Below are 288,358 nucleotides of genomic sequence, written 5' to 3' on the forward strand. Positions count from 1 at the left end.
TTCTAGGTTGTGGAAGGCTAGGAGAAACAACACTTCCATCTTTATAGTTGTGAGAGATAGACTTCCTTGTTGCCATAATTTTACTTTCCACTATGTGACAAAGCCCTTTTACTCTTTCCAATTGTTTTGGTGTTTCTCTAAAGAAGGTGTTTCTCTTTATATCCTCATAATGTGCTATCATTTCCTCCGTGAAAATTGACCACGTGACAAGTTGTTTACGAGAACAAAGGCCTTCATACCATAAAAATTGATCCGGTTCTAAATATGAATATGCAATACATACCTTTTGTAACAGTGATACACCATGTAGATCAAAATATTGCTCCATTTGGAGTATCCAATTTACTGGATCCTTGTCATCAAACTTCCTCATATCGCCTTTTCTTGACTTTAGGAGCTCGAAATTGAAATGACTATAACTCTGTAATTTCAGCTCTTCCAGTTCTAAAATTTTGATCTTTAGTATCCATCTACGTCCTCTTTAAAATGCCACCAGTCTGATCCAAATTGGATTCTTCAAGGAAGAGTTATGCACAATCTCCCACAGTGACCTGATTATAGACTAGTTCAGTAGAGCGAACTTGTACGACGTGCTACAAGTCACTCTTTTGACCTTTGGCTCTGAAAAATATATACAAGAAACTACAACATGTCCTCTTTTTGTACCTTCTTATGAAATTTCAATCTGATGCTCAGAGAGAAAGTTATGACGATTTTCCCCAGGTCACCTGTTTGGAATGTAATTCAGGAGTCTGCAAAAATACCAACTTCATCAGATCATATCTCCGAAAATATAGCATGTAAATGTCTGAAATTCGGACCCGAGATTCAGCATGATTTCTTTTCAAATGGGTTTTTTTTTTAGCTTCTGAAACATCACAGAAAAAAAATTATAGCGAAAATGCCACGATGACCTGTTTGGAGCAACGAAACCCTAGAATCCAAAGCTCTGATACCAAATGTTATGAAACTAGCTCACAAAAATATAGAAAAGATAAATAAACGCCTTAGAATTCAGTCTCTTCGAGGGGGAAACCTCCTTTACATTACATAAGTGAACAATTATTGGATGATACAAATGACAAGACCTCCTTTCTATATATAGGAGTCTAAGGGGTCATAATATAATCAGAGCCGGCATAACAATAATAATGTAAGGGCACAATAATAACAATAGTGGGCTTCTATGGGGCGCAATAGTAATATGGGCACTACATGGGTACATCAATATAATAAGGGGGTTGTACTAATAACAATAAGGGGTTACACTAGTAGTATAGGGGCCTAACATAATGGCCGGATCATATAGGCACAAGAGAAACAAGCAGAGGTTAATTCTATACTCCTTCAGAGGTCGTCAGACTTGTAGCAACAAGGGCCACTTCGGATCAGCCATGGATATGAGGATATATGTAATGGGACATATGGAAGTAGGTCTCCTAGTAGACACAGGTTGGATAGATCTGATATAGTGAGAGATGGCAGACTGTTGGACACTCTGGATAGAAGGGGTGATGAGCATAGGTATTATTCTAATTCTAGTTCTGATACACATTATGGTTGTAATCGCCATCATCCTTACAAGAGGAATGATAGGGGATACTTGTCAGATGAGTTTAAGAAAGTGAAGCCACCTACTTTTGAAGCATATGTGAAGAATCTGAAAGACACAGTAGCTTGGATACTTGGGATGAACAAATTATTTGATTTGCATGAGTACACATATAACATGAAGGCCAGAGAAGCAATATTTAGCTTTAAAAGTAAAGTAGACATCTGGTGGGAAGATGTTAATCAGGCTAGAGACATCGAGATAGATGACTTGAGTTGGAGGGAGTTCAAGAGCATTTTCAGGAAGAAGTACTTGTCGGAGAGGTACTACGACAATAAGGCCAAAGAATTCTATGAGCTAAAGATGGGATCAATGACAAGTGAAGAGTACACGACCAAGTTTCTGGAGCTACTGAGGTATGTACTATATCTTACTGATGAGAAGGCCAAAGTTTAGTGATTTTCAGTGGTTTTCCATTAGCATTTGGAGATCGAATTGAGTATGATGAGCTTTGGTCACTTGAGGAAGTTATTGGGAAATTGAAGCACTGTTATGAACAATCAAAGTGTAAGAATGAATCTCAGCAAGGATGGAAGGGAAAAGACAAAGGTAAAGGTAAATGAAAGCCTAAGAGGACAAGGCCTGAAAAATGTAGATGAGAAAGAAAATGTGGCACCACAAAAGAGGTTTAATGCAACTAGACAGGGACATGAGTCGCAGTAGCAACATAGAGGTGTTGGTATTGGTCGGTTGGAGTGTTGGACATGTGCCAAGGAACACCTTAAGAGATATTGTCTACAGAATCAGGGTGGTGGGCCTCAAATATATAGTGTACAGAGGCATAGACTGTTGGGGATGTATGGCAGATCATTCCACATATCTATGCAGCAGTGGACAACAAATAGGCAGAACACTAGGCATCTATCATTGAGATGGACAGTAAGCTTTGTGATCAAGTTATTTCTATTTTGATTGACCCTTGATCTAACTGTAGCTGACTTGGTGGATAAGTGTGGTTTGAGTAAAGATTTGCATGCAGATTCTTGGTTAGTGCAGCGGGCTATAGGTACAAAAAAGAGAGTTCATCATTGGGTAAGAGCTTGTGCATTTGATTTGAGTGGTATGCCTACCGCAACACATTTGAATGTATTACCGTTGGGATCATACAGTATGTTGTTGGGCATGGATTGGTTGTATCTTCATAGAACCAAGGTATATTGTTATGACAACGCCATTGAGTGTGTTGATGACAATGGAGAACTAAGAGTCTTGCAGGGTAAGAAGAAAGCCACATCAGTTAGGATGGTGACAGTTAAGCAAGCAAAGCATAACCGTGGGAAAGGGTGTATGTTATTTGTAGTAGGCATTTCTACTGATAAGGGCGAGGAGGTTGAGAATGCAGATGTGTTGAGCAGGTACCCAGTTTTGCAACACTTTTAGGATGTATTTCCTAAGGACATTACAGAGGGAGGTAAACTTTTCTATTGAGTTAGTGCCAGGGGCAACTCCAATATCAAAAGAACCTTACAGGATGAGCACACCTGAATTAGTTGAGTTAAAGCTATAGTTGAAGAAAATGTTGGACGAGGGATACATTAGGCCAAGTGTATCACCTTGGGGTGCACCGATCTTGTTAGTGAAGAAGATACATGGAACTCTTAGATTATGCATTGACTATAGGTAGTTTAGCAAAGTGACCATGAAGAACAAATATTCGTTGCCAAGGATTAATGACTTGTTCGATCAGCTGAAGGGAGCAACAGTGTTCTCCAAGATCGACTTGAGATCAGGATACCATCAGGTACGCATCAAAGAGGAGGAAATTTACAAGATTGCGTTTAGGACCAGGTATGGGCATTATGAGTTTGTTGTTGTTCCATTTGGCTTGACTAATGCTCCAACTACAGTCATGTGCTTGATGAATAGTGTGTTGCATCTGTATTTGGATAAGTTTGTTGTGTTCATTGATGATATTCTAGTATATTCTAAAAATGAGGAAGATAATTCTGAGCATTTAATAGCAGTGTTGAGATTGTTGAGGGAGCATCAGTTGTATGCTAAGCTCAACAAGTGTGGTTTCTTTCAGAGTGAGTTACATTACTTAGGGCATGTTGTCTTGAAGGAGGCCATTGAAGTAGATCTAGAGAAGTTAAGGGCCATCATGGAGTGGTTAGCTGCTAATAATATGGATGAGGTGATATCTTTCATGGGGTTGGCAGGCTACTATAGGAGGTTCATTAGGAACTTCTCACAGATTGCTTATCTTACCATGCCATTGTAGAGGAAACGTAAGAAGTTCGAATCAACAAAGGAGTGTGAGGCTAGCTTTTAGTAGCTTAAGTAACTATTGACACATGCACTAGTGCTACGATTGCATATCTGGACAAAGAGTTTGCAGTATTATGCTTGCAAGAGAGGGCTTGGTGGAGTCCTTATGCAGAACAGATATGTGGTATGCTATGGGTCCCGGAAAATAAACGCGCATGAGCAGAACTACCCGACACATGATATTGAGTTAGGAGTGATCATACATGCATTAAAAATGTGGAGAAATTAATTTCTTAGCAGGAGGTTTGTACTTATCAGTGATCATATTGGGTTGAGGTATTTGTTTGACCAACTGAATGTCAATGCCCAACAGCCTAGATGGTTAGCGACAATCAACGAGTTTGATTTCGAGATTAGGTATATCAAAAGTATATGCTCTTAGCATACAGATATAGGTAAATCACTTAGTAGCAATAAGCTTCTATAGACATATATACATGATAGGATCTTGTGGGAAGGTCAGCAGGATGTCAGATATATGGATATTGTGCACAGGTTGCAGCATGGTATAGGTACAAGTACAGGTGCACAAGGTATGGATTATTGTCTTACAGTGGATGGATTGGTGAAATTCAGAGACAAGATATATGTTTTGGAGAGCAGTGAGCTCAAGAATATGATCTTGGGAGAGATTCATGTGAAACCTTATTCAAGTCACCCAGGTTATTAGAAGAGTTTGAATGCAATGAAGAAATTTTATTATTGGTCGAATTTGAAGAAGGATGTAGCAGAATTCGTGGCTAGGTGTTTTGATTGTCAACATCTGAAGGCAGAGTGTAAGCACCCAGGCGGACTGCTACAGCCAATTGTGATTCCAGAGTGGAAATAGGAGGTCATTTCCATGGACTTCATTATAGGGTTTCCGAAGATATTGAGACAACATGATTCCATCATGGTTGTTGTGGACAAGTTTATGAAGGTTGCATACTTCATCCCAGTGAAGCCTATATTCTTAGCTAGCGATGTGGCATGGGTATTCATCCGAGATGTGGTCATATTGCATGGTGTCCCAAAGAAGATTGTGTCGGATAGGGATGTGAAGTTCACTTCCAAGTTTTGGAAGGAGTTATTTGCAAGTTTGGGCACAGAGTTGGCCTTCAGCACAACTCATCATCCACAGACAGATGGACAGACAGAAAGGGTCAACAAGATATTGGAGGGCATTTTTAAGGATGTATGTGATGCATCAGTAGTAACAGTGGGAAGAGTGTATTCGTTTGGTACAGTTCGCATAGAACAATGATTATCAGGACTCATTGAGGATGAGACCTTTTAAGGCATTGTGGGCGTTGTTGCAATACTCCCATAAGTTGGAGTGATCCGGTTAACAAGGTGTTGATTGGACTAGAGATGTTGGCAGACATGGAACAAGAAATTTAGGTTATAAAGAAAAATCTAAAAGCAGCACAGGATAGGCAGAAAAGCTATGCAGATCGGAACAGGTTGTTGAAGGATTTCCAGGTTGGGGAACAGTTGTACTTGTGCAACAAACCGAAGAAGAGCTCCTTATGGATTGTATCATGAGCCAAGTTGGCACCACAATTTTGTGCACCCTTTAGTATCATTGAGAGGATTGGGCCAGTAGCCTATCGACTTGCACTGCCTCCGATAGTGAAAGTCCATGATGTTTTCCATGTATCATTGCTTAAGAAGTATGTTAAGGATGTTGATCATGTGATTGACTGGTCTGTATTATAGGTGGAACTAGATGGAGAATTCCATTTGAAGCCTTAGTGTATATTGCAGAAAAAAGGAGCTCATGCTTCGGAACCGAAAAATCAAGCAAGTTAAATTCTAGTGGAAGCACTTTGGGCCCGATGAATCAACATGGGAGATGGTAGATCAGATGCGGGCTATGTATCCTTCCTTGTTTTTCGATTGAGGCAAAGCAGTTTTGGCTTGGTGTTTTGGTGTGATTTTGGTATATGTCTTGATATATGTTTTGGTGATATTGCTACATGTACATATGTATATGGATGTAAATACCACCATGAGCTCAGTTATAAAGCTCCAATAGGTGGTATGGGTGTCATGTAATTATGATGTCATGTTGTTATGTTGTTATGATGTTGGTTTCCTTTTCACCAAGGTGATCATTGTAAATACTGCATCGAGCTATGTTATAAATCTCCATGGGAAGTATGTTTTCTTTTCAACGATTTTGGCTGAGGTCTTGGTGTGGTCTAACACAGTGGACGGTGTTCCCCAAGGGGGAGGGTTACGTAAGAGCCCTGGTGAAAATTTCATGTAATAAAATTTAATAAAGGAAAAAATAAAAATCACGGTTGATGGGACAATTATTCCAAGCTGAATGTTGAGCAAGACGTCCTAGGGGGTGTTTAATTGGTTGTTTATTGCTAAGGAAATTGGCAAAGGCAATGGCTAAGGATTTAGAAAGGCAAAATGGCATTTTTGGCACATTTATTTATGAAAATAATGGAAATTAGGAGAAAAATGAGGTGAAAGGTCACATGTTGCATGTGCGGAGGAAAATGAAAAAAATAGAAGCCTCATTAATAAAAAGGCTTATGAGGATCATTTGGTAACCTTTTGTCAGTTGAGTTTTGGAGCTCTCTCATCATTCTATCTCTCTTTCTCACTCTTAAACACAGAGTTTTCTTGGAGAAACTTTGGCATTGGATCAAGAAAGGCAAAGAAGGCAGGAGGAAGCAAAGATCAAGAAGGGCAAGGTAGGATCAAGTAGCTACATCAATATTATTTCCAGGTATCGATTTGCATGTGTAGTTTCCTTGCTAGATTTGGCATGCATGGTATTACAAGTGGTTATTTTTTAGCATGGCTTGGGTTTTCCGTGTGTAACAGTGTTTTCAGTGTAGCCTTGCCATTTTCAGATAGCCATGGTGTGAAGGGGTTCTCATATTTGGGTTGAGTTGGATTGCTGGATGGATTCGAAGTTGAGTGGGGTGGATCTCTGAATGATAGAGCACATGGCCTAGTGGTCCTTGAACTGTACTATGGATCACCGTAAATCCACTAGCCTAGTGACCCCTGAGCCAGACTGTGGGTTGCAGTAAAGCCAGGATTGTGTTGCATCAGTGGGCCTAGGAATCCTTACCGGTGAATGAGAGGATATACGATAAGTCTAAGAGGTGGTTTTCTCTCTATTGGGCCTAGTAATCTTGGGTTTGGGATATGCAGTATAGCTTCGAGAATGGGTCTGGGTTTAGGGCCTAGTGATTTGGGTTTGGATTACGGTAAAGCCTTAGAGACTCAAAGACAAGAAAATTCCTCACGGTGTAGGTGGAGAAATTAGTGGCATCCATTGATCCAGGAGGATATCGTCAGATAAGTTGCATAGGTTCATCGTCAGTGTTCAGTGTCATCGTCAGCATTAAGTTCAGTGTCGTTCAGTTTCAACAGCATTGATTATGGTTCAGGTTATCCAGGTAATTTTTATGGTTTTTCATGGTGTTCAGTTGATGTGGCGTTGTACCTGGCTGTCGACATGTGGTTGTCGTCAGTTCCGCCAAAATTTGGTTGTCGACATGTGTTTGTCATCCACCTCGAAGAATTTGGTGTCAATATGGGTTGTCATCGAGTAACGTTTGGTTGTCGTCATGGTGTTAATGACTAAATGTCATATTGTGACAAAGAGGTTTGTAATAAGTGGAACTAAACCTAAGCTAGGTGGCAAGACCTTTTGTAATGGCCCTAAGCCTAACCTAAGACCTAGCACTAAAGCTATGGTGAAGACATGTTTAAAAACCTAATGCAAACCTAAAACACCTAAACCTAACTCATTGTATTAAACCTATGCTAAAAGTCCTATGCAACAAACCATGGTGGAAAACCTAAAGTCTAAACCCTAATCCATACACTAAATACCATTACCTAGTCCTAAACCCTATTGGATATGTTACTATGACACAAAACCTAACAAAACTATGTTTTAAAGCCCTCTCGGCCTATGTTTAAAACATTAAAAACATTACAAAATATGCAAAACAGTCATAAGCCGCTAGTTTGACTGCACAGAGTCCTAACCGTGACAATTACAGTGTTCACATGAGTAGAGATCAGTCGAAGGGGTTAACAATTAACCGTCGACATCAACCTAGACCACGTCAGAACCGCCAGGGCAAGCCACGACGGTCGAAGAATGCGGGCACACGCAAATAGTCACTACAATTGTAGTCGTAACCGCCGAGCGGATAAGCCATTATGTGTCAGTCCAACAATTGATCGCCGAGAGAAAACACTTGTTCACATGGAAACAGTTAGCCAGCACACAGTCAACCTAACCACCAGCGGGTCTATTTTAATATATGGTTATTTTTGGGTTTTTGTAATTAAAATGTGAAGTTGTTAATTCAAGGACCATGGTTAATGACCCTAGGTGTCCTTTCATAACTAATCTGAGTACTTGAACCCAAACAATCAGCCCGTTCATTCCTAAAACTAGGAAGAAGGAGTTTGAATGTATTTGCAGGCCTATAAGAGGCAATTTTTTTCATTGAAGAAGGGGAGGGTGGTTTTGGATTTTGTATGCAGATTCTGGAGGTTATAGGCAGTTTTGTTTTTAGCGTAACAGGAGCACCTTGAGTCAAAATTGGGAACCATGACAAGTGTTGGCTGACAGTGAACAGAAGTGCCTGCGAGCACATTTAGTTTGGTCAAATCTTTGTGTAAATGACCTCTTTTGTTTCAATCCTAATAAAGCGGTCGCCCATCTTGAAAGCGGACTCGGAGACTTAGTTCATCAAGGACGAACTCCGTAATCAACTTTGTTGTCTGGTATCACCTTCTTCTTCTTTTTTTCTTTTCTTTTTTTTTCCACTTCTATTATGCATCTTACTTATGTTTTATGAGTTATCGTAAAGTATTTCTTCTCAAGCAATTCTCTCGGTTTCCGCACTTTCAGCTAACATTCAAATCATTAATGGCTAATCAATTCTACATCAGTAGAAACTTATGATCATTTCAGATCATATAATTTGGTATCAGAGCATGTTGCATTTGTATAATTTTCCATTGAATGTTAACCAAGTCAAAATCGCAACGAGGAGAAGGAATCCTTGAGCAGATTGATCTAGATATTGGAAAGTAACAAGTCGTTCATAAGTCGACCATGACAGGATCTGATGCAGGTGAAAATACTAAAACTAAGATGAGTGATGAATAGTTTCAACAAGCATTCTTGACTATGCAGCAGATGTTCAAAGAACTCTACGAAGACAAGAAGGCGAGAGAAGCAGCTTCTTCTTCAAAGACATCGAAGAAGGACAAAGGTAAAGGCAAGGCTAATAAACCACCTTCACCTACATCATCTCCACCATCCCCTTCTTCTTCTTCTTCTTTCAGTGCATAATCTGAAACATAAAAGAAACCTAAGAAAACATCTCTTTTGAAACTTGATGTGAAATTTGAGTTACCTATTTATGATGGTGAAATGAATCCTGAAAAGCTAGATAATTGGATCAAGCTATTAGAAGTGTATTGTCGCATTCAAAATATTTCTAACGATAAAATGAAAATTCAGTTAGCTACACTTAGAATGGGGGAATATCTTTAATCTGGTGAGAAAGTAAAACTCAGATAGATGTAAAGCGAAAAGGAAAAGTCATCTCTTCATGGTCTAAGTTTTTAAAATCTCTTAGGAAACAATTCTATCCTTTAGGATACATGCAGCAAGCTGTTATTTATTGGCAGCATCTGAGGCAAGGAAAGGGCAAAGTGTTCAGGAGTTTACTCAGGAATTCAGAAAGAAAGCATTGGCACTTGGTATTTCATTGGATACACGTGAAACTTTGTTAAAATACATCAACAATTTACATTCATATTTACAGCATACATTATTGATGTTTAATCCTGATGATTTTGATGAAGTGTGTTCAGGCCATACATATTGAATCAGGTGGCAAACCATTCAAGTTTTCATCGCAATCATCCAAAGAGTTGGAAATCAAAGATTCTAATGACAATAAGGGGAAGAACAATTCGAAGAGAAAGAAATCAGTGATAGCTCAGAAGGAAAGAGCTACTTATTCTCATTACCAGAGAATCAATCATGATGAATCTAAATGTTGGAAACTTCATCCAAAACTTAAGCCCAAAAAGTTCCTTAAGGAGAAGGATTAAAAGAAGGCCATTGCAGCAGTCCAGCAAGATTTAGGTTCAGATTTAGGTGATGATAGGAGGATAACTGCTATGGTTACGACAAGGAAAACTTCTGACATTGTTTCAAGTTCGAAAACTATTGCATCTTCATCAAACATAAATCCTTCATATGGGGATAAAAGAGTTGAATTGTTTAACATAAGGATAAATTCTAAGCATACAAAGATAGATACAATGTTTGATAGTGGATCACAGGCGAATTTAATATCTGAATATTTAGTTAAGAGTTTGGGTTTGGAAACATGGAATCATCCAAGACTTTACCCATTAGGATGACTAGATAAATCAACTCAGATAAAAGTCACCAAACAGTGTCGATTAAGATTTTCCATTACAGCTAATTACATTGATGAAGTGGAATTAGATGTGGCCCCAGTAGACATATGTGGAGTTGTCTTAGGAAGTCCTTATCTTTATGATCGTGATGCAATATTTTATAGGAGAGAGCATAATATCACCTTAGGAAAGATGGGGTTGAATTTATTGTCAGGGAACATCAAAGTAAAAATAATTTGAATATTAATGTTAATCAGATGAAGCGATTAATAAGTTCAAATAAAATATTTGTAATCATGTGTGTAAAGGAGCAACATAACAATCAACATGATGCTTATTTAAGTTATGAGATTCAACTTAAAGATAGTTTGATCAAAGAGATAGAAACTATTCCAGTTCTATGTAAAACCAAACATCTTACTCATAAGTAGGGAATATAACATGAATTACAGTTTGTGCCTAAATTTCCTCTTCCTAACGTCAAAATGAATCAATTCAGTCCAAGTTTGGAAATTAACAGTTACAGGGATGTAGGTCAGTATTGGAAAAGTCAGTGTTACATTTCTCTTGTATTGTGTCACCATTTCATGTTTCAAACAGTTTGGAAACCTCTTTTCAAGTGGAGAGAAAACCTATTTGTTTTCATATCAAAGCCTTTTCTAAAGCAGTGTCAAATTATTTAAGGGAAACTTATGCATCAGGGGAAAGTGCTAATCAATGGAAACATCATTTAATAAATAAAGAAAAAGTGATTCAAACAAATCAACACCTAATTCAATATATTCAAAGACAAACTAAGTTGCAGCAATTTCCATATTACAATTTGATGGGTTCATTGCAGCAAGTTCACTTAGTAACCAGGCAGCAAGAAAGTATGTCAAGTCAAGTAGTTGGTTTGATTTCAAGAATATCTTTGATTGTCTCTATTATTCCACAAAATAGATTGTTAATACATGTTAATGTATTGAACAATATCCTATAGAGATTATTTTCAAAGATGATTATGAATCACTAACTCATGGTTCTTCACGGAAAGAAATCAAATGCCATGTTCATAACAGCTTGTTTGACCATCGTTGCAAGTTGTTCGTAATGCAAATGGATGGAACAGGTCACCGAATCAACATGTGCCATGGTCATCATCATTAGGGTCATCATTTTCAGGTGATTGATCGAATGTATTGGTACATCATCAGGTCAAGGTGGAAAGTGAGGGAGTTCTACCCTCATCGCCTAATTGGTTAGTCAAACTTTTATGGTCCAAAAGCTTTCAAGTGGAGAGGATTGATCCAAGAGGATCTTGTCAGATTAGTTGCATAGGTTCATAGTCTGTGTTCAGTGTCATCGTCAGCATTAAGTTAAGTGTCATTCAGTTTCAACAGTGTTGATTATGGTTCAGGTTATCCAGGTAATGTTTATGGTTTTTCATGGTGTTCAATTGATGTGGTGTTGTACCTGGATGTCGACATGTGGTTTTCGTCAGTTCTGCCAGGATTTGGTTGTCGACATGTGTTTTTCATCCACCAAGAAGGATTTGGTGTCGATATGGGTTGACATCAAGTAAGGTTTGGTTGTCGTCATGGTGTTAATGACTAAATGTCATATTGTGAAAAAGAGGTTTGTAATAAGTGGAACTAAACCTAATCTAGGTGGCAAGACCTTTTGTAATGGCCCTAAGTGTTATAGACATATTTGGGCACTATGACCCTAATCACATATGTCCATAAATGAAGGGATTCTAAACCCCTAAAAGTGTTGTTTCATACCATAAAGGAACAAGGTCAACTGATTACATCATGTCCCAGAAGTTCTCTGTGAAAAACTACTTAGAATTGGTCAAAACAGGACCATACAGACTGCTCCATGCATAGGGTGCGATGCATCTCACCTATTACACATGGGGGGTGTGATGCATACTAGAAATCCCTTCTGTAGGGTGCGATGAGCGAGAGCAGACAAATGGCAGAAGCAGTTTGCTAGGTGGAAACCCAGAGAATCTTCTAGAAACTGCTCATATGACACTTGCCTCTCTGAATTCGCCCAGGGATGAGTAAGAGATCTAAAATCTCCAAGTGGAACCAAGAACTATCAGTGAAATGACACTAATCAAAATCCCAGAAGCTGACTCACTCTCCTATAAACATTTATATATGGATCCCTCATCCTAGAGATCCAGAGGCTGGAATTTTGTAATTTGCAACGAAGTGTTGTTGGTTTCTCTTTGAAGACATTGTTGGGTGATCTTGCTTTGTGTGAGGTGAAGAGGGCTTTCATGCTGGGAGGATGATGCTGGATTAGAAAGCTTGGTTGTAATCCTCTCTTCTACTACTTCTATTAATAAAGCTATTTGAGTTTTCCTCCATATGCTTGTATATCTCTTAATCTTGTATTTGTATATGCATTTATATGGTTAATGTACATTTGATCCTGCATTATTTATGGTTATAGATCTCTATGCTTTGATGGTATTTTGTTGCCTTGACTCTACAGGTGTTCTTTGAAGCGGGACAAGTGAGAAAGGAATGGCGAAAGCTCTATCAACGGAGAGAGGAAACGAGCAAGGAGACTAGCGAAAGACTGAGGTTGGTACTCTCCGCCTCTCTCTTATCTATCTCTCATAAAGGAAAACACAAGTGACTTTAGTTTGTTTGTTTCTAAGATAGCTACCCGTCTTAGTGGGACTAGCAGCTCTGAATGGACACTAGTTTTCTTGATAACACTAAGCCTAACCTAAGACCTAGCACTAAAGCTATGGTGAAGACATGTTTAAAAACCTAATACAAACCTAAAACACCTAAACTTAACTCATTGTACTAAACCTATGCTAAAAGTCCTATGCGACAAACCATGGTGGAAAACCTAAAGTCTAAACCCTAATCCATACATTAAATACCATTACCTAGTCCTAAACCCTATCGGATATGTTACTATGACATAAAACCTAACAAAACTATGTTTTAAAGCCCTCTCGGCCTATGTTTGAAACATTAAAAACATTACAAAATATGCAAAATAGTCATAAGTCGCCAGTTTGACCGCGCGGGGTCCTAACCACGAAAATTACAGTGTTCACATGAGCAGAGATCATCCGACAGGGTTAACAGTTAACCGTCGGCATCAACTTAGACCACGTCAGAACTGCTAGGGTAAGCCGTGATGGTGGGAGAACGCGGGCACATGAAAACAGTCACCGTGATGGTAGTCGTAACCGTCAGGCGGATAAGCCATTAGGTGTCAATCCAACAGTCGATCGCCGAGAGAAAACACCTGTTCACATGGAAACAATTAGCCAGCACGCAGTCAACCTAACCACCAGTGGTTCTGTTTTAATATATGGTTATTTTTGGGTTTTTGTAATTAAAATGTGAAGTTGTTAATTTGAGGACCATGGCTAATGATCCTAGGTGTCCTTTCACAACTAGACCGAGTACTTGAACCCAAAAAATCAGCCCATTCATTCCTAAAACTAGGAAGAAGGAGTTTGAATGTATTTGCAGGTCTATAAGGGGCAGTTTTGTTCATTGAAGAAGTGGACAATGGTTTTGGATTTTGTATGCAGATTCTGGAGGTTATAAGCAGTTTTGTTTTCAATGTAACGGGAGCATCCGAAGTCGGAATTGGGAACCGTGAATGGGGTTGGAAAGTTGATTCAAAGAACTATTTGTTGACAGTGACTAGAAGTGCCTATGAGCACATTCAGTTTGGTCAAATATCTGTGTAATCGACCTCTTCTATTTCAATCTTAATAAAGTGATCGCCCATCTTGAAAGCGGACCCGGAGACGTAGTCCATCAAGGAAGAACTCTGTAATCAACTTTTATATCTGGTATCGCTGTGTTTTTGTTGTTTTCACTTCTATTATGCATCTTACTTATGTTTTATCAGTTGTCGTAAAGTCTTTCTTCTCAAGCAGTTCTCTCGGTTTTCGCACTTTCAGCTAACATTCAAATCATTAATGGCTAATCAATTCTACATTAGTTTTAACTTATGATCATTTCAGATCATCTATGCTTGTTTGGCCTAGTGATAGGTTGGAGATCATGGTAAAGCCTATTATGATGTGTTCATTGTGTTGGCCTAGTGATTTGGGATGGATTACAGTAAAGCCTAATTTATATTGATGAGGGTGAGGTGGTTTAGCCTCGGTATGCCCTAGTTGATTCTTTTGGTTTGAATCCCACATTCATGCTTGGAATATCGTACGGGGATGAATGAATGAAGAGATATTTAGCTCAGCCATTCTATGGTCAGGAGGAACATGGAAGTCCCATCTCGGGTTTGGTTTTTGCTTCATTAATGAAAGGTTATTTCTCCTTGTATTTCTATCAGAATTTTGATGGATTATATGTGGTCTATATGGTTGTACTTTCATGAATATTTTTGTTGTTATTATGTTGGTTATATGTGTGTTTTATGAGAAGAGTTATGTATGGCTCTCAACATTTTTTTACTTGTAAATGAATGGATAATGTATCTATGGCCTAATAGCAAATAATGTGGAAAATGACATGAGGAAGCAATGGTTCGTAGCAATTCTCATATAAGTATGAGATCCCTAGAATTGATTTTGTTGTTTACACATGTAGGTTACCTGTTGATGATATGTTTGACGAAATATCTGGCATGACTAGTAGGGGTCTAATTAAGGTCTTGTTCAAATTATTGTTTTTGCATCATTATTTCCCTATTCTTTTACTGTTCCTAAGTTATCATTCCATTTTGGGCAGTGACCTGGGCTTTGGGCCTGAAAAAGTGGCTCAAATCCTAGAGTCGCTGGCATAACACTGATAAATTTAGTCTCTAGTGACTAGTAGGCAAGCCTGTGAGAGCAACTTTGGGTTTCTGGATGCTCTCTTGCCTATAATATGGGAGCGATTAAGGCCTAAGATGTCCAAAACATCAGTGAGACCTAGGGACATGATGTTTGAGTGGCTGACATGTGTCATGAGGGTTTTGTTGCTGATGTGGATAGGTTAGTTAATGTGTTCCATAGATACCACATCCTTAAGGTCACATAGGAGTTTGAATCCAATCATAGTAGCCTCTCATCACATGTTTACCCAGTTGTTGTGGTTACTTGTGTACATGTGGGAGGAGGGTGTTACAAAGCGGTAACAGAGCATGGTTCACCCCTCGGACTGGATGGCCGGTGTGTGTTGGTCATGCATGCATGTAACTTGCATGTGTGTTTCTTAAACTTGCATTCCATGTGCTTGTTGCATTTGCACTATGATTGATTATGGTTGAAGTAAGGTTGTCATGGAGAATTTGATGTCTAGTTTGTGGAATGCATCGTCATAAGTATATGACTAGTTACATATTGTTACATGTTACTTACATGTTGATTTTGTGTCGCCTACTTACATCCTTGTATGTTAGGCTACATTCTTGTAGGTTTGATTACATGTATCATTCTTGTAGTTTGATTACAAGAATTGATCGCTTATGCTCGACTACATGTGTTTATGCGTATGTGTAGATGATTAGGCATTGCTTATACATGTTGATGATTGCATGTGGCAATGTGTACAATGGATTAATGGTTGTTTTCATGCATGAGGTCATAGCATGCATTGTTGATATGGCCTTACATTGATGGCTAGACCCTAGCTAGAATGATATTTATGTGTTGATGCACTTACTTGTTATATGTCTACATGTTATTATGTTTATGTTATACATGTATCACTCTGACTTTTGATCTTGAAGACAAGTTATCCTCCCCAAGTTATGTTAAGGTACGTTGATTTATTATGATTTGGTTTATCTAACATATTATGCATTGTAGGAAAGAGATCAAATGGCTAGCGATGTGGTAGACTACACAGGATCTCCCTATGCATCAAATGAGCACTGTGGTGTGGGTTACTCTTCTGATGTGGTAGATACACTGAGAAGCTTGAAGGAAGAGGTTAGGAGTTGTAAGGCAGATAATGACTAGATCATACATGCACAAGAGAAACAATAAGAGGTTAATGTTATACTCCTTCAGAGTTTGTCAGACTTGCAACGACAAGGACCACTACAAATCATTCATGGACATGAGTATTGAAGTAATGGGTCATATGACAGTAGGTCTCTTGGTATACACAGGTTGAACATATCTGATATGGTGAGATATGGTAGATTGTTGGACACTCCAGATAGAAGGGGCGATGTGCAAAGGTACTATTCTAGTTCTTCTGATAGAAATCATGGTTTGTCACTGCTATCATCCTTATCGGGGGAATGAAAGGGGATACTTGCCAAATGAGTTTAAGAAAGCTAAGCCACCTGCTTTTGGTGGAGATGTGAAGAAGTCAGAAGATGCAGATGCTTGTATACTTGGGATGAACAAATTATTTGAGTTGCATGAGTACATAGATAACATGAAGGCCAAAGTAGTGATCTTCAGCTTGAAAGGTGAAGCAGACATCTAGTAGGAAGATGTTAAGCGGGTCAAAGACATCAGGGCAGATGACTTGAGTTGGCAGGAGTTCAAGGGGCTTTTCAGGAAGAAACACTTGTCAAAGAGGTATTATAACAGTAAGTCCAAAGAATTATATGAGCTAAAGATGGGATCAATGAAAGATGAAGAGTACACAACCAAGTTTCTGGAGCTATTGAGGTATGTACCGTATCTTACTGATGAGAAGGCTAAACTTCAGTGATTTTTTAATGGTTTTCCATTAGCATTTAGAGATCGGATTGAGTATGATGAGCCTCAATCACTTGAGGAAGTTATTGGGAAATTGAAGCACTGCTATGAAGAAGCAAAGTGTAAGAATGAATCTTAGCAAGGATGGAATGGAAAAGACAAAGGTAAAGGTAAATGGCATCCTAAGAGGATAAGGCCTCAACGTGTAGATGAGAAAAAAATGTGGCACCGAAAAAGAGGTTTAATGCAACTAGACAGGGACATGAGTCGCAGCAGCAACATAGAGGTGTTAGTACTGGTTGGTTGGAGTGTTGGACATGTGGAAAGGAACACCTTAAGAGATATTGTCCACAGTATCAGGGTGGTAGGCCTTAGATATATAGTGTAGAGGAGGCACAGACTGTTGGAGATGTAGGTTAGAGCATTCCTCGTATCTATGTAGCAATAAACAACAGACATTGGTAAGGAACACCTTAAGAGAGATTGTCCACAATATCAGGCTGGTAGGCCTCAGATATATGGTTTAGAGGAGGCACAAACTATTGGGGATGTAGGGCAGAGCATTCCTCGTATCTATGCAGCAATAGACAACAAACAGGCAGAACACCAGGTATCTATCATTGAGATGGACGGTAAGTTTTGTGATCAAGTTATTTCTATTTTGATTGACCTTTGATATAATTGTAGTTATGTTAGTCTTGACTTTGTGGATAAGTGTGGTTTGAGTAAAGCATTTGTTATGAAACCAACTCACAAAAGATAGAAAAGATAGATCAATGCCTTAGAATTCAACCTCTTCGAGGGGGCAACCTCCTTTACATTACATAAATGAACAATTCTTGGATGATACAAATGAAAAGACATCCTTTCTATATATAGGAGTCTAAGGGGTCATAATATAATCAAATCCCACATAACAATAATAATGTAAGGGCACAATAATAACAATAGTGGGCTTCTATGAGGCACAATAGTAACAATATGGGGACTACATGGTTACAACAATATAATAAGGGGTTGTACTAATAACAATAAGGGGTTACACTAGTAGTATAGGGGCCTAACATGCCTCTCTCCTTCAAAAAGTGTTGTCCTCAACGCTTGAGTAGTTCTTGATGCTTCTATATAAAATTCTTGTCCTCCCATGTGGAATATTCAGCAGGTAAGTTCTTCCACTTGATGAGATACTTTGAAATTGATCGATTTCGTAGCTGTCAGGTTCTTGCTTCTGTGACTGCTCCAGGTTCCAATATGATTTTTCCTTCCTCTTCAAGTTCTGGCAATATTGTTTGAATTGGGATCTTCTGTAACTTTTGAATGAGTGGTCATACTTCTTCGTCCTTCTTCCATTCATCCCTTGCTTCATTTATCCAATCTGGTTGGATAATAGAAATAACACAAAATAATGCTTCCACATCCTCATCCTTTCTTGAGAGTGCATCTGCAACAAAATTTTGCTTCCCTTTTCTATAGATGATGTCAAAGTCATAACCCAACATATTTGTGACCCGTGTTTTTTGTTCTTCTAAAGATAATAGTTGTTCTAAAAAGTATTTAAGGCTATCACGATCCATTTTTACCTTGAAGTGTCTTCCCATTCAGTAAGATCACTATTTCTTAAGTGCATGTAGTATTGCCAACATTTCCTTCTCATAAATAGCTTGCTTGAGATGTAGCAGTAAAAATACCCAATCACCTACATCAAAACATTTTTCACTACGATGTTGATCTACCTGTTGTTTCATTTGATTTTGCACCAAAGTGGCGTTATCCTTTGAAAGTTGGAGAACTTGTTGTTGATGCTCGATGCGATATTTCACTGCTTGAACCTTTTTCTTCTTGATATGTCCTTCTATCTTGAGAGTTTGAGGAGTGGTAATTTTTTCCAATGATTTACAAGATATGGCCGAATTCATTTCTTGATGCTCGATGTGATTTTTCACTTCTTGAACTTTTTTTTTCTTGATATGTCCTTCTATCTGGATAGTTTGAGGAGTGGTAATTCTTGCCAATGCTTTAAAAGATATGGTCGGATTCATTTCTTTTTTCTCTGGGGTTGGGTCCTGGCGTATATCCTCTTCTTTTGATGTTTCTTGATCCTTTTCTTTCTCCTCTTCATACTCTATGTAAAATAATTTCTGAGCACAATTATGACCTTTAGTGCATTTGCTATCACAATTGTAACAAAGCCCTTTTTCTCTTTTTTCTTCCAATTGTTGTGGTGTAACCCTTGTAGGTTGTGGAAGGCTAGGAGAAACAATACTTCCATATTTATAGTTGTGAGGGGTAGAATTCCTTGTTTCCATAATTTTGCTTTTCACTTTGTAACAAAGCCCCTTTTCTCTTTTTTCTTCCAATTGTTGTGGTGTTGCTCTAAAGAAGGTGTCGATCTTTGTATTCTCATAATGTGCTATAATTTCCTCCGTGAAAATTGACCACGTAACAAGTTGTTTATGAGAACAAAGCCCTTTATACCATAAAAATTGATCTTGTTCTAAATATGAAGATGCAATACATACCTTTTGTAATAGTGGTACACCATGTAGATCAAAATATTTCTCCATCTGTAGTATCCAATTTACCGGATCCTTGCTATCAAACTTTCTCATCTCGCTTTTTCTTCATTTTAGGATCTCGATCTTGAAACGACTGTAACTCTGTACTTTTGGATCTTTAAGTTCGGAAATTGCCACTTGCAGTAGCCCTCTGCGCCCTCTTTCCAATACCACCAGTCTGATCACATTTAGATTCTCCAAGAAAGGGTAATGCACAATCTCCCAAGATGACCTGATTATATACCTTTTCAGAAGAGCGAAGTTGTATGAAGTGCCACGTGTCACTCTTTTGACCTTTGGATCTAAACAATATACACTGGAAACTACAACCCGTCCTCTTTCTGTAACTTCTTATGAAATTTTAATTTGATGCTCAAAACAAAAGTTATGAAGATTTTCCCCAAGTCACCTGCTTGGAATGTAATTCGGGAGTCTACAAAAAGACCAACTTCCTCATGTCATATCTCCGCAAATATAGCGCAAAAAGCTCTGAAATTTGGACCCGAGGTTCAGAATGATTTCGGCCCAAATGGGTTTTTTATGTAGCATCTGAAACGTCAAAAAAAAATAAAATAATAAATAAAATAATAATAATAATAATAATAATAATAAAAGGAAAAGTGCAAATGCCACAATGACCTGGTTGGAGCAGTGAAACCCTAGAATCCAAAGCTCTGATACCAAATGTTATGAAACCAACTCACAAAAGATAGAAAAGATAGATCAACGTCTTAGAATTCAGCCTCTTCGAGGGGACAACCTCCTTTACATTACATAAATGAACAATTCTTGGATGATACAAATGAAAATACCTCCTTTCTATATATAGGAGTCTAAGGGGTCATAATATAATTAAAGCTTACATAACAATAATAATGTACGGGCACAATAATAACAATAGTGGGCTTCTATGGGGCACAATAGTAACAATATGGGGACTACATGGGTACAACAATATAATAAGGGGGTTGTACTAATAACAATAAGGGGTTACACTAGTAGTATAGGGGCCTAACATAGTTGCATGCAGAGTCTTGGTTAGTGTAGTTGGCTATAGGTACAAAAAAGTGAGTTCATCATTGGGTAAGAGCTTGTGCATTTTATTTGAGTGGTATCCTTACCGCAACACATTTGAATGTATTATCGTTGGGATCATACAATATGTTGTTGGGCATGGATTGGTTGTATCTTCATAAAACCAAGGTAGATTGCTATGACAAAGCTATTGAGTGCGTTGATGCCAATGGAGAAGCAAGAGTCTTGCAGGGTAAGAAGAAAACCACATCAGTTACGATAGTGACAACTATGCAAGAAAAGTATAGCCACAGGAAGGGGTGGATGTTATTTGCAGTACACATTTCTAGTCATAAGGACAAGGAGGTTGAGAACACAGATGTGTTGAACAGGTACCCAGTTTTCTAGCAGTTTCGGGATGTATTTCCTGAGGACATTACAGAGTTGCCACCTCACAAGGAGGTAGACTTTTCTATTGAGTTAGTGCTAGGGCAACTCCAACATCAAAAGCACCTTATAGGATGAGCACACCTAAGTTAGTTGAGTTAAAGCTATAGGTGAAGGAAATGTTGGACAAGGGATACATTAGGCCAAATGTATCACCTTGGAGCGCACTGGTCTTCTTTGTGGAGAAGAATCAGATTTTATTATTATTATTATTTATTCATTTATTTTCGTTATCCAAAATTATCTATTTTCATATATATATATATATATATATATATATATATATATATATATATATATATATATATATATATATATATATTTATTTATTTATTTATTTATTTATTTATATATTTATTTTTTTATTTTATTTTTTGTTTTTTTTGTATCACATTAAAAATCTTCCAATTATCCTTTGACTCTAATTTGGTTTAATTTATCTTGGATTCCCTTTTTTTTTAAGCATCCCCCTTTCAGATAATATAAACATAATATTATTATATAATCTTAATATAGAAATTAATGTTATTTATAATTAATGATTTATTTTGGGATTAAATATAATTTCCTAACAGCTAGTTTTCTATTATGAATAAGTCAACCCATAACAAATAATATTAAAACATTATGTTTACTTTTAATTATTCCTTAACATCTATTTTTAACTAAATTTATAATATTTTTCCTTACCCCTAATTCCAAAGTAATTAATTTCTTGACCTTCTAACTAATTCACCAACAACTAATTTCTAATGGCTAACTCTGGGCAATGTTACATCATTGCTATTTATTCCTTCTAATCAATGGATTTCTCACCTTGTCTTGAGGATAAACCACACTAGTTGGTTCGAAACGTCGACCAAATCCTAACAATGTGATTAATCCGAAAGACTTATCTCTACATTATGGATCACAAAAGCCTTAGATCTAAAATATGGAACTCTCAAATTATTCATTGACTACAGGAAGTTGAACGAAGTGACCATCAAGAACATATATACGTTGTCGAGAATTTATGACTTGTTTGATTAGCTGAAGGGAGCAACAGTGTTATCCAAGATCGACTTGAGATCGAGATACCATCAGGTACGCATCAAAGAGGAGGACATTTACAAGACTGCGTTCAGTACCAGGTATGGGCATTATGAGTTTGTTTTTGTTCTATTTGGCTTAACTAATGCTCCAACTATGTTCATGTGCTTGATGAATAGTGTGTTGCATTCGTATTTGGATAAGTTTTTTATTGTGTTCATTGATGATATATTAGTATATTCTAAAAATGAGGAACAACATGTCGATCATTTAGTAGCAGTGTTGAAATTGTTGAGGGAACATGAATTTTATGCTAAGCTTAGCAAGTGTAGTGTCTTTCAGAATGAGGTACATTACTTGGGGCATGTTGTCTACAAGGAGGGCATTATAGTAGATCCAAAGAAGATAAGGGCCATCATGGAGTGGGTAGCTCTTAAAAATGTGGATGAGGTGAGATCTTTCATGGGGTTGGCAGGCTATAATAGGAGGTTCATCAAGAACTTCTCACAGATTGCTTATACTATCACGTCATTGCAAAGGAAAGGCAAGAAGTTCAAATGGACAAAGGAGTGTGAGGCTAGCTTTGAGCAGCTTAAGAAGTTGTTGAGACATGCACCAGTGCTATAGATTACAGATCCGGACAAAGAGTTTGCAGTATGCATAGATGCTTGCAAGAGAGGGCTTGGTGGATTCCTTTTGTAGGATGGACAGGTGGTATGCTATGAGTCCTAGAAACTAAACGAGCATGAGCAGAACTACCTGGCACATGATCTTGAGTTAGCAACGATCATACATGCATTAAAGATATGGAGACATTATCTTCTTGGCATGAGGTTTGTACTTATGAGTGATCATATTGGGTTGAGGTATTTGTTTGACCAGCCGAATCTAAACGCTCGACAGGCTAGATGGTTGGCCATGACCAGTGAGTTTGATTTTGAGATTAGGTATATCAAAGGTAAAGAGAACAGAGTGGTAGATGCTCTTAGCATACGAATATAGGTAATCACTTAGCAACTATGAGCTCTTATGGGACATATCTACAAGATAGGATCTTGTGGGCAGGTCAACAGGATGTTGGATATATGGATATTGTGCATAGGTTGCAATAGGGTACAGTCACAGGTATAGGTACAGGTGCACATGGTATGGATTTTTGTCTTATAGCGGATGGATTGGTCAAATTCGGAGACAGGATATATGTGTTGGATAACAATGAGCTCAAGAAGGTGATCTTGAGAGAGTTTCATGTGAAACCTTATTCAAGCCACCCAGGTTATCAGAATACATTAACTTCGGTGAAATTTTTTTATTCTTGGCTGAATTTGAAGAAGGATGTAGCAGAATTTGTGGCTAGGTGTTTTGATTTTCAGCATGTGAAGGTAGAGTGTAAGCACCTAGGTGGACTACTACAGTCAATTATGTTTCCAGAGTGGAAATGAGAGGTCATTTCCATGGACTTCATTATAGGGTTGTTGAAGACAGTGAGACAACGTGATTCCATCATGGTTGTTGTGGATATATTAACAAAAGTTGCACACTTCATCTCAGTGAAGTCTACATTCACAACTAGCGATGTTGCATGGGTAGTCATCCAAGATATGGTCATATTGCATAGTGTCCCAAAGAAGATTGTGTCAGACAGGGATGCGAAGTTCACTTCCAAGTTTTGGAAGGAGTTATTTGCAGGTTTGGGCACAGAGTTGGCCTTCAGCACAACTTATCATCCACAGAAAGATGGACAGATAGAAAGGGTCAATAGGATATTAGAGGACATGTTGAGGATATATGTGATGCATCAGCAGTGACAATGGGAAGAACATATTCCTTTGGTAGAGTTTGCATTCAACAACGATTATCAGGGCTCATTGAGGATGAGTCCTTTTGAGGCATTGTATGGGTGGAGTTGTAATACTCCCATCAGTTGGAGTGATTTGGTTAACAGGGTGTTGATTGGACCAAAGATGTTGGTAGACATGGAACAAGAAATTTAGGTTATAAAGAGAAATATAAGGACAAAATAGGATTGGAAGAAAAGCTATGCATATTGGAACATGTTGTTCAAGGAGTTCTAAGTTGGGGAACATGTGTATTTGGGCATCAAAGTGAAGAAGAGCTCCTTGCGGATTGGATCATGTGTCAAGCTGGCACCATGATTTTGTTGTCATAAATCATTAAAGGTTGCCATAAAGGAAGAAGAGAATGTAGAATTGTCTCTAAGAGATAGAGACAAGGAAAATTCAACAAATGTAATGGAAGGAAACAAACTTATGATGGAGAAAGAGAATGTAATTCCTACGAGGAAAGAAGCTACATGTGCTAAGGTACTGGATTTACCTTTAATAGATCAAGTTTTTCTTAATAAATATGAAGATGTTCTAGTAGCTAAAGAGCAAAGGTTTGTCTCTGAAGATAATAACAAAGCTCGACAAGAGACACCTCTACAAGAAAAGGAGGTGGATGAAGTCTACACCAACCCAACTAACAAACTTGGTAAAGGAGCATCCAATGTGCATAAGGGATTTGCAAATGACGAGAAGAACATTCAACTGAGAAGGTTCCAATAGTAGAAGAATTCATATTATAGGCAACATGGGGAATTTAGGCAGCCATATACATTGGTAATGATGAAAAATTGACTAAACTGAGAAGGGGGGGTGGGTGTGGGGGCATTGAATCATTTTAGTATATTCATGGACCTTATATTTCTTTTCTTTTCCATTTCATTTGCTTCAACCCACCAATCATTCTTGATACTACTATTCCTCTTTGAATTTTTATATACTTTCGAGCTTTTTTGGTTCACTTACTGACAAATTCCTGATACTTTCACTCCTCTCGAAATTTTTACATGCATTAGAGTTATTTTGGTACTTCATCACATTCTTTACTCAAGAGGATTCACGTCAGTCGCAACACCCTATCTATTTAGAATGTTCTGACATGCATCTTAAAATCCATTTTTGTTGTGTCTACCATCGTGCATATTAGAACATATCTTCACCAGATCCTCTATGTCTCCCATCTGGGCATATGAGAACCCATCTGCATTAGGATTTGTGTGACTCTCCTCCTCTAGCATAAACATACTTAACTCAGAACAAAGTAATTTCAATATTTTTCAATACGGCTAATGTACTTGAGTAGATGCCATGAAGCCCTTAATCCTTGTGGGAAGTTTTGGAATAAGGCTATGTCCACTTACTCCGAGCCTTCCTAAGCCTCTCGTGGACTTTTCCAACAAACCAATCATCATGCACCAGATTAAAGCTCTCAAGGAGGCAGGGGCAAATGATGTTATATTGGCTGTCAATTATCAACCTAATAGTATGATGAAATTTTTGAAAAAGTTTGAAGCCAAATTGGGTATCCACACGAAATTGAGCCTTTAGGCACTGCTAGTCCACTAGCTTTAGCAAATGACAAGCTTATTGATGGTTTGGGACAACCAATTTTTGTATTGAATAGTGATGTAATATGTGAATTTATATTAAAGGAGACATAAGAGTTTCACGCATCATATGGTGCAGGAGCCTCTATAATGGTCACAAGGGTGGATGAGCCATCTAAATATGGTGTAGTGGTGCTTGATGAGGATACCAAAAGAGTGAAGAGATTTTGTTGAGAAGCCCCATATGTTTATAGGGAACTGTTTAGTCAATTTAGTGTTCCTAAATTGATGTCATTAATTGTCAACCCGGGGCTCGTAAGCTGATGAAGTGAAGGTGTACTATATGTACTTAAGCAACTTTCTTAGAGCTTTTGTCGTTTGGGGTGTTGTTTATGGTTAACTTATCTTCCTAAGATGGAGTGATGATTATAGATAGATGAGTGCAAGTGTGTGAAAAGTGAGTTCTAGATGAGTGAAAGTGTGTGATTGGTGATTTCTAATTACTTGCTGAATTTGTAAAGGAAAAGAACTTGAAAGAAATGAATAAATTGAAATGACTTGAAAGTAAATGACCACGTTCTAATGGCATTAGTCTCTATCCATATTGCTGCAAATAAAAGAAACAAGAAAATCACTTCAAGGATTGATGATAATGGTTATCTCCTCCTAACTCCCTGCTTCTACCACATAGTAATGCGTAAAACACGATTAGGAGGTAGTTGAAGACAAACCCAAGAATTGATAAAAACTCTAATTGACAAATTGTAACATTACTAAGCCTTTTCCATCATACTGCTTCCTACATATGTGATTATGTGTAACAAGTGGAAAAAGTATTAGTGTCACAAGCCAAGACTACTCAAAGACAAGCTGCAATTAATTAGTGTTCTGTTCTCTTGAAAGATAAGCCATTCATGATAAAGAGAGCATAAATTAGTTAGCATCCAACTTGTAAAACTAAGCTAAAACTAATCTAGAAAACAGAGTAAAAAGGGCAGCATTATGAACAAGACAACTGCAACTACCATCAGATATTAAAGCAAATACAACACACTCAATCCCGGGTAAAAACCTGCAAAGAAGCAAATCTGATCAGTGAAAATAAAGGCTGCAGCAATGAAAAGAAATCAAGCTGTACATAACTCAAGAAAGGAAATTCTGTATGTAAAATAAAGAAATTGCAGAAGTATAAACATGAAATACTTTACAAGGCTAATACGAACAGGGGCCCTCCATTCATATCATCCCACAGAAAACTCAGATGCTCTAAAACTTCAAAACAACACTGTTTCCATTACTTTATATGCAGAAATACATAGTCAAAAAGTGCTGGAACAGCTCTTATAAAAACAGAGTTCAAAAACGTGCTAAAATTCTCACAAGTTCATAAACTACAGCATCTAAAAGTTAACATAAGCGTACGCAGACGCAAGTATATATAGGCATCTGCAAGATGGCCTAATGCGTAAGCATAAAACAGAAAATAAACTGACTGTCATGCGTATTAAAGGTGCAGTTAACACGTCATAGGCTTCATGGTCGAGCTGGAGGTCCTGGTCGATATGGGCAATGAATCCAGCATTAGATCATGTCCCCCACGGCTTTCAAAACACGGACAAGTCACCTTTTCCACCGACGTGATCAAACAGCTTACGTATCAACGTTAAGCTGCCTTTATTTGACCGTAACTTGACCCCCTTTGACCGGAGGTACAGATGACGTGGCCGGCTGAACTGATGGCACAGGAACCTCGAGCACGTATATTCCAACATGCCCATGTGGCTCGTTCTGCAAAATAGCACGTGGAACCTTGAAATCAACAAAATGGCTGCGGGATCATCAGATGGCTGCGGAATCAGCAGATGGCTGCGGAATCAGCAGAAGGCTGCGGAATGCCTGCAAATACGTCAAAAACTAAACAAAACAATTACCCATTAGCAAAGCTCACTTGATCATGTTTAATGACAACTAATGTAATGATCTGGGTGGAAAATGAGGCAAAAGAGAGAGGAAAGTGATGAAAACAGTAGGTAATGATGGATGATAAGGTGTAAAGTAGAGACTCTACATACCCCCACTACGAGGGCATTGCATGTCCTCATGCAAAAACACTGATCAATCAACCTGCTGTGATGCCTCTGCCAAGACATCCAATCTCCTCTTCTTTCTCTGTGTAGACACATTGACCCTTGGCTTCTTTACTAAGCATCTGAACTTTAGGTTGATCAAGGCTCTGTTTAGCTTTTTGCATTTCTTCCTTAACTTTTTGTTATTTCTTTGCCACAGGCCCAAATGTAACATGGTGTTATCATGAATCATCTTATCCAATTTAGCTTGCTCTTTCAACTTTTCATTTTCTTGCATGATATGTCGATTTAGAACCTCAATCTCAAAAATTTCCTGTTTCAAGGAGTGGACTTGTTGTTCTAAAGGTTGAACATTGCTTGGGCCAGCGGCTGCTTGCTCCAATGTTTCCAGATAATTATACACTTTTTGCTGCTCCGGGTCAACCTCAGGTGACTTTTTGGGACTTGGTTCATAATCAAATTCAGATCCATGTTCATGCTCAAGTTCATGTTCAAACGGACTTTCCTCACGTGGAGGACTAGTCTCAATATGCTCAGCGTGTGAAGGACTTTTCTCCAAGTCAGGACTTGCAGCACCTTTTTGGGGTGAGCTTAAGTCAATGAAGAATGACTGTTTACCCTTTGTGGCCCCTACTTTTCTATTTTGTAATCTGTTGCTCCTTCTTACAGAGGTGGTACTCTGTTTTTCTTTTGGTGCTTTCTGCTGTTTTTCTTTTGGTACTTTTTGCTTCTGTTTTTCCACCTTTTTAGAGAGGGCAGTTTCATGGAGTTTGGCCATTCTTTGAGCTAAGGGCTGAGTGTCTTCCTCACTAGAATTCTCAGGGGTGAGATAAGTTTCTTGGACTACAGATTTACCCTTATCTTGCTTTTGTTTCTTCTTCCCTTCTTTTCTTTTCTGAGCAATTTCTTGAGCAAGTTCTGAAAGAGTTTCAAAGATAATTCCTTGGGCTGCTTGGTTATCATCTTCAGTAAATCCAGGATCAATTTCCTGTTCAGGATGCTGTATATCAGTTTCCTCATCAAACTGGTCTTGAACAGTTTCCTCTTGGGCAGTTGTTTCAGGCATTGTGGTATCAGGAACAATGGTTTCTGTTTGGGCAATAGTTTCTTGGTTAACCCCCTCTCCTCTTTTTCTTCTACTTCTTTTTGGTACTTGAGGGGATCCTCCAAAAGTTTCTCCTAATTCTTGAAAATGATTTCTTATGAGAAACCTCTCCCATGTGTCTCTTTTTTATTTTAATTCTTCCTCAACCAGCAATTTCACAAGACCGTGATGACATAAATGTGCTTCAATATTTCTGGGGTTCTTTTGGACCATTGCACACATTTTCTTAAGACTTGAAAATAGAAAGTATGGGAGGTTAATATCATCTCCTAGAAAATGCATCATAACCTTTGCATGATAAACATATAAGACCCCAAATCTTCCCTCACAAGTGAAAAATTTTTGCACTAACAAGAGTAAAGTGGTCCGCTCCTCCTTAACATAAGAAACAGGAATCCCTTTGGTAAAGATACTGGTGTCCATACCTGGGTTTTTTAAAATTCGTTTCCACTGCTGATCATGAACTGACCAGTTCTTAAACCACCTTTCTCCGGTCTGTGGAAGTGAGGTAGCTTGTGCTATGCTGCTTTCATTGACTGTGAATTGTAAGTCCCCTATCTCCACGTGATTATCTTTTTCTCTGAAGGACCTTGCAAAGGCCTTTGTAACCTCCTTATGGTGGCCTTTGAACTTCTGGATACATTGTAACCAGTTTGCCTTTTGTAATGCCTCTTTAACCTGAGGATAACCTTCCAAAAACTTTGAACCTTCCGGTTCTGCCCTCAAGAGCTTCCCCATTGGCTATTACAGCTCTGTTCTATTTGAAACACGGCTTCAAAATGGCCTCACACAGTCAATTCACGGCTTTGTTCCAGAACACGGCTTCAACAAGGGTTTTACACAGTAAATTCACGGCTCTGTTTTGGAACACGGCTTCAACAAGGGTCTTACACAGTGAATTCACGGCTCTGTTTTGGAACTCGGCTTTAAAGTGGCCTTGACTTGGTGGATTTACGGCCTCAACACAGTGGATTATGGCTTTAGCTCTAGATACGGCCGTAACAGACCTCCACTGGTGTTTATAATTAGCGGAGAAAAAAAAAACAGAGTATGGTGAATGGCAGCAACGTAGTGAGCACAACATAACAGAGTGTGGTGAATGGTAGCAGCGTAGATGGAATGAAACATGTGAGTGGAAATGGGAGTGAAATGAGCGTAAGAGGGTAGAAGGGTTATGGAATAATGAATGAAAACGGCTATGTCCTTAGATCTCGGTTTCGGAATTACACTTGGCTGCGTGAGTTAATGTCGTAGAGACGTAGTACATTAGGTTACGTTACCTAAGTACGAGATCTTAATGGAAGAAGCAGCCGCAAGTGAAATTTAAAATCGTGGTAATCAAGGACTGATAGATGTGGGAGATATGTGGGTATATGGTCTCATGACTGGTAATCATTACACTTAGTGGCAAGAAACATAACCTAGAAAACTTTGCATAATGAAATAACTGTAAGCTTAGGATTTGAACCATACCTCAGATTCCCGCTTAGATTTGCCTTTGATGACTTGCCACTAACCCTTTATTGATTTTTGCATGACTATTTTCCATTTATTATTGATGACTACTGAGCTGTAAAGAAATTTCAAACAGACTGTGTGTTTTTTTTTTATGCAGGTGCAGAGAGCTACGGAATCGTTAGATGGCTGCAGAATCTTCAGATGGCTGCGGAATCTGCAGTAGTAACCTCCGACTGCACAAAAACAACTTTAACTATCTAAAAATGACTTTATTGATGGAATGGAATGTAGTGGGTGGATGGATGAATGAAAAAAATGAGGTGGAGTGGAAAATGAATGAAATGGTGGATGAAATGGTAGTGATGATGAAATGAAATGAAATAAGGGAAGAAAGAGCTTTTTTTTTTAGAAAACATGAGGTGTCAGGTGACCCTAATTTTCACCTCAGGTTTTCTGTATGAGACTGCCAATCAGAGATTGGTTTTCAGGCTCATACATTTATTTATTTCTTTTCTTTTCTTTTTTTCCTTTTTTTTTCTTCTTTTTTTTTTTTTTTTTCTTTTTTTCTTTTTTTTTTTCAAAAACCAAAGCTTTAGGCTGATGGAGGAGAAGAATCCTTCTCCACCAGCCTGATTGCAGAATCTTCTTTGAACAATCTGACAAACTCTTCTTTTGAAAATGGCTTTTGATAGATTTTCAAGCGGTGGCCGTTCACAATAAGAGGAGTATGAAATTCATCGATAGTTTTTACTCGAACTGCTCCATTGCTAAAGACTTCATCAATCTCATATGGCCCAAGCCAATGAGTTTGAAACTTTCCTTTGAAGTTTTTGAATTTTGAATCAAACAATAGAGCCCAATCTCCTTTCTGAAACTTTCTTTCCTTGATATGACGATCATGCCATTTAGATCTTTGGTGTTGAACTAGATCGGTCCTTAGAATTGCATCTTGTCTTATTTCATCTAGCTCATTTAGCTGGTCCATTCTGTGTCTTTGAGCTTCTGAGAGGCTCATTCCCAATTGGACTGCCATCTTGAAGGTCTTGATTTGGAACTCAATAGGAAGCAGGACTTCCTTCCCATAAACAAGTTCATAGGGAGAATGTCCTGTTGTGTTCTTCCATGTGGTTCTATAGGCCCATAAGGCTTCAGGGAGCCTTTCCGCCCAATCTCTTCTATGAAGATGAACAGTCTTGGTGATAATGCCTTCAAGAACTTTATTGGTAGATTCCACTTGACCATTGGATTGCGGATGGTAGGGAGTAGATGTTCTGTGCTTGATCTTATATTCCCCCATCAGCTTCTCCATCAAATTAGATGTAAACTGGCTGCCCTGATCTGTCACAATTTCCCTTGGGACACCAAAACGAGTGAAGATATCCTCAAAAAGAAATTGAACAACTGAATTTTCAGTGGCAGAAGGCAATGCTTTTGCTTCTACCCACTTAGTAACATAATCAGTACAAACTAGTATATATTTATTTTGCTTTGATGGTGGATTAATTGGTCCAACGAAATCTAGAGCCCATTTCTCAAAGGGTTCGATGCATACCTGAGGCTGTAGAGGCATTTCATTTGAAGGAGTTGGTTTCCCAACTCTTTGGCAGCTGTCACACCTTTTAACATACTGCTTTGCATCTTTAAAGAGAGAAGGCCAATAATATCCTAGAGAAAGGATTTTATAGGCTGTCCTCTTGTCCGCAAAGTGCCCGCCGCATGGTTCATCATGACATGCCTTAAGGATGTCAGGCATTTCATCTTCCCGAACACACCTTCTGATTATACAATCTGGCCCTGTTTTGAACAATTCATTAGAAATCCAAGAATAATGTGAACTCTCCCGAATGATTTTCCTTTTCTCATTAGGAAATAAGTGTAGAGGAAGTTTCCCTGTAACAAGATAATTAGCCATATCTGCATACCAAGGAGTCTTGGTAGTTACTGCAAACAAGTATTCATCTGGAAACTTATCTTCTACTGGAGAATCCTCATTAGTGTTTTGGATTCTAGACAAGAAATCAGCTACTGTGTTTTGCTTTCCAGGTCTATCTAACACAGTAATGTTGAATTCTTGCAAGAGTAAAAGCCATCTTGTAACTCTACCATTAGTGACAGGTTTGTTCATTAAGTATCTTATGGCAGAGTGATCAGTATGGACAAAGGTTTCATAGCCGGTTACGTAATGTCTAAACTTGTTGATTGCATGTACCACAGCTAAGAACTCTTTTTCTGTAACAGTATAATTTAACTCAGTAGGAGTCAAATTCTTACTTTTGTAATAAATGGCATAAGGGATCAAATCCTTTTGTCCCAAAACAGCTCCTAGAGCTGTATCTGAAGCATCAGTAGAGATGTGGAAAGGGAGTTTCCAATTTGGTCCCCTTAAGATGGGTGCTTCAGATATTCTAGACTTTAAAGCTTCAAAGGCAGATTGACACTCAGGATCCCATTTAAACTCACAGTCTTTGGTAAGCAATTTGAAAAGAGGAGATGCTATCCTAGTGAAGTTTTCAATAAATCTTCTGTAATACCCAGTAAACCCAAGAAAACTTCTAACATCCTTTTGGCAATTTGGAACAGGTAACTTAGAGATGACTTCAACTTTGGATTTATCAACCTTGATCCCATCTCCTAAAATATGATGTCCTAAAACAATCCCTTCAGTAAACATCATAAAACACTTTTCATGACTTAAAGAAAGATTTGTTTCCTTACATCTTACCAGTACTTTTTCCAAATTTTCCAAAGCTTCTTCAAATGTATTACCATAAACTGTGAAATCGTCCATGTATACCTCTACACAATCATGAATCAGATTTGAAAAGATTCCTAATACAGCCCTTTGAAATGTAACAGGTGCATTGCACAATCCAAAAGGGAGTACTCGGTAGGCAAAAGTTCCCCAAGGACAAGTAAATGTGGTTTTGTCTTGATCTTCAGGTGCTACCTGAATTTGATTGTACCCACTAAAACCATCCAAGAATGAGAAATACTTTTTACCTGCTAAAGTGTCTAGTACCTGATCAATAAAAGGTAAAGAAAAATTATCCTTTAAGGTTGCCTTGTTCAATTCTCGATAATCAATGCAAACTCTCCATTTACCATTCTTTTTGGGCACTATAACCAAGGAAGAAACCCATTGGCTATCTGAAATGGGGTAAATGAAGTTTACCTTGAGCAATTTCTGGAGTTCTTCTTTCACGATTTCCCTAAGGTTTGGATTCATCCTTCTTTGTGGTTGCCTAATAGGTCTGCTATTCTCTTCAATGTAGATGTGATGAATACAAGTCTTAGGATCGATTCCTTTCATGTCAGTGTATTCCCATGCAAAGGCAGTGGAATGTTTTTGCAACAGTTTAGTTAATTCTTCTTGTTGTGGTCTTCCCAAGTTTTTGTTAATGTTTAATGTTTTTCCTGGGAGCATTTCAACCATAGAACTACCAAACTCTTCCATTGAGAAGAGAGACATTTGTCTAGAGGAGAAATATTCAATGTCTGCATCTATCTGAAAATGTTCAGAGTCATATTCTAAAGATACTTCAAAATTTTCTAATGTATTTAGAATTTGACTATCCTCACTGATCTCAGAGATGGTTAGAACTGGTTGTATAGTATCTTCATCCTCTACCCATTCATCTTCTCCTATTTCTGTTATAGCTTTTGCTGGGGGATACAAGTTGAACTTCTTGGTGGAAATACCATCTGATATATACATGTCTCCAGACCTACAGCTTATGAAAGCATCAGCTGTGGCCAGCCAAGGTCTTCCTAAGATAATAGGATGTCCTCCTAGATTGTTCTTGGGAGTTAAAATCATAAAATCAACGGGATATTCCCAAGAATCTAGAGAGACTGGAATATCTTCCAATACACCATCAGGTTTAATGATTGATCTATCTGCAAGCTGCAGCAAGGTAGGTGTAAAGAGAAGGTTAGGAAGCTTTAACTGATCCATGGTCTGTCTACTCATGATGTTGATCGCGGCTCCTAAGTCAATTAAAGTATTTGGGATTTCAACCCCATTAATATGAGTTTTGACAATAGGACTACCGGGATCTACATACTTTTGCATGGTAATCTTACCCATCATTATGTCTGCAATTTTTCCAACTAGATGTATCCTTTTAGTATCTCTGGTTCTTTTTACTGTTTTCTTCAAACTCAAATCCTTTATTGTCTTCGCTAGAATGGGAATTTCCTTAATGGCTTGTAACAAGGGGACCTTGATACATACATTCTTCAATTCATCTAGGAAGTTATAGTCAGGCACCCATATCTGCTTTTCCACCCCTTTATCAATTTGCAATCTTTCAGGAAAGGGAGGTGTAGTTGTAGGTGTAAGTTGCTCAACTAGGGGAGTTGTAGAGATTGATTCTTTTTCTTTTTCTTTTTGGATATTTTGGTTTTGAAGTGATACTTTAGAACCTTTATTGACTTTGAGAGATTCCTCCTCAGAAATGCTTGGTTGTTGAACACTTGTGGAAGGTTGATCTAGGATTCTACCTGATCTAAGTTGTACTTCATTAAGAGGAACGACCATATAGGTAGGGAATGGTTGACCTTCCATCATGTAAGCATTTTGAGGGTTCCTATTATTTGGATTTGGTAATGGCTGAGAGGGAAGTTGATTAGATTTCTGCTGGGATTGAAGTGCTAATTGAGAATTTTGATTTTGTGGAGGAGGTTGTTGTTGTTGAGGGTATGGCAATGATAGTTGTTGACCTTGGTTTGGAAGTTGGGGAGCTTGCTGATTTTGAAATGATGGATGGTATTGATAGAATTGAGCAAACCTCCCATAGGGATTTTGCATGCTTTGCATCCATGCTTGGAAAGCATTTTGAGGTTGAGGCCAAGGTTGTTGCCAAGGATTCCAATTTGGTTGGGATTGAGAATTCATAGAGTTGTTAAACCCTTGATTCTGTTGTCCTCGCCAAGGTCTCCTTGCAATAAAACAGAGAGATTCAAGTGTATCTGGATCCTCTTGAAAGACTGCTTTGAGGCCAGGAATTGAGGGACAATCCTTGGTCTCATGAGTTTCTGAGCAAATTACACATGTTTCTACAACGTGTGCATCTAAGGGACATTCCCTTAAAGCATGTTTCTTTCTACATTTCGGGCAAAAGATAGCCAAAGCCTCAGCTTCTGCTTTTTGTTTATTGTGAATCTTAAGGGTATCAAGTTGTTCACTAAGACTCCCTAAGATGTCAGTTTTAAATTCATCAAGCATACTGCCGATTTTAGCCCTACTCACTGATCCTGTTGCAGATTTATTCACCCTAAGGAGAGAAGGATCTCTAGGCCCTTTTTGAGTTTTTGATTTTCCCCTTGAGAGATGGATACAAAGTTCTGCTATGTCATTGAGAGAAAGTTGAGAAATATCCCCTTTCCCCATCATGTTTAAGATGTCTATCCATTCATCCCTGATGGCTTTTAATAAGAGGGCTTTTAAGGTCTCTTCATCCAAGGTATTCATTTTTGCTCTTTTTAAGTTATATTGAAATCTTTCAAGTAAATCTTCTAGACTCTCATCTTCTTTTTGTACCATTTTAAAAACCTCGTCCTTGTGATTAGTAGGCATGCAATAGTCTAAATACCTATCCAAAAATGTATGTTTCATCTCATCCCAAGTCCTAATGGATTGAGTGAGTAACCCCATGAACCATTTCAAGGCTCGATCCTTCAGTGTTGAAGGGAACAACTTGAGTTTCTGAGAGTCATCCAGGTAGTCATAAGTTCGACACACCACTTCAAACTCAAATAAGAATGTTTCAGGGTCCTCAGTCCTTAACCCATGGAAGTTAGGGAGGACAGATGGTGATATGTTTTTCATAGTGGCTCGAGAATCCTCATCAACAATGGGAAACCCAAATGAATTATCCCCATTTCTATTCCCTCCTCCAATGGGACCTCTACCTCCATTATTATTATTGTTATTTCCTCCTCCTCTACCTCTACCTCTACCTCTACCTCCTCCTTCTTCCTCTCCCATGATGATTCTCCTAGGGATTTCAAAATCTTCTGGGTCCTCTACAAAAGGTGAATGAGAAGAGATTTCTCCTTCTTCTTCAGATGATTCCAATTCCTCAATTACAATTGGTCTTCCTGTAGGAGAAAGAGAAGAGTCTCTTCCTGGTTCAAACTCAATAGAAGGTGTAGGAGAGTCAACTCTTGGCTCTTGAATTCCAGGAATTCTAGGACTAGGAGTTTTGGTTGGAGATAAGGGGGGTGTCTCTTGTCTATCCCTTGAAGCAGATGGACTTGTAAAAATTAAACTTCGAGCTCTAGATAAAAACCGTCCTCTAGAATCTCTAGCTCTATGCATGTCATTTTTATTTTTTCCTTCAAGTCAAGTTAATAGTTCTTTTTCTGATCTTCCAGTTCACTTCTAGGTGCAAGAAGAGAGCATACTCAAGAAACTACTAAATCGATAACTTTCTCCTTTCTGATCCTCCAGATCACTTTGAAGTGCAAGAGGAGAGCATACTTAGATAGGTTATTAACTTCTTTCCTTTAAATTTTTATATTTTTTTTTCTCTAAGTATGGCTACTTAATTTCACTTCCCCGGCAACGGCGCCAAAATGTTTAGTCAATTTAGTGTTCCTAAATTGATGTCATTAATTGTCAACCCGGGGCTCGTAAGCTGATGAAGTGAAGGTGTACTATATGTACTTAAGCAACTTTCTTAGAGATATGTTAACTTATCTTCCTAAGATGGAGTGATGATTATAGATAGATGAGTGCAAGTGTGTGAAAAGTGAGTTCTAGATGAGTGAAAGTGTGTGATTGGTGATTTCTAATTACTTGCTGAATTTGTAAAGGAAAAGAACTTGAAAGAAATGAATAAATTGAAATGACTTGAAAGTAAATGACCACGTTCTAATGGAATTAGTCTCTATCCATATTGTTGCAAATAAAAGAAACAAGAAAATCACTTCAAGGATTGATGATAATGGTTATCTCCTCCTAACTCCCTACTTCTACCACATAGTACTGCGTAAAACACGATTAGGAGGTAGCTGAGGACAAATCCAAGAATTGATAAAAACTCTAATTGACAAATTGTAACATTACTAAGCCTTTTCCATCATACTGCTTCCTACATATGTGATTATGTGTAACAAGTGGAAAAAGTATTAGTGTCACAAGCCAAGACTACTCAAAGACAAGCTGCAATTAATTAGTGTTCTGTTCTCTTGAAAGATAAGCCATTCATGATAAAGAGAGCATAAATTAGTTAGCATCTAACTTGTAAAACTAAGCTAAAACTAATCTAGAAAACAGAGTAAAAAGGGCAGCATTATGAACAAGACAACTGCAACTACCATCAGATATTAAAGCAAATACAACACACTCAATCCCAGGTAAAAACCTGCAAAGAAGCAAATCTGATCAGTGAAAATAAAGGCTGCAGCAATGAAAAGAAATCAAGTTGTACATAACTCAAGAAAGGAAATTCTGTATGTAAAATAAAGAAATTGCAGAAGTATAAACATGAAATACTTTACAAGGCTAATACGAACAGGGGCCCTCCATTCATATCATCCCACAAAAAACTCAGATGCTCTAAAACTTCAAAACAACACTGTTTCCATTACTTTATATGCAGAAATACATAGTCAAAAAGTGCTGGAACAACTCTTATAAAAACAGAGTTCAAAAAGGTGCTAAAATTCTCACAAGTTCATAAACTACAGCATCTAAAAGTTAACATAAGCGTACGCAGACGCAAGTATATATAGGCATCTGCAAGATGGCCTAATGCGTAAGCATAAAACAGAAAATAAACTGACTGTCATGCGTATTAAAGGTGCAGTTAACACGTCATAGGCTTCATGGTCGAGCTGGAGGTCCTGGTCGATATGGGCAATGAATCCAGCATTAGATCATGTCCCCCACGGCTTTCAAAACACGGACAAGTCACCTTTTCCACCGACGTGATCAAACAGCTTACGTATCAACGTTAAGCTGCCTTTATTTGACCGTAACTTGACCCCCTTTGACCGGAGGTACAGATGACGTGGCCGGCTGAACTGATGGCACAGGAACCTCGAGCACGTATATTCCAACATGCCCATGTGGCTCGTTCTGCAAAATAGCACGTGGAACCTTGAAATCAACAAAATGGCTGCGGGATCATCAGATGGCTGCGGAATCAGCAGAAGGCTGCGGAATGCCTGCAAATACGTCAAAAAATAAACAAAACAATTACCCATTAGCAAAGGTCACTTGATCATGTTTAATGACAACTAATGTAATGATCTGGGTGGAAAATGAGGCAAAAGAGAGAGGAAAGTGATGAAAACAGTAGGTAATGATGGATGATAAGGTGTAAAGTAGAGACTCTACAGGAACAAGATCAATGTAGCGATATTTTATCTTTTGAACCCAAGTGTTCTTGACTGAATAGAACTGAAACCCACATCAATTGAAAGATATATTTTCCCCAGGATTGCAGTGGAAAACCAACTTTATGCAATGGTTTTTCTTGGTTTATAGATGGAATTTGGTCAACCCAAACATTATCTCTCTGGTTTTCATCTGTATTTAGACTATCTTAAGGCTAAGTTTGATATGTTTGCAAGTGGTTTTTAGTTTCAAGGAAATGTGTTTATTGATGAAAACATCCAAATTAGGGAAGGTTGTCTAATTTGTCCTAATATTTCTACTAGTCCAGGTTGTATAATTGAAGTTGGGGTGAGACTCTCAAATTGTGCAATTACGAGGGGTGTTAGAATCAACAAGCATGCCTATGTCTCATGGAGCATAGTTGGATGGCACTCAATAGTTGGATAGTCGGTTATGGTAGAGAACATCAATATTTTAGGTGAATATGTGTATACAAGTGATGATATATACAATAATGGTGGTGTGGTTCTGCCTCATAAAGAGATTAAATCTAACATTCTCAAGCCTAATATTGTCATGTGAAGGTTTTATTTTACACACTGGTATAACAAAGTTGTACTTCATGGTTGTATATGAATCAAATTGAGAATATAACACTTCGGTCTTGCTATAGGACAATATACTCCTAAGTTTTGATAGAACCTTTATTCCTTAATTAATAAAGATGCAGCCTTAGCAGGTTTAGATGGTTTTCCATATTACACAAAGGAGCCTATTTTGAGTTTGTGTAATTTTTCTTTGTTATATTTCAAAATGAGAGCTTCTTAAGTTTATATCTTGTGGCAACATAACTAAAATTTGATAACTATCCTATGTGCCAAGATATATTTCAGGTGCCAATTAATGGGTTTGAATTGTTTATATAGGGGGTTAAGTCTCTAAACCCCTTGCCATTGATGTTAAAGGGGGAGGTAAGTAGAGGCATGGAGAATAAAAAATTTCAGGACAAAAAGGAGGAGAAACACAATGTTTCCATCAATGCTAAAGGGGGAGATTGTTGGCATTGTTTTCATTGATGGAAAGGAGCATTAAAGGAGCAACAAGAGATATGGCATTATAGTTTTTGTTTGATGGCTTGGGTATCCTTATTTTTGTTATTGATGGATGAATAATTAATGAGGTGTGGTGATGCTTGTTATTGAACTGCTTACATATGCTTATGGTGTTATGGGGTTTTGATTCTTATTATTTAATTGCTTACACATGCTTATGCTAACTGTTATGCTTGATGGTGAGGTATGTTGCTTGATGCTTGTTATGCTTATGATAGTTGACAGAAGTGCGTGAGGAGGTATGAGAAGCAAGGTATGTTTGATATGTCATGTTTGCGGCACAACTTGGTATTCTTGATATGTTGCAGGGTCTGTTGCTTGATGATTTTTATGCTTATGATAGTTGACAAAAGTGCGTGAGGAGGTATGAGAAGCAAGGTATGTTTGATATGTCATGTTTGTAGCGCAACTTGGTATGCCTGATATGTTACAGAGACAATTGATGCTGAGTAGGTGTTGTCGCCATATAGTATGATGTTATGGCTATTTTGTGATATTGTGATGGTAGGCTTGTTGCAAGGTATGTTGCACTATTGAACTTGGAATCTTGAGATATGATTGTGATGCTTGGAAATGTTGATGAGTTGTGACAGATGTTGGTGTAACGACCCCCTCCCATATTTATCGACCTGCCAGGGTAAACGTGAGACAAAGAGTTACTATGACATGACCCAATGTCCAAGCTTCATTTATAGAAGTGGGGTCGACATTGACAACTCATAGATATCCCTCAAGGCTTATAGGACACTCAAGGGCCAAAGAACCACCCCAAGTGACCAAACACTAACTTGAAGTTATTTTTATCACAACTTAACCCACAATCACACACATAAGCTTGTAAGGGTGCGATTATAGGGTTCCAACCACATGCATGACAGTGCTTCCATGCGATTATATCCCAAAATTCCCAGTTCAGAGGATGCGGTCCCGAGATTTGAGGAACAATTCCAGGTTAGCCTCCAGACCACTACCCAGAACTATTTGAGTCCAGAATCATTATTGACATTAGGACAAAGCTAAACATTCAAACTCGAATCAAGTACTTGACCTAGACTTCCTAGAAAACACTAGACATTTCGTCAAACACATGGAAAACATGTAAGCTACAAGTCATGAATGCATATCTATTCATAATAGTCTAAGATTCATCAGAGAATCACCAAGACAACTCTATGCCCTCTCCACATAACTGCATCGACATTTATTAGTCCATTTATTCATCAATAACTAAATGATTCATGACAAGATTAATAGATGGTATACATCATATAAACAAGATATAACTAGAAAATAACCAACATAGAAGCCATGTCAACTCAACCATAATATCACCACTATAATACTAAAAATGCTCATAGAACACAATAAGGAAATGTCTCATATTAACATAGGAAAATACCAACCAAGTTAGGGACTCCCACATACCACCCAACCATAGATTAGGATGAACCAAATCTCTCTTTCATCCAATCACCCTTGTGCCATATTCCAAACATAAATGTGGTATCTCATGGAATAAACCAAGACAAACCAAACTAGGGATTCTATAGGCCAAACCACCTCAACCCTCAACTAGTGGTTCCACCTCACTGTCGGACATCACTAACACGAACCAGATCAATCTCTACCCAAGTTGTCTAGGGCTCCAGGAACTAGTAACTCAACCCACAACCTTCCAAGGCTCCAGAGCATTTGTCTAACCCGACTCTAGGGACTAGTAACTCAACCCACCAAGGGCTTTAGAGTGTTTGTCCCAACTAAGGCTCTAAGACTAGTAACCCAACCCAACTTGTTCCAGGGATTCCAGAGTGTTTGTTCTAACCCACGGCCATAAGGAATTATCATGTTAACCCTCTTTGTCTATCCATTTGTTTGGAGATGATAACTTGTACTAAAGGCTAACTCTATACCCAAACCTGCAAACAACTCTTTCCAAAACCTATGAGTAAACTTGGAATCTATGTCAAACACAATATTCTTCGGAACACCATGCAATCTCATTATATCCCTAATGAAGACCTGAGCTACCTCACTAACTGAATTAGTAGACTTAACCGCAGTGAAGTGAGTTACCTTTGTCAAACTGTCAACCACAACCATAATGGAATCATGTTGTCTAGATGTCCTCGACATATTTGTAATGAAATCCATGGAAATGACCTCCCATTTCCATTATGGAATTAGAACCAACAACAATAAACCACCTCGATGTTTACACTTTGATTTTACTTGTTGAAAATCCAAACATCTAGGCATAAACTCAACTACCTCTTTCTTCATATTCGACCAATAGTAAAACTTCTTCACAACTGTCAAAGTCTTCTGATATCCTGAGTGACCTAAGCATGAATTAACATGAAATTCCCTCAAGGTAAGCTTCTTGAACTCACTGTCATCTGGTACATAAATCATATTCGTAAACCTGATAAAACCATCTGTTGTGAGATGATACTCCTCATCCCTATTACTTGTAATCTGTTGTTGAAACATGTGCTTCAACTGTTGATACCTGTCATCTTATTGTCTTGCCTGCAAGATTCGCTCCTACAAATCTGTCCCATATGAACTCATAGCTACAATGTGATTTACCTCCACTCTTCTCCTAAGAGCATCTGCAACCCTATTCTCCTTACCCTTAATGTACCTGTTCTCAAAATCAAACTCACTGAGAGTAGTTAACCACCTCGCCGGCCTAACATTTAGATTAGATTGGTCAAGCAAGTACCTTACCACACTATGATCGCTCATGAAAATAAATCGTCTTCCTAGAAGATAATGCCTCCACATATTCAATGCATGAATAATCGCTACTGCCTCAAGATCATGAGTCACATAATTTTTCTCGTGCTCATTCAATTTCTTTGACTCGTAGTATACCACTTGTCCTTTCTGCATCATAACTCCACCAAGTGCTATCTTGTAAGCATTCGTACATACCATGAACTCTTTATCAAGATATGCAATCTTCAAGACTAGAGCTTTTGTAATCAATTGCTTCAACTGCTCAAAACTAGTTGCACATTCATCTATCCATTCAAACTTCTTCCCTTTTCTCTACAATGATGTAATATTATAGGCATCTGTGAGAAGTTCTTGATGAACCTCCAGTAATAACCTGCTAACCCATGAATGATCTGCCCTCATCAACATTTCTAGGAATTGACCATTCCATGATACCTCTAATCTTTTCTGGGTCCACTCTTATACCTTCTTTGGAAACAACATGTCCCAAGTAATGAACTTTTGTTTGAAATAAATTTCACTTACTAAGTTTGGCATACAACTAGTGCTGTCTCAACAATATTAACATTATTGTTATATGTTTTGTATGCTCTTCCTCATTCTTAGAATATATCAATATGTCATCAATGAATACTATCATGGACTTGTTTAGATAAGGATGCACTACAATATTCATAAAACACATAAAAGTAGTTGGAGTATTACTAAAACCAAACAGAACTACTACAAACTGATGATTCCCATACTTGGTTCAAAAAGCAGTCTTGTAGATGCCCTCTTCTTTGATTCTTACATGATGAGATCCAGATCTCAAATCAATTTTCGAGAACATTGTTTCTCCCTTCAACTGATCAAACAAATCATCAATATGTGGCAAAGGATATATGTTCTTGATCGTCACCTTGTTCAATTGCTTGTAACCAATACACAACCTTAGAGTACCATCCTTCTTCTTCACAAACAATATTGGTGCACCCCAAGGTGACACACTTAATCTAATGTATCCCTTATCAAGCATTTCCTTCAATTGCATCTTCAGTTCCACTAATTCTGCGGTGCTCGTCTTGTAAGGTGCCTTAAATGTTGGTGATGCTCTCAACATAGAAAATTCTACTTCCCTGTGAGAAGGTAACTCTAAAATATATGCTAGAAATACATCCTGAAACTACTCAAAAACTAGATACCTCTTCAAGACTTCAAAATCCTTCCCTTTGTCACTGAAAATATGAACTACAAACAAGGCACATCCTTTCCTAATGTTGCGCTTTGTCTGCATAGCTATAACCATTCTAACTGATGTAGGCTTCTTCTTACCTTGCAATTTTTTTCCCCATCATCATCAAAGCAATAAATAGCCTTATCATAATAATCCACTTTAGTCCCATGAATGCACAACCAATCCATACCCAACAACATACTGCCTGATCCCAACGGAAGGACATTTAGATGTGCTGATGTAGACATATCGTTCAACTCAAATTCATAATATCTTACCCAATGATGAACTCTTTTCTTGGTAACTATAGCCAACTGCACCAAAGAAGACTTTGCATGCACCTCTTTATTCAAGCAACAATTATCCACCAGGTCAAGACTGATATAACTATAGTTAGATCCAGGATCAATCAAAATATAAACAACTTGATCATAAAGTTGACCTTCCGTCTCGATAATAGATGTCTGATAATCAACCTGCCTACTATCCAATGTTGCATAAATCCGAGGAATACTTTGTCCAACATCCCCAACTGTCTGTGCCTCTCGAGCACGGTAAATATGAGGTCTACCATCCTGATGTTATGGACAATCTCTCCTATGATGCTCTCCACCACAAGTCTAACATGTAAAGGCTTCCTGCCATCACCCTTGTCCTGCTACTCGAACTGAAATCCTTGTCCTCTGTTAACTGCATTGAATTCCTTGTACAGTGTCACATTCTCCTCATTACCTACATCCTGAGGTCTTCCTCGCTTCTTAGCCCATTTTCCCATAGTCTTGTCATTACCTTTCCAACCCTGCTTAGGTTCAGATTTACGCTTAAACTACTCATAACAATGTTTCAACTTCCCAATTACTTCCTCCAATGTTCGAGGCTCATCATACTCAATCTGATGCTTAAATGCTAATGGAATCCACTAATAAATATTTGAAATTTTGTCTTCTCATCCTTAAGATATGATACATACCCCAAAAACTTCAAAAACTTAGTCGTATACTCGTCATTTGTCAAACCCCATCTTCAATTCATAGAACTCCTTAGCCTTACCTTCATAGTATCTCTTTGACAAATACTTCTTCTGGAAGAGTCTTTTGAATTCATGCCAACTCAACTCCTATGTCCTGATACGTCTCACACACTTCACATTTTCCCACCAGATGTCTACTTTCCCTTTGAGACTAATAATGACTATCGTAGCTTTCCTATTCTCGGTATAATCATGCAACTCGAAGAACTTTTTCATCCCAAACAACCATGCCTTTGCATCTTTCAGTTTCTCTAGCTCTCCATCAAATGTAGGCGGTTTGGATTTCTTGAACTCATCTTAAAAGTATTCCTTCTCACTATTCCTGTAAGGATGATAGAAATGATGACCATGTTGTCTCTTTGATCCAAAACCATAATAAAATCCATATTCACTACCCCTCATGTCAGGTGTATCTATCCATCTACTACCTCTAACTGTATCATATTTGTTCAACCCGTGCCCTCCATGAGACCTACTACCATATGCTCCATTTATCTTTTCCTCCTATCCATAACCAATCTGTGGTTGACCCTATCTATGCAAAATTGATAAACTCTGAAGAATCACTACATTGACCTCTGCTTGTTTTTCCTATGCCCTCGCAAGTCTTTCTCGTGATTGAATGATTATGCCATTGTCTGCTTTGCAACTCCTAATATCTACCTTTAAACTTCTCAAAGTATCATCTATGTTCGGAGAATACTCATCTCTGTGTTGCTCATCTAATCTACAAAAAGAGTCACATGAACTAAAATCCACCATCTTGCATGTCATCTATGATATTCTTCCTACAAACATATCATGTCAGATAAACCAAATATAAACATAACCAAACATACCTCAATGAAGTTCAGGGGAGGTTGTCTCATCTGCACAGTCAATCTGGATTAGCACAATATATATATATATATATATATATATATATATATATATATATATATATATATATATATATATATATATATATATATATATATATATATATACCATCATCATCAACCTCTACATGACGACACAAAACCACAACAATGACCATCACAATGCATGCATAACAAACACATAAACAATGAACATGCATTCATGACAAACACATTCTGCCCATCCAGTCCAAGTGTTTAAACCTAGAAGCTTTGATACCACCCTGTGGTATCAGATATCACCCAAAGAGAATGGAAACCCACTTTGATACCACCATGTAGCCACCCCCTCCCATACTTACCCAATTTCACAGAACTGTCATGGTAAACATGAGACAAAGAGTTGCTATGACATGACCCGACCTCCAAGCTTCAGTTATGGAAGTGAGGCCAACACTGACAACTTACAGACATCCCTGAAGGCTTACAGGAAACTCAAGGGCCAAAGAAGCATCCCAGGTGACCAAACCATGAGATAAAGTTACTTTTCTCACAACTTAACCCCCAACTGAACACACAAGTCTACAAGAGTGCGGTTATAGGGCTCCAACCGCACACATGACACTGCTTCCATGCGATTATAGCCAAAAATTCCTAGTTTAGAAGGTGTAGTCCTAATATCTGAGCCACAATTCCAGGCCAATGTCCATACCACTTCCCAAAACTATATGATACTTTCCATAATCGTTATTAACATAAGGACAAAGCTAAACAATCAAACTCGAATGAATAACTTGACCTAGACTACCTAGAACACACTAGACATTTCGTCAAACACATGCGAAACATGTAAGCTACAGGTCATGAATGCATATCTAATCATAATAGTCTAATATTCATCGAAAAAACACCAATATAGATCTATGCCCTCTCCACGTAGCTACAATGCCATTTATTAGTCCTTTTATCCATTAATCAATCAATAACTAAACTATTCATGACAAGAGCCATAGATGGTACACATCATATAAACAACATATAACCATAAAATAACCAACATAGAAGTCATGGAAACTCAGACATAATATCACCAGTATAATATTGCAAATGATCATAAAACAAACTAAGGAAATGTCTCATATTAACATAGGAAAATACCAACCAAGTCAGGGACTTCCATGTACCACCTGGCCATAGATTTGGCTAAACCAAATCTCTCTTTCAGCTAATCACCCCCACACCATATTCCAAGCATGAATGTGGGATATCATTGAATAAACCAAGACAAACCAAACCAAGGCTTCCAGAGGGCAAACAACCTCAACCCTCAACTAATGATTCCACCTCATGGTCGAACATCACCAACACCAACCAGATTAATATCTACCCAAGTTGTCCAGGACTCCGGGAACTAGTAACTCAACCCACATCCTTCCAAGGCTCTAGAGCATTTGTTCAACTCGGCTCCAAGGATTAGTAACTCAACCCACCAAGGGCTCCAAAGTGTTTGTCCCAACCTAGTTTCCATGACTAGTAACTCAACCTAAGTTGTTCCAAGGCTTTGAAAGCGTTTGTTCCAACCCACAACCATAACGAATATGAGCGCCAATCAGAAAACAATCAAGTGGAAAAACCCACATCACCATGGCTATACAGGAAATGGAAAGGCAAGGCTAAAACCTCTATCAATCCGGGCAATCCTCCATGCCAATGATAACACATAACCAGAAAATCACATGCATATACCATGCATCCATAAATCAGCAAGGAAATTGTACATGCAAACTGTTACCTGCAAAGCAAACCAACTGTAGTTGTTGATTCACTTGTTCCCTTATGATTTTCCTAATTTCCTTTTCCTTCTTTCTCCAAACCCAATGTATGCCAAAATGCTCCAAGAATTCTCCAAGATTAAGTGTGCAAGAGTGAGAGAATAAGAGAATAAAAGAGAGCTCCAAAACTGAATTGACAAAAGCTAAACCAAAAAATGTTATGCAGTGATCCTCAAAAGCCTTCGTATCATCGAGGCCTCTACTTTCTTCATTTTCCCTTTATTTTCCATCTCATGCAAATTTGTGAGCCTTCACCTTCATTTTCTCCTATTTTACTTCATTTCATAAATAAAATGCCAATTATTGCCATTTACCTTTGCCATAAATGAATCACAAGTGATACCCATCACTATGTTTTGCCTAACATTCAGCTTGGAATACGTGTCCCATGATCTTGGTCTTATTTTTATTTACATAGAAAATCAACCAGGAATTGTTACAATTGGCTTGTTTATATTGCTATATGCATATGATAGTTGATCAAAGATATTGTGATGCAAGGCAAAAGCAAAGGCAAATACATGATGCAAGGCAAATGAAAATATGTGAGGCAAAGCCAAAGACAAAAGAAAAGGCAAAGGCATTAAGAGTATTGTGGTGCAAGGCTATGACAAAGACAAATGTGTTTTGAACAAAGTTGCAAAGGTGTTGCCTTGCATCTGTTAGGACTTTGGCTATTGTAATCCTTAAAGGTGGACTATGTTAATGCATGTTATTTGAATAGGTTGAAATTTATTTTATTGGCATGAAGAATATGAATGCATGCCATTTGGATATGGAGAAATTCATTTTATATATTTTAATATTCAAGAGTTGAAACAATTTTGGAATTGATGAGACACCCTTAGAATGCAAAGAGACAAGTTTTTTCATTTCAAATTCGTGTTTGTGGAATACTCACAACCATCAAAGTTCATTTATAAAATTGTGTGAGTTTGGAGGGTTGGATGTTAGAGAGTTTGAGAATGTAAGCGCTGATTTGAATTGTTTATTATCTGGAACATGGAGAGCAGAAGTGATGCAAAATTTTGAAGAAGAAGAACCAAATACAGAGATGGAGGTATGCAGATTTATAGACCAGGTAACTAGCACATTGTTTTCTTTATGTATGAAGGGACGGTAATTTCCTTTCAAGTTGTAGCTTGATAAAAAACATGTTGGAGCCTATTGATGTAGCAACCTCCAATAGGTTGGAGCCTACAAAAAATTAGATCTAATAATGGAGATGAGCTTGCCTTTGCATCACAACAATAACAAAGTCATGGTTTTCTCCCTTTATGAGTTTCCACTTATATCTGATGTCCATATGTGTTATTGTTATGTGTTGATGTGATGTTATGGTTTAATTATTACTACTTGTTCACATATTAAATTTGTTATTCAAAATATGTTAAGTTGTTCATTTAAAGGTTTAGTTAATGAGTTTAAAAGAAAAGAAATTTATGTCTATGAACGCACTAAATTGATTCACCCCCCCTCTAAGTTTAGTCAAGTTTCCATCATGTTAGTGCCGAGATTTACCTCAAGCTGAAAAGGTAGGATCCAGGGCCAACATCAAACCACGCTCAGCTTGGTAGCTAGCCCTACCAGGTCAAAAGAGGGCTCTCTCCGGGTCAATCTCAGCAAATGATAATCGATGGGGCTTGAGATGACTGAAATATCTTCTGATTTCAGGCTAGGTATGAAGTGCAAGGATTTGATTTGATTTTTTGGGGGTTTTGTTGGACTTAAGGGAAAGGCAAATTTGGGTCCGGGGATGAAGGCCAGTTTTGCAAAGTTCTGATTGGGGAAAGAAAGGCAATCGTTTTGATGCTTTGATTTGTAAAGATGGAGGGCTCAGACTGGTGAGAAGTTGAAGAGGGTGAGAGGATATCAAGAATCCTCTTCAAACTGAAGAAAACATTGAAAATTAAACAAAACTGTAAGGCAGAGCACAACAAGCTAATGAATTCTACCTTTGTCACTCATTTGTTTAATTTCAGAAGCAAAAGAGAAAGGAAATGGTACACACAAATATTAGTGAACTTACAAATTACATAGACAAAAATCACCATCAAAACATAGAGCCATAGGGATCCCAAAAAGTGCTGCAAACCCTGGTCTTTCCTTTGCCAAAAATGCAGAAATCAAATGTACAATGGAGTGCCAAGAAATCCCAAGTGTCCAACCCTGAAAATGATTGAGAAATTACATGATATAGACAAGCCTAACTCCTTCCCATGCCTCTAGGGGTCGAGCTCATCATTCTAGGAGCTGTTTCAACCATATCTAAACAAGGAACTGAAAAATAGGCAATGAAACAACTTGCCTCTAAATAAAAGGAAACTGATTCATTCACTATCTTTTCACCTTTTAGTGAATGAATCTACATGGATGAGTATCAATGTGCCAAAATTACATCAAAGTCATGAATTTACATCAAGATAAGTCAAAAGTTACATGAAAAAGTGAAACTAGTCAAAACTGGGCGAAATTCTGAGCTGCTGAGTGAAAAATAGGCCAAATTCCCCTATGCGCCGCACTTGAAACCTGTATGCGTAGCACAACTTTGAGGTTTATTTCAAGGGTCTTCCCGAAGTCCAAATTGAGCTCAAGATAGCTCGTTGGAAAGCCCTGCCCGTCTACTTTCCAACCCAAGTGGAATTTTTGGATTTTATTTCCATTTGACCCTCCAAAAATCCAATCTCCCAACACTGCTTCCTGTGGGTGCAAAAGGTGGCAGAGAGGTCATTTTTTGTGTGTTTTTTACTCTTTAGGCAACCCAGAACTTGATGTAATCCTTAGGTAATTCATGAGCATGCATAAATTTTTAGAAAAAATCCAGAAATGCAAAGTTTTCCTCCAGAGGATCTCCCAATTATAAGCGCGCGCCAAGTGGCGCTACGCGTAGGGCAGGAAAATCTGTTTTGAAGCCAAAAAATTCAAAATTGACAAAATTTTCTCCAAATTTGCTGAAATTTGGACTGAAGGTCCATCATCAAGTATCATGCTCAGCCAAAGAAGCTTCGACCAATATTTGGAGCCTATCATGCCTTTTGCGTCATTTTAGTGCCCTCCTTAGTCTTGCCTTCAGGATTTTGATCCTTGCTTTGCAAACATGAGTTTGTGCCCAATAATGATTTTTCATGTGCCTAAGCATGTCCTTGTCTTTGTTTGCCTTTGCCAACAAATTCTCAAGATGAATATTGACCCTCTCAAGCCAAATCTCTCGATCAACCTCTATCTCTTACTCCAATGAAGTGAACTTTATCCTCCTCCTTTGGGTAGCTTGGCGGTTTTGCCGAATGTTTTGTAACTCCATGACTGTATGTTGATCCTCTAGTTGTTTGTTTCGCTGCTCCAAATAGTTTATGACCCATTGAGCTCTCTGCAACTTGTTGGTCAATGCATCTATCTCGGCCTTCTGCTCCTGAATAACCTCCCTCAACTTTGAGCTAGGAGAGCTCACATCATCATCGATGAGTATGAAATCAGTGTCTAGGCCTCCTGAAGGGCCCTCATCCTGCATAGGCTTCTTGCCTTTGTCCTATACCTATACCTGTGCTGCTGATGACGGCAACGAGACCCCTTCCACCCCAGGTGGAGATAATACTCGTCGGGTTGCTGCAAACAATCCTCTCATGCCTCTCTGATAGGTGACATATGTTGGCACACTAGTAGTCTCTGCCTCCCGACCTCCATGCTGATGTGAAGGTTCACCCGCATCATGGACAACCTCCTGATGAGTTGCTGAAGCTGTGAAGAACTCACAGGAAATGAAGTCTTCCCATGTGATACCCTGCAAGCCAAGCTGATGTACAACAATGATCTTGATGAGCGCATAATGGTAAATGCTATTGTACTGCTGTTCAGGAGTCTTCTTCTGCACAAGAGTAGTCATCCTCTCGATGTTTCGGCACATGAAATATGGAATGTTCATCATCTTCACTCTCATGAAATGCATCAATAATCTGATATGGTATGCATAGAGGCGTGAGAAGCGGCCCTCACAATTGAAGTATCTGATAATGAGTCTCATCAACGGCGCATAGGATTCTTTCAAAAACCGGAATGGGAACACCCTGTTGAGCTGTTTCACATAGCTGGGCCTGATGTATGGTTCATAATGTACTTTTTCTACCTACTGTCTTTTGTTCCACTCCTCACCTACATTCGGTATTCCTGTTGCTTGAGAAATGGTCTCTGGTGTCAAGGTGAAATTTACACCAGCAAGAGTTACCTGACCATTATGCAAATGTAAAACAAACAACCGAGCCAACTCGTGATGATGTTGAATCTGAGCAATCATTTCACAATACTGAAAGCATGACTGTTGTTGGAAACAAGCCATGGCAAGTGGGCAGGCCTGCAATTCAGTCAATGAGGTGGGCTCTTCTCTGACATGTCTGCCACCCTTACGAGGCCTCCTCGGTGCATGAAGTTCTGTGGTAGAATCACTGTCTTGTTCATATGATGACTCAGTGTCTGTCATGGTGTTACAAGTCTATGCCAAGTGAATGTTTGACTTGTTGAAAATGAGAATTTGGTGCTTTGTTTCCAATTGCCAAATGTGTGCCAAATAGGAAAGGACTGTGGGAAATATGGACAACAGGTGTATGTAATTACAGTCAAAGTAATAACAGTCACTTGACTGTATTTAGGAATCTGGGTTTGATATGGAAAAGTGAAATTGTAGGGTTTAGGGATAGGGACAAGTGGGGAATGAGTGACTTGGGATCATAAGGGAATAGGGGATTGGAAATGATGATATGATTACAGTGATAGGAAAGGGAAATAGGGGTTAGATTATTTTGGCACCAAAGTCAAATTTTAAACTCAAATTCAAACCCTAAGAGCAGTTTTCATAAGAAGATAGGGTTTAAATTTCAACATTCAAATTCTCCAAACCAAACTTTGAAACCACACCAAACACCATTCAATAACAAGTGCAAGGTCAATCGGACTTACTTGGGGCAAATGGGAGCGAAAGCTTTGAAATTTCTTCGAAGGCAATGAGAAAACTGCTTGTTGGCTCTGTGCGCCGTGACCCGTATGTGCGCCGCGCACGTTATAATTTGCAAAGTGATGTGTGGCTATATGCTCCGCGACCTCCCGGTGCGTCGCGACTACCTCCCAATGCGCTGCGCAACACTCCAATACACAGTCCCAGCCTCAAACACAAATTTTCGCTCCTCCACGATTTTCCTTTGGGTCTTTGACAACTTCTTGTGTGCACATGACATTTGAATGGTGAAAATATCTTGTATAGTCATGGATTTGATTTTTGTTTTGCAACAACCCACTTTCTTATGTTTTGAATTTGGCACTTTTCACCTTTAATACAAACTCTGTTTTTTGTTTCCATTTTGACTTTTTGACTTGAATAATGAGACTTTTGCCAATTTTTTGCAGGGATGGTTGGCATTGGATTTCGGCAAAGGATGACCAAGGCTGCGCCTGAAATACTCCATGACTGAAAAACTTTAAAAATTACATATTTATTACAAACAATAAATTTGACGATTTCTTCTTCAAAACAAAGTTTTGAAGAAGAATCATTTTCAAGCATTATTAATAATGAAAATTTTGGAATGAAAACTTATTAAGAACATCCTCATGTGCCTGCTAGCATTATTGGACACTTTGAAGACAAAATTTGCGAAACCCTAGACCTAATGACTGAAATGACTCTTGGCTGACCAAAGACCATCCCTAATGACTGTAAAATTGACTTTGATGAACTTTGATGATCAGACACGAACCAACAGGTACATGACATGAGGGAAGTATGGAGACAAGACCCTTCCGTCAGAAGATTGATGCTCCTAATGGAATGCAGATGATAGGACTGTATGAGACACCTAAGATGAAATGCAATAAACGAGATTTTGATCTCTGACGGAGGGCTGAACAAACCGACTCTAACACATCAAATAAAGCATGAGGCAATTGCTTGGAAGGCAATAAAGAAATCGAAGTTCAAGGAGACAAAAAACTATCTTCCATTAAATGGCAATGGAGAAAGCATCAAAGCACATGGTGTATTTATGAAATTATACACAAAGAGGATTGTACAAGCTACCAATATTGTGTCTGAAGAATCGACTAGCAAAGAGGCTTAGCATACACAATCCAAAACATGTCCTAATATGAACCATGTATCTTTTAGAAAGTCAATATGATGAAAGGCATGACGAAGGGGAAATCTGGAAGAAGTAATGCAATTTCAGAGTTGAGGAAGAGATGTAGGTTGTTCAAAGTTGTAGGCAACAAGAATACATCCAAAAAGGGAGAAACAAATGTGAACGTCTTAAAGACAAGAATGGAATATCAATATATGAGAGAGGAAACTGGTCTAGGAGCAGCTTGAAGGAAGAGGAATTCAAAATAATAAAAGATAAAGAGAAGGGCAATCAAGGTTTTAGAAAGAAAGCAACAATCTAAAGGCATCTTGAGCTAACTTGAAGATATTATAATTAGTATCTTGAAAGGGGATGTATAACCCTGTCTTGATGCGGGCATAAAGCTTGTTGAAAATAAAGTAATAGTTCGAGGAAGTGGCAAGAAAGAAGCACTCAATAAATGTTGCTTGGCCACAATGGAGTTTTTGTAAAAAGAGTATGTGAGAATGAATATAATGCTTTTCCAAACTCTTATGATTAGTAATTTTGAAATCATGATTGAAATACTTTTTGGACAACATATGAAAAGGTAGGAATTAGTGAAAGGTTGAGAGGGTGATGACAAAAATGGGACAAAGGTTGAGAAACAACCTTTGCGTAATGATAATAGAACAAGGGTAGTAATGGCCCAGGAATAGGGCACGGTGATAAGAAACCAACCTTGGCAAAAATATGAGTATGGAAACCACCAAGGAAAGGAGGAAGCAAGTAGGAAAATGTGGTTGGATGTATAGGATTGCATCAACAAAGCAAAAGGGTAGCAACAAACTAGAGTATGGGATCCTGGAAAGCCGAGGACAACAAGAGGGAAATAATGCAAGCAAGCTTGTGGACGTCAACAACATAAAGTTAGATATATAGGAGGACTTCAACAAATTGAAGACATATGATAAGGACGTCATAAAATCTTCTACCCAAGGAGTCTAATGCAAGAGCATTACCCCCCTAGGCAATCATTTTACCTAGACCCAAGGGGGTCATGCAAATTTCCCAAGGGGGTATATTTCCTCAATAGAATTCATGAATAAATCTAGAAATATGCAATTTTCATGTAATTACATGTGTCCATATAAGAATCTAGGTTGTTAGGTTGTTTTGTTGAGATATCACTCTTAGCCATGTGGCACACTATAAGAGTGACAAATGATAGGCTGGGGAGTTAGGCCTTTCTAGGAGTTGGGACAAATGTTCAAATAGTCTTTGTCATATTAAGAGATATTCTAGCTAATCATAAGTTATATATGCATTTATATATGGAGCAAAAAATAAGTTTTTGAAAAAGGCGGAGTGGTAGAGAGTGAGAGGCAGAGAAGAGAAAGCTATAGGGCAAAGTATGCCCATATGTGTATCATCAAGCCAATGTTTCTGTGTATTTGAAATTGATTATTGAATTATGATTTACATGATTTTATGCTTATGGTTCATCTATGTATATATAGTCTCTAATAAGGATTAATGTCCCTGTGCTCGCATTGGCTCAACATTACTCTATGTTGTGGCAATAGTTCAAATTCAATGCTGAATCAAATCCTGGGATTGAGTGTTGGCAATAAACCCCGCGGTTGATCCTGTCTCTATTGAATGATAAAGACAAATTGATAATATAAGAATGTGTGTTTCTTGTAAGAGAGAGAGAATGAATGAATTCTTGATAGCTATATGTTTTTGTTAATTGATAGCTACAAGGTCTGTAAAAGGGTTGGAACACCCTTTTGATGAGTGAAGGAGATGAATCAAGTGTCTTTGTGTTATATTTGCTAGATCAAAGCTTAACGTTTGTGGAAGCTTGCTGAAAGCCTATGTTTGGAGAAGGACATTGATGCGAGATTGAGCTTCTCTGCATTGTGTCCTTAGACTCCAACTAAAGGGTTGAAACATCATTGAAGATTGGACTTGATAGTGTAGGTGAACCAAAACCTATGTTCATTTGAGATTGTTATAAAGGTAGCTAAGCATCAGTGTCTGAATATCCATTATTAGTGTAGCACCCTCCTCCTACATTTACCCAAGTTAACTGGTCCGTCGGGGTAAACATATGACGAGAAGCTACTACAATCCGATTCAACCTCCTAGGCCACCTTAAGGAAGTGGAATTAACACAACACAACCAATCTGACCTTATGCACATACCATAGAACCTACAGGAACCAACCAACCCTTCCAAGTGTTCAACCTTGCAACAACTTGACACTTCACTGCCCTAGAGCCTTAGTCGCTCCCATGACATGGGCATGCATGCAACTGGGGCCCTCTAGTCGCTCTCACAACATGGGCATGCAAGCGACTGGGGTATTTTTCAACTAGTTCTAAGCTTGCGACCTTGGATTTTGTGCCACTTTTTTAGGGCCAAGACTCAGGCCACTGCCCAGAACTCCATGAAACTTTCAGGAATGAAAAGTAACATCGAAACAATGATACAAATGAAAATACTTGAATAAAGTCTTGACTGGACCCCTACTAGCCATGACAGGCATTTGTCCAACATGTCACAAATATGAATTCTACAGGTCATAACAACAGATCTGAGCATATGGGTCTCATACTTATCTGAGAATTGCTAAGAAGCATTGATGCCTTATCACATTAGCTGCATTATCATCTATTAGGTCATATATTCATTGTACATTCATTTACAAATCAAAACATGATGAGAGGCATACATCATCACTGTCATAAAACATGCTCACAATTAGCATATAACCAATAGAAATAACAAGGATACATAAGCCATAAATGCCTCATATGAACGAGTACATTTTCTCATAAAATACCAAGGAGAAATAATTCTTAATAATGAATGCAAAAGCCAACCCAGTATGGGACTACCACATTCCACCCGACCATAGATTGGCTGAGCCAAGTCTCTCTTCAGCCAATCACCCCCGTGCCATATTCCAAGCATGAATGTGGGACTTATCACCAAAATCAACTAGGGCTTCCTGAGGCTACACCACCTCATCCTCAACAATAGAACCAAGCTTTACCACAATCCCCACTAGATCACTAGGTCATAAATAATAAACATACAATACCAAGCTTTACCACAATCCTCACCGAATCACTAAGCCAAAACAAGCATGAATGCCACTAGATCTCTCCAACTTCACCGTGATGAATTTCTCTGTCCCAACCTCTCGGCTTTACCATGCATCCCGCCATTACCAGTCAAGGGATTCCTAGGCCTACAAGTTCTCCACCCTCTGGGCTTTACCGTGTATCCCATCCTGGGATTCCTAGGCCTAATCAAGGGTAATCACCACTGAGCTTTAGTGTGTATCTCACCATTACCGGTCAAGGGATTCCTAGGCTCAATCGAGGTGTTCACATTCAGGCTTTATTGTGTATCCCATCTCAGGATTCCTCTCCTTGTGAATAATCCTGGGACTACCCCACTCAACTTCGAGTCCATCCAGCAATCTAGATTAACCACATAAAAAAGAATCCACCACACGATGGCTATCCGGAAATGGCAAGGCTAGGCTGAAAAACATTGTCACACTTGTCAAAACCCATGCCCATGATAACAAGAGAACCAATAACACACATGCGTAACCATGCATGTTAAATCTAGCAAGGAAATCACACATGCAAATCGATACCTGCAAATAATCCCATCGTAGCTGCTAGATCTTGCTCTTCCTTGCTTGATCTTGGCTTCCTCTTGCCTTCTTTGCCTTTCTTGATCCAATGTTGAAGTGCTCCAAGAAAACTCTAAGTGTCTAAGAGTGTGTGAGAGAGAGCTCCAAAACTGAACTAACCAAAAGCCATGAACTGATCCTCAAAAGCCTTTTTATTAATGTGGTCTATATTTTCTTCAATTTCCATTATTTTCCTCCTCACATGCAACCTGTGACCTTTCACCTTCCTTTTCTCCTAATTTCCAAATAAAATGCCAGAAATGCCATTTTGCCTTTCTAAAGCCTTTGCCAATTTCCTTAGCCATAATAATCGAAATGAACACCCACACAAAGATGTCTTGCTCAACATTCAATTTGGAATAAATGTCCCATTACCTTGGTCTTATTTTGCCTTTATTAACTTTTATTACATGAAAATTTCACCAAGATTGTTACAGGTAGCATCTGAAGGTAAGTGAGGTTTTATTTTGTTAGATCATGCAAAGGTTCAATTATGGGTATTAATTGGTGAAGGCTTGGTGAAGGAGGTTCGAACCTTTAGGAAACGAGATTTATTTCAAGAACAACTGTGATGTGTTGAAGGAAATAACTCTTAGATGAAAAATCATTTACTTATGTGTTTTAAATACCTTGTTCTTTGATCGATCTGGAAGGAACGCGATGGTAATGTTTATTTACATTTGAGTATGAATCAATCTGATGGGTAATTGAATGTTTGGTTTTGCATTATAAAATTTCAAAGGATAGTTCAATGGGGTTTGATACTTGGTTGTATATTCAATATTAATTTGAGTTGGAAATTGAAATTACGCCCACAACCACAAAACACCAATCATATGCATCTTCCAAGGCAAATTTGACTAGTTGGCATCACAGACTAGACAAAGAAGAAGGAAAGGCTCATGGGCTTCATAAGAAAGCTCAGAGCTTGCGGGAATCATTTAGAAAGTATAGGCATCATTTGTGCCAACAGAGTGTAGCCATATCAAGGGCATGAATGAAGAGTTGAAAAAAAGGCTTAGGCATTAGGTAGATCAAAACTAGTTGGTATCATGATTTCCTCAAACAATGAAGTTGAGACTTTAGCCCTCTTCAAAGTCCTCTTGCTCCTCAAATCTCAAGGGATCCACACGCTATCAATGGTGGGATACTCAATGGTGACTATAAGAGCAATTCATTATAAGTCCCTTCCTAGACAACCAAACCTAGCTCTCTTTGTACAATGAATCATTCAAAAAGTTTATGTTGTCCATAAGCTCAAAATTTTCCATGTCGCAAGGTGCTAATTTTCAATAGAAGACGGGCACGCCAATTTGGGCAGTGGACTTAGTGTTGGTTGTTGTAATTTAAATGTGGGGAGCTCCTTTCAGTTCCCTCAAAAATGTAGTCATAGTCTTGGTGGCATCTCCATGGTAAGAAAACCAAGATTGACACAACCATCATTTATGACCCAATTGAATTCCATTATTCCCTCCCTTATTCATTTTTCAAACTGATATGAGATGCATGGTGGTGTAGTTCGACATGTAGTATGAGTTAAATACAAGGGACGTCTGTCCTCTCCAATTATTTTTGAGGTCCTGGATTTTCTTTGTCTCGATTATGGATGCTTGATCTTGCAATAGGACATAATGTTGGATGAAAGACGAAGCCTTCTTCCTTTAGTTTTGCGTATGCATATTTATAATGTTTAATGTTTTGGTTTGGTATATTCCTTTTGATTATTTTATTCATGGTTCTTATTGTGCATTGCCACTATAAAAATTGGTGCTACATCCTTTGTGGGTTGGGTCATTGTGTTTGGGATGTGGGTAAAGTTCAATATAGATTCGATGGTGTGGGTTGGGTCATTGTGTTTGGGATGTGGGTAAAGTTCAATATAGATTCGATGGGAAAAGTGCTAGTGTGAATTTGAGCAAAAAAGTCAACAAAATAATGTAGCTTGAGATAATTGCACTGTTGACACAACAAGACATGTTGAAATAAGAGACTGGTAAAAGGAGGTTCAAGTATTTATGGATATTTAGCACAACAACAATCTAGAGGTCTTTGTTCAATCACAATATTTATAGCAACTAACGGGATGGATTGTGAGCATCTAGGTATTATAGAGCATGTGGTGAATTCTCTCTCTCTTTTATATTCTTCTCCTCTAGCATAGACACATTGAGTTTAAGAGAATTCATAATAAAGAACTAAGAAAGAACTAAAAAAGATAACTCTCCCAAAATTACAATTTGTAAAAATTAGAATTTTACAATTATAATAACAAAAAAAACATTTACGAAAACCAATCATAAAATTCTCAAATCTATAATTTTTTATTTTCATATTATATATATTTTTCATTTTCTATTTTTTTTTTACAATAATACAATTTCCTAAAACAAATTATAACAGATCACATCTTAAAACAAATAAACAATCATAAAATTCTCATATTTGTCATTTTTTATCTTAATATTATATATATATTTTTTCGTGGTCTATTTTTTTAGAATAATATAATTTCCTAATACAAATTATAATAAAACACATATTAAAACAAATTACAATAAACGAATATAATTTCTCAAAACAAATTATAATAAAACCATCTTAAAACAAATAAACAAATTACAATAGAAAAACATATCTTTATTTAAATAACCTTTATATCTCTATCACTTTTATATGTTGCATCTCCCACCTTCATAAACAAATCACTATAATTTCCCACAACATATTATAATAGAATCCACCTTAAAACAAATTAAACAAATTAGAATAGACAATCATATCTTTAAAGAACCTTTATTTCTGCATCACTTTATATGTTCATCTACAACCTTCATATTTTTCTATGGCTACTTGACATTGCTGCAACCCCTTTTTAATAGAGCGAATGCAACTTCGACCAACAGACGTTGAAAAGTATATTTCCATAAAACAAACACGCTTAGAATGTATGTAGATATGTCATTCCATCTCATCAGTTTTCCATTTTAACCTCGTCATTTTAAAATTTTGCCGGGCCAACAACCAGCACTGTCGGAACCTCAGACATTTTTTCTCAGAGATCTCTGCTTCTGAGACACATTCCTTCCTACTCTCCACGCTTAAATACGAATTGATCTTTGCATAGCGGACTGGATCACCGTCTTGGATAATGATTGAAGCGACCGCTAAATTCGTTGTTTCGAACCCCTACGTAAAATCTTTTTAATCATCGTTTGCGTTTATTAATCTCAGTTTCTCATGCGAAGACCTATTTTTCCGGTTCTATTTCTTTCCCTTCACTGAAGATTTAGCAACCTATTTTTCTAATTCTTTAGCTATTTTTTCATTGCACAATCCAGATTAACTTTCTAAATTTGCGATTCCGCCACTCAAATCCAGCGTGACAGTTGACAGTTTCTTTAAAATTTTTAGTTGAATTCTTAGAATTTGAATCAAATTTAGCAAAATCAATCGAAAACTCCAGTTCTCAATGCACAGGCCATGGAAATTCTGCCTCTGAACCGTGGGATTCTTGAAATCTTTAATTCTAACTCACAGTTGCCTACATAACGTGAAAGTTTCCGATATTAATCTCTGACATCGAAAATAAACGACTGAACCAGCCATTCGCCCTTAAATTCCCTCGTAATTGCTTCAGAATTGGAAAAAACGTCTCGAGAACTCGAAATCTTAGTCTGAACGGAGAAATCTGGTTTTATTACGGTGAAGTTCCGTTCAAATTCCCGTGTTAACAGAAAATCCTCCTTCGTATGGCCGATTTGTCCACTTCAAGGTCAAATTCATTATTATTTTAGTGTGAAACAAAATTACGTTCTTTATTTTCAAGCAATCAAGGGAACTGTTCATCATTGACCTCAGTTAGAATGTCATCTCCCACGCTCAAGAGGAAGCTTTTGTTAACGCGCCAGTTATGGGCTTCTTATAGTCGGAGGTCCCTCTTGGCTTTCTGCTGTTTTCTGTGTGGTACCCTAGGTACTATTGTGTCCATCTCTATTATGCGGGGACCGATTACAACATACAGGTGTTATACATCGGGTAATAAGCCGAATGATTTCAGTTCTGGCATTCAAACGAATTCCCTTCAGAATAGACCGAAGGTCTTAGGGTTTGTAGGAATACAAACTGGTTTCGGATCTGCAGAGAGGCGTAAAGCTTTGAGGGAAACTTGGCTGCCATCTGATCAACATGGACGGTTGAGGTAAGCTTTATACATGCAGTTCAAGCTACCACTTGTAATCAGTTGAAATTTATTCCACTGGAGATCCAATATTACAAAATGTTTTCCCATTTTTTAAAATCACAAGATATTGACACTTCACTAGAAACGATCGCAAATATCGTCTTGTTGAGTTCGATTATGTCCTTTTTAAAACAGCATTAAGCAACCCAATTTTTTTGCAGCAATCATATGATTATATTTAGACTATAATTTTCCTGCCAAAGAGAATTGCTGCCTTCCGATGGATTTGTATACTCAATGACCTTTAACATGTCAGTATTGTGCCATTGGTGCTATCAGCTGCTTAGCCTCCTCACTTGTGCTCTCTCTTTTTTTGGTTTTGCTGCTTGCGGCAACACCATGAATTTAGATTTCCTTGCTTAGGGCATTTTGAGGGCTTATTACATCATCTCACCAACTCATGATTTTCCGGATCTACATAGTTCCATCGTACTTGTTGTGCGCACCATCTTGGTTTCCTTAGTGTTTGCATATAAACCCAATGGTGGAGGAATTTTTCAGATGGCTGCACAAAGAAATCGAAGGGTTTATTGTAGAACTACTCAGCTGCATGCTTGACTGGAGACTTTCAGGCTCTTGAAGAAGATTCAGAGGCAGATTGATCAGTGCTTTGATTTCTATGGCCTTTAGAACTTTTCCTGCAAGCAATTCGAGGGGCTGCAACAGCTGTTAAAGAGTTGGCGTGAAGTCTAATGGTTGTTGGACCTCCAATATCAATTTCTGTTGGTTATTTAGATGACATGATGGTCCCCTTGCTTCGCTTAATGGATCTGCATTTATTTATGCCGGTGCCTACATCAATCATGAACGTTCCCATCTGATATGTACAAAGGTACTGTCATGATCTAGGACAGAGGAATGCACACAGCCCATAGATCTGACCCTGTATTTCATGCCTCTTTAAAGTTTTTCAGTTACTCTTTGTATCTTTTGTTTTCAATTATACTCCGTAAACAAATTTAGGCTGATTTAGGTCACCATTTCAAAACAACTACTCAGCTTAATAAATTTTATCTTCACTTGAAAAGTGCTTCAAAAAGGGTGCTGTTTCCAAAGCAAAATGCTAATGGGGTTTGTAAAATTAAACCTCTTAAGAAAACTATGATCTGTACTTCTTAAGTTACATGAATATATTGTGTAATGATGAAAAATGCTACGAGTAGGACTTCAAGTGAAAATACAAGCAAAATCTAAGTTGGGCCTTTTTCTGAGTAACTTTTGTCAATTGAGTCAACTATGGTCATAACTCTCCAGTCAATTGAGTTTCAGGGCTTTTGGAAATCAATGTGTGGTGTTCCATGTTTACTCTACTAGATCTATGTCCTTTGCAACTTGTACAACGACTAACCTAATTGTTGCAGGTGCCCATAATATTGTGCATAATTAGACTGTAGATATGCATCAATGTTGGATTGAGTGATAGGCATGGGGCTTTCTTGTTCAAAAGCCAAAATTAATTAAATATTAAACTGCTCAAAGGGTCCGTTTAGAACTCTTCTAGGTTGGACTCCACCATCTATACCCATTGACAACAAAGCATGTTAAGGAATCTCTTCTCCACAGAGCTGTCCAGCTATCTATTTGCTGTTTGTTTTGTAGAGATTGTTACACATAAACTGTGATGTGTTTAAGCTGTAATGGTACTACGTAGCTATTAAGGTCTCTTATAGATGGACTTAGGCTTCAATAAGTTATACTTGATTTAGTCGTAGATTTTTAACTGACTTACTCAGTCTCTGTTCCCCAGCAGTCAGATTTTTCCTAGGTTCTTGTGCATCACAGATGACTCTGGGTTTGAGTTGCAGCACCAGTTTGGCCTCTAAAATATGCTTTAGTCTTACAGAGTCAGATAGAGGTGCATGTACATGCCTTCCACAGAGGCTTTTTTTATGTTTAGCTTTTCCTATACTGAGAATTACTTTTCTGTTCTAGAGTTTGATTTTCCAGAATTATCATAAGTACTATATTTAGCAGCTGTCTTATTTAGAATTGGCACCTTGCATAGAAGAGCTCCAGGGCAGGGAGTGTTCTATCTTAGGGATCATTGCTTGCAGGAAGGGCACACTTCCCTAGGCAGGTCAGGGTTTGTACATTCTCAGTCTAGGTGCACTGCTGGTGTATTAAATTTTTTGTAACCTAGCCTTTCTTCTTGTATAAATAAAAGGCAAGGGTGGGAGTGATATATTCATTCTAGGTTGAGCTATTGTTGTGTAGTTTTATTTCTTTCAGTTAATTAAAAAGCAGGTGTCATTGAGTGCTGCAGGTTTTTTCTACCTTCTGTTGTTCATATTTCATCTATCATATAAACCAACATTTTTGATAGGTTTCAAGTTTCAAAGCTATTCAAGGTTTAGTTTTGTAGGTTTGCTTATCATATATTGAAATTTTAACATGCAGTCAGAGCCATGCTTCTGAGATCTTCCAGGAATTTGTAATGGATAGATCAGTTGTCCATGAGATGACATTGTTGAAGGATTTTAGTGGGGTTGATCTGCATAGTGCTGTGGTGATTGGAGTGCTGTATATGATTTCTTTTCAGGCTGATTTTTTTGTTTCAAGTGTGTTCAGGAGCTACAAGTATGATTAGTCTATGTCTCCAAAAGTGCGACCATCTAGAGAGTGCTTCCAACTTCACACTGTGGGAATGCAGTTGTAAATGCTATTGGAGGAGGTTGATTTTTGGAGCTCTATGGATAATGAGCATTGAGGATGTTACAACTCCTACAAATGCTGCACTATTGACCAAGCATAATAAAAAGCAAGCTAAGTTGAAGTCAATCATCCTTGATTCAGTGAAGGATCAGGAAGATAGCTAAGGAGTTGTATGATACTTTACTCACTTTGTATTAGGGTGTGAATGATAATGGCAAGATGCTATTGAACAAGAAGCTAACTGCGACATACATGAGTGATACAAACACAATGGCTGGGTTATGAAGATAAGCTAGCTTTGAAAATAGCATGTTGCTATTGGAGTGAAGGTGGAGAACGAGGAGTAGCTGTCCATTGCTTTGAATGGATTCTTCTCATCTTGGGATCCTTTCATTCGAGGAGTATATGCTTGTGAGAATATTCCCACTTTTGAGAAGGTTTGGGATGATTTCTTTAGGAATAGACTAGACTAGAAATTATTTCAACTAATATGGATGAGAATTGGAACGTAGCCCTCATAAGTTGATAAAAAGGCCCAGGAGAGGGTCAAAACAAAAAGGAGGATTCAAGTTTCTCAAAGTAGGGCAAGAAAAATTCACATGAAGTGCTCCAAGTGACACAACTTGGGTCATTATGCTTCTTAATATTCAGAGAAGAAGGGGAAGGGTAAGCAACAACAAAAGGAGTTTGTAGACGTGCAAAAGCTTTAGCCATAGTGGATGAATTAGCATGATCCAGATTGGATGATTATATTGTTTGTCATCCATCTTGATGCTTTAAGAGTGGAAAAAGTGGGGGAATCAAGTTAGAGGACCATTTTTATCGGTAGGACACAATTTGGTAAATTGGGGTCTGAAACCTTTCAAGAGCACTTTGAGGCATCAAATGATGTTTTGGAGGTAAAAATTTGTTGCTTAAGCGCAACACCTTTTTTTACTATTCTACACACAAATGCCTTTCCAATGGCGCAAGAATCACCTCTATTAGAGTTTGTATGCAAAATTTATGCCACTTGGAAGTTGACCTTCATGTTTTGAGTTTTTGACCACCATAATTTGAGAGGATGCTACGTTAGCCCCCATTATTCATGGAAAATGGGCTAGCCACATGATCATGATGAAGAAGACTCTAGAAGAGTCAATATTTTAACTTTAATTAAGAGTCAAACGTAACCACTAATAGGCTATCGGGTTGTGTTATAACTAGGTCACTAGGAGGAAAAGGGGTTCTATTCTATTCGAGTGCATTTTGTTCCATAGATGAGAAGAGTAGTTGAGAGTGGATACAGGGAGAGCAAATAGAGAGGAATTATGCACTATAGTAGCCCATGGGCCATAGGCCTCACTTCTTTGTACCTGCATCCATTTTCCATTCAGAGAAAGAGAGTAGAGTAGTCTCACCTTCTAGCTGAGTTTTCTCTCGAAAGGGTTTCCTAGGATATATTTTGTGTTATTTTGTGGTTTGAGTTTTATTTCGTCGTTTGCTATTTTCTACATAATTATAATTTCCAAGCATATGCAATAACAATAATGTATAGATCCAAAAATATAAGGGGAAATAAGCCCTCATAGTGTAGATTTTGGATTTTAAGTATAATATTATCAGATTTATTGTGACGAATTGTCTAATGTAATATCCACGACAATTTACAGATCATATTGGTGTCAGAGTAGGCTTCTTTGGGAATATTGTGGGGAGTTGTAAGGGATCTAGATCGACTAAGCCAAAAGTCACAAAACCATAGTCATGGTCGAAGAATATGTGAATAATCCTCATGATCTTGCAGAGGGGGGTTTGCACAGTTGGAAGCACTAGTCGCAAATATAAATTGTAATGCGAGCCTCCTCATGGTGGCCTTAACTAATAAGTTCGAGCTATTCGTGTTAAATTTCCTTGAAACTCTGCAACTGCTTAGATGAAACACTGAAAACAAGGCAAATGAAAACTGAAACCAAATTTACTTTCACCAAGATACATAGTCTCTTAACAAATTATAAACAACAAAAAATAATCGAGAGATAAAAACACATGCACACAAATTGACACACTTGTTTACCCAGGAAACATATTTTATTGATTGTTCTTGAGTAGTTGGATCTATTACAAGTCATGCTGCTTATTTCAGTTGACAATTTGTCTATGAGAACACACTTGTTCTCTTGCTGAATAGCCTTGAATTTCCCTGAGAACCTCTGATCCCTGCTCCACAATCCTTGCGTACTAGAACCCCATATATCCTTGTGCACTTCCTCCTATTTCCTAACACACAATTGGGCTACTATTTTCTAGTGCAAATCTCCTATTTCCTTGCGCACTTGTGGCCTCCTAAATCCTAGCGTACAAGTTCCTCAATTCTGTGCACACACACTCAAAGAATGATCTCACAAGAATAATGATGATCCTGTGCCTTCATCCTTCTTTTTATAGACATAATTTGAGCATGCAAGAAGAGCTAGTTCAATTTAGAAGTTCGATTGTGATTGCGAGTTAACTGAGAGTTCTACTTGTCCTCTCTCTAGTCAACACTTGGAGTCTTAACTTGTTCTATCTCCAATCAACACTAAAGACCAACTCATTCTAATTGAACTTGTAACTATTATTTTGTCTTGTATTCAAACTGAAGAAGACTCCACGTAACTGAAGCTCCAACACTACGCATGCAAACTTGATGATTATTCTAGTAAATTGGAAATAAACTAATCGTATCCAAAGTCTATCTCATGAACTTGCACTCATGCTAAAGAATGATAAATTCATTGTCTTCATTGGCTAAGATATAAGCCATAAGACCTTCACTTGCTACATTTTCAACACTCCATCTTAGTGAGGAAGGGATTTTGTACAACTCCCAAATTATCTTTGAAATAGATGAAATTGCTCCTTGGTGAAGATATCTGCTGTTTGCTCCTTTGTTGGAATGTACAGTAGCCTCACTATCCATTTCTGCACGCAATCACTAAGATGATGATACTTGATCTCGATATGCTTGGAGTGATCATGAAACATTGGATTCTCAGAGAGCTTAATGCAACTCTTATTGTGATAGTGCATCACTGTAGGCTCCATCCCTTGCCTGAAAAGTCCCACAAGCAACTTCCTCATCTAGGTAGCTTCACACATCTTGCAACCATGTACTCGACCTCTGCTAAATTGGGTGCAACTGATCTCTGCTTCCTACTTAATCAAGAAACAATTGTTGACCCAATGCTGAAGATGCAACTTGAAGTAGTCTTTCGATTTGTGGAGCTCCTTGCCCAATCTGCATCTGTGAAGCCCTCAAGCCTCACTTCATCAACTTGTCTGTACCATAATCCATAATTTGTTGTGCCTTTGAGATACTTCAAAACATGCTTCGCAACAACCTAGTGAACTCTAGTCAGATCCATCATGAATTGAATCAACTAGTTCACTGCAAAACAAATATTAGGTCGTGTGTTGACTAAGTGCATCAACAACTCGATGAGCTGCCTGTACATTGTAGGATTTACTTTCTCTGCTCTGATAACATCCACTGTCCTCTAGTTTGTGACTAGAGGCATGATCATGGGCTTGCAATCCTACATATGAGACCTCTTGAGAATCTCTGCAGTGTACTTCCCCTGTCCCAAGAATATTTCCTCATCACTTTACCATACCTCCAGCTTGAGGAAATAATGGATAAGTCCTGTATCCTTTATCTCAAACTCTCTTGCAAGATTTGCCTTGTCATCTTGGATCAAGGTGTCTGCTCTAGTCAATATAAGATCGTCAACATAGAGCACTAAAATGAGCGGAAGCCCTCCAACAGTGATGTAGTATAGGTTTGGCATTTGCCTCACTCTTAGTGAAGCCTTGTTCCTGAAGGTAGCTATCAATGTGAGTGTACCATGCTCTCAGAGCTTGCTTGAGCCCATAAAGGGCTCTCTTTAGCAAACAAACATGAGTGTCTTTGCAGAAGGTCTCAAACCCCTTTGTCTGCTCCATATAAATCTCTTCCTCAACCACTCCGTTGAGGAAGGTTGTCTTCTCGTCCATCTGGTGGATCTTCCACCCCATCTGAGCTGCAAGTGTCAGAATCGTCCTAATGGATGAATAATGTGCCACTAGAGCGAATGTCTCCTGATAGTTGATGCCCTCAACCTGTGAGAAGCCCTTGGCCACAAACTTGGCCTTATACTTCTCCATTTTCCCATCTGCTCCATGCTTCACTTTGTACACCCATTGTGAGCCAACTATTGATTTGCTTTCTGGTAGTGGCACAATCTCCCATACATCATTCTTCATGATGGAGGAATATTCCTCCACCATGGCATCCCACCAAACGTACTGAGATGCTGCCTCCTCACAACGACAAGGCTTTGTGTCCAATAATTCAGTCATCAATGCCATATATCCTATGTACCTCTGTGGTTGCTTGCTCTGCTTGAACATAGAGCTAGGAGTCTCAACTCGCTTCTAGGCCTCTTGAATCAACCTCTCGGCCCACTTGGCTCTCTTCCTTCTTGTGTTGGGAGTCATTGACTGAGTGGCTGCCTCCACTTGTCTTGGTCTCTCCCCCTCATCTTGCAATGACTCCTGGTCATCCTATTATGTGGCTTGCTTTCCACCTGGTTGAGACTCAATCTGTGATCCTTGTTGACCAAAATTTTGCCAACAACTCGAGAAAGCAATGTACAAGGAAGTTGAGAAGTTTTTCAAAGATCAAAGTCATCAGTGAACATGAATATATATATTGTAAACCCAATTTCTGTAGGGTCTATCGTAAGTGATGCTAGTATGACCATTTAATTATGTAACAACACCTAGGTAGGCCTCTGATTTTGGCAAAGGATTTCATCCTAGGAAGTTTTTTTAACCTCCTTGAATTATGTGTTTGTAAACATGCCTAATTGAAACAGTTTTTCTTCTAGCTATAACCCCAAAGCTAGGGTGGAATTCGTTGACAAGGTCTTAGGTGAGTCTTAGTGTTTATCGAGTCTATTGTAAAAGTGTGTTTAAGAATAGTTTTAGTGCACAGTCCCTTGTAATCAAAACACCATGGCTAAATTATTTTATTATAAGCACACTTGGTTTCACACTAGATCATGTTGTGTTGCAGAATTGGGCAATATCTTGAGGGTCTATGTCTAAAGTTGTTTTCCTCTTCTAAGGGTTGATATTGTAATTATTTTGATGTAAAAATATTTTGGTGCATGGTCCCTCGTAATCAGAAACCATGGCTAAAATATTTGAGGGTGGAAAAATTATCAATCCCCTCATAGTCAATTAATTAGTTTTTTTGGCTAAATTAAATAAAAATCCTAAGTCAAAAAATTAATTAAATTTTGAGTCAAAAATAATTATAGAGAAATTAATTTCTCTCCAAGTGGAAAATAATAAAAAATTCGTGGGTCAAAAAGAAGTCAATTTTTGGAGGTCCTCCACTAAGGGAAAAATGGATATTTTAAGAAAATTTGAGCCCTTGGACCTTGGTGGTTAAGTCAAAGTCAATTTTTTGAGGAAATTAATCCAAAATATTAATTTTTGGATTAATAAAAAATGGTTTTTAAGAGAAATTCGAATTTTTCCTCAAAAATAAAAATTTGACGGTGGAGATTAAAAGATGATCAAGTTATTTTCGATGGTCGACATTATTTTGACCAGGATTAAGCCAACTAGCCGTTATTTTCCACTTGGAGGGGTTTTCTCTATATAAGGAAGCCATTTAGCTTCTATTTCCCATATTTGGATGAGGTGATTTTGTAACGCATGTATTGAGCTTTTGCTCTGCTAGAAACATTTTTCTCATAATATAAAGACTTTGGGGTTCAGTTCATGGTGTTCTTCTATCGAATTATCTGTGGAATGTGCTAGTTATGTGTTTGTCTTCTATATTGTGCTACATAATTAACTGTTATTTCATTTGTTAGTGATAAGAACATTCTATTGGTACGAGTTATCTTAGGTGATTTGATTCACTATATGATCTAACAGTTTATCTTAAGAATTTATTCGAGATTTACTGGTATGCTAGCCCTTGGGCTCCGAGTTCATAGTCTGTGGGGAAGAGTCGACCTTGTTTGGGCTTTAAGCTTTCATTTTGACGAATTATTTTGCAGAAGGTTTTTCGTTGGTCTATCTTTCGAAATTATTCATCCATAAAATTTATTTAAAAAGTTCTCAAAATTTCATGTCTAATTGTTTATATTTATATGAAATGCCTGGTAAATTTTGCATGCTTAAATCTTGTATCCTTGAACTATCTATAGAACCTCCTAGTGTGCTTTTTTCTCGTAAATTTCTCCCCTCTTAAAGTGATAGCTAGGGTTAGCAAGTGAAATTCTAGGGTTTCCCCCTTACTTCATGTTGGAAATTCAATTGCAAGCATGAATTTCTAATTAAGATAATTACTTGTGACTATTTGTATATGTTTTCTAGTTATCATTTACTTCATTCATTAGGTCATCAAGCAATTATACAAGTATAATGCACAAAAAAAACAAGAGTCACCAGAAATTAGGCTAGAGTCCAGTGCAAAACCCACAAGGGAAAACTCGAGAATCCTTTCCTTATAGAATCTTTAGTCAACAGGAGAAATCAAAGTCATAGATAAAATGACCAGTAATCCAAGTGCCAAGTCAGCCCTCCATCAAATCTCAACATGAGGTATGTCACAAGATAGTCCATATGTATGTTCATAAGATGTCATCAGTCTGTCTCCAATAGGGTTGAAATTCGGCCTATAGCCCAACCTCAGTTCACAGGATTTATGTGCCTCTAATAACTCTCATACCATAGGAGACTGGCCCCTCAAATAACTTGCATACTACATAAGTCTGGTCCCTCAAATAGCTCAAGCCTCACATACCATAGGAGATTGGTCTCTCAAATAGCTCGCATACCACAAAAGTTTGGTCCCTCAAATAGCTCGCATACCACAGAAGTGCAGTGCCACAAAAGATTCATAATTACAAAGATGTAGCCTCAGGAAAAAAACTTGCATTCCACAGAAGAAATATTGCCTCAGACATTCGAATTCTTCTTCTGTAGATGAACACTGAATTGCTTGCCAAATGGCGGAGTATTGTTGCCAATATGTAGTGGTTGCCTCATCCGAAAAGGTGCCTTTAAGAGCATAGCCGAGTTGGTCCTTGGAGGGCCTACTTGGCAAATTGGTGGGACAAATGACATTGTCAAAAATTTAAATTTACTTCTATTACAAGGGTCACGAAGAACATGTCCTTTTACATTTTCTTTTGACCAAAACAAATTTCTTTTGACTCTTATTAGCATGAATAACATGCTTGGCAAAATATAATAAATATGATAAACACATTAATGATAAATTTACATTATGAGTATTATGAAGACCGAACCTAGTTACAACTCCAACATTCCCTTCAACATATTTCAATGCAAGTACATAAATCTTGCAACATAATGCACATATTCCAATATGTGGTACCCCACCTATAATAATGAGTCGAGTTTCAAAATATGTCATTAAATACATCATATGGATAATCCCTTCTAACAACTTTATAACATAAACTAATTTTATACATTTGTTGAAGTTCACCATAGTGGTACAGTCGTACCCTCATTATGTCTGGCAATTCCTAAGACATAAAATATTTCCTAGTGCACTTGGTTAGAAATAGGAAAAGGTGATGAATATCTTATGGAAGGGGAAGGGGAATCTCATGAAACAACCCTCAAAGCCATATTAATGATGTCTAAGGTCTATAAATGTTCCAACTAGCTTTTAAAAGCTAGGAATCTTAATTTTTTTATGCAAAGCTTTTGAGAGGGAACTTTGGCACCTTCTTTCTTTCCCCTTTTACTTTTCTTGTTTCTTTTTTCTATTTTCTTAGACTTTTTCTTTAAATATGCTTTTTTGACATAGGACTTTAGGGAGTGGGCCTTCTTAATGAAGTAGTATAGCTTTTCTTCATTATTTTTTTTTTGTATTTTTTTTTCTTTTTCTTTTATGATATTCACTTTTAGCCTTTTTTTGGCTCTATTTGACCTAGCCTTGTCTTGATTTTTCCATTAATTTCTTCATTAGAGCTTGTTGGGTGACATTTAATAAGCTATACATAAGCAACTAAGAAACCAAATTCGTCCTAAAGCCCTCTTGTGTCCCGAACCCCACGAATTGGACACGATTCGATGGGATTCGATGGACACGCGAATCCCGAAATTGTGTCCATCGTGTCCCATAAAAAAATGTGCTGCGTGGTCAATAAAGCTCGATTTGGGCTCATTTGGCACTCATTCTTGAGTGTGTTTTTTGTTGTGAGTGTGTAGGATCATTATTTTACAGAGTGAGTGCCCCGAGTACGAGACATCATCAAAGGTCTTCTTCACCACCATATAGGATATTCTTGTCAGCAGATGGGACAAGAATTGCACACCTCTGCATTGTTTGGCTCAGTCATTGAACCCAAAATACTACAACCATGAGTGGCTGAATGGTGGACCTTCCTGGAGATTCCCTCCTCACATGGATGGTGAAATATCATAGGAGAGGAAGGATGCATTGAGGGGAACTTAAGGATAGAGCATCCCTTGATGAAGTGGAGGATGCCTTTGCAGAGTTTTCCATTGGCACTAGGCGATTTTCAAGCTATGATGTGATTAGAGATAGGGGGGCTAAGAAGCCCTATTCTTGGTGGGCAACTCATTGGGTAACAAGCCCTCCTCTGCAACATTTAGACATGAGGCTCCTCTCGTAGGTAACTTTATCCTCTTGTTGCGAGAGGAATTGGAGCACATATGGGAATTTGTATAGTGTCAAGAAGAGCAGGCTTGAGCAATCTAGGAAAGAGACAATGGTGTATATGCACACCAACCTATGTCTTATTTACAGGCAGAGGGATGACTGGTGGAAGGGAAAGACAAAGACGTGGGATGTCTTTCTTGATGATATGGGTTTGGATAGTAGTGTTGAGGTGGCATTGGCCAACTTGGATCTTAATGACCTAGTGCTAGAGTCTGTCACTTTTGATGACGGTGATACTGTTGAGGGTCATCCTCCACACTAGCAGATGCAAAGATGACATTGGATACAGAGGAGGATGCAGTAGAGGAGAGCAGTGGTGACCATGACAGTGATGCTCATTTTGATGATGATGATTGATGACTCATGAGTCATGAGCTACCTACTACCTTGAGGCTTGTAGTTGTTTTGTATTTTCTATTTCTATTTGTCATTGACATTGTGACTAGACTACCTATGTAACACATATTGATTTTGATGACTTAATGAGAAAACTGCAGTTTCTTGTCCTTCTCTGTTAAAATTGGCAACTAGGGCCAAATTCCATGTGGGTCATCTTATTTATGGTAGCTGATATTTTTCTTGGATCTCTCTCATCGAGAGGTGTAGGATTGATCTAAAGATCATCCAATTCCGATAAGTATTCATGGAGTTATGAATTTATTTGTGTTATAAGACAATTCATCAAGGTCGGGGAGCAACCAAACAAACCCCACATGTGCTCAAAGTTTTAGTATAAATAGAGGTGGCCTTTAAGTCATTTCAACACACTTGGGATCTCTTCCTCTCTCTACTTGTCTTCTGCGATTTATGTTTATGTTCTATCTGCAGTTTACTTTAATGCTGATGTGATTGCTAATCTGGAAAAGATATGGAGCTAACTGTGAAAATTGAAATAAATTGCTCTAAGCATAGAACATACCTAAACTTAACATGGTATTAGAGCTGAGGTGAAGACAATGCCCAAGCAAGAGTGAAAGAGCAATCACCGAAGACAGTTGGGAAAGGACAAAAGGATCAGTGGATTCCTCATCCCTCTTCAAATTCACCAAGGGTAAAGTCGAAGCAGAGAATATTATCAGAATGGCGCAGTGGAATATGGCTTGCCTAAAGATCACTTCATTGGAAGACCAGATCTCAGGTTGGAAGGAAAGGCAGATAACTAGTTCAACCATTATGTGAAGGAGTGTCCAAATGGCAGGGACACATCACTTGATGATAACAATCATTCCAGGGACATCTTCAATGATCAAAGGAATGACAGGTAATGTAGGTCATCAAGGAAATGGCCGACTCTTCATAGAAAGCAAGGAACCCCAGGTATGAAGAATCAAATGTTGTTTCTGATAAGATAAAGAAGCGTTATCTTGTATTGGCCCTCTCCTTCAGATTCTTTGGGAATCTGGCTTATAGATTGTAGTGCTTCAAGGCACTTCATCGGATAGATGGGTGCACTCTCTAATTTGGTAGAGATGGAAACAATCGTGGGATTATACTTGGAGCTGATGCCACCTATCCCGGAAAGGGTGTAGGGAATGTTAACTCTCAATTGAATAAGGGTAACTCGATTCATTTACAGAATCTCTTTTATGTACCTGATCGCAAGAAGAACCTGGTGTCCATCTCAGAAATGGAAGTCAAAGGTTTCAAGGTGGCATTCATCGATGGAAAGGTATGGGTTCAGGGTTTGCAATTTGTATCAAGTTGCAAGATGGTCCATTGGGGATCATGTCAATTGACATATCGCATCTATAACATCGGAGGTCTACGTAAGGGGCCCAACCTGATGTGAGTCAAATGGTGATAGGGATGTTTGAATTCAAGTAGAGCATGAAGGTACATGTCTGAGATGTATCGAATAAAAATCTTATGAGGGGACCATTCCCCTCATGCAGCAGGTCCACAGGTTTGGAACAACTCGAGGAGTTTGAGATTCATGATCCGGAATCTCATGTATACAGGTGGAAGAAAGCCCTTTATGGCTTGAAGCAAAACACCTCAGGCATAGTATGAGAGGATTGATAGCTGTCTGATGAAGCTGAGATTCACTAGGAGTGAAACCGATCCAAACCATTACCCGAAGGTTGTGGATGATAGACCTCTCATACCGACACCTTATGAGGATGACCTATTTCTGTCAGGGGCAGACCCTCTCATTTGCAGAAGTAAGAGGGAGTTGGATTCCAGATGTGGAATGATAAACTGCAAGCCTGTGACTATCTCAAGGATCTTAACTTTCAGAAGTTATTTGATATTGATGTCGGACCAGATTTGGGAAATGTCTCTGAGTTTCATAAACTCATTCGCATTGATGTTCTTGGTGAACTTCCGTCCAGACATATGTTTTGCAGTTAGCATGGTGAGCTCATATTTGGTTGTGCCTCACTGGATTGGTGCCAAGAATCTTCTGAGATATCTTCGGGGCACAATCTCTCATGGATTGAGATACACTGCCGGAAATATGAAACTGCATGATTATTCGAATGCTGACTAGGCAGGCAGTGTGGAGGATCACTGGAGCACTTCTCAGTGCTAGTTCTCTTTGGATTCTGCTTCGATATCATGGATGAGTAGGAAGCAGAAGTCGGTTGCTATAAGCACTGCCGAGACCGAATACATAGCTATGAGTGTGATCTTGTGTGAAGCTGCATGGTTGCAGAAGCTCTTAAGTGAGTTGTTTGTACACATGATGAATACCATTGTGATTCTCTGTGACAACCAGAGGGGGGATTTGATTATTGAGGAATCTCGTATTGGATGATTGCTGCAGCAGATAGACATCAGATACTGCCTTATCTACGATATGGTAAGTCGATGAGCGAGGAGGCTCCATCGCATTGAGACTGATGTACAGGTCGCAGACATTTTGTCAAAGCCCCAGGGAAAGGTCAAATTTGTGACTTTCCCAAACAACTTGGAGTCGTTGAGAGACCTTCTTATAAGGGTCCTGCATGTTGCATGCATTGAGCTCTGGGGGCTTGGGGTACTTACTGGAGCAACATAGGGCGACTCACCCTCCCTTGGTGGTGTGCTATGAATAGGATGATTGGTTCTTCTGTGGGCGTGGATGATTAGTTCTCCCATGGCAAATGTGGAACATGATGATTAGTTCTCTTGTGGGTCGGGATGATTAGTTCTCATGTGGCAACTGTGGAACAGGATGATTAGTTCTCCTGTGGGCCAAGATGATTTGTTCTCCATGGCGACTATGGAACAGGATGATTAGTTCTCCTATGGGTCAGGATGATTTGTTTTCTGTGGTGACTGTGGGACAGGATGATTAGTTCTCCTGTGGGCCAGGATGATTAGTTCTCCGTGGCATCCATTGATAGGATGATTCGTTCTCCTGTGGACAGGATGATTGGTTCTCCTGTCGAGGCATCCTACCCATGCAGTCTGGGACTCATGGGAAGTACCTCTCATCTGATCAATGAGCAGGGAAATGAGGATAGGGACCATAGAAGTACTATCAATGGACGAATCGTTGTATCTACCATACTCCCTATGCTAGGATGACCTCCATTGATCTGGGATCAATGAAACTGATCTGGGATTAGTATGAGTGGTTTGAGACACTCTCTTGTGACATTGATTTGGGATCAGTATGAGTGGTTTGAGACACTCTCTTGTGACATTGATCTGGGATCAGTATGAGTGGTTTGAGACACTCTCTTGTGACATTGATCTGGGATCAATGAAACTGATCTGGGATCAGTATGAGTGGTTTGAGACACTCTCTTGTGATATTGATTTGGGATCAATAAAACTAACTTCGGGTTAGTAAGAGTGATGTGACACACTCTCTTCAGATGAAACTGACTTCGGGTCAATAGAGAATGGTATGAGACATTCTTGATCAATTCTTCTTCTTCATGGTTCAACAAAGTAGAGCAAAGCAGAGCTCAGCAGATCAAAGTAGAGCAGAGCTCAGCAGATCAGAGCAGTGCAGGGCACTGATGGCAGAGATAGTACAGTCGGACATATGGATCAACGGATGGAGTTCTCCCTAGTTGAGAGGTAGTGCTAAAATTGGCAACTAGGGCCAAACTGCATGTGGGTCATTTTATTTATGGCAGCTGATATTTTTCTTGGATCCCTTTCATCGAGAGGTGTAGGACTGATCTAAAGATCATCCGATTCCGATAAGTATTCATGGAGTTATGAATTTATTTGCGTTATAAGACAATTTGTCAAGGTCGGCCAACAACCAAATAAACCCCACATGTGTTCAACGTTTTAGTATAAATAGAGGTGGCCTTCAAGTCATTTCAACACACTTGGGATCTCTTCCTCTCTCTACTTGTCTTCTGCGATTTATGTTTAGGTTCTATCTGCAGTTTACTTTAATGCTGATGTGATTGCTAATCTGGAAAAGGTATGGAGCTAACTGTGAAAATTGAAATAAATTGCTCTAAGCATAGAACATACCTAAAATTAACATTCTCCTATTGGATCATTGATGAATCTGTCACAATTGTATTTGTATGCATAATGTGACTTTGTAAAACCTACAAATTTTAAATTTACAATGTAGAATCTAGATCTGTGTATGAATTTGTATCATGAATGAGAATGTGTAAGAAATATCTATTTAGTATTAATTTTTAATAAAATAATATATAACGTGTCTTAACATGTCCTGTTGTGGGGGGGTCAACGTGCCGTGTCAGACACTCGACTTTTTGTGTCCTGTGTGTCCTGTGTCCCTGTGTCAGCTGACTTAGATAAGTAAGGATAGTAATTTTTTTTTAATTATTTAAATTAATGGGATGGTAGTGTAAGGGAAACAATGGAAAATATTATGTATGGTTAGGATATGGTATACACTATTTACCTTGATCACTAGTAGTACAATCTAGTCTAAGTCCAAACACACTTATATAAGTACAATTGTGTTTTCCCATTCTACTCGAGGCGAAATAATAAATCTTTACTTAGTTAATATCTAATAATGTTATTGGTTCAAATCCAATGTTTATTACTTTCACAAGTTAGAAACCATCACATCATGTGTAAGCAAGGAACTTACGCATGAAATCATATCCACTGAAAGGAAGATCATCATGAAGTAACATTTGCTAGCACACATAAATTGAAGTGTAGGGTATAAGAGTTGATAGACTATGGTAGTCAATCTGAAAGAGCTCAAGTATGTATCTGATAAAAAGAAGTGGAAAAACATATATGAATCTTAAAGGATGAGCAAGAGTTCCCATCATAGCTTCATCATCACTCCCAAATGAATGTCTCTGAAGGTAGCTACCCTAAAACGGGAACAATATCCTAGAAGAAAGCATATAGTAATCGAACTCAGTTAAGTTGAGGAGAGCATATGGCAACTAATTTCGCTATTTGTGAAGCCATTTAGCTTTGGAAGCTGGTAGCAGAGTTGATTGATCAAATGTTGGAACTTGGAGCCTACAGTCGTGTTCTGTGACAAACAGAGTGCATTGGGCTCTTTGAGAACCTAGTGTTTCATTATTGCTTCGAGCACATTGATATGCAGTACCATTTCCTTAGAGATAGAGTTTGGAAGGTCACAATGGTTGTTGAGTATATTCCTTCAAATTTGTGGGCTTGAGATAGTTTCACATAGCCCTTAGCAATGGAAAGGTTTGAGATGTTAAGGGAGACACTGGGCTTGGTGGTGAACACTTTCCTTGCAAAGAGAGTGCTAGAGTTTTACCTGTGTGTCACTCAATGTTTGTTCCCCAACAACGATGGATTGTTTGCATTGGCATTAAATCATATTTTCCTTAGTTTCTGTTAGTGACATAAATGGTAGTGGGTTTGAGGCACAACACCAGTTTGGCCTCTAGAAGGTGCTTTAGTCTTAAGGCATGCATGCACCATTTGAACCAGGTGGATATTGGTGACTGTTCGCCTATTCCACTTGGATCCCCAACAACGTTTCCTTAATTCTAACACAACTTTCTATTTTTGGTAGTTTTTTGGGTCTTTAATTTTCAACGTTGTTTTAAGGCCCTAAACGATGTTTTCTGGAAAAATGCACCAAGCCCATAGCCTAGGGGCAAGTGCTTGTTGAGAAAATTTGTTGTCCTCAGATAGATCTTTCTAATGAGGTATCATGCTTGCTTAACGAATATCATATGGCCAAATTACGACCCTGAGAAGTTGGCGTTCCAACTAAATCCCAACGGGGCTCGCAAAATTTTGGCGCTTCATCTCCTAGAGTTAGGTTTTTGGATGTTTAGGATTTTCCATTGTTCTCAATAATAAAAAAGCCTCTAAGCCTCATTGTAACAAAGTTCAAAAAACATGTAGTCGTCACATCTCTTCTCAGAGATAAACTACCATTGCCCGAGCTAGTTTGTTTCCATTCTGCATGTAAATATTTTGAGTATTTATTTTTAATGAATTGAAGTTCAGTTTTTGTGGTAGCTTTGTGTTTCTGTTTAAGTCTGTATTTCATTTTGTTCTTGTATAAATCTGGATCAGTGGTATCTGAGTGGTCTACTCTTTCTCTGTTTTCTTGTGCATGCCCCTAACGAGGTCAGGGTATAAGAAGTGAAGACTTGAACTAGTTGAAGCCTTGCAAGACGGACCTCGCCGATCCTGGCGACCTCCCGTGGAGGAAGAAAAGAAAAACGAGGGAGCATGAGATCCTTTCAAAATATTGCTTGAAGAAGCCCTCGAGTGACAAAGGAACGAGATGATGGATAACTTTTCTTAGATCCTTCGATAGGTATCAACGGGCGAAGCATCTTCATTTGCCAACCACCTTTGAGATGCCACTCCCTTTAAGGTACAAGTGAACTTTGACATTCCTATATTTGAAGGCTAGATAGATGCAGATGCGGTAGATAAATGGTTAAATTTGCTGTAAGGATATTTTTCGGTTCATGATTTTTTCAATAGGGAAAAGATTACCTTTGTACTCCTCAAAGCTGACCCCACGTCAAGGACTAGTTGGAAATCTATTGTGAGCAGAGGGCTGAGAAGAAACCCTCACTGTTTTCAGCCACACCCACTTGGAATTCTGTCCGAGATGTCATTAAGGAACAATATTACCTTGTCGGGACCTATGAAGATAAGTACATAAAATGGACCACATTGTGGAAGGGAAGTGACCAAGACGTGTCAGAGTTCACAAATATTTTTCATATCTTTTGCATGAAGTTGGGTATCAAAGATTTTGAGTGACATCTGTTAATAAAGTACCGTGATTGTCTACACAAATACATCAAGGGCAAGATGGAGTTCCTGGACATCTCCTCACTTGGCGTCACATACTGATATTCTGTCAAGATCGAGTATAAATTTAAATAGAAGAAGCGAGATTTTGGATCTATGAATCTGAAGCAAGAAAAAGGTAACCCTCAAATCACAGAACAAAGAACAAACCCAAGGCAGGGTGAGTTAGGACAACCCATTGAAGCCGCAAACAAATAATAGCACCATGAAGATGAAGAAGGACACATGAAAGTGGTGTGAGTTCCACGAGAGCCCCACTCATAACACAAGTGAGTGTCGCGCCAAGCAGTCACTGGTGGCCGAGCTGAAGGCTTCAGAGTTAGATGCATGTTCTGACTTAGTCAGAACTCGACAAGGTGAATGACAAAGGGAGCAGATTATCGATACAAAGCCTAGTGGCACCATTGCCACCACCAAGGTCCAAATGAATGAGCCCGCAGATCCAGAGGAAGGGGAGCGTCTCTTCCACTCACAATTTTGGGTGAAGGGGTCTCCGCTATGGTTCATTGTCAACAACGGGAGCGAAAAGAACCTCATCTTAGCAGAGGTCGTTAAGCAGTTGTGCCTATCGACCACACCACACCCGCAACCATACACCATCAAGCGGCTCCACAAGGACGAGATCTTCGCGTCAACTAATAGTGTTGCCTTCCCTACAACAACAAGCCCTTCAAGGATGAGGTAATGTGTGATGTTGCTCCTCTTGAAGTTTGTGATGTGTTATTAGGCCAACCATACTTGTGGAAGCATCACGCTACCTCATCTTAGCAGAGGTCGTTAAGTAGTTATGCCTATCGACCACACCACACCCGCAACTATACACCATCAAGTGGCTCCACCAAGGACGAGATCTTCGCGTCAACTAATAATGTTGCCTTCCCTACAACATCAAGCCCTTCACGGATGAGGTAATGTGTGATGTTGCTCCTCTTGAAGTTTGTGATGTGTTATTCAATGTTGATAATATCGGTATCGGGAAAATATCGGCGAGGGTCCAAAAAATATCTTATCGGCGAAAATACCGGCAAAATATCGGCAAATATCGGCAAGCATAAAAAATGCATAATATATTCATTTTTTAAAGATTTTTAAACATATAAAGCAATATAAACATGAAATAAACACATTGGCACATAAATATGAAGAAAACACTGATATATATGATGTCAAATAGAAATGATACATCAAAGGCGATACCAAATCCTGTTGATCCCTGATAATTGTCCATTCAAGGACTCAAATGTGGAGAACCAATACAAAATAACATCACATATATAAAAGTATCTCATCATCATGAGTTATATGTAGCATAACAAAAAAAACTAGCAGCTATCTATCTGAAATCACTGCCCTCTCCCCCTTTTACGGGAAAACATGATGGGCTTTTTGCCAGGCCTGCCCCTAGTAGTAGGAGGCCTTGACCTTGCCTCTGCACCTAATGTCAAATAATGACTGCTAGGTATGGGGCTATGCTCTCCTATATCTATAGCAGATGGTGTTGATGCTGATGCTCCCACAGTGTCCTCCTCCTCCTCCTCCTGCTCCTCCTCTGAGTGTTGCTGCTCCTCTGACTCTGGAGTCCTCCTCTTGCTGCCCCTGCTCTAATGGATCATCTGCCACTAGCTCTAACCATGAAGGTGACTCCTCCAAGAGGGGCTCCTCAGACTCCACCCTCCACGGAGACAATACATCAATATTGTCTAAGCTAAGTCACATGACACGAGGACACGAGACACGAAGGACACGTAAATACGAGTATTCAATACGAAACGCAACGACCTGGAAACAAGACACGGGGGACACGTTATATATATATATATATATATATATACATACCAAAATATAGTTTTTTTTATCCATATTAAATTGCAGGTTGCAGCTTATCTAATCAAATTAAAATATAATTACTTCTCAAGTTCATAGTTCACTTTAAAAAAATAAATAGAATCAAAATTTAATATTTAGAAATTAGAATGTGATATGCTTGGTCTTGATTCTTGAACATTCAATGTTCATTGTTCATGTACAACTTACAAGCACATAAGAAAATAACTAAAGTCTAATCCTATTGATTTCCTCTGCCCCTCTTGCGAGAAAATGCCACAGCTTTCCCTTTCCCTCTAGATGTAGACGCTGGTGTTGGTGGAGTTGGCAGTCGAGTTTGCTATGCTCTAGAAGCTGAAGAACTAGAAGTAGGAACTATAGGAGGTAGACCACGTCCTCTACTGGTGGCAGGGGTAGCCTGGGCAGGTGGTGTCACCTGGAAACATTACAATCTCCCAATCCTGAAATCCTAAAAAACTGATAACTCTGCTGCATTTTGAATGAAATCTAAAATTCTACTTTCTCCATATGAAATCCAATGAGGCCGGAACCACTCTCAAACATCCTGAGTCATTGCATGGTAATGTTAAAAATTTAAGTAAAAGGATGAAAATGAAGATTAAGGAGAATGTCACTTTTACTTTAAGAATTTAATATTACCATGAATAGCATATCAATATTAGGGCCTAGAATGCTCAAACCCTCCTTGGCAACAACCACATAGCTCTCCCCTTCCTTCTCCAGCAATCAGAAATGAAAATGATATGAAAAAAAACCAAAATCAGATTTTTATAGGCCATGCAGAAATTTTTTATAGTCACCGGGCGATATTTTCGATCGTCGCACGATATTTTCTGAAATATCGGCGATATTTCGGAAATCGCGCGATATTTTCAAAAGCTGAAAATATCGCGATATTTTGTCGGCGATATATCGGCTCGCTGAAAATATCGCGATATTTCCGAATATCGCCGATATCTCGGTGATATTATCAACACTGGTGTTATTAGGCCAAACATACTTGTGGAAGCGTCACGCTGTGTATGAGTCTAGGTCTCGCACTGTTATTATTACTTTGGGCAATAAGTTATATAGGATATCAGAGGTAGCCCCACTTATTGCCATTTCTTTGATCTTTGCTAAGCAATGTAGTAAGATCATCTCCCAAACTGGGAAATTTGTTTTCTTTCTGATTCGCTCTCAAAGTAAGGGGAAGATTGTGGCCACATCCATGGCCTTCAGGGAAGGGTTCCTCCATGTAGCAGAAATAGGTGGATAAGGTTGTGGAAGAATACAGGGATATCCTCTCCTCATCCACAGGGGTACCTTTGCACTGTTAGGTCAAGCATTTGATCGATCTGACTCCCGAAGCACCTTTACCGAATGGGTCGATATATCGCCGCTTTATTATGGAAAATGAAGAAATCAAGCTGTAGATCCAGGAGTTGCTGCAAAAATGTCACATTTGACCAAGTTCCTCACCTTGTGGGAGCCCCATTATGCTTGTATAGAAGAAGGACGGGACCTGGAGAATCTGCATTGATTATCGGGCACTAAACAAAATCATTGTCAAGAACAGGTATCCAATCCCACGGATTGATGACCTTCTTGACTAGCTCAAGGGGGCCAATTTCTTCGGTAAGATCGATTTGAAGTCTGGCTATCACCAGGTTCCAATAAAACCCACAAATGTATGGAGGACTGACTTCAAAAAATCCAAGGACGGATTTTTTGAGTGGTTGGTCATGCCTTTTGGGTTGACAAATGCCTTGCCACTTTTATGAGGTTGATGGATGACATCTTGCGGCCCATCACCAACTTGTTCATGGTTGTGTATTTGGATGATCCTCATATTCAACAAGAGTTGGGAAGAACACTTGCAACACATTTGGTAGGTCCATCAAAGCCTGCGACAAGACAAACTATGCACCAACTTGGAGAAATGCACCTTTGGCATGAGCTAGGTCCAATATCTGGGTTACATCATTGATGAGCAAGGCGTGCATGTGGATCCGACTAAGATCCAAGTCATTTGGGATTGAACAACCCCCACCACTCTAATAGAGCTTCACAACTTTTTGGGCATTGTCAATTTTTATTGGAGGTTTGTGTTGGGATTCTCTCATATCACTTTGCCTTTGAGTCAACTTACCAAGGGCAGAGCGAAAACAAAGTTTTTCTGGTCCGAGTTCCAATAGAAGGTGTTCGTTGAGCTAAAGAGCCGCCTTTGCTTTGCATCGGTACTCACATTGCCAGACCTGCAACAACCATTTGAAATTGAAACAGATGCTTTCGACTATGCTATTGGTGCAGTTCTCACACAACAAGGGCATTCTGTGGCCTATCACAGTGAGACACTTTCTGATAAAATTCGGGAATACTGCAACTATAATAAAGAGATGTATTCTATCGTGCAGGTTTGTCGATAATGGAAACATTACATTCTAGGAAAGAGACGATCATCCACATAGATCACCGTCCTTTTCACTTCATACAGACACAAGGGAAGTTGCAGAACGATCGTCATCAGAAGTGGTCCACATATCTACAACAATTCCATTTGAACATTAAATACAAGAAGGGCAACACCAATTATGTTGTATATTTCCTCAACACTAACCATTGTTCTTAACTCTTGTGGCCACGAGACCTTTGGATGGCTGTGACTATACAAAAATGATCTAGAGTTCACCGCCGCATACCAAATGCTAGTGGATGGTGGCAAGCAAATACCAAAATTCCACCTCCAGGACACATTATTATGTTTCGTTCCTTCAAGCGAGCGTGCCAAGCTAATTTGGGAGGCACACTACAGTCGGGTCGCAGGACACTTGGTGTGGAGAAAAATGTGGTAGTATTGCAAAAGTAATTTTCTTGGCCAAAACTCCAATAGGATGTTGGAAAATATATCAGATTCTTCCTTGCTTGTGCCATCGCCAAGCCAACCATCAAGAAGCAAGGGCTGTACACTTCGCTGCCTACTCCCAGCTAGCCCTGGGAATCCATCTCCATGGTCTATTTGTCTGGCCTCCCTTTTACCAAGCATGGTAATGTCTGTGTATTTGTAATCGTAGATAAATCTAATATGGCTATATTGGCGGTCTGCAAGAAGAGTATCATGGCAAAGGACACTACCAAACTCTTCTATGAACGAGTGTGGGTACATTTTGGGATCCCGCAGATCATTAGATCCGATCAGGATAGCAGGTTCTTGATCTCATTCTGGTTGAGTCTCTGGTCATTATTGGATAGCAAGCTCAACAAGTTGATTGCATTCCATCCCCAGATTGATGGCTAGACAAAGGTTGTCAAGAGGATGATAGTGCACATATTATGCATGTACGACTCCAAGCATCCACAAACCTGGGATGAGAAACTTCCTTATATGCAACACAATTATAACAGAACTCTCCCTAGCTCAACTAGCCGTAGTACCTTTCAAGTGGGTTTGGGATTTCAATCATTGTGTTTGATTGATGTTGCCATGCCTCATGTGACTACACAGGCAAAATCTACACATGTACAATTTGAGGCTGATAAAGCAACTGGGTTTATTGAACATATCCAACACATCCACCAACATGTTCATGACATCTTGGATAAAGCAAATTCCAAGTACAAACAACTACATGATCAACATCGCGTGCCACATAAATTTCAAGTGGGTGATAAAGTTTGGTTGCATTTGTAGAAAGAATTCCTTACTTGAGCCCATCAGAAGCTTCAACCACTTTGATACGGGCTTTACACCATCACCAAGGCTGTGGGAGACAATGCTTTCGAGCTCAACATTCCCCAATTCCTTGGCTTGCACCTAGTGTTTAATGTGGATAGCTTTTGACCATACTTCACACCATTGCTGGACACATCAGACATTGCCGAACAATTGACACCAACAAAGCTCAACCCAAACTGCATGGAATACGTCACAACTGTTCGGATCATGGACACAAAGATCAAGAACACTCGCCAAAAAATGATCCAATTGTATCGGGTTGTGAAAGATGGCCAACTCCTGCACTAAGGCAAGTGGCTCACCAAGGACTAAGTTCAACAAAACTTTCTCCATCTCATGGAGGCGGTCAACGCAATGGAGACTGTTACCGCTCAATCTAGCAGGTGCCCTAGGAGGGGATCCTATAGAGCAACTACTAGGTCAAGTTATGTTGGACTTTTTCCTGCTCTTTACGGACTTTCAGCAATGGGAGGAGTCCCAGTACGAGAGGAATCACAAGAATAGATGGATCAATGATAGGAGATGGGGTGATTCCTTAAGCCTATTCATAAGAGAGGCTCAGATAATGGGCTTACTTGCTGTAGAAGCAAGATGAAAGGCTCCCTTAGAAGTGTTAGGGGATTACCAAGACCTAGGGTTTGAGGAGTGTCACTTAAAAGGGGGACCCAAGATCAAGGAATCCTAAAGAAAGGGGTTTCTAAGTGTCCTTTGTGAAATTGGAGTTGCAAGGTTGCGAGACCACAAAGAAGCCCTAGTGGGCTCAATCAAGGTCAAGGGTTTGGGGTTGATCAACACTAATGGACTTGACCAAGTTAAGGAGGAGAAGAGGACCAAAGGAATTAAATTTCTCTTGAAATGTGAATGCATTGATCCTTAATGGAGCCTCTAACCAAAAGTAAACTAGGGAAATGGTTTTCGAGCTAGGGCTTGGGATATCTCGAGATTCCATTGTCAGAATAGCCTCATATTTGGAGGAGCTTTAGAGGACCCACCAACGCAACTCTAGACCAATTTTCATCAATTTTTGATTGCTACAACGAAATTTGTGGGATGTCCTAGATGGATTTCTAGGTTAGGGCTTAGGAAAGAGGAAAAGGAGGTGTAAAAGATATTCGTTCGGTGATCACCTTGGACCAGACTAGTGCCTAGCTTATTGGGAGAATGGAGTCAATGTAATCCAATGTTTGGAGATAACTTATACTGAATCAAGGAGTCTCCAAGCAACTTCACATGGCCTAGAAGCAACAACTAGGTTACTAGGAAAGTTAATACTTCGTTGGTGCTGCAATTGATGACATATCAAGGTAATAATGACAATCATATACCTCTAGGACATTTATTCATTATACTTGAAAGTGAAACATATGAAAAGCCATCACAAAGACAAGTTTTGACAAATTCGCATTTCTTAAAGGTAATTACATTAGCTTCATGAGCAAAAACATTCATACATTGCACAAGTGACAATACATGTAAAGTAAAACATGAAAATGACACTTACAAGTATAGCGAAAATATCGAAGCTCCAAGACAAAACATAAGCTTTTCCAAACATCGAAATGCACATAAGCTTTTCCAAACATCGAAATGCGTTAGACTTTCAATTCATCCATCAAAGAGGCTAGCCGAAATTCTCAAAAAGAGATAGTCCAATCCAAAAATGTGATGAGAGAAATGAATGAGCCTCTCATCTATTTATACAATCCATAAGGGGATTCGAATAGCCTATTAGCCTAATAATGCTCCTTAATAATAAAATAATGTACAATAATGGCATGACTTAGTGACAAGCCCACCAAGATAGCTCCATAATACAAAGATAATCATCTTAAGAGGGAAAAATAATAGATATAATAAGTTTTTGGGCCGTTGAAAAGGCTTAGTGGAGTCTAAAGTGTGCCAAGGTGAGAGAATAGGCTCCAAACATAGTGATCAAGGGGGTGGCCCCTTGATATCCAAGCAAATCAAATATGGTGTCCCCAAGTGGCAGGGGGGAGGGGGGGCACAATGACATCCTCATGGGTCTCCAAGTGGATCAATAATGCCTGTATACTATCTGCAAGGGCTAGAATGATGACATAAGCCCTCCCTTTGTCTCTCATGGTGAGACACATCTTCATTTGGGCCCTGAAACATTTGCCAAGTGTGTGGTGCAAGTGTGAAGCCAACTGGGCATGGTGGTCCAGGTGCATAATCCTCATCCAAAAGGTGGAACACGAGCAATCGACGAATGGTGTTGAGGGATCCTTGAAATGGCAATCTGCTCTATGCTAGGGTGGAGGCCCATGGCTTTCAATGCTCACCTTACAACTGCCAATAAGATTCTCTAGAGGTCTTAGACTGTATAGGGAGACCAAATCCTAAGTGGAGATCCACCTGCAATCTTGTATAAAATCCAATGCATCCCCTTGCCTTCTAGTACAACATATCATTAGAGTAATTGAGTAAAAGAATTTACAAATCATGGAATCAAATGGACACTTCATAGTGGCATGCCCTTCCATAGTGGGGATTTAGCATGTACAGGTCTCCAAGCTCAATAAGGGGGTTAACCAAGGCCCCTATTAAGTGGTGTCTACCTCTAAAGGGGGCGACATGTCCATGGTACATCCATCAATTGGTATGTAACATGTGATATAGTGGTGGAACAAAATGGGGCATCAAGGGAGGGCTCCAAGCCACATGCCATAGTACAAGGGTAGCCAAAATAAGGAAAGCCCACACTTGGATGCAGTGTTGATAATCTTGGCGATATTCGAAAATATCGCGATATTTTTGGCAAAATGATATATTGTCGAGAAAATATCGCGATATTTTCAAAATATCGGCAAAATATCGCGATATTTTCAAAATATCGGCTATGTTTAAAAATTAAAAAAAAATGATTTTTTATGCTTGCCGATATTTGCTGATAAGATGTTTTCTGGACCCTCGTCGATATTTTGCTGATACCGATATTATCAACACTGCTTGTGTGTATGAATGTAGGAGGGAGTAATCGTGGTACATGAGTTACCCCAACCTTTGTTTTTCCACCCTTCTTAATATGCCTTTTGCCTTTTTATTGGTTTTCTTTTATAACTGCTCGGGGCTCTAACGGATGAGAGCATATGTGTGGGATATAGCAGTGATTACCCCCTTAAGGTGGGGTGGTTCATCACCCACCAAGGGTTGGACAATCATGGGTTCCTTAATGCTGTAAGCAGTCAATATGAGGTTCCCTAGGAACCAGGGTGATGGCCATAATGATAAGGGTAGAGCTCATGTTTGGCTTTTATCCACGTGCTTGTTGGACACCTAATCCTGTAAGGGTTGGTGTGGAAGCTGAATAATCTAAGGAAGTCCAAGAGACCTTGGAATATGAAACCAAAGGTCACGTGAATGTACTATAAATGTATATCATTGTCAATAATAAACACACACTCATGTTTATCATTTACACTTTGTGTTTGCCATGTATGTGTCTTAACATGGTATCAGAGCTGCAGGGGTATTCCTGCCCTGCATAATTACTGTGAGCCTAATTTTACATATCTGTTGGTCTGCCATTTTCCAGCCCGTCAGAACTGTCCTTCTGTAGTTCTGCCACACTGAATAATTTTTAGCATTTCTTTGTATTCTGAAATCTGGGTGTTGAGTGCTTTGGTTTATGGTAATGCTCGTTCTCTATCTGTGCTCATAGTATTTATTATTCTTACTTGAGTGTTTAGCTCTTAGGTATTCACAGTTACTTTAGTTGGCCAGAGCCCTTCTGTCAAACCTGAAACATTGCCTTTCCTCTGTTGCGAGCAGACCTGTTCTTGCGAATGTAGAGAGAAACGTTGTCACTTTATGTGAGCATTTTCTGTTTTGATGATTTCTCAGTGTTCCTGGATATCCTCAGTCTAGAACAATAATGGCATTTCACAGGAATGTCATAGTCCACAATGTTGAGCCCCACAATACCTTTTCTGGAATTGAGATTTGAATTCCCCCATGTAGCAACAACAACCTTCATGAGTACAGGGAACACAGGGATTCGAACTTGGGTTCACCATTGTTTAGGGCTTTGTACAAGACTTGAGAGATTACTGTAACAGAAGCGGCAACAACAATAAAAAGATAGCAGAAATTCAAAAGCAGTGTATCTGTGTTGTTGTTCTCGCACTCTCCGTATTAGCGTGTTGCTGCAGAAATGATCTAATGTGTCTCTCCATTGTATTGGATGCCCGTTTCATTAAAACGTTGCGTTGAATAGTGGAAATGGTGCAGTGAATGTCATTGGTTCGTTGGATGGATGTATTAAGTAGAGCAGCGAGTAATGTGTAATGTGTGTTGAGTTATTTCTCTTGAATTCTCTTTTTTCCACTTGTAGAATCAACGAAGTCATGTATATATAAGCGTTTATTGATAATGGGATGAGCTTCAAGAAACAAAACACGCCTTTTGTAAACATCCAACACCATAGTCCACTTTCAAATTCTTGCAATCTTATTCTATTGCATTATAGTCGATCTTAACTCTGTTACACAGTTGTTGTTGCATTATCCATGCGGTCTTCCTTTGCATCAGATAAAACATTGGCCTCTTCATTAGCCCAAAATGTAATAAGCAATCGCAGACTGTAGTTCAAAACTCCTGATTTGGACTTAGTGGACTTCTTGGGCAGCAAAATTTGGTGGATATTGGGGAGAACGCCACCGCCAGAAATGGTGACGCTACCCAGAAGCTTGCTTAGCTCCTCATCATTCCTTACTGCAAGTTGAATGTGCCGCGGAATTATTCGAGACTTCTTGTTATCAATATTCTGGGCCAACTCCAGCACCTCCGCAGCTAGGTACTCCATAACATCAGCCAAGTAAACTGGGGCACTGGCACTAATGCGTTCTGCTTAACGACCGTGCCTAAGGAATTTGGCGATTATGGTATCACTGTAGGTCCGGGCTAACCTCATTATTTCCTTCGGGGCGTTCATCCCCCTGCACTGGGGATTAAATCGCCGAATTGCTTCTCTGATCCTCGCACCACCGCGAGAGCCCTACAAGCATTCGGTCCACTTACGAAATTCGCAATCATGCGTTTTGTTCAGCTGTGAAATTTTCGATCCATGCCCCGAAAGATGAAAAGAAACAGTTAAGGAAAGTTCATGCATGCATCCGAAACACAAGTCAAGGACACAATGACCACAAATAAAAATCACTGTTGGGAAGAACCAAGATTCTTGTTTTGTTGGAGACCCTGGGATCGAATCCGTGGAACTTTTAAATTGCGTTGGCAGGATTGATGTCCCAGCATTTTGCTTCGGTTGAGGCGACTCAAAGTTTGGAAAGATAGTAATATGACTTGTTGATGGAGTCTGGGGAGAATTCATTGTGTACTCCAGTTATGATAAAAGAGCATTGAATTGATACATAAAATTTGTGTGTTGATTGCATAGTGTTAAGCGCTTTGGATGTGGAGGGAAAGATGCACTTCTGCTCTTCGATGGCTTAGCACTGACTCGTTCCTGGACCAACATTGTCGCCCAATGGATTTTGCAGCATTGTCTTCATGAATCTTCATCATTAGCTATAAAGCAACTTTGATTCTCAATCATATGCCTCTATTGCTGGTTCATATGCCTCTATTGTTGGTTCATATATGAGCTGAATTATATGGGTCTACAGTTGTGATTAGTTTTAAGTGTAATTTTGATAATGGATAAGGTATTCAGAATTGGTGAAGTATTAGAGTTATTAAAAACTTTGATACATTCCCCTGATCATGATACAATAAGAATCAACAAAGCTTCTCTTGTTGACATTCGAACCTGCTTACATAATGCACATGAAAATATTGATTTTTTGCAACTAGAATCTTAGTTCCAGCGAGATGAGCTTCAACACATTTGTCATTCTAAATTATTTTCTGCTCAAAATAATTCTTTGTTCAAGGTTAAAACAAACACCCATCAACAACCAGCAAATGATAAAATCACTAAGGTTGAGGGAGATTCACATTCATTGCCTAATGCAACAACAAATTTGCATGCAAAAGAAGAAATTCAGTCTGCACTTCCCATGCCAATCATCAGACCTTGGGAAGAGCTTGACCATAACAGGCATAGAACAGGTCTTGGATATGAGAAGGACGTGTCCTTTCATATTCTAGATTACTCAAAGCCTATTCAGTTTCAGAGTGCTGGATTCCTTCATGACAGTTCACATTCAATTGTTCTAGGTTCTGCTCCTCTTCCACAGCAATAACAACAAATTGTGAAATTCCAACACTATGACTGAGTTGGCCATATGAAAGATCACTGTTTTGATCTTCACCCATGTAAGCACTGTCATAAAACCAATCATTCTTCAAACAAATGCTTCAAAAACAAGCCTCCTGCAAGAATAAAGACTCATCTTGGATGAATAGCTTCTTGGCAATGGGCATCAACAACCAAGAAGATATTTTAGTCATATGTCCAAACTTGTTCTAGAGTATTGAACAATCTTGCAGCTGAGTTTTCTCCATCATCTCACCTTGTATCTGACAGGGGGGAAATGATGGTCATCTACAAGCTTGAAATCCACATCAAGCGAACCTGAGCCACAACTTGCCATACCAGATCCAGAGTTGTAGCCAAAGACAAAGATGCCCCTGATCATGCCTTCAATTGGTGATGCCTCTTCAAAGAATTGGGGACACTTCCTCTAGCAGAAGACTTCAACTTCTTGCCAGTTTTGGAAGAGTTCCAGGAATTGCATTAAGCATTCCAGAGTTGTTGGTCATCCTTAAACCATCACAGGTTGAGACCTCCCTTTTCAGGTTGAGGTTCTCCCTTTTATGCGGGGTGAGACCTCCCTTTCATGGTTGAAGGTTTCCCTCTTCAAAACATCAGGAGCACTTCCTCTAGCAGAAGACCTGAGCTTCATGCCAAACTTGGAAGAGTTCTGGGAACTGCACTAAGCGTTCCAGTGTTGGTGGTCATCCTTAAACCACCTCCCTTATACCAACATTTGAGAGAGCACATTTAGCCTAGTGCTGCCATGCATTTTTGCACATTTTGTATTACAACTCTCTTCTTGGACTCATACATACCCCTTCGGATTAAGGGGGGGAATGTTGGACACCTAATCCTCTAAGGGTTGGTGTGGAAGCTGAATAGTCTAAGGAAGTCCAAGAGACCTTGGAATACGAAACCAAAGGTCATGTGAATGTACTATAAATGTATATCATTGTCAATAATAAACACACACTCATGTTTATCATTTACACTTTGTGTTTGCCATGTATGTGTCTTAACATACATGTCCCAACCATCTTTTGCATTTTATGGTACATTTCCTATTGAGAGTGGCCAAATTATGATTTTTCTTTTTCTTTTAGCTACATCAACCTCCGGTGCATCATTCCAAGCCTTACCCAAAGTGTGGACAAGGGAGGGGGCAACTAACTCCTTATGAACTCAATGGACAAATGTGGACTTGGATGGGAAAAGCGATGAATGGGGTTGAAATGAGCGGAGGGGAGTGATTTATATGGTATCAGGAAGCGGGACCACACAACCAAAATCGGAGTTTCCCATGTAGTGCCATCCCTAAAGCTAGTAGCTAGTAAAAGGGATGCCACGCGACTAGGATACAAGGCTAACCATCAAATCAGGCATAGGAGACAAGAGTACAGACCAAGCCCACTCTTTTCGCTGAACACCCCCGCTAATCCATGCCCAAAAATATCCATGATAAGTAAACAAAAATACCCAACTACATAATGAAAAGTTATACCTTCGGGGACAGGAGGCACACCTTCAAACATACGATCATAACAGATTGGCGAGGGACCACATGGCTAGCTCAAGTGGTGAAGAGAGCTATTTGGTGGCTGCAAGGGGCTGACGGTTAAAGACCATATAGGAGAAAAATTTTCTCCTATGGGAGTCACTCATAGGTGGTGGGTAATAGGGACCATTGCTTCCTAAGGTGGGAGGATTGATCTAGGTGGATATTGGTCGCTACCCGCCTATTCCATTTGGACCCCCAACACTGTTTCCTTTCAGTTTCCTTAATTCTAGAATAAATTTCTATTTTTGATCTATGTGACTTGCATGATGAGGATGACTAGAAATTTTGAAGAATGATGTTGATCTGAATATATATTGAAGATGACCTTGTGATTTTTCTATGGATTGATGATATGTTTCTAGGCCTTAAACGAAGATCATATGGCCAAATTACGACCTTGGGAAGTTGGCATTCCAACTAACCTCAATAGGGCTCACAAACTTTTGGTGCCTCATCTCGTAGGGTTAGGTGTTTGGATGTTTAAGGTTTTCCATTATTCACAATAATAAAAAGGCCTCTGAGCCTCATTGTAACTGTTAGGATATTCCGACACATAGGATATAGTTAAGTTCAACTTGGTCTAGTATAGAGTTAGGTTAGAGTTAGGTAAAGTGTGTTTCTTTACCGTTGTACATTTTGTAACTTACAATCCGACGGTCACGATATGTAGTGATCCGACGGTTCACTCTCACCTCGGTATTACCGACACTTGATCCGTGGCTTGACACCCGATTGGTCCATGAGTTCTATTTAAAGCGCATGGAGGGTCATTGTTCGGGTAATCCGTGCATGAGAGAAGCTTATGTAAATTTTCATTATTTGATTAATAAATTGCCTGTAGTACCCACGTTGGGACAGGCCGTGGACTGTTTCCCTCCTTGCACTTTGAGGGTTTTAACCATGTCAAAAATACTGGTGTATTGATTTGAGATCTGGTTGTGAGCGGTGTCCTTTTGGTATTCTTTCTGAGGAACTTACCCTGTAAATTCCTACATGGTATCAGAGCTATTTGAGGGCCGCGTCCGTTGGTGATCCAAATTTGAAGCCGGTAGAACTGCATGCGGCTGTCGTTTCCTAGATCTGCTGTTTCTGACTGCTTTCGGGCCGAGAGGACTGCTCTGTTGCGTTTGGAGCATCTGTTCCAGTGAGGAACCCTTTTCGTTTCACGCGAAAAGGTTTCCGGTAGCCCTAGCTGCGTCATTTTTCAGATCGGGAGGTATACAGTGTTTTTTGCAGTTTACTGTTATTTTCTCTCTGCTTATTTCGGTCTCAGTTTATTTAGCCTTTTTTTTTAACCGGATCTATACCTTTCATTTCTGCGTATGCTCTTTGCCCTGCGACTCTGTGCGATCTGGGCAAATCAGAAACAGAAAGGAAGGATTTTTCTCATGCGTATGCTCTTTTCCCTGCACCTTAGTGTGATCTCGGAAAATCAGAAACATTGAGAAAAATATTTAGTATTTTGGCTAAAGCTAACTTTGAGTTTTTTTTTTTTTAATTTCTAGTTTTTTTGGCTAAGCTAACTTCGAGCCGCAAGGTTCGTTTTTCTTTGCATTTTCGTGTTGTGTTTTGTGTTTTGTGTTTTGTAGGGAAAAAGAGCTTTCTCAAGGCAAGCACGCAAACCAAGGCCCCCCCGCCCTCTCTCTCTCTCTCAAATTTTTTGTATAGATCAATTGGTTCAAAGCTATTTTAAGAGAGTAGAGGTCTTGGGTTCAAGTCTCCATTTTGTGGGGGCGGATTTTTTTCATTCCCGCACATTCGCGCACTTTGCCGGCAACGTCAACGATTTTTTTTTTTCAAAAAGCCATAACTTCTTCATCCGGAAGCTTTTTTCAGAGCCGTTTTTTTTAAAACCGCCTATTTTTTCGAGATCTATCCATTGGAACACTTACTTTCAGCATCTTCAGCTTCAGTTTTTAAAAAAAAATGGAAAGTCCATGCCAAGTCATTCTTGACAGCACTAACTACTTCCAATGGGTAGCCTACATCGAAGATTTACTTAGAAGTAAAGGTCTCTTCAGAATAGCCACAGACCAAGAGAAGAAACCAAAAGATGAAGACAAGGCGGCAAAATGGGAAAATAGACAAGATCAAGCACGTGGTTTGATAGGGATGTCTATTTCTCCTGATCTTAGATTCCACATTGCAGAACTTGAGACTCCTCATGAAGCATTAGAAAAACTTGCTAAAGTTTTTGGGATTAAAAATGAAATTAGAGCCCATCAACTTGAAAATGAGCTGCTTACTTTGGATCCTAATAATTTTTCTTGCATTGAAGATTTCTTGTCCAAATTCAAGACCCTTAGATATCTCTTGGAAGGTGTTAAAGTTAAGAAAGAAGATGGTAACCTTATTTATTCCATCCTTACTAAGTTGGGACCAGCCTACTCTGTATTTGTTTCCACTTTCCATTCTACAAGGGAAGCTTTCATTTGTCAAGGACAAGACTACAAGGCCCCTTCCTTTGACTCCTTTTGTGATTCCTTAATAAGAGAACAAGAAAAACTCTTACACCTTGGTCTTCTTAATCTTGGAAACTCTTCCACGAAAGCGTTAGCCGCCCAACAGCAACCAAATTCAAAGAATCCTAAGAAGTCATATTCTCAAAAGAATGGTCCTAAACCATCTCAGCCTCAAAATGAAAGATCATTTCAACAAAATGATAAGACCAATAAAAACAAATGGAAGAAGACTGATAGACATTGTAACTTTTGTAATCGAGATGGCCACTTAGAATCTAAATGCTTTAAGAAGATGGAAGCCTTGGAAGCCACAATGAAGAAACATAACATCCATGTGGAGCCTACTTCAACTTCAACTTCCGGAATGGCACTTTCTGCATGTCATTGTCAATCATCTCAGTCTGGTTATGCATTAAATGTATCTTCTTCTTCTTCTCATTCTCATGAGTGGCTCATTGATTCTGGAGCCTCTTGTCACATGGCCAAAAATCAAGCCATGTTTTCTTCTTTAAATGATTGTAACACCAAAAATATATATATTGGTGATGATAGATCTCTTAATGTTGTAGGGACTGGAACTGTTCATCTAGACAATGGTCAGTTTAATGATGTATTATGTGTTCCAACCTTATCCTGCAACCTTCTATCTGTCTATCAGATAACTCATTCAGGGGAAGGTAAAATTGTTGAATTTTCACCTCATGATGTTGTAATCAAGGATCTAAAAGATCCTAAACAGATTCTAGCTACTGGTCTTGCTGATGATTCCAAAAGGTTGTATAAGTTTCACAACTTTGGGTCATCCAATCTTCCCTCAGTATTTGTTGCTCATAATGATGAAGTGAGCAAACTTTGGCATGAGCGATTTGGTCACTTAAACTATCGCTCCCTTCAGCATCTATGTAAAGAAAATATGGTGACAGGTCTTCCTATGGTATCTTGCAGAGATGGTGTTTGTTCCGGATGTGTACTCGGAAAACATCATCGGGACAGTTTTGACAAACGTGCCTCTTGGCATGCCTCAGCCCCTTTACAGCTTGTGCACAGTGATTTATGTGGTCCTCTTCCTGTTGCTTCATTCTCTGGCTGCAAGTACTTCTTAACTTTCATTGATGATTTCTCCAGACGCACTTGGGTATACTTCTTAAAACTCAAGAGCGAAGTATTTAACACTTTTTTGGCCTTCAAAGCCTTTGTTGAAAAACAATCTGGACATCAAATTATTAAGCTAAGAACTGATAATGGTGGAGAATATGTTAAAAACACATTCATCAACTTTTGCACCGAAAATGGAATTCAAATGCAACATACTGTTCCATACACTCCACAACAAAATGGTGTAGCTGAAAGGAAAAATCGCACCTTAAAGGAAATGGCTAATTGTATGCTGCAATCTAAAGGACTCAGTCTTAGTTTTTGGGCCGGAGCAATTAATTGTGCAAATTATATAATCAATCGCACTCCTACTAAGGTTCTAGAGAATATCACTCCAGAAGAAGCTTGGAGTTCCATTAAACCAGATGTAAGTCACTTTCGTGTGTTTTGAAGTGAAGCATGGGCCCATATTCCAGATGAAAAGCATAAAGCTTTAGAACCTAAGAGTGAGAAATGTACTTTTGTTGGATATTCTGAAGATGTAAAAGGTTATAGACTTATTCCATTTAAGTCCAAAAATGTTATCATTAGAAGAGATGTAAAATTTGATGAAAATAAATCGGCCTGCGAGCCTAGTCCGGCGGATGTGCCACCTCTTCCTATCTCTTCTACTTTTGAAAACATTTCTTCTTCAGATGATGAAAGCGAGGATGATAATCCTCTCCCACCTTCTCAGGATCCTCAACTTCCAAGATGGGTCCATGCTACTCGGGATGCAGCAGGTGATCTTGCCGGTGATCCTACAGATCAGTGACGTACATGTTCTCAGTTTGAAAGAGCCTCTTCTTTACTGGCTCAAGCTCCAGTAAATCATGATCCTGACACTTTTGCAGAAGCTTCAGGCCACCCACATTGGGAAGCAGCTATGAATGAAGAATATCATTCATTGATGACAAATGATACATGGGATCTTGTTCCTCTACCAAAGGGACGCAAACTTGTTAGATGTAAATGGGTTTACAGAACCAAGTATGGACCAAATGGGAAAGTTGATAAACATAAAGCTCGTCTCGTTGCTAAGGGCTTTTCACAGGTTGAAGGCATTGACTACACTGAAACCTTCTCCCCTGTTGCCAAAATGAACTCTATTCGCCTTGTTCTTGTAGAGCCTCTATTCTACACCTACTTGTCTACCATTTTCCTCAGTTTTTCCTTATCTTTCCTTCACTTTTGCCTCATTTTCACCATAAAACCACCCAGATCATTACATTAGGTGTCATTAAGCATGATCAAGCAAGTTTTGCTAATGAATGACTATTTGTTTAGGTTTTGACTTACTTGCAGGAATCCCGCAGCTATCTGATGATCCTGTAGCTATCTGGAGATCCTGCAGCCTTTTTGTTAAACGCAATGTTCCACGTGTCGGTTTGCTAGATGAGCCACATGGGCACTCAGGTATCAACGTGCTCGAGGTTCCTGTCCCATTTTTCCAGCCATCCACGTCATCTTTACCCATGGTCAAAGCTGGTCAAGTTACGGTCAACTCAAGGTTGTTTAATGGTGATTGTGAGCTGCTTGGTCACGTCATCTTAAACGGTGATTTGTCCATGTTCTACAGGTGGCAGGGGACATGATCCAACATGGGATTCATTACCCATGACGACAGAACCATTAAACTCGTCCACGCAGCCGTATGATGTGTCAAGGGACCATAAATACGCATGACTGTTTATTGTTTTTCAGTTAATTAGCTGTACGAGTAGGCTATCTTAGAAACCTCTATAAATTGTTGCGTCTGCGTACGCTCATCAGACTTTTTTTAGTTGTAATTTTCTGAACTTGTGTTAAATTTAAGAGCATTGTGAACTCTGTTTTCTAGTGCTATTCCAGCACTCTGTTTTGTATACTTTTTGCAAATGGAGGAATAGACATAGCACCGTTTTGAAGTTTCCAGATCTCTGAGTTTTCTTGTGGCTGAATGAACAGAGGGCCCCTGCTCATCTCAGCCTCTGTAAAGTATTTTATGTGCATTATTTCGTTATTTTCTTATTCATTTCCTTAAGCATGTATAGTTCCATTTACTTGTTTCCCTTTCTTTCAAGCTGATCAGTGTTATTTCTTTGCAGGTTTCTTTTAGCCCGGGATTTATTTTTATATGTGTGTGTTTGCTTTACAAACTAATGGTATTTGAAGTTGACAAATTCAAGTGCTGCCTTTGTTTTTATAGTTGATTTTTAATCTTATTTCTCAAAGAGCTGCTAACACACATGAATGATCTTCATCATAAACTGTTATCTTTTAAGATCAGAATATCACTAATTTGCAGTTAGTTTGAGTGCTTTCTAGACTGTTCTTTCACTACTTTCTAACCATACTTTGCATAGTACATATGGCTGAAGTAGAGAGTTAGAAAGAGCAAACTATTACCACTAGTCTTTAAAGTAGAGTTTTGATTTTAAGTGCTTCTTAGACTATTCTCTCACTACTTTCTAATCATACTTTGCATAGTACATATGGCTGAAGTAGAGAATTAGAAAGAGCAAATCATTATCATTAGTCTTTCAAGTATATTTTTCTCACTTTTCTAATTCAACTTAAGCTACTTTCTATCCGTGCTTTACACAGTACATGTGCTTTGAAGCATCGAGTTAGAGAGAGATAATCTTTATTTTTGGGTTCTAAAAGTGACTTTCTTTTCTTTTATTAGCAGCAGCTTGAACGGTGTCTAGTGCCATTGGAAGTGGTCATTTGCTTTCAATTCTTTCAATTTTATTTCAAGTCATTTCAGTTCACTTATTCCTTTCAAGCATTCCCTTTCAAGCAAGTAGTTAGAGATCACTCAACACACACTTTCACTCATTTAGGATTCACTCTACACACACACCATCACTCACTTGTTTATAAATTATCACTCCATCTTAGGAACATAATTAACCACAACAACACCCCCAACGATAAGAAAAACTCTAAGAGGTTACTTAAGTACATATAGTACACCTTCGCTTCATCAGCTTACGAGCCCCGGGTTGACAATAAATACTAACAATTTAGATAACACTAAATTGACTAAACATTTTGGCGCCATTGCCGGGGAAGTGAAATTAAGTAGCCATATTCTTAGAAAAAAAAAAAAAAAAAAAAAAGGTTTCAAGAAAAGAAGTTAATAGCCTATCTAAGTATGCTCTCCTCTTGCACTTTGAAGTGATCTGGAGGATCAGAAAGGAGAAAGTTATTGATTTAATAGTCTCTTGAGTATGCTCTTTTCTTGCACCTAGCGTGAACTGGAAGATCAGAAAAAGAACTATTTAACTTGACTTGAACATAAAATAAAAAATGACATGCATAGAGCTAGAGATTCTAGGGGAAGGTTTTTAGCTAGAGCTCGAAGTTCAATTTTTACAAGTCCATCTGCTTCAAGAGATAGACAAGAGACACCTCCCTTATCTCCAACCGAAATTCCTAGTCCTGAAATTCAAGAGCCAAGAGTTGACTCTCCTATACCTTCTATTGAGTTTGAACTAGGAAGAGACTCTTCTCTTTCTCCTACAAGAAAACCAATTGTAATTGAGGAAATAGACTCACCTGAGGAGGAAGGAGAAATCTCTTCTCATTCACCCTTTGTAGAAGAACCAGAAGATTTTGAAACCCCTAGGAGAATCATCATGGCAGAGGAAGAAGGAGGTGGTAGAGGTAGAGGTAGAGGAGGAGGAGGAAATAACAATAACAATGGAGGAGGTAGAGGTCCCATTGGAGGAAATAGAGATGGGGATAACTCATTTGGGTTTCCCATTGTTGATGAGGACTCCCGAGCCACCATGAAAAACATATCACCATCCGTCCCAAATTTTCATGGATTAAGAACTGAGGACCCTGAAACATTCTTGTTTGAATTTGAAGTTGTGTGTCGAACCTATGACTATCTGGATGATACTCAGAAACTCAAACTGTTCCCATCAACATTAAAAGATCAAGCTTTGAAATGGTTCATGGGGTCACTTACTCAATCCATTAGGACCTGGGATGAAATGAAACAAACCTTTTTGGATAGGTATTTGGACTATTGTATGCCTACTAATCATAAGGACAAGGTTTTTAAAATGGTGCAAAAAGAAGATGAGAGCTTAGAAGATTTACTTGAGAGATTTCAATATAATTTAAAAAGAGCAAAAATGAGTACCTTGGATGAAGAGACCTTAACAGCCCTCTTATTAAAAGCCATTAGGGATGAATGGATAGATATCTTAAACATGATGGGGAAAGGGGATATTTCTCAACTTTCTCTCAATGATATAGCAGAACTTTGTATCCATCTCTCAAGGGGCAAATCAAAAACTCAAAAAGGGCCTAGAGATCCTTCTCTCCTTAGGGCAAATAAATCTGCAACAGGATCAGTGAGTAGGGCTGAAATCGGTTATATGCTAGATGAATTTAAAACTGACATCTTAGGGAGTCTTAGTGAACAAATTGATACCCTTAAGATTCAAAATAAACAAAAAGCAGAAGCCGAGGCTATGACTATCTTTTGCCCGAAGTGTAGAAAGAAGCATGCTTTAAGGGAATGTCCCTTGGAGGCACAAGTTGTGGAAACCTGTGTAATTTGCTCAGAAACCCATGAGACCAAGGAATGTCCTTCAATCCCTGGCCTCAAAGCAGTCTTTCAAGAAGATCCAAGTACGCTTGAATCCCTTTGTTTTGTTGCAAGAAGACCTTGGCAGGGGCAGCAAAATCAAGGGTTTAATAACTCTACGAATTTCCAGCCCCCACCAAATTGGAATCCTTGGCAACAACCTTGGTCACAACCACAAAATCCTTTCCAAGCATGGTTGCAAAGCATGCAAATGCAAAATCCTTATGGGAGATTTGCCCAATTCTATCAATATCCTCAATCCTTTCAAAATCAGCAAGCTCCCCAACTTCCAAATCAAGGTCAACAATTGTCATTACCATTCCCTCAACAACAACAACCTCCTCCACAAAATCAAAATTCTCAACTCTTGTTACAATCTCAACAGAGGCCAAATCAACTTCCCTCTCAACCTCAACCAAACCCCAATAATAGGAATCCTCAAAGTGCTTATGTGATGGAAGGTCAACCACTTATGGAAGGTCAACCATTCCCTACCTATATGGTTGTTCCTTTCAATGAGGTCCAACTCAGATCAGGTAGAATCCTAGACCAACCTTCTACAAGTGCTCAACAACCAAGCATTTCTGAGGAAGAATCTCTCAAAGCCAATAAGGGTTCTGAAGTATCCCTTCAAAACCCAAGCATTAAAGAAAAAGAAAAAGAATCAACTCCCTTAGTAGAGCAACCCACATCTTCAGCTATTCCTCCTTTTCCTGAAAGATTGCAAATTGATAAAGGAGTGGAGAAGCAGATTTGGTTGCCTGACTATAGCTTTCTAGATGAATTGAAAAATGTCTGTATCAAGATTCCCTTGTTAACAGCCATTAAGGAGATTCCCATTCTAGCAAAGACAATAAAGAAGATGAGTTTGAAAAAAACAATAAAAAGAACCAGAGATACCAAAAGGATACATCTAGTTGGAAAAATTGCAGACATTATGATGGGTAAAATTACCATGCAAAAATATGTAGATCCCGGTAGCCCTATTGTTAAAACTCATATTAATGGGGTTGAAATCCCAAATACCTTGATTGACTTAGGAGCCGCTATCAACATTATGAGTAGACAGACCATGGATCAGTTAAAACTTCCTAACCTTCTCTTTACACCTACTTTGTTGCAACTTGCAGATAGATCAATCATTAAACCTGATGGTGTATTGGAAGACATTCCAGTCTCACTAGACTCTTGGGAATATCCAGTTGATTTTATGATTTTAACTCCCAAGAACAATCTAGGAGGACATCCTCTTATTCTAGGAAGACCTTGGCTGGCCACAGCTGATGCTTTCATAAGTTGTAGGTCGGGAGACATGTATATATCAGATGGTAATTCTACCAAGAAATTCAACTTGTATCCTCCCGCAAAGGCAATAACAGAAATAGGAGAAGATGAGTGGGTTGATGATGAGGATACTCTTCAACCTGTTCTAACCATCTCTGAGATCAGTGAGGACAGTCAAATTCTAAATACATTAGAAAATTTTGAGGTACCTTTAGAATATGACTCTTCACAGTTTCAGTTAGATGCAGATATTGAATATCTCTCCTCTAGACAGATGTCTCTCTTCTCAATGGAAGAATTTGGTAGTTCTACAGTTGAAATCTTTCCAGGAAAAACATTAAACATTAACAAAAACTTGGAAAGACTACAACAAGAAGAATTAACTAAACTGTTGCAAAAACATTCCACTGCCTTTGCATGGGAATATACTGACATGAAAGGAATCGACCCTAAGACTTGTATTCATCATATTTATATTGAAGAAAACAACAGACCTATTAGGCAGCGACAAAGACGGATGAATCCAAATCTTAGGGAGATTGTGAAAGAAGAACTTCAGAAATTGCTCAAGGTAAACTTCATTTACCCCATTTCAGATAGCCAATGGGTTTCTCCCTTGGTTATAGTGCCCAAAAAGAATGGTAAATGGAGAGTTTGCATTGACTATCGAGAATTGAACAAGGCAACCTTAAAGGATCATTTTCCTCTACCTTTTATTGATCAGGTACTAGACACTTTAGCAGGTAAAAAGTATTTCTCATTCTTGGATGGTTTTAGTGGTTACAATCAGATTCAGGTAGCACCTGAAGATCAAGACAAAACCACCTTTACTTGTCCTTGGGGAACTTTTGCCTATCGAGTACTCCCTTTTGGTTTGTGCAATGCACCCGCTACATTTCAAAGGGCTGTACTAGGAATCTTCTCAGATCTGATTCATGATTGTGTAGAGGTATACATGGACGATTTCACAGTCTATGGTAATACATTTGAAGAAGCTTTGGCAAATTTGGAAAAAGTACTGGTAAGATGTAAGGAAACAAATCTTTCTTAAAGTCATGAAAAGTGTTTTATGATGTTTACTGAAGGGATTGTTTTAGGACATCATATTTCAGGAGATGGAATCAAAGTTGATAGATCTAAAGTAGAAGTCATCTCTAAGTTACCTGTTCCAAATTGCCAAAGAGATGTTAGAAGTTTTCTTGGGTTTACTGGTTATTACAGAAGATTTATTGAAAACTTCACTAAGATAGCATCTCCTCTTTTCAAACTACTTACTAAAGATTGTGAATTTAAGTGGGATCCTGAATGTCAATCTGCCTTTGAAGCTTTAAAGACTAGAATATCTGAAGCACCCATTCTAAGGGGTCCAAATTGGAAACTCCCTTTCCACATTTCTACTGATGCTTCAGATACAGCTTTAGGAGCTGTTTTGGGACAAAAGGATTTGATCCCTTATGCCATTTATTACACGAGTAAGAATTTGACTCCTACTGAGTTAAATTATACTGTTACTGAAAAGGAATTTCTAGCCGTTGTTCATGCTATAAACAAGTTTAGAGTCTAGACACTATATAACCGGCTATGAAACCTTTGTCCACACTGATCACTCTGCCATTAGATACCTCATGAACAAACCAGTCACTAATCGTAGAGTTACAAGATGGCTTTTGCTTTTACAAGAATTCAACATAACTGTGTTAGATCGACCAGGTAAACAGAACACAGTAGCTGACTTCTTGTCTAGAATTCAAAACACTAATGAGGACTCTCCTGTAGAGGATAAATTTCCAGATGAGTATTTGTTTGCAGTAACTACCAAAACCCCTTGGTATGCTGATATTGCTAATTATTTAGTTACTGGAAAGTTACCTTTACATTTATTTCCTAATGAGAAAAGGAAAATCATTCAGGATAGTTCACATTATTCTTGGATTTCTAATGAATTGTTCAGAACAGGGCCAGATTTGATGATCAGAAGATGTGTACGGGAGGATGAGATGCCTGACATCCTTAAGGCATGTCATGACGAACCTTGTGGCGGACATTTTTCTGATAAGAGGACTGCCTATAAAATCCTTTCATCAGGATATTATTGGCCTTCTCTCTTTAAGGATGCAAAGCAATATGTTAAAAGGTGTGACAGTTGTCAAAGAATTGGGAGACCAACTCTTTCAAATGAAATGCCACTACAGCCACAGGTATGCATCGAACCTTTCGAGAAATGGGCTCTAGATTTTGTTGGACCAATTAATCCGCCATCCAAGCAAAATAGATATATACTGGTTTGTACTGATTATGTTACCAAGTGGGTAGAAGCTATAGCATTAACTTCTGCTACTGAAAATTCAGTTGTTCAATTTCTTTTCAAGGATATTTTCACCCGTTTTGGTGTCCCAAGAGAAATTGTAACAGATCAGGGAAGCCAATTTACATCAAGGATGATAGAGAAGCTGATGGAGGAATATAAGATCAAGCATAGAACATCTACTCCATACCATCCGCAAGCGAATGGTCAAGTAGAATCTACAAATAAAGTTCTTGAAAGCATCATCACAAAGACTGTTCATCTTCATAGAAGAGATTGGGCAGAAAGGCTTCCTGAAGCCTTATGGGCCTATAGAACTACATGGAGGAACACCACAGGACATTCTCCTTATGAACTTGTTTATGGGAAGGAAGTCCTGTTCCCCATTGAGTTCCAAATCAAGACCTTCAAGACAGCAGTTCAATTGGGGATGAGCTTATCAGAAGCCCAGAAGCACAGAATGGACCAGTTAAACGAACTAGATGAAATGAGACAAGATGCAATTCTAAGAACCGATCTAGTTCAGCACCAAAGAAGCAAATGGCATGATCGACATATCAAAGAAAAGAAGTTTCAAAAGGGTGATTGGGCACTCTTGTTTGATTCAAAATTTAAGGACTTCAAAGGAAAATTTCAAACTCATTGGCTTGGGCCATATGAGATTGATGAAGTCTTTAATAATGGAGCAGTTAGAGTGAAGACTATTGATGAACTTCAAACTCCCTTTATTGTGAATGGCCACCGGTTAAAAGTCTACCACAAGCCACTCTCAAAAGAGGAGTTTGTTAAGTTATTCCAAGGCGATTCTGAAATGAGGCTGGTTGAGAAGAATTCTTCTCCTCCATCAGCCTAATCTTTGTTTCTTTCAATTTCAATAAAAAAAAAAAAAGAAAAAAAAAAAGGAAAAAATAGAAAAAAAAAAAAACAAAAAATGTATGAGCTTGAAAACCAATCTCTGATTGGCAGTCTCATGCAGAAAACATGAGGTGAAAATCAGGGTCACCTGACACCTCATGTTTTCCAAAAAAAAAAAAATCTCTCTCTTTCATTTTCATTTCATTTATTCCATCTCACCATTTCCTTCCATCTTACCATCCTCACTTCACCTCTTTCCACTCACTCATTCATTCATTCATTCATTCCATTTCATTTCACTAATAAAATTTTTTTTAGGCAACTAAAGTATTTTATGCAGCTGGAAGACTTCATTACAGTTCCTGCAGCTATTTGACAATTCTGCAGCCGTTTAGCCTTTCTGCAGCCTTCTGCACCTGCACAAGAAACACAGTCTGTCTGAAGAAAATATGTACAGTTCAAAATCATCAAAGACAAGGAGGAAAAATCATGTGCTAGCAATAAAGTTAACAAAAGGTTAGTAGCAAATTATCAGAAGCCAAATCAAATGCGGATCCGAGGTATGTTTAAAATTTTAAACCTATAGTTATTTCATTATGCGGAATTTTCTGGGTTATGTCTTGTTGGCCACTAATCGTAATGATTACCCATTTTCTTTTCCCATGCGACCACAAATCTACGAATCCTCCACGTCTACCAGCTCATAATACCCATGATTTTTGAAATCACATATGGCTGTTTCTGTCATTAAGGTCTCGTACCCTAATGACGTAACCTACCGTATTACGTCTCTCAGTTCTCATCCCGTAGCCATGTGTCAATCCACAGCCGAAATCGGAGAATATAGCCGTTCCATTCATCATTTCGAAACCCTCTGCGCTCATAATACTCCATTCTCCGCTATCATCTCCCTTATTCCGTATTCACTCACTACGATTACCTCCATAAACCATACTCTGTTTTTTCCTTTGCTGTATAGCCAGTAAACGTGTGATACAGTTGTATTACGACTGCTAGTCACCGTTTCACTGTGTTCATGCTGTTATCCACCATTTAACTCTGATTCAAGCCGTGAATTCTCGGTGTCTGAGGCTGTTGATGCACCCATATACCCTCTGTTCCACAAAGTCTGAACAGGAACCGAGGAATTACTGTGTAAAGTTACGGAGTTACTGTGTAAAGTCACCATCAAAGTCGTGTTTTAAACAGAGCTGAGGAGTCGATGGGAAAACTTTTAAGGGTTGAACCAGAAGGTTCGAAATTCTTGAAGGCATACCCTCAGGTTGAGGAGGCATTACAAAAAGCCAATTGGCTACAGTGCATCAAGAAGTTTAAGGGCTACCACAAAGAAGTAACAAAAGCCTTTGCAAGGTCATTCAAGGATAAAGACAGTCAAGTAGAGGTGGGTGATTTAACATTTGCAGTCAGCGAAGGAAGCATAGCAAGGGCTACATCTCTTCCACAAACCGGTGAACGTTGGTTCAAAAACCGGGCAGTCCAGGATCAACAATGGAAGCGGATTTTTAAAAACCCAGGTATGAATACAAGTGTTTTCACCAAAGGAATTCCTATCTCTCATGTTAAAGAAGAATGGAAAGATCTACTGTTGTTAGTGCAAAAATTTTTCACGTGTGAAGGGAGATTTGGAGTATTGTACGTTTATCATGGTAAAATTATGCTGCAATTTCAAGGAGAACATGATATAAATCTTCCTTACTTTCTATTCCAAAGCCTTAGGAAAATGTGTTCCATGGCTCAACGGAATCCACGAAACATAGAAGCTTACCTCTGTCACCATAGTCTTGTCAAGTTATTGATAGAAGAACAATTAAAAGAAAAACAAGACACATGGGAGAAATTCCTTGTAAGGAATCATTTTGAAGAACCTGGAGAATCTTCTATACCTAGGAAAAGCAGAAGGAAGAGAAAAGAAAGTATCTCTGAGACTGAAATCTTAGAAGAAACTGTTCAAAGACAAACTGAAGAGGAAATAGAAGTACATCACCCTGAACCTGAGATTGAACCCACTGAAGACAGTGCTCAAGAGGTCATCTCAGAAACCCTCGCTGAACTTGCCAAGGAAGCTGCCAAAAAGAGAAGAGAAGACAAAAAGAAACAAAAACAAGACAAGGGAAAATCCATAATTCAAGAAACTGATCAGACCCCAGAGCATTCTAGTGATGAAGAAAGAGATAACCAGCCCTTAGCACAAAGGGTAGCTAAACTCCATGAGAAAATTGCCCTCTCCGAGAAAGTAAAAGTACAAAAACCAAGGAAAAAGGCACAAAAAGAAACACAGAGTGTTGCCACTGTAAGAAGGAGTAGTAGATTGCAGAATAAAGGGAAAGCCACAAGGACACTCTTCGTTGATCTAAGCACACCTGAGAAGGGTGCTATAAAAGCAGACCTTGAGGATAGTCCACCACGTGAGGCAGCTACTCCTCCAAGAGAGGACAGTCCATTTCAGCCGGAGTTTGAAACTGAAATTGAGCATGAATATAGTCCAAGGAAGTCACCAATTGTTGACCCAATTCAACAAGAGGTGTACAACTATTTTGAAACATTGGAGCAGAACACTGCTGGCCCAAGTAATGTCATACCTCATGAGCAGCAAATAGATTTACTCAAACAAGAGATCTATGAACTTGAGGTGCTAAACCGTCACATTAAACAGAGAAATGAAGAAATGAAGCAGCAAGCTGATATTGCCAAAGCAATCCAAGATAACACCTTTCTTCACATGAGCATGTGGCAGAAGAAACACAGCAGACTCAAGAAGAGATGTAGAAGGCTGAACAGAGCCTTAATCAATTTGAAATTCAGATGCATGTTCAAAAGACCAAAGGTTAATGTTTCCACACAAAGGAAGAGGAGGAGATTGGATGTCTTAGCTGAGGCATCCCAGCAGGTGGATTGAATTGTGTTTTCATTGCATGAGGACATGCAATACCCTCGGAGTGGGGGTATGTAGAGCCTCTATTCTACACCTACTTGTCTACCATTTTCCTCAGTTTTTCCTTATCTTTCCTTCACTTTTGCCTCATTTTCACCATAAAACCACCCAGATCATTACATTAGGTGTCATTAAGCATGATCAAGCAAGTTTTGCTAATGAATGACTATTTGTTTAGGTTTTGACTTACTTGCAGGAATCCCGCAGCTATCTGATGATCCTGTAGCTATCTGGAGATCCTGCAGCCTTTTTGTTAAACGCAATGTTCCACGTGTCGGTTTGCTAGATGAGCCACATGGGCACTCAGGTATCAACGTGCTCGAGGTTCCTGTTCCATTTTTCCAGCCATCCACGTCATCTTTACCCATGGTCAAAGCTGGTCAAGTTACGGTCAACTCAAGGCTGTTTAACGGTGATTGTGAGCTGCTTGGTCACGTCATCTTAAACGGTGATTTGTCCATGTTCTACAGGTGGCAGGGGACATGATCCAACATGGGATTCATTACCCATGACGACAGAACAATTAAACTCGTCCACGCAGCCGTATGATGTGTCAAGGGACCATAAATACGCATGACTGTTTATTGTTTTTCAGTTAATTAGCTGTACGAGTAGGCTATCTTAGAAACCTCTATAAATTGCTGCGTCTGCGTACGCTCATCAGACTTTTTTTAGTTGTAATTTTCTGAACTTGTGTTAAATTTAAGAGCATTGTGAACTCTGTTTTCTAGTGCTATTCCAGCACTCTGTTTTGTATACTTTTTGCAAATGGAGGAATAGACATAGCACCGTTTTGAAGTTTCCAGATCTCTGAGTTTTCTTGTGGCTGAATGAACAGAGGGCCCCTGCTCATCTCAGCCTCTGTAAAGTATTTTATGTGCATTATTTCGTTATTTTCTTATTCATTTCCTTAAGCATGTATAGTTCCATTTACTTGTTTCCCTTTCTTTCAAGCTGATCAGTGTTATTACTTTGCAGGTTTCTTTTAGCCCGGGATTTATTTTTATATGTGTGTGTTTGCTTTACAAACTAATGGTATTTGAAAATGACAAATTCAAGTGCTGCCTTTGTTTTTATAGTTGATTTTTAATCTTATTTCTCAAAGAGCTGCTAACACACATGAATGATCTTCATCATAAACTGTTATCTTTTAAGATCAGAATATCACTAATTTGCAGTTAGTTTGAGTGCTTTCTAGACTGTTCTTTCACTACTTTCTAACCATACTTTGCATAGTACATATGGCTGAAGTAGAGAGTTAGAAAGAGCAAACTATTACCACTAGTCTTTAAAGTAGAGTTTTGATTTTAAGTGCTTCTTAGACTATTCTCTCACTACTTTCTAATCATACTTTGCATAGTACATATGGCTGAAGTAGAGAATTAGAAAGAGCAAATCATTATCATTAGTCTTTCAAGTATATTTTTCTCACTTTTCTAATTCAACTTAAGCTACTTTCTATCCGTGCTTTACACAGTACATGTGCTTTGAAGCATCGAGTTAGAGAGAGATAATCTTTATTTTTGGGTTCTAAAAGTGACTTTCTTTTCTTTTATTAGCAGCAGCTTGAACGGTGTCTAGTGCCATTGGAAGTGGTCATTTGCTTTCAATTCTTTCAATTTTATTTCAAGTCATTTCAGTTCACTTATTCCTTTCAAGCATTCCCTTTCAAGCAAGTAGTTAGAGATCACTCAACACACACTTTCACTTATTTAGGATTCACTCTACACACACACCATCACTCACTTGTTTATAAATTATCACTCCATCTTAGGAACATAATTAACCACAACAACACCCCCAACGATAAGAAAAACTCTAAGAGGTTACTTAAGTACATATAGTACACCTTCGCTTCATCAGCTTACGAGCCCCGGGTTGACAATAAATACTAGCAATTTAGATAACACTAAATTGACTAAACAGTTCTTTCCCTTGCTGCCTCTTTAAAATGGGAAGTCCATCAGATGGATGTTAAATCTGCCTTCTTGCATGGGGACTTGCAGGAAGAAATCTATATGGAACAACCCATTGGCTTCATACAAACAGACTCCAGCCTTGTTTGTCGACTTAAGAAATCCCTTTATGGCCTCAAGCAAGCTCCTCGGGCTTGGTATGCCAAAATGGATAGCTTTCTTTTAGAATCGGGCTTTTCTAGGTGTCATTCTGACAATACTGTCTACACCAAGAAAGTGGGCAACTCTCTTATCATCCTTGTTCTTTATGTTGATGATCTTATTCTTACTGGTAGTGATCCCAACCTTATAAACCATGTGAAGTCCAGCCTTAAAAAGAAATTTGAAATGACAGACTTAGGACACTTACACTATTTTCTCGGTCTTCAAGTCTTGCAACCCCAAGAGGGTATTTTCCTTTCCGAGTCCAAGTATGCTTGTGATATTCTTCGTCATTTTCACATGGAAGACTGTGAGCCAGCCCCTTCTCCCTTTCAGTCTGGAGTCAAACTTTCAGTCTCTTGTACTTCTCCTGAAGTTGATGCTACCTTATACCGTCAACTTGTCGGAAAACTCTTGTATTTAACCCATACTCGTCCTGATCTTTCCTTTGCTGTTGGCCTTGTTGCTCGTTTTATGCAAAACCCCCGTGAAAGTCATTGGAAAGCAGCTAAAAGAATACTTCGTTATGTTCGAGGTACAATACAGTTTGGGATTCATTACAGTGCCAAAGCAGCTCCTCTGTTAGTTGGTTTCACTGATTCTGATTGGGCTGGTGACCCTGATGATCGGAAGTCTACTGCCGGTTATGTCTTCACTCTTGGTTCAGGACCTATTACATGGGCTTGTAAGAAACAGGCTGCCATTTCTCTTTCGTCAGCAGAAGCAGAGTATCGTGGTGCCGTGGAAGCTAGTAAGGAAGCCTTGTGGCTTCGTCAGATCCTATCAGAGTTTGGCTTTGAGCAGCATCATCCAACCACACTTTGGTGTGATAATCAAAGTGCCATTCAACTATGCAAAGATCCAGTCCAGCATCAGCGCAGCAAACACATTGAACTACACATGCACTTCATCAGAAAGCTCATTCATGACCATGTTCTTGAAGTGCAATATTGTCCAACAAATGATCAGGTTGCAGACATCTTCACAAAGGCTCTCACAGAGGCGAAGTTCACTAAACTTCGATATATGCTTGGAGTTCAGGAAGTTGTCACTAAGGGGGGATAGGCTCTAGTGCCTCCTTCCTTCTCCTATTGTGTCATATTTGTAAATCCTTCAATCCTATCCCAAGTTGTTCTTAAGGGGGGATGTTAGGATATTCCGACACATAGGATATAGTTAAGTTCAACTTGGTCTAGTATAGAGTTAGGTTAGAGTTAGGTAAAGTGTGTTTCTTTACCGTTGTACATTTTGTAACTTACAATCCGACGGTCACGATATGTAGTGATCCGACGGTTCACTCTCACCTCGGTATTACCGACACTTGATCCGTGGCTTGACACCCGATTGGTCCATGAGTTCTATTTAAAGCGCATGGAGGGTCATTGTTCGGGTAATCCGTGCATGAGAGAAGCTTATGTAAATTTTCATTCTTTGATTAATAAATTGCCTGTAGTACCCACGTTGGGACAGGCCGTGGACTGTTTCCCTCCTTGCACTTTGAGGGTTTTAACCACGTCAAAAATACTGGTGTATTGATTTGAGATCTGGTTGTGAGCGGTGTCCTTTTGGTATTCTTTCTGAGGAACTTACCCTGTAAATTCCTACAGTAACACAATTAAGAAGGAATGTAGCCATCACATCTCTTCTCAGAGATAAACTACCATCGCCCGAGATAGTTTGTTTCCATTCTGCATGTAAACAGTTTGGGTATTTATTATTAATAAACTTAAGTTCAGTTTTCGCTGTAGATCTATATTTCTATTTTAAATCTGTATTTCATTTCGTTCCTGCATAAATCTGGATCACCATCTGTACCATGCAGAGGTTGAGTTATGTTTTGCTTTTATTGTATCTAGAATTGTTTTCAGGTTACAGTTTGATTTTACAGACTGAGCATAGGTGCTATTTTTAGCATCTGTTCTTATTTAGAATAGGCACTGAGCTAGTTTGTTTCCATTATGCATGTAAACAGTTTGGGTATTTATTATTAATGAATTGAGGCTCAGTTTTCGCTGTAGATCTATATTTCTATTTTAAATCTGTATTTCATTTTGTTCCTGCATAAATTTGGATTACCATCTGTACCATGCAGAGGTTGAGTTATGTTTTGCTTTTATTGTATTTAGAATTGTTATCAGGTTACAGTTTGAATTTACAGGCTGAGCATAGGTGCTATTTTTAGCATCTGTTCTTATTTAGAATAGGCACCTTGCATAGAAGGGTTTCAAAAATATCTACGGCACAGTCTCCAAGGCAGAATGCACTTGAATCACTGGATACAGGAATGATGTACTTTCCAAGGCAGCTTAGGGTTTGTCCTTTCTTAGCCTAGGTGCACTACTAGTGTGTTCTTTTTTTTGTAACCTAACCTTTCTTATATAAAAAAGGGCAAGGGTGGAGTGAGGTTTTCATTCCAGGTTGAGCTATTGCTATGTAGTTTTTTTTCTTTTCAGTTAGTAAAGGAAATATATGTGATTTTGAGTGCTGCAGATTTCTTCTAGCTTCTACTCTTCCTATTTCAGTTAGCTATATGTTTGTAGATATGGCATGTAAACCAGCATTTTTGATAGGTTTCAAGTTTTGAAGTTACCTAGGGTTTTAGTTTTGCAGGTCTGTTTACAATGTATTGAAATTTTAACAAGTCTTCCCCTCCCCATGGGCTGAAACAATAGATATTTGAATTTTTGCAACGAGCAATTCTGGGATTTAATTGACATCATTCATTGTTATCATTTGAGGTGGATAAATTGGTGAACTAAGTTGCAACTTGTTATATGTATTGTGTTCTTGCAACTGTTAGATAGGCAATGATTACAGGTTTTGAGTTGCCATAGCAAGTATGCAGGAATCTTTTAACTTGTTTTCTGCAGCTGTGATTGAGGTCTTTATTATAAAGTTGTAACTGATATTTTTCCCAGAGAAATATATTCCCTTCACCCTCCCATGTATTAAGCATCCAGACCCTAGAGTGAGGAAGGTGGTACCTTGCAAGCACCCTGCTGATTCCCCCCTCTTTTTGAGGATTTTACAGATGGATGATGATATTAACTGCCAACCACAATAGTAGCTGGTAACCCCTTATAACTCAGTGAGTATAGAGCCCATGACCTCCCTGATATGAAGTGTGAATTTCAGACAGATTCTCTGAAGTTGTCCTGATTGAATAATGTTGTTCATGATGGCATATAGACACACTCCATAGCACAACAACTTAGCCATATTCCACACCCACCACATCTCACACCCCCCCATCCCCCCCACCAAAAAAACAAGAAAAGAAAAAGAATATTTATTAGTTTTGATATACATGGATTTAAAATGCTGAATAAAAATGATCCCTGAAGTTTTATGTGCTTATTCTATTTGATTTTGGGTCTGTTTAGCTTTTAGTCTGAGTATCCTTAATGTAATATAACTCTGAGTTTGACATATAAATGCTGTCAAGTGAGCTTTAGCCTTGTGCTTTTCTTTTCTATTTAAAACTAGTGTTCATGTAGAAAGCAGTTTGTAAGTTGTTTCTGTCATGTGAATGCTATTGCAGTTTGGAACTAGCAACAGGTTTAGCTTTCAGATTTGTAATTGGACGAGACAACGATGGACACAAAATGGCAGAAATTGAGAAAGAGATGGACAAATACAGAGATATTTTGCGCGTAGATATTGAAGAGGATTACAATAAATTGCCATACAAAACGTGAGCATTCTTGCTCTCTTGGAAAATTTTATGAGTTTTATTTTTGTGTTCTTATAATATTTGTTTTGATTTTAGAAACCATCACTAGTTCCTCTCGTTTTCATAGGTTGGCTTTTTTTAAAGCTGCATTTCTACTCTTTGATGCCGATTTTTATGTTAAAGCTGATGATGACATTTATTTGCGACCAGGTAAAATTAAATCCTGAAATCTTAACCCATTTGTTTTCATAATACTCAGAATTTGGGCTGATTAAAGAATTAAGTGCACTTGAATATTGGTTGATATATCTATGCTCATGTCTTATGTCGATTTTTCATAATCAGACCGACTTGCAACACTACTTGCAAAGGAGCGCTCTTCTCCTCGAACATACATAGGATGCATGAAAAAGGGTCCAGTTTTCAGAGATCCTAACGTAAAATGGTGAAAACAACCATCTTGCTTCCAATATAATAAGATAATATAATAACTTCTCTAAAGTGCTTCTAATATTAAGTTCTGACCTGTTTACCATGTCAGTTGACTTTTTTTCTTGCAATATTTTTCTTCAGAATTCTGTTTATTTGTTTCAGGATTGTCATGGATGGTTCTGAAAAGGTAAGTGTCTGTCTTTAACTGCAGGTATGAACCTTTGGGAGATTTGCTTGGGAGTGAATACTTCATTCATGCCTATGGGCCTATATATGCTCTTTCTGCAGAAATTGTGGCAGGTTTATCAGGGCTAAGAAATGACAGGCAAGATTTTTTTTCTTTTCTTTTTGTTGGATGACCCACAGGGGATTTGAACCTTGAATTTCATGAGAGGCAAGAATTTTGATTGTTTAGAAATTAGTATTTTTTTTTGTTCGACTGCAGTGATTGTTGGGTGCATTAGCATGAACTTTTCCAGTTTCTCTACTTTCACGTATTGACATGCAAAGCATCATCAACAACAGAACAAATTAAGGGTTTATATTTTCAAATTCTTTACTTCAGACTCCAAAGCTTGCTTTGTTGTCATCAATTCCAACTATTGCTGTCTCCACAACAGTTGAATAATCAGAAACTAAATCTGAAACTTGGGGCTTCGTATGAATTTTTCTGGAATTCAACAATGAGCCACTTTAAATGATCTCTGCAAGTAACTTACACTGGAAGATAAATGTCCATTACTAGTGTTTGAATGTGGAATTAAACGCTTTTTAGCAGTCTCCTTTAGCCATGTAAAGGCACCAACTATGAATGCACTTGAGCTTCAACTGTTAGTCGATATTCTAATGTTGCTCTTCCTTGATCATTTTCGGTAATATAGTGTTATTGGAAAGAATGTTTCAAGGAGTCTTCTTATTTTCAACGGCATGCGTTGTCTTAACTATATTCTGTTAAAACTTACTACATGTCTCTTTCAGATTTTTTTATAAAGATAAAAGGAACACGATGAATGGAGAAATGGCATGCACAAAAGTCACTTTATTACAAGGTAGAAATGTACTCCCCATTGAAAACTGAGACAAAGAAGAGTAAACAACAAATGAATAGCACAAGGATTATACCAAGCACAATTTTTATTCAATTGCAAGATATTTGGCAATGATCATATATAATTGCAGATAGTTGTGCAGCAGGTCACCACTGCATTTTCTCATCTTTCATTAGTATCCTCTTTCTAGCAGAGTCTGAGCTTTTCATACATCATAATGCGTGGATAGGTAAATTTTCACAATAACAAAACATGTGTTAATATATTTAATAATTCCAAATGTTCACTGGCACGAAGTGCAATGGGTACCTCAGAATCAGATCTGATGACTATTAGAATTGTAAGGAAATAGAACTGGCTAAATATCATGAGGCTGTAATAATTAGTTCAAAAACTTTCATGGTTTTGTTTGTTTGTAAACAATGTGCCTCTTTTTTATTATTGAGATAGTTTTGTGGCATGAATTAGGGCTTCTAAGACATAGTATTTGTTAAACTCTGAATCCAGTAACCTGGCTAATTTATTTCCAAGCAGATTATCTCAAATCTTCTGAATGAAAGCATGACTGGGATCTAAACAAAAATATTCAGTGGAAACAAATAACGCAACCAATATCAATCACATTAGCACACAAATTTCTGCCCAATCAAACATCTTCATTGATAACTTAGAACCTACTCGGCCCCCCTTACTGGGAAAATGGTCCACTGAGGAAATTGCATATACAACAAGGAACCTGGATCTGATCCAGCTAGTCAAGCCCTAGATCTATTGTTGCGACCACAACAACTATGACAACTTCGACCACGACAACTATGACAACTTCGACCAAGGCAACTACGACAACTTCGACCACGGCAACTACGACAACTTCTTTGCTCCTAGCTTGAACCTGTGGGAGACTATTTAACCCAAGAACAATTCCACAAACTTGTCTTCCTTGCTTTTCTAGGTTGTGGCTTCTTCTCTACCTCTTGTCTTGTCTCCACCAAAAAATCTGAGCTTGAATGGATGAATTTAGGTTTATATTTATAGTGATTTTGTTTATAACTGAAGGGACACGTCTATTTGAAGTGAGGCTGACTTGTATGACAAAGTGTAGGTCGGCTCACTGCTAGGAATAATTTCCTTAAATTAAAAATTCAATATCTCACAAACTATTGGGCATTTCAGGGCAAGTGAAGGTTCGTTAGAAAGAGGAAAAAATCCTCTTTAAGATGGTATAGGATCCATTTTGGAAGGATGCCTCCAAGGTGTGCAAAATAATTTTTCTTTGTGACTGTCCTTAAATTTTATGCATAAAAAGTTTGGGACAGCATGAGGAATGTTTGGGACAGCATGAGGAATGTTTGGGACAGCGTAGCTTCTTCATTGTTATCAATGTCATCATAGGATTATAGAGTCATTAGGTAGAAGTGCAACATCCATGTAGCATGACGCATCAACTATGCCATCATATGCTATTGCAGTCATAGTGCAACATCATTAGGAGAACTCCAAAATAGTCTTTCAACCATCAAATGATCTCCAACCATGTTATCAAGACCTCATTAAGTGCCATCATCAATTGTGATCATTCATCAAGAGTATGACATCATCAAATGTAGTCCTCCATATGTCATCAAGGGCTTCTAAATACTTGGCACTTGGCACTTCTTAAGACTTCTTCATTTGTGACTTGACATATTAATTGATGACATTCTTATCAAACAAGAGTCATGACATCGTCATCTGGAACCAGACATCTATTGTCTTCAACCTGATCATCTCATTCTAGGGTTTCATGATATTCATTAAGCATCTCAAGAATATTTGCCATCTCGGCCAATGCCATATTGACATCAATGACAACATTGACTAACAATCTCTCCCTTTGTCATTGATGGCAATATTCTTTCCCTTCCAACATTCTCTCCCCCTTTGACATCAATGGCAAACGAGGTGCCCAAGTACTCCCCTTGTCAAGTTGCTTCTTTTCTTCATCAATAGTAGTTCTTCATAGGTATGGTACTCCCCCTGTCATGGTGCTCTTCCTTCTGGCAATGTGGTCCATGATAGATGTGTTACATTTCTTCATGTGATGAGCCAACTCCCCCTGCCTGCATAAACTCCTCTAGCTTCTTTAGACAAGAAACTTTTTTGGCTTGTGATCAAGTGGAAGAAACCTTCAACAATAGTCCATCGGATGAGTAAGAAATCATGTTCTTCAATGGAGTTGCTCCTAAGAGATGATCTATCTAAAGATGATTGTCCATGTGTGACTCATCAAGAATTTCATAGGGCCCATTCATGGATAGCTTCTGCAAGAATGCTCAAGAATCACAAACTCCCCCTAACTGTATGCATGGTCTCCTTTTTGGCAGAGTCTCACCATCAAATACTTGGAATATCAAGGATGACTTCATCAAATCAACAACATGTATTGTTCGCTGGAGTGATCAAGAGACTTATGGATCCAATTTGCTTCCTTCTCCATGAGTCCATACTTGTGCAACTTTCTTCTCTAGCTTGGTTGACATAGCTTTAGCTTGTTGAGGGACCCAAGTCAAGTTAAAGTCATGTGCCATATGTCCAATGTTATGGAAATTGAAGCACTCCATCTTGTTCATGAATAAGAAGTCATGACTTCTTCTTGCAAAATTGCTTCTGGGAGATTGACGAGGACCATTGTTAAAATTGGACAACTAGGTCCAAACTCCATGTTCTGATGCTCAGATTAAGAGGCTAATATTTTTGTTGGATTCCTCTTTCTGAGAGGTGTAAAATCCATATAAAAATAGTCTTAATCTGATGAGCAGAACTTATATTTTGAATTTATTATTCTTAATAAATTATATGTGCAAGGTCAGCCAGTTTTGTAATGTAGGCTCACATGCCCAACAGATGTGTCACACACCCTCATTGATGGATATATATACAGGAAAAGTTGGAGAGAATTTGAAGATAACTGAACTCACATCTTCCTCTCTCATCCTAAAAGTACAAGCTACCAGGAGGGTTGTTGTGACACATGCTGGGCTGGCTGACCAAAGGAGACTTTGCTGGTTGAAGCATCCTGTTGACCGCCGAAACGAACACATTCATTTTTCTTGTTTCTGATTTGTCTTCTGTAAGATCTGCTTATATGTTCTATCTGCATTTTGCTTATCTACTTGTATGATTGCTGTGAGAAAAGTGAAATTGCTCTTAGCATAGAACATCTACAAAACTTTACATGGTATCAGAGCTGAGGTGAAGACAAACTCTATCTATAGCAATCATCATCGAAGAAAATGGATTCCTCTAAGCTTGAATTCAGGGAGAATGACAAGCTGACTGGAAGTGATGACTTCCATGCCTGGAAGATGTTATTAGATCTCCTCTCCACTTCTTGGGTTTTGAGAAGGAGAGTCACAAAAGGAATGCGTTGCCCTAGTTTGATGATGCAGTAAGCCGCAGTCTCAAAGGAACAAAGAACAGCAAGCCACAGTCAATAGGAGTTAAGGAGTCATAGATCAGTGGGTCGAAGAGATTTAAGGTATATGAAGCCAAGCCGCAATCTGGTATATAGAACAGCTGAAAAGGATTACACGCAGGAGCTAATATGTCGGTCACAACTATATATTCAGATACGTTGGCATATTAACACAGCAAAGAAATACGTTCTGAGGAAACATGTGGAGACCACACACTTTGATCGTTGTCATATAGCACACTGTCATATAATACAGGGAATGAAGATATTTATTAGAACGCAGTCAGGATGTAGGCAAAGATGCGTGGGCACATCACGCAAGCCCTAGATCCGGTAACGTGGTTCATGCTGTAGCACGCAGACATGTAATACGCTCTCCGAAATCCACTTACAGTTATACGATATAATGGAAGGACATTGTAATGGAACGCTGTTAGCTGCCACTAATATATATGAAGCCTGTAGGTTAGAGGAACAAAACTCAAGTTTCCTGAATCTACATACAAGTATACGCTGGAAACGCTGGATAATCAAAACACTCGGAAATAATATAAGCATTGGACGTTGGGAAAATGTTGTACGCTGAGCAAACGCTGGACAGTCTTGCATATATGCTGGACAATTTTATAAAAGTGTTTATAAGCGTTGGACAATCTTACATAATCGCTGGATGCTGATCAATAATATATACGCTGGTCGAGAATGCATATAAATTGTCATATGCAACAAATGTATGAGGCTGACACATGGGAAACCATATACACTGTACGCTGGTCATGTATATATATATACATATACGCTGGTAAATGAGCCGAATCGATGAAGTGAACGCAGTCATGATACGCTGCTCCTGGAGGCTTATACTCACATCATCGGAGTCATATATGCTGATATATATATACGCTGTCATGAAAACATTTCTCACGCTGTTTATGAAAACATACAATGATGCCCTAGCAGCAGTGGTCGCAGTAATGAAGATCGCTGCCGTAGCCGCAATGAGGAAGACATAGCTGCAGTATTTGATTCCTTACGCAGTTATGGTGACAGTTAATATGTTACGCAGCAATGTGATACGCTTTTCATATATATGTTGATACGTTGGTTAATCTCTGGAAAATCCATGTACAACGCAGTTATATATGGAATGTTGTTAGTCGCAGAAGCCCGCAATTGGATTATATATGGAACGCTGTCAGCATATACGTAGCAACTATCCTCTATAAGCTGTTATCTATACGCACAGAAATTGAATACTACTTACGCGCAGTTCTTGAAGACTCACAATCTGTCCCTGAATCTTCGGGTGATGAAGGAACATAAGATACGCATTACTGTGGGCTAGGGTATCCGCAAACAGCGACTCAATTCTTTCGTGTGATCCACACTATAGGAAGGAGGGTACAAACCTCTAATAGCTGTAGGATCTAGATGCTATCGTAGTGTTTGGATACAGGCAGACCAGATCACGTATGACATGATAATGCCTTCTCACCTCAGGAACTAGGCATACTTGAAGAGGCATGAAACAGAAAGACAGACTTGGCATAATGGCGAGACACAGTATAGTATGATATTGAGAACTGTGACCCCTTACTATTCTCCCTGTCTTGGATTAATGGAGATCACAATGATACTTAAGAAGCAACCTTAGTCTCTGCATATTAGCACAATGAGAATTAGTGATAAAGGTTTCAAGCAATGTCAAGTGCTGCTGTAGTGATGACAGTGATAGTTACATTCTCAGCATAGTGGAAGAAGTTGTGTCAAGAATGATCAGTGACAAAGTCATGATCTAGTTCTTGTAAAGATCTTGATCTCGTTGAAGATTCAGAGATCGCCTTTGTGGTAACTTCTAAGGGACAGGCATGGGCAACACAATGTTGAATGAGATCATGAGCAGCATGATGGATAGGATCATGAGCATGGGCAGCATGATCATGGACAACTTGATGTTGAGAACAACTCAGTGATACTTGGATGCAGCATTACATAATGAATTGGCAGCATTAAGACACATGGGCAGCATAATGTATGAGGTCATGGACAACATGATGTGTGGGCTGCACAATGATCATGAGCAACATGATGATCATGGGCAGCATGATGGTGCTACACAGTAAGGTGCAGCAAATGGACGAGATGCAGCACGATGATAGGTGAAGGAGTCACCTTGAGAATCATTTGAAGCAGAATGTCTTCAACTGATCTCTTCATTATAGGAGATGATCTATGCTTAGATCTAGAGAAAGTCAAAGGGTTGACTTCTGTTGCAAATGTACTTCTCTCTCTCTTTCTCTGCTGAACTTTGAAGATAAAAGAAGATTTGATCAAAGGGTTTCCCCACACATTGGCCATCATGGCTCAGGGACACCCTCGAAGATGCTGAGGGTCATGCTGCCCCAAGGGGAACATTCCGAGAAAGCAAGAAGCCGTGTAGATACCAAGGGTATCTAGCTGCCATGAGTACTATTATACAATCTGAACCTGGATCTTCTAAGGAAGCCATCAAGCATCAAGTCTGGAAGGATGATATGCATGAAGAATATGAGGCTATTATGAAGAATGATGTCTGGGATGTGGTCCCGAGACCGAAGGACAAATCTGTTGTCACCGCTAAATGGCTCTACAAGATTAAACATGGATCTGATGGGAGTGCTGAAAAGTTTAAGGCAAGATTTGTTGCCCGTGGCTTCTCTCAAAAGGAAGGAATTGACTATGACGATATATTTGCACCTGTGGCTCGATATACCACCATCCGATCCATCATAGCCCTTGCTGCTACGCAAGGATGGAGTCTTCATCAGATGGATGTCAAGACCGCTTTTCTGCATGGTGCAATAAAGGAAGAGGTGTATGTAGAACAACCTCTGGGATTTGAAGTTCAAGATCGAGACACTTATGTCTGCAGGTTGAAGAAAGCCCTCTATGGGTTAAAGCAAGCACCCAGAGCCTGGTATGAGAGGATGGATAGTTACTTGATGAAGCTGGGCTTCACTCGAAGCAATGCTGATCCAAACCTTAACTTTAAGGTTGAGGAAGGAAAGCCTCTCATTCTAGTGCTGTATGTGGACGACCTCTTCCTGACAGGTGATGACCCTTTCATTCATCAATGTAAGAGGGAGCTTGCTGCTGAGTTCGAGATGAAAGACCTAGGACTGATGCACTATTTCCTAGGCCTGGAGGTCTGGCAGAGACCTGGAGAGATTCTCCTTTCTCAAGGAAAGTATGTTGTGAAGCTTCTGGAAAGATTTGGGATGGTGGACTGTAAGCCCGTGTCGACACCAATGGAACTCAACTTTAAGAAGTTGAGTGGCAGCGCTGCGGGGCCTATCTTGGCCAATCCTACTGAGTATCGTGAACTCATAGGAGCTTTGATGTTCTTAGTGAACACCCGTTCGGACATATGTTTTGCAGTGAATACTTTGAGTCAACAGATGGTTGAGCCTCATCATTTTCACTGGGTTGGTGCCAAGAATCTTTTGAGATATCTTCGGGGCACGATAAACCATGGGTTGAGATACACTGCCGGGAGTGTGATACTCCGGGGATATACTGATGCCGATTGGGCTGGCAGTGTGGTGGATCGTAAGAGCACATCTGGATGCTGTTTCAATCTTGGTTCTGCTTCGATCTCATGGATGAGCAGGAAGCAGAAGTTGGTGGCTTTGAGCACCGCGGAGGCCGAATACATTGCTGCTAGTATGGCCTGTTGTGAAGCAGTTTGGTTGAGGAAGCTCTTTAGTGAGCTGTTCCAACATGTGCTAGGTACCACTGTAATACTCTGTGATAATCAGAGTGGGATTCGTATGACTGAGAATCCTGTGTTCCACGACCGATCCAAGCATATTGATATCAGGTACCACTTTATCCGGGATATGGTACAGCGAGGCGCCGTAAGGCTCGATCATATAGGAACTGATGAGCAGGTCGCGGATATTCTCACTAAGCCCCTGGGGAAGGTCAAGTTCCTAACCTTCCGTGAGAGTCTTGGTGTCGTGGAAAGACCCTATGATGTGGGTCCTGTTGGACGATGAGCTCTGGGGGGCTTTGGGGATAGCTTCTCGGAGCTATAAGCACTCATAATGCTTCTGCCCCACCCTTGTGATTATTGAGCTGGTTCGCCACTCATTTAATCTTGTGCCCCGTATGCATCCTACCCATTGAGTTCAGGGCTCATGGGAAGTACCTCTCATTTGGCCAATGAGGTGTGGAAAAGCTAGAGACTATTAGCAAAGACTGATGGACGCATCAGAGATTGCCGTACTCTCTATCTAGGATGGAATGGTCCAACCACTTGATCTGGGATCAAGATTTGTGAGGTCTGGGACCTCTGGACTGATTATGTCAGTCGGGGAATGATGTCTTTGTGACTGACCCACTTCTGTTCTGAAATAAAGAAGCCAGCAAAGCAAGTTTCGGCGGGATGACCCACGATGTTAATTGCACTAATAGATGGAGTTCTCCCTAGTTGAGAGGGAGTGTTAAAATTGGACAACTAGGTCCAAACTCCATGTTCTGATGCTCAGATTAAGAGGCTAATATTTTTGTTGGATTCCTCTTTCTGAGAGGTGTAAAATCCATATAAAAATAGTCTTAATCTGATGAGCAGAACTTATATTTTGAATTTATTATTCTTAATAAATTATATGTGCAAGGTCAGCCAGTTTTGTAATGTAGGCTCACATGCCCAACAGATGTGTCACACGCCCTCATTGATGGATATATATACAGGAAAAGTTGGAGAGAATTTGAAGATAACTGAACTCACATCTTCCTCTCTCATCCTAAAAGTACAAGCTACCAGGAGGGTTGTTGTGACACATGCTGGGCTGGCTGACCAAAGGAGACTTTGCTGGTTGAAGCATCCTGTTGACCGCCGAAACGAACACATTCATTTTTCTTGTTTCTGATTTGTCTTCTGTAAGATCTGCTTATATGTTCTATCTGCATTTTGCTTATCTACTTGTATGATTGCTGTGAGAAAAGTGAAATTGCTCTTAGCATAGAACATCTACAAAACTTTACAACCATTATATTTGTCTTTGTGATATGCCATACAATCTTTTGCCATGTGCCCAAAGTTTGTACAAGAATAACAATAGCCAAGAAATATACTTTGATACCTGGGAGATGAAGATTTCCTTGATGTACTTCTGAAGTCTTTTTGCCTTGGGATTCTTTGATGATATTCATTACCTTTTGTATTTTTGACACCATTTGCAAGTCTCCTTGGAATAGGATTTTTCCATTGTTGTCTTGACCCTTGTCCTTGACTTTGCTAGAACTGGGAGCATCAACATTTCTTCTAGGCTTCCTTACATCCTTGATGTTTGAAGCATTATCATTCTTGCTTTTGGATTCACCTGCATAGCCAAGACCCAATTTATCTAGGGGAGACCTTTGATGACTTAGGATGTCATCTAGGGTTTGAGAGCTTTTCAAGTTCTTATTCAACAAGTCAACTTCCTGTTTAAGGAGGACAATTTCTTCCTTCATTTTCTTGCATTCTTCATCCTTCTTTGATAGAATGATCTCCATTGCTTCCTTCATCTTGGTTGCTTCACATGATTGGGCCTTAAGAGACATGATTTCTGATCTTAACTTGGTGATGTCATCATCCTTTTTTAATTGACATATCATGGTGTTTTTCTCATTTTTTGCTTCATCAACTTGTCCTTCTATGAATGCCAAAGCTTCCATCACCTTTTTAGCTCCTTGTGCTTGTTTCCTTGCTTCTTCTAGATGAGATCTAAGGGAGGAGACCTCTTTCTTGTATTGACCAATCTCTGTTTCAAGTTTGTTCATGCTCTTGAGCCTTTGTTCAAGGTGGCTTGACAAAGTTTCTTCCATTTTCTTTGCCTTATCTAATAGATTTGTCATGGATATGACTTCTTCACAATGCTTTCTTTTGTTTTGATGAAATTCCTCCTTAAGTTTGGTGAGCTCCTCATCTCTTTCTTGTACTTGAAGCTTGAAAAGGTCAACTTCCTTCCTTGTCTTGTCCTGGTCACCATCTTGCGCTTTCTTCTTAAGTTCCTCATTTTCCTTTTTCAAACCGTTAATCTCTTCCATTGTAGCTATAAGTTTAGTCAGTAGATCTTCTTCAAAATCTTCTTTACTTTCTTCTTTTTCTAGGTATTCTATGGCCTTGATGTCATCACTGTTATTTTCAGCTTCCTTGATGGGTTCTGGATTTTCGTCTTGCTTTCCATCATCTTCTTGACTAGAGGTCACAATCAACGCTCCTTTCAAGTGAAGGTCATGAAGTTTGTCCAATATATCTTTTGTTGACAAACATTTCTCCAAATTGGCCTTTATAGAATTTGGTAGCCCATTCAAAATTGCCTTCATCGCTCTTGCATTGTACTCCTTGGATTCTTTGTTCATCATGCTATCAGTAATCATTGATTCCCATATTTCAATGCCTTGAGCCATTAAGAAATTTCTCATTCTTATCTTCCATACATCAAAATTTCCGTTGAACAATGGAACTTTCCCAATTTGATTATCTTCAGTTTTCACGGTTGAGGAAGGGGCATCTTTAGCGGGATTGGAGGCCTTCTTCCTTGGCTTTGCCATTTGTGTTCTAAGGATCAACCTTCAAGCTGTTAGGCTTTGTGTGAAGGTACTGACTCTGATTCCAATTGTTGGAAACGCTGAGATGGGGGGTGAATCAATATTTCTTTTCAATTGTTACTTTTACCAGTTAGATCACCTATATTTAGAACACAAAATGAACAATAAGAATAAATGCTTTTATTAATTTCTTCTTTACGATAAATCAAGTACAATATATGTAGGCTCCAACCCTAGATGAAGACACCGATCTTCAATCTCCCAGGCTCCAACCTGTAGTTGCCAAGCACTGACTTGGACTTCCAAGGCTCCAACCTTGCCAATTTTGAGACACCAACTTCAAGGGCTCCAACCCTATATTTGCTTCAGGCTCTGACCTAGTTTCTTGAGGACTCCGATCTTGTTCTGATAGGTGCTTCATGAGTTCATTCTTTGTAACCTTAGCCTTCTTCACTTGTTAGAGTAATTTTTCATTGTGATCTCTTAGGCGTAAAATTTCCTCGTCATTTTCTATTATTTCTTTATGATCCATATCCTCAAAATCTTTATATTTTTGTTGTGACAGTTGCTTATTTTGCTGAATTTTGGCTATTTTGTCTTCTAACTTTTTAATATGAAAATTATTTTCATCTTCCAACTACAATTTCTCAATACATTGGGTTACATCGTTTTGTAGGAGCGATGATGGGTGTTCAATTTGCAATTTGGATTCTATTTCCTTCATTTCTTTATTAAAATCTGCTTGTTGTAGCTCAAGTGTTGTCATTAATTGTTTTATATAAAACTCAACATCTCTTTCGACTAAAGTAAACAATTTCCGACATGCCAGTCAAAATGTTGTGCTGTTTTTAAAACCCAACGGATACTCAAATTCTTTTGTACAAAATGGACATGTGGTTCAAAATGTAGAATAATTAATTCCCTTTTTCTTCCACGATTGACACCATTTGGTTTTCACTCATAATTTCTTCAAATGATACTTTGGTGTCAATGATAATTGACGTTTAATATTTTTTTATAATTCTGTTTGTACTTCAAAACCTTTTATGCCATGAACACCTTTTAATAGAACTTTTTTCACTTTATAACTGTATCTTGAATAACAATTAAAAATTTCCTTTTAAACTCTTAACTTTTAAAAAGTATTTGACTCCTTTGTATTTTAAAACCACTTTCTTTTTTTGTGTTCCTCAAAAGTATTTTAATTTACTTTAATATTACCTATTGTCTCAATCGTACTTTAATTATTAATTATCGTCTCAATCTTAATTAATTAAAGGCTTGATTGCAAAAAGGAGAATCTCCAAAATTTGTAGTGAAACACTTTAGTCACAACAACAATGAAGTTGACGGAGAGTTGATGGCCAAAGGCCAAATCAGATTGGCCAATGGCTGAGATCGGAGAACATGGCTCTGATACCAATGTAACGAACAAAGTTCATAAACACAGTAGAATACTTAGAAAATTTGAAATATATAAATGCCCATGATAGAACACATATATTATATAAGAATTTACAGAAGATATGAGATGATTATTTATGATACAAATGATGGCTCGCTTATATACCTAGGCAAGTGCCCTTTCATGAATGACCATGTCCTTAAAGACATGTCTCTTCAATACTAATTATTAGTTAATTAATCATTATTCATCATTATAATTATTTATATCATTTGTATTATTTTTATATATATTTTATTTGTAACACTTTGAGCATGTAATGGTGTTACCTCCCTAGATAGGAGTGGCTAATAAACAAATCTATTAGGTGTTCCCAACCCCTAAAGGGAAGGACTTGTCCAAGGTACATCCTTCATGTGGTAGGTGTCATGTGGATAAATGATGAAGTGGATGGGGACATAGGGGTCTCAAGACCAAACGACATGGGCTCAAGGGTGGTAATGATGAGGGATGTCCACATAATTGGGTGTATGAATGTAGGAGGGAGCAATCGTGGTACATGAGCTACCCTGACCTTTCTTTTTCCACCCTTCTTCGTTTGCCCTTTTCCTTTTATTGATCTTTTTTTTTTACTGCTTGGGGCTCCAAGGGATGAGAGTACGATGTGTATGATATAGCAGTAAGTACCCCCCCTAAGGTGGGGTAGTTCATTGCCCAATAGGGGTTGGGACATACATGGGTTCCTTAATGATATAGGGGGCACTCATAGGGGCCCTAGGAACCATGGTGATGGCCATAATAAAAAGGGGTAGTGCTCATGTTTGGATTTGTCCTATGTGCTTAATTTGATTGTCCTAACCATATTTTGCATTTTGTGGTATTATTTCATTTTTTTATCTTGCCATGATATGCTTTTATCTTTTCTTTTAGCTGCATCAACCTCTGGGGCATCGTTCCAAGCCCAACCCAGACATGTAGACAAGGGGAGGGGGAATACCAAAGCCTTGTGGACCTAGTGGTCATGTGTACCTAGAGAGGGAAGATGATGAATAGGGTGTGTAATGTGTTTAGGGTGTGTAATGGGTTTTCCCAATTTGTGGCCATCTTAAGTCTATAAACCATTGGGGGAGATCCCACTCGACTAGGGTTGAGGATTAACCCCGCATTTAAGGTGAGGGAGCAAAACTATAGTCAAAACCCTTCCTCCTTCCAAGTCACCCAATAATCCATACCCAAGTGTGCCCAAGAAAAACAAGCATAAGAACCCAATTGCATAATGAAATATCATACCTTTAGGATTGGATGGCCCACCTTCAAACATATGATCTCGACAGATGGGCGAGGGGACACGACTGGCTTAGGGAGTGGAGACATCTGGCGCAACAACGGGTACACTGGTCGCTGTCAGGGGTTGCTGGCTGTTGGCTAAAGACAAATCTAGGAGAAAATTTCTCCTATGGGATCACCCACTGGTGGTGGGTAACAAGCCGACCTAAAAGAAGTTTAAAATTTTGCAAGGGCTGACTTGATCTCTAAGACAAAATAATTTGCATAGTTAAAATTCCTTTTTAGGTGCCAACTTGATCCTCGGAAGATGATTTGACACAAAATATTTTTTGTTTGGAGGGCTGATTGGTCAAGCCAAAAATCACATAATTGAATCAAAATTTTCTTGAATATAAATGCCAATGTTTGACAATTCAAAGGCTTGCTTTTAGCATATCATATGGGGCACCTTGACCACATTATGGGGCTACAACTTTGATAGGGCATATATCCTCAACTGAGAGGAGTTATGTGGTGTGCCAACCACTGTTAGAAATGAAATGACGAGTGCAATCAGCTGATGATGGTCTCATTAGCAAATTCACTGACCTTCCCATACATTTTCGTCAATTAATGTGGGGCTTCTTCTCACTTCTGCTTGGGCTGACATCAATGACAACCAAATTCCAACATGTGGGTTAATTAATTTTGCAATATGTGATTGATCTCTCTGGTTTATTTCCGCTGCATATTTTGAATTCAAGAAGTTAAAGATACCAATGATTTTATTTTTTGGTGATTCAAGTATTATTTCGGGATAAATTAAATCGCCGTGAGAAAATAAATCTCGCTGGTATTAGAAAATTAACATGGTATCAAAGCTATCTAGAAGACTCTGAAAGAGAGAGATCTAAGATCACAAGGGTTTGCAACAATGCGTTTTCCTTTTTGTAGCAGCTAAATTATTTCTAAAAATTTTGTAGTTGGGTTTTGTGGCTATGGTTGATCTGCGAAGTTGGCATCATTAAACAATTTGAGATATGAAGGCATGTTGGATGGGGTATCAAATTTTAGCCCCTGGAAGGAGCGAATTACCTGGATTCTAAAGATGAATGGTCTTTGGGATTTGGTGAGCATTGTGAATTTTTTTTGAATGCAATTACTAGATATCTATCTTCTAACTGTTAGCAGTGTATTTGTATTTTGAATTGTTAGTTGGCAAATAACAATAAATTCACTATTGCATTCTTCACAATAAAAACACCACGGAAATATAAAATATGGAACTGAGAAATAGATGCACACACAAAAAAATTGACATCGTTTTTTTACAATTGTCCCTAGAAAAACCTCGAAGGGAAAACCAGTGGATCAGATGAGGGTTTTATTATTATTCAACAATTTGAGAGAAATATTACAACTAGTTTCCAAACTGACAATCCTTCGACAATCTACTGGCAAAATAATTTGGAGGACACCCTTGTCTTCCTCTGCAACTTATCTGGCCTTCTTTGGCAAACTCACACTTCTCTTGTTGCTCACTTTGCAGTCCAGAAATGCGCATTCTCTGTGCAAATAAAATCATACAGCCCTAGAGTTGCCTCTAGGTGAGACATCTAGCCTCCCTCTGCCTCTCAAAATCAACTCGCTTTGCCTCCGCAACCTTGATTAGACAATGGGCAACTGAAATGTGGTTCTTCTGGTTACTCGCACTGGGTGAATTGGCTAACTCGCATGGCTGTATTCGGCCTCATCTGCAGATGAATTTAGCCTCCTCTTTATTTGTCTCTCAGACACTAGAAAACGCTGAGAAACATTCCTCTAGACTCATGCTCTCAAAACGCTGTTGATCCCTTGCTTCGATGCTTTCCTAGCTTCAACGACACCCTTGCTAAATGTTGAACAACTCAACTCATAAACAGTGTCATCTCCAATCCCTTTGACTTGTTCTTATAATCTTTTGCTGGAGTCTCAATGGCTAAGATCAATTTGACTTCATCAATAGAAGCCTCTAGAGCAAAATCAAACTTTCTTAATTAAATCCCTTTAATTAAGCAATTTTTTTTTAGTTAGACTAAGGAAATATTTTAATTATGGCTAATTAATTTAATTAAGGTGTCTCCAAGTCATTTCTTGTGAAACCTTTTTTGGGTTTTGGAGATCTTGTGTTCCTTAGCGTCTTAAACACAATTCGAGACTAGAACACTTGTCCGTTGCTACCAAACTAAAAAATAACAAGCACACATGTGCCGGTTCCTATAGATTTGAAACAAGTAGCTGAACATAAGACTAAAAATATGAAGGTGAGGTGCATAATTTTGGATGGTGTGAGGGATCATATAATTCCTCTGATATTAGGGAAGGACACTAGTAGAGAGATGTGGGTAGCTTTGACCGGTCTTTATTAAAGTCAAATGAGAACAAAAAAATGGTATCGCAGCAGGAGAAGTTAAACAACATTAAAATGGGTGGATTTGAGGCTATGACTTTTTATCTCACGAGGGTCCAACAGGCTTTTGATGAGCTTGCATTTGTGGGGGAACTATGCATGATTCAGAGCTGGTCAAAGTTGCTTTGAAGGGCTACATGAAGCAGTGGTCCAATTTTGTGGAAGAGATCTTTCTTATCAACAACTTCCAGATTGGAGCTAGCAATGGGATGATTTCACCCAGAAGGAAATTTGGGAAAATTCATTGACTGGAGGACAACAAAGGGGTGGTGAGGAGGAGGACAAAGTTGCTCTTGTTGCATAAGTGAAAAAGGGCAAAGCGAAGGCCAAGCAAAATCAAAGTGGAGAAGCATCTTCACAGAGCAAAAGGAAAAGGACATGAGCAAAGTTAAATGCTTTGCTTGCTATAAGTTTGGGCATTTTTCCAGTTGGTGCCCTAACAAAAAGAAGGGCAAGGGCAAGACTGCTACAATAACTACACTGTAGATGGAGGACGTGTAAAAAAAGTTCAAGTAAAAATTCGCCTTTAGTATCTTTCCTTTCTGGAATCGTCATGATAGGTGTCTGGTTTGTGGACAGTGGAGCATCTTGTCACGTGATGGGATCACGAGACTCCTTCACCAGCATGACCAGGGGGTCCAAAGATGTAAGTGTAGAGCTTGGTGACAAGGCCAAGTATGTGGTTGAGGGCACTGGGAGTATTGAGGTCCAAATGGACTGAGGAGGTATCATGGAGGTGACTGAGGTGCTATATGTGTTGTGTTTGGAGAAGAATCTCGTTTTAGTTTCGACCAAGGAAGACAGAGGACTAGAGGTAAGCTTTACGGGAGGTAAAGTGGCTTTTGGGCCAAAAGGCGACCGATTTCAACAAGAAGCGGGTGATTGGTAGGAGGGATAGGGATCTCTATTTGTTGCGAGGGTAGTTAGTGAAGGCTCTCATCCATGAGAGTGATAGCCAAAGCGAGATTTAGCATAGGAGGATCTGTCACTTACACTATAGAGCTCTTCCTTTGGTGCAAAGGATGGTTACTGGCTTTCTAGAGATCCGGGTGGAGTGGGATGGAGTGTGTAAGGGGTGTGCGCTTGACAAGCAGTCCAAGAATGTGTATCATCATAGTGAGCCCTGGTCTAAGGGTGTGCTAGACTTGGTGCATTTTGATATATGTGGTCCTATGTCTGTGATGTTGATCACAAGGTCCTTATATTTTGCGACGTTCATAGATGATTATTCCAGGAAGACTTGGATCTACTTCCTGAAGACCAATGATGAGGTCTTCAATCGGTTTTAGGAGTTTAAGGCTCTTGTGGAGAACCAGACAAGGTGGAAGATTAAGGTGCTGAGATCAGAGAATGGGGGCGAGTATACCTCCAACAAGTTTTAGGATTTTTGTAGGGAGGTAAGAATTAAGGAGGAGCTCACAGTCCCTTACAACCCTCAGTAGAATGGAGTTGCCAAGAGGCATAATAGGACAATCATGGAGGCAATGAGGGGAATGATCTATGATTAGGAGTTGTCTATGTTTTTGTGTGCGGAGGCCTACAATATAACTATGTATGTGCAGAACAGGAGTCCTCACAGGGTGTTGGAGGATGTGACTCCTGAGGAGCTGTTTACAGGTGTGAAATCGGATGTGAGTCACTTAGACATATTTTGTAGTTCAGTTTATGTCCATGTGCCTATATAGAAGAGGACTAAGCTGGAGCCCTTATCTGAGAGGGGCGTATTTTTTGGCTATAGTGAGGTCTCAAAGGCCTACTGAGTCTACATTCCACGACAGAGTAAGGTGATCTTGAGTCCGGTTGTCAGATTTGATGAGAACATGATCCTTAGGAGATCTCATGAGCGAGAGCCAACAGTGGTAGAGGAAAGGGGGCAAGAGGCTCCTAAGGCTGAGCTGGGACCAACAACACTAGCAGGGACACAACCAACTGATTCAGAGGATGAGCTAGATATTCCTTCGAGTTGTACTAGGAGGAGGTCGAGACGGGCCGAACAGAAATCGAGGGATGTTGAGGAGCATGTGCAGGCTCCTAGTAGCATTTTCAGGCAAAATCACCAACCAAATATTCTAGTTATTTGGCATTGTCGAGCAACATCAACGAATATGGGCCTTCTACTTTTTAGGAGGCTATAGGTGAGCAATTCTGAAGAGATGCCATGATAGAGGAGTATAGCTTGATCATGAACAATGATGTTTGGGATATAGTGCCAAGACCGGAGGGGAAGTTTGTGGTCACTTCTTGATGGATGTACAAGATCAAACATGTAACAGATGGCAGTTTCGAGAAGTATAAAGTGAGGTTCGTGGCAAGAGGGTTTTCCCAAAAGGAGGGAGTGGATTATGGGGAGACATTCACACCCGTCTCCAAATATGCATCTATTTGAGCATTTATGTCCATTACTTTAGAGATGGGGTGGAGGATATATCAGTTGGATGCAAAATTTTCCTTCCTCAACGGAGTGATTGAGGAGGTGTATATTGAGCAGCCTTAGGGTTTTGAGGTGCATGGGAGAGATTCCCATATATACAGGTTGAAGAAGGCCCCTTATAGGTAGAAGTAGGCTCTGCGTGCATGTTATGCTAGGATTGATGGATATCTTCTTGGTTTGGGTTTCACCAAGAGTGAGGTAGATCCCAACTTGTACTTTGTACTCGTTGAGGGTGAACCACTCATCTTGGTATTATATGTGGATGATCTCTTCTTGACAAAATTGGAGAAGCTCATAGGGATGTGAAAGGAGGATCTTGCTTTGGAAGTCGACATGAGGGACATTGGCTTGATGCATTACTTTTTGGGATTGGATTAGTGGCAACAATGATGAGAGATTTTCCTTGGGCAGTGCAAGTATGCAGTGGAGATCTTGAGGAGATGTAGGATGGAGGATTGCAAGCCTTTGTCTACACCCATGATCATTAACCTGAACAAGCTGAGCGTTTCTAAAAGTGAACTAGTGGATACCACACTGTATAGGCAACTGATAGGTTCCTTGATGTACATGGTCAACACTAGTCCAAATATATGTTTTGCTGTGAACACACTCAACCAATTCATGATAGAGCCAAGACTGAGATATGTTAGAGCTGGAGGAGTGGAGCTGCAAGGGTACACAAATTCTGATTGGGTAGGATCATCAGATTTTGTGTACCCTTGCAGCTCCACTCCTCCAGCTCTAACATATCTCAGTGTTGGCTCTATTATGAATTGGTTGAGTGTGTTCACAGCAAAACATATATTTGGCCTAGTGTTGACCACGTACATCCAGGAACCTATCAGTTGCCTATACAGTGTGGGATCCACTAGTTCACTTTTAGAAACGCTCAGCTTCTTCAGGTTACCGATCATGGGTGTAGACAAAGGCCTGCAATCCTCCATCCTAAATCTCCTCAAGATCTCCACTGCATACTTGCACTGCCCAAGGAAAATCTCTCATCATTGTTGCCATTAATCCAATCCCAAAAAGTAGTGCATCAAGCCAATGTCCCTCATGTCGACTTCCAAAGCAAGATACTCCTTTCACATCCCTATGAGCTTCTCCAATTTTGTCAAGAAGAGATCATCCACATATAATACGAAGATGAGTGGTTCACCCTCAGCGAGTACAAAGTACAAGTTGGGATCTACCTCACTCTTGGTGAAACCCAAACCAAGAAGATATCCATCAATCCTAGCATAACATGCACGCAGAGCCTACTTCAACCTATAAGGGGCCTTCTTCAACCTGCATATATGGGAATCTCTCCTATTCATGATTAAAGGCCTCTGTCACAGAATGACTTAGCTTTTTCAAGGATTATGATAGAAAAATGTAAGGAGATTCTTAATAATTGAGCAGTCAACCTGACTACTTAACAACTAGGGAAATTTGGATGCGTGTAGAAGATTTCTACAACCTAACAAAACATATTCAGGAGAAAATAGAAGGACAAACAATAATCAGTTCAAAGAAGAGCTAACCTAGACAAACAGTCCAATATACTAATATCTTTAAACGATTATTAATTTGCAGGGGATTTCAGAGAGATTGAAACTCAATCTATTCTTACCCAGATCTTCCATAATACATTGAATATGTGTAGAAAACAAGTCATGGAAACACTAGAAAGACATACAAGAAACACAATTTCTGTCATAAACTGGAGCCGAAAGGCTTTCATTAGAAATCCTATAATAGAAGCTATTACAAAGTCAAGAGCCTTGGCATCAAAAGCCAACCCTCTTACAATGAAAATGAAACAATTTATAGAAAAAATAATCAAGCTTAACTGTTTCTAGTTTTCTGGAATAAAAATCTCAATAACGTATCAAAATAAATAATATCTTTTGATTAGTTGTAGGAAATCTGGAACTGTTGCAAGTCTTCTGCCTTCAATTATGGAAATTGTTTTACTGGCACTGATTTTCCTCAAAATTTGGACCTGATCCTTTAATCAGTGAAACTTTGCTTGTCAAATGGGTTACTTAGTCTTTGACTGCTAAGGGACTGCCTGAAAATATTGGATATGTTCAACTGATCCCTCAAATGCTTTTGAAAACACTTCACCTTTGTTTATTGGTCTTCCTGGAATTTTGGGATTTTTTAATCACAAACTATTTTGCCATCTGTCTTTTGATACTCCAGCACTGCCTTAAAATGCTCAATACAATTGAATACTTCAACCTCTTCTCTAATGAAGTCAGAATCAGTTTAAAATCTGATGTAAAATAAAGTCATGTAACTGCATTCTTCACAAGGTAAGCATGTACATGAACCTCTCATATTGCCCAACAATGCTGAAAAAAATTAATTGTTTTACATATGACTCTGTTCCCATCATCTTGAATATGATTATAAAATTGACCTCAACAGAAGACACGAACTTGTCTTATATGATTCAGCATAAGTGACTTTTCCGCCAAAGTATTCTTTCATTTAAAATTGGAAGATTTAAACAGTTCAAAAGCCTCCAGAGCGAAAAATATTGTGATCTTCATTTTCTGAGACTATTGTTTGGAGAACAAGTAAACAGTTCGACATACTTAAACTTGCATCTCACAAATTCAGTAGGATTCTATTGGAAGATGAAATATAATTTGAAACTATAGTTCAAGAATATGTCCACTGAACAAAATTATCCATCTTATCGGTGCATGTTTCAGATTATGATGGGATCGTCAATTGCCTAAGCAGCTTACGAGCTTTCTGTTGTAGTGATGGTACCCTGCAAGCAGAAACAACAACCAAAGACCTCTGAACCAGCTGCCCATAGGCACCTTTCATGTGTGGGAACCTAAGAATCACTTCCAGTAGATCCACACACTTTTCAGAGCAAGTATGAGAATCCAAGTGTACCAATGGAAACAATTGATCAATGGCTTTGCATTTATACAATATCTGTATACCATCCTCTAACATGTTTTCCTCTAACAATAATGTCTCCAAAGCTTTTAACCCAGCTAAAACAACTTTTGGGTTTTGGTTCTTCAGGATCTCCACAATATCAGGAACAACTCCAGCCTCAACAATGCAATCCTTTAAACTACATTTCTGTTTGTGAAGTTTGCAGTTTAGAGAAGTTTTCCTGGAAAGCTTGAAACCCCATTTGTGATGCTCCTAGAAATGTTTTCCAAGATCCTGCATGCCCAAATTTTTGCTGGTACAGTTCCAACCTTTAACGCTTGTCTAAGAGATAAAACCAGATCTAATTCAATCAATGACTGCTGAGATTGGACATCACTCGAATCAGTAAACCTCACTAAAGTCCCCAGAGCATTCACTTGGCCTTCAAGATTTTTCCCAGAAACCATCTTTACCAACGCTGGAAGCACATTTTCAGTAGTCATAAGCCTGTTCAAATTATCATCAGAAAATGGAATCTTGAAAGAATTCCTGCTGCAAAAGCTTGAACACTGCCCTCAACTAAACCATTTTTTATTACCTGCAGAAGTGCTTTCAAACAGTCATGATCATTCATTACAAAAGATATCACAGTTACATCCTTTTGGCACAAGTTGAATACCAATTCTATCGTATGATCCCGCAATGGTGGTGTTCCAATTTTGATATAACCCAAAAATGTTTGAATGCCATGATCATTGTCCTTGATCAATTCAATTACTTCATTGGCATCTGAAATTTCTGTCAAATGTAACAGCACCTTCACTGCATTTTCTGCAGTGTGTAAACTGGCTATTAGATTCCCCATAACAACTTCCACTGTCTTTTGAAGTTCAATTGGGGTTTCATCTTCATAAAGAAGAAAATATGCCCCATGCTTCATGGTTAGCACTGCTAAAATAGCTGCAACATTCTTTTTTGTTCATAAATAAAACTCTTTAACCATCGAATCCCTTTTTCTTTGTCTTGCACTGATGGCTTGATACTGTATTCCTTTCATCATGATGGAAATAGGATCCTGCATTGGGCACTTTGTCAGTTTTGATGAATTATACGATTTTGGGTCAGAACCATATCTTAGAGCCTTGTGTTCTGAGTTTGAAACTGTTTCATAAGGTGGAATCTCAAGTGGCGATGGATGCTTGCAACCTTGTAATTATTAGCCAGCCGAGTTCGGGCATAGTCCAAAGAATAAACAAAAAGGAGAGAAGATGCATCAGCTGCACCATCGGAGTCCAGGTTTCCAGCAAATGAAATGGTTGATCTTCAAGACTCAGCCTCCCTTCTTGAACAAGTTTGAGCAAACAGACCATATGTCAACTCAGTGACTGAAACCATAAGTGGATTTCGGGGGCAGGGGGGGGTCCATAATGGTAAATGGTTTTAGACCTAGGGGGTCTGAACTCCTCCCGCTGATGCCACGTAAGATCAAAATGGTTTTATCAAAACAAGATTTCGGACGCCCCCCCCCCCCAGCTGTTAAAGCTCGGATGACCTTGGGGGGGGGGTCCAAAATGAAATGAAAACCATTGATCTATACGCACTAATATTTGACCATTGAAAACTGCTCGATATTTATCCCATGCACTGGCCTTGACTTGCCTAAGATATTTTGATTTGATATGCTAATTTGACTTGTATATGACTTATGATTAAAAATACAACTTTAATTTTAAAGAGATATTTATATAAAAATATTCAAATATTTTTTTATAAAAATATCATGTTACTTTAAAATTAAAACTAAAATTTATAAATCATTCAAAAGTATTTAATCAACATATATCTTAGCATTTGGCTAAGAAAGAAATTGGCAATTTCTCACTAAAAATTTGTAATTTTCAGTGTACCAAAATATGTTACAACAGGGGCCAATGGTGACATATTGTGATAATCAGAGTTGCATTAAGGTCTTTGAGAATCGTGTGTTTTTATGATCGGTCCAAGCATATTGAGATTGTATATCACTTCAGTAGAGACAGGATTTAGAGAGTTGATGTGAGATTGCAACGTATTTCTATAGAGGAGTAGGTGGCAGATGTTTTCACGAAGCCTCTAGTGAAGGGAAAGTTTGTGAAGTATCGAGGTAAGCTGGGGGTGGTGGAGAATCCCTTCCTTGCTAGGAGGGAGTGTTGATGTGAGTAGCATTGGAAGGTCTTCTACATTTGCTTGGTGTCTTAGCATGTGGAAGACATTATTTGCCTCTTCTAGTGATTTATGTTTTCTTTTGTAACTTTAATTCATGAAAAGTATAGTAATTAAAGTCATATAATTATTGTAGACTATTGGGTTATTTTCCATGGATAAATAATTTAATTATTTAAGTGACTTAGAACTAATCTCAACTGTTGATCTCCATGATTATTCTAGAAGAGAGATTGGGGTTAGGGATTTAGACTCAATGAAAATTATAAATGGAGGCTAGCAATGGAGGTGAAGACATAATGAAGAGCACAAGTGTGTGAGCGAGTCATCATGAGAGAGAGCGATTTTCTTTGTAGTATAAGTGGCTTAATGACTAGTGCGCAAAGGAGAGGTGCGAGTGGGTTTGAGTGAATCCAAGGAGGCCAAGTGGGAGGAGATTGCAGGGCTGAGTTGATAGTGAGAGATCATGTTTTTTTGGAGGAGGCCGAGTTGTTGGAGTGTGGAGGTTTTTCTAGTGCGAATTAGTGGCAGGGCACAAATCGAGTCGCTGGAGGGCACAAATTTGATTATTAGAGGTAGATTTCTTCAAAGCAATTTCATTTTAAGGCAGATTTCCTCGGGGCCAATTTACTTGGGCCAAATTCATTCTAAGGGAGCCGAGTTGCAGGTTCCAGATTGTATTTCTCCTTGTATCTCTATGCGTCAAAAAACCCATATTTTCTAGATAATGAAATGACGGAGAATTGATTGTAGGTTAATCAATTTTGCAATATGTGATTGATCTCTCTGGTTTATTTTCGTTGCATATTTAATTCTAGAAGTTAAAGATACCACTTGTTGTCGCACAAAATGTCTAGGCAACGCGACAACAACGCAGATCGGGGGCTGTCACCCTGATCCCCAATCTCTCCATTTAAGCTGTCTCCCTACAACAGGCTAAGGGGGGTAGACCCTATGAAAATGGAATGAAGGAGAACTAGTTGGAAACCAACCAGTTCGGGAGACACAGTGAAGCGACCAAGTACTTGATTTAGATTTAGCAAGATTTATAGGATTTGATTAGATTTTAAGCAATTGATGCCAGTGCCTTATGGAGTCAACTATCTTGCTAGGAAATTTAGGACAAAGTAATTGATTTGCAGTTGTTGCTTGGATGAACGACTATCTTAGATGAAGTGTAGATCCTAAAGCTAATATGAGATGCAAGAATCTTGGTTAATTTTAGGTAAATGCCTATCTAAGTTTATATCCAAACGCACGAGATGATTAGAAGATGAGATGAAGTTAGATTCAAGGATGAAAAGTGCTTATGCTACGATCTGATTCAGAGTTATATATCAAAGCCCTTAATTGTCAAAATGAATGTTCACTTCACTAGACAAAGATTAAAAGATAAACTTCTTAGCAATATCATAATTAGACCACAAGCTTACATCAAATCTTCTAGATTTTTTCAAATGCAATTATAGTTCAAAGAAAACAAAAGCGTCTTCACAAATTAATATCAGATGCTCGAAAAATACTCAGTTTATGAAACAAAAGATATGCATTTTATTACAATTCCATGACAGAGTACTTAATTTTAAGAAATTAGTTTATATGACAGCAGTAAGAAAAACTTTATGACAACAACAATGTTGATACCTAATCCTCAACGGATGGGTGAACTGGAACGTGAACAGTCATCAAGAAGATGAACTGTTCCGTCTCCTTCTTGTATATAATCAATAGTTCTCTAATGAAATTATATATCATTTTTTCTTCTGCTCATTCTGGAGTTACCCTGGCTTGACATGGTATCAGAGCACAGGTCCCAGGTTCTAAAAATAGTTGTAACTCCTATCTCTGTCCTGAGCGCCTCTGTCCTGCGTCTCAATGATGTTGATTCTCTGCGCCCTCTGTCCTGAGACTGCGCACTGCCTGGTTTGAACGCTTGCGCTATTTGATATTTTTCTGTCCCATTCCTTGTAAAATTATACTGAGACTGCGCATTGTTTTTATCATACCGTTTTTCTCCCTCTCTCTCGATTACCCACAGCAACAACGCCCGACATCTGAGCAGCTTAGAGGCATGGCATGTATGGTGATGGATCCTATGCCCGTCATTCCAACCGGGTCCCTTCTTATCATTTATTAATTTCGATGTAGAAACTTCGCTGGCTCATTTATTCCATTTTGTCAAAAAAATTTCCGGGATTCTGCTCGCTGTTAGTGCCATTAACTCAAACTACTACACCCTTCGAGTCCTCTCCAAAGTTTTTTTTCATATGAACAGTTTTGTTGGGAAGCAGTTAACTAGAGTTCTCAAAGTTTATCATAAACTTTGAATCCTTGGCCGTGCAAGTAAAGCCTCTCTACGTGCATCTATTACAACAACGAAGTCAAGTGAAGTTAATATGCGTGGGCGCAAGTGATGATGCAGATTTGATTGAACATTCCCTTGCCTTTCTCTTCGATTGATATTGTAGATGTTTGAGATGTCGACTCCAACATTGGAGACGACTCCATGTAGAAAAGAAGATCAGCAACGCAGAAATGATTTTTAGCGAGGTATGTCAAAATCTCAAGGACACGACGAGAAACAAGAGGTGGTACACCATCTGAGATTTCAGAACGTGCATAAACCACATTCCATTGGCATCCGGTGGTTAATTTTGTCGTGTGCAGTCAATTCATATCGATTTACTTAGTGATTTAAAATCCATTTATGTTGCGGCGTGTGAGTTTGCTATGTGCTTCTTGGGAGCTTGCTGTTAACACCCACAGGGATGGTTTGCATTGAACGTTTTTTAGTGAGTACATCATTTATGAGTGTAATCTGACATTATTTCATAATGCGGGGGTTTTTGTAAGGGCTGAGAGTCAATCTGGTTATGGGCTCAGGTCTAGAGAATCAAAGGGATTTATGGTGATTTTTTAGTATTTTCAGTGAACTTTGAAATTGTAATAACGTTGCTGCTCCAACTTTGTAGAGCTCGCGGTTAATACCGTTGCTGCTCCAACTTTGTAGAGCTCGCGGTGAATGACTGATTATTTTTAAACAACCAAAGTTATTTCCCACAGAAATCTTTTGAGTACAATTTCACTGTACATCAATAAAAGTTTTTTATCAGCAGAAATTTCTAATCAGCAGAAGTTTTTTTAGCAGAAGTATTTTTTTACAGAATGCATTCAATCATTTCTATGGTAGGAATAGTTCTCACTGGCAAGGAGAACTATTCTGAATGGTCTCGGATGGTAAAACACACCCTCATCTACAATGAGTTGTGGAAAGGAGTGTGTGTCGGAGAAGAAGACAAAGACCCTGTGCAGCCTACATCAGATAAAGAACTTGTCATTCGGGAAAACAAGAACAACAAAGCCTATGCATTGATCGCAGCATCTGTAAATGAAGAAGTAAGTCGTCATATTTCATCCTATTCCACTGCCTTTGAAGCTTTACAAAAGCTGAAAGAACTCTATGATTCACATTATGCACTTGAAGTTGTTCAGCTCATGATTAAACTCTTCACTCTTGAACTGAAAAATAATGATCCCCTTGCTCTTGCATCTGAAGTAAAGTCTATAATGCATGATATTAAATGCACTAAGGTTGAGCTGGATATCTCTCTTATTGCCTTTCTCAAAGCACTCTATCCTACCTACTCCAATTATCTTGAGTCTTTACAAGCAAATGGAAATCTTAAAGACATAACCTTTGAGTCTCTTGTGAAAAAGTTTGCTGAAAGAGAGAAAGCCTTTGGAAAGAAAACAGTCCCTGAATCTTCTGAAGAGACTGTTTGCCTTGCTCATAAAGAAAAGCATCCTGCTCAAGATTCTACAAGAGGAAGAGGTGGACGAAGAGGAAGAGGAAGATACTTCAGAGGCAGGGGGGGCAGACATTCTCAAGCAGAAAAGGTAGATCTGCATTGCATTCGCTGCAAACGAAATGGATCACATGATGCTTCTACATGCAAGCTACCATGGGACAAAATTGAGCAGAGAAGAAATCAGTAGAAAGGTAAAACTGATGACACAGAGAAAGGTAAAGCACCCGAATCCGCTCACTATATTGAGGCACAATGTAACATTGGAGTAAATGAAGATTTGTTTAATGCTTCACTTGCTTCTTCGAAAAATGATTGGTTGCTTGATTCAGGAGCAACCTGTCATATGACTCATAGGAAAGATTTTTTTGAAGATTTCACTGACAATGTTGATGGAGCAGTATACTTTGCAGATCAGTCAAAAATCAAGCCATCAGGGCTTGGCACAATCAGGCTTAAACTGCCTGGTCTTCCAGACTTTCTTCTGGACCATGTTCTATATCTCCCACAGCTCAAGAGAAACTTGTTGTCCCTGGTCCACATCCGCCAGCAAGGTCACTCCATTCATATGTTTGATGGCAAGCTTGAGGTAAGAAAGGCATCTGACCACTCACTTGTCATGAGGGGTATAGAAGAAGAAAGACTTCTTAAACTGCAAGGAACTTCTGCTCATGCACAACATTTCTCATATATTTCTCATCATGAAGAAGGTACACTTCCATCAAGTTTATTATGGCATGCTAGATTTGGACATTTAAACTATGACAGACTCCGCTTATTAAAGAAAAATGGTGTTGCTGGTTTGCCTACAATTCCTAAAAAACATAAGCAATGTGATGCTTGCATTCTAGGAAAGCATAGCAAACAATCTTTTCATGATTCACATTCAAGAGCACATAGGAAGCTTGAACTCATTCATTCAGATTTATGTGGTCCAATGCCTGTTCCTTCTGCAAATGGAAATAAATATATCATGACATTTATTGATGATTACACCAGAATGTGTTGGGTTTATTTATTGAAGAACAAATCTGATGCTTTTCAAACATTCAAGAATTTTCATAAGTGGATTGAAAATGATGCACAATCTCATATTGGGTCTATTCGCACTGATAATGGAAAAGAATATACATCAAATGAATTTGAAAACTATCTTCGCCAACATGGGATCAAACATCAAACAACTGTACCTTATAATCCCCAACAGAATGGTGTAGCAGAAAGAATGAATAGAACAATCTTGAATATGGTACGATCCATGCTTTTCTTAAAAAATGTAAAGATAATGTTTTGGGCTGATGCTGTTCTATGTGCTGCATATATAAAGAATAGATGTCCATCTAGTGCTATAAGAAACAAGACTCCTTATGAATTGTGGTATGGACATGTTCCTTCGGTAAAACATCTCAGGATTTTTGGTTCCACCTGTTATGCTTTAATACCAAAGGTACATAGAAACAAACTTGGTGCTAGAAGTCGTAAGTGTATCTTCCTGGGGTACTCAAACACCTCTAAAGCATACCGTCTCTATGATGAAGTAAATAAAAAGTTTGTTGTATCTAAAGATGTCATTTTTCTTGAATCATCCTAATCTGACAGTGTTGTTGAGCGGCAACTTGATCGCTTGGATAGATTCACAAAAACGAAATCATTTCAAGAGTTTGATAATCAGATTCCACATCTTGAAGGGGGGATTCCTATACTAGATCAACATGTGGAATCTTCTTCTGAAGAACAATCTCCCGTGCATGAAACTCCAACACCGGATGATCCTTTAAGTGATGTAATTGATAGAATTGGGAGACTCAATCTTGATTCAGTCCCAACTCAATCAACAGAGCAGCCTGGACCATCTCAGAAAGGTCCCCCAAAGTGGCTGACAAAGACACTTGAAAGTGTTCATCCTGATGAAATTGGAAAAACAGGAACCAGAAATACAAACCGACAAGATGGAGGTGATGTAGATAACTCTAACTCACTTGTTGATATGGATGTTACTTATGATTGTGAATTGAACTTGTCTACAGATTTTGAACCAACTTCCTTCAAAGAAGCTGCTTCTCATGATGAATGGAAAGAAGCGATGCAGAAGGAGTATGATGCCCTCATAAAGAATGGCACTTGGAAGCTGGTTGATCCTCCATTTGGAACCAAACCAATTGGCTGCAAGTGGGTCTACAAGAACAAGTACAAAGCTGATGGCTCACTTGACAAGCACAAAGCTAGGCTTGTGGCAAAAGGTTTTGCACAGAAGGAAGGGGTCGATTATGAGGAAACTTTTGCCCCCACAGCAAAATGGGCCACCATCCGGACACTCTTTGCACTAGCTGCTCAGAACGGTTGGAAAGTCCATCAAATGGATGTAAAAACTGCATTCTTGAATGGAGATCTAAAAGAGAATGTTTTTATGTCCCAACCTGAAGGATTTGCTGTGAAAGGACATGAACACAAAGTATGCAAACTTGTGAAGTCCTTGTATGGCCTCAAACAAGCACCACGAGCCTGGTATGAAAAACTAACTGAGCATCTTCTGAAACTCAACTTCAAACATTTTGATCTTGATGATGCAACTTTATTTGTCAAGAAAGTTGGCAAAACAGTTGTATATCTTGTGGTATATGTAGATGATCTTTTAATGACAGGGAACAATGAAAGCTATATTGCATCCATAAAGAAAGAATTAGGAAAAAGTTTTGAAATGACTGATTTGGGCTATGTTCATTACTATCTTGGCATTGAAGTAACCCAACATCCAAAATCCATATTTCTTTCTCAAAAGAAATACATTGGAGATTTGTTAAACAGATTTGGCATGACAGAGTGCAATCCTCTTTCTACTCCAATGGAACAAAACTTGAAGCTCACATCTATTGAAGGAAAGGAATTTGAGGATGCAACAAAGTATAGACAGCTTGTAGGAAGTCTCATCTACCTCACTACTACCAGACCAGACATTTCATTTGCTGTTGGAATCCTCTCCAGGTTTATGCAAAAGCCTTGTGAGGGACATTGGTCTGCTGCAAAAAGAGTTCTAAGGTACTTGAAGGGAACTCAAGACCTTGGAATCAAGTATACACAGGTGGACGACTTCAACTTGATTGGATACTCTGATTCAGACTTCGATGGAGACAAAGAAACTGGGGTATCTACTTCAGGATATGCTATGAGTCTTGGATCAGGAGCTGTCTCCTGGAGATCACGCAAACAATCAGTACCAGCAGATTCCACAACAGAAGCAGAATACGTGGCAGCAGCTGAAGCAACGAAAGAAATTGTGTGGCTCAGGAAAATTCTTGAAGATTTGCAGGTAAAACAAATACAATCAACTCCACTCATGATTGATAACACCTCTGCAATAAAGTTGGCCAAGAACCCAAAGTTCCATGATCGTACTAAGCACATCAATACTAAATATCATCTGATCCGACATCATGTTGAGGCCAAAACAATCCATCTCCGTCATTGTTCCACAAACGAGCAAATTGTAGACATCTTCACCAAAGCGCTTGGAAGAGAAAAGCTTGAAAGATTCAGAACGATGCTTGGACTCACCAACATCCCTTCAGATTAAGGGGGGGAATGTTGACACCTAATCCTCAACGGATGGGTGAACTGGAACGTGAACAGTCATCAAGAAGATGAACTGTTCCGTCTCCTTCTTGTATATAATCAATAGTTCTCTAATGAAATTATATATCAGTTTTTCTTGCGCTCATTCTGGAGTTACCCTGGCCTGACAAACAATATGACAATGAAAACAGTAAGCTATCAATGGTATCTTTATGCCAAAAATTTACTGAAAAGTTTCCAAACTTGCACACATGAATTATAAAATTTTTTCAGCCTGTTATGATGTGATTTCCAGAATTATATCAGATCTGATATACTTATTACAGCCAACAATTAAAACATGAAATAAACTTAATGATGAATGCCCAACTCAAGAAATTAATTCCTTAATGTATTAGACAACTTAGGAACTGATTTTAGGCTAACCCACATGAAATTTTGCCACTGTTATATTTCAGACTTCAGAAACAGAATTATTCAGAGATAACAATCACCCAAAATGTAGATCTAGGCCAAATTCTTGATATACATCAAACATAAATGACTTATTAATGTATCTAACAATTTTTTTAGTTAATTTCAAAGCACTTAGATGTGTTTTTCACCACTATTAGAAAGGTATATGACAGCTGTAGAAAACAGTGAAGAAAAAGACAGTTTAGAGATTAAACCCTTAGGCCCTATGCCTAAGATCACTTGCCCAAGTTGCCAAAAAAATTTCAATACCTGAAACACAATTTTTTACCAAATTTTTTGCAAAAACCTACTAATGATTAGTTTTAGAAAATCAAATATTCAAATCAGAAATGGAGCAAGCGGAATCTAGGGCCAATGAGAGCTAGCACCAGGCCCAATATAACTAGCGTTGGGCTAGAAGAAAGCAAATCTAGGTTTAGGAGCCCCAAAACTTGAAACCTTTGTGCTAAAAAAAATATTTTGCTTTGGATCTTCAGATTTATTGCAAAATATTTAATGGATGGCCCTGCAAAAATATTTGGGACAAGATATTGCCCTCTAGGGCCTAGATCTATCTCAAAACTCACAGATTTGCTTGAAAAAATCTCAGATCTGAAGATTTACTTGGCTGATTTCCTAGATCTATTCCTGCAAACAATCTTTGAGTCTAGATCTTATTCTCTAGGGTCTAGATCTGACTCAGAATTGAAGATTTCCTTGGCTGATTTCTCAGATCTATGTCTGCACACAATCTTTGAGCCCAGATCTTGCCCTCCAGGGTCTAGATTTGGCTCAGATCTGAAGATTTCCTTGGTTGATTTCTCAGATCTATTCCTACGCACAATCTTTGAGCCCAGATCTTGCCCTCCAGGGTTTAGATCTGGCTCAGATCTAAAGATTTTCCTTGGCTGATTTCTCAGATCTATTTTGCACAAGTGAAAAGAGAAAAACTCAATACCCAATATGTACAAAAATAGTGAAAATCCCAAAAAACCCAAGTGTTAAAATTCAAAAATATGTTACAAAATTTCAGATCTACACAAGTAAATAACAGATCTATACAAAGAATTTACAGATCTATACAAATAATTTACATATCTATCAGATCTGAGGAGCATGAGTCTAACTCCGCTCCCAGATCTGATAATCTAAGGCTCTTAATAGCTAGACCTATCAAAATTTCCACAAAATATTTAAAAGATTTTGAAATTTTAGAGAGGTACTAGCCCAAAAACACCCTGCAGAAAAAGATTATCGTTAGATAAATCCCGAGGCTTATATGAAGTAGGCTCTTCAGAAAATATGTGTTGAGAGTTGGCTGGTCCAACCGAAGACTATTTCTAAACGCTCAATGAGAACCTGAGAGATCTTCTGCAAACACTAGATCAACCATCAAATCAAGGAGAAAAATAGAACAACAATAAAATTCAGAAGAAATACAGATACCTGTTACTTCAATCAAAATTAAAAATGTTACCCTAGATCCAACAAACTGAATAAGATACTTATATTCAGATTATTATAAGAGAGCTGTTGATTGGTAGTTTTCACATAATATTAAGCAGAAATTAAAGCAATGTTACCATAAATTCATGAAGAGGAACACTACAACACGTTGAAACCCCAAAGTCTTTTGCATTAATTCAAAAAAGTATACGAGAGAGCTTAGTACACGATTCAAAGATTGGTTGGATCAACTGACAAATGACCTCTTATTTAAAGATAAATCTTCCAACGGCTAGTTCGAGTGATCCTCGTCAAAGCAATCTCAACCGTTGATGAGGATTAAAATTTCTTTTAATCTCATCCGTCGAAGTATTAAATTATTGAGGAAATTTGAATTTTTCAATTAAATGCATTTTAATTAACTTAAAAATAAAAATTTTGAGTTAATTTCCTCAAAAATTTGACTTTGACTTAAATCACAAGGACCAAAAGAAAAAAAGTTTGCAAAATAATTAATTTACCTTAGTCCGAGGACCTTTTAAAATTTGAATTTTAAATGACCAATGAATTTTGTCTTTGGAAAATTTAAATTTACGTAGGATCTAGAACTAATTAAATTTATGGCTTATGATTTTAATTAATTTTTGGCCGGAAAATTTAATTAATTAACCTATGAGGAGATAAATGATTTTTCCAACCCTCAAGACACTTTACATCATAATTTTCATATCTTTTACATCATAAGTAGGAAAATCCATATGTAACCCATTTCTGCGACACAAATATAATCCAACATACCAAACAATTTGTAATAAAATAACCTAACCAAATAGTTAGGATTATTCCCAATTCACTTTTACATAGACTCGATCTATAACACTAGAACTCGCCTAAGGTCCCAGTGACAAGGTATATTTCGGCTTTGGGGTAATACTGAAGGAAACCTCTGCCGACCATTCGAGAATGGATCGGTGAAACAAAAAACCTCCCAGAATGTAGATCGTCATCAGAAATGTAGGTTTACCTAGGCAATTACATACATGATTCGGATCTGCTGAGATTCTTTACATCATATGCATGCAGAATGGGTTTACACTGTAACATGATAATGACACTGATGATGATAGTTGAACGACACGGACACATCAATCAGGGGCTATCCCTTTTGCGAAAAAAGGGGGTGTACTGCTGTCAGTGTTTTTAAAACCGGAACCAGTGACCGAACCGATCCACCTTATCAACTGGTTTACCGACCGGAACTGGTCTAACTGGGAGTGGTTTGGTCTAAATGATTCGGTTTAAAAAAATACATTAAATAATTAATTTTTAATGAAACAAAACTATTTTTAAGATTTAAAACCATGATTCCAAGCCAATAGAGACAAAATATGCAAATTTTGCTCATTTATATACCATTTAAAGGTGAATATATCGAAATGGCACTGAGTGCAATACATATCATCGACAAAATAGCAAAATACATAAGCAATGAGGCTCTAAATGGCCTATAAATTCCAAAAACAACGCTGCAAGCTATGAGGCCATTGGCCTACTACAAGTCTACAGTGTACACATGATCAATCATCAAGTTCATCACCACTACTAGCCACACGATCATCATCAAGGGCTACATAGACATCATCTGGTTCAGAGTCTGAGGATGCCTTAGCCTGATCTGCAACCTCAGTAGCAATGCCACCAATAACAATAGAAGTAGACCTAATGGAAGCATGAGTTTGTCGACTTGCACGACTAGTGCCTTCCATTGGTTCTTTGCCTTTCCTTGATGCCGCTACTGATCCTGGTTCTGATGTTGCACAAATTCTGCTTCATCCCCCGCTAAAGCCATGTTGATATCAAAATCAACCTCAAACACAGGATCTTTAGTCTCCTCCACCCATTTTGATGTTGGATCAATATTGTCCAACACAATGGGATCTAGATCAGGTGCTTTGTTCATCATTTGGTTCCTCCTTAGTTAAAGGTTGTATTGCACGAACGTCGAAAACAAGATCATTTAACCCTTTTTGTTCCTTAAAGGCTTGGAGAGGGTGTTTTTTGAGGGAAAGCACCCTTAATTTCCCTCTAAAACCCCTAAACTACCTTGGAAAAGCTGCACCGTGGGTCCTCGGTGCGTATGGCAAGTAACCGGTTGATGTAGGACCGGTTAGGTCAAATTTTTCGCCACACAGCCTATTAAACCCGGTTTTTTCAACGGTTCCAACCAGTGGGCCTGCTAACCGGCTGGTTAGACCGGTAACCGGTTAGCTAGGTCGGTTTTTAAAACTATGACTGCTATGGGTCGTTGACATGTAGTGGTCAACACCACTAATTTATTTTTCGGTGATTTAGTTATTTTTTTTCAATTGTGGTTCCATGGGTAATAATTCAGGCATATCCACCCGAAGGGATCTATCCATTAGCTTATTTGGTCGGGCCTAACCCTAAGGGGGTCGAGGAGATTTGACCCCATGACCTCCCAATTGGATAGGTACTTCACAATGAGAACTTGACCAATTGAGCTATCCCTTGGGGTTTGGTGATTTAGTTATTATTTGGGTAAATAAATAATAAACTGGGGCTAAATTAAATTTCCGTGAGAAAAATAAATGTGGTTGGTATTAGAAAATTGACTGATCTCTCTCATTTTGTCATCTCCTTGGCCTAGCCTTTCCTTTATAAGCTTAAGTTGTGACCGAATCCACAACCCTAATCTTCAAAGTGATTGATGGTTGAGATTAGATCTCAACATCACTGAAGATCGACATTTAAGATCCATCTAATTCACTAATGTATCAATATATTAACTCACTTTATCTTACAAAGTTCAATTACTTCAATTACTAAAGAAATTGCTAAGGTTAAGGGTGTATTAGGTGACTTCCGCACACCTAGACACTTAGGCTTGTGCAGAAGTACCTACGCAAACTACCATTGTCGACAATATTATGGCTCTATTTTGGAATGCATGCCCTGAGGATGCAACATTGTTAGAACTAATGCATTGGATTTAATGCTTTGTTATTGCTTTTCCCTACATGCTTCAAGTCTATAACTGTGATTGAAATTTTGTTGAACTAGGGCTTTAGAAACAAATATACTCTGTGTTGATATGTTCTCTGTTATTATTTTTGTAAAGGTCATATAGACATGATACAATGGTAATACTACGCCCTTTCATTCATTTTACATGCCATTACTAAATATAGAGGGAGATGGTTAAGTCACTTCTACATTGATGAGTTACAAATTACTTTTGCAGATTTCTTTTTTTTTTCTTTCCCGTGGAAAAAGTCGCACTTTCTTTATTGATAAAGAAACTGCATTTTGCAGATGCGTTGCATATACAATATTTAGGCCTGTCCTGTCTACAACCAAAACCATTTCAAAATTGTGTTCCGCCTCATGTGTGAGGCTTTCAAAAAAGTCTATGAAAATATTATGAAGCTCTTCGCAGAGAGCCCTTACTATGCTGAAATATAAGGAAAATAAAACAGTGAATAATTACATATGGTCATTCGGACTATGGATCCAAAAATGCAAAAAATACAATCTCAGTTGTATATTGTTCATGTTCCAAGCTCTATAAATGGCCTATGGTAGTACTGATAGATGTTGCCGTCTCTTTCCTCCATGATCAACCAAGAAGTGTCGTCCTTGTGCGCCACCTCCTTGGATAAGATGTCAGCGGCTGTGTTGCGTTCCCTGTAGATGTGACGGCATGAGAAGACATCAAAATATGTTATGAGTCTGTGAGTTTCATCCAAAATATGTTTTAGAGAGTATGCATTGCAATGAGCAGTTTTGTTTATCCAGTTGCATATGATTTGTGAGTCTCCAAATAACTGTAAATGATGGCAGTTTTTGGATAATGCAAAAAGAATGAGATTTTTAGCTGCAATGAGCTCTGCAAAGTTGTTAGTCCCCCTTCCCAGTCCCATTTGTATTTTAAATACATGAGATACAAACAGATGGAGAATAGCCCCCCCTCCGCAACCAGCCTCCTGAGCTGATCCATCAAAGTATGCCCATGGATGAGCTGAGTTGATAATTTCTGTATGTTCCTATGGGTCGGCTGATTGTCCTCTTCGGGTATGGAGCTATATTCGGCTAGTAGCCTGGTGGTAATGGAGGGCCAGTGGGGGGGTCTTTGATGAAAAATGGCTTGGTTCCTGGCAATCCAGATGGCCCAACTAATAAGGAGCGGGATGTTTTTTTGTCTGACAGAGTTAGTTGAGCACCAGTTGTTCCATGCTTCAGAGGGATGAGAACCCTGCCATTTCTTTGCAAAAGGAGATCGAACCGAGGAAGCCATTCCATAGCTCTTGTGTGCAAGGACATTGGAGAAAAAGGTGATTGGTATCCTCATTGTCAACTTTTGCAGATTTCATTTGCCCAATATGTTTAGTTTAGCTTTTATGCATGTCGATATATGCTATTTGATCTTTTTGGTCTGTTGGTGTTTTGGAACATCTATTTTTCTGTCTTTGGGGTTATTCTACAGATATGATATACACCATGAGAGCATATCATCCATCCTTGTGCTGGGTGAATGTTAGACTATAAGGAAGTTAGTGAGATTACCCACCTTGTAATATGTATCAATGGCAGACTGGACAATTTGCTCCTGTACCAATTTTGACTTTATCACCTACTTTTATCTTGTTCATGGTTCTTTCCTCTCCATCAGTCTGCAGTTCTTTGCATATGTGCTCTACTGTTTTGATTGTTGTGTTTGTGAACTCATTGTGTACAATCTAGATATGCATTTAGAAACTTGTATGTACATTTGTCTTTACAAATTTTCAAATCAATAAGAATAGTTACTGTCACTGTCACTGTACATTACATATTGTTTTTATTTAGGAAGCTGCTTAGTCATATTCAAAGATAAGTTTTTATTTTTGCATTAAGGAAAACTTATCCGAAGGGTATTTCTGCAGTTATAGGATGTTTAGCAATGAGGACGTGACCATTGGGGCATGGATGCTTGCTATGAATGTCAAGCATGAAGATAACCGGGAGCTGTGTTCTCCCGAGTGTACACCAACTTCTATTGCTGTATGGGATATCCCAAAGTGCTCAGGTAAGATTGTCATGTTCATGGCTTCGAATTTTTGTCTCCTTTTTTTATCTCTGCCACAATATCTCATACTTTGTATAAACATGCTAGAAAGCTAAAGTATTTTTTGCAACTGAGTAGGCTGGTAGATGTATCTGTAAATATTACCCGTAAATTTTGGACTCTTCTAAAGCTTCCTGCCATGTTGAAGGCTTGAATCTCGTAGGATTTTGTACATGCATACAAAGCTTTAAGTAGAATTTCACAGCTAAATTATGTGAAACATATTAAATCTTTCCTCATGCATGTTGTATATCTCTGTTCCATTTATGCTGATGTTTCCTTAAGAATGAAGAGTGCAACTGTCTTAAGGAAATAGGGTGAAAATTGAGTTTATTATCGGGGTATCAAATACCACAGGGACATAGTTTCTCTTTGTGTAGTAATTGCTTTTTAATTGTTGAGTTAAATTACCCCCTATGAGATCTCATAGATATGCACAAGAAGGTCATCATGGCCTAGCCCAAAGTATGAACCTATTAGGCTATTTGATATATCGTAGTCTTTCCTTGGTTATTTATACTAATATCTGTACAAGTTGCGTGGAAATTTGGAAAAGGATATGAATTCATCAGATGTCTTGAAAAGTTAGGATCTAGAAAGGGAGAAATTACATCTCTCTATATATATTAAAATGGGAAACTGCCTTTCTTATAGATAGTGATCTCAGAAAGAAGTATGTCCTGCCCTCCTAAGAATGAGGTTGTTGGTACCTCGGTACATCATTACAATGATCTGCCCAAAAGCTACATTGGTAATATTCTGCCTGAAAGCTACAATCAGTGATTGACATAAGAAGGCCCAAGATCACTACTAGTCACATCTGACAACCCTATGCAAAGGAGGAGCATGCTTGCCAGGATTTGAACCTAGGTCATTGTTACAACTTGTGTTGAAAAAAGCGGCATCCGCAAGGGTCCAGAAAACATATTTTCGGCAAAATTGGTGAAAAAATTGGCAAAAATCCTGCAACCATGACACATTAAAAAGTTCAAAATATATTCATTTTTTCAAAATTGGGAAAAAATGGGAAGTCAGAAAAAATTGTGATTTTTAGTCGGCAATTTTTTGGCTGCTGGAAAAAATCTTGATGTTGCCGATTTGCTGTGATTTTTCGCCGATGTTTACAACACTGGTTACAACAACCACTTCATATCACTACAAGACCGCAACTTGATGTATACATACACACACACAAACACACATATAAGTTGAACTCAATTGGTTGAATCCATAGGTCAAAGGTTTAAATCCAATGTAGCCCATTTGAGTTACCAATTGTGCTTGTGACTGGTGGACGCCTTGTCAAAATTGGACCAGTTATCAGAACAATTGACCCCAAAAATTGGAATTGGAATAGAATTCGACTGCAATTGGTAAAAACTGTGAAAAAGTATTGGTTGACCAAAACACACAAAATATTCAAATTTTGATTAAAACAATATATTCATGAACATCCATGCAAATACAAACCATAGACACAAATATGCAAAGCTTTATGATGTATATAATAAGGTTCTAGATTTAGAATTAGGCCTTTAGGATTTTGTTATTTCATTTTTTAAGTAAATTTGGTGTGCCCATGTGTGTTTATATTGAACTGTATGGAGAGATATAGTTCCATATGGAATTTGTCATTTCTGGTTTGATGGGTCAGTTTTGCTTGGAAACCTCCTAGAATAAGTTTGGCTTGTTGGTTCAGCTAGTTTCAGTCTTGTTTGTGTTGATTTTTAGTGATTTCCTTAACTGATAATTACTTCCATTGATTTCTTCATTAGTTCAACTTGTGTCACATACCTCATTAAGCAATTACACAGAGAAAATCTCAAGGGAAAAACCCAACAACCTTTTCTGATGTGATTCTAGATGCCCTAACGATCTGTACAATCCCCCCTGTCAAGCACCAATCACTCTTGCTGAGTCTATGCTCAAGTCTCTAGGTCATACAAGAACCCGACTAATTGGCAACTAGAGTAAGAAAAATCTTCCCATAGTGCACTCCCTCTTTCTAGGAGAATCCCCTTGCCACAATTTTTTCTTTCTACTTCTCGATGTTGCCATCTGCTGCATGAATCATTGCATTTGGTAGTCTCCGTAATTCTTATTTCTTGCAAAAAATCCACTCAAGAGGCCATGGACTAAAAGTTATAACCAAGCAAAATACAAGGACAAGAGGCTGACCAAAAAAAAAATAGTAATAATCTGGGAAAAAATGAAGTACTTATCTCTTGATTAATGAAGAAGTGCTGAGGATTGTCAACTCTCTTTTTGACAAAATCTATAGGGGAATCTGGGAGACCTGTCTTGTGCCTAGAGGCATAACTGTCCACAAATATTAGTGTAAGTAGATCCTAAATGAACAATTCCGTTGACTTCTGTTGATGTGGATGCGCATGATGATGATGATCATCAACATAACTGTCCACAAATATTAGTGTAAGTAGATCCTAAATGAACAATTCCGTTGACTTCTGTTGATGTGGATGCGCATGATGATGATCATCATCAACATGCTGATGCATCCTGCTTTTCCTTCCTTTTCTTCTCAGGACACTAGGAGGAATAGTGTCCAAAATTATTACAAATGAAGCACTTGACCTTTGACATATAATTCTTCTTCTAATCTTGAACAAGAATGGGTCTTCTACCTGTATTCTTCTTATCAAACTTTCCAAAGTTCCTCCTTCCCTTTCCTTTCCTTTCCTTGTGTGAGCTGCAAGAGCTTGAGTTTCTTCATTCTGCAGATTTTGCAAGCTATTCCCTGGACAACAATTTGGTCTCCTCTTGGACACAATCAATCCATAGCTCTTATCAAACGTAGGCAGATTTTCTTGTGCACAAATTCCCTGAATAATTGGCTCCTATGAGGAAGGAAATCCATTGAGAGTCACTGTAACAAGCTCTGTATCATTAGTGATATTTCCAATGGCTACAAGTTCATCTCTCAATTGAGAGATTCTCTTAAGATATGAGACAACAAAATCTAATCTAGACATCATGACACTATGAAGATGATCTCTCAAGATTAATTTCCTACTAGTGTTGCTGCTCTCATACAATCCAACCAGAGCATGATATACTTCCTTGATAGTTTTCAATGCAACAACATGAGGGATCAAGTGATCCTTTATGAAATCTACCAAGATTCTCTTGTCCTTGGCTTCATTCGTCTTGTACTTGGCTTTCTCCTCAACTCCCTTTGGTTTTGGAATAACTCTCACATGAACCTGAAGCTCATTCTCTTCCAATATAAGGAGTACCTTGGTCTTCCAAGATCCGAAGTTGATGGAACCATCTAGCCTGTCTTCAACTGAGACTTGGTGCCATTTCCAAAAGTCCAATCAAGCTACTTGTCTCTTATGCTGAGTTCAATGGCTACTCTTTCAACAAAGGTTTGATACCATGTTGATTTTTCTACAAGATGCATAGTGGAAACCAATCTTATGATCTGATAATTGCTACCTAATGATCTTTAAACAATTTTTCTTGAGTCACTGATATCATTGAGCAATTATACACATAAAATTTCAACAATGAATGCAATGGAAGCTGTAAAGATCCTAAAGAGACAACCATGTACAATAGAGACAACAAATTTTCCCTATGGAACCCTACGTTGGGAGAAAACCCAACAACTTTTCTTTTAGGAGAAATTATTCTTCAGCAAGGGCTGAATTTTGGTCAAAGAGGCTGAAATTCGGTTCGAAATGCCTTAGTCAAACTATAGGGTTTGACTTGTCGTCAACCCTCAGTCAATGCCCAGAATAGGAACAAAATATCGGTCAACAAACAATCAACGAATCAGAGAATATTCCGTGTCTAAGGTCAGTCAAAAGCGTGGTCAAACAATAACATGAAGATTCAAGTCAACTCTGCTCAAAGCAGAGATAAGAGAGGTCAAATTTTGCTAGAATTTTTTGTCTTCTTCCTCCTTCGCATGTGTGAACAATGCTCCTTGATTGGTCGAATGAATGAGTTGATGATGATACCAAATGAGGTCCAACGAATGCCAATTTGTGTGTCAAGAGGAGGGTTTTGACCTTGGGGTCAAACCCCTTCAAGTGGTTGGGCCAACTTGCCCATTGGAGGTTGAGTTGGACAACAACAAAACCAATCATTTCTCCTTTGATTTTGACAATGAAAATATTTATTGGAACTACCTTTTTTCAACACTCTTGACCATTCTTAACTTGGAATTCATCATTTTGAGGTCTTCGATTTATTCTTTTTTTGATAACAGCCTAGACTCCTCTTGGATTCATGAGACCCACAATTGATCAAATGTTGTTATCAGGACACTAGAAGCAAAAGAATCCCATGAATTTGGCAAACCATTTAGAGTTATAGTCACAAGTTCTGAATCATCAATGATTTCTCCAATGGCCTTGAGTTGATCTCTCAATGGGGAGATCTTCATGAAGTAAGAGGTCATCGAATCTAATCTAATCTAATCATATGAATGTTACATATCTGATTTCTTAAGATCTTTTTGCGTTCAACGTTGTTGATCATGTTTAGCCCTACTAGGTTATCATAAACTTGTTTTGAAGTCTTCATTCTTGAAAAAAAAGGAATCAAGTGGTCTTTGACGGATTAAACAAGAATCCTTTTGGTCTTGATTTCCAATCTCTTGTGCTAAATCTTTTCCTCATTATCCTGAGGCTCAAAAGCCCTGCCTTTCACATATTTCAAGACATCATTTTCCTCGTGAATGGGATCTATTCTAGTTTTCCAAGCCTTGAAGTTTGATGCCCCTTCCAAACCACGTTCAGGCTTGATAAAGGAAACCCATGATCAAAGATCTTGTCAATGATTAGATTGTAGAAGTGTCTTCAAGAGTGATCTCAATGCCCTTTCTTTCACCAAAGCTCTGGTACCATGTTGAATTTTAAGGTGCAATTAGACAATTTTTTGCCAGATAATTACTTCCAATGATACAATTTTATCTTTAGCACATTCCATATCATTAAGCAATTACACTTCAGAAATTTCAACTATAAGAACAGTAGGGTAGTAGAGATCACAGTGAAAATAATGATGCACAAAAGACACAATAATTTATCCTGGGAAAACCCAAACCAGGGAAAAACCCAACAATTTTTTTTTTTTTATTGTGAAATTGTCCAGTTCAGTCAAATGTACATCTGAATATTTTAGTCAAACAAAGTCAAATTGACTACACCACTTTCCAATTCTAACCTTCTCAAAGGAGAGAGATTAAAAGTATTTTGTTCTGCTAGTCAAAGTTTGGTCAACGATGAATTTCGACCTTTGTTGCTTCTGATCAACTATGGTCAATGAGGCTGAATTTTGGCCTTGAAACTTAGAAATTTTGGTCAAATAGTCACACTTGACTTTATGTCAACACTGGTCAAGACAAGTTTGGTCAACTCATAAATTTTGTCCAGAAATTTGGTCAAAGATTCCAAGTCAAATTAGTCCATAAATGCCAAAGTCAACGCTAGTCAAATAGAGATAGTATAGGTCAAACTTCACTGGTCAACTCAAAATTCTTCGTCCTCCTTCGCACATGTCAACAAAATCCTTCTTTCGATGATTTGAGTTGTCGATGATTCTCCCAAAAGTAGAGGACAAGATGTCAATATATATGAGTGTAATCAAGTGTAATTCTCCCAAGGGTCAAACCCCTTTAATTAGTGGGGCCGGTCTGTCCAACTTGGAGCCTACATGAACCTTAAAATACAAATTATTTTTTCTTTGACTTTGTTGACTTTCATATTGACCACAATGTAATGTCCCCATTTTTAGTTTCCCTTATGATGCAGTTGGGATGGCTTTCTAGGATGCTTGACAGCTAGGTTACAAGAGTGGAATTACATCGTTAGTGTGCCCGAAGGGTTTTTGGAGGAGTTTTATGGGGTCTGATGGAGTTCGCTTGCTATATTTCATCATCGAGGGAAATTCTGCATAGTTCGTTCTTGGTTTCGTTGCGTTTTGACGAGTCCTGTAAAAAATGTTATTATTGAGCATATCTTAATTAAAAACGTTTAAGTTATCATTTTGAGAGGAATATTTGATGAAACACCCTAGTGTAATAGTTTGTTGGAATTAAAATGATGAGATATACAGATTAGGATGGTGAAAAGAGACTTTTAGTGGCAAGAGAGATCGTAGACACAAATTTACCATTTTCTTGGATTAAAAGTGACTTTAATTAGTCACTCAATTAATTAAAAAGGGAAAATGCTTAATTGAAGAGAAAGGTCAAAAGGGGAAAAGTGACTTAAATAAAATAAAATAAAAATCACTTAATAAAAGGGGAGAATCTTCTAGAATGGAAATAAAATAATAAAATAAAGTACTTCTAGAAGGTTGGAGAGGGATCCATTTGATCTTCAAAAGGAAGGGAAGCAAATCATTCGAGACATCTTGGTTTCGTGATATTTTCTTATTGAAGTGGTTTGGGAGCAAGGCTGTTAGCTTCAGTAAGCCCCAAGACGAAAACCCTTGGGTTTCCTTGTGAGTTGGACGAAAACCCAACCCACTGTTGAGGAGATTTCATCTAGAAACCTCACAGAGCTTCAACAACATATTTGGAGATCATATCTAGAGCAGAACTGTGTATTGCAGCGAGGATCATCCAGATTCTCGATTTGAGCTATAATATTTGTTGCAGTTCCATTTTAGGAGGTAAGATCCAGTGTTGCAGCAGATTATTTTGAGACAAAATCCAGTTTGCAGCAGATTATTTTGAGACTGAATCCAGTTTGCAACAGTTTGGAGGGTTCTGTCTCAACTATACATCAGTTATTTGTATGGGCATGTAATTTTTGTATTTATACTAATATAATAAAGCTGAGATTTGCTGCATTTGTCTTGTATTGTGATTGCTATAATTTTATTTTCAATTTGCCGGAGCAACAACATTATTTATTCTGGGTTTTTATGCTAGCAATTTCTCTGGCATAAATTGATGAATTTTCATGATAATTTTGAATAAAAATTCACGGAGTATTTTATAGAAGAAAAATTTCATAAATTTAACGAAAATATCGAAAAAGGATATTACAATGGTATCAGAGCATGATTTTGACCAGCTGTGGGTTAAAATCAAAGTTTGTAGCATTGTTGTATGGTCCCTGAATAATAAAGGAGCCAAGTTCGTGGATTAAAATTCTTAAATCTATTTGTCGGAGAATAATTGTTGCAGGTGTGTTGAAGAAAAATAAATTGCTGGACCAGATTTTTAGCAGGTGAATTTCTGGGGATTCCTAAGTACCAAAGTGTCACATTTTTGCCGAGGGAAATTACTATTTCGTGAGTCCAATTTTATTGCTCAACTTGTGGAATCGAGTTTCAATCTTTGAAAGGAGGCTAGGATTAGTGATCTTGTTGGGACATATTTATTTTACTGGGCCAAATTTATTCTACTTGGCTGAAATTATTTTGTTGGGCCGTATTTATCTTCTTGTGCCGAATTTTTCTCGTAGGGGTGAAATTATTTTGCTGGGACAAATTTATCTTGCTAGGGCAAAATTATTTTGCTAGGATGAATTTATCTTGCTCGGCCGAATTTACCTTGATGTGCCAAAATTGTTTTGCTGGGCCAAATTTATCTTGCTGGGCAAAATTTATCTTTAGGCTAAAATTACTTTGTTGGGCTGAATTTGTCTTCTTGTGCCTAATCTCTGTTGCTAGGCCAAAATTATTTTGTTGTGCCAAATTTCTCTTGATGGGTCGTGTTGACTACTCGGTGTCAACTACCCCTCGAGCAGAGTTCGGTGCAAAGCAATCAACAATTTTCCAAGATTTCAGCATCATCATGCAATTTCTGGTCATCATAATGCAATCCATATTTTGCAGCCCGGTGGGCCATTATGTTAAAATGATTCTAGTATGTTTATAAAGCCATGTAAAACATCTAAGTAGCCTAAGATTTTTGGTAGAGAGTTTCACTCTGGGAATTATTTTTTACTACGCCGATTATGTTAAAATTTGGGTACCAAAGGACAAGTGGTTCCCTAAGGTTTTGATCTTTGGCTTAGGGAAAAGTGTCCAATTTTTTTTTTTACTTTTCTCCTAAAGTTGTTGAAATTTGGTACCGGAGGACAGGTGGTTCCCTTAGGCTTTGATCTTTGGCCCAGGGAAAAGTGTCCAAAAGGAATTTAATTTTTCTCCTAAAGTGACTTTATAATTTTATAAAGTTAAATCTAATTTAAAAGTGACTTTAAGTGATAAAGTTACTAAGTCTAATTTTAAAGTGAATTTTATAAAGTCAATGAAAAATTAGAAAAGAAAAGTGACTTTGGAAATAAATGACTAAGTGGCTCTTTATTAAAGTGGGGTGAATTAAAAAATAAAAAGTGAGATTTAAATGAGCATTTAATCTCAGCCTTAGATCTCAATCTATTTCAGCCATTGGATTTAGGGATCACCCAAAAGTCACTTGGATCACCCAAAAGTCACTTGGGATTAGATTAAAGGAGGAAAAGGAGGAAAAGGTCATTCATTCTTTTATGAGCAGATTGGGAGAAGGAGAGCAAGAGAGCAAGAGAGATTCTGAGCAGGGAAAAGTGTCCAATTTTTTTTTTTACTTTTCTCCTAAAGTTGTTGAAATTTGGTACCGGAGGACAGGTGGTTCCCTTAGGCTTTGATCTTTGGCCCAGAGAAAAGTGTCCAAAAGGAATTTAATTTTTCTCCTAAAGTGACTTTATAATTTTATAAAGTTAAATCTAATTTAAAAGTGACTTTAAGTGATAAAGTTACTAAGTCTAATTTTAAAGTGAATTTTATAAAGTCAATGAAAAATTAGAAAAGAAAAGTGACTTTGGAAATAAATGACTGAGTGGGTCTTTATTAAAGTGGGGTGAATTAAAAAATAAAAAGTGAGATTTAAATGAGCATTTAATCTCAGCCTTAGATCTCAATCTATTTCAGCCATTGGATTTAGGGATCACCCAAAAGTCACTTGGATCACCCAAAAGTCACTTGGGATTAGATTAAAGGAGGAAAAGGAGGAAAAGGTCATTCATTCTTTCATGAGCAGATTGGGAGAAGGAGAGCAAGAGAGCAAGAGAGATTCTGAGCAGGGAGGAGAATGAGACAACATCTTGGCACACATTCCAAGGCAGCAGTTGAGCAGATTTGTACAACTGGTTCAGCACACAGTGAAAGGTAGATTTTGGCACGATTTTCGAGGAGTGGTTTGCACAAAAATCAAGGAGCAGTTTTCTGATTTTTCTGCACGCAAAACGAGGGCCATACAATGCATTTATTGCAGTCCGTACAACGCATTTAATGCTGGACGTACAACATTTAATGCTGAAAGTGGGCACGAAAATCGAGGAGGCCGTACAACATTTATTGCTGTCCTGTTTGATGTAATTTCTACTTTGCTGTGAGGCATGGGAAAAAAGATAAGTTGTAAATTTGCTTGCTGATTTTTTTGCTAAATATTTCTCACTGTAAAAAGGCAATTTTCAGAAATAAAGAAGAGCTCTCAAACTGGTTTTCCCCAAGAGTTGTAGGGGGTTTTTCTAGGGTCAAGTTGACCAAAAATTTCAGTGTTTAAATGTGTTTTAATGGCTGTTTATTACTACTGATTTTTATTTCTGCAATTTTTAACATTCTGTAAAATTTCCAGAATTTGTGTTTTCAGCAATATTTTTTGTTTGTTTGTTTTCGTTTGTTTGTTTTGTTTGTTTGTTTGTTTTTTTGTTTTTTTTTTTTTAATTTCAGCTTGTTAAATGTATGGTTATGGGAAAGGGCATTTAACTACATGGGAGAAATAAGGTGAAACTGAAAACTGGGGTGGGAAATGAGAAATTTCTACATGGTATCAGAGCTTGAGTGCTGAAGGACAGTTTGGGACAACAAAAGGAAAAATTACAGCTGCTGAATTTTCACTCAGAAAATTCTAGCAAGCTGATTTTTTTCATAAACAACAGTTTTGTCTTTACTACAGCAGTGCTATTTTTCAGTTTTAGGACAGCAAGATGTCATTGGGATTGAGGGTGGAGGATAGACTGGATGGGCATACAAATTACAGTGTTTGGAAGGAGAGAATGCAAAGTATCTTTGAGGAGGCAGAAGTCTGGGATATCATGGTGCATACCACACAGAACCCTGTTGTTGTGCCTACTGATGCTACTCAGTTGGCTGAGTATAATAAGAAGAACAACAAGGGTAAGAGGCTGATTCTAGATGGAATCAAAGACCATTGCATTCCTCATGTGAGAGGAAAGAGCAATGCCCATGAGATGTGGACAACATTGTCCAATTTCTACCAGAGCACCAATGAGAACCGGAAGATGGTCCTGAAGGAGAAGCTGAAGAACATTAAGATGGGTAATGATAGTGCAGCTGGATATCTCACAAAGATTACTAATGTGAGAGATGAGTTGGCAGCGATTGGAGAGGCCATTCCACCCACTGAGTTGGTGCAGATTGCAGTGAATGGCCTCCCCCGTTCATGGTTGAACTTTGCTGATGGGGTTTGTGCACGTGAGACCCTTCCCACATGGGAGAGGTTTTGGGATGATTGCATTCAGACAAAGATCAGGAAAGGTCAGTTGGGGCAACCAAGCCAGTTGATCAGGATGAGGATGTAGCGCTGGTGGTAGGAGGCAAGAAAGGCAAAGGGAAGAAGTAGGCTTCCACAAGCAGTGGTGGGGGCAAAGGCAAAGGTAAAGGTAAACAGGGTAACACACAAAAGGACTATTCCAAGGTGAAGTGTTGGAATTGTCAAAAGATGGGACACTATGCAGTTGTGTGTCCGGAGAAGAAGAAGAAGGGGAAGAACCAGGACGTGGCAGCTTCAACAGAGATTGAGGACTTTGCAGGTCGTTTTGACCGGGAGTTTGCGTTCACTACGTGTGAGTCCTCTAGTGCAGGATCACCTGCCACACAGGTTCAGAGGGAGCATGCTTTTCCCTCGATTAGCGGAGCATCTTCAGGTATCTGGTATGTGGACAGTGGGGCTTCACGTCATATGACAGGAGTTCGTGAGTACTTCTCAGAGCTTTCAGAGAGTGGCACTGATATAGAGGTAGTATTCGGTGATGACAGAGTTAGAGCAGTCGGGGTGGGGACACTGACATTTCAGAGGGAGTCCAAACCTCCCTTGAAAGTGTCAGATGTTCTTTATGTGCTAGGGATGAGGAAGAACCTCATATCCGTCTCAGCTTTGGAGGACAGAGGATATGAGGTACTGTTCAGGGGAGGACAGGTGTTGATGTATCCTAGGGGCACTCCAGCTGATTCAGCTAGAGTGATATGTGTACGCCATGCAAAGGTGTACAAGTTTGCATTCCAGCCCCTTTTGGCATTGAGAAGTAGTACCGACAGCAGAGCTAGCAGTTCTGAGCTGTGTGAGATTTGGCACCGCAGGATGGGACATATGTATCATGGAGCCTTGAGGACATTGCGGGAGATCACTACAGGTGTGCCAGATTTCGGTACTGATCACTTTGATACTTGCAGAGGTTGTGCGATGGGCAAGTTTGCCAAATCCCCTTTTCCCAGCAGTGACAGCAGAGCGACTGGGATACTTGATTTGATTCATTCCAATGTGAGCGGTCGGATGTCTCATGTTTCCTTGAGTGGATATGAGTACTATGTTTTATTCATTGATGATCACTCCAGGAGGACCTGGATTTATTTTTTGAAGACCAAGAGTGAGGTCTTTAAGCGGTTTCAGAAGTTCAGAGCTCTTGTGGAGACACAGATAGGTCGAAAGATCAAGTCCCTGAGGTCGGACAATGGAGGAGAGTACACCCTTGGAGAGTTTGTTGACTATTGTGCGGAGGCAGGCATTAGGAGGGAGTTCACTGTTACTTACAACCCCCAACAGAACGGGGTTGCAGAGAGGAAGAACAGATCCATCATAGGGGCTGCCAAAGCCATGTTACATGATAAGGGGTTGCCATTGTTCTTGTGGGCAGTGGCCTGCAACACAACTGTTTACTTGCAGAACAGGAGTCCGCATCGTGCCTTGGGGCACATGACTCCGGAAGAGGCTTTCTCTGGGAAGAAGCCTGATATTGGTCATTTTCATATCTTTGGATGCATTACATACTCCTATATACCCAAGGAGAAGAGGATCAAACTAGAGCCCACCGCAGAGAAGGGTATCTTTGTGGGCTACAGTGAGACCTCAAAGGCCTTTCGGATTTACATTCCTGCACAGAGGAGAGTTGTTGTCAGACGGGATGTGAAGTTCGAGGAGGACAGGGCCTTTAGGAGGTCATGGGAGTTAGAGTATCTGGATCAGCCAGACCCTCAGCAGCAATTGAGTCAGTCGCAGGGATCCAGTGGGCAGGGATCAGGAGGATCAGGAGGTACATCTATGAGGATGTCAGGTCCGTCAATGAGCAGTGGCTCACCGAACCAGAGGGGTGGTGCTCCGGGCAGCATGCAGAGCAGTTCACAGAGCAGTTCACTAGGGAGTCCACTGATGGACAGTTCACACAGTACCTCAGCTTCTACAGGTTCAGGTGCAGGCAGGAGGATAGCAGACAGCCAGTCAGGAGTTCAGGGTCCTGATGATGATGAGGAGGAGGAGTTTCATTCTCCGGTCGAAGAAGTGCGCTCAGGGAAGAGGAAGCCCAAGTGGCTTCAGGACACCTTGAGAGATGCCTCATCTGTTGCTGAGCCGAAGAGGTCGGTCAGAGAGAGTAGACCACCTGAGAGGTTTTGTAGCTATATGGCGATGGTTACCAGCATCCTTGATTCTGAGCCTTCTAGCTATGAGGAGGCAGCTAGCCAGCAGGTCTGGAGAGAGGCCATGTAGGAGGAGTATTCTTCTATCATGAAGAATGATGTTTGGGAGGTGGTGCCGAGGCCTGAGGGCAAATCCGTGGTTACTTCCAGATGGATTTACAAGGTAAAGCATGCTGCAGATGGCAGCATTGAGAAATTCAAAGCAAGGTTTGTGGCTAGAGGGTTCTCCCAGGTAGAGGGAGTTGATTATGAGGAGACCTTCGCTCCCGTGGCTCGATATACTTCGATCCGCTCCATTATATCGATAACAGCAGAGATGGGTTGGAAGATCCACCAGATGGATGTGAAGACCGCATTTCTCAATGGCTTCATATAGGAGGAGGTGTACATTGAGCAGCCACAGGGCTTTGAGGTGCATGGGAAGGAGTCCCATGTGTGCAGACTGAAGAAGGCCCTTTATGGCCTGAAGCAAGCTCCCAGAGCTTGGTGCTCCAGGATAGATACATATTTGCAGGGGATGGGTTTCATAAAGAGTGAGGCAGATCCAAACCTTTACTTTATTGTGATTGGTGAGGAGCCTCTCATTCTGGTGCTGTATGTGGATGACTTGGTCATTACAGGTGCAGAGAGACTCATAGAGCACTGCAAGAGAGATCTTGCGACAGAGTTTGAGATGAAGGACATCGGCTTGATGCATTACTTTTTGGGCTTGGAGGTGTGGCAGGAGGAGGGGCATTTCTTCCTGGGGTAGGGGAAGTATATTGTGGACATCCTTAGCAGATTCCACATGGAGGATTGTAAACCCATGTCGACACCGATGATCAGCAACTGGAAGAAGCTTCATGCTTCGGATTCCGAGTTGGTGGATCCCACATTGTACAAGCAGCTGATTGGTTCCTTGATGTATTTGGTCAACACTAGATCAGATATCTGTTTTGTAGTCAACACAATGAGTCAGTTTATGTGTGAGCCTAGGAAGGTTCATTGGGTGGCTGCAAAACACATTTTGCGATACTTGCAGGGGACAATGGATTATGGTCTGGACTACAGGCAGGGAGATGGAGTGAGATTGGCAGGATACACTGATTCTGATTGGGTAGGTTGTGCTTCTGATAGGAAGAGCACTTCAGGGTGTTGTTTTGGGTTGGGTTCAGCAGTAGTGTCATGGTTCAGCCGGAAGCAGCAGTCAGTAGCACTAAGTTCAGCAGAAGCAGAGTATATGGCAGCCAGTCTAGCTAGTTGTGAGGCCATCTGGCTTCACAAGATGTTGTTTGGCTTATTTGGTCAGCCGTTGAGACCTTCAGTGATTTACTGTGATAATCAGAGTTGCATTAAATTCACGGACAATCCAGTATTTCATGACAGGTCAAAGCATACCGGGATCAAATATCATTTCATCAGAGACTATGTTCAGAAGGGAGCTGTGAAGCTTGAGTATATTTCCACTGATGAACAGGTTGCAGATATTCTTACCAAAGCCTTACCACGGGGCAAGCATGTCTACTTCAGAGACAAGATGGGTGTGGTGAGGAACACCTTCCTCGGTAAGAGGGAGTGTTGAAATTTGGTACCGGAGAACAGGTGGTTCCCTTAGGCTTTGATCTTTGGCCTAGGGAAAAGTGTCCAAAAAGAATTTAATTTTTCTCCTAAAGTGACTTTATAATTTTATAAAGTTAAATCTAATTTAAAAGTGACTTTAAGTGATAAAGTTATTAAGTCGAATTTTAAAGTGACTTTTATAAAGTCAATGAAAAAATAGAAAGGAAAAGTGACTTTGGAAATAAATGACAAAGTGGGTCTTTTTTAAAGTGGGGTGAATTAAAAAATAAAAAGTGAGATTTAAATGAGCATTTAATCTCAGCCTTAGATTTCAATCTATTTCAGCCATTGGATTTAGGGATCACCCAAAAGTCACTTGGATCACCCAAAAGTCACTTGGGGTTAGATTAAAGGAGGAAAAGGAGGAAAAGGTAATTCATTCTTTCATGAGCAGATTGGGAGAAGGAGAGCAAGAGAGCAAGAGAGATTTCTGAGCAGGGAGGAGAAGGAGACAACAGCTTGGCACACATTCCAAGGCAGCAGTTGAGTAGATTTGTACAGCTGGTTCAGCACACAATGAAAGGTAGATTTTGGCACGATTTTCGAGGAGTGGTTTGCACAAAAATCGAGGAGCAGTTTGCTGATTTTTCTGCACGCAAAATGAGGGCTGTACAACGCATTTATTGCAGTCCGTACAACGCATTTAATGCTGGCAGTATAGCAGCATTTAATGCTTAAAGTGGGCACGAAAATCGAGAAGGCCGTACAACATTTATTGCTGTCCTGTTTGCTGTAATTTCTAGTTTGCTGTGAGGCATGGGAAAAGAGATAAGTTGTAAATTTGCTTGCTGATTTTTTTGCTGAATATTTCTCACTGTAAAAAGACAATTTTCAGAAATAAAGAAGAGCTCTCAAACTGGTTTTCCCCAAGAGTTGTAGGGGGTTTTTCCAGGGTCAAGTTGACCAAAAATCTCAGTGTTTAAATGTGTTTTAATGGCTGTTTATTACTGCTGATTTTTATTTCTGCAATTTCCAGCATTCTGTAAAATTTTCAGAATTTGTGTTTTCAGCAATATTTTTTTTTCTTTTTTCAGCTTGTTAAATGTATGGTTATGGGAAAGGGCATTTAACTACATGGGAGAAATAAGGTGAAACTGAAAGCCGGGGTAGGAAATGAGAAATTTCAACAAAAGTGACTTTATAAGTGGTAGAGTCAATTTAATTTAAAAGTGACTTTATAAGTGGTAAAGTTACATTCTAATTTAAAAGTTACTTTATAAGTGGTAAAGTTACATTCTAATTTAAAGGTGATTTTATTAAAGTCAATGAAGAATTAGAATGTGAAAAAGTGACTATGGAAATAAAAGGCTAAGTGGGTCTTTATTTAAGTGGATGAGTTAAAAAATAGAAAGTGAGAATTAAGAGCACATTTATTCTCATCCCTAGATCTAAATGAATCTTAACCATTTGGTAACTCAAAAGGTCATTTAGAGAATAAAAGGAGAAGAGAAGAAAAAATCAATTCATTCTTTCATGAGCATTTGAGAGAAAGAGAAGAGAGAGCAAGGAGAAAATTTCTGAGAAATGAGGAAGTGAAGGAGAGCAACAAGAAGACATTTCAGCAAATCTGGGCAGTAGCATTTATTGGCACGCATCCCGAGGCAAAACCACACAATAGGAGAAAGACAAAGATATCGAGGAAGAGGGACAACATAGAAATGGACGAAAAGAGACGACAACAAGGGCATGAATTTCAAGGCAGATTTGGGCACTAATTTCGAGGAAGTCATACTGCTGAAATCCGTACGATCCTTACAATCCGTATAGCAAGTTCTGGGCACATTTTTCGAGGCTAGCCGTACAACATTTAATGCTATTTTATTGTCAGAAAAATTTCCGTTTTGGTCGTTTGTTGATTGGCACGATTTTTGAGGTGGAGTTTAAGCACATAAATCGAGAAAAGATGCAATTTGTGGCCGCTGGAATTTTTACTGTGTATTTCAGTTTCTCTGTAAAAGCATTTTTAGAAATAAAAAAGAGCTCTCAAACTGGTTTTCTCCAAGAGTTGTAGGGGGATTTTCCATGGTCACATTGACCAAAAATCACTGTGTTATTTTCTGTGTATGACTGTCATAATTTTGCTGTGTTTTATTTCTCCAATTTCAGCTGTTTTGAAATCTCTAAATTTGTGTTTTTAGAAAATATTGTCATTTCCATATTTTAGAATTTTTTATCATGCTTGGATTTAAAACTAAATGCATGGAGTGATAAGGAAAACTGATAACCGGAGTGGGGGTTGAAATTTCTTCATGGTATCAGAGGTTGGTTGGCTGAAAAGTGCAGTTTGGGACAACAAAGTGAAAATTACAGCAAACAGATTTTTACACGGAAAACAGAGACCTTTACCACAGATTTGAAAATTTCAGTTTGGTAAGACAGTGAAACATGTCTTTGGGTTTGAGAGTTGAAGACAAGTTGGATGGGCAGAACAAATACAGTGCATGGAAGGAGAGAATCCAGAGCATCTTTGAGGAAGTAGAAGTCTGGGGCATTATGATAAATACCACACAAAACCCAGTAGTAGTACCTGCTGACCCTGTACAGTTGGCAGAATTTAACAAAAAGAATGCTAAGGCAAAAAGGTTGTTTTTGGAAGGAATCAAAGACCATGTCATTCCTCATGTGTGAGGAAAGGCTTATGCACATGAGATGTGGACAACCTTGACCAGTCTTTACCAGAGTTCAAATGAAAACAGAAAAATGGTGTTAAAGGAGAAACTGAAGGCCATTAAAATGGCTAATACTGACAGTGCTACAACATACCTCACAAAGATCACTTTAGTGAGAGATGAGTTTGCAGTTGTAGGTGAGACCATTGCACCCATTGAGTTGGTGAGGATTGCTTTGAATGGTCTTCCCAAGACTTGGGAGAATTTTGTGGATGGCATTGTTGCATGGGAAAACGTTCTTGATTGGGAGAAGTTGTGGCATTGTTAGCAAGAGGCAAGAAGGGCAGAGCAAAGAAGCAAGCTTCCAACAATGGAGGCAAAGGTAAAGGCAAGAAACAAAACAAGGAGAAGGACTATTCCAAAGTCAAATGTTGGAATTGTCAAAAGTTGGGACACTATGCTGTTGTGTGTCTGGAGAAGAAGAACAAGGGAAAGACAAACCCATGGCAACTTCTGTAGATATAGAGAGTTTTGATCGGGAGTTTGGGTTCATAGCTTGTGAGGCCACTAGTGTAGGATCACCTGCCATACATGTTCAAAGGGAGTGTGCATTCCTCGCTACTAGCAGAGCATCTTCTAGCATTTGGTATGTTGATAGCGGCGCTTCCCGCTGCATGCCAGGAGTCAGAGAGTACTTCTTAGAGATTTCAGAGGGTGATACTGATATGGAGGTAGTACTTGGTGATAACAACATTGTTATAGCAGTCAGTGTGGGAACATTGACATTTGATAAGGGACCCAAATCTCCCTTGAAAGTGTCAGATGTTCAATATGTGCCTGGAATGAAGAAGAACCTGATATCCATCTCAGCACTTGAGGACAGAGGGTATATGTGTTGTTCAGGAGAGGGCATGTGCTTATATATCCTAGGGGAACTCCAGCTTCTTTAGCTAGAGAGGTTGGTGTGTGCCATGCCAAGGTGTACAAGTTCTCATTCCAGCCCATGATGGCATTGAGTAGCAGCACCCGAGACAAGACTGACAACAGATCTAGCAACTAAGATTGTCTGAGATTTGGCACCGCAGGATAGGGCACATGTATCATGGGGCCTTGAGTACATTGCGAGAGATCACCATTGGTGTGCCAGATTTTAGTTTTGATCACCTTGATGTATGCAGAGGATGCGCTGTGGGGAAGTTCGCCAGATGTCCTTTTCCCAGCAGTTACAACAGAGTGACCGAGATCCTTGACTTGATTCACACTGATGTGAGTGGTTGGATGTCTCATGTATCCTTGAGTGGCTATGAGTACTATGTTTTATTCATTGATGACCACTCTAGGAAGACCTGGATTTATTTCTTGAAGACCAAGAGTGAGGTATTCAAGTGGTTTCAAGAGTTCAAAGCTCTTGTGGAGACCTAGACAGGTAGGAAGATCAAGGTCCTCAGGTTGGACAATGGAGGGGAGTATACCCTTGGTGATATTATTGGTTTTTGTGCTGAGGCAGGCATTAGGAGGGAGTTCACAGTTCCTTACTACCCCTAGCAGAATGGAGTTGCAAAGAGGAAGAACAGATCCATTCCAGGGGCTGCCAAATCCATGCTTCATGATCAGGGGTTACCTTTATTTTTGTGGGCAGAGGCCTGCAAAATTGCGTGTACTCGTAGAATAGGAGTTCACATCGTGCCTTGGGGAATGTGACTCCGAAGGAGGCTTTTTCTGGAAAGAAGCCTGATGTTGGGCACTTTTGTATCTTTAGGTGCCTTACATATTCTTATGTCCCCAAAGAGAACAGGACCAAGCTAAAGCCCACTGCAGACAAGGGCATCTTTGTGGGTTATAGCGAGACCTCGAAAGCTTATCGGATTTATATTCCTGCATAGAGGAAAGTGGTTGTGAGGCGGGATGTGAAGCTCGAGGAGGAGAGAGCTTTCAGGAGGTCACGCGAGTTAGAGTATCTAGAGTCACCAGACCCTCAGGAGCAGCTGAGTCAGTCACAGGAATCCAGTGGTCAGAGATCAGGATGTACATTGATTACAGTGTCAGGTCCATCAGTGAGCAGTGGATCTCAGACTCGGGTGGGTGGTTCTTCGGGCAACATGTAGGGGAATCCGTAGAGCAGTTCACAGGGTAGTCCACTAATGGACAATTCACACGGTACTTCAGCATCTACAGGCACAAATCCAGGCATGATGTCAGTTTGCATGCCTTCAGGAGTTCAAGCTTCTGGTGATGACGAGGTTTCTTTCACTCCGGTGGGTGAAGTATGCTCAGGGAAGAGGAAGCCCAAGTGGCTTCAAGATACCTTGCGCAAGGCCACATCAGTTGCTGGGCCAAAGAGACAGGTTGGAGAGAGTAAGCCACCTGAGTGGTCCTGTAGTTACATGGCATTGGTAACAAGCATTGTTGACTCCGAGCCTTCTAGTTATGAGGAGGCATCCAACTAGCAGGTTAGGAGAGAGGCCATGATGGAGGAGTATTATTCTATTATGAAGAACGATGTTTGGGAGGTAGTGTCGAGGCTTGACGGTAAATCAGTCGTTACTTCCAGATGGCTCTACAAGATGAAGCATGCTGCAGATGGCAACATTGAGAAGTTCAAGGCTCGATTTGTGGCAAGAGGGTTCTCACAGGTAGAGGGAGTTGACTATGAGGAGACCTTTGCTCTTGTAGCTCGGTATACATCTATTCGCTCCATTATATCGATTGCAATAGAGATGGGTTGGAAGATCCACCAGATGGATGTGAAGACCACATTTCTAAATGGCTTCATTCAAGAGGAGGTTCATATTGAGCAGCCTTAGGGCTTTGAGGTGCATGGGAAAGAGTCCCATGTATGCAGATTGAAAAAGGCACTCTATGGCCTGAAGCAAGCTCCTAGAGTTTGGTACTCTAAGATTGATACATACTTGCAGCAGTTGGGTTTCACAAAGAGTGAGGTTGATCCGAACCTATACTTCATTGTGGTGGGTGAGGAGCCTCTCATTCTGGTGTTGTATGTTGATGACTTGATCATCACTGGTGCAGAGAGACTCATTGAGGGCTGCAAGAGAGATCTTGCTTCAGAGTTTGAGATGAAGGATATTAGCTTGATGCATTATTTTTTGGGATTGGAGGTGTGGCAGGAGGAGGGGCATTTCTTCCTGGGACAAGGGAAGTACATTGTGGATATTCTTAGCAGATTTCACATGGAGGACTGCAAACCCATGTCTACACCTATGATCACTAACTGGAAGAAGCTTCACGCTTCTGATTCCGAGTTGGTGGATCCTACTCTATACAGACAGTTGATTGGTTGTTTGATGTATTTGGTCAACACTCGACTAGATATATGTTTTGCAGTTAACACTATGAGTCAGTTCATGTGTGAGCCCAGGAGAGTGCACACTATGAGTCAGTTCAAACCCATGAGGTTGTTCAATATATACTTCTTGTTCGATGATCCCATTCAAAAAAACTGTTTTGACATCCATTCGATGCAACTTCCAACCTACAATAGATTCAAGTGCAATAACAGATCTAATAGATGCATACCTGGCAACGAGAGCAAAGGTGTCTTCGTAATCCTCTCCCAGTTTTTGGGAGAATCCACGAGCCATGAATCTAGCCTTGTATTTTTCAATAGTTCCATCGACAACATGTTTTATCTTGTAGATCCACTTTGAAGACAACGATTTTTCCCTCAGGTCTAGGCACAATTTGTCAAACCTCGTTTTTCAATGTGGATTGATCTTCTTCAGTCATCGCTTCTTTCGATACTTGTTCTTCAACAACTTCTTCATAGGAAGATGGTTCAAACTCAATGATCTTACACATCAAAGCTGTATAAGCAGAATACTTCTTTGGCTTCTTAATCTCCCTAAAAGTTCCATGAGCAGCAGCATGACCTTCAGCTTCCTTCAATGTTTTCTCTAACTAGGGAAGTCTCTTTCTTGTCTCAGCTACAAGAGCTTTTGTAGATTCAACAGGTTCATGATCAATGTCTTCTTCATGTCAGTCTTCGTTCATAGGTTCAGGTTCTTTAGACCTTGATTCCACATTCTTTTGAGCCACCTGAACTTCATCTTCAGAGTCCAAGTGTGAACTCTTGGACTTCCAAAATGCAACATCCTCATAAAAGCTAATATCCTTGCAAATCCCAATATGCCGTTGCCCTGGAATGTAGACCCTAAAGGCCTTTGAATTGTCACTGTAGCCAACAAAAGTACCCTTCTTTCTAGATGGTTCTGACCTTGTCCTTTTTCGTTGGGAAAATGAACAAAAAATAGGACAACCAAAGTTTCTTAAAAATGTTCAACATTTGGTCTCTCACATGTAAAGATTTCTTTAGGAGTCTTGTAACCCAAAATTTAATGTGGGATTGGTTTTGAACGTAGAAAACAACCCTTGCTGTTGGAAATAATACTGAGAGGGGGGGGTGAATCAGTATTATCAAGTCAAATATTTCCTTTTTCAACTCCAGATAATATACGCTACTTCAGTTAATAAAAACCGCGTATATACGCAACTACAGATAAAGAAACCCGCGTATATAGAGCAGACTTATAATTAGATTTATCTTTCAGATGTCAGTTATTAATCTGTGAATCAGAAGTAAATAAACAGTACCAGAAACAGTGAAACAGAGCAGAAGACAGTCACACATAAGAACACAAGATATAAGGAGGAAACCCAATGTGGGTGAAAACCCCCTGCTGCAATTCGTCTCTATCTTCTTTTTAATTAGAAACTTCTCTTTACAATGTTTTGTACTGGTGCAGTCTTTACCAGTACGCAGGCTGCAACCTGCAGAGAGCTACAACTCTCTCTCGTTCTCCAGCTTTCCTGGAAGGGAGCTCCAACCCCCTTAGTTCTTGTACTAGCTTGAGATACTAGTACACAAGCTTCTACCTGCAGAAGGCTGCAACCTTCTCTTTGCTTTCAGGGACCTCGTTTCATTAATTTTCAGACTGGATCCACAGATAGCATCAATCAAACATCAAGAATTTCTGCATCAACCAAACTCCTTTTCACCAATCAAAAACTGAATCAAATAAACACTTCTCTGACCGCTGTACCCAGAACACAGTAACTGTAATCAAACACCAATTCTGAACCCAGAACACTGCAGCAATAAAACAGAAGCAACTAGAACATAAATCAAGATATGTACGCTACTTCACTATTCAGCAACCTGCATGTATACGCTTCTGTATCACAACCAACCTGCGTATACGCTTCTTTCATTCACAGAAAAAGCGTGTATACGCACCTGCACTTCACTGAACCTGCGTACAGATCTATAAGGGATAATTCATTCTTTTAAACATTCAGTCATTAGTTAACCCAGATTATCAGATTTATAGATCAAGAGTGCGCCACATATAACAGATCAAAATCATACAGAAATATCAATGTTCAAGCCTTGAGATTTTGATCCATCAATAGACCTTATCCTTCTTGCGCTCAGGTTCCTCCTTCATTCAGATCTAGATCTGCACCAAAACCCAATCACCAATATTCCAAATCTAGCACGATATTAGATATTCAATAAATCAGATGATCCTTTGCCACATGATCTCCTTCCCCTTTTATAGTTTTAGGTCTTCCACAATACCACGGTCCAAAACCATAATAAGCCAATACCAAGGACCCAATACCTAGGATCAACACGTCTGACGAGGTATCATGGTCCAAAATCACAGGTTCAAGTACCAAGGACTAACTACCACGGACCAAAGGTAAGTTCTCCAACATATACGCGCTTTTCCTTGCATGAAAGTGCGTGTATACTCACACGCGCCTTTGAAACATCTAATCCGCGTGTATACGCGACTTTGCCTAGATGAACCTGCGTATATGCCTTTTCCTTCATTTTGAAAGCCTGAACTGAGATCTGTTACCAAAGAGAGTTGCCATCAAGGACAACACCTGTGCCATAGCTCCAAACCTGTGCCATAATGCCAACACTTGCAACTTCTCCCCAAAGAATCATAGGAAACTCTTGGTTGTGAAGCATAGCTTTGACAACTTCCAATATAGTTTTGTTCTTTCTTTCTGCAATTCCATTTTGTTCGAGGTAGTAGGGGACTATCAACTCCCTCTTAATTCCAGCATCCTTGCAAAAATGAATTGATTCATTTGATACATACTCCCCACCATTATCAGAGTTTAGAGTCTTGATTCTTCTTCTACAAGAATAGTCATCAATGGAAGATACATAATACAAGCTTCCACCGAAGGTTTTATTAGGGATGGGCCCATAGACACCAGAATGCACAAGATCCAAATTTCTTTTGAACAACTATCACTACGAGTGCATCTTCCTTTAACATTTTTTCCAAGAGCACATCCTTTACATGCTCCATCATGGTTTTGCTTTAAGTTCAGGTACACCTTTAACAAAATATTTCAATTTTCCCAAAACTTTGTAGTGCATATGAGCGTACCTTTGATGCCAAATCTCACTAAGTTCAGTAGTGTTGTGAAGAAGAGCTTGGATTGAGTGACCAAGGAGACAATATAGTCCTCCAATTCGTACCCCGATGACTTTAACAGTTTCAAAAGATGCTTTTTTCTTCCATACCAAGACTTGTCCATCAACAAAAGCAACTCTATATCCTTTGTCTGTAGGAGATGATATGGACAACAAATTTTTCTTCAAACCAGGAACATATAGAATATTGTTAATAGATACATTAACTCCAGATTCTAATTGAAAGGATGATGTACCAATTCCCTTAAAGTCATATTTTCCATTATCTCCAAGCTCAACCTTTTGAGTAAACTTATTTTCAGTCAATTCAGATAGATGATCACGACTTCCAGTCATGTGACTAGAAGCACCACTGTCCACAAGCCAAATTTCATCATGATTTTCAATGGAACCTATAAGAGCACAAATAAATGAGTATTCATATTCAAAATCATGTCTCGTATGCCTCCTCTTTGAAGATGGCTCATTTAGATCAACAACAGATGTGTGGTGCCTTATTCTTCTTTTACGATCATCATTCCTTTCATAGTCATCTCTTCGATTCTTTTGAGGACACTGAGCTTGATAGTGACCATAAGATTGACAACGAAAGCATTGAACGTTTGATATATCTCTTTTGTCTCTTCAGTCTCCTCTATTTCTTTTGTCTCTTCTATCTTGAGAGGGAGGAGGTCTTGTTTGTGAAGTAGAATCCTTCTTTGAAGCAGATCTAGGGCCTTGTCTTTTTCCAACATTTCTTTGAAACTTGCCAAAATTGCGTTCTTCTTATTTCTCTTAGCATGGGTGCAAATGCTTCTATACTTGGATCTTCATTGTCTCCTCTGGAAAAGAGTCTTGACTCTTCTTGAGTACATGTTGCCCATAACTTATCAAAAGTTGGAGCATTTTGCCTTGCACTAATGCCTGATGCAAACAAATCCCAAGATCTAGGAAGAGTACCCAAGGCGAAAACTACCAATTCTTTATCGAAGACTTCTTCATCAATGGCTTTGAGTTGATCTCTTATTTGAGATATCTTGACAAAATATGATGCCACTGTGTCATTCTTTGTCATCTTGATATTGTGAAGTTGTCCTCTAAGATTGATGGATTGATTCACATTATTCATGGTATATAATCCAATAATAGTTTCGTACATAGCCTTAACAGTGTTATGTTCAGCAATATAGGGAATCAAATGATCCCTAACGTAATCCAATATAATGCTTCTTGCCAAAATATCATCTTCATGATACTTACCTTTTCTTGTTTGATCAGATGGTTCAGTAACTTTACATGTGACGATTCCCAAGACTTTGTTCCTTTCAAGAATTATTTCAACCCTTGCGTTCCATGCCATGTGGTAAGTAGCTCCTTCAAGTTTGCTTTCAGTCTTCATGAAGGAATTCATGATGAAGATTGTTGGTTAGAATAGAGGACAAAACCCAAAAACTCCTTAAAGTCTCTTTTAGATGCTCTTCAAATACTCTTCAAAATAATCTCTCTGCTCTTTTCCTTCACCAAAGTTTCAATACCATGTTGAAATTCTAGTGTAGCTAGGACTAGAATACTTATTTTTCACAATTGACTACTACTTCTATTGATACAATCAATTCTTTCTTTATACTTCAATCAACAAGTAGTTGTACATGAAAAACTTCAATCATTCAATTCTTCAATAAGAGTAGTAAATAGAAATCATAGTAGACAATGAACAATAGACAAGAGACACCAAGATTAGGCTCACAACCAGGGCAAAACACCCAATGGGAAAATCCAAAATTCTTTCCTTGTGAGAGAGAGATTTTGTCCATCGAAATTACATCAATTATATTCCGACAAATCCAAATATGGCCTAAATGAAATACCAGTGAAAGTTGGTCAATAGAGAGAGAAAATTCAACTCCAAGTCAACTGTAATAGTCACATCACATTAAGGCTGAAATTCAGCCCTGAGGTCACTGTAATAAGAGGCTGAAATCTAGTCCTGAATTCTCCACAAAAAGTCAATGCACTAGTCAAAGAAACTCGACGAAACCCACAGTGAAGGCACTTGGTCAACTCTGGTCAACGCCACATTGTAGAAGCAAAAATATCAGTCTCCAGAACCATCAAACTCCTGAGGCATGCAACCTTCCAAGGAGATCTGATCTGAAGTAGAATAGATGCCAATATGCCCAAGACAAAATACAGTCAATGCAGTCACCAAGAGAAAGTCAACGCATAAGAAAGAGAGGTCTTCTTGTCCTTCGCACGTGTGGAGATGCTCTCTGAAGATTGCAGAACAAACTTGATGAAATTCGATGTGATTGATGCTCCAAATGAGTGCCATTGATGCCATGCATATGTGTTTTATATGTGGGCTAATTAGCCCTAATGGGGCTGACTTGAGGATCTCATTAGGTCGACTTGTAGGATGAAAAAATAATTTTTTCCTTAAAAGTTTCCAATGAAAAATGCCGACCATAGCTACATAAATTTTCAAGAACACGAGGGGTAACAATTGCTAATCACAAGTTTTATTGCCAACAAATGTTTATTTTATTCTTATTACTCCAACCACCTTCTTGTCATTGCATTTGTTATGAATAAAATATAGATATAAATAATAATAACACATTATAAATAATGATTAGTTAGTGAAGAGATATGTTCTGAAGAACATGACCGTTCATAAAGGGACCCCTGCATAGGGTATATAAGCAGGTCGTCACTCTCATTTGTAATGTCATTCTCATTCGTGTACTTTAATATATATATATATATTTTCGTATCTTCAATATAGATCTTCATGTTCCAAGTCTTTTGGAGTATTTAACTTCTGAGTATACGAACCAGTGTTACTTGGGAGCGGGAGTGAAAACAGGAGCTGGGGCGACATTTTCAAAAGCTCCTGGTTTAGGAGCGAATCCCGGAGTGATTTTTATATAATATATATATATATTTTGATATTTTGATACATATATGTCAACAAAAACATGTAGAATGATGAATTAGATATAAAAAAATAAAAAAAACATAGATTTATCATTGAACCATCAACCATAAAACATCAATCATCTAGAAGTTATAATCTTGATTCTTCATCAACCACGTCCACAAGTTAGTAACATACAACATATTGAGTCTCGTAGTCGTGAATCATGATTCATGATTCATCAATCTTAAAGTTTCAACTTCAAGCTTTCAAAATTGAAAATTCAATATATAACATTTATCATCATTGATCACCAAAGTTGTACTTGTAAGCTAAGTTTAACCATTACAAGAAATAATATCTAACATGAAATGAAATGTTATAAAATGAATTATGAAATGAAATGAAACAACTTTCACGAAACATCATATTCATAATTCAGAATCATTACCAATGAGTTATAATTGCCAACTTCAAACTTCAAACTTAAATTGTCACAGTCATATATTGTTTATAAAAAATATCATTATGATATGAAAGAGTCCAGACTCAATAGTTATGAAAACTAATAGAAACTAGAAAAGACAAGTAAACTGTAAATCTATTATCTACTACTACATGTGGCCCTTGCCACGAGAAGTGTCTAATGTATGAGTAGGTTGTGGTGGTCTTCTAGGAGTCTCCCGCATAGACCAACGACTAGAACCAGAAGGCACATGCCCTCCACGTGAGGGTGTAGATGGAGGTGGCGATAGCAAAGGAACAAGACTTGGAACTCGAGCACTGCTACTGGATGGTGGAGGCGGCATGGTTGTTGCTTCATCTTCCTCTCTTATAAGTTCTTCTTCCAGTTCTTCAAGATGTATAGTGCCATCCTCCAAATTATCATCCTTTGGGTGGTTGTCCCAAATTTTATATGTTGGATCCTCATAAGCCCGATCATAGTAATGACTCAACAACCTCAAGTTGTAGTGCACATAAACCAATCTTTCTGCCTGGTTTTCATTGAGTCTGTTTCTTTTCACATTATGTATGAAGTTGTAGGTGCTCCAACACCTCTTGTAGAAGAAGTATTTACAACCTGTGAGAGAACTTTTTTTGCCAATTTTGGCAAAAGTCCATGGCTGCCATATGATTCCCACCATGTGAGAGCATCAAATCTGTCTCTATCTTCCATTGCATGAAAGGTACCAAACAAACCAGTGCAACTGAAGTATCTGCCTATTTCAAGATGCACACTAGCACATTCCTCCCTCTTAGGTATCAACTTTTCTAATGCTTCCATGATCTGAAAATGAGATCTTAAATCGATATAAAGGTATTGCAGACTCATGTGCAGAAATTCCTATACTACTTAGTGCAACGGATCCAAAAGATTGCGAATAATATAGATAATGAGCAATTAGAAAACATAACAATCACACACATCAACACAACAAATAATCAAGGAGTTCACCAGGCTTCTTGGCTACGTCTCCTGGTCCAGCTTTCAGTGTCAACCTCTATATTAAGTATTTAAGAGCAGAATATTACAAGTGTGAGCTCCAGCAGAGCTATAACACAACAACAACAACGAGATTACACAGGGATTTCACTCAAAAAACCTCGAGTTTAAAGAGTACACAGACTCTCCCTCTTAGTGCCTCTGATCCACTGTTCGTAGCTGCGTTTTCTCTGACTCTTTGTCTCTTAGCAACTGCCTCTCAACAACTCTGTCCTCTGTTCTGCCATATGATGGCTTTTAAGCCTATCGACGCTGCCTGTTCGCTTTCCCCTTTCGGGCTCTCTGGCTCCCGACCGCTGTCCCTTCATCTCCTTCTGGAGCATTTAACAATCATTGCTAAATGCCCTAAGGTATGGTGGCCACCTGTTTGTAATGGAAAGGACCACTGGCGCGGGTGAAATCCCAAAAAGTCGTTTCTCTGTTTACACAGAGAAATACACAGAAAACACTGAAAAATCCGACAAAACACTTTCTATCAGACTTCAAATAATATTGAATCCGCCCTATAATCCTATCGGGTCTGCCTTTTATGGCTGTCGCAAGCCCCTTTGTATTTCACACCGTTGATCTGCCTGATCTCCGATCCAACGGTTGACATCCATTTCGGGTGGCTTATATGTACGGAGATTACCCGCCCGAAAAGGCAGTTTTCTCTCTTTTGCGCCAAGCCATGTGTCGGCCAGTGTATGGGATCGAGCGGAGCCCGTCCAATACCACTTACCGCTTGAGGCTCGCCCGAAATCCCTCTTATTACGGAACTCAAATAATATAAAGCCGCGTCTAAAATTCCTTTTGAGGCCGGCTTTATCGCTTTGGGTCACTTCCTTTGTATTTCGGTTTTTATTCGGAAATGCGCTAATACATAGAAAAGCCCAACAAATCCCTTTATTTCGGAACTCAAAACTTATAGAGCCGTGCTTATAAAACTCGTCAGGTTTGGCTATCGCAAGTTGCATATTGTATCGGCCCCGCTCCTTTGTATTGTTGCGATGCGATATATCGCAATCACATATTGCATGGTCTTCGGGCCTTTGGTAAGTCCTCCCTTGTGTTTTAGCAATGCAATATTGCGAGTTAATCTGGGCCGTTGATCTCCGCGCTCGATCAACAAGCCTCGTTAAACCGCGCTGATTGCTATCGCGATTTCCATAGGGCTGCCTCCGATGTTCTCCGCTGGCTTCTTCCGATTGCGATATCCCGATTTGATTTGGATCGTTGATCAGTCCGATCCGACGACTCCTGTGCAACGTTACTTCTGCCTTCACTTAGCTTTGTTTTCTACCATTCTTTCACTATTTTCCCTTCCGATAGTGTTTATGATAGTTAAGATATATGAAGACTTAGAGGTTTTAGGATCCATTTTGGATCACGCCTTCCCACTGAAAAGCTTTTGGACCACCAAAAGTTGGTTTTTAGGCATCGATCAAGTGAGGATACAGCTCCCTCACTTGTTTAACTTCTATCCACCATGCTTTGCTTGGATTTGAACCTTTGAGCCCTATTCTCAGGTACTCAACATCCCCTCCACGCATAGTTCTCACCTTCCTGTCCAGAACTGTATCTTCCTGTAACTCATTGAGATATTCAGGCAACAGATCCTCAATAGAAGGCAACTGACTTTGCTCTTTAGGATCTTCAATCAATGAAGGTTCATACAATCTCAAGTTTTCTGCATTAACGACTGAATAGATCTGCATATAAGCTGGCAAATCAAGGCGAAAAGCATTTTCACCAATTTTATCAAGTATCTTGAAAGGTCCATATCTTATTGGTTTTAGCTATTTACCTTCACCTTGCATTCTGTCTTTGCTGATGTACAACCAAACGTGATCACCAATTTGGAAACTATGCTCAACCCGATGCTTGTCATGTCTTGCCTTGTACTTGGCTTGACTTCTTTCTCGCTGTTCATGTACTGCCTGGTGAATTTCCTGGATTTGTTCAATGAACTTGGTTGCTTTGTCCACATCACTGTGTCCATCAATTGCTATGTCTTTACCAAAGACAAAATCCAAGCGAGACTTTGGTATAAAACCAAAACAAGTCTCAAAAGGAGATCTCTAAGTAGAAGAGTGCTTGGCACGGTTGTAAGCATGCTGCACATAACACAAATGCTCATCCCAAAGCTTGGGATGCTTGCTGCAATAGCCTCTGAGCAACTGGATCACTGTCTTGTTGACCACCTCTGTCTGACCATATGTTTGTGGATGAAATGCTATGCTATTCTAGAGTCAACTGCCAACCTCTGGGTTTACATTCTTACCTCTAGCTTCTAGATGTGTGGCTTGAACTGATACATCATCTAAGCTAGTGGGATTAAACATGAGAATAGTATGTTTTAACTAGCTATGAAGACCACCTATATACTTCAATAAAGTCTTAGGTGAGTCTAATGATATTCCTAGAGTTAAAGCTCTCTTTCTGAATTCCTGAGTATAACTTTGTACACTCTGACCCTTCAATTGGCGAAGAGTTTGCCAACTCATCATTGCCTGCTGCATGTAAGCTAAAGGATAGAATTGTTTTTAATAGCAGAAACAAATTCATTCCAGGTAGAAATAATTTTACCATGTTTTTGCAGATCAGCTTGTGTCTTGCCTTCCCACCATACTAGTGCAGTTCCTCCAAGTCGAAGGCTAGCCAACTGAATCTTCTTCCTTTCTGAATCAACGTTCTGTACCCTAAAATATATATCAATTTGTCTTATCCAATTATCTAGCTTTTTTGCATTGAGTTCTCCATCATAAATTGGCAAATCAAACTTCACATCTAATTAATCAAATAAGTTTTTTTCCTTTTCTTATCAGGGCTAGTTTTATGCGAAGAAGATGATGAGGATGATGAAGGTGATGATGGAGGAGTTGGTGGAGAAGGCATTTCTCCTTTTCCTTTGCCTTCTGGATGGGCAACTAGAAAAGGTTCCTCTGCTCCTTTGTCTGGTTTAGGCGTTGAGGGGCTTTCACCTCGACCCTTCTTAAATTCCATATACATCTCTTCCACCATGGCTTGGAGCACCTTAAAACCTTCCATAAATTGAGATTTTGATCCTAATGGAGTTTCTTCTACCATTCTTCTCTGAGAATATACTCTTCCAATCTCTGGATTAGCCTCAACAAGTTCTCCTTCTCCTAATCTGAGCTTTAACCTAGTTAGCATTCAAAATCCAGCACAAGCTTGTCTAACCTTCACAAAACCTAAAGCTCTGATACCACTTCATCTGAAAATGAGATCTTAAATCGATATAAAGGTATTACAGACTCATGTGCAGGAATGCCTATACTACTTAGTGCAACGGATCCAAAAGATTGCGAATAATATAGACATTAAGCAGTTAGAAAACATAACAATCACACACATCAACACAACAAATAATCAAGGAGTTCACCAGACTTCCTGGCTACATCTCCTGGTCCAAATTTCAGTGTCGACCTCTATATTAAGTCTTTAAGAGCAGAATATTACAAGTGTGAGCTCCAGCAGAGCTATAACACAACAACAACGAGATTACACAGGGATTTCACTCGAAAGACCTCGAGTTTAAAGAGTACACAGACTCTCCCTCTTAGTGCCTCTGATCCACTGTTCGTAGCTGCGTTTTCTTTGACTCTCGGTCCCTGAGCAATTGCCTCCCAACAACTCTGTACTTTGTTCTGCCATAGGATGGATTTTAAGCCTATCGGCGCTGTCTGTTTGCTTTTCCCTTTCGGGTTCTCTGGCTCTCGGCTGCTGTCCCTTCATCTCCTTCTGGAGCGTTTAACAATCATTGCTAAACGCCCTAAGGTATGGTGGCCACCTATTTGTAATGGAAAGAACTACTGGCGTGGGTGAAATCCCAAAAAGTCGTCTCTCTGTTTACAGAGAGATATAGACAGAAAACACTGAAAAATCCGACAAAACACTTTCTATCGGACTTCAAAAAATATTGAATCCGCCCTATAATCTTATCGGGTCCTCCTTTTATCGCTGTCGCAAGCTCCTTTGTATTTCACACCGTTGATCTGCCTGATCTTCGATCCAACACTTGACATCCATTTCGGGTGGCTTATATGTACGGAAATTACCTGCTCGAAAAAGCGGTTTTCTCTCTCCTGCGCCAAGCCACGTGTCGGCTAGTGTATGGGATCGGGTGGAGACTCTCATGTTCACCATTAGGATCTGTAGCTGTGTTTTTTTTATCAAGCAAACTGTACTAGGAAAATCGTTGTGCACATTGTTGACGCCAACATACAGTAGCTGCTACCTGTCACCTTCGACACAGAATTAAATTGCATTATACAGTCACCAAATTGCTTGACAAACATAGCTAGTTTCCAATCAGGGAAATAAAGGTTGACTGTTGCGGTTTCTACCTCGGAAGTGTGACCTAAACGAAGGCACTGCACCAAAAAGAAATAAATATGCATTTGAATGTAGTGCCACTAAACCCTAGCAACTACACCGTTGACATTTACAACCACTCCATTAGCAGCCATTTTTTTTTGACCGGACACCCACCATACTATCTACCTATTGTTTTATTTAATAGAGGCTACTTCGGTCAAGACATTACTAATCCGCTCTTGTGAAGGGATTATTGCTGATTGAAATTCGCGTCACGATTTTTCAAATTCAAAGGTCGTGTTCGTACACTCGTGTTCGTACGTTCTATGGAAAAAGGAAATTACAAGTCGTGACTTTTTAAAAGAGACAACTTATATTAAGAGAATATAAGTGGATTTAAGAAGTGTTTTTTTAGGTGCTTAAAAAAATAAATTTAAATAAAGATATCTAATGGGAGTCGTCTAACAAGGCGGAGGAATTGCCCAGGTGGCTAAAAGTGGCTGGAATCCGGGTAAAAAAAATTCAAAAAATCTTGTAGAAGCAGTGTTTGAATCGTGTTTTTGATGGTCGAAATGGATTCAACGCCATCAAAAACGTTTAGGACACCTAAAATTTTGAAGTTTAACAACTATAACTTGAATTTACAAAAATCTTTATTGAATTTTCTCTAAATATAACTAAAATTTCCATAATTTTCTGGGCAACTCCTCTGCCTCGTTAGACTACACCTATCTAATATTGGAGGAAAAGTGGATTATTGCAAGATTTAAGGATTAACTTATGCTATTAAAAAATCACTTCATAAAAGGAAAAAAATAATATTAAAAACAGAGAGAGATTATTAAGCAAAGGTATTCTTTAATATTAATAGAAAGAAAAAGGTGATTAGAAATCAGTGAAGTTCAAAAAGGGGTATTTAATTTTAAAAAGGGGCAAAATCTTATTGTTCCATTACCAAGTCAATACTTAGGGTCTATTTGAAGTATACAAGTACACATTAAAGGAGAAAATTAAAGAGTTTTCCTTTTGAAAAAGGGTGATATATATTATATAGATTTTTATATAAAGTTATATATACTTGGGTTAATTTTTAAAAACCCTAAGCTCATGTCCACAAAGCAAAATGGAATAAATTACTAACGAGAAAAATTTTCCTAAAACTTTTAGTATATCTGTTGATGCGCTTTTTAAAATTAAAGGATCACTTACAGGAAAATATGTTATCATCTCTATCGATCCTACTCAAAATAATAATTATGTTAGTACTGAATGTGCTATCAAATTAGTGATTCCTGAATTGAACATAATTGAAATAATGGGTTCAATTGGTAATAAAAAATATAACATAAGAAATCTACAACTAAGCATGAGAGACTATACTTTTGTCTCGCAATTCACTGTTAAATCCTTATTTTGTGACAATAGTGACATTATTCTGGGTTCACCATGGATGAAATCATTAGGATATTTTATCTTAAATACAAAAAAAAAAGTTTTTGATATTTTCATACAAAAAGAAAAAGATAACATTACAGGATGTTATAGTGAAGCCAGATTTCGTAATGCCAGAAGATATGCAAGATATCTCAAAAGTAATTTCTCAAGAAAGTAAAAGAGTAATACAAAATATTCAAAGGGAAATTGACAAAATTACCACTAACAAAAATGAACAAATTACTCGTTTTAAGGACCACGACGAGAGGGGTCAACCTCCATACCAGCAGGTGCAGAGGCGACTATTGATACAACAGAGTAGGAGGATGTAGAGGAGAGCAGTGGCGACCATGATGATGGGGACAGTGATGCTGATTCTGATGCTGATTGATGCCTTGAGGCTTGTATACCTGTAGTTGTTCTATATTTTCTATTTCTATTTGCCATTGGCATTGCACCAACACTACCTATGTAACACATTTTGATTTGATGACTTAATGAGAAAACTACAGTTGTCGGTGTGTTTATCTTACTATCTTGTAGTTGTAAGTTGTCTTTCAGTTATGAATTATGAATCCTGATTTAAATTTTTAATAGATTTATCATTTATGTGACCAATACCACTGACATTTATTTGAATTTTGTATGTACTATGCATGCTAATAGCTATAGATGAAGATCTATGTTTGAAATCAATAAATTTGTATCATTAATTAAAATTTGTGTAAGAAATATGATAATATCTAATTTTTAATATATATGTATATTTTTTAAATATATATATATATATATATTTTTTAATAAAATAATATATAACGTGTCCTAACGTGTCCTGTTCCGGGGGGTCAGCGTGTCCGAATCCGACACCACGAATCTCGAATCCTACGTGTCCCGAATCCCCGTGTCAGGTGACTTAGGTTAATTGCTTCAAACATATTCTTAATAAAACAGAAAAGATGCAATGACATACACATTTAACACAGATTTTACCTTGAAAAACCAGAAATATTTTATTATTTTTCAGTCTTGTAATTTCTTTACAATGTTACTATACAATATAAAACCCCCACCATTAACCTTGGATTAGAATACAATTGTAGTTCCTTAACTGGAATTACATTACCATTGACTACAAAACAATGTGCCATGAAACTGCCAAAAAGTGAAAACATCTTGATAAAAACCTATTGCTTTTGCTTGACACGCCCCTTCATGCCTCTATATGGGGGTTATTGCCCCCTGGCAACCCCCCTAGAAAGGGGGGCTTGCCACCTCCTCTGTCACCCCGATGCTGTGCCTGAAATCACACTTGGAGCTAGTCGTGTAAAGAATGTAGGACATATCCAACATAACAAAGAGTGGTTTGCCACTTTAGATGATAGTAAAAGTCATGGGTTGAAGGTTTCTTTAGACGATAACAGAATGTACATTGTGAAATCAAAATGTCAATGCCATGTTCCTATGAATATGCCTGATGAAAGAGTCAAAGGAGTTCGTGATGTGTTGTATGTACTAGGATTGAAGAAGAATCTGCTCTGAGTAAGCCAAATTACACTAAGAATCTTTTGACACACCTTTTGAGGGATCCGTTAATTAAGTACTATCTGCATCTATGTAACATTTATGTGTAAGACACTCTTCTTAAAACTACCTTGTATAACTTCAGAAAAGAGGCTTCAGATTAAATTGGAAAATACTGAAGAATGCTCCCATTTCAATAAATAAAAAAAAGAACACTTTTTATTGACACCCAACATTCCCACGGTTTTATGATAACGTAACTCCTAATCTTATTTTTTGTTTACTCTATTGGATTATTTTTATGGGTTTTTCATATTCTGCTTTTATTCATTTCTGTATTTTCATTTTACCATATTATTTGGTACCTGTTAACTGTTTAGGGTGTGTATTCTTTTTGTCTACTTTGGAATTCATGTGCATTTAGAGTACCTTGTGACTTTTCTTTTTGAGAGTGTTCATTTTGGTTTCGTTGCAATATGCCAGACTGTTTACAATGCTTCCATCAAGAAAATTTGTTTCATTAATCCTTACTGCTTCCATGACGACTTTGACAGGTCTTTGTAACCCTGCACAAAGACTGAGGGAGCTCCACAAAAAATATGTTTGTATGAAGAGTCCCACATTACCACCTGATGAATGGTAAGGTTTGTGCTCATAGATGTGTTATCTACTATTGCACGATTCTTATAGCTGCAGAGACTCTGATTTGGTACTTTCTCAAATCTTGACCATTGCATAAGAGGATAAAGTGTTTCAGATTTAAAGGGAACATGTTATTATGAGTTCGTTTAGCGAGTTCTCTGTTTCTTTTGGCCCTTCATTAAGTGGCCACATAATTTTGTCACATCCATTTGCAGAATATTCTGCATTCTGACATATTGTAAAAACATGTATTGCAGTTGTTGAAATTATTTTGCGCATAGCCCATTTCTTAATTGTTTCCATTGGGATATTCCCTGGTAAAGAAAATTTGAAAAGGCCGAGTAAATTGATGTCATTAAAAAGGCCCAGTAATGCTCATCATAGCGCACACTGGAAATTTGAATGCTAAAATAACATAACTAGGTATTGTTGTTAAAGAGAAAATAATTATTTAACTATGTTTTTAATTTGTTAAGATTAATCTGAAGGTGATCAATAAGTAGATTTTTAAGAAAGTGAAATGATGTACACAATAGTTTTGTTCATTTGTAATTCTTGTTTTTACTGAATTAGTTTCTATATAGCGTTTTTCAAGTTATCACTGGATTCACGTTCATTACAAGCCATCTTATTAAAAATTAATCCTTTGTTTATCAATGTTTAAAGCATTGCGGTTGAAACTTTGTTCATCGATTTTGTATGCATTGTTATGACAAGAATCATGATCTATGCTGTTATCATATTTTTGTAATAGTCCTCGAGATAAAAAATATGCCGAAGTCTAGTTTGTTCCAATCTAACATTTCCATTACTATTGATGAAATTTTTAGCGTTGTGCTGCTTTCATATCATTGCATATCATATTAGTTTTGAAGAATATACGTTCATCTAATTTAACACCATTGGATTAATCTATTATTTCACAGATGTTTCTTGCAATTTTAAGTTCAATCTTTTTAGGATTTCTACAGTTTTGTGCTATTTACACTTCACCTGAAAAAGGGGCAAAACTGCAATCATTTTTGTCCATGCAATTTTTTCTCCAAATTAAGAAGTTTCCCACCACTCGTATGCCTAAATTCTATACTTATGATTTTCCTTCTAACCATTACTTATGTATAGATTTGTACCTAAAAGGGTCATTGCTTCCTCCAACAGTGTTTGGTGATTCCATTTTGAAGTGGTTGTTGAATATGATCACAATAGGTAATTCTACGGTGTTTTAAATGATTGCAGTTTTCATGTGTCAGTACTTTCTGGGGATTTGAGAGAGTAGGATAAAAGAGATTGGTACATTTACTTTTGAATGGTCTTAGTGTATTTGAGATACATTTCCTTCCATCTAGAAAATATTTCTGTATGCTTGGCATAGACATAGCATGAGGCTAAATGGCTATTTCAATAGAGGAAATACAATGTGGTGCCATACCTCCATCTTCTCTAGATTTATGGATGATTCAATCCCGGTAGGGACCTCCAAACAGAAGCCCAACTGCTGGTGCAGGAGATAAAGAAGGCTACCTTCCTCAAGGAAGGTTCAGAGGTTTACATACCTATCCTTTTTTGATCCAAGGATCCAAGGAGTTATATCAATATGTATTTGATATATTGTAGTATAGGTGACTAAAATTTCAATTCATTTCTGAGTGGGCATGGTGGCAAAATGTGCAGTCCAGACAAATTGTTTTAATGTGGAGAATAAGCCATAGGGCTCTAGTTTCCATGGTGAGGAGATGGAAGCATGAAGGCCCTTTATTGTGCCTTGTTTGTGGGCTAGGAGAGGATGATTTCGATATATCTTTCAATATTTACTACTTGGATTGTTATGGTCTAATTGGTATGAAACATAATAGAAGCTAGATATTCTTTGGGGGTCTTATTATGTTGCAAAATATGGGCAATGTGGAAGAACTAGCTCAAGAATGCCTAGGCCATGTTAGCTTTTGGGTTACTTTGAAAACGTTTACACCATGTTTTAGGGCACTTCATGAGTTTTGGAGTACATGGTGTATTTTTCCCATGGATGGTCCAAGGTGGATTGGCACATGGGAGATGGTTTGTGATGGATTTGCATAGTAGAGACTACTTGCTTAGTGGCTTGACCTTATGTTAGTGCTTGCTTAGCTTTCTTTCCTAGGCCATTGGAGTTTTCTTGCTTGCTTGGTGGATGCCCTTCAATTTAACCACAAGGAAAGGTTCTCTAATGTGGACAACACCCTAGAGGAGGTTCATTATGCATCTTCGAGGAGCACATAAGTTCCTAGAAGGCATGGGGTAGCTTGGCTTCCTAGATGGAGGCTTTAAGTTGGCTTCATGACAACTAGGTTGTGACAATATTCTTGCAGAGGTCGCTGATCTAGTGGACTACTTGGCTTAGGAGGAGTGACAAAGTCCATGTGCTCTTGGGATGCAAAGGTGTGGACACATCATGGGTTGCTACACCATCTTGGAGCTTGCATTGCACAAGGCATCAGATTGGAGTATGACGTGTATCCTTGGAATGGAGTGCTTCATTTGTGTGGACCTATACTAGCTTCTTGTAGGTTGCTTGTAAGTGCTTGTGCCCTCATTATATTGTTGGCCTCCCTTACCTCTCATGTATATAAAGGAGAGAGTCCTCATTCATAGCGGTGTGTTCAGTCTTATTTCCCTTGGGTAGAGATGTGTCCTAAGAGAGGAGCACGCTAGTCACCTCCTCTTTCTTGGCTCTTTATTGTACTTTATCTCTCTTTCTTATCCGGAGTTGTTAAGGTTTCATGATTTTTGTAGAGCATCTTGAAATCTAGGGTTAGAATTTAAATTTGGGAGGTTTGAGATTAAGGTTTTTGTAATAAAACCCTATGATATATTTGGTGAAGAAGAAGAGAATATGTCATATCCCAGAGAACTTGTTTGAATGATGTTTGCATGTTGGAGCTTCTTGGTTGAGCTACTTTTTGTCTTGGTTTTCCTTAGCTATGGTTTTGGAGAGCTAGTGGATTGTATCAACATTCTAATAAGACTATGTTATGTACAACAATTTCATCTATGGTATTAATGAAGTTGTCAATTGTTTTAACATTTGTGTAATTTATGTATTTGATTTTCAGCCATCTATATTCTTCTTGTATTATTATTTACGACTCTATCTTGATGATAAATAAATGAAAATTGAGTGATTGATATCATCTTAGAAGAAAGGGATGTTTTGCTATCATTATATCCATTGTAACAATGAATTGTTAGATTTGGTTTATCCATGATAAGTTGCTCAAGAGGGTTGAAACTAGGCACCTTTGTATCTTTTCTCCTTGGATAGCCAAGAAAACTGGGTTAGAGAGTGAAATGTTGTATCTTTTTTGTTGCTGTTTTATATTTTTTTATAACAATCTTAATGTTGAAATTCACATGGTTAAGATTCAATAAACATCTAATTAAGAAGTAAAATTCTAAAATTTGTATGTTCCAAAATTTCTACATGGTATTAAAACTTCTTGTCATTGAGATTGCTTTATAGTAAGGGAGAGTTTGTATTTCAGGTGAATATTGCTTGGGAATGGTACTTGACCATGTTGAGGTGGTTGAGTGTGATACCTTGAATTGCTTGGGATAAACATTTGAACCCTGAAAGGGTTTCATCTACTTTATAACCCTACTGATTTTTGCACTTGAGGGCTTCTTTAGGTTGTTAAGGCGATTCCCTATCTTCGAGAGTATGATGGGTTGGAAGAGGCTCACAATTTTGTTCCATTGTAGGCTTTAGATAATCATGGGGGAAGTTGATCTTTGGAAGCATGTTTTAAAATATATTCTAAAACTTACTGATATTGCACAATTGGCCACTCATTAGGAGGCCAAGGAGAAAATAATCATTATTGATTCTATGGCTAATTATTTCATCTCACACATTTTAGATAAGTCGATTGGTAAGAAGATGTTTGAAGCTTTAGCTGAATTATTTCAAAATGCTTGTGCTTCTTGATAGATGCTCTTGCAAAACAAATGTTCACTAATTTGCATGAACGAGACATATACCATGGTGGGTTATTTGACTAAGATCAATGAACTAAAGGATTAGTTGGTCATCATTGGAATAGGCGTTGGTTTCTATTGCCTTGAAAGGACTTGCTCCTTCTCAGATGATTTTTGTTTTAAGTTGTTTGTGCTTAAAAGAATATGTCTAAGTTTCCAAAGCTTTGGGTTGATCTTGGTCAGAGAGAATCGAATCGTAGTCTTATTTGGAGCAACATGAGGATGTAGATGTTATTGGTATTATCATAAAGATGAAGGGTAGCAAGAAAGGCTTAAAGAAGGAAGGTATAAATACAATAAATGAGGACTTGAGTAAGATGTTGTGGTTTGGATGTCACAAGATGGGACATTATATTGGGTAATGTCCATTGAAGAAAAAGGAAAAGGACATGAAATGGGTTGTAACTAGGATTATAGTAGGTGTAAAGGAGATGAACTCTATTTCATATTGCCTTTTCCATGCCTTCTTGCTTATCTTCTAACATTGTGTTAGTGTTGGATGATATGTGGATAGTGGAGTTTCGAGACATGACGTATGATAGGGCTTTATTCAACATGATTTAGGAGTAAAAGAGAGGCATGCTCGTCGATCTTGGTGATGAGGTTGTGTCTTGTGAGAGTTGGCTCCATTTCTTTTTAGATGCCTTGAATTGATGTTCTTACATTGAGTGATACCTTGTTGGGTCCTTGTTTAAGGAAGAACTCGTTGGAAATATTGAGAGGAGTTGAATCCATATTTCTCTTTCAATTAGCTATTTATTAAATTTCGGAGCATTAACATCAGATCAAAACATAAATCATCAACACATCACAAGAGAAATACATAATAATTTTTTTAGGTGGAAACCATTATGGGAGAAAAACCACCCAATGCTTTTCTAATATATTTTATGAGTACAATATTTCTTAGCTCCAACTGAAAGGGAAGCTCCAATTTCCTAGCACTCTAGAAAAGCATTCAATTTATCAGAAAGCTCCAACTCTTGAAAGGACTCTCAACAACTTGATTTTATTGACTCTAAGTACTCAGTATAACTTTCAATTTATAGCATAATGCAGTGTAACACAATAACAAGTCATAGCTCTGATTGCAATACTTGATAATGTCTTCAATCAACAATTCACATAACATGTTTCATACCTCTAGTCTGCTAATGTGAAGTGTTGATCTGAAAATCACCCTTGAGTGATCTCAGTTAAATATTTATTGAATGAAGGTATTACAGACTCGTGTGCTGGTGTATGTCTATGTTATTTTAGGCAGCGGATCGATCAGATTGCAAAATACACAGACACTAGAAAATGGAAAACAGTAAAGAAAACACAGTAAGCAAATGCAAGTACACAACATTTAATAAGGAGTTCACCCTATTCTCCAGGGTTACTTCTCCAGTCCAATTTTCAGTGGTGGCCTTCTTTTATTGTGTCTTTAAAGCAGAGGTTTTACAATGAGGAGCTTAATTTGAGTCTCCTGAAACAGAATAATGTTTGGTAGGGTGGTTCTTGGATTCCCCAAGCGACTAGAGTGCACAGACTCTGTCCTCACCAAATTTTGACCTCTCTGGTCTTTAATGGAAGGAGCCTAATGTGGTGCTCAATTCCCGACAGATCCTCTTGGGGATCGCTTGAACCTCTCAAGCTTTCTGTCTGCTCAACGCTGCTTGATGCTGCAGGTCAGCTCGACTCTCTGTCTTTCTGCTTCTTGCTTTACTGTCTTTTCTTTGCTCTTGCGTTCTCTATGTTCATTCTCTTTTCCTGTTGTTTTTTCCTTTGTCTGATCATGGCTAAAAGCCAATCTGTCTCATGACTGGTCACTTCTCTTCCGCCCCTTTGGTTCGCCTGCTCTAGCTCGCTTGGAGTTCCCTGCCTCTGCGTCTTCGCCAACGTTTCACAGGGAGTGGCCACTTGTCCTCTCACGAACTGCGCTAGCGCTTCCTCAACGGTTCGATTTTTCAGTTACTCTGTGGAATGAGTCACTCGCCAACTCAGCGGTCAAATCAAACGTCAAACTTCTTTATGTCGCGGCTTAATCTTATGTCAAATCCGGTTTCTTCATCGGGCGTAATCTCCACCGTCAGATCTGGAGCCCCCAGATCCTACGACATTTGCTCATTTCGCGCGGTTGACTTGCTCGACCGTTAGTGCGTGATGAGCGGCGGTTTTCTGTCTCATTGGCCTGCCACGCGTCGGGTGTTGAATGGAATCACTCGTTTTTCTCCAAATTTGCTTATCGCCCAAGGATGCCCTCGATATACTGTCGGTTGGAGCGCAGGACCTGCCTTTCGCCTTAGCGCTTTCCCCATGGTCCTGGCTTCCATGCGATTGAGCGCTTTGAGGCTTTTCCTTCTCGAGGGGTTTTGCCCAGCGATGCGCGATTAGCAATTAGCGCTAAGCGCTAATCGCGCATCAGAAATGCCCTCTGTTTCCCAATCCGGGCTTCCCAAGTGCCAGTTTTGCCTCCTGCGTGGTCTCCATGGGCCTCGGTCAGCACGCTTTGATTGAGGTCCTCGTCGGTTCTCGCTGGCTGCAAACTGCCATTGTCCAGAGGTATTCATGATCGCTATGTGCTCATAATTCGAAGTCTGTCCTGTTTTGATACAACCATGGCTCTTTAATAATCTTCATGGATCCAATTTGGATCAAGTGTGCTACGGACTGCCAAGTGTTGTGCCTAAAGATGCTCTTTTTCTGTCCTTTCAAAAGATTATGTTTCCTTCAATGAAGTTGCCACAAATCTTGAAACCACTTAGAAATTAAATCCTCAACATGACCTTGATCAACCTCTCACATGTATGTCTTGATCTAAACTGGAACACATACCTTAGATTTCTTCAACAAATAATCTTTGTTCTCACAAGATGATGAGCTCAATAAATTCTTCAAGGTTTTGGCATGACTAATCTATAATCAGATCTCTGATTAAAGCTCTGAAATGAATCTTGGGCCAACTTTGAGATGCCTAACATAGTGCCAAAATTTCGCATTTTAGGGCCAAGAAGGAAGATAAATATTACCTCTAGTTTAGGTGCAAATTAACTCTCATAGATAATCCAATAACATGCCACAGAAATAGGTCTTAAATTGCAAGCTCCAGATAGATATTTCATACCACAGAACATATTTCAAAAGGGCACAAAATGTCAACATTTTGAGCTCTTGGAAGAGCTAAGATGGTAATTAAGCTTCATAGCATTTGCCTTGGAGGGGTGCGAAGGGAAGGTCTAAGCCCTTGAAGTTGTTATAGAACATGGCATTAAGGGAATTTTGAGGTCTAAAATGGGCTTCTTAAGGAAATGATAAAATAATAGTGGAAATAATAAAATAAGATTAGATTACATCATCAAATTTTAAAGAGAAAAAAAACTAATTTTTCAACTTGTATTTTCAATTTATCTCCCTATGGGTTCACTCAAATTTTGAGCGGCAATACTCATTGAATGCAAAATTTGATTCATCATCCAAGGAGTACCCATGTTGCATACTTTCGATGGACCTTGCCATTTGAAATATGAGAAATATATGAAAAATGTGATTGCAATAACGTTTTTTAATATATTTCTCATTTTTTGTGTAGCAAGGTCCATAAAAAATATGCAACGTGGGTACTCATTGGATGAGGAATTAAATTTTTCATCCAACGAGTTTTACTGCTCGAAATTTGAGTTAAAAACATTAGGGAGATATGTTGAAAATATTAGTTGAAAAAATAGTTTTATTATTTTATTATTTTTTAATCTTTTTACTTTTTTCTCCAAAAATGGTGAATCATCCCCCATGGTTGACATCATCATCTTGAATCTTATTGGTTCTTATAAAGTTTATTTTGGTTCTACATTTTTCTTAGGAGGCCCATTTTAGACCTCAAAATTCCCCTAATGAGCCTTAGACCAGGCTTGTATCAACCCACATAACCCTCTAAAATACCCTCAAGAAAAGGGAGTTCCGAGCCTAAGAAAACCACTCCAATAGGGCCGAAGAGCCTCATCTTTGCGCTAGTCAGAGGATATCCGTTGTATATACTTGCCACAAAATAGGCATTTTGGCCAGCGAAGAAACTTTACAAGAAGGTATAAAATTAAGCCCAAACACTCCATAAAATTTGGTGAACAATGCCAAAGAATGCCCTTAAACCGTCCCATAAATCTCCACTTTGAAAGCTACAAGAATTCTCTCAAAAGAGAGCTGAGTATGCCTCAAAACATTGCTGCAGTGGGTCCAAGATTAGGACCCAGATAGGGTCGTAGAAGTGCGAAGCAACCCACAAAATTCCTCAAATGTGATGCAAAAGTACTTCCATATTTTCCTTAGCCCAACGAAGATGCAACAATCAGACTCCAAGCTTAGACAAAGTTGTTAATATTTCACCCTGACTCCTCCTGATCTGTGTGACTATACAAAGGTCCCAAAAGATCAAAGAAATAGATTTTTCGTGATTGATTTGATGCCCTACAAGGAGAAAACTGAGTTCATATAGATAGAGTTGGAAGGGGCTTCTAGAGGGTCCGACATGGCCTTAATTTTATGGAGTTGACCATATAAATTTTAAAATTGATTTTTTTTGGAGCCAAAATTAATCACCCATTAAGGCCAACTTATCCTCCAAATATTTTAGATATTTTTCACAATAAAAAACTTGAACATAATCCTCCTTTTAAGGCTTGATTTGGTCATCTTAATTTAAACATGATTGTTTGAAAATTAATGCCAAAAAGATAACCAATCGTAAGGCTACCTTGAATCATATTTTGGGGCACCTTGACCAAACTTCGTGGCTTCAACTTTGATTAGGCATATCTCCTTAACCATGAGGAGTTATGAGGCATGCCACTCACTGTTGGAATCAACACAACAAGGACAATCAAAAGCTTATGGTCTTGCTCACAAAACCACTGATTTTCCTTGTCATTTTTGTCATCAAAAGTGAGGCTTCTTCTAGTTGTTGCCTGGGTTGACATCAATGAAAACCAAATTCTAACAATTGCCCCCTTTGGCATTGATGGCAACAAAACTACTCCTCTTGCGATTGTTGCTCCCCCTAACTCCATGCTTATGATCTTCCTCTCCTGATTTCTCTCCCCCTTTTACATCAATGTCAAAGGGTATCTCCCCCTGACGAAATATCTTCCTTTCTCTTCTTGCAACATGTTTTTCTCCCCTCCTTTGTTTGGCTTGATGGAATGCATATCAATGGAAACCTAGTAGAATCTCAAGCTTCTGTAGAAGATACTTGAAGGTTTCTTGAGATAGAGGTTTGGTGAATATGTCAACTATTTGTTCCTTTGTCCCAATGTACTCTACCTTGCTATTCTTCTCTGCAACCTGCTCTCGAAGAAAGTAGTATTTGATAGGAATGTGTTTTGTTTTTGAATGCATTATAGGATTCTTGGAGAGACTTATGACATTAGTGTTGTCACAAAATATCGAAATGGGCTCATCAAACTTCACTTGGAGATCTTGTATAACTTACTTCATCTAGAGAACATGAGTACAACACGCTGCTATTGCTATATATTCCGCGTTTGTTGTGGACAAGGAGACTAAAGGTTGCTTCTTGCTCAACCATGACACGAGACAATCACCCAAGTAGAAGCCTGCTCCACTGGTGCTTTTATGATCATCAACACTGCCTACCCAATCTACATCTATATAAATTGTTATAGTCAAGTCATTCCCTTTCAGATACCACAACCCAAAATTAGTTTTTCCTTTAAGATATCTAAATATCATCTTCACTGCTACAACATGGGATTATTTGGTGCTACTTGGAATCTTGCCACATGTCCAACAACATGCATCACAGAGGGTCTCAAAGTTGTCACATACAATAGGCTACCAATCATTGATCTATACAATCTCTAGTTTGCTTCTTTGGATTCATTGTCCTTACTTAACTTGCAACCGATCACCATGGGAGTGCTAACTAGTTTACATTCTTCCATTTGGAACCTTTTAAACATTTCTTTGATGTATTTGGTTTGAGAAATAAATATGCCATCATCTCCCTGAGATATCTAAATTCCCAAGAAGAAGGTCAATTCACCAAGTAAGGACATCTCAAGTTCGCTCTGTGTATCGTTAGCAAATTTCTTACTCAACTTGTTATTGTTACTTCCAAATATGATGTCGTCCACATACACCTCAATGAGAGTCACACTGTCTTGTTCAACCTTTATGTATAAGTTTTTATTGACACTTTCTCTTTTGAATCCTTGTTGCTGTAAATCAAAATATGCATACCAGGCTCTAGGAACTTGCTGGAGACTGTACAACACTTTCTTCAACTTGCATACATAGTCTTTCTTTTATGTAAGCAAAAATCCTTGTCGCTACTCTAAGTAGGCTTCTTCCAATTCTCCACTTAAAAAGGCTAATTTGACGTCCATGGAATGAAGGAAGGAAACAATTGAATGGAATGAATGCACATTGTTTGGAGCAAGACGAGGTGTGAACAAATGAGGAGCCAAGTGTGAAGTCTCAAGCCTGCTTTAGAGCAAGGCTTGAGGACAAGGACAAACCAATCGAGTGACCTAATCAAAGGGTAGAAATGACTGTGGAGGAAGGGGGATGACCCACAACAGGGTGGTAGGGTGGCCTGGTAGGGTCAACATGGTCTTGGTTGGATTTTTTTGTATACTTTGACTTTTGGCTTCAATATTTGGTTGCACCAAGCAATTTTCTTGGGAATTTATTGTACAAATATATTCTAATAAAAGAAAAAGAGTAGAGGGTTATTTCCATTGAAATAATGCATGCCTATGATGATGATGTTTCTTACATATGATGTTTGTTATCTTTGTAAATGGAAGATGAAATGTCAATGTTGTTACTGCCCTATGTTTGATGGATTCCACACATTAATAATGATATAGAGAGCAACATAGGTAATTACATTGTGAGGCCTAGTCTAGGTGAACATTGTTCTACACTAGGCAGCTATGAAACATGTTAGTGCTGCACACATGAGGGATTTTGGTGCGCCAAAGAGGCACCTTGTGACCATACGAGGCCTTCGGTTCGTGACAACACCACATCTACCCTTGGAAAATGGTGTTACAGTACAACTTATCATGGAGATACTGAAATGACTCTATAAAAAGTGCCCATGGCCAAAAACCCCTATTAGTGGCTTCCTATTTACTAGGAACCTCTAAGGTTCATGCAATAAATACAACACTTCGCACTAGAGAATCCATTCCCTACACACTTAGTGATAATTTGGTTATGGATAAAAAATAGAATGAAGCAACATGTTGACTAGCATTGCTCTAGGGGTTCATTTGTAGAAGGGGATTAGGGGTTTCTTTGCCTTAAACCTTATAAATGAACCTCCCTCAAAATTAAAACCAACCAGAAGTCCAGAAGTTAGCACCAAAATTGCATGGACCTTATATGTCATCATGCACATTGGAAATGTTTTCTACAAATTTGTTGTGCCAACCCACTTATAGATTAATCCAATATTTCATGTGTTGTGTCTAAAGAAGGTAGTGCGATTGAATTATATGGTTCAAACTAATTTCCAAAACTTGATGAAGAAGGGTCCATTTGGTTCCTACCCCAAGCAATATTAGCCACTAGAGAGTGTCAATTGCGTTAGTGCATATTGCAAGAAGTATTAATCCAATGGAAATATATGTAACTAGATGACGTCATTGGGAATCACTGGTGATTCAGAAAACCATGCCAACCTTAAGGAAAATACTAATTTAGAAGGGGGAGGGCATTTTAGGGTCCTACCATATCCTCCCTACTTTAGGATACTTAGAAATTAGTCAACTAGTTTATGCAATCATCTTCATTGATAAGGCCCATTAGATAGTAGTGGATAGTTATGTAATATACAACAGTTCACTTTATTGAGACCTAGTGATACTCATCAATAAGGGGACCATAAGTAGTTAGGGCTTTTTTTTTGAGAAAAATATTAGGAGGCTATGGAGCATTTTTTCAAGTATTATTGTATTTGAAAATCTACTTAGTGAAATGTTTCCCACCTTAAGATGTAAGTGAATATTGTTTTCTTCTTTTAATAATCATTGATAATCATTAAGACAAGGGTAAAATTTGCATATTATGTCTTATTTTTCTCTTGTATCTAGTTTTTTGAATTTATAATCTCTATATACTTAGTTTTGTATAAAATTTAAGGGTTAAGGAACACTAAATTATATTAATGAATCAACATTATTGGTTATAAGTGACAACCTATGATTTTGAATGAACACAATTATGGAATTTGGGCACAATATATGAAAAACTTGCTGAAAAGTAAAGTGTTATGGTGGTTAACCAAGATTATGGTTCTAGAACCAAAGGGTGACTAACAAAATTTTGTCATTGAAAAGAAGGATGGGGTGGTAGGAGTCATAATGTCATATATGGCTCTATAGAGATTCACTTTCGTAGAAGTAGGATCCCCTACTTCAATGGTGTTTGGAAGAAGCTAAAGATTCTATATGATAACACTAGTGAAAATCAAGTTACGCAATCTGAAAAAGAGTTGATATGTTTGGATCCTCTCCCTTTCTAAAGAATTGAAGACTATCTATCCCGTGTGTACAAGATTAAATCAAGATTGTTGCATTTAGAAAATATTTCCCAAGAAAGATGGCCAACCCATCAAAATGATCCTAAGGAATCTGAAAACATGATATGATGTTTTTTGTTTGGCATTTTGTGCTTGTGGGACCACTAAAAAAGCTGATCTAATTTGGATCCATACAAGAAATGGTTATAAGGCTCATTACTTAAGTGTGATTCAAAAATTAATAGGGCGGTAAATCATACAGGAAAAATGCAAAGTTTAGAGTCTAATGATGAAAAAGAGGAAAATATTTAAAAAAAATGAAACTAGGAGAGGAAAAATGATCCGTAAATTGTCGTGGACATTACAATGAACAATTCATTACAACAATTTTACTAAAATATATTTGAAAATTTGAAATATATACTATTTCTCCTTAGATTTATGAATCTTCTAATTATTGTTTTATTGTGTATGCATGTAAATTATAATCACACAGAAAGTAGAGAACAAGAAAATAAAAACTAAAAAACCACAATTGGCATATGATATATCCTTGGAAACACTTTCGGGAGAAAACCTAGCTGCAAAGTGTGGTCGTTCTGCTCTTTTTGTTTGAATAGAAAATGGATGCACGTACAAAAATGTAAGCCCTATGTCCCATGTGTTACTACAGTGCACAAATCCTCTCTATGTGGTCCCTCCTTATCCCTCTCGAGTACTCTGCTTGTCTATGGAACAAAATGCACTCGAAAAGAATGAAACCCGTTTTCCTCTTGGTGGCTTGGTTATAACACAACTTGATAGCCTACTAGTGGTTGCATTGAATTCAAACTCTTAACTAGAGTTAAAATATTGACTCTTCTATTGTCTTCTTCATCATGATCACGCGGCTAGCCCATTTTCCATGAGTAATGTAGGCTGGCATGACATCCTCTCAAATCACGGTGGTCATAACAGAAAGGTCAACTTTTGAGTGGCATGACTTTTGCATATAGAATCCAATTTAGGGATTTTTGCACAGTTGGAAAGGTATTTGTGTATCGAATAGGTAAAATAGGTGTTATGATAAAGTGGAATTTTTTTGAAAATTTTTACACAAAAAAGATATCATTTAATGCCTCAAACTACTCCTAGAAGGTTTCAGACCTCAATTTTCCAAACTAGGTCTTGCCTGTGAAAATGATTCTAAGTTGATTACTCCATTTTTTCCACTATGAAAGCATCGAAATGGATAAAAGACAATATAATGATCCAATCTTGATCAAAAAGAGAGGGAGGAGTGGGAATTGAAAGGTCATTCATGTGTATATGGGTGTATTTGAAGCATGTATTAGCCTAGTCATATTGAAATGATTGGTTCAAGGTGAGTGATTGTCAAAAAGTTACAAATTCAAATGAAAAAAGAGTCTTATTGAGTAATAACTACTCTTGAAACTAGGGATCGCTTTACATTCCAACTAGAAATTTTAGAGAAGAAAAGGGAATGATTTGTGAGAAATATTTTAATAACCTTGAGCCCATTGATATATCTTATGGGATGATAATAATCCTTCATGCTAGCCAAACTAGCCTTTCATCCAAAAAAAATATATGACATGTATTACTAGTTGAAATTCTTGAATTAATTAAACTATTATTATGTTTTTCCACATTGATGATGACAAGGTTTGTTAGAAGGAATTGGAGGGTATTGGCAATTTAGAACATAAATATATAAATTATATTACATCTATAAATGTGAGAATTATTTAATTAATTAAACTATTGTTCTTTTAGTATATTCTTACAAAGTGAAGATACGGGTTTGAAGGGAATGGACAAGTTCAATACATTAATCAGATTCATTTTTTTACATATATAAATATTTGTTCAAATATTAATATATCCAAGGTTTTCATTTTGGTGGTGATAGATCACTTATTATTGTTAGAGGTATGGAAATTACATGGTTATTTTCTAACTTGAATTATAAGTGCATTTATATTTAATTGTTTTTTATTTATATTTATTTTATTATAATAGTGTAAAATTGACTCATCTTTGTGTATAGATTAAAAACAAAATTATTGAAAATATACGGATATATTTTTAACAATAATTAAGAAATTAAACACATAATATTAATATTAATATTAAATATTAAAATAGAAAATGATTATTTATAATAAATTTTGCTAATAAATATAACCATATTAATTAATTAATTATCTATTTATTCTTGTAATAATTATTAATTAGTTAATAATTCTTATAATTAATAATAATAATGAGACACAAAAAATGCCTTTAACTTGATGTAATATCCATGTACACATGACACCATCACAACACTAAGAATATCATGTATACTTGTGTGGTTCAATGTGATGCACAAGCTAACACTATAATGACAAAAAGATATACTTTCCCACTGACCTTAAGATTTGCATCATGGATACTTTGAAATAATGAATTTATAAGTGATGTAAATTCCAATGCCAAGGACCTATATTGCAGTAGCGATTATTATTTTTATTAATTTTAATGTTGTATTTTATTAAGGGTAAATATTTTTTTTAACAAGGACAAGTAGGATTTTCATTAAGTTTGCATTTAGAATGCAACAAAACAAGAAAACCCGGGATTGATTACATACGGTATAGAGATTTTAACTATTCAGAATACATCTTTCATGGAGATTCAAAATTTTTTTCTACTTCCCTACCCTAATCATACATGAAACAAAAATTGTTACAACTATAAATTCTACAAAATTGGACACAGACGAGGACACATTTGCATTGTGTAGACATGGATTAACTTGGTGGGTTGGTGGATACTTTGTCAAAGGGTCTTGTTGACGATGTTGGACCCGACAACATTTAAGGGGTCTCCCCGATATGTGGTCCCAATTAGACCTCACACCATTTGGGATAGGATCCACATCCAGAATATGGGCCGGTTGATGGTTGTATAAAAGATATGCCTTGGCTCTAATTGTTAGCAAGAGAGAGGAGTGCAAATGTACCTTTGAAAAGCAAAGGGGGTGTGCCTGGGGGAAGGAGAAGTGAGCCTCTAAGAGAGGTAATATTACCACCCTAGTAGAGACACACATAAACAAGAAGAATTCATACAACATCACGAGGAATAGTCCACAAAGATATGACCGTTGTTGCAACCAATGTAACAAGGAAGATGTGTCTAATATCCAACGAAATAGTCCACAAGGATGCGACAATGATAATACCAATTACAACAAATTCCCAATATGGTAAGTACTAAAATAAACGAAATAGTTCAACTAATTTAGCATAGATGAAAGGAAACATGAATTACAAACATTCACATAATAGTCTTACAAATATCCATAATCCATGCAAGAAGAAAGTGCTAGCCATAAGGCTTCTTATATTAAGTAAAATATTCAATACACATGTATACAATGAACACCACTAGCGCCAACAATGGAGTGTTGGAGCCACTCCTTGCTCCTCAAAAGAACTGGTTTGTCTATCTAATGCTATGCAGGAGGAGCCAAGGTGAAAATTACTTTACTCTAATGTTGCAAACATCTCGATAACATTCCGATTTTATCTCGAAATCACAATTTTTGGCCTAGCCGATGTTTGCCGTTTTTTAAAGATATTTTTATGGTATCTTAATTTTTTCATTGTTTTATGATTTTTACTGATATTTTCCCAATTTCTATGATATTTTTTGTTTTCTGGACCCTTGCAGATTTTATCTCGATGCCGATGTTCGCAACATTGCTTTACTCATACAATGAGAGTGTATATATAACCAATGAGGTGATGCTTCACCTTATTTGTGACTCTTTGACTACCCTCTTGACTCTTTGAATTCCTATTACTTTTTGACTTTACATGACTCTTCATATTTTGAATGTGTCCTTTGGACTTCAACTTTACAAAACATTTCGAATCGATAATTTACATCATCCACAACATGGTGTGGCATATGACAACTTATGACATGACATGACACTACTGACATGGACTGCTTGATGATGAGGTAATGTCAAGACACTCTTGCTGCTGCGTGTTGAGTGTTTGCATGAGAATGCTCTTCTTTCTACCTCCGCATGGGTTGGTGATGAGGAATCTTTAATGATCTCAAATCTTGAGTTGTCAACTACAAAGATGTCTTTCAACATGTTTCCCTTCTTCATCTCCTTCTTCATCATCTCACCATGGCATGATAAGGTACCCGCATCTGCAATTCACTCATGATGAGATGACATCAATCCAAAAAAAACCCCTAGTTTCTACATCCAGAGACTAGTGTGATGTCTTCTCGCACCTTGGATCTGCCTCTACACAGATCGATAAACTCCTAGGGCCTGTCACTACAACTTAGTTAAAGCAGTCTTTAGACCTTCATGAAGGTCCACGATTAGTCCTTGCGGACCCTTAATAGTTGATTTACCTACTTTGCGCAACAAAAAGTAACCCTAGATTGGAGTTCGCGTAGATCTACTTAATTCATCAGAAAACATAAGGGAAATGATCTGAAACTTCGTTGAAGCAGCTAGGTCTTCATTTCATACATCATTAAGACAAATTCAATAAATTCGCGTAGCATTCAATCATTATTTCATAAACATATCATTCATCGGCAACATATAACATAAACAGACATAAACATAAATACTCAGTAATTCTTCGGAAAATTGTCTTTATTATCTTCAATTCACTGAATACAGACTCAAACTTCCTTGCGCACACAACTGCATGGGTCCGTGCACTCAACTGCGGACTCTACCCAGGCTTCCATGCACTCAGCTGTGGAGCCTTCCCTTCTCTACCTTAGCGTAGGAAGCAAAGCCTTCCTGCCTTAGCTCCTACCTAAGACTCCTTAATGAACCCAATTCTCTATCTTTTCTTTTTTCTCTCTCTCATAGACTCGCTATGACTCATCTATTTATACTATTTCTTTATATAATACCATGGTCTGCGAACCATGGGAGAATCCAAAAGCCGTCCAAAAACAAGGCGCTAAGGCCCCTTTGACTCCAACTGCGCGCTCCACATCCACATTTTGCGGAGAATTTACATCTTTTACAAAATTTGTTACAAAAAATAACTAATTGATTCCATTATGCCCCTAGGGACCCTATCCCAATAGGCCCCCAACACAAATATCGTGACTCGCCCTCGAGTCACTTAGCTGGTTGTTCTACTTTTTGGCAGAATTCGTTGAATGCCTTGGTCAATGCTTGTAGCTCCGCGATACTCTGCTCTACTAATTGCTGCACCTCTTGGACCAATTTCTCTATAGTTTGCCCCTCTTCTTCTAGCTGCGTAGTCCTCTATGTTTGCTGCATGGCCTTCAACTTCTCAAGAATGGTCTGTGAAAATTGGTTGGCTTCCTTTGTCTAAGGCTCAAGTCGTGCGCTGAGCACAAGCTTCTTCTTCTGCAGTTCATGTATTTGTAACAATTTTTCTTTTCCTTCCTATAAGTGTGCGAAACGCTGGATTGGTGCCAACGTCTGCGCTGATCTCATCGTCCTGTTGTTACACTTCCCTGAGTTATGTGCTCAACTGTTGTAGCATAGGATCCTCCTGCAGTGTATCTCAGAGGCCTAGTGCTTGAGTGAAGAGCTTGCCGCACCCTTGAACGGCGACATCTAGCTGAGCCATGGATTGTTTAATCGATGTGCCCCTTTGTTCCCGAACCTCTGGCGGCGTGATCGACTACAACTTCAATTGCAGCTCAACTATCTACATCCTTAGGTCAAAAGCCACCTTGTTGACCTTTTCCTTTGAAGCATGCACTGCAGTAGTTAATTTCCTTACCTTGGATGAGGCCTCTGCATCATCAAGTATACCTAATTTAGGTACGGATTTGCAGGCCTTCTCGATCGATGTGACTAGGCTTTGACGTGTGCGCAACTCCTCCTGCTCCTTCAGGGCCTGCGTTTTTTTGACGAAAAGTAGCTGGTTTTTGACTTTGAACTCACTGACAGCAATGAGTGCACGCTATTCTCGAATCTTTAGCTCATCAACAACCCCCTGATGGAGCACATGAAGAGACTCCAGTAGTAGTGCGGCAAGGTTCAACCCCATGTCTTTTACTGCATGAAGCATCGCGTGGTGCTCATCCGACTCCACGTGGATTGACCCTTCAGGTAAAGGAAAGACTTTGACGTCCTAAGGCCAGTAAATCTTTGATACTACACTCCTTCCCTGTGTCAGGGTTGCTTACACACTGCTTTCCTTCCCGAGATCTGCTTGAATTCTGTTCGCCTGGATCTGCAGCTTGCGTAGATCCTTATGGATGCTCCCGAGCATCTGCATGTATTGTTGCTTGAATTGTTGTAGCACCTCTGTCGTTGTGTCCTGAATTTTATTGCCAATCTCATCGAGATCGCCCTCTGTTAGCACCATGGGATCAACATGCGTTTGCTTATCAGACTTCTGTTTCTTCCACTGCCCACCTTGCTACTCCTACGCACGCTTCTTCAGGATGAAAGGAGTGGTTTTCTCCTCACCGCCACCTCCTCCTTGCTCTGACAACTCTTGCTCATTAGTGTGGTGGGAAGAATACTTCTCGCTTTCCTTTGTGTCCTTCTGTTCTCTCTCTACCTGTGCTTTGGCAGCACACTCATCCTCTATACGGTCCTTCTCCGCAGCTTCCTTAGCAACTTCCTTCATATTTTGTTCTGTCAAGGTGCGTGCATCTTTCTGAGCGGATTCCTTCCGCTTCTACGCAGTAGATCTCTCTATGCTGGTGCTTGTTCCTACATCTAACTCCATAGCCGTGCACCATTCTTGCGGCCAAAGCCCCACAACTTCCTGGATATCTATATCCATCACCATATAAGGCAACGGGTGCCATTTCTGCTCAGGGTCTTTGCGCACTTTAATCGAGACCCTATGAAAATCAGATTTAAATTTGGCATAGGTCGATAGCTGCACGTACAAGGTGGGAGACAACTTTGGCTGCTAGTTAACCACCATGTGCATGCCCATATCCATCAAAACCCAAAAGATCTTTGTCTCCTTAACACACTTTGGATCTTTTGAGGCCCATAACAAGGAAAACCACGCTGCCTCGGGCAATTCTTCTTGTGCAGAGGAATCTTGCTATCCTCTGGTAACCTCCAAGCAACCAAAACAATCGACTATAAAAGCCAGGTATAGTGAAATGGCTTGCTCTCCTCCCGGGCCTCTCGACAGCTCACGAGGAACTCCTGACAGAGATACTTAGCTCAGTTTTACAGAACCCCCTTCGCACACTGAGATGCGAGCGATATGACCAGCGCTGGAACTTCATCCACACAACATTTTCTCATGACTTTTCCTGCTAGAATCTAGGTAGCCAAGTGTACTGTCGGGTCTGATATGGATGTGATAGAGTACCCTTGCGACTTTTTTATCAGACCAAACTCCTTCTTCATCTTATCTGGAAACTCTTTCTCTCTGGGTTTTCCTACAAATTCTTTGGCATGGTTCGCCCCTTTTTAAGGTAGCCTTGTGATCCTGTGGATCAAAATGTCAGCGATGGGGATAGGATCAGCTAGCCATAGGCACCCATTATGCACCAGCGTGAGGATCTGGCACACACAAACCGTATTAATAGGGGAATGACGATAATGCGGCACTAACAACAGATTGAGCAACCCTGACTGCTCAACACTGCGGACCCACTTCATGGGCTCCAAAATTATAACGCCCGTGTCATCATAGTAGGTTTTCTACATATACTTATGAGTCACCAAGTGCGGAAACTTTGTATGGTCTGCGAGGTCCCAATCTTCCATTTTAAGCAACAGAATGTGTGCCAGCCTAGGACCCTCTAACACCACTTGCTCAAGCAACAAAGGTGTCGAAACTGAGAATTTCCCTGTATCAGGATCCTTCGCGACTTTAGTCTTTCCCTTTCACAGAGGGATATACTCAGGTAGCCTTGTCATAGGCTTCACCCCTTCAGCATCAATATCTTCGCTACCCTAGAGTTCTTCCTCCTTTAGGTCCACTACTTTTCCTGGCTGCTTATCCTTTTTCTTCTTTGCCTGTGTCTCAATATGCTTCCTCAGTGACGTGCACATCGACACCGGCTTCTTTTGTTTTTCCTTTGTGGTTGTTTGCTTTTCTTTCATAGTAGGCTGCTTGTCTTTAGCCACAGTCCGTTTCGGCCTAAGCGACCTAGGTGTCATGGGCGTAGTAGGAGTAGCCTCCATACTGGACACTTATGGTCCTGGCGCGTCACAGTTTCTTCCGAATTGATGGCTTCGGCGGGGTTAGTGGTAGTCATTCTTTCCATAAATAACTCTCGGGCTGCGGGAGAACAATTTGCTAGCGACATAAATTCTTCCCAGAGCACCCTGCTCCTATGTGACAGACAACAAAATGCACCAGCAAGTATGAGAGTGCAAAGTGTTCTTTGTTGGACTGGTATGCACAATTTATAGTGGAATTTGAATTCAAATCCGACCGTTCTCCCTAATTTATGATAGTAAATGTGTTTTTGGCAGCAATATTCAAATATTTTCACCTTAATTGCCACCACCCTGCTCCACTTAATCGATTTTTTGCCATTAACTCATGAATAGTAACTCGAACGATCATTTTCCTGTTGTGCTGTGCGGTGCCTTTTCCTCTTGCGCAGTGTCCTGAGCGCAACTTCTTTGTTGCATCCTTGTCACTTTTCGTGCAGCCAGCTCGTTGCTTTGTCCTTCAAACTAGGTAGTGTAGTTTATAGTCCCATGCTCCCTTGCAACTGCATGGACCAGTAAGACTGTCCTACTGCCATATAGTCATTGTGCAGGATCCCTTGTATACATCTTCAACCTACTCCCATTCACTTTTCCTGGGAAGGGTTCCCCATTCAGCTTCGCAAGCTGAACTGTGCCACCATCTGTAATATCCTTGACAATATATGGCCCTAACCAATGCATCTGGAATTTAAACAAAAATTTAGTGAACTTACTATCATATAACAGTACAATATCGTTTATGTTGAATGTGAGAATCTTGATATGACGATCATGCCATGATTTTTCGTGTTCCTTTTGTAATTGTTGATGGAATTCTTGCCAAAAATTGGTCTTCTTCAAGCTCCATGAGCTACGCGAGCTATTCTTCCAGGGCCTTGCGTTCTACCATATCCATTAAAGTTGATCTTCGTAGACTAGGCATAATGTATTCCATCGACATTACAGCTTCAACCCCATATACCAATCTGAATGACGTTTGTCCTGTCAACTTCTTACAAGTAGTCATATGTTATGAAACCAGCTCACAAAAAGATAGAAAAGAGAGATCCACGACTTAGAATTCAGCCTCTTCGAGGGGGCAACCTCCTTTACATTACATAAATGAACAATTCTTGGATGATACAAATGAAAATACCTCCTTTCTATATATAGGAGTCTAAGTGGTCCCAATACAATCAAAGCCTACATAACAATAATATTGTAGGGCACAACAATAACAATAGTGGGCTTCTATGTGGCACAATAGTAACAATATGGGAACTACATGGGTACATCAATATAAATAAGGGGTATAACTACAATAGTAATGGGGTAATCACTAGTATTATAGGGACCCAACATGCCCCTCTCCTTCAAAAAAGTGTTGTCCTCAACGCTTGAGTAGTTCAGGATACTTCTGCATAAAATTCTCATCCTCCCATGTGGAATCTTCAGCGGATAAGTTCTTCCACTTGATAAGATACTCTGAAATTGATCGATTTCGTAGCTGTCGAGTTCTTGTTTCTATGACTGCTTCCGGTTCCAATATAATTTTTCCTTCCTCGTCAAGTTCTGGCAATATTGTTTGAACTGGGAGCTTGTCGCCTATAACCTTCTTTAAACATGAAACATGGAAAACTGGGTGCAATCGAGAAGCTGCAGGAAGCTCCAATTTGTATGCCATAGTACCAATCTTTTGCAACACCTTGTACGGACCATAATACTTTGGTGATAATTTATTATCCTTCTTAGCTTGCTTGAGGGACATTTGCTTATATGGTTGTAGCCGTAGGAATACCCAATCACCTACATCAAAACTTCTTTCACTGCGATGTTGATCTGCCTGTTGTTTCATTCTATTCTGTGCCAACACGAGGTTATCCTTTAAGAGTTGGAGGACTTGTTGTTGATGTTCGATGTGATGTTCCACTGCCTGAACCTTAGAATTTTCTCTTAAATATGATGTGATGGATGGTGGTTGATACCCATAAAGTGCCATAAATGGGGTCATTTTTGTTGCTGTATGGAAGGAAGTGTTATACCACCATTCAGCCAGAGGCAACCATTTGACCCATTGTGTCTGTTTATCAGATACAAAGCAACGAAGATATCCTTCCAAACATTTGTTTACTATCTCAGTTTGCCCATCAGATTGAGGATGATAAGATGAGCTATGAGCTAACTGAGTACCAAGACAAGAAAATAATTCTGTCCAAAAATTTCCAGTGAAAATGGGATCTCTGTCACTTACAATAATCTTTGGGTTTCCATGTAGCTTTTGAATTGTTTCCATAAATGCAGTAGAAACTGTACTGGCTTTAAATGGATGTGATAATGCACAAAAGTGTGCATACTTGGTAAGTCTGTCAACTACCACCATGATGACACTCTTTCCCTCAGACTTGGGTAAACCTGTGATAAAATCCATTGAAACCTCCTCCCAACGTTGGCTTGGAATGGATAAAGGTTGTAATAGACCCGGTGTCTTAATTGTTTCAACTTTATTTTGTTGGCAAACCAAACATTCTGCCACAAACTTTTGAATATCTGATTTAAGGCCATCCCAAAAAAATTCCTTCTTAACCCTGTGGTAAGTTTTTAAAAATCCTGAGTGCCCTCCTAAGGGAGAAGTGTGCAATTCCATAAGAATCTTTTGTTTTAGCTGGGAATTCTTACAGAGGTATAAGCGATCTTTGTACCATAACGAATCATTTTTCCAGCTAAATGTATCAGACGTACTGGAATCTTGTTGTAGCTTTCGAATAAGTGCCCACACTTCTTCGTCATTCTTCCATTCCTCCCTTGCTTCGTTTATCCAATCTGGTTGGATAATAGAAATGGCGCACAACAATGCTTCCACATCCTCATCCTTTCTTGAGAGTGCATCTGCCACCACATTTTGCTTCCCTTTTTTGTAGATGATTTCAAAGTCATAACCCAACATCTTTGTGACCCACTTTTGTTGCTCTTCAGAGGATAATCTTTGTTCTAAAAAGTATTTAAGGCTATCATGATCCGTTTTTACCTTGAAGTGTCTTCCCATTAGGTAGGGTCGCCATTTCTTAAGTGCATGGAGTATTGCCAACATTTCCTTCTCATAAATAGCTTTGCTTAAAAACTTTCCCTTGATTGGACGACTTTCAAAAGCAATGGGTCTTTCATCTTGCATTAGAACAGCACCAATTCCATTTCCTGAAGCATCACATTCCACAATAAAGGTTTTTGTGAAGTCCGGTGTAGCTAAGACCGGTGCTTGGCACATTGCCTCTTTAAGATGTTCAAAGGCCTTTGTTGCTTCCGGAGTCCATGAAAATGCATCTTTCTTCAATAATGTTGTTAGAGGTGCTGCTATTCTCCCATAATTCTTAACAAACTTGCGATAATACCCTGTCAACCCAAGAAATCCTCGCAGATGCTTTATGGATGTGGGGATTTTCCATTCCTTAATGGCTTTAATTTTGCTAGGGTCTACCTTAACTCCTTCATGAGATACAATATGACCCAAATATTCCACCTCCTGGACTCCAAAGAAACATTTGGATCTTTTTGCATATAATTGTTTCTCCTCCAATAGTTGTAGCACCCTGTCAACATGTTCAACATGATCCTTCCAAGACTTGCTGTAGATTAGTATATCATCAAAAAATACTAACACAAATTTTCTAAGGAATGGTTTGAAAATTGAATTCATCAAACCTTGAAATGTTGAAGGTGCATTGGTAAGGCCAAAAGGCATGACCAAAAATTCATAATGACCCTCATGAGTTCTAAATGCCGTTTTCGGAATGTCTTCAATCTTCATTCTGATTTGATGATATCCTGAACGAAGATCCAACTTGGTGAAGTAAATTGATCCATGCAATTCATCCAGTAATTCATCAATGACAGGAATGGGGAACTTATCTTTAATAGTGAGCTTGTTGAGCTCCCTATAATCTGGACACATGCGCCATGATCCATCCTTCTTGTGCACCAATACTACTGGAGCAGAGAAAGAACTTTGACTCGGTTGAATTATACCAGCCTCTAGCATTTCTGCAACCATACGTTCAATTTCACTTTTTTGGACATAGGGATATCTGTACGGCCTGATGTTTGGAGGAACACTTCCTGGAATCAGATGAATAGCATGATCATGATCACGCATAGGTGGGAGACCTTTGGGAGTCTCAAATACCTTGGAATGATTGTCCAGGACTTTTTGGAGATCTGGAGAAATAGATGATTCCAATGTGGAAACATCTAGCGAACATAATTGTGCAATTACACCTCTTTGCTCCTTTTTTAGAAGCTTTGTCATACCATTAGAGCTGATTATCTTTCCTGGTTTCCCTGCAATACCCCTTAATTCAACTTCCTTTCCTTCCACAGAAAATTTCATGAAAAGTTCTTGAAAATTAAAAGCTATTGTACCCAAGGATTGTAGCCATTGGACTCCTAGTACAACATCAGCACCTCCCATTGGAATGGAAAGCATTGGGCTAGTCAATACATATTCTCCCATGGATAGCTTGATATTATGGCACTTTCCAGAGCAATTTATTGTTCCTCCATTTGCAATCATCACTTGACACTCTGGTGCTGGATATAGGAAGCAATTCAATTCTTTTGCTACCCTACAATGAATAAAATTGTGGGTGCTTCCTGAATCAATCAACACTATTACCTTTTTCTTCTTGATTTGTCCTTCTATCTTGATGGTTTGAGGAGTGGTAATTCCCGCCAATGCATTACAAGATATGGTCGGATTTATTTGTTCTTCATCTAGGCTTTGTTCCTGGAATATATCCTCTTCTTTTGACCTTTCTTGCTCCTTTTCTTCTTCCTCTTCACAATCTATGTAGAATAATTTCTTCTCAGCACACTTATGACCTTTTGTGTATTTGCTATCACAATTGTAACAAAGCCCTTTTGCTCTTTTTTCTTCCAATTGTTGTGGTGTCAACCTTGTAGGTTGTGGAAGACTATGGGCAACAACACTTCCATCTTTATAGTTGTGAATGGTATGCTTCCTAGTTGCCATAATTTTGCTTTCCATTTTTCTTGCTAACCTGAATGCCTTCTCTAATGAATCAGGTTCCCAAAGGCGAACATCATGTTGGATATTATCCTTTAAAGACCCTATGAACACATCAATCCTATGCTCCTCTGGAATATCTTTTACCCTTATGTTCAATTTTTGGAACTCCTCAATGTGCTCCATTATTGAACCCTTTTGTTTGAGACTTATCAATTGGCTAAAAAAAGTGTTGCTTTTTGTATCCTCATAATGTGCTATCAATTCTTCCGTAAAAATTGCCCAAGTGATAAATTGTTTACGAGAACAAAGCCATTGATACCATACAAACTGATTTGGTTCCAAATATAAAGTTGCCATACGTACCTTTTGTGTGTTTTGCACATTATTGAGATCGAAGAATTGCTCCATCTGTAATATCCATGTGGCGGGATCCTTGCCATCAAACTTCCTCATATCGATTTTTGGAACATGGTGAGTCTTCGATCCAGCATTAGAGTCTATGGAATCATGATTAACATTTCTTTTGTTCTCATCATGAGTTTCCTTTACTACCTTTTCACCATTAGTGACCCTTTCTTGTAGCAACTTCTTCAATTCATCCATCTTATCATCCATGCCATCAATTTTAGCGTCCATGCCATTCACCTTAGCTTCCATGCCGTCCATCTTAGCTTCCATGCCATCCATCTTAGCTTCCATGCCCTTTATCTTAGATTCCACGCCATTTACCTTAGATTCCACGCCATTTATCTTAGATTCCACGCCACTTATCTTAGCTTCTGTTAGCTTTTGTGAGCGTGACATTTGTTGCACTTGTTCTTGTAATTTTGATATATCATGTAGCATTTCTTCCTCTTCTTCATGAGTCATGCTAGAGCTTTCAGGCTCCTTACTAGGTGTTTGCATTTTCTTTCCTCGGGGCATCAGTTACCGATAATAATGCTTTACTATGCCCTTTGAATTCTGTTAAACCAAGCTTACACAAAAATTTAAAAAAAAACTACACACCTTTTTTCACTTTATAGAAGCCTGATATTGAATCTGATGTATCTCTGTAATTTCGGATCATCCAGTTCTGAAATTGCTACCTGTAGTAGCCTTCTGCGTCCTCTTTCCAATGCCACAAGTCTGAGCCAAATTGGATTCTCCAAGGAAGAGTTATGTGAAATCTCCCACAGTGACTTGCTTTTAGACTAGTTCAGTAGAGCGAAATTGTACGACGTGCCACGAGTCACTGTTTCAACCTTTGAATCTGAAACTCATCCACAAGAAACTACAGTCCGTCCTCTTTCTGTACCTTCTTACGAAATTTCAATCCGATCCTCAGAGAGAGAGTTATGACGATTTTCCCCAGGTCACCTGTTTTGAATGTAATTCAGGAGTCTGCAAAAAGGCCAACTTCCTCAGATCATATCTCCGAAAATATCGCGCTAAAATCTCTGAAATTCGGACCCAAGGTTCAGCGCCAATTCTTCTCAAATGGGTTTTTTTGGAGACTTCTGAAACGTCACAGAAAAAAAGTTATAGCGAAAATGCCACGATGACCTGTTTGGAGCAGCGAAACCCTAGAATCCAAAGCTCTGATACCAAATGTTATGAAACCAGCTCCCAAAAAGATAGAAAAGAGAGATCCACGACTTAGAATTCAGCCTCTTCGAGGGGGCAACCTCCTTTACATTACATAAATGAACAATTCTTGGATGATACAAATGAAAATACCTCCTTTCTATATATAGGAGTCTAAGTGGTCCCAATACAATCAAAGCCTACATAACAATAATATTGTAGGGCACAACAATAACAATAGTGGGCTTCTATGTGGCACAATAGTAACAACATGGGAACTACATGGGTACATCAATATAAATAAGGGGTATAACTACAATAGTAATGGGGTAATCACTAGTATTATAGGGACCCAACATCATATAAGGCCATAGCACTATAGGTACACATACATCCCAATCATTCCGCTGCGTGTTACAGATCTTTGTCAGCACATTATCCAAAATTTTGTTATAAGCTTCGACAGTTTCATTTTCCTGCAGGTGATATGGCGTACTCTTTTGATGGTAGACCTGGAATTCATCAATCGACGCGCTGATCATTTCATTTAGAAATTGTGTACCCATGTCACTCATCAACACTTTCGGGCATCCAAATATTGTTAGGACATATTCAAACAATAATTTTGCTGCTGTAGCCCCTATACAATCCTTTACATACTTTTCCTCCACCCATCTGGTTATATATTCCATCGCATTGATAATGTAGTGCAAGCCCGTTTTCTTTCTAGGGGGCTGAATTGGCCTAATGAAATCAATTGCCCACTTCTCAAATGCATATAAAGGCACCTGAGGATGTAGTGGTAGCTCATCCCTTCGCGATGTTCTGCCAATTATTTGACATGCATAGCACGCCTTACAGTATACCTTGGAATCCTTATGCAATGTTGGCCACCATAGTGCGGCGCGCAAAATATTCTACGCAGTTTCTTTACCTGCATAATGGCCTCCGATAACTCCACCATGAGCTTCAGCGAGAATGCTATCACGCTCAAAGTCTGGCACATATCTCCACAATATTTCATATGTACCCATTTTGTACAAGTGTCCCACAATGACTGAAAAGTCAGCGGTGCGCACTACTAACTCCTTCTGTTGACTTGTATATCCTTCCGAATCCATCCCTGTAGTTAAGAAGTGAATAATGTATGCAAAATCGATATCAACTATGCGCACCGCAAAGAGTTGCATCTCTGATCCTTCCTCCAAATTACTGGGTTCTTCTCCTGTTTCAATTCATGACAGATGGTCAGGTCCAACATTCAACCTCCCCAACTTCACAATGACTTCAAAGTCATATTCCTGAAATAGTAACAGCCATCTGCAAATTTTTCCCCCCAACATAGGATTGTTGACCAGGTATTTTAAGGCAGAATGATTTGTATACATATTGAAATTCCCTCCTAACAGATAATTCCTGAATTTTTGTGGCGCGTACACCATGGCCAACCCTTTGCGCTTAGTCGTTGAATAGTTTTTCTCATCCTTTGATAAATTTCTACTTGCGAAGGCTATAGGATGGTCCATTTCTCCTTCATCAGCCTGAGTTAGCACTACACCTAGTGCAATGCAAGAAGCATCCACGTGTACATGAAACTCCTTTTTCCAATTAGGGAATACCAAGATTGGTGCAGTTACCATCTTTTCCTTCAACACATCTAAGCGCTGAAATTCTTCATCCCAACAGAATGTCACATCCTTCCTTAGCAATTTTTCCATTGGCACGGTAATTTGAGCATAAGCTTTGATAAGTTTTCTATAGTATCCTGTATGTCCCAAAGTCACGCGCTAATGCTTGACATTCTTAGGGGCATCCAAGTTCACAATTACTGCAATCTTTGTAGGGTCCACCATCAATCCTTGCTTGCACACAACAAGACCTAGAAAGATCCCAAAAGGAACAAAAAATATGCATTTTTTCAAAGTCAACAGAATCTGGTATCTGCGACATGTATCCAATATATGGCGTAGACTTGCTACGTGGCACTTCACCAAGCCAAACACCGTCAAGTCATCAAAGTACACTTCCAGGAACTTATGAATGAACTCCTTGAACGCCACTATGACTACGTGGGAAAATATTGCAGGGATTTCTTTAATCCAAATGGCATAATAGTGTATTGAAAACAACCCCACTCTGTCGTGAAGGTCATTTTGCTACGATCCTTTGGCGCGATATTAATTTGATGATACCTTGAAAACCCATCAGTAAAGGAATATGCCTCCTACCCTCCCACATTGTCTAACACTTCATCTGTAAATGGCATCGGAAATGGGTCGTGAACACATGCATCATTAAGCTTTCATAGATCTATGAAAATCCTTATTTCTCCCTTTTGTTTCTTCCCTTGGACCACCATTGGTCTCACCCAATTGGATCCTTCAATAGGTTCTATGATTCCTGCCCCCAACATTTTATCCAGCTCTTGGCGAACCTTATCCTTATACTTGGGATTAAGGCGATAAGGCCTTTGTTTAACAGGCTTCACATCCAGCTTCAATGTGATCTTCATAATGCCCAAATCGCCGATTATGCCCTTTAAATCCAAAAACTTAGTGGGGAAGAGATCTTGGTATTTGCAAAGTAATTCAACAACTTTATCTACTACAGCGTCGTCCCAATAATCTCCAATTTTCACGAACTTCGGTTCTTCTTTAGTTCCAATTTTACTTGCTTCGTCTTCAAAGGTGTGATATGTTCGATTTTTCTATTTGTGGGCATTCGACTTCGTGATTCCCTTCTGTCTCCGGAATATTGATGTTCCTTGGGTCTTCTTCCTCCTCTTCAACGGTCACATTATAACATTCCAATGCGTGGCACAGCTGGGTGCCCCAGTTCGGTCGGGCCAATACCATAGGGTACTTTGGTGTTCTGAATATAACTTAATTAACCTATTGCAGCGCTTCATCAATGCTTGCAAATCCATCTTCAAAACTGGAAGTCAACAAGAAACCTTCCTTGAATACATCCCATTCCGCAGTGCCATGGCGGAGCTTCATTTCAAGATACTAGTTCAAGGGGATTGTATCCAAGGTATGACAAAATATGTGTACCCATTATGGCTGTGGTTTTGTCCCCCATGCCTTAGTCCACTTTGCCAGGTGATTATGCGGATCATCCTTTCCATTATACTTCTCAGTCATTCTGGTATTAGCACGCCCAAACCGTAGCTTCATCATTCTTATGTAATACTGCCATCCAACAAAACTATCCTTATGCATACCCCTCCATCGTGCAAGCATATCACACAACACCAACTCCAATTCTTGAAAGTGGTGGTCCTTGGGGACTTTGTGCTCAAAGTCATCTAAAAACAGGTCCACATCTGTTAACCCATCATAATAAGGTGACTTTCTTACCTCTGACGAAACACAGCGTAATGACTTTGTCATCATATTGCATCACAATGTAGAAACTCCATGTAAGCGATTCTGCTAATTCTCCAATTCCTTGTCTAAATAAGAGGTGAAAGAACTCTCCCGGTCCCATGCAATCCATCCATCTGCTGTTGGATTGATCTAGTCCTGATCTCGCGCTGTGATCTTGTAAATTTGATCTAGCTCGTCGTCATTGTCTTCATAGTCGCAGACTGGTTCAGTATAGCACGCTCCTTTTGCAAGATCCGACAAAACTATAACCCGAAGCAATTTTCTTTCAAACAACATTGTCCTCTTTTGTAAATTTGATCTAGCTAGTCGTCATTGTCTTCATAGCCGCAGACTGGTTCAGTATAGCACGCTCCTTCTGCAAGATCCAACAAAACTATAACCCGAAGCAATTTTCTTTCAAACAACATTGTCCTCTTCTTCAAATTAATGACACCATTCATATCAATAAACTAGTCTATTCCTAGGAGCATGTGGTAAGGATTACTGTCCTTGACAATTTCTATAACTTCAAATTCTGCTACTGCACTCGCACCTTCAATATCAACTGTTACTCCATATAATTGTCCCATTGGGATGATTTTCTGTTGATTCGCCATCTTGAGCTAAATCGGAGACCACTGCAACACAAGATTCCCCATCCTTTCTCATGTCTGTTTCTGTAGAACATTCGCATTGGATCCCAAATCCAAGATGACCTAGTCCACTTCATAATAACCTATATGTGTTGTTAGCCACATCTCTTGCCCTGTTCATACCTTATGCTTACCAATATTTTTGACCGCGCGGTGTTCATTAGGGGCCTTTTCTTTGCTAGTGCATTTATTTATTAATTACTGCAATCCTTCCACAACCTTGTTATCGGGCAACAACTTCATACAAGTATCCAAAAACATAGTGAGTACAGAAGAATCAACCTCTACTGACACGTTGATTTCTTGCATCTTGTCCTAGCTCCCTGAGGTGGAGGCCTCAGTGAAGCTCTTCTTAGCTTCCATAAATGTTTCTTTAGCACAATCCAGATCAAAGCCGATTTCTTTCTCCAAAGCTTGCGGACCCATCCATCTTCCTTAGGCTATTTACCTTTATCAGTGACAATGGTCATTCCACTTAGCACAATATCAATGCTTTGATCTTCCTCGTGAGGCTTAGCCCTCATCATTTGAAAATTCTGGATAGGCTGCTGAGGTTGCGTTTTCTTCTCTTGCATCTTAGATATTAACACCGGGCATTCTTCTATGGTATGGTCAAACTGCCTACAATACTGATATGATGGGTGTGTTGGATTCGGGGAATCTTGTGCGAAGTGCCCTGACTGTCTGCAGTTGTAGCAGATAATCTGTCAACGACCTCTACTAGGTCCTCCTCCTCGGCCCTGAAAACCTCCGTGCTATCCTCCTATGCCTTGATTCGAAGGCCGAATTTTTGCTTGCATATGGTAAGTAGGGGTTCTTTCCATCATCAACTCATAGCTTCGACAAGGGAACTCATCGTGGCCCACCGATTTACATAAATTACATAACAACTATTGGGGTGTTTGAACGAACTTCTGAAGTAAATGGCAGTTATCCATCACATGTTGTCTGGTAACCTGACAAATGGAACACCATAGCGCAACCCCTATGCTTGGCCCTACTAGGGCTTCTCGCTTGAGGGGAATTGGCCCCCTTCCTGTAATATAATTCGCGTACATGGGGCAATGGTATTTATCGTGCCCGTGGGCCTTGCACTTCAAACACCAGACTTCTGTGTGCATTTCTGGTTTAATCTCCTTGTCTTTTTTCAAATTATGTAATTCTAGGTGTAGGCTTGATAACTGTGAGTGGATCTGTTGTACCCCTAGGTTCATATCTTGAATAGGTGATGTGTGAAACCTCATCGCGATTTCCAGGGCTTCTACTTATGTTGCTATCTTTTTTTGTGATAGAGCGATTCTCAAATGGGGCAAAAGCAACACAATAAACTAGTCGCAATGCTGGCTATTCGTGATTTGCATGTTAGCCCCTCTGATCTGGCACTTCAACCTTTGATCAAAGTCCCAAGGTGTCTCCTAAACCTTCATCATCATCTCTTTAAACTCAATCACTGTTTGTGAGTCAGATTTAGGCTTACTAAACTCTTTGTTCAAATCCATCTTAGTATCTGCTAGCATTGCAAGAGGATTACCAGTGCAATACCTAATGTAACAGGTTAGAGCACGATATTGCAAAGTGGTAACCAACTGTGCTTTCTTTATATTATCGTCGGTGATTTTTTGCACTGTCTGTACAATGTTCGTAACAAACCATAATTTCTCTAGGTCTTCACTTCCTATTCCTTTGAAAATCAGGTGATGGGTGATTTGTTCTAGGAATCCCCTACGTGATTAGCTGAATAGAGCTTCACGGCGTAGTCTACCTCGCCACTTCGTCATCGCTTGAAGGAGTTCCAATCAATGGATTATACTCTAGCCCTCATCCTTCACGATTTCTAAAGAATCTTCTACTTCACCTATCTCCAAACATCAAGGTAATGAAATCATCTATTTTTCACATAATAGAATTTTAATCCAAGTAGTCAATGATCTTAAATAATTACCTCACGGTCCTTTGAAGAATCTTCGCTCTGCTTCACTATAGCTGACTGAGGTATCAACTGCAAATTTTGTAACAAATCCTCCCAGAATTCGATCGAGCCAGTGATCGACAACCCGTGTGATATTGTTTTCAGAGGCTTCTAGTCATCACACTAATTATGGATTCCACACTAGGGGACTATCGAGCTTCCAACTTCCTTGACTGTCTGTCAATTTAGCTAACCACTCATACAGTTCAATTAGGAAGGTGAAAAAGAAGATTTCATGTATCTCCGTATACAAATATCTATTCAACCAGTCTTCCTTTGATAGGGGTGGATTCCTGTTTTCTTGCGCCGCGAACTTGTGAACCTTCCAATCCAACCACTTTTTGATTTATTTCTTAGTCGGATTCCAATGATGCGACATCACACATCTCTTTAAGAAGATCCCGGTCCTGTCAATGGAACCATTTGTTGGCTTAGGGGGGTTCTGACCCAGGTTCAGAGTTATTCGTGCCAACCAACAAAACCCTACACTACTAGCCCTTTCAACAACAACCCACATAATGCAGGCTTCAGTCTCACCTGAAGCAGTATGGGGGGATGAAATAACCAAGTTTCTACATCCAGAGACTAGTTTGATGTCTTCCCGTACCCTGGATCTACCTCTGCGCAGATCGATAAACTCCTAGGGCCTGTCACTACAACTTAGATAAAGCGGCCTTCAGACCTTTGCGAAGGTCCATGATCAGTCCTTGAGGACCCTTAATAGTTGATTTACCTACTTCACACAACAAAAAGTAACCCTAGATTGGAGTTCAGGTAGATCTAATTAATTCGTCAGAAAACATAAGGGAAATGATCAGAAACTTCACGGAAGCAGCTAAACCTTCATTTTATACATCATTAAGACATATTCAATAAATTCCTGTAGAATTTAATCATTATTTCATAAACATATCATTCATTGGCAGCATATAACATAAACATACATAAACAAAAATACTTAGTAATTCTTTGAAAAATTGTCTTTATTGATCTTCAATTCACTGATTACAGACTCAAAACTTCCCTGTGCACATAGCTGCATGGATCCGCACACTCAACTGCAAACTCTACCCATACCTCCACGCACTCAACTTCAGAGCCTTCCCTTCTCTACCTAAGCACAGGAAGGAGAACCTTCCTGCCTTAGCTCCTGCCCAAGACTCCTTAATCAACCCAATTCTCTATCTTTTATTTCTTCGCTCTCTCTTAGAATCACTATGAATCATCTATTTATACTATTTCTTTATACAATACCGTGGTCCGCAGATCATGGGAGAATCCAAAAGCCGAAAAAAAATAAGGGGCTAAGGCCCCTTTGACTCTATCCAAATGCACGCTCCACATCCACATTTTGCAGAGACTTTACATCTTTTACAAAATTTGTTACAAAAAATAACTAATTAATTCATTCTTCCATTGGGGACCCCATCCCAACACTTACCCTCACTTGAATCCTGCCTGTTTGGATCTGCAATTCGCGCAGATCCTTCTAGACACTCCTTAGCATCTGCATGTACTATTGTTCAAATTGCTGCCACAAATCCGTTGTGGTGTCTCTTACTTTGTCCCCAATTTTGTTGAGGTCCCCTTCTATGAGGACCATTAGGTCAATGCGCACTTGTTTATCTGATTTGTGCTTCTTCCTTGGCCCAACAGTTGTCTCCTTACTGCGCTTCTTTAAAGTGAAGGGAGTGCTCTGCTCCTATCCCTCGCCTCCTTCCTGCGCTGATTTTTTCTGCTCATTAATATGTTGGCAAGCTGATTCATCAACGTCCTCTGTGTCAGTGCATTCTACCTCAACACGCTCTTTCGTAGCACACTCTTTTTCAGCAGCTGCTTTGGCTGCAACTTCTTTCTTTCTCTGCTCGGCCAATGATCGTTCAACTTTTTGTGTTGCTTCTTTTCGCTTATGTGCAGTTGTCGTCTGCGCAACAAAGCTTTCTCCACCCTGACTGGTACCTGCACCAACATCCATGGGTTGTCGCCACTCCGTTGGCCAACTTCCCACAATTTCCTATACATCTGTTTATAAAACTAAGTATGGCAACTTGTGCCATATATGCTTAGGGTCCCGCCTCTCCTTGATCGATACATTATGGAAGTTAGCCTTAAAATTCGCGAAGGCCTCAACTGCTCGAACAAGGTTGGAGACAACCTTGGCTGCTGACTGATTACTGTGCAGAGGTCCATTTCAACCAATATCTAAAAAATCTTGGATTCCTTATTCCTCTCCGGATCCTTCGTCACCCACAACGAAGCAAAATTCACTGCCTCCAGTAAGTATTTTTCTTGCAAAGGAAATTGACTATCCTCTGGCAGGTGCCATGCTACTAGTAAAATGAGCAACAGGAGCCACGCATAGTGAAATGTCTTACTGTCCTCCTGTGATTCGTGGCAGTTCACGAGGAATTCCTTACATAAATACTATGCCCAGTTGTACTATAATCTCTTCACGCATTAAGCAACCAACAACACTACTAGCACCAGAACTTCATCTATGCGACATTTCCTCATAATCTTCCCTGCTAGAATATGGGCAAGAAACTACATCACCTTGTCTTTAATGGAGCAAATAGAATATCCACGCGACTTCTTGATCATTCCAAATTCCTCCTTCATCTTATTTGCCAAATATTTTTCTCCACTTTTCCCTCCAAACTCCTTGGCAGGGTTCACCCCTTTATAGGGAAGCTTCGTAATCCTATGAATGAGAATATCGGTTATAGGGATGGGTTCACTGAGCCATAAGCACCCATCATACACCAGTGCGAGCAGCTGGTGCACACACACAGTGTTGATAATTGGTCGGTGGATGTGTGGTACAAAAAGCATGTTCAACAATCCAACTTGCTTGACACCTCTGACCCATTTCATGGGTTCCAACCGTGTAACCCCACTTTCTTCATAATATATCATCATCATGTACTTGTTAGTAGCTAGGTGAGGGAATTTCTTGTGGTTAGTGAGATCCCAATCCTCCATCTTCAACACCAGGATGCGCGCTAAGACTATGCCTTAAAAAATGACCTGTTCTGGTAACAGTGGTGTTGAGACCATAAATTTTCTCGAGTCCAGGTATTTGGTTACTTTTGTTTTTCCTTTCCGTGGAGGGATATACTCTGGGAGTCGAGTGATAGTCTCGCCCTCCTCATCATCTAACTCCTCAACTCCATCATGGAGTTCTTCTCCAAGTCCACGATTTTCTCCAACTGCCTATCCTTCTTCTCCTTTTACCGAACCTCCGGGTTCTTCCTCGGAGAATGCCTCACCGGTACAAGTTTCTTCTGCTTCTCTTTCGCAGCCGTTTTCTTCGGTCGAGGAAACCTTGACACTATAGGCACAGGGCGCGCAACTTCCATAGATACGACTTCAAGGCCTTCTGCTTGAGAAACTGTGGCTTCAAAAATGACTGGCGCATACATTTTTTCAAGGATGATCTTCTGGTTCAACGCAGGTAAGGTTGCAAATAGTGGGCTTGAAGCTAAATCCTCCAAATTTTTTTGACTCATATGGCAGGAACAAGAGGGCTTATACAAAACCCTTAGAATGTGAAGTGTTCTTCAACAGACCAACATTTCGAATTTATAGGAGGTTTTGAATTCAAATCCGACTGCTCCCTCCATTTTTTGATCATAAATGTGTCTTTGGAGGTAGATCTCCAAATATTTTCGTCACAAATGGCGTCGAACTGCTCCTCCTAACGAGATTTTTTCCATCAAATCATGAATAGTGACTCCAATGACTACTTTTGGACCGATCTGTGTGGCACCGCCCTCCATGGTGCAACTCTTCTAGCGCAACTTCACCTGTTGCACTCCTTTCTTTCGTCACACAAACTCCTTACTATATTTTTCTTATTTTGGGTAGCGTAGTTTAGAGTCCTACAATCCCTTGCAGTTGCCTAGATTACTAAGACTGTTCTCCTACCATGTAGTCATTACGCAGGGGAAGGATCCCCTATATATAACTTCGTCCTACTTCCATTCACTTTTTCGGGGAATGACTCTCCATTTAGCTTCGTGAGCTGAATTGCACCACCATCCATGATCTCCTTAACAACATATGGCCCCAACCAGTGCATTTTTAACTTCCCTAGAAATTTTATGAACTTTCTGTCATATAGGAGCACTAAATCATCCACCTTGAAAGTGCGTAGATTAATATGCCTATCATGCCATGCTTTCTCGTGTTCCTTTTTGCACTTGCTGGTGAAATCCTGCAAGAAAGAAATCCTCTTCTAACTCCATCAGCTGCATGAGATGTTCCTCCAAAGTCTCGCGATCCTCCATCTCTGTCAAAGTTGCAATACGTAGACATGGCACAATGTATTCCATAGGCATTACTGCTTCAATCCCATAGACCAACCGAAACGGTGTTTGACTTGTTAGCTTCTTGCAAGTTGTCCTATATGCCCATAAAACTGCTGGTACGTTCATATCCTAGTTATTCCTCTGTGCGTTGCAGTCCTTTGTCAATGCATTTTCCAATATTTTGTTAAATGCTTCCATCGTTCCATTTGCGTGAGAGTGATAGGGCATACTCTTTTGATGATACACCTGGAATTCTTCAAGCATCGCGCTAATCGTTTCATTCAAGAAATGTGTACCCCTATCACTTATCATTAGGGCATCCAAACCTTGTTAAGGCATATTCAAACAAAAACTTCATAGCAGTGGCAGCTGTAGAATCCTTCACCCGGTTGCGCTTCTGCCCATATGGTTAAATATTCTGTTGTGATAATAATATATTGTGCGCCCGTCTTCTTTCCCAATGGTTGTATTGGGCCTATGAAATCAATAACCTACTTATCAAATACCTACAATGAAACCTGAGGATTTAAAGGAAATTCGTCTCTTTGCGAAGGCTTTCCCATCCTTTGGCAAGCATCACACGCCTTGCAGTATGCCTTACAATCCTTATGTAATGTCAGCCACCATAACCCTGTGCGCAAAATATTCTCCGCAGTTTCTATTCCTGCATAGTGTCCTCCTGCCGCTCCATGTGCTTCAATGAGGATACTAGTGCCCTCAAACTCTGGAACATATCTTCCCAGTATTTCATCAGTTGCCATCTTATACAAGTGACCTGAAATCACTGAAAAAACTGCAGAGCAGACTACTAATTCCTTCTTCTACTGAGTGGAATATCCTTTTGGAGTTTTGCTCGTAGTTAAAAACTAAATGATATCTGAAAAATGATCATCCGTGACGCGCACCGCAAAGAGCTGCACATCCGACAGTCCCTCATCCTAACTATTTGGTTCCTCACCCATTTCAATCCTTGACATATGGTATGGTCTTGCATTTAGTCTTCGAGGCTTCAAAATCACTTTAAAGTCATATTCTTGAAACAACATTAACCATCGGTAAATTCCCCCCCCCAACACAGGCTTATTGACCAAGTACTTCAGCGCGGAGCGATCTGTATACATTTTAAAGTGTGTACCCAATAAATAATGCCTAAATTTTTGTAGCGCATAGACCATTGCCAACCCTTCGCACTATGTAGTGGAATAATTATTCTTTGCCTTTGATAACTTTCTGCTCATGAAGGCTATCGGATGATCAATTTCTCCCTCTCCCACTTGTGTTAATACCGCACCTAACATAATGCACGAGTTATCTACATGCACATGGAACTCTTTCTTCTAGTTTGGAAACACCAAGATAGGCGCAGTTACAATCTTTTCCTTCAAGACATCCAAATTGTGCTGCCATTCTTCATGCCAACAAAACATTGCATCTTTCTTCAATAATTTTTCCATCGGCGCGATTATCTAAGCATATTCCTTGATAAACTTTCTATAGTACCCAATGTGCCCTAATGTCGCGCACAACTTTTTTACATTCCTGGGAGCTTCCAAATTCACAATCACAATGATCTTTGCAGGGTCCACCATCAATCCTTGCTTACATACGACATGGCCGAGAAAAATTCCAAATGGCACACAAAATATGCACTTCTTCAAATTCAACGATCTCATACCTTCGACATGTGTCCATCATAAGGCACAAACTCGCAACATGGCACTTCACCAACCCAAACACAGTCCAATCAACAAAATAAACCTCCAAAAATTTATGATTAAATTTCTTAAACGCCACGATTACTACCTGGGAGAATATTGCAGGCGCATTCTTTAATCCGAATGGCATGACAATATACTAAAAGCACCTCCATTATGTCGCGAAGGTTATCTTGCTTCAATCTCCCAGTGTGATATTTATTTTATGATATCACAAAAATCCATCAGTAAATGAATAAGCCTCTTGTCCTCCAACATTCTCTAATACTTCATCTGCAAATGGTATTGGAAACAGATTGTGCACGCATGCATCATTCATCTTTCTTAGATCTATACATATCTTGATTTCGCTTTTCTGTTTCTTCTCTTGAACAACCATTGGGCTTACCCAATTGGATTCATCTACTGGTTCAATAATACCATCATCCAACATCTTATCAAGCTCTTAGCGCACCTTTTATTTATACTTTGGATTGAGCTGATAAGGTCCTTGCTTAACGGGCTTTACATCTGGTTTAAACGTAATATTCAAAACACCCAAATCTCCAATGTTCCCTTTCAAATCTGAAAACTTTGTAGGGAATAGATCCTGGTATTTGCACAATAGTTCAGCCACCTTGTCGACTATATCTTCGTCCCAATAGTCTCCTATCTTCGCAAACTTAGGCTCTGCTTTAGATCCGATGTTTACTTGTCTAGTTTTCAAAGGTTCTGATATATCCAGGTTCTCTACTTTTGGTCCTTCGACTTCGCACTGTCCTTCCGTCTTTGGAATGTTAAGATTCCATGGGTCTTCTTCTTCCTTTTCAGCAGTCACATTGTATCATTCTAGTACATGGCGCAACTGTGTACTCCAATCCAGCTGAGCCCATTCTACTAGTTCTTTAGGTGTTCTGAATATAGCATATTTTATCTCCTGGAGCGCTTCATCAATGCACTCAAACTTGTCCTCAAAGTTGAAAGTCAATAAGAAACTCTTTCTTAAGATGTCCCATTCAGCTGTCCCATGGAGAAGCTCCGTTTCCAAATACCAGTTCATCGAGATTGTATCCAAGGTATGACATAAAATTTGCACCAATTCAAGTTGTAGTTATATGGGCCTAGGCCTTAGTCCATCATGCCAAATGATCGCACAGATCATCCTTCCCATTGTAATTTTTTGTCATCTGAGTATTAGCATACCCAAACCTTAATCTCGTCATTCTTCTGTATTCCTTCCATCCAACAAATTTCTCCTTGTGCATACCCCACCAATGGGTAGGCATAGCGCGCAGTGCCAACTCTAGTGCTTGGAAGCGATGTTCTTCTGGTACGTCCCTTTCAAATTCATCTAAAAACAAATCCAAATCAGTCAAACCATCATAATACAAAATATTCCTTATCTCAATTGAGACACACCACAGTGATTTCGTCATCCTATTGCAACAGAGCGTGGATACTTCATGCAACCAATTCTGCCAATGTTCAAGCTCTTCATCCGATTCTGAGGTGTAGGCGTTATTCGTGTCCCACGCAATTCGTCCATCGGCCGTGGGATTGATCCAATCTTCATTTCACATTGTGATCTTGCATATCTGATCCAGATCATCATCACTTTCCACAAATTCACAAACAGGTTCAGTACAACGCGCTCCTTTAGTAGGGTCTAGTGGTACTACAACCCTGATCGAATTTCTTTCAAACATCATTTTTTTCTTCTTCAAGTTGATTACTGCGTCCATATCAAAAGCCCAACCAATTCCAAATAGCACGGGGTCGGGTTACTATCATCCACTATTTCAATGACCTCAAAGTCAGCCAGTGTGCTTGCACCCTCAATGTCCACCATTACACCATATACGCACCTCATCATAATAACATTCTGTTGATTTTCCATGCGCAGCTAAATAGGAGACCACTGTAGTGTAGGTCTCCCCATCCCTTCCCACATCTACTTAGGTAGGAAATTTGCATCAGATCCTAGATCAGAGATTACCTGGTCCATTTCATATTCTCCTATTTGCGCGGTCAGCCTCATCTCGTGCCCCGTTTGCTTCTTACGCTTACCAATTTTTCTTATGGTGCGCTGTTAAGCCTGGATGTTTTCTTTATTTACGCACTTGTCAATTAGCTCTTGCAATCCTTCTACTTATTTCTTGTTGCTTAGTAACTTCATACGGGTCTCTAGAAAAGTAGCTAATATCAAAGGGTATACCTCTTGTGTGGTAATCGTTTCCGGCGTTTTATCCTTACTACCTGAGGTGGAGGCCTCAATGAAGTTTTTCTTTGCTTCCATGAAGGTATTTTTAGCATGATTAAGGTTAAAGTCTATTTCTTTCTCAGTAGCCTTGCGCACCTACCCGTCAATATCAAGTTGCTTACCCTTATCTGCATCAGTGGTCACACCGCTCCTTGTTACTATATTTAGGTTCTGATCTTCTTCGTGGGGCTCAGCCCTCATCATTTGGATGTTCTGCATAGGCTACTGGAGCTGCGTCTTCTTCTCTTGCATCTTTTCCATAAGAATCAGACATTCTTCATCACATGGTCAAACTGCCTGCAATATTGACATGATGAATGTGTGGGGTTTGTGCAATATCACGTGAAGTGTCCTACTTCGCCATAGTTATAGCAAATTATCTGCCCACGTCCTTGACGAATTTCGCCCCTTCTTCCTCCTTCTCGACCTTGGAATCCTTTGCACGTTGCTCCTGTGCCCTGATCCTGATGCTGATTTTCTACCTGCATTCGCTAGGTAAGGATTATGTTGTAGTGTTTCCTTCTCAAAGAAGTACGAAAATAACCCACTTAAGATTGTGTATGACAAACAATCTCAACAACATAAATGGCTGCTAAACATTGTAGATTTGCAACAACTGATAGAAACAAAACCTGCCAAAATTCTGATCCATGCTATAATCATAGTTAAACAACAAAAATAAATAGTAATAACTCCAATCATCCAATGGAAACTAGATATACAAAGAATAGATTTTATTATAACACCTATGAGGGGAACAAATAAATGTTACTAGTCCCCCCCTCCATGGGATGGGTTCTTGGCTATCCTCAAACATCTTCAGCTTGTGTAGAGTCTCTCTCCTCTATAATGTGTAACCCAACAAAAATATGGTGTGCGATAATGAAAATAATTAGAGTTACAATAGTGAGTGCAACAATGAAAATAATCAAAAGTGAATAATGAATAGAAAACCCTTCTATTTATAACAAAATATTGAGTTATCCTCCAATAATGAGAAATAATAAAATATTATTAATCCCATTCTTGGAATAACCACTTGGAATATTTTATTATATTTGGTTAGGAGAGAAAAAATATTTAGACTTTTATTTAGAAATAATAAATAAATAAATGATTTATTTATCATCTTAAGGAATTGGTTAAGGAATAATAAATAAATAAGGATTTATTTAATTATTCCTAAGGGATTTAGTCAAATTTGATAAAGAATAATAATTAATTAGTGATTAATTAATTATTCTTAGAGAAAAATAAGATAATTAATAATTTATCTCTTTATTTTTCATGATTGGGTCAAACATGACAAGGAATAATAATTGAAAAATGGTTTAATTAATTATTCCTAGAAGAAAATAAAATAAATAGTGATTTATTTAATTATTCTTCATGGGTTTAATTATAAATTACTTAACAAAGGTGGTTCATTAAGTAATTTCTCACAGTGAAAGCAATTTTACTATGGTAAAATTGGCTTTACATGGTGTACTTCGATCCATCTAGTAAATTAGGCTAGATGATTAATTTTTTGGTGATAACGGGTTCTATCCATCATCAACTCATAACTTCTACAATGGTGTTCATCATAATGCTGAGGGGTCTGTACAAACTTCTATAGTAAATGGAAATTATCAGTCGCATGCTGTCCTGTAACTCGACAGATAGCGCACCATGACGCAAATCCTGTGCTTGTCCCAACGTTATTTTCTAGTTTCAGGGGAAAAAACCCTCCGCTAAAAAGATAGTTCTTATAAACCATACAATGGTCCTTATCATGCCCATGGCTCTTGCATTTCAAGCACCAAACTTCAGCGCCCACCTCCAGTTGGGCTCCCTTTCCTTTGTCCTAGCAACAGAACCATTTGTTGGCTTAAGGGGCCTTGACCCAGGTTCATAGTTAATCACGCCAACCAAAAAAACCCTAACTTCTATCCATTTCGGAAACAACTTGCATAACATAGGCTGCAGTCTCACCTGAAACAGTATTGGGGGATGCTAGAACCAAGTTTATGCATCTAGAGACCATGTGATAAGTAATTTGAAGCCCTTGTAGCCCAGATATGACTTCGCACAAATATGTATCTTTCTATGTTCTATTGCTGAAAATCTATCTGAATGGCTTCTAGACCTTCACGAAGGTCTACGATCAGGCATTTCAGACCTAAAATATACAACCTTACAATTTTCTCTTAGTGAATACTAACCCTAGATTTTCATTTGCGTAGATCTACCCGCTTCGAATAATTATCATAACAGATTTAGCTACTACCTTCGTGAAAATAGTTCATTACTTACTTTATGCATAGATATTAAAGATCAGCAGAGTCACACATACACACTTTATTTCACAGAAAACAAATCATTAAGCAACAATGCATAATCTTAAACAGAATTAAGAACAAGGCACATATGTAATATATTCAGTCCAAAATCGGTCTTTATTAGATTTAGCGTTCAAATTACAAACTCGTCCACCCTGTGCAATCAACTACAGGGGCCCACACACTCAGCTGCAGACTTGCCAAGGTCTTCGTGCACTCAGCTACAAGAGTCTTACCATTTCGCCTAAGTATAGGAAACAGAGCTTTCATGCCTTAGCACTTGCCCTTACACTTGTTCTCATTCAATTGACTTCTTATCTAGACTAACTATGACTCAATTATTTATAGCCTTTCTGATACAATACCATGGCTCGCAGCCCATGGGTGAGTCTCAAAACTGACCTATCACTTACCCATACAAGTGGCTAAATCCCCTTTGACTCCTACTTATTTGCGCACTCCGCTTTCACATTTCATAGAGACTTTACATTCTTTACAAAATTTTATTCAAAAATTGATTAAAATATCCCAAAATTGACCATAGGGACCTATCCCAACATTAGAATAAAGATATATTAGATCTGCTTACTTTCAAGATCATTAAAATATAGTTCCTTTACTTGTTCAATAGCATAGACTTTCAATTCTACAAAGTAGCATATATTTTCAATTCTGCAAAATAGTATAGACTTTTAGTTATGTTCAATAGCATAATATTTCAATTTTTCTCAATTACAACGGAATTTTAATTTAATTCATTTCAATTCCTATATTAATGTGCTTTAATTTCTTGCATTTTAGTTTAATTGGTTGATCTTACAAAAAGAACATGTGTGTAACTTGACAAGAGCGTCTTGAATAGTTGAAATTTACACTTTGCATTTAAATTTAAAATCCTTAATAAAAAATAGACCTCCTAGCATATATAGTGCACATACACTTCACAAAGATACGAACCCCGAGTTTGAAAATTTAATGAATTAATTTAACTAACAATTAAATTACCCAACAAGTGATTTGTGTGAAAGGTGTGAATGGTAAAACATAGAAAATGTGTTTGCAACAAATATGGATATCGTGTGATCCATTACAATGCCCACCTAATTAAATTATGTATGTTGTACCTTGCAGAAAAGGAAATGATATGTGTATAATGGGATTCTTACTCTGCCTAGTTAGACTATGTGAGAATGTCTAATCCTATAGGGAGATGGAAGGTCATGCTTTTAGAAATGTTTTAGATTCCCTGTGTTGAAGAAAGTGTAACTAGGTTCAGTCTTCATGACATTGTAATTATGATTTTTGTAAAATGAATTTATTATTCCTTGCTGCATGGGTTTCATGAGCAAGAGGTTTATTTATTTAGTGGATCCCATTGAGAGCCTTAGGATGTCCAAGATTCAATTCCATGTGTAATGAAAAGTCTAAACAACCCTCCAAGACAAGCAAAATCCTCCAAGACAAGCACAAGAAGAAGTCTGCAAGCCAAACGATGAAGAAGACAGTCATGTCAGCCTCAAAGCATATATAGATGATAAGTCGGCTCAAAAATGAAGTCACAATGGTTCACTATGGCATGTCGACTTATTTTTGGGAGACTAACCACTATATATACCCTGTCAAGGTCTGTGAAGAACGAGGACACAAAACTTAGATATACTTGATATTTTCGGATGAGATTACAGGGTTTCAGGACTTCAGATAAGGTACAGGAAGCTCAGTAGCCTCAACACCTTCATGGGTAATCATAGGAGCAGCGTTACAGTCTTGGCATATGTATGAAGAGGAGGACACTCTTTGTCTTGGTCTCCTCATAGTCTTAGCACTCACTGCCTCAACACATAGTCATACAATCTCGACATACTTATGAAGAGGAGAATCATGAAGAGACACTCTTTGTCTTGGCCTACTCTCTAGATACTATCACAGTCTCGGTATAATCATAAGGAAATTAATTACAGTGATCTCACAATAATAAACTATGTCCCATGAACACAGTCATGACCTCAACATAACTGCATTCATGATCCTAATGAAGACAAAGTCAAGACAATAATGAATAAGGTGCAGTCATTATGTAGTAGCAAAGAAGATCTTCATAGTGCAATAGTAATGGACTTAGTGGTGTAGAAATGATGATGATCCCAATATTGACAAAGAAGAGAATTGGTGTCTTGGTCTTGGAGTGGCTTCAAAGTTCAAGGGTCATGGTCTTGGTATTCGTCAATTGGAATCTATATAAGAAGAATTTTGTGCAGGTTTTCCTCTCCAAGAGGGAGAGATTTTGGCCTTGGAAGGATGCCAACATCTTGTGTTCTTGTCTCTTTTTTTTTGGTATCTATTTTATGAACTAATGAAGACATACTCTAATAATAATAAGAGAAGATTGGAATAAGAAGAAAAATTGAAAAACACCTCACAAATAGTTATCATGCTTAGAAGAATCTCATTAATTCTAACTGCCCTATATTCTTCAACATGGTATTAGAGCTAAGGTGCTAAAGTCAAAGAAAGGGAAGAAAAAAGAGACACTTAAGGATCAAATTCAAGAAGAGCACCAAAACAGGTTGAAGGAATTGAAAGATCAGTCTTCAACAAGCAGTCGACAACAGTAAGACAATTCAAGATCAAGTAATCTCAATTAAAGTGAAGTCTCAAAGCTAGTGCTCAGAATTCAGATCACAATCAAAAAAGGAAAACACAACACCTCTCATAGTTTTAGTACTAGCCGCAAATTGGGTGTCATTACAATCTATTTCTTACCACAAAGATCTCAATAATTTAAGTCCGAAGCAGTTTTGATGCCTGGTATTGAACAGTGCTCGAAGGTCTCAAAGGAGATATTTGTTCATGCTAGTGAACTCAACCAAGGTTCTACTCTAGTAAGGAGCATCACAATAGGGCTACAAGGATATACAATCACATCATACATTACAACAATATCACTTCAGAAGGAGAACACAATGCCACATCTCGTATGGGCATCATGACAATGCTCTCAAAATTCTTGATTTCGATTTCATACCCTCATAGTCAAGGAATCAAGTAATCTCAACATATTATAAAAGAAACAATGCTTGGTGCTGAAAAATGCATGGAAGTCTCAAGAAAAGTCTTGGAACTCAGTTGTACCAGGCATCTCAAGCAAGAATTTCATTGAAGGAGATCATTCAAGAAAGCATCAAGGTGAAGATTTCATCTTCACATGACAAGTAAGTATCTTTTCATTCTATAATCAAGTTTTGTTAAATGACTTCATGATTGCAAGGACATCTATAAGTTGGATGGGTCATCAATATTCCTTGCATGAATAAGGAATATAGACATAATCATCTAAATAGTTGAAGTCATTGAGCATATAAAAAGGTTTCCTCTAAATTTATGGAAATGGATAATTACGAAAATATCCCCTAATATAGCAACATTGAAAACATCAAAGAGATGTATATGATAAACTCATGCAATGAAGAAGATCACATGAAATCTGATCTACATGGAAGTAAAGGTATCAAAGGATGTAGGATATCTTCATAAGGTCTCATCTACAAGACAAAGGAAGGAAGATAACCATCACTAATCTATAATGCACTAACAAATAATAAAGGTAACAAATATCCATGGGATAAGAAAGTTACCTCACTCGACAACTTATGGTCTCTATGCTAAGTAGAAAAAGGTGAGTTGATGGAAAAAGTATTGAAGGGTAAAAGAACTCAAACATGTGCAGAAAGGAAAGGAAAGAAAGACATAATAAGTATAGCTAAGATTCAATGCTATAGAAATATTATACAAAGAATCTCATATCACTAGAAAGATGGAGGAAGCTGAAACAAAAAAAAGGAGTAATAGATATCTACTATGATTGGGATAGTATCCCTCACAAAATTGTTCTATCATAAGCTTCTATTATACAACATGACAATGATAATAAGATTCATCATGGCATCATGGAAGCATTAGAAAGGAGAGCTCGTGGCATCACCATGGGAATCATGAAGAAACAAAATCATGGCAGACAAAGATGAAGGATATAGCTCTTGGGAACTTCAGTGAACATTGAAGGAAAGGAAGAAGTCATATAGGACAAGGTTCATCATACATCAAAAGGGGAACAACTGCCAGATGGGGATATAGAAGATCCTCAAGATTCTTTGATGGAATCCTCATTGAAGGGTTCGCCAATCTAGAGAGGAAACAAGTGTTTCATCAAGAACTCCAACTTGTGGAACTCGTGAATGATGTTATGGTGACATATGAGAAGAAACAGATCAAGGGGTTGAAGACACTTCAATCAAGGAAGTTGTTGAAAGAAGCCTAGATGACCTAAAGGTAAAATAAGGTATATACTCTTGTGTTTAATATTATAATGTCATGTCATATGGTTGTAGGTAACATGGATCATTAATTCTATCTTGAGAAGCATGATCAAGAGAAAAAATATCTCCTACTTTGAAAGGATGCAGGAAGGCATAAGATGCACAAGATGAAATCAACATAATATGACTACAACTAAGAAACTCTAATTGAAAGCACGTGGGAATGGAATGTATGGAGAAGGAAGAGATCGTGAGATAAGAAACCCTGATGAAGGTAATCAACATCCAAAAGGCCAAGAATACTTGACCAGGGAATCTCTCAGAAAGATATGAAAACTCTGATGGAGAAGATGAGGACTCTTGACAATAAATATCTTTGGGAGATGTGTCAACATGTATGAAGGATGTTGATACGTACAAAAAGATGTCATGATGAAGAACCATCTAGTAAGTTATGATTTTATTTAATGATATGTTTATTGAATAATGTTTGGATAAGTTCATGCATGGCTACTTACAAGTACAACTAGCACTCATGTATGGATGGAAGAATCATGATGAGAAAGAAGTAGTCATATAACGAAGGTTCCAGATATGAAGAAGGCCACTTTCCATGAAGAAAGGAATGACATGATGAACTAAGGAGGAAATTATTTGATGGTTTTTTCCCGAAAAGGAAGAAGCTCAACTAAATTTCATGACATCAAGGAGAAAATTGGATCAAGCAGCTGAAGGAACCACAAAGAAGAAGTCCCTAGCTAAGAAGTAGCTCTAACAGGTCCCTGATCAAAAGGGAGCTTGGATTGGATCACCCCTGATTAAAAAGGAGTGACAATTGTGTTTTTTCTATTCCATGTGTCATGCACTAGATTAGGACTAACAATCATAAGCCTAGGTGAAGGCCATGAAAAGAAAGGTAAACACATGATATCCTCCCTAGTTGAGAGGGAAAGATAGACACAACATTCTTGTCTTCACTTTGGAAGAAATAATAAAGGATTTGGTAATCATTTGGCATCTAATGCTCTTTGAGGATGTGTAGGTCATCCAAGACAAGAGTAGGAAAGATGAGTGATATTCTTTGAGGGCTGGGAACCCAAGATAAGAATAGTCATAGAAGGTCATACTCAGTGAACACAAGGGTGGGTCTGTACCTTGAGAAACAATGATGAAGGTGTCTATAGTCATTGGTATTGCCAACATTGTGCTCTGATATGATGGGAGATAGAGCTGCTAGTCAAGGCATTTTTGTGGAAAAAATGTTGGTTACTATGATGCTATATAGATGAGTTACCAGTCTAATTCTTCATATGATAAATTCTTTAGATTGAGAATGACCAAGTACTATCATGAATACCTCCCTAGTTAAGAGGGAGTGTTGAAGAAAGTGTAACTAGGTTCGATCTTCATGACATTATAATTATGATTTTTGTAAAATGAATTTATTATTCCTTACTGCATGGGTTTCATGAACAAGAGGTTTATTTATCTAGTGGCTCCCATTGAGAGCCTTAGGATGTCAAAGAGTCAATGGAATGTGTAATGAAAAGTATAAACAACCCTCCAAGACAATCAAAACCCTCCAAGACAAGCACAAGAAGAAGTTTGCAAGCCAAAAAGTGAACAAGACAGTCATGTTGGCCTCAAAGAATATATAGATGACAAGTCAACTAAAAAATGAAGTCATAATGGTTCACTATGAAATATCGTCTTATTTTTGGGAGACTAACAACTGTGCAGAACAAGGACACAAGAACTCAAATATATCTAATATTTTCGGATGATATTACAGGGTTTCAGGACTTCAGACAAGGTATAGGAAGCTCAGTAGCCTCAACACCTTCATGGGTAATCACAAGAGAATCGTTATATTCTTGGAATATGTATAAAGAGGAGGACACCCTTTGTCTTAGTATCGTCACAGTCTTAACACTCACTGCCTCATCACACTATCATACAATCTCGACATACTTATGAAGAGGAGAATCATGAAGAGACACTCTTTGTCTCTGCGTACTCTCTAGATACTATCACAGTCTCGACATAATCATAAGGAAAAGGATTACATTGATCTCACAATTGTTAGAAAATTATATATTACAGAGCAATGGAACACATAAAATATTGCAAAAATATAAACACAGAAAACACATAAAACAAGAGAGATACAAATATATGTGGTTCACCCAGTTTGGGCTATGTCCACGGAGAAACAACCAGTCCTTCTTTTATTATATTATCCAGCAAACTGAAGAGATACAACCTATAGCAGATCTGCTGTAACTCCCTCTTTGCTTTCAATCTCCTCTCTCTTCCTCACTCAGAATACAGATCTACATAGATGCAATACAATTCCCTCATATATAGTGATGGGTTTCCTTCTAGGTGTTGTGGGGAAAAATGCCTATGCAGGACGATCCTATCCACCTAAGGTGTGACAGTGCCTTAGCAACAAACAGAGACAACTATTCTAGTATTCTTCCTTTATGAATTAAGAATGAAGAGAGATGGATGGACTAACCGGTGTCTTCCGTTTGTCCCTCAATCCTGTTTCTCTTCTCTTTGAGAGTTCCCAGCTACTTGCCTTCTCGCTCGCCCAACTTCAAGAGATTTCTGCAAGATCACAAGAAGAGAACACTACACAAAGACATAGATTCATATTCATAACTAGTTCAGGATTAGAAATAAACTAAAAATACTAATGTAATCATACATCAAAGATACACCAGTATATAGGAGAAACCAAGATAGCTTTATTGATGAATAACAAGGTTCAGGAAGAGATACAACCCAGAGGGCTCCAATCCAGCATCTCCTTCCTAGCAAATGAAATTCCTATCTTCACCCTCCTTCAAAGCATTAAGCACCCAATGATTCCAGTCTCAAACCAGTAACAATTCTTTGCAATAACAAAATTCCAGCCTCCAGATCTCATGGAGGAAAGATCCATATATAGATGTTTGGAGAGAGGATGAGTCAGCTTGAGATCTGACTAGTGTCCTCTCCATCTGTCAGTTCTTGCTTCCACTTGGAGGTTCTTGCTTCCACTTGGAGATTGAGAACCTCTTACTCATCACTAGTCGAATTCAATGAGGCAAGTGTCATTGAGGAAGATTCTGGAAGCTTCCAGGGTCTTGACACCTTGTTGAATGAACTTGCCATTTGTCAATTCCCGCTCAGCTCACCCTGGTAGTGCTTCTACCTGCGTTGTAGTGCAGGTAGCCAGTGCAGACTTTGCATTTCAGCGCAGACAACTAGTGGAGCCTCTGAATTGATCCTGAATTGACTTGTTTTTGAGCAATTTCTGGTGGAGAGCTTCTGTGAATTGCTGTGGTTTGTTAGCCTTGTTCCTCTAGGGGTAGGAACAACATGTTTAGGGACTTTGGATCCCTTAGATTATGGACATTTCATGCTTATAGCTGTAAGGCACAAAAATGTCTATAACAGTTGCCCCCTAAAGTATGAGGCCGTTTATCGGGTGAAATGCTTTATCAGGAGGATCCGAAGTTCATCCAATGCTGGGAGGAGACCTGTAATAAGATACAATACAATACATTATTTTTCATACTGCTTTCATGATCTAGCTGAGGCGGGCATTCCCATGCTCAGCTTTATAAATTCATTTTTCTGTACATAGAACAGACAATCATTTTATCGTAGACTGATAATTTTGATGAAATTATCATCCTTTGGGTAGGATGATTATCTGCTGCAATGATGTACATGTCAATGTCTTTATCTTTCCTGAATATATATCGCAGCCCAGACGGATGAAACTAGATCCGGGGTCTTCAAACTCGTTCGATCTTCACTCTAAGTACAAGTCGATCCATGTGAGAAATGTTCTGAAGTCGAACATGGAAAGACATCGCTTGATTACCTGTCAATGATGTAAACCGTTAACAAGCGCGAGAGGAATCACCGATAATGATAATGACCCTCAAGGTACTGCAGTACAATTCACGTGGTGTGAATAAAGGACTTGGCGTCGAACACCACGCAAAATATTTCGGTCGAAGGTCATTGATGTATACCTGTCGCTGGAAGTGAGAAACTTGCCATTGAGGCATGCAAGCTTCAAAGTACTGAAGGGGGTGTTCCTAGATCAACTTCTTGGATAATGAGTTGATGTCGACAAGAAGCGATCCGTCAAAGGAGGGCCTTGATGAATCCCACATCAATGAAACGGAACGGATCTAATGATTTTGATGGAGGTGAAAACGATCTGATGACATATGATTCAGGGTGGCGGTCATGAAAGGATGAAGGATAATGTATGGCAGTGGATGGGACACGGTTGACTTCTCTGAACGACTTCTCTTGAACATATGGCGACACTTATGTGATGGATCGGTAGCATTACCCCAAATATGGATGGTATGGCGAGACCATGGTGATGTGACCGGTGAGTGAAACAACCCAACCCGATTGTGGTACGGAGGAAAAGTGTCATGTTCAAGAGCGACTTGCTACCATCAAAGTTTTCTCGAGTTTCTCCCAATTTTTCCCCAGTCATTGCTGACCAGTACCTCTTTATTTTTGTCAAGCTTGAGGAGGATAACATATTCTTGTTCTATAACTTGTCCTTCGGGCAAGCCCATCGCTATGTTTTAACGAGCCTAGCGATAGTGAAACTCGTTCTCGTCTAAAGACAAGTTTGTCGCTATTTAATGCATTTAACGAGTCTAACGACAAGGATAACTCGGTCCTTTTCATTTTTAGAGAGTCTGAAAAGGTACGTAAAGTCAACTCCGGAAGTCCTTTTTCGTCATCTAATCCCTTAATTCCGAAAAAGTATAAAACAATACAGAAGGGATGAGTTTTCGATAGTTTTAACGAGCCGAACAAAACAAGCGCTCGATATTTTTGTGCAATAATCCCTCAGGTCCAAAAAGATTAAAATATAGAGGAGGGATAGCTCTTCCGGTCGCTTTAACGAGCTGGAAGGCCAAAACTCGGCAATCTTTTCATATTTTACGAGTCAGATGAAAAGAGCTTAAAGAAGACTCGTCTTTTGAGGAACGAGTGATAAAACGAGTTAGCAGCTGATTCCAGGTACGGGTTGGAATTTTCCAATCACGACAGTGTCACAAGGATTGCTAAGTGAAATCACTCTTCGCTGCTGTTCCTCAAAATGGGTAAACAATCAAATGGAGGTGAATGATCGGCCAATGGAAAAGTGGAGGTGACGGTGCAAACACGACCAAGGCTTTAATGGCTGATAATTTACGTTCGCAGTGGTTATTTACCGGGTAGTTCATTTTTTAACGAGCTTAAATGCGGATTGAAACACTTCCTCGATCTTATGTTTATTTTTTAATGAGCATGAACTATGTGTTAAAACTGCTCGGATCTTGCGTTTATTTTTTAACGAGCATGAACTGTGTGCTAAAACTGTTCGAATCTTGCGTTTATTTTTTAACGAGCATGAACTGTGTGCTAAAACTGCTCGAATCTTGCGTTTATTTTTTAACGAGCATGAACTGTGTGCTAAAACTGCTCGATTATATGGTAAAATTTTGATTTTTTATCATGACTAGCTTTGCCCTTTTCAAAGATAGTACTGTATCCTCAATTGCTGCATCAAACTAGTTAGAAATGAATAACATTTGCTTGAAAATGAGATTAAAACCCTAATATTTCGCTTTGAATTACGTAAAAAGCAATTAAAAAGTGTTTTTACCTCTCATTTTACCATTTCATTTGAACTTGGTTTGTTGGAGCTTTGGAGGTGCCTCTTTCCCCTTGATTTTCATCAGCTAATTCCGGGAGATTCTGCGGACGATTTTCGGCGCCATCTGGACCAGGTAGGAGCTAAACTTGAGCTCTTTCATTTCATGGTTTCTTTTCTGCATTCTGTGCTTGTTTTCCTGTTTTCCTGAGCTCCTGGGGTTTTATTGGGTCGCTCTGCCATCAGCGCACCTGGTTTACTCGATACCTGTGCTGAATGTCAAGCTGCATGAAGGCAGTTTGACCTTCAATGCAGGTGGAACGCTGGCTAGTTGCGCTGGGCACAAAAAAATAGTTTTGTTGCACAGTTTTTGATGAAAATTCTGCCAGTTTCTCATCAAATCCAGGATCTAACTCCTCTCATGTTTGTTTTTCAGAGATTATTGGAGCAAAATGACCCTTACATGGCGAGAACGAGAACATGAAGAAGAGGACATGATTGCCTTACATGACCCTGTCACGGTGAACGCGCTGCGGAACTGTGGTCTGCTGAAGTTCTTCCGTATCTCTAGTATGAGACAACAGATCTCCTTATTGCAGTATATGCTTGATGCTTGGGATCCTATCAACCAAGTATTTCAGATTAGGAGCAAATCTATCCCTTTGACCGTGGTAGACATTTACTTCTTGACTGGCTTGTCGAGGCGGGGTGCCCCCATTTCTTTGTCAGGTTCGGCCCGAGGGAGTGACTCTGTGAGAGATTATGTCCGCCAGTATTGCAGGGAAGGATCTCAGCCGAGCAGAGATGGCAAGATAGTTATCCGTGAGATTGCTGACAGGTCTCTCAGGTCCATTCTGTATACTATTGGTAGGATGGCCGGTAGTGTATCTCTTCATGTTGCCAACAGATCCTATGTGCAACACGCCTTGGAGTGCCTCCAACCGAAAATATTCAACTGGTGTGATGCAGTACTTCTTCAGATGAAAAGTCAGTTGACCAAGGTAAAGGACGGGAAGTTGAAGAACTTTGGATTTGGTTCTATTTTGACTGCCTTTGCCTTGGAGAAGATACCACTGATGCAGCCTCAGTACATTGCACTCGACTTACCTTCTCCTACCGAGCCACGCATGCAGAGATGGGTTGATCACATGTCTAAGCATGCTGGTCATTCTCAGATTTCTTTCACTGATACCTTCTTTAGATGGTTCGAGCGTCAGGAGATGGTCTATTCCGAGTATCCATATGTTGGCATGGATTTCCGAGGTGATCCAGATTTGGTACTGCCGGATGGCAAACAGTGGGGTGCTATTGGTAAAATCTTCGACCATATCACTGTTTACTGTTTTTATTTGTAATGTCCTTGTGCTTTATTCTATCAAGACTTTAATCAAACTCATGTGTGCATGCAGATGTTGGTCCTATTCATCCAGCAGTTCGCCCGAGAGCGCCAGTCGCTGCTCCAGCAGGGGAGACTACTGGGAGGGTTATTCTTCGCGACCTTGATGTGGCCGAGACCCTTACAACTGTGCAGGAGCAGGTTGAGAGCCTTACTCTTGGCATTCCGGATGTGAGGATCGACGAGTTACCTCTACAGTTGCAGCGACATACTACTGGTGTTCCTAGACGATGGACTCGTCTCTTACGCATGATTGCACAGGCCGTGACGTGCTATCATGAGCATCACTAGGCTAGGGTGCCCCCTAGAATTTTGAGTTTTTGGGTCATGTGACCGATTTTGTCTTGGTTACAGAACATTATATGTAAACCATAAACAACTTATATATATATATTTTGATTTTCGGGGTTTTATTCTGGTTGAGTTATGTGATCCATATGTACAACGTTGATGATGTGTCTCTTTTTATAAATGTCGCAAATGTCTATCTAACACATAGTTTGCTAATGAGTTGGTTAATGTGTTTAAGTTTATGGAAATATGCTGGTATTGAATTAAATCAAACTGTCTTTCCAAAATCTTAACCCTTAGAAACATACGATAAATAGCTGGATTGCGGACGAAATATACACCATTGAGTTGTAGTATTACGAGTTGTGAGTCTAGCCTGATGATTAGTCGACGTATACCATGGGTGATGGCATCAGAGAGTAGTTCTATCAACGCGCTATACTCAGCGATGTTATTCGTTGATTGCCCAATACATACACCTCTGAAACTTACTAACTCGCTACTTGGATCGAAAATGGCCCAGGCTGCGGAGGACAGGTTCCGCGAACTACGACTCGCTCCGTCGGCATATCCAACACATGTCTCCAGAAGGTTTGACATCTGCAATAAATGTAAAAAGGTGGATTACTCGACCAAAACAAACACTTTAGCGAAAAAAAATACAACAAAAGCATACAGGTTACTATTTAAGCATAGTAACGCTTGAGGTACAACCCATTACGGGGTTGCGCCAGTGGAATTCCGTCATAATCCATTAACTCGTAGGCTCCTTTTTCTAACACTCGTTTAACAATATAGGGGCCCATCCATAAAGAATTAAATTTACCTGCTCCCAATTTATCGGATTCTTGGTCATAAAGCAAGACCAAGTCACCTTCTGAGAAGACACGAGGTTTGACATTTTTGTCGAACTGCCTTGAATCATTTCTTATGGGCTTCGTTAGCCAAAGCGGCATCACGACAGGTTTCATCCAATTGGATTAATTCCAAGAAACGAGCCTCTTCTTCTAAAGTTCCGGGGAGGAGATAAATTGCGAGTTTAAGAGACGAGATTTCACACTGGATTGGTAGGACTGCTTCCAGGCCATACACCAGTTGGAAAGGTGTGAATCCGGTCGCATTCTTTACCGATGTTCGGTAAGCCCACAAGGCTGAGTACAGGATTAGGTGCCACCTTCTTTTGTGAACTCCGATCATCCTTTGCAACATACGCTTCAGGACTTTGTTGATCGCTTCAACCTGTCCGTTGGCTTGCGGATAATACGGGGTAGAGCTGTCGTGAGATAGCCCTAGCTTGGCAGCTAATTCAACCATCATGTGATTGCGAAAATGCGATCCATGATCCGTAATAATAGCCTGTGGTACGCCGAATCTGGCAACTACATGATTGAAAAAGAAAAGGGCAGCTGTTTCACCAGTGTTATCTAATGTAGGCATCGCCTCAGCCCATTTGGTAAAATAGTCAACGACGACTATAATATACCCATGCCCCTCGATCGAGGTGGGGTTACATGTCATGAAATCGATGCCCCATTTGGCGAAAGGCTCAACAGCAACTATCGGTTGTAAAGGTGCGGGTGGTATCTGGTTTTGCTATCAAAAATTTGACAAGCATGGCAACTTTTGACTGCGGTTATGCAATCTTTGAACATGGTTGGCCAGAAGTATCCTGCTCATAAGATTTTTTGTGCTGTAGCATATCCAGATTGATGCCCCCCACACGCGCCTGAATGACACGCATTCAGGGCTTTTTCGGCCTCCTCATGGGTGAGGCACCTTCTCAGAACTGTATTGATACCACGACGGTAAAGCGTATCACCGAAGATCATGTAGTCTTTTGCTTGGTATCGTATACGTTTCTGTTCTGAGTGAGAGGTGTTAGGCCTGAATTTTTGGGTTTGGAGATAAACGATTATATCTCCATACCACTCATCGCTTTTGGATATCAGAAACAAACTTTCGTCCACGATTGATTCATCAGATGTTTCATCGTTGGACGACGATGGGAGATCGCACAATAATTCCGCGAAAATTAAAGCTTTCTTTGATTTGGATTTTACAAATTCCAGATCAAACTCTTGAAGGATCGCTATCCATTTTGAATATTTGCCCCCCAGCAACTGTCGCGACAATATATAAGTCATGGGGTTGCAATCTGATATAATGGTAGTTTTCCGAAAAAGGACATAATGTCAAAATCTTTGTATCGCTTGAACAACAGCGAGTGCTAGCTTTTCAACGTAAGAATATTTGCTTTCTGTATCATTCAAGTTTTTACTTAAATAATATATAGGATGTTCAATTCCATCGACTTCTTGAACTAAAACCATCGCAATGGTCGTATCCGCTGCAGCCAGATACAGGTTAAAATCTCTTTGATAGTCCGGGGCATACATTAATGATGCTCTTAGTAGAGACTCTTTTAGAGTGTCAAAAGAAGCTTGCGCCACCTGATCCCTGACAAAAGGTACATCCTTTTTCAAAAGACGAGTATAACCTTTAGCAAGTTCTACGTAATTTGGAATGAACCTCCTCAGAAAGTTTGCTTTCCCTTGGAGTTTCTGAATCTGAAGCAAATTTGAAGGTGGAGGCAAAGTGATGATTGCCTGAACCTTGCAAGGATCGAGACGAATCCCGTCCTTAGAGACTACAAAGCCAAGTAAACGACCAGAGCTGACGCAAAATACACATTTGTGTGGATTGAGTCGTATCTTGTAGTGTCGACAATGTAGAAATATCGCTCTTAAATGCTACGGATGATCAGTTCGCTTTCGCGAATGAGCCGGAAGGTCGTCGAGGTATGGTTGAACGATGTTCTTGATGTCATGGAAGGCATAATTCATTGCCCTCTGAAACGTCCTCCCAACGTTTTTTAAACCAAAGGGTAATTTTCGATATGCGAATGTGCCCCACAGACAAATGAATGCAGTCTTTGACTGGTCCTGTGGGTGGATATTTATTTGATTATACCTGGAGAATCCATCCATAAATGAAAAGATTTCACATCCGGCGTATTCATCGATTATCTGGTCGATGAAGGGTGTAGGGTAGTTGTCTTTTGGACAAGCTTGATTTACATCCCTGTAATCGACGCACACTCTAATCGTTCCTTGTTTTTTCATAACAGGGAAAATATTCGATACCCAATCAGTTAGAGGAACCGGGTAGATGAAACCAGCATGGAGAAGCTTTTCAACTTCTGCTTTAATTGCAACGACTTTCTTGGGGTGCACCTGCCGAAGCCGTTGTCTTACTGGCTTGGCATCAGGATACATTTTAATTTCATGTTCAACGATACTCGAGTCGATGCCTGGCATTTCATCATATGACCAAGCAAAGACATCTCTGAATTCGCGGAAAAGAGCGTTATATATTTCAATTTCCGAAGGAGAACAACATTTGCCAACATAAATATTCTCTACAACATTTGCTTTGGTTGAGATATTTATGGCTATAGTCTCTTCAATATTGGATAGGTTCCACTCGGAATCCACCGTATTTACAGTATTTGAGGAATTCAAAGACTGAAGGGTGATAAAGGTCATCTTGAGTATCTTCTTCATAATATGGAAGAAAGGAACGATGGTGGCTATCATTCCATGGTTCCCCCTCAATCAACATTGATTGTAGAATTCCTTCGTCGGTTCCATGCACTTGCGACCAAGGATCTAATGGGGTACCATATTCTCTAGACCTGTCTACCCAAACGCTTGATGAGCGTTGATTTGGGTTAACCTCCCATGGTAGAAACATTGATTGCTACAATATTTCCATTGGGCTTGGGGGAAAAACCATTGCATGATCCATGTCGATATCGTCTTCTGAGATCTTCGTGGAAGATATCATGTTGCAGGCTCCTACCAATGATACTTCTCCTATATAGATTGGAGGTGGAAGTGTGAAAGTTCCCATTAATGTGGGGTCTTTCAGTAGGCCTACTCCAATATCTTGAAGCGAATGGTTGCTACCATGGATCATAGGAATGCTTCCTGTAACTTGTGAACCATTAGGGAGGAAGTTTTGTTGGTTGACGATCGTAATCCCTCCTTGAAAGGGGAATGCGATCTTTCTAAAATAGGTCGACACAACAGCTGCCATGGCATAGATCCACGGTCTTCCTAGTAGGATGTTGTAATCAAGATTCCCATCGATGACTTCAACATCTATTTCTACCTTTTTTCCCCCTAGTTCAACCTTCAAGTTATTTAGGATACCATATGGGGTATATGTCCTTCCGTCGAATGCTTTTAATGTTGTCGAATATCGCGACAAGGTTGGAGATCCTAAAGTTTTCCAGCAACTCATCGACATAATACATGTAGATGCCCCCTCATCAATAATTGTTCGGTGAACAGTTTTGTTGAGGGCTTTCACTTGGATAAGGAAAGCTAGTTGAGCTGGTAACTGAGGATCGTATCCTTTGTGGTCAAAGGATACAATATTGGAATCCTTAGGATCAACCCCACCAATGGCTGATAACAAAGCCTGCCTTTGGGATGGGCAATTTTGTAGCACTTCAATAGTCGACATAGCGGATGGCGATTGGGCCAAATCTTCCACTATGTTATAATGCTGCGCTGCTCTGGCGCGAGGATTAAATGTCGACTTGTGTACTACTCCCTTTGGCGGTTTTATTGTTAATTCAGGGATGATGGGTGGTACAAATTCTGTCGAAGTTGTTATCCTACTACTTGGTTGATCTTTTTCCTTGCCGTTCGACAGCTGCGGATTCCCGTAATCTTTGTTCCTTGTCGAAATCAAAGCATCATTTTGTTGCTTGGAAATTGACAACATAAGCACTTGCAACGGGGAAGCATTTCCACTATCAACCAGATTTTGACCTGGATTTGGAAACGGATCAGTTAACACAGCTGAGGTTTGCGAACTTTTGAAGAACTTTTTAAGCTCAGCTTTGTATGGACATTTGTTTGTCCAATGACGCTCGTCACATATCTGACACCCTGTGGTAGGGGGTTTCCTATTTCCAGGAGGGTTTGAAGGAGTTTTTTCAGGGGATGACTCACCCTGTTTCTTCTTCTTCCCTTTGTTTTGTTTTTTCTTGCTTCCTGGTTGTTTGGTTTCTTTGCCCTTATCTACTGATACGACATTTACTTCCGAAGCAAGAATTTCTTCTTTTGCATTTTGATCTGAAATCTTACGGGCCTTCTTGGAGTTGGCCTTGGTCGATTTCGCGTTTGTCGTGCCAATCACGCCATCGCTGGCATGAGAGTCATTGTTTGATTTAGGAGGAGGAGGAATTGAGAATTCCGGTCTAGGGGCGTCAGGTATTTTTTCATAGAGTGTGCCTGACTGAGTATAGACTAAGTCTAGATATTGCGCACGAGCGATAACTTGCTCTTCCGTTACGACTCCCCCTTTTGCCACATCTTCCGTTATAGCAGGAAGTAACGACTTGATAAACCATTCAGCTAATAGCTGATCGGGAACGTACGTTTTTACCATTCTACGATGACGTCGCCATTCATGTATATGATCAGATATGTGAGTGGCCGTCGTCTGTTTGAAGTTGGTTAAGATTTCCGTTCCTGTTTCATACCTTATCGGTAATTGAAAATGGGTTGTGGCCAAGGTGCTGAAATTGTCGAACGAAGCTCTAGGTAATTCAATATACCATTTAGCTGCTGGACCCGTTAACGTCCTCTGAAAGAGGCGAAGCCTTATCGAATCATCGTTTAAGGTGTTTGATGAACACCATAGATGAAAGGTCATGATGTGATTCGATGGATCTTCACCCAGATTTCCATTAAATTTAGGAATGTCTGAAGGAAGTTTGTGAGGAATCGCTGGCCACCAAGGGGCGTAAGCAATTGGATCGTTTGTTAACCGGTGTAAATCGGGTATCTCTAAAGTTGCCACGAATGGTAACTGTTGATTCAAGTTAGGTGAAGCATACCCAGGATACGATGGGATCGCCTGAGCAGTTGGCCTTTGCATACCAGCATAATGTAATTGATGTTGGTATGACTGATATGGTTGGTGGACATGACCACCGTAAAGTGGTTGATTTTGACCGTTTTGAATGTACGGTTGTCCACTGTTCGCAAAGATCTGCTGCTCAGAACCTTGGTATACTTGTTGGAATTGTGGTTGTTGATATTGCACCAGCCACGGTTGCGAAGCCATGTTCTGTTGTGCTATACTAACCGTTGGACCAAGGTGTGGGGTAATTGTACCTGTTTGGACCTGTGTCGCCCCACCAGTAGGTGATTTTGGTTGAGTCACAGGGTCAAGGGGCTGTTGCATTACAACCTGAGAAATCTGAGGTTGACATACAATAGGCAACGTTTGAACTTGCGACACTGTCACAATAGCCGGTGTGGTCGGGATGTTCGACATAGGTACACATTGTTGCATAGAATACACAACCCTTGGTTGTTGAGGTAGCATAGGTACCCAACCACTTGATGTAACTCCAGTATAACCTGAATACTGTTGTGAACTCCCGTATGGATACCCTCCCGGAGGGGGTAATGAAAGGGCATACTGCCCCCCATACGGTGGCAATCCGGAACTCAAGGGGATTGTTTGTCCTTGGGGACTGGATTGCCCAAATTGTCCTCCAAACGGATCAATCTGGCGAGTTTCAACATAAGAGTTACCGGATATTATTCCGGAGGAACAAACTAGAACGGACCACACTGTCGAAATAGTCCCTGGGTGGACTCCTTCTAGCGGTTGTGAGCTAGTCGGGACAGATGGTATGTCGGCAAACATTGTTGGAGTGACGGCAGGGAGTTCTGCTGTCGGTGTGTCATTCGACATAGTCCTAGATGTTGACGGTTGTTCAGACATTTTGAGTCTATCCAAGAGATTACCTAGCGATTCTACAGGAACTTCCACTAGTGGTAGACTAACTTCTGATGTCGAAGGAAATAGAGTGACCCCGACTCCAAAATGTGTTGGAGTACTTGCTTGCGGATCTTCTACAATTTCCTCTATTGCAATCAAACCAGGTGGAAGAGGAAGACCGTCAGGTCCGTAAAATATTTCTGGTGCCGAAGAACGGGTTGATTCGACAGCGAAAGTTGTTTGAGGAGCAAGACTCTCTGAACCGGTCGCAGATGGAACTAGTTCAGTAACGCAAGTATTTTCTCTCAGACTAGGATACTGTTACTGTCCCTCTGTGGCTCTTGAACTTCTTCTATAGAGGCAGGGTTTCCAGAAATGTTTGGAGTAACCGGAATCTCAGATGTTGTTGGAACACTTGTTCTAACTTTGATAGGAGATTTCGAGCCGGTTAAACGAGTTCGCTTTGTCCGTACTGTTTTCGATTCCAGAGGCAAAGACGGTTGACTCGTAAGCCTCCGCGAACGACGGGGTTTCAATTGACTTTCTTCCACGATTGCGGATTACTCGATCAACCAAAATACAAAAAGGGAAAGTGTGTTTCCGAATTAAATGAATTTTTTAGACGCTTTAAACACAACTTGCTTTTTCACTTTTAAAGAGTCGAGAAAAAGCTAAAGATGACTCTAGTCTCCTTCGATGTTTTAACGAGTCCGAAGTGACAAATTCTCGGATGGACTTTTTCTGTTATAGAGTCTGAAAAAGGCCAAAAGGAACTGCTCTGGAGTTCTAGGTGGAGGGTGTGCCAAACTTTTCGCAAAACCGCAGAATACTTTTTAAGGTACGGGCGGTCAATCTTCCTGAATGCTGTGTTCAGTGCATTGCGATCAGTAGGGCGGCCGACACGGCTTCCTAAGGATAAAGGTTTTATGCCTATAGGGGTCTCCCAATATATACTCGACGGTACGTGGGAGCACAATCCATACTGGCGCTATCGTCCCTCAGGAGGAATCACCCACCATCAGCGAGATCGACAGTCACCAGGCTTTACGACGCTGGAACACGTCTCTAGCCTAGACCTCTATGTTGTGCGTTAAGTTACAAAGCGTTGTTAAGTTCATTCAATTTATTTTAGGTTGATCTTTTTAGAAGTTTTCCTTTTGAGGTTCACCACGAGATGTATGATACAATTCCTAAATGCAGTCTAAAGATGATAAGCAAGCTTTATCTCTTTTTTCAACAATGAAAATCCTAGCTACAAAGGGAAAAGAAAGACACCATCTTTTCTCAAAGAGAAATCAGCACACTCTAATGCACTTTTCCTAAATCAAACATGCAGACTATCAAGATGCAAATGCACAATGCGGGTGTTTGTTTTATGCTCTCTTAATATTGATGCCTAAAAAGAAAGCTTTTTGTACAACTTTGAGTTTGCTTTTAAATGAAAAATACAAACAAGTTCACTTTTTCGAAACCAGAAAGGGTAGAAGAGAATACAACACTTTACAACTTTTGAAATGAATACTTGTTTCGACACTTAAAAGAGACAAACTCAAACCAAAAGCAAAAGTAAATGTATAATCAACTGCAAACAACCAATGAACTCTCTCCTAAGATCACAATCAACAGATCTGAATCAAGGGCTACAGGATGATTATTTCACTCTTGCAAAGGAAAACTGTAAATGACGCCACAAACACATAAAAACACTCACAGTATTTTTGTACAAAAGGAGGCGGAATTTAAGCAGAGAAAAGGAGTTATCAGACAGGTACCTATGCTGGTTACAGGCTACAAAAATCAGAGATCAAAACAAGGCAAAACAGAGCAGAGAACCCCAGCTGCACAAGGCCTAACTGGATCAACGCACCCTCAACACAGGGGTTTTGAAATTCAGCGCAGGTATCCTTCACGGGACCTGTGTTGAAATGCAGAACCTCTTCACAGGGTCTGCGCTGAAGGAGAAACGAGAGTTTCTCACTGGGTTTTGGGTCACAGTTTGCTGATTAATCTACGATTTCAGGCCAAATAAAAGAAATAAGCAAGGTACAATCAAAGGGATGCTTTGAAGAAGGGCTAAGATCTATCACAAAGGATCATCAAATCATTTGTGAGTCCATTGTTCAGATCATAGACAAATCCAGTGATTGGATCAAAGCAGCAGCTGTCTACTTTTCATCTGAGAATAACAGATGCAGTTGATTGCTTCTGTTGAGTCTATGAAACAAACAATGATAGAGACACAAATAAAATGACTAAACAGATCTCCCCAGTGGAGTCGCCAATTTGTTGTGGGGAAAAATGCCCATGCAGGACGATCCTATCCACCTAAGGTGTGACAGTGCCTTAGCAACAAACAGAGACAACTATTCTAGTATTCTTCCTTTATGAATTAAGAATGAAGAGAGATGGATGGACTAACTGGTGTCTTCCATTTGTCCCTCAATCCGGTTTCTCTTCTCTTTGAGAGTTCCCAGCTACTTGCCTTCTCGCTCGCCCAGCTTCAAGAGATTTCTGCAAGATCACAAGAAGAGAACACTACACAAAGACATAGATTCATATTCATAACTAGTTCAGGATTAGAAATAAACTAAACATACTAATGTAATCATACATCAAAGATACACCAGTATATAGGAGAAACCAAGATAGCTTTTTTGATGAATAACAAGGTTCAGGAAGAGATACAACCCAGAGGGCTCCAATCCAACATCTCCTTCCCAACAAATGAAATTCCTATCTTCACCCTCCTTCAAAGAATTAAGCACCCAATGATTCCAGTCTCAAACCAACATCAATTCTTTGCAATAACAAAACTCCAGCCTCCAGATCTCATGGAGGAGAGATCCATATATAGATGATTGGAGAGAGGATGAGTCAGCTTGAGATCTGACTAGTGTCCTCTCCCTCTGTCAGTTCTTGCTTCCACTTGGAGGTTCTTGCTTCCACTTGGAGATTGAGAACCTCTTACTCATCACTAATCGAATTCACTGAGGCAAGTGTCATTGAGGAAGATTCTAGAAGCTTCCAGGGTCTTGACACCTTGTTGAATGAACTTGCCATTTGTCAATTCCCGCTCAGCGCACCCTGGTAGTGCTTCTACCTGCGTTGCAGTGCAGGTAGCTAGTGCAGACTTTGCATTTCAACGCAGACAGCTAGTGGAGCCTTTGAATTGATCCTGAATTGACTTGTTTTTGAGCGGTTTCTGGTGGAGAACTTCTGTGAATTGCTGTGGTTTGTTAGCCTTGTTCCTCTAGGGGTAGGAATAACATGTTTAGGGACTTTGGATCCCTTAGATTATGGACATTTCATGCTTATAGCTGTAAGGCACAAAAATGTCTATAACACTAGGACAAAAAAACCTAAATTAAACATAACTTCTACTGTGAGATCTCCGCCTAATGAAATTACAACATTTTACAAGGCAATTTTACATCTATTCTTAGCTTCAGGGGCGCTGCCCCAGAAACCCCCCACCAGGGGGGGGGGGGGCTCCCAAAAGGTCGCATTCGCCCCCTGGACCCCCTTGCATCGAATATTTTACAGGCGGAACTGCCGCCCCATTACGAACTGGGGTCCAATGTGGAGATACCTTTGAATACAGAAGATAATCAGGCTCCACACCCAACAACAATAATAAACTTTGTATCATGAACAAATCACGACCTTGGCATAATTGAAGTCATGATCCTAAGAAGACAAAGTCAAGACAGTATTGAAGAAGGTGTAGTCATGGTGTAGCACCAAAGAAGATCATTGTAGTGCAGTAGTAATGGACTTAGTGGTGTAGAAATGATGATGATCCAAACAATGATAAAGAAGAGAATTGGTGTCTTGGTCTTGGATTGGCTTCATGGGTCTAGGGTCATGGTCTTGGTATTTGTTAATTGGAATCTCTATAAGAAAAATTTTGCGTGGGTTTTCCTCTCCAAGAGGGAGAGGTTTTGGCCCTGGCAAGATGCCAACATCTTGCGTTCTTATCTCTTTGTTTTGGTAGCTATTTGATGAACTAATGAAGACATTCTCTAATAATAATAAGAGAACATTGGAATAAGAAGAAAAATTGAAAAACACCTCACAAATAGTTATTATGCCTAGAAGAATCTCATTAATTCTAACTGCTCTACATTCTTGAACACATTGTAGGGTCACAAAATGGTGCAAGAGGGAAGAGACTACTTTGTTTCTTATTGACACCACTCTTGGTCCCAGTCTACTTTTCAAAAAGGAAAATATATGTGTATAATGAGATGCCTACTCCTCGTAATTATACTATGTGAATTTCCAATCTTATAGCGAGATGGAAAGTAGTTATTTTAGAAATGTTTTGAATTCCCTACAAGTTCGCAAAATGGTGCAAGAGACAATAACCTACTCTCTTTCTTACTAACATCGCTCCTAGTCCCAACTTATAAACTTAAAGCAACAAGATAAGAAAAATTATCTAATTAAGTGGTTAGTAAAGCAAAATAAATCACCTTTGATATGGAGGAAATTTTCAAGAGTGAAGGAAGATCACTAAAGGTTTCCTTTCACACAGGAAAAAAGGAAATTACAATGAAAATATTGGATTCTTGTAATGTGAGTAGGTTTTCTCTGCACAGACGCGCAGGTAGTTGTGTTTATTTCTTCGATACTTGTGAGGCTGACCTGAAGAAATAAACCTAAAAAATAAACAAAGCACAATTATAGTCAAATAAGGCCTGGGGGTGGTCTACCAACTAAAATAGTGTTAGCACAGTAAAAACGATGGAAATGGAAGAGAAATAAATCCTACAAACAACCAGCAAGATCATTGAAAATAACAGGGGAGTCACCATTTTTTGGTGAGGAATTTAGTGCAATTGTGTCTCAAATTCCATTTCCTTTTACAGGATAGTTGTTACCTACCAAGAAGTGCACATATTTTTTTTTTACAATCCATGCATTGAATACAAATGCTATGTTAATGGTGGAGAATCAAAGAATAGATAATACACTTAGAAAAATTAAAGAAAACATAATTCAATGAAAAACAAGGCTAGATAAAGAGAAATTGGAAAAAAACCCTTTGTATTAGTTGTTGGTGGTAGAGATACAATGTGGAAGTATTGAAAACACTTAGAGAGAACGAAGATGAGTAATGGTTCTCTCTAGTTCAAAACAAGGAAATCCTTCTTCCAATCCTTTACAAGCACCTCTCTCTCTCAAAGAATAACATGCAAAATGTCTCAAAATGTGTAATCCTTCTTGGAAAAGAAATTTTAATTGCCTGGGCAATATTTTGGTAGCATAACAATGCATTGATTTATTTTTCTCGTTGTCTCTCCTTCTCCCTAAATTTATAAATTTTGAATCAACTCAAACCTCCCCCTTGACTCATGTTGTGGCCACCAACAACCCCCCTCCTTATATAGTATTAGCAATAACATTAGGTAAGTGGGGACCCTTAGTGAAAAATTCAAAAATTCAATTAAAACTTATGTATTATACTCCTTAAGAAAACATCGCATCGCGCGAAGAAAATAGGACATTTCCTTGTGAGTACAATATAAACTGTGAAAGTGCGACAGGAAATCCATCGCATCGCATGCATTAAGAAATATTCAAAAACCTTAAAAAATCGCCGATGGTCGATATGCAACATCGTATATCGCAATATCGCATAAAAAACACATAACCATTTAACGAATTGTAACGATCTGCGATCTTGCGATAACGCGATACTGCGATCGGCGATCTTGCGATCGCGCGAAACAACAATCTGCGATTATGCAATAAACGTGATCGAGCAACCCTGCGATAACACATCTTAATGAATGCGATAACGCGATACTGCAATGATGCGATTCAAATCGCAGAAATTGTCCATCGAAAATTTTCCCCGGCTCAACATTCAAGAAAAGCTGTCCATAAACCAAAAAATTGGATACGCGGTTTAATGAAAATTAATGAATGTATGTTAGGTGGCATGTTTTTGTACATCCGTAGAGCTCAGAGCTTTCTTGTCAAATTTTTATTATCATTACTCTCTCCTTATGTGTGAACTGCAGGAATGAAAAACAGAAACAACATGAAGCAATGTACAGGGAGCGATTAAGGAAAAGGGTAAAAGCTCCAATGCCCAGAAACAGAGAAGAGATGCCCTCATGAACAGATACCGCATGTAACAGAGCTGCAAATTCCAGAGCGCTGCTGAGCTATCCATTACAGATATGTCAGTCAGAGCCATGGTTGAATGAGTAGTTGAACAATGTTGATATCAACAGGCGATTTAATGCTCAATGTCAAAAGCTCATGAAAGCAGCATGTTTACAAAATTTCGAAGCTTATACCCGGTAAAGGAAGAGGCGCTAAAGGCGAAAACGCACCAGAAAGGCCCGGATCAAAGAACGGAGGCAGTTTCCGATGCGCGATTAGTGCCTAGCGCTAATCGTGCATCGCTGAGAAAATTGCTCAAAAAGCAAAGTCCCTAACTGCTCAGTCACTCGTAAGCCCAGAAAACGCAAGAAGGCAAAGGCAGAGGTAATTAGAGGGTTAACCAAGTGGAATTTGGATTATTACTGAGCATACACAGTAAATCCACATAGCCAGAAGATGATTCTCAAAGTATATCTTCTATTTTGCTGAAAAGATGGTGCCAACTCTTGCCATTTCTGTTTGTTTAGCTCAACCAAAAGCAGAAGACAGTCAGCCGACTCTACCCAGACAAATATTGAATGCTCGCAACATTAAGGAGCAAATACAGAAATAGTTAGATATTAGATTTAAGTTTTTTAGAAATAATTTTTGCTTAGAAAAAGGGTGGTCATTTAAACTGTATCATGATCTGTGTAATTAAGTTATTTAGTTAGTAGTATTTAAACCCTTCTCATGCATTTAGAGAGGGGTCCAGAAATTTATCAAAAACTTGTCCTCAGAACATGCACTTTTGCACCCTCAGAGGAGGTTTTGGTGAATGAATGGATCAAGATTTGTTGATGTTTGCATTTGATATCTGCTACTGATGTTGCACTTCTGTACTCTTAGTAGATGTTAGAGAAAGGAGAGATAAATCATTGTTTCTTGAAGCTTATGAGTAGGACCAGTCATAAATGGTACTTTTATCTCTTGACCATTTATGCTTATATGTTAAAGTGATATACAATTTTTAGTTGTTTATATGTTATTGCATGAATGCTTGAGTTATCATTTGGCACTTTTGTACGGTGGTAGCTATTTATTTATGTTTAATGTATGAATAGCTTATTATGCGATATGCTGTTCACAACTGTTTTGCCTAACTTTTTATGCAAAATAGTTCATCTCAATTGATTTCCTTTCTTATAATCGCTAAATGATCTTTATTACCAGTTGTTATTTGAAATCTCTTTAGATCGCATAATAGAAGAGTTACATCCCGGGTTAGCATAGATTAGGTGTGATGTTTTTATTAGATTACAATAGCATAGAATTAGATTAAAGTTTGAATTAGAATAGCTTAGATAGTTACTGTTAGATCAGCAAAATCCAATTCTACACACACTCACCCATAGATTGGGAAACTGGTCCCATTATCCCCAGTCGGACCCGCTATACCAAACGGATAAGGAGCTGCCAACCAAGGTCCGGACCGGGTGGGTATCCCCCTTGTTGTCGACCTGATTTTCGGGGCTTCAACATATTTGGCGCTAGAAGGAGGGCTTGAACTATGAATGGCAAGTAAATCAAAATCTGAATACCATTTTGAGAGTAAATCACCCTCATCATCTCCCCCGACTTCTCCATTACATTTAAATCCAGAGTCAGAAGTCGCTCGAGTATCAACCACTGCTACACACCCTGATATTTCAGACCAATTTTCCATTGAACCTCCTGAAGTCGAATCCCTGATTCACAAACTTCAACGATTTTCCATCTCCCCTCAGAGGTATAATAAATCTCAAGGCAGTGTGACTTCGCAGTACAACCCTGCTCATCCCTTGACCAGGCTAAAGAGTGAAAATTTTGGCATCGAGCTAACCAAATTACCTCTTCCCACCAGGAAAAGAGCGAGGAAATCACCGCAAGAGTCTGACAGTGAGACTCTTTTGTCTGCATCATCCATCTCAACTACTTCACCGCGAAGTCAACCATCCACACCTCCACTCCAGATCATCGTCCATCCATCCACTGGAACCCCCACAGCCCCTCTTCAATCATCTATGATCATAGTATCCTCATCCTCCTAGCCACAGGGATCATCTTCTGCACTTTCCTTTGTTAGCAGTTCAACAATGGCCCAATGTCCATGGAACAATCATGGGGAAGTCTTAATGCTTGCACCCTTGAGTCAAATACCGGCCCATCCTGTGAAATGGCTGCCTAAATTCAATCCCGAGGCAGGCATGCTAGCAGAAGAGCACATAAACAACTTCATGCTTTCCATTAATCTCAATGGAGTTACTAATGAAGATGCTGTTGTTCGGCTTTTTCCCTATACATTGTAAGGGACAGCCGGGTCATGGTACTTTTCATTACCCTCCGGATCCATCACAAGTTGGGAAATCTTCCAGGACCAATTCCTAACCAAGTTTGGTGATGACAGATCAAGGGCAACGTTAATCAATGACCTATACAATCTTAAAGCCGAAGCTAGAGAGCCTATTAAGGATTTCAATTTACGGTTCAATAAAATTTTCAACAAAATTCCTACTGCTTCCCAGCCCAGCGAAGAAGTACGATGTGAATGGTATATTACCGCTCTGCCATCGAACATAGCAATCTTCATAGACAGGGCAAATAAAATAACCTTAGGCGATAACATGAAGGAGGTGATAGCAGTAGAGAAACGAATAATAACCCTGGAAAAGAGATCCGCGATAGAGGAACGTAAGTCCAAAAAAGTCACCTTCAAGGAAGACTCCAAGAAGAAACAAGCAAAAGATCCTTTTGATTTGGAAGGATTGTAGAAAGTTCTAAAGACCATGTCCAATGAGGTGGTCGACATAAAAAAGCAAGTAGCATAAAATTCTTTGAAAAATCCCTATAGAAATTTTAAAAGAGGTCCTTCAACGAATGCAAAGCCACCTAATGCCATTTCAAATGCTGAATCCGAGGAAGAGGAAGAGGAAATTGCCACTGAAGGGTAGACCGATGACGAAGAAGTTGTGGAATTACAAGGAATGTGGGATTTCATCCTCCCACAAGAAGAAGATCAAGAAGTATTTCCAGTTAGCACACGAAGCAAAAATCAACTTGATCCTCCCCAAACTACCCCTAAGCAAAAGAGCGCAAGCTCTGCAACAAAGGATAAAGTCGCGACAAAGAAAATGACAACTAAAGCGACCCAAACTAGCCCAGTCTAAACAGATGAAACGGCTCCATCGAAAACACTGATAGTGTCAGATGAAATGGAGTAATATTATTGATGACATGAAGAAGACTAGGGCTAATATCACCCTTTACGAACTGAGCAAATTGAAACATCAACAGAAGATAATGATGAAAGAATTACATGTCGTGCCAGTTGCACCTTTGCCTGCCGCTGTACTTTCTCATGCTTCCCACAACATGGGAAGACCTCCAAGTAATGCGATCAATAAGATTGATCCAAATGACGTCGCCTTGATTGGAGGAAGATCAAGATCTCACACTCCCCCGTTTCTCCTTACTTATGAAATCTTCAATAAAAATGTGCACAATTGTTTGGTAGATTACGGTGCTTCATCGAATATTTTACCCAAATCTATATGTGCCAAGTTAAATATTCAACCACAGAAATCCGCAGTGCGCATAGTTCAGCTCGATCGATCTCAAGTCGAAGTGATCGAAGAACTAAATCAAGTAACAATAAGATTGTCATCCAACCCAAAGGTATGTCAGGTTATTAACATTCTAGTTGCTGATATCCCAGAATTCTATGGCTTAATTCTTAGCAGGGATTGGTCCGAGAAACTCCATGGATACTTCGCAACCGATTGGTCGCACATGTGGCTGCCCTACAACGGTAAACCGAATCAAATAAAAGTTGAACGAGAGCTACACCAGAAGTACATAGTAACAGAGTTAGAGGGAGAAAATGAACCGGTAGCGTATAACAGCAGTATCATTGGCAATTACTCGGTAGATTCTTTCCTCGGCAATTTCAATGCTCATGCGTCACCCTATTTAAAAAATTCTGTTTTGTCCCAAGTTGAAATTTTTTCTTGAACTGATAGTTCGAAATGCATCAATTTTTTAGATAAACCTGTAAATAAATCTTTGTTTTGGAAATTATTTTTTGATGGATCTAGATCTAACGAAGGAGTAGGAGCAAGATGCATTCTGATTAGTCCAGAAGGAGAAAAAATCATGCTCACATGCAGACTCGAATTCGATTGCATAAACAATACAACAGAATACGAGGCTTTGGTTCAAGGCTTGTACAAAGCAATCGGGTTAGATGTCAAGCATCTTCAAGTCTTTGGAGACTCTGAGATTGTGGTTAAATAGGTACGTAACACTATACATTGCTTATCAGGTCACTTAAAACACTATCAATCTTTAGTACAAGATCTGACTGAGCATTTCATAGCGTTTAATATTTCTTCAATCCCCAAACTCCAAAACGCAAGTGTCGACCTTTTGGCTAACGTAGCTTCTAAGCTTATTCCCTCTGAAGATTTTAGTCCAGATAGATTCTCAATAGAATTAATCTTTAGACCATCCATTCCTGACAACATCGCAAATTGTAGAGTATTCAATGACGATCCTGATATCGTAAATTTCCTCACGTTTGGAGGATCCTATTCCAATCAAATAATTGATGAAGACCAACACGATCGAAAATTGCAACAAAACAACACTAATAATGATATACCTAAGTCGATGGTCAAGTTAGAAGACTTATATGATTTGAAATATCGGTTTAAGAGGTCTACCAATTCAAAACTCTACAGTTCAACCTTGAACTACGAATTAGTAAACCTAGGGACTGATACTAAACCACAAAACATTAATCTAGGCCTCGGCCTAGCCCCTGAAGAGAAACTAGTGTATATTCATCTTTTGAGACAATATAAAAATGTTTTTGCCTGGAATTATGATGAGCTGAAAACATACGACACTTCGATCATCTAGCATACTATTCCTATGATGGATAACGAAAAACCTGTCCAACAAAAGCTGAGAAATATCCACCCCAATTTAGAAAATCAGATAAAAACTGAGCTCAATAAGTTACTGAAGGCTAGGATAATCTTTCCCGTCAAACATTCCAAATGGGTTTCTAATATGGTACCCGTTAGAAAGAAAAACAGAGACATTAGGATTTGCATTGACTTTCGGAACCTTAACAAAGCCTGTCAAAAAGACAATTTTCCTCTTCCACCTATGGAGCAGATACTGCAGGCAGTGGCGGGCTCAGAATTAATGAGTTTCTTGGATGGATTTTCAGGATACAATCAAGTGTTGGTACATCCTGATGATCAGTTGAAAACCACATTCAGAACTAAATGGGGCACATATGCATATCAGAAGATGCCATTTGGTTTGATTAATGCTGGTGCCACATTCCAGAGAGCCATGGACATCGCATTCAAAGGTTTAGTCAATAAATCTGTAGTAATTTATTTGGATGATATAACAGTGTACTCCAAGAAGCGAAGCAACCATCTCAAAGACCTGAAACAATTCTTCCAATGGTGTTTAAGGTATGGAATTTCACTTAACCCAAAGAAATCTTTTTTCGCACTAAGTGAAGGGAAACTTCTAGGATTCATAGTGTCAAAATCCGGTATTCACATTGATCCCGACAGAATCAAAGAAATTTCCGAAATATCCCTACCTCATAACAAAAAAGCCATGCAATCTTTCCTTGGTCAAATCAATTTTGTAAAGAGATTCATTCCAGATTTTTCGCGAATCGTGTCTCCTTTGCAAACCATGATTAAAAAGAATTCAAATTTTAAATGGGGTCAAGATGAACATGAAGAATTCAGCCTGATCAAGCAAGTTATTATTAATGCTCCATCTTTAGCAACCCCGAAATTTTCAGAATCTTTTATTTTATACACATTTGCCTCAGATAAGTCATATGCTGCGATTCTAACTCAAGCGAATCAAGAAAAAGCAGAAGCTCCAATTTCGTTTTTTAGCTAAAATTTACAGGGTGCTGAACTCAATTATTCAGACGTGGAGAAACAGGCTTATGCTGTTTTCAAAGTGGTCAAATACTTCATACCTTTCCTACTTAAAACCCATACTAAGATCATAGTACCATTTCCAGCGCTAAGGAATCTTCTAGTACAGAAGGATGTGGGTGAGAAAAGGGCCAATTGGGTTACTGCCTTACAGGAATATGACCTTGAGATCAAACCAGCAAACATCGTAAGAGGTCAAGGCTTCTGCAAAATGCTGGCCGAAGCATCGCAAATTTTTGAAATTCCATCTGAAGAGGTACAAATGTGTGAGGTAAGCCTAAACGATGTAGAATCATTATATGCTGATATCATTTATTATCTTAAGAACGGGTATGCTCCTTCAGACCTTGATCATACTAAGAAAAGAGCTCTAAGATTGAAAGCTAAACAATATCAACTCATAAATGATATTCTTTTTAGAAAAAATTATGATCCTGTTCTTCTTAGGTGTCTTGAAAAAACTGAAGCTGAAAAAGTTTTGCAGGAACTCCACGATGGGCCAGCAGGCGGACACTATGCTGGAGATGCTACTGCACATAAAATATTACGTGCAGGATATTAATGGCCCACGCTGTTCAAAGACTCGCACAGTTACGTGAGGAGATGTTAAGTCTTCCAAACTACTGCTAGAAGACAGAAGAAGCCATCCCTGCCACTACAGCCGGGAAACATCGAGCAACCTTTCAGTCAGTGGGGCTTGGACATAATAGGTGAGATCATTCCTCACTCTTCTAAGCAGCATAGATACATCCTCACGGCAACAAATTATTTTACTAAATGGGTAGAAGCAGTTCCGCTCAAGGCAGCTAATTCTGAAAATATTATTAAGTTCATAGATCAATTTATAATCACTAGGTTTGGATTGCCATCCGCTTTAATGTTTGATAATGCATCATAATTTTCTGGAAATGCAATGACTGAATTTGCACTTAAAAGAGGATTCAAACTTAGATATTCGGCCAATTACTATCTGCAAGGTAATGGGTTAGCTGAGTCAACAAATAAAAACCTAATCAGGATTATTAAAAGAACAGTTGACCAGAATCAAAAGAATTGGCACAAAGCTTTGGTATATGCTTTATGGGCAGATAGGATAACGCAAAAAGCTTCAATAAGCACTTCTCCCTTTAATTTATTTTATGGGAAAGAAGTGGTTCTTATGACTCACTTAACCATTCCCTCTTTGTCTTTAGTACAATACATTGATGAAGTACCCACTTCCTCCTTACAGCTGAGACAAATGGAAATAATTAAATTAGAATAACAACGAGAACAAGCTAAGAAAACGCATACTCATCATCAAGCGCTAGTAAAATCCTCTTTTGATTCAAACATAATGACCAGAAAAGATTTTTAGATGGGAAATTTAGTTTTAAAGTGGGATAAGGCTCATGAAGAAAAGGGCAAACATACAAAAATTCAAAGGATGTGGCTTGGTCCTTTTCAGATTGTTGAAGTCACATGCCCATCAACATTTGTGTTACAGGATTTAGCAGGTAAGAGGGATCCTTTGCCTGTTAATGGAAAAATTCTCAAGAAATATTTTCCATAGAAGATTATTCTTCTATTTTTGTAGAATAGTTTTGCTTTTCATAATAAAACCAGTTGTGAGTGGTTACATTAGGTATTTACAAAAAGACACCAATTCTCTTTCAGATTTTGAGCTTTTCGCTTATATAAATAGCAAATCTTTTGGAAAATTGATCTTTATTATTGACAGATACAGTTAAAAACTTTAGCCTAGATATGATACTAGTTTCAACTTCAAAAAATTTGATGAAAGCAACCTTTAGTGAAGAAATTGTTTTATCTCAGTACAATGAAAGGTATCAATAACAAAATGAAGATTCTCTGTAGAACAGCTGTTTCCAAAATACTCTATTATTTTCGTCCAGAGCTATCTTAAGGAAACAATGACTTCCTCCCTGCTAAGGAAAATCGTAGCTTTCAGATGGATAATCCAAGGATACACTATATCTTGAAGAATAAGAGGTCTCATCACGAGCCGACTTATCATGATCACAGATATTATAACTTGCTGACTTTGCCAATACTGTCTACCACAACAGGGCAATGACTCAAGATTGTTGCAATCAAAAGACAAGGGGTCTCATCACGAGCCAGCTTGTTCAGCAAAGTTATAAATCAAGTGAATGACTGTGTCATAATTTGGCTACCAAACCAAGACATTGTTCTTTAAGAATAAAAAGAAAATCAAAGAAATAAGTGTGAATATGGATTTTTCTTTGAAAGCTGTAGGTCACCTTAAGTAGGATATAGGATCATTGCTGGGTAACAGGTAACCCTGTCGAGGCTATAAACGCCTGCTGGCAGCAGAGGCTCTACCTACGACAAATGAGCATATTTAAAACTGGTTTACAAAGGAGACTTTATTTTATCTTTACAAGACCAAGTAATGGCTGATGTAAATACAAGGACTAGCCTGAGGAAGCAAATAATTAGAATAGAAAGAGGTTGAAACAAAATATCATTGACAGTTTAAGGCATAATGTACTCTATCTTTCCATAACAAAGTTTAATTTTCTGAAAATTTTTCTGTTTTGGAAGTTTGAAAAATTCAATAGAAAAACAGAGATAACTGGTTCTTCCAAGTGAATCGCCAATTGTTGTGGCCACCAACAACCCCCCTCCTTATATAGTATTAGAAATAACACTAGGTAAGTGGGGACCCTTAGTGAAAAATTCAAAAATTCAATTAAGACTTATGTATTATACTCCTTAAGAAAACATCGCATCGTGCGAATAAAATAGGACATTTCCTTGTGAGTGCAATATAAACTGCGAAAGTGCGATGCGAACTCCATCGCATCGCATGCATTAAGAAACGCTCATATTCGAAAACCTTAAAAAATCGCCGATGGCCGATATGCGACATCGCATATCGCAATATCGCATAAAAAACACATAACCATTTAACGAATTGTAACGATCTGCGATCTTGCGATAACGCGATACTGCGATCGACGATCTTGCGATTGCGCGAAACAACAATCTGCGATTCTGCGATAAACGTGATCGGGCAACCCTGCGATAACACATCTTAATGAAAATGTGATAACGCGATACTGCGATGATGCGATGCGAATCGTAGAAATTGTCCATCGCAAATTTTCCCTGGCTCAACATTCAAGAAAAGTTGTCCATAAACCAAAAAATTGGATACGCGCTTTAATGAAAATAATGAATGTACGTGTTAATGAGAGACAATTTTGTGTTTTTCGAAGAGTTAGTTCACGTCAGGTGGCATGTTTTTGTACATTCGTAGAGCTCAGAGCTTTCTTGTCAAATTTTTATTATCATTACTCTCTCCTTATGTGTGAACTGCAGGAATGAAAAATAGAAACAACATGAAGCAATGTGCAGGGAGCGATTAAGGAAAAGGGTAAAACCTCCAATGCTCAGAAACAGAGAAGAGATGCCCTCATGAACGGATACCGCATGCAACAGAGCTACAAATTCCAGAGCGCTGCTGAGCTATCCATTACAGATCTGTCAGTCAGGGCCATGGTTGAATGAGTAGTTGAACAATGATGATATCAACAGGCGATTTAACGCTCAAGGTCAGAAGCTCACAAAAGCAGCATATTTACAAAATTTCGAAGCTTATACCCGGTAAAGGAAAAGGCGCTAAAGGCGAAAATGCACCAGAAAGGCCCAGATCAAAGAACGGAGGCAGTTTCCAATGAGCGATTAGCGCTTAGCGCTAACCGCGCATCGCTGAGAAAATTGCTCAAAAAGCAAAGTCCCCAACTGCTCAGTCACTCGTAAGCCCAGAAAACGCAAGAAGGCAAAGGCAGAGGCAATTAGAGGGTTAACAAAGTGGAATTTGGATTATTACTGAGCATACACAGTAAATCCACATAGCTAGAAGATGATTCTCAAAGTATATCTTCTATTTTGCTGAAAAGATGGTGCCAGCTCTTGCCATTTCTGTTTGCTTAGCTCAACCAAAAGCGGAAGACAGTTAGCCGACTCTACCCAGGCAAATATTGAATGCTCGCAACATTAAGGAGCAAATGCAGAAATAGTTAGATATTAGATTTAATTTTTTAGAAATATTTTTTGCTTAGAAAAAGGGCGGTCATTTAAACCGTATCCTGAATCTGTGTAATTAAGTTATTTAGTTAGTAGTATTTAAACCCTTCTCATGCATTTAGAGAGGGGTCCAGAAATTTATCAAAAACTTGTCCTCAGAACATGCACTTTTTCACCCTCAGAGGAAGTTTTGGTGAATGAATGGATCAAGATTTGTTGATGTTTGCATTTGATATCTGCTACTGATGTTGCACTTCACTACTCTTAGTAGATGTTAGAGAAAGGAGAGATAAATCATTGTTGCTTGAAGCTTATGAGTAGGACCAGTCATAAATGGTACTTTTATCTCTTGACCATTTCTGCTTATATGTTAAAGTGATATACAATGTTTAGTTGTTTATATGTTATTGCATGAATGCTTGAGTTATCATTTGGCACTTTTTTACGGTGGTAGATATTTATTTATGTTTAATGTATGAATAAATTATTATGAGATATGTTGTTCACAACTGTTTTGCCTAACGTTTTATGCAAAATAGTTCATCTCAATTGATTTCCTTTCTTATAATCGCTGAATGATCTTTATTACCAGTTGTTATTTGAAATCTCTTTAGATCGCATAATAGAAGAGTTACATCCCGGGTTAGCATAGATTAGGTGTGTTGTTTTTATTAGATTACAATAGCATAGAATTAGATTAAAGTTTGAATTAGAATAGCTTAGATAGTTACTGTTAGATCAACAACATCCAATTCTACACACTCTCACCCATAGATTGGGAAACTGGTCCCATTATCCCCAGTCGGACCCGCTATACCAAATGGATAAGGAGCTGCCAACCAAGGTCTGGACCAGGTGGGTATCCCCCTTGCTGTCGACCCGATTTTCGGGGCTTCAACAACTCATTAATGAAATAGAGAAATGTAACTAGGTTTTGTCTTCATAATTATCATTATCAATATATGTATTTCATTTAAAATAAAAAAAGAAGAAAAAAATAATTTTTTATTTATTATTTCTTCATTCTTATAGGGCCATTTGAGTCAAAAAGAAAATTTATTATGAGTCATTGAGTCAATGTCCCATTTGGACTTTTTGGAAGAAAAGAAAAGAAATTTATTCTTGAATCAAAGTGTCTTCACAAGACTAAGTCAGCCCTCCAAATGGACATGTTGAACAACCCATAAGTTGTGTCTCTTCATATGGTCGAATGACTATGTATTGGCACATGTGCTCCACATTTTGGCAATCAATTCTATTTATATGGAAGAAGAAGAAGAATTTTAGTGAAAGTCAAAGGAGTGACAAAAATAATTCAAAGGAGAGAAAAACAAGTTTATATTTTCTCTAATCCTTTTCACACATGTGAGTCTTCTGAGGAAGATTTTATGGTGTTGCAGGCCCAAAATTTCAGGGGCCGAAATTTCAGAAGATGACCAATTTTTTTATATTTGACCAGCATTAATTTCTATTGACTATGATTTGTTGGAGATGGATTCATGGAGGGTTGACTTGGGTCTTTGTGGCAGTATTGGTCTTGGTCTTAAGTCTTGGATATCTCACTTTGATATGATTTTATAAGAAAGGGATTTTTTTTTTTAGTTTTGTAAGCTTGGTAAATCCTTGCATTGTCATTAAACATAAGCAAGTTACAACCACATATGAATGGTTAGGTGGCCTCAACCTTCCAAAAGGGAAACCAAGTCTGTTGGCCACCTAATCGCATGATAAGTCATCTAGAAGAAAAAAGTGATAAGTATTTTTATCCAAGCTATATACGTTTATATATCATGACCATGTCCATATTCTATTTGCCTATAAACATATAAAACATTATGCTAGAAACTTAAATCTAACCGAATATATACTAATCAAAATTAAAACCAATTATCTTCCTATTCATCTCCCTCAGTAGAAGAAGATTTGACTGGGGTTGGGTCCTTAACATTGGAACCATGAAGCACTATCTGTGAGAGAAGACATGGGAGGTGATCCTCGATTCAGTGAAGTCGTCCATCCTATTTTTTCAGTTGGAACTGAAGTTTCTGGAAGTACTGCTTGTAGTTTGGGAAGTCTTATACCGTTTCCACCATGCTCACTAAAATCTGCTCCAAGGCCTTGTCCAAGAGACTTTTCATGGTCCAATACAAATACAAATTCTGTTTGAACTGGGTCACTTGCCCGCGAGTATGCTTGGGATCTGGCACCATCATTTTCCAGTCCTCCATCTCGATATCTGTCGAGCTCACCTGGTGGTTCAGGTTGCTTCCCACTCGCTCAATCCCTAATTTCTTCATTGGTCGCATCATTAATGATGTTGGCTATTGGCTTACGACCCCTTCTTTCACTTGAGGAACTGAGTTTCTCCTCCTGCATTATCACTCGAGGCCTCCTACCATGGCCCCTAGCATTCACTTCCCTCGCCATCACAACTAGCGCACAGTGCCCAGTGAAAAGATGGATGATGTTAGATACCCGTACAGGTAGTGGCTTGAGCCCATAAGTGCTTTGATCCCAGGTGAACCTACCTCCCCACACACTTGCCATGGGAGAATGAAACTATTATTTCCATATTATAACACGTTGAATCTCCGCCAATCTCAATCCATGCATCCAATCGAGGTCCTCCATCCCACACATGAATTTAATTTCCTTATACAAAATTCAATGTGCATAGTAGCGAGAAATAGAGCTTAAGAGACCACCATAACCAACACAAATAGAATTATAATGATTCCAAAACCCAAAGCGGTGCAGACCCTCAATTGCGACCCCGCAGAAGCTTCCATTAAGGCCATGAGTGCGAAGTAAGGCAAGCCAGGAAACAAAATATTTACAATGTCAAAATCACCAGTTATGTAGGGGGAAAGAATTCCCCTCGACCCCATAAAAAATAGTAAAGAAGACCCTACAGGTAGAGCTAAAGGTGAACCAACTCCAGACCCTAGGGTCTTGGAACCAAACCAGACAACAAAATTCCCCAAGGCTAACGCCACAAACTCGCATCCCATATAACCCCATTCAGGAAAGAATAATTTCATAACATACTGACACAGAGACCATACTAGTTAGGATAACATACTGCATCCATACTACCGATGCCAGTGACTTCCAATATCCCCAATTACCCCCACTCGCAGACAATTCGACCCCATGCAAAACCCAATCCCATGACCAGACAATCGGATGCATGGAGGAGGGGGAGAAGAAACAGTTAACATAACATGTTACCCTTGCCTGAAGACGAATAGTCAACAGCCATTCCTGCAACGCAACGTATCTTTTCCCATGGAGCCCCTCATCCACACTACAATCCCCTAGACACTGAATCAACCTACAGACCTCGCAGAGCTATTGAAACCAAGCTCAAACATTAACATATTATCTCTGCCATCTTCCACGAGGGTATTTACCTCTTGCATGCAAGGAGCCACCACACCCATTGCCTCAAGCGTGTGGGTGGTGGTGGGTGTGTACCCCAATGTCCTTCACATTAATTCAAATTTGATGGGAATTGTCATCCAACTCACACCCCGATTGAGGGAAGAAAAGGATTTTTTTGGTTACCCTCCTTGTGGGGTTTTTACCTCACTTGGAGCATACATCTTTGTGTTCTTTGTCTCTTGTGATCTTAATATTTTGTATTTTGGTAATTTCTTGATGAAGAAGAGAATACAAAATTTAATAAGAAGCTAACAAACATTCACAAGTAATTATCAAGTTAGAGAAACCTACCCTAATCTACAACCATCTAGATTTCTCAACAAAGGATTCCTTTGGGGTTTGCATATCTACCAATTAAGATTGGTGAGGCTCAACAATGGCTACTCGACCATGTACTATCATAATAAAATGTCCCATTCAATGTAATATGATCCATGGATTGCTAACTTGGTGCTTTGGTGAATCCACACGGTTATGGTAAAAGTTGTTTTTTCCGTGTTTGTGTGCTTTGATTTTTTAAATGAGCCTTTGGAGAACCTTTTGACTTTTGTACTTCATGATGTTTCCAACAGAATGTGATACACCTGTAGATGTCTTTTGTGACTCTGAGTGCCATCTGACTTGTACAATTTTGTGTACGTTTTTTCTGCAATAACACTTTATTACAAGCTTTGATGGAAAAGTTTTTGTAAAAAGAGGCAGGCTATGTTAAGGCCCTTGTATGAAGGTCCCTAATAAGTATTCATTATTTATTTTTTATGTTAGGAGGTTATCTAGAACCTTTCATTGTACACTTAATTTTAATTGTACCTTTGGTGTTCTATATATATATCAAGGAGAGCTAGTCTTAGGATCATTAAATCTTGTTTTATAAATTGTATTCTTTGTAAAAGTACATTTACCCCTCAAATTGGAATGTAATTATTGGTTTCTTATCTTTTTTAAGGTGAAAGGTTCATCACATACACTGCCAAAATCTCTTTGAGATTGACCACAATTTTCAAAGCTTGATAACATTTTATTTGCAAATTGTGGGCAACCACCTCTAGAGTTGCTTACTATTTATTGACAAAAGAGCTATTAAAAGGAGTAAGGAGTACCTTCCATTAGAGGATATAAAAGGGCTCCCCTCACTAAAAATTGTCCTTTGTGTCTCTTTGCAACCATTATATCCATCCATTTTTAATAAAGGGTTCACTGTTTCCCATTTTAAGTTTTGTTTCTTTTTCTTATGTATTGTTCATTAATTATTGAATTCAACATTTTTTTCTTCTATTATGTTTTTGTTCGATTCTAACCATTTCTATGGACTTGTGTGGGTAGAAGCAACCTATCAATCAAGTGGAATTTAGATCACCTCTTCAAAAAATGGTAGTGCAATCAACCAATATGTTTCTTGAAATTGGAAATTTGTAGAACTTGGAGTGAGGTTTCTAAAGAATCCTCTTGGTGAAAGCTTGTGTTGCACTAAAAATTGTCACCTTGACATTTTTCTATCTGTGTGAGTTCATTACCATACATAATTTCCTCCTCTGCAAGTATAAAAAATCATTTCCTCATATCAAGACTGGAAAATAAGAGAAAATCCCTCAAAAGTCTTTAAAACTCTGGTTCCGCACTTTCTCTTTGTATTACCCGCGGTCCTGCACCTAATGGTCATGTCTCCTACGCACCAAACCGCACTGTCTTTGTGTTAAAGGTGTAGACCCCTGTAAAAGTTAAAAAGGTGTGAGTATACTCTGAAAAACTCACTTTTAGTCATTTCTAGAAGCTTCTGGAAGGAATCTTGAGGGGGCAAGTTCGTTATTTTAAGGTTCATGTATCCCATACCTTAAGAAGCTAACCCCTTGATGTGAGGAGCTTATCCCTTTGAAGGAGGATTCTATCCCTTCATAGGTGGACCTGTAACCTCCTCCTCTGCACTATAAAAAGATGCACTGGGCTAGTTACTTGGGAGGTGAGAAGCTGAGTATTTTTTGAGGTGAAATGCTGCTGGAACTTAGTCTTCTTTAGTTGAGTTTTTATGAGGAGAGATTACATACCTCTAAGATCTCATTTGGAAGAGTGAAAGACTTGTCAAAGTAAAGGAAATTCCTGTTTCGGACCCCAGGAAGAGCTTGTTCAACATCAAGGTTGAAAAGGTTGTAAGGTTCTTCTACTATTCAAAGTTAATACAAATATATTTGTTTTTCTCAATAAGTTGTTAATTCATGGTTTATTTTATGGATTCCTTGATTACCATAATAGACATGATTTATAATATTTACTATGCAGGTGCTATTTAATGTTTGCTTGTTTGTGATTGCAAGTCCTCAAAGGTAACTCTTTCGAACGACCAGGGGATGACTACTAAAAACAAGCATTGGATATAAGGTAGGATCTTAACACCTTTGTAGTATTTATTTATAAATCGCATATGTCTAGAGAAAGATAAGTTTGTTTGTCCGTTTGTTGCTAGACTATCTTTTGATACTAGGGAGATCAGTCTTGTCTGCAAGATCAATTTATCCGGCCAACAAATTGGCGACTCCGCTGGGGATGTTATTTGAGTTTTGGCTTTCCTTTGTTTTGACTTGAGAAAATTATTTTGTTTTCCAGTTTTTTATTGATGTATACTGGCTTGGGTAGTTTTTAAAATCTGGAAGTATTTTTGTTTTTTTTGAAATTTTCGGGGGACCGCACTTTCTATTTATAGACAATGCGGGCATCTCCGCACTTTTCCTTTAGTAAACAGAGCGGAACCGCACCTGTTACTTCTCGAGCCTGCAGACCCTGATAATTGTTTTTGAAAAAACTAAGATATCTTCTTCCAGTTAAGTTTAGGTTTGATTTAGGATTTTTAGTGTCTACCCAGATTTGTGTTTTTCCTGTCAAAAATCTCTTGTGAGTGAGTTCGGATAGTCTTTTTGTTATAAATGATTTTCTAGAAGTTTTGCATGCTTGGAGTGGTTTTCACTTGGTTTCTGTAGTGACTCAAAGATCAGAAGCTTGAGAAACCTTAGATCACCCTAGTGTCTTTTCGTCTTCTTGATGAGTCTAAATTGGTTGTGAAATCTATCCTTCGTGAGAAATAGATTTAGTTTTCTCGTTGCAAATCTTTGAACAAACTTTGTTATAAGTTTTGAATTTCATTTTTACAAAATAAAACATATCTGGATGTTTTTTGATTGGTTTGTTATTCTGGGAAAATGAATCCTTAGTTTACTGAACAAATAAGTAAAACATCCTAAAAAAGAATTGAAGCTTTTATCATTAGATTTTTAAAGTTTTTAGATCTCAAAATTAGTTTTTGTAGTTTTGAGTGTTTTTCTAGAACTTGTAGATCTCTTTTTAAAGGAACATTGTTTTTATTTGTAGTTTCAAGTTTTGAAAAAGAAAAGGGATTTATTGTGAGCATCAATTATTTGTCTTGTTTTGAGTTCTTATTGAAAATACAAACTCGAACGCTTTCTTTTAGCTAGAATTTCGTTGAAAGAAAAACAATTTGCTTATCATTTTAGGTGCATTTATTTAGTGTATTTGGAGTCGAGTCTTCACACCATCAAAGTTTCATTTCCATACCTATCGACTTAAAGAAAAACCCATAAAAGCAACACTTAATTAAAATTGATCTAGTAATCTTTTCTATTTCTAGGGCTCTTATCACCAATATAGCTTACGCTAGTATCTTGGAGTAGGGAGTAATTAATTCTCCAAGATAGTTAAAACAAACAAGTAGATACATCTTGCGGTAGGAAATAAATCCAATTGTAATTGATACATTCTGGGAGGCTTCTCTTAAAGGAGTCAATCACGAGATCATGTCCGAACCTTTGAGACAATTAATTCTGTTTCATTGGGAAAGATAGAAGATTTGCGCATATTATAAACGATAAACCTCGGATGAACCATTGTCGAGGCGCCTGGGGTCACTTGTTGGTAAACCTCGGATTGACCATGTCACATAACCTTCAAGGGGATTGAGCTTTGTTACTTTGACCTTGCTCGTAGATCGGATCGTAGACTGTTCCCCCAGTTGTATTTTTTGCTGTTGGTAACCTTAGTGTCCATAAACTTAAGATTATTTCCTAAGGTGACGGTGAAGGAAAGATCTCACTGTACCTGGAGCAGACATCGACTAGACTCACTTGGACTCTCTAGTGGGTTCTCTTCACTCGAGATGGTTTTGTGAAGAAAATTGTGCCAGTCTGTTTCATTAAGTAGGTTGTTGGGGTAATTGTTCCAACCACCCTTTCTGTATTAAACTTCTACTAAGTTGGATTTCATCACCAACTAGTGTAGGAAGTTATTGTTTGTGTGTGGTTTGAACTCTTAGATTTTTTAGGCGTGTGATTCAACTGTTTGTTTCTTTAGAGACTTTAGGTGTTTTTATTGAAATTTTCTTTGTTTGCGTGTGATTAATTAATATTTAATCATGGCCGAATTACCGAGACAATCTTGTAGACTTCAAGGGAAACCTCCTGAGTATACACCAAGCTAGCTTGAAGGAATATGAGCTCTTATATCACCTAGTGACAGCAGAATTGGATCACCAGAAGCCAGAGAGTCATCTTTAATTGTTCATCCTGATTATCAAATACAAACAACCGAGTATATTCAAGAGCCAATTTCATTTTCCGAAGTTATTGGTAGTATTTATCCTTCCAGTGAATTAGCTGAAGAACCTGAAATTTCTGAGCCTGACACTGAACCTACTGTTACTCAAACTTCAGGATTTGCTTCTCCAACTTCTAGTGGTCCTGGTTCACCTAGGGTAAGAAATATCATTACTCAAAATCTTCCTTCTGGCCTCATTTCTATTGAAGAACTTGTTAGTCCAGATGAAGACATAACTCTTCTCTAAAACCAACAGATTTTAAATCTTAGGGAGCATGAATTAATATTCTACAGTCCTTTTAGGAGTGATGCTTGGTATTTATCATTGACAATTTTTTTAGAAAACCCAAGTTTTCCCAATAACCGGAAACATTTTTATCCAGCGGTCCTTCTGTTCCTTTGGGGTACCAGTCACTTTGTGGTACTTTTTCAGGAGCAACTCCTCGACCGACTGAACAAGAGTTATCATTTGGTTTTAATGGAACTCAAACGTTGAATGCAAAGCAAATCCCTATGATGTCTGGCAGTATTCCAAATCCTCAACCTCAAGGTAGTCAGTTACTGCGTGGGGGGCAACCCCAAGGTAGTTAGTTACCACCTGGGGGGCAACCCCAAGGTAGTCAGTTACTACCTGAAGGGCTACCTAAAGTTTTTCAACCTTCAGAATAGTACATACCCCGAGGTCAACCTCAGAATCAGTACATACCCCGAGGTCAACCCCAGACTCAGTACATACCCCAAGGTCAACCCCAGATTCAGTACATGCCTCAAGGTTATCAACCTCAAGGTTAGTACCCAACTCAAGGTTTCCAACCACCTTCTGGTCAATCATTTTTACAAGGAGCTGGAGATGTACCACTTAATTATCAGCCCTACGTTCAACCAAGTTATGGTCCTCCATATGAAAAACCTTTTATGGGTCCACACTCCAGAATGAACATGGTGTGGGATCCGTCTCAAACTCAACAGACTATGCAACCTAATGTGCAGTTACTTAATCAACCTGGATAGCCTTTGGTTTCTAGTTCCACCCAGCAACTTGTCCAACCTACTGTTCAAATCCCTACATCTGGTTTAGTTCAGCAGCCTAGGCCTAGCTCACCTCGTATTTCGCCTCAAACTGCTGCAACTACTGCAACTTCTGTTCAACCTACAACACCTGTTTCTGGAGTATTTGTAGCTCCGGTTTCTATTATCCCTGCATCAGTGTAAATTCCTCAAGTCTCTGTGCCACTGTCAAGACCTATAGTTCAAAATTCGGTCCAGATGCTTGCAGGACAAGCTGGTACAAGTAAAATTGCTACAATTACCACAAGTCAACCAAAATTTACATATCAACCATACTAGGGACAGTATCAATTTTGTCCTACTGTACAAAACCTAGTTTATGAGTATCAACCATATCTTAGCTATACTTATCAATAGCCTCAACAACCCCAGTTTGGTCCGGTTAATCTTGGTTTTCCAAGAGGTTATAACATTCCTAATGCAAATTTGATTCCAGGTTATCCTGGATATCCTCCTCCTGGAACTGGTCTTATTACTCAAGGTTTTCGTGACCCTAACTGTCAGTTACCATTAATTGCAACTTTGGATTTGCCTGATTTGTTGCACCTTATGAACTATCCAATTTACTATATTCCGTATTGGCCGCCAATGCCTAGTAAGTTGCCTAGTGATATCCCGAAATTCGAGGGTAAGTCAGGAGAGGATCCGTCAAATCACGTTATGCCTTATCACCGATGGTGTGCATACAATTCAATCTTTGATGATTCAATTCGATTGCGTCTTTTTCAACGAACTCTTATTGGTCTTACTGCCAAATGGTACATTGAGTTACCACGAGCCTCTTTTAATAATTTCAATAATTTAGCCACTGCTTTCTTTACTCATTTTCAGTTGTCTGTCAGATATGATAATGACACGGAACTATTAACTTCACAAAAACAATCCACGTCCACATATATTTCTGATCATATTCATGAATGGAGACGTAGAAGGCATTTAGTGAAAATTTTCATTCCGGATCAAATTTTAGCGGAATGGTTCATTAAATCATTGTTACCAAAAATCACTGAAGATGTAGCTACGGGAGGAGTTGTTACTGAAGTGCAAGTCATTGCTCAGGCTCAATACCTTGACCTCGTCTATACACAGTCAGGTACTTTACATGAAAAAATCCATGATCTTCCAAAACACAGTCAAATAACTGTAGCTCCTTCGGGGTCTCATGCTGCTGATGGTATGATTGGTTCAATTAGTACTAAAAGTAAGAAGAAATCTTCAAATAATTCTTCTCCTATAATAACTTTAGTTGATTCCCGAACAAGAGATTCTTCCGCTGAAATTTATGATGACATCCATGTCGTAGAATCATCTACGACCAAATCAAAATCCGGTAGTAAAAAGAAGGGGAAGAAGAAAAATAAACAAAATTCAAAAGATAAAACGGATAAAAATGAATCTAATGACGAAAAATGGAAACCTCGCTATCCTTGTTTCATTTGCGACAAGGATCATTTTACCAAAGAATGCCCACATCGAGTAGAGGTTTCAAATTTCGTTAAAGGTTCTCAAACACCTGCTGTCTTGAAGGATCCTTTTCCTACTCAAGATAGTGAGATGATTGGTTCTTCCTCGAATGCCTCAGAAGAACCAATTATGATGATGTCTCATGTCAAGATTGCGACGCGGTTGCAAGATTATGGTAGTAAAAACCCTGTTGGTGGTAAAGAAGCAGAATATTCTGATTCAAACACATCAACTACACCTCCTCCTAGTTCCAGTCCACTACAGATCGAGAAACCCAACCCTAAATTAGTAATCAAACCACCTGCTAAAGGTGTACGTTGTAAATCAGCTTTCAATCCACATGCGAGAGCTACTCAAAATTACAACATTGTTGAAGACTTAGCTATTTCCCCTTCAGCAATGTCAGATTTGGAAGTGCTGCAATCGTGCCCAGCACAACGTAAATTACTATTATCTGCTATAGGAGCTGTCAATATTCAAGATTCGAACCTAATAATCTTCGATTTATAGAATAATACACCCCACCTCCCTCATCAAATGGCTTTCCAAATTCCAGTTTTAGTAAAAAATAGACCTTGCTTTTAGACTGTGATTGATGAAGGGGCTTCTACGTGTATTATTTTGATCCAGTGTTGGAAATCACTTGGTTCTCCCAAACTCAATCAGTCTCTGACAATTCTAAAGGCTTTTAATGGCCGAGGGTTCCATCCTTTTGGTATTTTTCAGGATTTACCTATAGGGGTCAAAGGCAAAACCGTAAATCTAGATGTGGAAGTGGTTGATGCCCCTCTAGATTACAACCTTCTCCTGGGTCGCAGTTGGTCTTATGCTATGACTGCTATTGTTTCATCGGTTTTTCAGCTTATCAAGTTTCCTCATAATGGAAAGATCATTACGATAGACCAGCTGACTTATTTCTCATCCGACCCAGCCTCTACAAATAGTATTCAGCACATCGGTAAAACGACTATCCCTTACAAGGATGTTGGCGTAGGTTTGATTAAAGATTCTAGTTTACTAGGAAATTTTTCCTTCCCTCCTCCTAACATATCGCCTTCTATTGCAACTATTCATATGATTTCATCGAATACTATTACTTTTGATGATCCTTGGATCATACCTTTTGATTCTGAGGTGGATTCATTTGGTGGCGCGATGCCTCTGAGTCCCTTTGAAATTGCATATCAAGCTGTACAGTCGTTTTCTGATTCCTATTCAACTGAAACCGATCCAATGAATGTGGTCCATGGGGAATCACTTTCAATATCAACCTCAGTTACATCAACACTTTCTGATCTTGTTCATATTGATGAGAAGATTCGTGAACTTTTGTCTGTTGATGATTTACCATGGGAAGATCTTCATCACCGATCTTCATTTTTACCTGAGCTTGATCATTTTGAAAATGATTTTTCTTCTATTTTTACTACTGATTATGTCAAAGACCCGCAGAATCCATTGCAACATTCTGATTCTGAGTTAAATTTGGGAAATATCTCTCGAACAGTTCCTATTGACATTTCAGTTAAGCCTGGAATTATTGAAAACATTCATATAGGTGCTTCCTGTACAGACGATGAAATCCAAACTTATAAAGACCTATTTCAAGAATTCTGTGAAGTTTTTGCGTGGTCATATGAAGAAATGCCAGGAATCAATCCATCAATTGTTGTCCATGAAATTAAAACATACCTAGATGCTAAACTTGTCTGGCAATGCTTATGTTAAATACATCCGCAAAAAGCTACTGCTATCAAAGCCAAATTTGAGAAATTACTTCGTGCAGGTTTCATTTATCCAATTCCTTTAACCGATTGGGTATCGAATATTGTTCCTGTCAACAAAAAAAAGGAACGATAAGAGTATGTATCGACTATAGGGATATTAATCGAGCTTGTCCTAAAGACAATTATCCAACCCCCTATATCGATCAAATTATTGATGATTGTGTCGGCAGTGAAATGTTCTCCTTTATGGATGGTTTTTCCGGTTACAATCAAATCAACATACTCCCTGTTGATCAAGCTAAAACAATTTTCATTTGTCCATGGGGGACATTTTCTTATTGCAAATTACCCTTTGGATTGAAGAACGGTGGAGCAACTTTTCAAAGAGCTGTGTCTTACGCATTTCATGACATCAGGCACATTTTGCAGCCTTATCTCGATGATTTACCTACCCACTCATTGCGTAGAGCTGATCATCTCACTCATTTACGAGCTATCTTTATGAGATGTAAGCATTATCGAATTCGACTGAATCCACACAAATGTGTTTTCTGTGTAGAAACGGGTCACTTACTGGGATTTTTCGTATCAAAGGTTGGCATTCGTGTCGACCCCTCAAAGGTTGAAGCTATCGTCAATCTACCTCCTCCTTCGACTCTTTGCCAACTCCAAAGTTTGCAAGGGAAAGCAAACTTTTTACGTCGTTACATTCCTAACTATGCTGAGATAACAAAAGGTTTTACCAGTTTGTTTAAATAGAATGTTCCATTCTTTTGGGATGAGATTGCTGATCGATCTTTTGATGCACTCAAACACGCGTTGACCCATGTACCGTTACTGCATCCTCCCAATTACAACTAGGATTACTTTTTGTACCTCGCCACTTCTCATTCCACCATTGGGATGGTTTTAGTTCAGGAAGATGAATTCAACATTAAACATGTGATTTCCTATCTTAGTCGAACTCTGCATCCGACTGATCTTAAATATTCAGATGTGGAGAAATTGGCCTTGGCAGCTGTTCAAGCTGTCCAAAGATTTCTTCACTACATCTTATTATGCAAAACTACGGTAATTTCTGACTGTAACCCTATGATGTATATCTTGACTAAACAATTGCTAGAGGGTATGTATTCCAAATGGATAGTAATCCTACAAGAATTTGACTTGGAATCTGAAAAATCCAAGGCAAAGAAATCTTTGGTTTTTGCCGAACTGATGTGTGATTTCCTGCATATTGATACTGAAACTGTGGTGAAAGAGCCCATTGCGGATGAATCCTTGTTTTATATCAGTACTCTTGATCCTTGGTTTGGAGATATTATTGTTTATCTCCAAACCCAATCTTTTCGGCCTGAAATCTCATGATCTCATCGATGGAAAATACGTTTCCAATCCCAACAATACAATATTATTGGTGATACACTTTACTGTCATGGAGCGGATTTTGTTTTACGACGTTGTTTAACTCATGAAGAAGCTAAAAAGTTTCTGAATGACTGTCACTATGGAGCATGTGGCAGTCATATGTCTGGGTATGCCACAACCCAAAAGATATTGCGCGTTGGTTATGTCTGGCCATCCTTATTCAAAGATTGTATCTATGCAGTCCGGAAATGCCACAATTGTCAAATCTTTGATCGTAAAATGTGTGCTCCACCCACTCCTCTTGACTTTATTACATGTAACCCTCACTCGACCGGGGGCATGCATATATTATCCTAGTTGTATATTATTTTACTAAGTGGGCCGAGGTGATGCCTACATTTTCGGCAGACGGCAAGACTGCTGCAACTTTCGTATTCAATCACATAATTGCTAGATTTGGTGTTCCTCAAGCTATTATTACTGATCATGGAAGTCACTTTCGAAACATCATGATGACTAAACTGACATATCAACTTGACCTATGCCAAGATAGTTCTACTCCGTATTACTCGCAGGCTAATGGTCTGGTTGAAGATATCAATAAAATTTTAGTCACTATGATCAAACGAATCATTGGTATTCATAAGTCTAATTGGCATACCATGCTATTTTCATCACTTTGGGCATATTGGACCTCAGTGAAAACATCGACTGGTTTCACTCCTTTTCAACTGGTCTACGGTTTGGAAGCAGTGTTACCTATTGAATGCGAAATTACGTCATTACAATTAGCCATAGAATTACTCCTAGCTACTTCTGAAGAAGAGAAACGTTTTTTGTACTTAGCTTAGCTAGATGAGAATCGACGCATTGCTGCAATAGAAAATGAGACTCATGTGAAACGAATGAAAGCTTAGTACAATAGAAGAGTTACACCTTGTAAATTTTCAGAAGGAGACCTAGTTTTACTATATGATCAAGCAAACGATAAGCTAAGGGTTGGAAAATTTGTACCTATGTGGCATGGTCCTTACATTGTTAAGTGAAAGTTGGCAAAAGGGGCTTATGAATTGATAGATTTTGACGATGTCTCTTTGGGTAAACCTAGAAATGGACTTTATCTGAAGAGATATTATGCTTAAATTCTTTGTGGAGATTTTTTCTTAGATTAGTTTCTTTACAGCTAGTGTGTTTTAGATTAGAAAAGTGTGCCTAGTTTAGAGAGTGCTCTTATCATTATTCCTGCTTATCTTGATTTTACTCTTGATATTGCAGATGTCGACGTCTCTTCAAACATACATTGGTTTTGTTGATGGTGCTTGTCATAGTACACAGAACATTTCTTTCGCAGCTTGGGTTATTTATTCACCCTATGATGAGTTAGTGTCTATGCATGGGGTAAGACTCGATCAAACAATGAATAACATTGTAGAGTATAGTGCAGTGATTGAGTTATTATTTGAATCCATCTCATTTGGGATTCAGAGTTTGATTGTTAGGTTGGATTCTAAAATCGTTGTATTATAGCTTAACAGGGCTTATGACATTAGAAATCCAGTGTTATTAAGGTTATTTTTGAGAGTTCGTCTCTTGGAACGTGAATTTGATTACATTGAATATCAACATATTCCAAGACATCTAAATACTTTACCAGATGCAATTGCTTCTAGTATGATAAATAGACATTTGCAATAATCCAAACAATAAATTTAATAACATTCAATAACATGTTACTCGAGATAGCCGGTAATAATGATATATCATAGCATAGAAGTGTGTTTCAAAATATACATCGTCTTCGATCATAGGTTGAAAAACACCTTATGATCGGAAAAATGATAATACAAAAGACAAAAATTTCATGAGTCTACAAAATTGATCATCCTATCCCTAGCGATGATCACGATAAGAAACTACTGCCCAGGCCACCCTACATAGGAACCTCCTAAAAGGTCCCGGGACCCCAATCACATATCTCTGTAACTGATGAGCCCCAAAAATGGACAATTATTTGGGCTCATTCAACCTCCTAATTTGACTTAATCCACCATTCTCATTAGTTTATTGCATGTTTTTGATTATATTTATGTTAATAGAGTGAATTTGGTTAGTCATTATGCCAACAAGTCTAATGGGTGCTTTGTGTAGCCTTTTTGGTCAATTTGGAGACAAAATTGAAGGTCTTAATGAGCACTTGGCAGCCAAATTCGTGGGAAGACAAGGGAGAGGATTTGTAGGAAGGTGTCCCCTTCATTTATGGGCCCTTACCTCGAATTCTCCACCATCACCTCGGAGTTCAAAGGCCACCAAATCAATCAACACAAGGGCAGCCAAGCAAGTCAAGTAGGACTGTTGTTAACTACAAGTCTTGGGCAGCCGAGTCCTTAAAGTTTAGGAGGACTGTTGGGTCCTCAATTTGTATAAATAAGAAGGCTTAGGGCCTCATTTTGGTTAGCCAGTGGATGTTAGCTAGTTATCCAGTAGATAGTAGCTAGTGGTTAGTCATTTTGTAGCCAATAGTTAGCTAGTTTGTAGTTCGATTTTCATGCAATAGATTAGCTTTGCTTTCAGCTCATTTTCAAGTTCTCCTTGTGGACAGTTTTGATGTAACTCTTCATTTCTTGATCAATAAATATGAATCCAACTTTGCACCAGCTCTAAATCTCTCTTAGGAGGCTGTAGCTCTTGGGGTTGGGCCCATCTCAAGCGCCCAGTACCTCCTTTGTTTATCTTTATGTGTGTTTGTTGCGTTCTTAAAATAAAATCTGCTCTTTAAATTTAAGTCTTGCTTTGTTATTTAGGTTGCTCTTGATGGTTAAAGTAGCTTTTTATGTTTAGAATAGGTTAGTAGGAGTTAGTCATGCTTTCAGATCTTTTGGAATGTTCTTGCTCATGTGTTGTACGTGGTTCTTGTTATGAATAAAGCTGCTGTTCATTGATTTCATCGACAATTAGGATAGATTAGCTAATATTTTGATTGTGTGCAGGACGTGGTTGATTTGATTAAGTATACATTATGCAGGGCACCTCCATCACTCTCTCGTCCATCTAAGCTTCGTCCAAACCAGCTACTCCATCTCTGAGTTAGGTTCCCAATTCCACATCTACTCTTTTGCCCACGTAACCCTACCTTCTTGCTCTTCCATTGCCTCAACCTTCTTCAAGACAAATTAGCTTTTCACACCCTCTCCTCACTTCATCCCTCAGTCACTGAGTCATTTCAGACCCCTACCGTACCTCCATATCCATTCATGCATCTTCCCTCACTCACCCATCCTCCAAAATCCAATTTTTAAACATCCTGTAGAAAAATTACAGAACATCCTGTAGAACCCCTGCAGACTTCCTGTAGAAGATCATAAACATGGTTCCTTGGCAGCCAAACTTTGTGAGACTCTCTGGAAAGGTGTTAGGGGCCCCTTAGACCCTATCTGAACCTTCCCAACCTTTCCCAAGCATTTCTCCTCCTTGATCCACCTCTGCACAGTGAAAAGCCAGTTAAAAGCACATGCATGATAATTCTAATAACTTAATCAAAAATACAAAAATATGTTTTCTTCAGATAGTGATAACTTAGACACATGCATTTTACCTTCCTAGAAGTAATGGCATCTCTTTTCGTAGTTTGCATTCTCTCCTTTGCATCAGTAGGACTAGCTGGTAGAATTAGGGTTTGCTAGGGTTTGCGTTTCTTTTTGGCTTTCAGTTTCTTTTCGCAATTAGATTAGCTTCTTTCGAGTTAGCTTCCATCCATCAATTAAAAAGCTTCTTCTAAGAGCTCATAGAAGTTGGCTTAAGCTCCTAGCGGACTTGTGCCAGCTGACCAAGTGACAGCTGCGGCAAGAGCTAGTACTTGTGCATACAGCACCGTCGCTTCCAAGTTTGTTACGAACTACCGGGTTGATAAAATTAAAGAAGGGAGTTCTAGGAGTTGTAGCATTATTTCTACAATACTAGAGCCCACCAGTAACCTAAGTGGAATATCATCTATATCAGTCTCTGGAATATCTAGTGTCAAGCGCTCTAGATGATGCTCCAAGTCGGTCAAGATCTCTGCTAATTGGTCCTGTGGGGCTGGTGCTGTTGCAACTGGTTGTCTCCTCTCGTAAGGCTGGAGAGCAGATGGTCGTCATGGACCCACATCTGCATTTAAACTTTTGATTGTCATTTTTGGACGATTTAAAAAATAAAAAAAAAATAAAACTTAGGAAGTGTTGAAAATGGTTTTTACCTGAATCACCTCATTCCTCTGCTGGTGGAAGAATCATGTCTGGGTCGCCGCGGTAATCCATATCGGCATATGGAAAGTCTGGAATCACAAAAAGCTGGTTGTTCAACCATTGAAAATATTCAGGCAGAAATCAAACAACCTCTGTGCCCTCCTCATGGTGACGGGCCATCAAAGCAACCCAACGAACCATTCTAGGCTCCCGAGGAAGACCGACATCAACAGGAATATGCTGCTGGGCTAACATGGGGATCCTCTCTAGAGAAAAACTGACTATGATAAATCCATATCCAAAGTTTTTCAGCTGTCCATTCTTTGCTCTGGTTAGTTGGCCTTTCACATTTGCCAACACAACCTCACACCAGTTGAATATGGTGCCTCGAAAACAGTCTACAACCATTTGTATCTGGGATCTAGTAGCCACATGCAATGATGCATTCCCACATGGCCTGGTAACAGTATATGCAATAACCTTAAGTTCAGGATGGCTGATAGTTTTAATATCAATCCGTTTATCCTTTGCTTGATCATCGAAAAACTCTAATCGGAGACTAGCGATAGACTGGCCACCTGGCCTAGTCCCGAAAAGAGATAATTGTTCGCCCCTCTTGGACAAACTAGTCAAAAAGTATATGTCCTCTAGCTCAATTTCGAGATGGTGGCCACCAATCATTAAGCACTGGTCCTGTGTGTTCCATCTGTCTACTAGCCATTGCAAAAGGTCTACTTGGGATCTCATGCCTTGTATGCTCTAGAACTTATACAATTCGCATGCTCTCAATGCCTGCAATGTGGGCATATGATTTATTGTGGAAAAATCTACATCCTCGTGCTCATGTTCTCGCCAAATAAGCATTTTGAATGTCCTACAATGCATAAAAAGACATATTAGAACAAGCTAGTTCGAAAAATTTTGGGCAAATTTGGAGAAAATTAAGTTTTAAAATTCATTGCGCGAGGTCCGCACCCGCTGCTTACAAACAATGCATAGGTCCACACGGGTTGTGAGAAATAGGTGCGGACCCACGACTTTTTCCTTTATAGAAAAAATTCGGGGTCCGCAGGGGCCGCGTGTTGCACCTGCGGACCCCTGTGAGTGACTTTCTAAACCTATTTTTCCTTCAAAAATCAAATTTAAAGCCTAAAAACAAAATGTAAACGGATGAAATGCAAGTTAAGGAGGACGTGGATTACCTGGAGCTGACAATTTTCGATTCCGACAGATGGATTTTCCAGAATCTTCATAGGAACTTTTTTACCCAAAAGCTCTCACTTCTCACTCTGAACTCAAATGGTAAAAATGAAGTTAGAAAAGCCCTTTTTATAAGTTTTTTCGAATAAATGAATTTTTAATTTATTTATTTTTCACTTTAAAAAGGTAAATTTTTAAATCATTTTTATTTATCTTAAACAGGTATGTGTAATGTTTTGAGTTTTTGTGCAGAATATTGGATTTTTCAGGGAAATCGATCATTTTTCAACAAAGCACATACATTTATCACTTCTTCGGACTCTTTCAAAAATTTAAGAAAAAGCGAAACACTGGAGTCCTCTTTAAGCTCTTTTCAGACTCTCGAAAATTGAAAAGATTGCCGAGCACTTGATTGTTCGAACTCGTTAAAATAAATGAATAATCGTCCCTTCAGTATAAGTTTACCCCTTTTACAGACTGAAATGGACTATTTACGAAAAAGGTATACATTGACTAATTACGGTCAATAGAGTCCTCTTTAAACCTTTTTTAGACTCGTTAAATATGAAAAGATTGTCGAACGCTTGTCTTTTCCAGCTCATTAAAGTATTGGAAATGTCATCCCTCCTGTATTATTTTATCCTTTTTTGGACATGAGGGATTATTTTATGAAAAATTACCCCCATGGAGTTTTCTTAAGTTTTTCTTCTGACTCACTAAAATTGAAAAACAACGAGTTTTTCCTATACTGGATTCGTTAAAATTTCACAGTAAAGGACCTGTTCAATTTTAAACAGGAATGAACCACTCCTTCTTAAGGTTCAAATTTTATACTAACTTGGACTCATTCGAAGGATGAGCTTATAAACAAGCAAATGTTGTCCTCCTCAAGCTTGTCAAAAATAAAGAGGTACTTGCCAGAAATGGTGGGGGAAAAGAGAGAAAAATGAACCTGTTTGTAACACTTTGTTTTGTAAAAAGCCGTCAACCAATTTTTGTTCACTTGGGTTGGGAAAATCCTTTTCCTAACAATTAATCAAACCACATTGAAAGTCTTCAGCCGGTTTCTGGGTATTACCTTTGGGTCAATTGTCAGCAAACCATCTGCAATGTCGTTATGTGTTCAAGAGAACAGTTCAAACAAACAATTCATCTGCGAGATATTTGTCATCCATTTTGACCATCCCTGAGTCAGTCTTTGCCAATATATTTATTCAAAACTTGATCTATGATTTTGTGTTGTGGGCTTGCCTACAATGGATCGCTTTCTATTGACTTCAACTCATTATCTAGGAAGTTGATCTAGAAATCGTCTGTACTTTGAAAACTGCATCCCCTAATGGAAATTTTCTCGCCTTCAACGATAGGTTGCATCATTGACCTTCGATCGAATGATTCTATGACATGTTCGACTTCAACTCATTTATTCACATTTCATGGATTGTACTGGGTACTTTGAGAGCCATTGACATTACTGGTGGTTTCTCTCACACTTGTTAACAATTCACATCATTAACTGGTAATCAAGTGGTTTCTACCATGTTCGACTTCGACACATTCATTCACATGGATAGAATCATACTAGTTCAGGAAGCAGAAATCAAGACCCTGGATCTAGTTTCTACCATCCAAGTTGCGAGGAATTTTGTTATTCATTATATAGTGGACTATTCATAAACAGATGGCTACGTCCATACTGTGTCTACATATGTCTATACTCTTGATGTATTACAAAATCATTCCTATTTCAGAACAGTTTAGTCAGTTTGCTAGTCAGTTTTGATCTGAGTATGGGAATGCCTCCCTCAGGGATGATATGTCTACACATATATATTTTGCATTGAATGTTTTTATAGGTTCCAACTGGGGTTTCCATAAGATGATTCTTGAAATGAAAAAGTACTTCACTCTTCATAAATGACAGACTATATCTTCATCTATTACAGACTTCGC

The 288,358-nt window shown here is 38.9% G+C and overlaps 1 protein-coding gene and 1 pseudogene across 3 annotated transcripts; both read left to right on the plus strand.

Moving 5' to 3' along the window:
* Window positions 1-25,131: 25,131 nt before the first annotated feature.
* On the plus strand, window positions 25,132-38,949 carry LOC149161774 (mannose-1-phosphate guanylyltransferase 1-like; annotated as a pseudogene).
* Window positions 38,950-59,820: 20,871 nt separating this feature from the next.
* On the plus strand, window positions 59,821-189,225 carry LOC149161775 (putative beta-1,3-galactosyltransferase 12). 3 transcript variants are annotated; one of them, XR_016261889.1, is made up of 8 exons: window positions 59,821-61,153; window positions 114,398-114,550; window positions 114,657-114,739; window positions 114,875-114,974; window positions 115,173-115,286; window positions 115,940-116,010; window positions 152,907-153,049; window positions 188,679-188,709. XR_016261889.1 is itself a non-coding variant. In XM_089437036.1 (7 exons), the coding sequence occupies exons 1-7, from the start codon at window positions 60,819-60,821 to the stop codon at window positions 188,765-188,767; spliced, it is 1,017 nt and encodes a 338-aa protein (XP_089293162.1). In that variant the 5' UTR covers window positions 59,826-60,818; the 3' UTR covers window positions 188,768-189,219. The 3 variants fall into 3 exon arrangements, 2 of the variants coding, with proteins under 2 accessions (XP_089293162.1, XP_089293163.1); XM_089437036.1 differs by lacking the exon at window positions 115,940-116,010 and having other exon boundaries at window positions 59,826-61,153; window positions 188,679-189,219; XM_089437037.1 differs by lacking the exons at window positions 59,821-61,153; window positions 115,940-116,010 and adding an exon at window positions 61,253-62,027 and having other exon boundaries at window positions 188,679-189,225.
* The last annotated feature ends 99,133 nt before the right edge of the window (window positions 189,226-288,358 follow it).

Source organism: Pinus tabuliformis, chromosome 5_2 (genome assembly GCF_031772625.1).
Source record: "Pinus tabuliformis cultivar Carrire ecotype Pingquan chromosome 5_2, CPIR1, whole genome shotgun sequence".
Classification (NCBI taxonomy): domain Eukaryota; kingdom Viridiplantae; phylum Streptophyta; class Pinopsida; order Pinales; family Pinaceae; genus Pinus; species Pinus tabuliformis.

What these genes read in the sequence shown, in the direction of transcription:
- LOC149161775 (XM_089437036.1), top strand. Translation starts at nt 60,819, where the DNA reads ATGTCATCTCCCACGCTCAAGAGGAAGCTTTTGTTAACGCGCCAGTTA. An exon ending in TGACATTTATTTGCGACCAG is followed by an intron (nt 114,740 to 114,874) that starts GTAAAATTAAAT and finishes TTTCATAATCAG; the next exon opens with ACCGACTTGCAACACTACTT. An exon ending in AGAGATCCTAACGTAAAATG is followed by an intron (nt 114,975 to 115,172) that starts GTGAAAACAACC and finishes CTTTAACTGCAG; the next exon opens with GTATGAACCTTTGGGAGATT.